This window comes from Periplaneta americana, chromosome 3 (assembly GCF_040183065.1).
Source record: "Periplaneta americana isolate PAMFEO1 chromosome 3, P.americana_PAMFEO1_priV1, whole genome shotgun sequence".
Taxonomy (NCBI): domain Eukaryota; kingdom Metazoa; phylum Arthropoda; class Insecta; order Blattodea; family Blattidae; genus Periplaneta; species Periplaneta americana.
In genome coordinates, this window is record NC_091119.1 from 31,120,244 (window position 1) to 31,408,601 (window position 288,358).

Consider the following 288,358-nt stretch of genomic DNA (forward strand, 5'->3'; position numbering starts at 1 on the left):
CTCTAAGAGATAGTCCTTTATTCTCGGGTGACTCTATGTCCACTAATTTGCTGTTTATGTTACACAATGTTCCATATCCGTTATTTTTACTTAAAATTGATTTCCACTTCTATTTTACACGTTCAGTAACCGGTGTACTTGATGTCTCATTAATTCTCTGCATCATTTTCTAAATTAATTTGAGGGCTTCCAGCATCTCTTGCTCTGACTTTTCTAACCGTGTAATAGTTTCAGACACAGTTTGTATGAAAACCAAATTATTCGTCAGAACCTTCAAATCCAGAGCGTTTTCCTTTGCGTATTTGTTGGTATTCATTCTACAGTACCCCCACCCAGTGTACGCTTTACCACTATACTCAGTACGCCGTTATGCGGATTTCCCACTGAACTGCTCTATTGGATCCGAAGTCTCAAAGCCTGGTGATTACAATATGATCATGTAATGCAGGATCAAACAAACTACAGTAAAACTTCGATATAATGCTCCTGCTTATAATGATTCACTGCTTTTAGCAGTCATTTTTTCCCGTCCCTTTACCCATCCCATAAGCGGTAATATTAACTCTTAGTGAGGCATCTAAATTTTGAGTCACCACTGTATACCAACTATGCTACTGAGGCCGACCCCTTATATGATACAATATAAAAAAAGTACACGTGACAATGAAATCAAAGCACTATTATGTGAAATTGTCAATACCGCTTTTAAACCTCATGCTCTATTTCGCCTCCTCTATTTCGCTCAGCATTGCCAAATGTACGAATGCTCCATCTTGTAACTGAAGGTGACTCTGCGTCTCGCAATTCTCAAAAATAAGACTGTATTAAGCCTTTTTCTTCATAAGGTGACTACCATCTAATAACCTTCCCTCCTAAGAGATTTTATCAAGTGGTGTTATGACGTTTCACAACTTGTACAACTTCACGTTTACATTTCGAATTTAACACAGGACCAGGGTAATTAAATTCGTTAAGTTGGAATTCACATATACTCAAGGTTGCCAGATGTCCCGAATTTCATATAAAAGTCCTGGGTCCCGCTTTGATTCAAGGCGGGAAGCAAAAGGTCCCTCCTTTAGAGAATTAACATCACTTGAATAATTTTATCGTTGAGTAGCAACTATTTTCTTCTAGGCCTAAATAATTACATTAAATTTCAGTTAATTTTCTTAACAATGTACGTTTGCACATTGGAAAGAAACGAATATTTTGGCGAGTGTAAGGTTTGTAGCAGCGAATTCAGTAGTGAATATATTTCTAAACATTTAAAAAGAGACGTTCATCAGAAATGCATGGCACACAGAATGGACAGAAGCTTGTTGAAAATGTTAAAGTTCAGTAATAAATATGTAAGAAGCTCTAAAAATGTATACTGAATGTTAAATGATGGATTTGGAGCAATAATATGCTAAGGCACAAACTAAATATGAATTTAGGTATAAATCAATTTTGCCATTGTTATCAATTAATAAACATTGAAATTTAAATATTTTATCACATGTGATGCCAGACAGAGCTATTACTAAGTAATTTAAGTTAATAATTTAGCATAACATATTATTGCCACAAGCCCTTCAGAAAGATGCCAGAGAAACGTGACATAACTTACAGCCAGATAAATATTGTTTGTACTTGGATAGCTGTATCTATAATATGTCTTTTATTCAATTGAAATTTTGAGATTCATGTTACTTCTTTAGCTGCGGGATAATTTATTTTTTTTATTTAGATTTTTATTTATTTATTTTGTATAGTCATGAAAATGTCAACTTTGCCCAAATTCATATCACTCTTTCTTTAAGACAAAATGTAAGTATTATATATGGTGCAAAAGGATGTCCCTCCTTGATAGATCTAAAATCTGGCAACCCTGCATATACTAAAACACCTTTATTTTGAACAATAATAAGGGAAACATTTGTTTGGATTAACTTTCTTAAAATATTCTAAATCCAACAGTTAATTACTGAATAGTTTACTCAGAGATCATAATTTGGTCTTTAGCTTTTAATGAATATGAAAAATCAGCTCTAATAATAAATCTACTGTAGTTACTTCTCTTACATTATGCATACGTATACTCACTAACCTTACATAATGATATAAACAACGAATGAATTTCCAGAAAACACATTACATATTTACACTGCAATCTTCCTGTCACAATTTTAATAAATATATTTTTATGAGAGGAAAACTGTAAATTAGTTTATCCATGACCACAATGAAAAACATGCCTTTACTAAATACTTTTGCGTTTGTAAAGTAGGCTTTTATTCAACATTACTTTATTTCACTAGTGAGATAAAGACTTTACCTCACAGTTTGAACTTTATCTCACAGTTCATTAGTATTTTCCTAGTACCCGGGCACAAACGTATATTTTTCCATTCAACTATTATTCACGAAGTTAATTTAGTTACTAGATGTCACTACCTCTACTTCTTTATTACCATTTCTTACTACTAAGATTTATTTCAAATCATCCGTCCTCAAGTGAGGTTGACCACTGGGATCCAGAATTAACAAACATAAAAGATAAAGGGAAATAAAACGAGCAAAATAATGATTCGATTTATACGTTAAAACAAAAATTTACGTGTTAACATATAGATGATAATGTAGAATTTGAAGAGAGGCCTTCAGAATTTCCATTACTATCTTCTGAACCTCATAAAAGGGAATTTGAAAGGATTTAAGGATATTACATGTAAATTTTGGTAAACAACCCCTTGTTCCAAATAGTAAACCTGTAACATCATACATACACTCAATCTCCTCCTCTTTTCTGTATCTACTATGTCGTAATTTGTGCTTTGCATCCATATCTAATATGTATTTTTTTTTTTTTTTAATTTCGTAATAATTTACCTTTTGGGATGCGAGGAGACTTGAACCTGCAAAGTTGGGTTTATAGGATTTTATAACAACACGCGTTAGTCAACTGAGCTAAACAGACACGATGATTAATTACGTTTTAATATTCCTCTTAAGTTTACAGAAGTAAAATGTGAAATTATTTTAATCACATTAGTCCCGTGAACACTTGTATTGTATTGATTAAGGCTGGTTGAGTGGAAGAGAAGGCCTTATGGCCTTAACTCTGCCAGCGAAAATAAAACATTATTATTATTATTATTATTATTATTATTAAATAATCCCTGAAAGTTCAAAAAGACGAAAATACACGTTTAAAATGATTTTTTAATTTTTTTAGTAGGCTATTTTACGACGCTGTATCAACATCTAGGTTATTTAGCGTCTGAATGATATGAAGGTGATAATGCCGGTGAAATGAGTCCGGGGGCCAGCACCGAAAGTTACCCAGCATTTGCTCGTATTGGGTTGAGGGAAAACCCCGGAAAAAACCTCAACCAGGTAACTCGCCCCGACCAGGAATCGAACCCGGGCCACCTGGTTTCACAGCCAGACGCACTGACCATTACTCCACAGGTGTGGACCATTTAAAATGAAAAAATATATTAAAATTATATAATTAATTATAATTTGTTTTTTATCCAACACCTTAGATACCATTCTTCACTAATCATGGCCTCCTACATCATAACCTACATAGTATACGTATCAATTCTAAAATCCATGCCATGATATATGATTATATGAAGACTTATTTTCAACATATTTTCTTTTATAAAACAGAATTTTTCGTTATGGTCATGGATAAACTTATGTATGGTACTTGTGAGCATGATCTTCATTGTGCTCATGTAATTTAAGCACTCGGCTGATGCCTCATGCTTAAATCTTTCCATTTGCGCAATAAAGATGCACTTACTTCACAAGTACCATAAATAACTATTAAAACAAATATGATGTAGTTTACATTACAAGCATAAAATTATGCAAGGCAAGAAAATAAATCTAACATGATTGCAACAGTGTAATATTATAATCTTTTCATGGGGAACGATAAATTAAATGTAATACATGTTTCAAGTTAACATATATAATATGAAATGTGTATATACAGGATAAATCATAAGTAATGTCAATAATTTCGGGGGATTATTCTTTGAGATAATTCAAAGAAAAAAGTGAAATACAATTTCGCTCGTTTTTCCTTCCTGTCCGAGATAAAAATTGTTTTATATGAAACATTTCAGAGCGTGGGTTGGGAAACCTGTTGATTTAATTCCCAATATACTCAGTCAGTTTAAGAGCGCAATGTATTATGATAATAAATGATTGAAAGAATTTTAGTTTTCTCCTTTAAATGTGCAGAAATTTAGTCTGAACAAATGTAACATTTTTTAAGGCTTTTGCAGAACGAAAAGTTACATTTGTTTGGATCAAATTTCTGCACATTTAAGGCTACACCAAGGTGAAAAATTTGTCATTTTTGGTAAAAAAAATCACATTTTTTGTTTTTAAGCATTAAAAAATTGTTTATAGTCTAAAGAAGCTCTGGACCAATTTTCATGGCGTCATGCCCCTCCTATTGCCTACGGTGGCCATTTTTAAAAGGCTACATGCTCTGAGTAGGTATTTAAAATTTAAAACTAATTTTTCTCGGTTTTTAATTATTGCACATTTTGCTTCACTAAAACGCTATTTCTCCTGTAAATTTTGTATTACATGCATGATTTTTTGTGAGAGTTTTTGAATATGTGTGTAACAAATTTTAATATCAGGATTTTCTTTAAGGGACACAGATTTTAAAATATTAATTTGCTTTTGCGACATTTGCTAATTTTTTTTACTGTTTTTAGGATTGAAAACACAAAATATTTTTTTATTATTTTTGGGTGAAGGTATCTCCATCACACGCCATGAAGGCACTTAGGGGGCATGGAGGTAGAGCCCCATGCTTTCCATGACCTCGGCACTAGAATGAGGTGGTTTGGTCGGCCCTGACCGCCTTTTACCCCCGGGAAAGACCAGGTACTCAATTTTATAGGAGGCCGTTCTGGAAGTTTGGCAACAAGAAAAATCCCGTCACCACTTGGGATCGAACCCCGGACCTTCCAGTCCATAGCACTAATGAAAAACCTAGATAGTAAGTTTTGTTTGGAAGGGTTTAAAAGTTACATAAATGGAATTTCAGGCAAAAAGTTAAAATTTGTAGGAGAAATAGAGATTTTTTGAAAAGTTATTTAATTTTACAAAATTGTTAATAACTCACATATTTTTAAACCAAATTTGATAAAATTTGGTTTGGTATACACACTCTCTATATACAGCATAATAACTGTGTAAAATTTGAGACTTCTAGTTTGATTAGTTTAGAAAAGGATAAAACCAAAATTCTTTCGATCATTTACTATCACAATACACGGTTCCCTTAAATTAACTGAGCATATTGGGAATTAAATCAATGGCTTTCCCAAAACACACTATGAAATGTTTCATATAAAACACACAGAATTAGTGTGCACTCAATGTTGGTTGCTTGACTGTTGTCAGTCCACTTTGAGGTCTGTGGATACAGAGGGAAAAATTGGATTGGTGTCTGGTAGAGTTCCTGGGTAGCTCAGTTGGTAGAGCGTTAGTACGTTAAACCAAAGGTCCCAGGTTCGATACCCGGCCCCGGAACAATTTTTCCTTCGAAATTATTCAAATCAACTTTACAGAGAGTTATACCTGAAAGCTTGATTTGCATAATACAAGTCACTCTTCGTTAACAGAAAACCACAATTTAAGTCACACAGAGTTAGTGTGCACTCAACGTTGGCTGCTTGACTGTTGTCAGTCCACTTTGAGGTCTGTGGATACAGAGGGAAAAATTGGATCGGTGTCTGGTAGAGTTCCTGGGTAGCTCAGTTGGTAGAGCATTAGTACGTTAAACCAAAGATCCCGGGTTCGATACCCGGCCCCGGAACAATTTTTCCTTCGAAATTATTCTAATCAACTTTACAGAGAGTTATACCTGAAAGCTTGATTTGCATAATACAAGTCACTCTTCGTTAACAGAAAACCACAATTTAAGTCACACAGAGTTAGTGTGCACTCAACGTTGGCTGCTTGACTGTTGTCAGTCCACTTTGAGGTCTGTGGATACAGAGGGAAAAATTGGATCGGTGTCTGGTAGAGTTTCTGAGTAGCTCAGTTGGTAGTGTTGGTCCGTTTTAACCAAAGGTCCCGGGTTCGATACCCGGAACAATTTTTCCTTCGAAATTATTCAATTTTTATCTCGAAAAGGAAGCAAAAACGAGCAAAATTTTATTAAACTTTCTTGTTTGAAATCTTTTAAGGAATTACCCCTTGAAATTAATGACATTACTTACGGTTATTTCTCTATGTGACAAACAAAAAAAAAATCTTATAGTTATTCCCCCCTCAACAAAATAGATAAGATGTCTCCATTTTTTTCGTATAATTTTAACATAAAATATATACAGATAAATGGTTTAAGAAAATCCCAATCTCATTATATGGTGTATATATGAGACTAAAACTGTGTTATATTACACAGATGCCTTAAAAAAAGATACCACTGCAGTGGGCTGCAATCAGATTCAAATACAGAGATCACAAATTTAACGTAAAAAGTTTGAAACTGTTTTGTCTAAATGAACATAAGTTATATTTAATTTGTATATAATTTACTCTATACCGGTATATATATCAACCTTACCTGAGCACCATTTTCACACTTGGAAGTTGGAGTTACATTAAACGGAAATGGATGTTCAGATTTGGCTTCTGTTTAGAATTTGTGTAATAAAAAATAATAAACTGAATCTCATCATGAGTTAAAATTATACAAATTAAGATCTGAAACTGGCCCTAACAGATGGAACCCAACACTTCCATAAACATCTGCGTCTTCCCAAGTTTCACGTAAGACAGCAAGAAATCACAAGCAACGTATACATGTAGTTGCCTATTTGCCCCAGCCTCATCATTTAATTCTTTGTCTTGCACCTCACACGTCATGATTAAGTAAAGGTTCATCCGAGTGTCGAGACACACCCACACAAGGAAGAAGCCATAATATCGGATGTCCACGACCGCACACCTCTGTGAGGAGTGCAAGTTTTGGTTTGTGCGGTCGAAATGGCCCTTGATTTTGCACTTGCTCAACAGCTGTTTCGTCACTGAAGATTGCCTGGAACTGATCCACAAGGATCGCCGAAACGAACATGCCAAATAGGGCACTCTCAAGCACCAGGATTACGCAATGCAGACTGTAAAAAATCATCGTAAAACATTCAGTCAGTAATGGTGTTCAATCTTCAGGACAACTTTCTGCAAACAGACCTTGAAAAGGCCTCATAATATTATTCCCTGAACAAGTTTTTCAATGAAGTCTGCAATGAAGAAGGGAAGGAAAAAATGTTATTTGAATGTACGGCAGCGATGTCATCCCAGTCTATTACATACTGTTCAATTGTTTCAGCAATAGTACATGTTCAAACCTTACCTCTCCTGCTACTTCATTCAATCTCATGCTAAAGATTACTTAAGTTGTCAGCAACCAGCTGGATACATAAGAAGATTAATTTAAGAATGCAGTTATATTGTCAGACTCCAAAGCAGATATTCTATCAATAGTCTCTAAACACACACTTTCATCTCAAACAGCAGAAATAACTAAAATGCTCTCTCAATTAATATCACTCAATAAAAGAATTGTATTCCAATGGATACCATCCCATTGTGGAATCCTGGGAAACGAGAATGCGGATGCTTTAGCAAAGAAGGGCAGCACTGCTACTTACAGACTTGTATTACTCTGTGAAAAGATTTATTAAACCTACATAAATAAATTTCTAAATTATAGACATCAGCTCAAAGAATTTTGAGTGACCACAAGGGTCCTGAATACAATAAACATGTATAATAATGTGATGTGATACATTAAAGAAAAAAGAAAGTTAATTGTTGAAGGCAAATATAAGTTGATTAATTGAAATAGAGATGATGATGTAATATTTGAAGAGAATCCTTGATAATATTTATAAGAATAGACATTACAGAATCAAAAGGAATCTGAAGTTCCTTAAGATAATTCCACGTGAATTTTGTGATTGAACCTTCAACAAACAAAATTTGATAACACAATCTCACGGGAAAAAATGGAACTCTCTGCATCATAATCCACAGTTAATTCCCGATTTACCACGAAAATCGTCTGTAGCTGCATTTAGTTTGGCAACAGGCCACATGACTGTTTGGCCAAACACCTGCATAGAATTGGAATATATCAGTCCCCTAACTGCCCATTGTGCAACTCAAACCAAGAAATGGATTCGGAACACCTCAAAATCTGTGCTTCAGTGGCTGACCATGATAATATCTTTGAAAAATATTGGAGTGCAAGAGGCCAAATGACTTTATTGCCAAATGCCTGGCATTAGAAAACAACAAACAACAACAACTACAACAACATTAAGAAGATTATTTTTATATATTATTTCTTTTTATTTTAATGTACCGAAGTACATATGATACTTCCATGCAGATATTCTACGTCATCGTACAATGAAAGAGTAGTGGAACGGAGAAAAATTCTCTCTGGCACTGGGATTTGAACCCGGGTTTTCAGCTCTACATCCTGATGCTTTATCCACTAAGCCACACTGAATTCCTATCCCGATGTCAGATCGAATCCTCTCAGTTTAAGTTCCAACTCTTGGGTTCCCTCTAGTGGCCTGCCCTCTGCACTACGCCATAGATGTCTATGAATGTAGGACAATGTCCACATATGTGCAGAGGTGCACTCCTGATTGGCCAGGATCCGACAGAATAAGTGCGGTCTTAAATCATTAGGTGATTTAAGCATATCATAGACTATATATTATTTTAATGTACCGAAGTACATATTATATTTCCATGCAGATATTCTACGTCATTGTACGATGAAATAGTAATGGAACGGAGAAAAATTCTCTCCGGCACCGGGATTTGAACCCGGGTTTTCAGCTCTACGTGCTGATGCTTTATCCACTAAGCCACACTGGATTCCTATCCCGATGTTGGATCGAACCCAAGAGGTGGAATTTAAACTGAGAGGATTCGATCCAACATCAGGATAGGAATCCAGTGTGGCTTAGTGGATAAAGCATCAGCACGTAGAGCTGAAAACCCGGGTTCAAATCCCGGTGCCAGAGAGAATTTTTCTCTGTTCCACTAATCTTTCATCGTATTAAGAAGAATGATTTGATGCTAAAGACTACAGAGCATTCAAGTCATCACAATTTCCTCAATTACCTCAATTTTTAATTTTTATTTTAAATAATAACATAAAAATTTATTTCAGAAATTATATCAATGTTCTGCAGTATGTACAGATGTAAACAGTTATTTCTTTCATGAAACTTAACAAATCTAGGCTAAGGAGTCGACTGACACACAATCATTTATGTTCAGTTTTAAGAATTGCAACTACAGTAGAATCCCTCTTATCTGGCACCAAAGAGACCTGGCTACTTCCAGATATGAGATTTTTCCGGATAATTGAATAAATACTGGTATATACAAAAAAATGTTCGTATTTCATCGTGCCAAATGTTGAAACTGCAGCCATGTGAAGCTTATTTCTCTATCACTTACTCATAACTGAATAAACATAAAAACTATGTGGATTTTCCTTATTAAAACACATCACACAACACAAATAATACACAAATTCCAGGTTCGAATATCCACTGAAAATTAAACTTTGTGCGATTTTCGTAATGTGGCAACACTGACGATCAGAACATAACTAAATAAAGTGTGTGGATTTTCTTTATTAAAACACATAACAAAACACAAATACAGTGAAACCTGTTCAAGACGGAAGTGTCATGGTCCTAATTTCTTTTCCGTTGTGGACAGGTTTCCGTATTATTCAGGTGTGACATTAAAATTGAATATTTTGTCATTCATATACATGAAAAACAAAATGGCATACCGCAAACTGCAAGAAGTACAAAATATTCCATTTAACACTAATCACATTAAATCAGCTTTCTGTCGCTTATTACGTTGGTGAATCATCTTGATTAAAATCTCATTTTCTGTATAGATATTATCGTAACTCACTCATTAGTCATTAAACATTACTAAAGTTTACTAATCTCATTCTATTTTATATCTAACACTATACTCTAATATTGTACTGTATATCACTGCACATTATTAATTAATTGGACTAGGAGTCATCTATTAGAAGCCTTGAATTCTGGTTTATTTAATTTCTTTCCCAGTTCAATAGCTTGCTTTGCAGGATAGATCCAGAAATTGGCTTGTTCTTTGAAAGGTTATAAAGAACCCACTCCCACAATAGTTAATTTATTTCCACATAAACAGTTGCTTTCTGGTTCCTTTTGTGTCACCAATATTGGCCACACGCCACTCACTCATTATTATCTTTACTTTTTAAAGTGTCATACCTGAGTTTTCCACAACTATACTTCAATATTATTTCACATAGACTTTGTTTCTAATTTTCCTTTATCTCGATAACTTTTACTTCATCACTTAATGTTAATGCCACATTTTATGCAACTTTTTTTTTTACCTGAAAATCACTACACTTGCACTCTGTTTAGCTACGACAGTATACGGGTGTGAAGCATTGAAAATCTTTGAAGGGACTCGTCTGCCTAGTCAACAGGGTAATAAAATTTATGACCGACAAGCCAACACACCCTCGTACCCTCTACAATTTTGCAAAGAAAACTTGTTTTTATCTTAGTGACCTACATATTTCGTATATTCCTTGAAATTACACGCTGTTTCAAAATATAGTTACAAAATATAATGTGTGTCCAAAATATTGTTTCCGTTTTGAACAGTAGCAGAGAGTTTCAGTTTCCGCGTTGGACAGTTTCCGTTTTATTCAGGAAAAATTACACATAATACATACAAATTTCGCCGGGACCAATAAATTGTTCCGAAATAGACAGGATTCCAGATTATTCAGGTTCCGATTTGAACAGGTTTCACTGTAATACACTAATTTTAGGTTAGAATATTCACGGAAAATTAAAGTTCGTGTGAACTTCCTAATATGGCAAAACTGACTGCCTGATCATAACTAAATAAACATAACAACTCTGTGGATTTTCTTTATTAAAACACACCACACAACACAAATAATACAATAATTTTAGGTTAGAATATTCACAGAAAATTAAAGTTCGTGTGAACTTCCTAATATGGCAAAACTGACTGCCTGATCATAACTAAATAAACATAACAACTCTGTGGATTTTCTTTATTACAACACATCACAAAACGCAAATAATACACTAATTTTAGGTTAGAAAATTCACTGAAAATTGAAGTTCGTGTGAACTTCCTGATATGGCAAAACTGACTGCCTGAACATAATTAAATAAACATAAAAACTCTGTGGATTTTCTTTATTAAAACACATCACACAACACAAATAATACACTAATTTTTGGTCAAAACCAAACTCTCAGGCTCATTACTGGTGGAATCAAAACAACTCCAGTAGATTCTATGAGATTCCTCACTAATATTAACAGCATCAAAATGACAATAGAAGAAAAAGCACTGATTCAATATGAAAAACTTATCAGATTACCAGGAAACAATTGGCATTCATACAGTCCTCTCTGTAGATTGAAAACTCAAAAAAGTTTCATTTCCATGGTTCAAGAATTAAAACAGCAAATCAACATCCCGAATTTAAAAGAAAACTTACAAATTAAACCAAACCCTTTAACTATATTAAGTATAGAGTATAATCTAAATACTGAAATCAGAAGTAAACACTGAAATAATAGAACAATTGTCTTTAGAGACAATTAATATTAGGTACCCTCCACAAAACCGGCTTCATTTATACACTGACGGATCCTTGATCTCCAGAGAACAAGGTGCCGGTGCAGGTGTTACGTGCTGTCTCTTCTTACTTTATAGATCTCTTGGATATGGAACAACAAGTTTTGATGGAGAAATCATTGCAATAAATGAAAGTCTCAGGAATCTTCTACGCCACATCAATAAATTAAAAAATGCAGTTATATTGTCAGATTCCAAAGCAGCTATTCTATCAATAGTCTCTAGACACACACCTTCATCTCAAACAGCAGAAATAACTAAAATGCTCTCTCTATTAATAACACTCAATAAAAGAATTGTATTCCAATGGATACCATCCCATTGGGGAATCCTGGGAAACGAGAATGTGGATGCTTTAGCAAAGAAGGGCAGCACTGCTACTTACAGACCAGTTACTAAATCTACGTATTACTCTGTGAAAAGTATATTAAATCTACATACTTAGACTTCAACAAACAAAATTTGATAGCACAATCTCAAGGGAAAAAATGGAACTCTCTGCTTTATAATCCAAAGTTAATTCCCGATTTACCACGCAAATCGTCTCTAGCTGCATTTAGATTGGCAACAGGCCATGACTGTTTGGCCAAGCACTTGCACAGAATTGGAATATATCTATCCCCTAACTGCGTATTATGCAATTCAAATCAAGAAATGAATTCGGAAAATCTCAAAATGTGTGCTTCAGTGGCTGACCATGACAATCTTTGAAAAATATTGGAGTGCAAGAAGTCAAATGACTTTATTGTCAAACGCCCAGGATTAGAAAACAACAACATATTTAATTAATGTGTAATTATGTATTTATTTATTTTGTGTTATTTTACGACGCTGTATCAACATCTCAGATTAGTTAGCATCTGAATGAAATGAAGGTGATAATGCCGGTAAAAAAACCTCAACCAGGTAACTTGTCCTGACCGGGATTCGAACCCGGGCCACCTGGTTTCACTCACGGCCAGACACGCTGACCGTTACTCCACAGGCGTGGACTTGTAATATGTATTTCTATATAAATATATAATTCACAAATGTCAAAACACAATTAGTGGTAATACTTACATGCGACTCTGTTTGACAGAAATCTCATTGCTGCATTCTGGACAATCCACGACCCATGAAACCACCACTAGGATAATGGCATACGCTGCCAAAGCACCAACATAAACAAGGAACTGGATGAAATACTTTTGGTTTTGTTCACCCACACAATTGTTGATCCTGAAGAAAAAGAAAAACATTTAAATATGAATTATGTACAAGAGAAGGAAATTGTAATCATTTCTTTACAATAACTTCTAATACTATTAATTAACACAGTAACAAATTAATATCTACTTTTAATGCAATGTTGGACATTCTTTTGGTGGGAATCACATATAATAATAATAATAATAATAATAATAATAATAATAATAATAATTAATCTATGGTGCGACAGCCCGTGAAGGGAGATGTGGACGATCATCCAACCAGAATGGAGGTATCGTGTGGTTAGTACAATGATCCTCCCCCACCCATCCACACCTGTGGAGTAACGGTCAGCGCGTCTGGCTGCGAAACCAGGTGGCCCGGGTTCGAATCCCAGTCAGGGCAAGTTACTTGGTTGAGGTTTTTTCCGGGGTTTTCCCTCAACCCACTACGAGCAAATGCTGGGTAACTTTCGGTGCTGGACCCCGGACTCATTTCACCGGCATTATCATCTTCATATCATTCAGACGCTAAATAACCTAGATGTTGATATAGCGTCGTAAAATAACCCAATAAAATAAAATAAATAAATGATCCTCCCAGCCATTATAACTGGCATTCGCAACCAGATTTCGCTACTTGTTGTAGCTCCCCAAGTGCATCACGATGCTGGGTAGGCACCGGTCCCATACACTGGCCGGAATTTAATGAGAAAATGTCTTTCCCCATGACGACTTCAACCAGCGCGTGTTCTGTAACGCGAGTCCTAGGCAGGATGCCTTAGACCACGACACCATAGCGCAGAACAGGAGGCACATATAGATTTCAAAAAATTAAAAGCCACTCCTTTCTCCCCTCATCAGTCAACCCATCTTTGCATCCTAAACAGAAATGTAATGATCAATTGAAATGGTCAGTTTGAAAATCTCGTACGTCCAATTGACTATTTTTTTTCAGGAGGCAAAAAAAATCGAATAACTCGCATAGAATTAGACAAAATGAAATTTTTTTTTACATGTTATCTTGCACAATGCACCTACTATCTGACACAAATCAGTTTCATCCTCTATATCACACTGAATTTTGTGTATTGAATTTCAAAATTTGTGGACATATGGTGTTTTCAAAATCAATTACTTTTTTAAACGACTGATTTTAATTTAGCTATTAGAAACTATGACTAATGTAACATATTTTCCGAATATGAATAACATAATAAAGTTACAAAACAATTTTTGACAAGTCCAACCACTTTTAATAAATTTAACTAGTTCCATCCGGGTTATAAGCATTTTATAAAAAATATGCCAAGATCTAGAGTAACTGCTGAGTGTTTCCGTCATAAATGTCACGTTCATTGGAGTTTACACGCCAAAGAAACAATCTTGATAATAAGGTTTAAGAACATCAGGTATATATTATTGCATGATCTTCCTTAGATCCTGAATTTTCTTTGGGTTAATTCTCAGCATGTCACCAAAAGGACATTCTTGTGGCAATATAGGGAACAGTGCTGGAATGACTTAGCCGGAAATTGAACATTGAGTCACCATCAATAATTTCCCTGGTTTTGACAACTCCAGGATACATTGATGTGTAGCAGAAGTAATAAAATCATAAACGATTCTCTCTTTGTTGTATTTTTTACCCACAAAACCGTCAGCCATTACATTCTTCATTGAGATATTTCTTATCTTTATTCCCATAGTGTACTTAGTTGGAAATGTTTCTATTCGAGTGACTAATCTTAAGGGGAGAGGATGGTATTTTTTAAAACTTTTTTCCTATTTGGTGTAAAATATTAATTTTGTGTATGTAGAGAGCTCATAGCTGTAGGAACTCAACCAAATATAAATATTTTGAAAAAAAATTATTTGGAGGCCCAAATTTGAAAAAAATATATACCCAATGCAGGATTGTACTAAAACCGATATATCTAAACCGTTTTTAAAGATAGATTCAAACTTTTTTTTGCAATGTATTTGCAAAAGCATGTTCTACAAACTGTCTGTAACAGAATTTGGTATTAGTCCCTACGTTTGTAAAATAAACAATTAAAATTTAATAACAATTTTCTGATTTCCTTTCTTGCAAACAAACGGACGTATTTTTAAAATGAAATCAATTAACAAAATTCTGTTACAGAGAAACGTTTCCTAATAGTCTAAAGAATGTGTGTTCTAAATTTCATGCATGTATCTTTTCTTTAATAGTTCAGAAATTATATCCATTTTTTTCTGGCAATGTAACAAAAAAATGAAATTACTGGAAACCGATAAAAGTGTGCGTGTGATTTAAAAATCCATAGTGCAGGAAGTTTAAAAATGGCGACTCAACATCCGACAAGGGCACAAATACCCATAAAAAGTTATACTATGCATTCCACACATATAACAGAGTATTTTAAAGACAATTTTTTTTTTTAATTTACTCATTTTTCACCAAAAAATACCATCCTCTCCCCTTAATGTGACTTTCATCAGGTAGGGATTGACAACTAGCAGCAGCATGTCACCTTCCATCTTTCGGGATTTTATTAGCCTTTTTGAGGATACAGAGACGACTAACCCTATCCACAGTCACCCCATGTAAACTGGTACCAGTAGTGATTATGTTTAAGTATGACTCAGCCTTTAAAAAAATGGTCTAATTTTGGTTAATTTTATGAAGAAACTGTTAATAAGCTCTTGTAGAAATCGAAACCCGCTCTCAAATTTTTTCAATCTGTTATTTAATGACACTCTATCAACTACACGATTATTTAGTGTCAGTAAAATGGTGTTCCAGCACCTTTTTGTTGTATCTTTCATTATAAAAGTGCAAAATGTGTTAATAATTTTTTTGAACTTAGTAAGTCTTAAATTTGGACGAAAAGGAGCTTAAAAACGACAAAATTCCCATGCACTGGACAGTAATCACTTCCCCATCCACTTTGGTAAAAGTAACCAAGTCCAAAATGCAAAATTGTTGGGAAAAGGCATTTTAAGGTTTAATGTCCATCCAAGGATAACTGTACATCTTTAGATGTTAGTCATAAGTCATTTTGAAGATAAGTGTGCTGTATTATTAGTTTTTAATATAAAATTATGTCTTAAATTATCATAATGCTTTGAAGCCTTGAAATGTGACTTGGTCACTTTTACCAAGAAACTGACGATATATTCTATACCATCTTTTTTTTTCAGAAGAAAAGCACTGCATATCAAGAAGTATAAGATTACATACGAGGAACATTTCATACGTCATCGCAACTATGTTATATCTTCCAAATAACCGAAAATGTGGTATGGGATGCCGCCACCAGATTCCATCTGTGTGCATCGGTGGCTAGTTGATAGCACATGCAAAAGTTAGTATGCTAGAGGCTGTGCTCCAAGATGGAAATGTTAAATGTTATGTTTTATTTAATGACGCTCGCAACTGCAGAGGTTATATCAGCGTCGCCGGATGTGCCGGAATTTTGTCCCGCAGGAGTTCTTTTACATGCCAGCAAATCTACTGACATGAGCCTGTCGCATTTAAGCACACTTAAATGCCACCAACCTGGCCCGGGATCGAACCCGCAACCTTGGGCATAGAAGGCCAGCTTTATACCAACTCGCCAACCAGGTCGACTCCAAGATGGATGTAAGTAAAGTTGAACAGTGGTCATACGTGAAAATTGCAGTTGTTCGTGGCACAAATGCTCGTCAGTGTTATTCATTCTGAGGTACGAGAAGCATTGGGTGACAGTGTGTTGGAACATCCTTCCTACTCGCCTGATCTCAGTACATGTGACTTTGATCTCATTCCGCAATTGAAGAAACCGCTGCATGGGAAGCACTTTGCAAACAGGGAGGACATCTTATCAGCGTTTCGACGAGAGAGGGATTATTTTGAAGGGTGTTAGCTGAGTAATGTACTTTGTTTTCTTTTGTGCATAATAAAACAATTATTTCTATTTACGCATCTTTCAATTTTCTTTACCCATTGCCTCCTGTATTCGGATCCAATTTGGTACTAGCATTGCAAAGCACATTCCAGTGACCTTCAATCACATATAGTGAATTTCTATTCCTGCAGCTTTATTGGCTGATATAACATAGTTTCCATGACTTATAAAATAACTCTCGTATCTTTTTTTTTAAATTTTATTGGGTTATTTTACGACGCTGTATCAACATCTATGTTATTTAGCATCTGAATGAAATGAAGGTGATAATGCCGGTGAAATGAGTCCGGGGTCCAGCACCGAAAGTTACCCAACATTTGCTCGTATTGGGTTGAGGGAAAACTCCGGAAAAAACCTCAACCAGGTAACTTGCCCCGACCGGGATTCGAACCTGGGCCACCTGGTTTCGCGGCCAACACGCTGACCGTTACTCCACAAGTGTGGACCCCTTGTATAAGTATCAGATAGTGCTATAGCAGTTAATGGAACTGGAAACAGACTTCTCCAGTATTGGCATTGATAAAATCGTGAATCAATAACATTAATAAATTTGGAGGTGAAGAAATACTTAATGTTCATTTACTTCTGGACATATTACTCATAATTTCAATTCCTGTTGTTAAACATAAATAAGTATTACCTTACTTCTATGGAAACCCTTGTAATTCTAATACAATAGGCTATGAGAATATATGTGATCAGCTCATGGATATGAACTCTAGAATCTTTTGTGCATATGATGCTGATGACAGAAAAAAATCCAAGATCAGTCACATATTCATTATTCCTCTTTTCAGCAATAAGTACAGATTTAAGAGATACTCACCAAGGACAATGGTGGTCCATTCTGCGGATGCAACGTTTGCAAATACGGCAATGATGTGCCCTTGGAGGTCGGTATGTTTCACATCGCGTACACACTGTCCAGTCCTCCTGCTGAAGAGAGCCAGGAGAGCCTGCAGGAGAAGCAAGCACAGTTAATAACCAAATAATGCAACTTCCCTACACACAACGTGAAAACTTAATACATTCATATCATAAATAGGAGCTACTTGGGACTTTCTGCATTGTAAGCTAATCAAATAAGCTTAGCATCCAAAATGCAAAAAGAAATTATAAACTTAATTCTAGTGCTTTCTTTAACATTTTTTGTTTAGGGCGCATCCTCAGGTTGCGGATAGAGGAGACTGCCTCCAGATATGGAGGGTAGCTGCGAATATATTGAATAAGCAGTCGTGGACAGCCGATAAGGGGTGGTCCTCCAGTTTGGGGGTTGGGCGAAGGGCTAACAACCCATCACCGTAAAAAAACAGCTTGTTACGAATCCCTACAATAAGCCTCGGAATAGGACTGATTCTCTGGCACGACCACAGCAAAGGAATAAGGTTTTGAGATTTGGCACTTGGAACGTAACTAGTCTTTATAGAACAGGAAGGGTAACATTAGTAGAAAAAGAAGAAAATGGGCAGGGCATGTAGCACGTATGGGCGAATCCAGAAATGCATATAGAGTGTTAGTTGGGAGACCGGAGGGAAAAAGACCTTTGGGGAGGCCGAGACGTAGATTGGAGGATAATATTAAAATGGATTTGAGGGAGGTGGGATATGATGATAGAGACTGGATTAATCTTGCACAGGATAGGGACCGATGGCGGGCTTATGTAAGGGCGGCAATGAACCTTCGGGTTCCTTAAAAGCCATTTGTAAGTAAATAAGTAAGTAAGTATATAGAAGCCATTAATCAATCTTCTTAATGTATCCAGCTGTTTGCTGACAACATAAAGTCCACGATAGTCTATTCAGTTGTTGTTTTTCACGAGAAATGAGGGGTATTTTGATCGGTGTTCATTATAAATGCATGTTGCTAGTAGCCAGAGTTGGGGTGTAGTCAATATATACTGCAGGGCTGTGTCTTCTGCAACTGGTACTGATGATTTTAATTTACTTCTTTTGTGGTTTATGGATGGACAGTATAGAAGAATGTGTTCCAGATCTTCATCATGATTATTACACCACAGACAAGTAGGATTATCAGAATGTGAAATCGGTGTAGGTACAATTGAGTGACAATGTGACCTGTTCTGGCTCTTGTTAAAAATGTTTGAACTTGTCTGGGCAAGTTTTTGTACATTTCCAGGTCATTTGGTTTCTTTTGTACGGACTGTAAAATTTTTCCTTTGTCAGAAGAGAGCCAATTGTTGATCCATAGGTTTGTAAAATGAGACTTTACTGAAGCAAAAGCATTGGATAGAAATATCACTTGAAGAGGTCTTGGTTGCAAATATGTTGCCTGTTTTGCAATATTATCGACTTTCTCATTTCCAGGTATATCACAATGACTAGGTTATTTCCTTTTGGAGTTCTTTTAGTTTACTTAGTTGTTTCTGAATTGGAATAATGCTATTGTGCATATAGGTTTGGGACATATTTAATTATATTAAATATAGCCCCCTTGGAGTCGGTAAGTATGCAAATAGATTTTTCAGAAATTTGAGTAACACACTGAAGAGCAGCATCAATAGGCAGCAATTCAGTGTCAAGACTGGAGGAGGATGAACATGGTATGAAATAACTTTCTTGATATTTTGGAATATAATACCCTGCTCCTGATGTCCCATTATTAGGATTTAGAGATCCATCTGTATAAATCTGAAGGTGATCCTTATATGTACTGCAGAGTAGTTCCATGGAATCTAACTTAAGAAACAGAAGCTATTAATAGATGAAATGATTATATGACAATAATCAGAGGATAAGAGAAGATCGAAATTCGAACTGGGACAAAATATTCGTGACAGGTGATGAACAGTCTATTCAATCAGCAGTCGTGGAAGAGGAAAAGGAATTGGTTGGGTCACTGACTGAAAAGAAACTGCGTACTGAAGGATGCACTGAAAGGGATGGTGAAAGGGAGAAGAATATATCAGATGATAGACGATATTAAGATATATGGGTCATATGAGGAAGGCAGAAAATAGGAAAGACTGGAGAAAGCTGGGTTTGCAGTGAAAGACCTGCCCTTGGGCAGAACACTGAATGAATGAATTAAATTGTATTATTTTTCATTAGCAAAAAATTCCAGAATATGTATGATAAGAACTTTCTTGTGTTAAATTTTAACGTACCTTGTTAACATGTTTCGACCTATTTTCGGTCATCTTCGGAACTGGTCGTTGTTGGTCTTGGCGCCTCTTGTTTCCTGTGTGAGTGACATTCGTAGTGTAGAGTCAAAGAGTGTATGTGTTTTGAAATTGAGTTGTGTGTTGAGAATATCGTTGGGGTGTGTTTTCGTGTGTATGTATATTTCATAATGTTCTAGTGTGTTGAGTTTCTGGCTTTTTGGTTGGATGTGCAGTATTTCCATGTCTGTGTTGATGTGGAGGTGTTTTGTAATTTTGTTATGGCTCCACATATGCAGAATACATCACAAATGCCAACCACATCTACAGAGACATCAACACAGACATGGAAATACTGCACATCCAACCAAAAAAGCCAGAAACTCAACACACAAGAACAATATGAAATATACAGACACAAGAAAACACACCCCAACGATATTCTCAACACACAACTCAATTTCAAAACACATACACTCTTTGACTCTACACTACGAACGCACCCACACAGGAAACAAGAGGCACCAAGACCAACAACGACCAGTTCTGAAGATGACCCAAAATAGGTCGAAACATGTTAACAAGTTACGTTAAAATTTAACACAAGAAAGTTCTTATCATACATATTCCGAAGTGATACAGTGTTAAAAGTTGTGTAATCAAGATGTATAAAAAATTCCACTTTTCATTTTCATAGTTTTCTGTCCAAGGGCAGATCTTTCACTACAAACTAAGAATTTTCCAATTTCCTATTTTTCGCCTTCCTCTTGGTCTCTGCACGCAATTCAAAAATCTATATTTTGTCCATCATCTGATACCTTCTTCTGTCCCGAACTTTTCTCCTGTTGACCATTCCTTTCAGTGCATCCTTAAATTTAAAAACTCACGATTAACTCGAAAACCTTAAGCAATGGAAATATTTTGAAAGCAAATTTGAGAATCCACAGTTTTAATAGACAAAAGTTTGTTCTCTCTCTTTATACAGAAGTCCGCCGGGCACTCCTTTGTTTAACTCCCCGAAACTCGAACACCAGTAAGAATTTTGAGTAGCAGCTACTTTTAAAAGTAATTTATATTCTTTCTAAACATTTCTCTCATAAAGGTCTTCGGTACAAATTACGCAAGTCCAGCGTTCCAGACTACCTATGCAACATAATGACTAGTTTCTTGTCAAATCGCACATTCTCAGTCAGAGTGGGTTGTACTCACTCCTCTGTTAGACCCTTTAGTGCTGGCGTTCCACAGGGCTCTATCTTAGGTCCGATATTATTCAATGTATATACTTCGGACATTCCTGCAAAACCAACTGCACAAATTGCTATGTATGCAGACGATACAGCTATTTATGCAACCCATCGCAACATTAACATAGCTTCAAATCACCTTCAGGAAGCCTTAGACATCCTAAGCCCTTGGCTTGAAAATTGGCGCATCACACTGAACTACAATAAATGCGAAGCAATGATATTTACTTTGTGTCGTCCTGCTAATCCTCCATGCATAAATCTTTCAACCAACGTGATACCGTGGAAACCAAAGGATGAAGCTGTAAAATATCTTGGAGTGCACGTAGATCGCCGTCTATCATGGAAACATCACATCAACAACAAACTTAAATTGGCCTACTCAAGACTCGCTAAATTATATCCGCTCCTCAACAAGAAATCATCTCTAAAGCTACAAAACTGCATGCTACTTTACACATCTCTATTACGATCTCTACTGCTTTATGCCTGTCCTGTCTGGGGAGGAGCTGCAATAAGTGACATTACACACATCCAGTCATTTCAAAATAAAGTCCTACGAATTTCACTCAATTCTCCTTGGTTTGTCTGTAACAGCCAACTACACAGAGAAACCGGTATTGACACAATCCAACAGTTTATTCATTCACAAGCTAAGAAGTTCTATAACAACCTAGAAAATGTTCCAGGCGCCATCCACTACTCTCTCAGAAGGAAGTCCACATTTCCCACCAGAATCAAGAGCCAACTTCCAATGGACCTCATATTATAATCAAAATTTATCATCACACCAACCTATGTAAATAATTATTTATCAACAATTATTCTTGTTCATTGAGGAGCCCAATCTAGGCTGTCCTCAATTCAGTGTCATGTATTGTATTTATATTTTTTAGAAATGATCTGTATAGCACTAAATGCGCTGATCGATCAATAAATTGTTAAAAAAAAAAATTTCTCTTGCTTTGACCCCCATCTAATGTGAAAATTAAAAAATTTGTCACTTATCAACTTTTGAGGATGTCAATGCTTATTTTGAACTGATCACTTCGAAGTTTTTTTCCATTTCCTAAAAAAATATTGATTTCGAATTTTTTTCTATGCTTTTCTATACATGAATCCTGAAAATTTTAGCGCGATTGATTGACTATCATAAGAGCTACGATGTGATAATGTTTAATGGGGTGAAGCTCGCTCTCTGCTTGCTCAAGTCTCTTGCCCTAGATAGAATAATGACGTTCCGTTACAACATCCAACCAATCAGAGCGCTAGTTTCAAGCAGCCGCATCCTGAAAATCAAAAGAGTTTGATTCCCACTGAATGGTGAGATGAATCATCATCTCAGCACTACAGCCACACATGGGCCTTGGCGTCCTCAACAATTCTTTTCCATGTTTGTCTTTCCTGTGCCTTCCTCCTCCAATTTCTCACTCCCAATGCCACCAAGTCATCTGTCACTCCATCAAACCATCTGAGCTTAGGTCTTCCCTTTTTCCTTATCCCTCCAGTTTCATTAAAAAGCAGCTTTTTGGCTATTTCGTCTTCGCTCATTCTCATGTGATGACCAAGCCATCTTATCCTTTCTGCTTTTATAATTGCCACTATAACCGGTTCCCCATATAAGACATAACTGATATAATTCCCGGTTAAACCTTCTTCTCCATATTCCTCCCTCTTTAATCGCTCCATATATTCTTCTTAAGATCTTTCTTTCGAAAGTTCCCAGAGAATTTTCCTCTCTTTTTGTCAGGGTCCAAGTCTCCGCTCCATAGATCAACACCGGTCTTATCATTGTTTTATAAATTTTAGTTTTAATTGTACAAGGAACATTCTTTGCTTTTAATATATTTGCTAATCCAAAATAGCTCTTATTCGCTGCTATTAATCTAGCTCCTATTTCACTATCCATGGTATTGTTTTCTGTTATTACTGATCCCAAATATTTAAAAGACTTGACCCTCTCAAACGTAAATTCCTTATCTTAAGCTCATTTGGTATTGATATTGTGACAGCTGCACCGGGGTTCGAACCCGTGTCCGACAGGGCGCGCGGCAGACGAAACGCTGGTACGGGGAGCATCTGCATGCTGAGAGGGCAGAGGGGGTGTATTACGGCAATGCGGCGAGGGGAGGTTGCGCGCGCATCTGCTACTACCGAGTGAGGAAGGAAGCAAACTGCTACGTGCGGAGTGAAGGGGGGGACGGACCCTCCCGAATCGTCCAGAAGTCCGTCGAAGTGGAGATATCCAGATAATTCGAGAGGACACCCGTAGAAATTTCTCGTAACTATGGTTTAGTTATAAAAGAAGAAACGCGAGTGAACTTGAGCAGTTTTGGACAGTAAGCCAGTTAGTCTTGTGTAGCAGTGAAGCCAGCTTCGAGACCAGAGCGCGACTTGAGTTGTGTCCGTAACTGTGGAGCCTGAAGCCCGGAGTTCGAGTGCAGTGGACCGCAGTTGGGGGACCTAAGTTCGAAGTGCAGCGGATCGTCTCTGAAGGTCTGGGGTTCGAGATTCTGTGAACGCGAGTGACTGAGCTAGAAGAACTAGCCAAGACAAACGAGCTGTGAACTGAGAACTGACAGTTCTGTGTTGTAAATAGTGCTTTGTGAATATTAGTTAAGATTAACAGTTCATTGTTGTTAACAGTCCAAGTAAATTGTCATTGTCGTTTGTGGAGTGCAATAACGAACGCTGTGTTGCTGTGCGGAGAGCAAATCCCATTATTGACGGGAGTGAAATTAAATTGTAGAGAGTGATAATTATTGTTGAGATAATAAAATTACATTGTTGAGTTGGAATAAATTTACAATATTCTAGAATACCCACCAAACATATATTTTGTTTTCTCTTGATTGATAGCTAATCCCATATGTCCAGCCTTTTCATTCATTACTCAGACTTTTGATGTTTCTACTAATGATAACTACGTCATCAGCAAATGCCAATAGTTGTTTGTACTCCAGCTGCCCTTATTACCTTCTCTAGGGAGACGTTAAACAACAGGCAAGCTAAGGCGAGATGAATGGCTTCAGCATACTTTTACCCATTATGTATTGTTGGTTTGTTTCCTAATCGTCACAGGGTGAGATGCATGGAGAGGTGAACTACTCCAGCACGTTTTTACGCTAAGAAATAATGTAGGTAGGTAGGTAGGTATCCAATGCTCCTGATTTAACAATCGAGTTATTTTCTCTCTTACTTTCCAATATTTAGGTGTAAGACTTTTATTTCGTTGAAGTGTTTCATAGTGTGTTAAATGATTCATATCCATTTCTTCTTCTGTAGAACACAATACACAATTTGGAATAGACAGGATGCCAATCCTATGTAAATACTTTCCCAGACAATCATGACCAGTAAGGAGTCTGAATATGGCTACAGCAGTAAGTTCATACCCATTAGCATTCATACTATTGAAGGAAAAGCAATTTCTCTTCATTTATTAGTGCATATTTATTTGCATATTTTCATAAAAATACTAAAACAATATATAAAAAACGGTTACAATTTGGAATGTTTTTGGATGGATACAGTTATTAAATGCATAATAGCAGATGGTCAGTATTACCTATACAATGAGTATATTGCTCCTACAGAACTTTTCAAATGAGCTTCAAATTATAGAAAGTTTAACTATACTAAAAGCCAGGTTATGAACCGACGAAACAGGAAGTAGTTGGATGGGCGAGAGGAAAGTGCGGGTTAGAGGGGTAGCCTGTGCAGTGATGACACGTTGAGTGTGGGGGATGGAGGGGAGAACGAGAACGGAGCTTTTCATTGGACCTCGCGTGAAAATGTCGTCTGCTAACGAAAATCTGGCAACGGAATCACGGAGACAGTGTAGCCAGTTCATTTGCAGTACCACGTGCATTACGAGTCGCATTTCGTACCAGCGTCATTAGCTCGTGCTTTCTTAAAAACAGTAATTTTAATTACTAATATTGTTGACAGTGTTATTGAGAACAATAGACAGTAGTTATTTTAAACATATCGGTGACAAACGCTGAACACGCTTTGAATATCGCGCCACTATGTGGCAACAGAGCTCAGAAAGAGACCAACAGAACGTTGCTTCCGGTTTAGTCGGTTCATAACCTGGCTTTTAGTATAGAAAGCAGTTGCAGTTTTGTGCAATGATCACCTTTATCATAGTATTTTAACTGAATCGATATTAAATTATTTCTCCAAATAATATTTCAATTACTTCTTTCTGAACAGCAATTTGTTTAATAGCATCATAAAATTGGTTTCTATTCAGTCCAGCCAGGTGTGACAATTACTGTGTCATCCACCTGATGGAGTAGCAAATTCACAGAGCTGTTAAGCTGTGTACTGTGAAAGTGGTGGCGAACGGCATGCGTACGAGCTGGCGAAAGAGACATTCTTTATCAAGGACATAAAAGACAAGATGCTACTGCCATCTACACCACAGGGAACGAAACACATCCGACAGAAGGAGGAGAAAAGAGCAGAGATATTCGAAGAATTTTACACATCAGACACCATGAGCGATAGAAGTTGGGAGGGACCTAACCAGGAGCTATGAAGCGCAATCACGCGCCTAGCTGTCCATGGTTTCCACCATAAGTTCTGCGAGAAAAGCTATTTCCATGAACCAAGTGAAAACTGCGAGTGTAATCTGTGTCATAAGAAATGTAAAAGATATCATTTTGATAAATGCAAAAATCGCACAAAATCATTGAGCGAATATAGTAAAGAGCCGTAGTGTACCCAACAAACTTATGCACTTTCGTGCGCGTTTCTACTTTATTATTATTTGCATATTTTGCACTTTTTAAGGGCATATTTTTTATGCATTTTTAGTAGTTTTTTGGGGCATGAATTTTTGAGCTCTAATCATGACGAAACAATAGCTAGAGTTTTTGAAGACTGATTTGAGACTCAATTGCAGCAAAATTTCTCTAGAGACAAAAAATGTATCATAGTGCTCAATAAAAATTAAAAATTACGGTTTATTTAACGATGCTCGGAAGTGCAGAGATTATATCAGCGTTGCCAGTGTGCTGGAATTTTGTCCCGCAGGAGTTCTTTTACATGCCAGTAAATCACCCGACATAAGCCTGTCACATTTAAGCACATTTAAATGCCATCGGCCTGGGCCGGGATCGAACTGCAACCTCGAGTACAGAAGGCCAGCGCTATACAGACTATGCTACCGAGGCCGACTAGTGCTCAATAATGTCAGTTACCACTTTACAGACGCAGTCAAATTTTCCAATATGAAGTTCAATAAACAAAAATTCATAGAGTTCATGGAATATCACAATATCTCTTTATCCTGTCCCATTCTTATCAAAGCATCCATATTTCAAAAAATGAAAAAGGTCAATTTAACCAAAACCTATGCAGTGGACAAATTAGCTGCCTTTTATGAACAACAAGTTCTTCATTTACCCCCTTATCACAGTGTCTTAATCTTATTGAACTAATCTGAGCTTCGGTTAAGGCATATGTTAGAAAGGACAACAAATCCCCAACACTCACGGTTAGTGCATGTGATCTGCTCAGAAAAGGAGTTCAGAACATCGAACCTGATCTTTGGTCATCATGTGTCGAAACCCAAAGAAATTCAAAAGACTGTACACCAGCCAGGATACTAGAAGAGATTCTGAGCATTTTATTGTGCGGTTGAGAGAAAGTAATGAATAAAAATGTGAAAAGGTTAACACTGTCAGTAATCAAGTCTTTCTATAAAAAGTTTATTTTTATTTGTAGCCTATGTTTATTTTTAATTAAAATTTATTTAAATATAGTAGTTATATTATTTATTTAAACATTAAGAAGCATTAATAGATTTGAGGGAGGTGGGATATGATGGTAGGGACTGGATTAATCTTATTCAGGATAGGGACCAATGGCAGGCTTATGTGTGGGTGGCAATGAACATCCGGGTTCTATAAAAGTCATTTGTAAGTAAGAAGCAATTTATTCATTTCAGTACCAATCTAACTATGAAAACATGGATGACAATGAAAATGTGACATCGCCTCCTACTGATATGTACAAGAAAAAACCTATCAAAACACAAAGGAAGCCATTTGTCTAATAAATTATTATAGTAGTTATTTTACTATGCTTTATCAACATCTTAGGTTATTTAGCATCTGAATGAGATTAAGGTGAAATGAGTCCGAGGTCCAGCACCGATAGTTACCTAGCATTTGCTCACATTGGGTTGAGGGAAAACTACGAAAAAAAAATCTCAACCAGGTAACTTGCCCCAACCGGAAATCGAACCCAGGCCACCTGGTTTTGCGGCCGGACACGCTAACCGTTACTCTACAGGCCTAATAAGTGAAAGCAGCGACTATACCAACATCACATGTGAGAGGTCCAGGACGAATTACTATGGAAATGATTTGTTTTCCTAGTACAGTAGAACCTCTATTATCCGTTATAATGAGAGGGGTGGACTGAACGGTTAATCGAAGAAATCAGATGATTTGCACCATAAAAGATGTTCATAAATTAGGTGCATAATATTTTGTCCTACAGCATAATATTTCGTCCTACAATTTCGTAATTTCCTCTGTGTCTTGTGTTTAACGTGTTATGTAGTGGTTCAGGAGTTCACTAAAAATTCGGTTGTCAGCTACGAGTTCTTAAGGGCCAAGGGTTGATGGTTGATTGTCTGCGGAAAGACAGGAATAGTAGAAGTCTCGTTGTAGATTTACATACTTTATGCACTTTATCCTTTTTTTTTTTTATTAAATCGCGTATAGTTGTAGCCTAACAACACGTTTTCTTTTTGCAACTGTGGAAGACATTTTGCTTAGAAGTTATACAAGATGGCCACACTAATAATAAGGTGACAGAATGGTACACGGGTTCGTGGAAGTTCTTGAGATAATTTCTTTAAAAGTAGGTACTGTAGTGACTATTTTATAAGTAGACCAATTATTTCTGTTACCAACAGCGAAGCATTCCTATTATATACTGTGTAAGGGTAAAGACTTGTAATAACCCTCTGTAGAAAACCTAAGTAGAAACATAACGTACAGTACTTCATAATAGAGTTGTTTTATAGGCTATTTACATCTCAATAATAATAATAATAATAATAATAATAATAATAATAATAATAATAATAATAATAATAATTTATTTATTTATTTAATCTGGCAGAGCTAAGACCAGTAGGCCTTCTCTTCCGCCCAGCCAGGCTCTAATTCTAATTGAATACAATTGCTTACATAATTATTACATTAATATTTAGACCATAAAACAACTTGAAAATAAATAATGAAAGTTGGACAGGCTTGTAAAGACTTGTAATAACCCTCTGTAGAAAACCTAAGTAGAAACATAACGTACAGCACTTCATAATAGAATTGTTTTATAGGCTATTTACATCTCAATAATAATAATAATAATAATAATAATAATAATAATAATAATAATAATAATAATAATAATAATAATAATAATAATAATAATTTATTTATTTATTTATTTATTTAATCTGGCAGAGCTAAGACCAGTAGGCCTTCTCTTCCGCCCAGCCAGGCTCTAATTCTAATTGAATACAATTGCTTACATAGTTATTACATTAATATTTAGACCATAAAACAACTTGAAAATAAATAATGAAAGTTGGACAGGCCTAAGTAATGTTAGTAAGACAATAACAAACATTGGTAAGAAATAATAATAATAATAATAATAATAATAATAATAATAATAATAATAATAATAATAATAATGAGATAATTTAGATATTTATCTGTGATATATATAACCATTAAACATTGAGAAACCTGAAACAGCTATTATTGTTAACAAGAATTGCTAGAAAAATATTTCGTTAGTCTATTCTTAAATTGGTTTGATGTCTGACAGTCCCTGACATTACTCGGTAGGGAATTCCAAAGCCGAGGAACAGCCACAGTGAAAGAAGATGAATATGAGGATGTTCGGTGGGAGGGAATGGATAAAATTGAGGAGTGTTGTGATCGTGTGTCTAGGTTATGATGGGTGGATAAATTTTGAAAACGAGACGCAAGATAGACAGGAGTGGAGAAATGCAATATGTGAAAGAGAAGGGAAAGACAGTGGATTTTCCTACGATCTTCTAGACGGAGCCAGGACAACATTTCGAGGGATGGTGTTACGTGATCAGCCCGGCGAATATTGCAGACAAAACGGACGCACATATTATGAACACGTTGTAGTCTCTGCGCCGAAGTAACGCTTAGATCAGTAAGCAGAATATCACAGTAATCGAAGCAGGGCATCACGAATGTTTGCACTAACATTTTTTTCATGGAAAAGGGTAGAAAATTCTTCAATCGCCTAAACGAGTGGATTAACGAGAATACTTTTTTGCAGGTTTCTGCAACTTGAATGTTCCAATTTAAACTTTTATCCATATAAATACCTAGATTCTTTACTGATTCACTGAACAGAATTTCGGTGCCGTGTATTTTAATCGGGGACAAATTTGGTATGGTAATAGTGCTTAGCAAACGTGAATGGCCCACATTGATTGACTGTGATTTTTCTGGATTTAGTTTAAGTCGGAATTTCCGTGTCCATGTCCAGATTGAGTCCAGATGATAATGATGATGTTGATGATGATGATAATAATAATGGTAATGATAATATGTTTTTAGATGGAAGTATTTTTGTCTTTTTTATTTTGGATATTGTTCACTGTTCAAATGAAAATATATAGAAAATATAAACTTTAACACTTTAACACTTCAAGCCCGGAGCCATTTAAATACCTCCGTTACCATGTGCTGGAGAGTTTTAAGGGTTCGAAAAAAAATAATAAAATACCCTATATAAAGAGTTAAAATTCATTTGTGTGAAACTGATCAATAACTTAAATCTAGACTAGACCAGGAACAACGGTAATTATGTAGTAAGCATCGACCAGGCAGCTCTTTTCCCACAATAAATGTCAAAAGTGTTACAAGTGTAGAAAGGCTGACAATATGTAAACTGTGATTATTATAGAATACCCACTAAGCATGTGGTTTTACTTTCTGGCATCCAATACTTTCCACGGAATAACCTAGTGTTGTACGTAATAATCAATGGACATATCGCCACCATAATGACAAGTGTTGTTGAGACATGTAATTTAAGTAGTTGAATTTGCTTGAGGTGTCCAGGTGCAAATTTCTGGGCAGTGGGTGTTTGGGGGCCTCGACCGCACAAGCAAGAAACCACTTTTACTGCCAGTGGAGATATAGATCTACTATTGCCGAATGAGGTCGTACTTCGACATAATAATAAAATTAACAATCGTGTTTTATATTTAAACGGTGATCCGTTCGCATGTGACATCTGATGTAGGTAATAGGGAGACAATACACCCATTCATTAGATCTATTACGTACAGCAGGTGAATAGTTTTAGTAAAACCATGTGCGTAATTATTGAAGAAAAATGGTACCTCCTTTGGTCTAGTTCTTCGTAGAATTAACAAAAATTTTAATAAAATATAGGCCCAAGTAATATTTGCTATTGTATGTGCCTTGGGAGATGGCTTGTCCAACGCTTAGTACATTATTATTGTAATGTACCGAAGTACATATGATATTTCCATGATATGTACATTACACAATTATTATAATATTAATAAACAACACTACCGGTATACAAGATACCTTGAATTTAAATTGTATAAAATGTCATTATTCATGAACAAGAGACTAATATAAGTTTGTTTTCAAATGTTGCTAAAATATAGGCCTACCAGCATACAAAGTTGTAGGTAGCCTAAGCTTACCTGAATGAATGTCAGAGAAGTCGACTCTGTTCTGGGGCAAAGGAACAACGCCTGGATCTGAGCATACTGCCTTCAAATGTGCCATGGCTAGAAGAAAGACTATAGTATTGAAGAGAACTACATGGAATGGTCCCCATAGACTGTAATAAAAGAAAACAAAAGACGTTTTTTAAATGCATTACTAAAATCACTAAACTTAAAGTTTTTCAGTTGAAATGTCAACATATGTTATAACAGCACTCTGTGAAATAATGAGACTTCTTACTTTTCGTTAAATATTGCGTAGTTTTGGAATACCTTATTTGCAAATACAGTGAACTTTAAGGTTAGATAGCTTTCCCTGCCTAACCCTAGTTATTTTCACCATGATGTATCAATGCTGCATTTACGGATATCCATTATATATATACATTGTAATATGTATTACATATTACTTTATAATGTATTGTATTTATATTGGCGAGAAGTGTAAAATTTTCTGACCACACGATCTTAAAATCAACTAAACTAACATAAGTTAATGTGACAACAAACTTTCCTGAGATTCATCAATTAAAGTAAAATTGAGACCTTAGTGAATATTACCTGTTTTGCATTGTTTGTAAAATAATCCATCTTATCACTACGTAATCGGCGTAAAGTACAGCCACATATGTCAACAAAATACAAACAATTCCACAAGGATCTCTCACAAACATTGGCATTGTCCTACTCCGGCACTGCTCCGATCCCTACTGTCACTCCACCAATCCGTGACAGTTGTTAGCGCAATTTCAATTGCACATTACTACCAACACAAATGGTAAAATAGGATATATCATGGACAGGCCAAAATAAATGTATGATGATTGATAGGTATTAGGTATATAAATAAAGCACGTTATATTTTGCTTAAATGTATTGAAATCAATGTCCTCAGAAGCTATCAGACTAATATTTAAATTTTCTGTAAATTATAATATTGGTATACCTGATGGTAATTTATATTTGCTATGGTAACCGAATATATATTTACAGCGCATTGCTAGCAGACGATTTTCCAATATTGTTAAGTGTTGAGAAATAAAATTCTGCATTATTAAAGTGAACTTAATTCACTTTATACGTAAATCGATAACTAATTCTAAGATATGATAATGAAAATACTACATATTTAAAATGTTTCAAGATACGGAATTTTATTTGGAAGACGTACTGTTAGACTTGACAAATACAGACAGGAGAAAAGATGCAGAGTATGACGATATTGTCGAGGAAATCGAGGAGGACGAAGAAGATATTCAAGAAGTATTTAATCCAGAAGATTTTATCTCCAAACCTTTCTTAAGTACAAAGTGTACTTTGCCCGAGGACATTCTAGTATTTCAGTATCCTTTATTACCGTAATAATATTTTATTAATAGTTTCTGGTGAGAGAGTAAGAGAGAGAGAGAATTGATGTGTGAAATCCCTTACATAATCAGGGGTGAAATACATACCGGTAGCATATAAATATAGGGTAATGTTTCGACTTGCACTATGGGATTGTATTGTAAGCTGATTGGAACTTCGATATTCTCTCACGCCACACACGGACTAGAATGTTTGATTTGCGCTGCGTTATTTCATGATCAAATGATAGTGAGAGATGGGGAAACTTTAAAAATACGCCGTGATTAAAAAAAGATGGTGCAAAACTGAAAAGCTGTTGCGAGAGTCGCAACAATGGGAAGCAACCAATAGTTGTCAATTATGAAAGGGACCCGTCTTAAGTTTGTGTATTTACTTTTGCTCGTTCATATGTCATTAATAAAGGCGTAGTGTATTGCTACATAAGATGGCAACAACAAAGGTAGAAAAAACTCATTGTGTGTTTGAATTCGCACGAACGGGAACCATTGTGACAGTTCAAACCACATTTTCACTTGGATGATCGACAGTACCTGGATGACATCCTACCACAATCTTGGATCGGGCGTGCAGCAAACAATGCACCAATGTTGGTCTGGCTCCCACGATCGCCGGACTTAACACCCTGCGATCTCTTTTTGTGGGGATATATTAAAGACTCCGTGTATGTTTCCCCCTTGCTAACTGACCTGAGACGAATCGAAGCAGCAGTGGAGTCAATAACCGAGGACATGCTTGCACTAGTCTGAGTCTGGACAGAACTAGAGTAGGCATAGACCCTATCTTCTCGACGTTTGTCGTGTCATGAACGGAGGTCACATTGAACACTTATAGTGTATGTAAAGAAAACTTGGACAGTTAATGTGTTGTTTCAAACCAATAAAGTTGTTTTTAGTTTGTTCACTTTAGAAATAAATCAATATCACTTTCGCACCATTCTTTTTTAATCACGGTGTTTACAAACGCGATACTTATTAAGTATTTATTATTCCGTAAAGTACCGGTACACTTTTTATTGGGTTTCATTAGTTTTTATTTACCGTCGCGAGGGGTGACTTTGTGCCATTCGCGAAAAACGTATGGAAGTATTCTTTAAGACCGTGACAATGTTTTAAAGTCTACTTCGTTACGTTTAGTAGTCTTTAAAACCTTGTGACGGTTTTAATGACTACTTCCCTAAGTTACGTTTTTTTATGAAATGCGCGAATGGCACAAAGCCACCCTCATGGCACAAAGTCACCCCGCTCGACGGTACGTAAATAATGATGCACAAATTATCTTACACCAAAAACGGATCCTCCCTGTACAAAATGACTGTACCTATTTTAATTATTTGAATACAGTAGCAATTAAGAAATATGTTAAAGGAATTATCCTCGCACAAAAATGTATGCTCCCTGGGCTAAAACAATCGTATTTGAATTACGTAAATGAACAATTGCAATTTATAATCACGCCAAACGAATTATCCTTACGCCAAAAACGGATGATTCCTGGACCAAATGATCGAATTCTAATTATTTAATTATTCCATAGTTTTATCTGGTATTTTATGATGCTGTTATGATTGAGATAGGGTACCGGTATAATTGTCTTTATCGGCCATGATTGACCGAATATATTATAATGACTCGCGCTCAGAAGGGTGGGAGTGGGGTTCGTGGCTTGAGATGGCCCACAAACCACAAGTCGTACTAAATATGTTTGTTTTGCTAATTATTCTGTATGGAGTGTTGAGTATATGTATAGACCTACTGTATGGAACTTTTAGCACAGTCTAATACTTACAGTCGCGCAACTTCAACACTTTTTTTGCCAACATTCGCGACACTAGCGCCCAAGCGGCAGGCAAGGCACTGGTAATAGTCTCGTTCAGCCAGCACGTGCTTTAAAGGGATGGGAGATGTTATAATAACGTTTTAATCATGCGTCGGAACAAAGGCAATGTGTGCAATGACGAAAATTGCAGTAACAAGTTTAAATCTCCGAATTTGTCGTTCTTCAGATTCCCTAAAGACCAAGAGAAAATCATAAATCAGTCATAACCAATAATCCACGTTGTAGGTAGCCTACGTATTGTGTTCTATAAAACATTTATTAGTTATCAGTTACCTATTTGTATGTCAAAGTAGATACCTGTTACAGTAAGTTATAGTATTTTTTGCAGAGATCATATGTGTAAATGTGTAACCATTCCGATTTTGGATAATGTCTCTAGAGTTTTTAATGCAAGTAATTCCATAATTTTTGTATTCGTGTTTATTTCTTTATATTTTTCAGAAGTTGAATGTTATATTGCATTCAAGTACGGATCATGGTGTTAATTTTTCAAGATTTCATGGAGTATTGTAATCCTTTTGCGAAATATTCACTTCTGGAATAAATCCGGACTGTGTCGATAACATTTCTGATGTGTTGGTGTAGATTCATGTGGCAGACGTATTAAGTTCTCAAGAAATAAAAGAGCCTTTTTAAATTTAATATAAAAAGCAATCTTTTCTGTAATAATTTGCATGACTGTTAACTGTTATTGGTGTTGATTTTACATTCCCAGTGATTATTTGAGCCGTTCAGAGCAGAAGTGGTGTAAGTCGAAATTAGGTAATGAGGGTTAAAGTAAAAATTCTGTAAAATACAGCGCAAAGTAGCAATTAATATATCCTTCGTGCTATTCACTGACTACTAATAGTTTAAATAAATTCAATATTAACTGCTACTTTGCGCTGTATTTTACAGAATGTTTACTTTAACCCTCATTACCCATTTTTGACTTACACCACTTCTGCTCTGAAAATAAAATTAGGCCTACATTTTCGGAGTTAATATCGAAGTTACAATTTTTTCAACAAAATTGTGTGTTCATTTATTTGTTCTCACCTACGTCATATTAACAGTAAGGGCATGTAAATTACGGGTAGGCTATTATATATGTAGGATAAGTTAAAATTAAGCTTATGTGTGAAAACTGGAAATGTAATGTAAAATGCGGTAAACTTGCCATAAAAATTTACACCATAATATCAGCATTATTTGTAACTCAAAATAATAAAGGAAATACCGGTTCTTAAGAAATGGAAAAATAATGAACTTCATAAATCAATGTCATATTAAGGTTTAAATCCTCCCCTTTTTTATTTTCAAGTTTACCTCAGCGGCCGAGTTTACCCCAATTTGTGGTATGGAAAAATAGTTAATTTCTCAGGAAATAGGGAGAGGAGTTCACCACGAGATGTACCCTACGAGATATGGCCTACAATTTTGAAGCTACTAATTTTGACTCTTCTCACAGTAAATATAGAGTTCCAGTGATTCATAAATATATTTATGAATGAATTGAATTAACCGTCCACGTACGAACAATTATATTATTCAAAGCATGATACGTGATCAGGGCCAAGATTCAGTTGTAAGGAGCAGAAAGAATTACGTTTATTCCCAGCTTCTGAAACTTGTAGATTAACTGCGTGTGAAATTCTTCTAGGATTCTAAAGTAAAATTAATAAGAACATATACACTTACTGTATAGCATAAAAATATAAAATAAATTACGCAAAACCCGTTTTCTGATGTGTTATCATATGTCGTGTGCACACTGTTAACTTGCCTGCCACTAGAGGGCTACTGTCGCGCCAGCTGTCAAATGTTGGCATATTTTATACGTATGAGTTGCGTGACTGTAAGTATTAGACTGTGCTTTTAGGTACCTATAACTTTCGCAGTGATCACGTCGTGTCTCTAAGAGCGGTGTATTATAATTTTGAAGTTATTTTCTATTATTTGCAATGTTGCAGTTGAAAAAAAAATATTGGAACTCTGCTTTTTCAGAAGCCCCTAAATTCTTTCATCAGTCGTTTCCTGTATTATTTATACTGGAACTGTGGAACCCTAAACTTCGCAGATAAGATAACAGTAACAGCCCCTGTTCCTCGTAAGTTGCAACTCGTAACTCTAGTCATGCACAATCCGTGATATACGAGGTACAGTCATTAAGTTCTGAGACTGGGCGCATATTGACGATGTGGTGCACTACAGCGGATAGGTGGCGCCGTGGTATGGTACCTTGTCAGTTAATCTCTCGTCCCAGCATACAGTGTAAGCAGAACTACGGTCTTTGTTGTGATGGTGATTTGAATGTGAGCATTGGAATTCGAATATGTAGCAGTTTGAGCAATGGCCAAATATCAAGTTCTGCCAGAAATTAGGCAAAACCGCTACCGAAACATTTAAAATGATGCAGGAAGTTTACGGTGACGATGCACTGAGTCGCAGTGCTGTGTTTAGGTGGCACCAACATTTTTCGCAAGGGAGAGACAGACAGGAGGTGCGTACTGGTCGGCCACAAACGATTCGAACTGAACGCAAAGTCGAAGAAGTTGCAATGTTGGTGCGTGCCACAGTCTAATATAGACAGTCACGAAGCTTGAGTTTATGAGGGTACTAGAAACAATAGACTGTGCAGGTACTATTTCGCATTGTCTATAATGAGGCGATAGCAGCGATCCTAGTGGTTAGCAACTATCTATGGATGCATATTTACTACGTATTGACCTTCGAGACTGTATATACTAGACTATGTGCGTGCCAACTGGTCCCAATTGGTAGATGATCTCGCAGCAGCAGTAGGGGTCAGCCATGGTACGTGCTACAAAATTCTGTCTGATGACCTGAACATGCCGCGTGTTACCCAGCACAGTGTGCCACGCATCCTGACGCAAGACCAATGTGATGATTGCATGATGATTTGTGGTGACCTGATCAGTAGTGCTGACGATGATCCGACGTTTCTCAACCGGATCATAACTGGAGACAAAATATGGTGCTTCCTTTACGATCCGCAACTGAAGCGACAATCTGCCACCTGGGAAACGCCATTATCGCCACGACAGAAAAAACCGCGACAAGACAGGTCAAAAGGCAAGGTGATGCTTGAACTGTTTTTTTTATTCAAATGGAATTGTTTATATGGAATTCATCCCACAAGATGCAACTCTGGCTACTACAACAGGCATCTATAATGAACACCGAACGAAATACTCCTCATTTCTCATGAAAAACAAGAACTGAAAAGACTACAGTGGACTTACGTTGTCAGCAAACAGATGGATGCATTAAGAATATTGATTTGATTTTATCCCGCAAGATGCAACTGTAAACAAGACCTGCTACAAGGAGATCCTTGGCCGTTTATGCGATTCAATTCGTCGTAAGCGTCCTGAGCTATGGTGTAGGAAGAATTGGCTGTTGTTACACAACAACGCCCCTGCACATCGCTCTGTCCTTGTCCAAGAGGAACTTGCAAGGCAACAGGTCGCCATTTTGCCACACCCTCCGTACTCACCTGATCTTGCACCATGCAATGAAAACAATCCTATGTGGGTGTAGATTCATTCGGCCGAAGAGATCATGACTGCCACAAGAGAAGCCGTATGGGACCTTCCTGCCAACATCTTTCAACAGTGCTTCCAGCAGCTATACCAACGTTGGCAGACGTGCATAGTGGCCAATGGCGACTATTTTGAGGGAGGATGTGGATCTGTTTAAGTGTACGCCGTGTTATGCGGCATCTTGTGAGACATCCAGTTTCTTGTGGGTGCCTACTCTCCAGGCATCAGTCTCAGAACTTAATGACTGTGCCACGTAAGTGTGCTGTTCCAAAATTTTTGCTTCATGCTACAAGAGAGCTATTACAGAAGAAAGCTCTTAGAATTATATGTAGAGCTCGCCATAAAGAACATTGTAAACCACTTTTTATGGAAACAGGTATTCTTACCTTGTCTTCTGTTTATGTTACATGATTCTAATTTTTTTACCCCACTCATTAGGCCTATTCTATTGCAGATGCTGAATTATCGCAAAATATTATCCCTTATTTTATGAGAGAATGAAAATATGAAAAATAGACACTCCTCACTCTTTGTAAACTTGTATTTAATTTTATTATTCTTATTGTAAAGATATGTTTGCTTGATTATTCTGATGCGCGAGCAGTAACATACTGCAAACGACTTATAATTTATGGAATGATTACTGGTATTGTATTTCATACAAGAGAAATTGGTTGTTGGTCACTCACTGTGGCATTTTGTATTCATAAATAAATTGTAATGAGTGAGAATTTACAAAGAATTATAGATTTAGATAATGCTGTTGTTTTCTAATGCCAGGCGTTTGACAATAAAGTCATTTGACCTCTTGCACTCAAGTATTTTTCAAAGATATTATCATGACCAGCCACTGAAGCACAGATTTTGAGGTGTTCCCAATTCATTTCTTGGTTTGAGTTGCACAACGGACAGTTAGGGGACTGATATATTCCAATTCTATGCAGGTGTTTGGCCAAACAATCATGGCCTGTTGCCAATCTAAATGCAGCTATAGACGATTTTCGTGGTAAATCGAGAATTAACTGTGGATTTTGATGCAGAGAGTTCCATTTTTTCCCTTGGGATTGAGTTATCAAATTTTGTTTGTTGAAGTTTAAGTATGTAGATTTAATAAATGTCTTCACAGATTTAGATAATGTTAAAACTTAGTTAATTGAAAATACATGAGGCAACAATGAAGTAACATTATATATGGATTTTTTACCTTAACATAAATTAAGTCATTCCTTTGGATATGACTGCAAGAAATATTACAACTTGGTATTGCTAGAGGAAAAAACAGTTGCATTTGTTTCTGGGAATCTGTTACATTTTTTTGATGCTGACACTAAAGAACTGTGGTTTAGAAGAAGTGCTGGTGGTGGAGGCATTGGACATATAACTGTAAGAATATAGATTGTTGATTTCAGTCTCATTAATATATAGACCTAGTCCCGTGCCGTGGCGTCGTGGTCTAAGGCGTCCTGCCTAGGACTCGCGTTATGGAATGCGCGCTGGTTCGAGTCCTCATGTGGGAAGAAATTTTCTCATGAAATTTCGGCCAGTGTATGGGACCGGTGCCCATCCAACATCGTGATGCACTTGGGGAGCTACGATAGGTAGAGTCCACACCTGTGGAGTAACGGTTAGCACGTCTGGCCGCGAAACCAGGTGGCCCGGGTTCGATTCCTGGTTGGGACAAGTTACCTGGTTGAGGTTTTTTCCGAGGTTTTCCCTCAACCCAATAAGAGCAAATGCTGGATAACTTTCGGTGCTGGACCCCAGACTCATTTCACCGGCATTATCACCTTCATCTCATTCAGACGCTAAATAACCTAAGCTGTTGATAAAGCGTCGTAAAATAACCTACTAAAATAAAAAAAAATAATAAAAAAAATAAAAAAATAAAATAAAAAATAAAAAATCTGGTTGCGAATGCCAGCTATAACGGCTGGGGGGATCATCGTGCTAACCACAAGATACCTCCATTCTGGTTGGATGATCGTTTACCTCTGCTTCGACATGTGGGCGTGAGGCCAGCAGCCGGCTGGTCGGTCTAGGCCCTTCACGGGCTGTAGTGCGACGGATTATTATTATATATAGACTTATGTTTAAGTCTGGAAAACGGTGGTATAGGGGTTATCATACCTGCATTATGGAGGTCCAGGTTAGATCCCAAGGGCTGATTATCGTAACAGGTTTTCGTGATTTCCCCAAGTCTCTCCAGGCAATTACTGCACCAGGATAGTACTTAATAGTACTTATCATGAAGGATTACGACCCATTTCCTTCCCAGTCCTTTGGGTAACCCTTTATAATCATATAATTTCACATATTTTCATCCACCTTTCTTCCATGTCACATTTGGCATCTGTTCAGGAAGAATTGCAACTGGAATTCAGGCATTTAGGGACCCATTTAACAAATAATTTCCTTAATAAATCATAATATATGGTGTGAATGACACGTTCATGGGAAATCTGCAAAGTCTCTGTATGATAAGGCCTATGTTTAGCCTAAGCCCAATTTGTCGATCCTCCAAAGTCATGTCATGCATGGCATCAATATTTTCTGGATTGTTCACCGAAATAGTTCTTTCAGCACGGTGCTCATCTTTGATTTCCATTCTTCCTCTCTGAAAATCCGCAATCCTATGTCTTATGATGAAATATAAAGGACGTTGATCCCTAAGTATAATCAACATATCCGCATGAATTTCTTTGCTGGATAACCCTTTAAAAATAGGTAGGCCTAATTTATCACCGACCCATACTCAATTTTATCAAAATTGAATTTTTATCTTATAATTTATTTAAAAATTCATAATATAGAATCGGCCATACTTCTTTTATCACCAAGTATGGAGTAACTATTTATGAAACTATTTTAGGCCTACTCTTTTCTATTGTAACTTCTTTTGTTTTTTGTTTATAAAAAGTCCAATGCTAACTATACATTTATTAGCATCCCTTAGTACATTTTTTTTTTTTCACTAATGGAGGGCATTTGACTGTTCCTCAGTCACACATATGAAGCTATTTGTATAGGCCAATTTACTGACAGAGTCATTGCCCAGGGTGCACCATAGAAGGCTGGTCTATGCTACACCCGCAATGAGATGAGATGATGGAGATTTATTGGTATGCCACAGGAGAACTGGAGCTCTGTGTTACCTGGACCACGGGTTTGCCCAACACAAGTTATAAATCAGGGGTACACTAGGGATCGAACCCTGGTGCACAAGATTATACAGTAGCGTGCAAATTAATCCGAACACGACATATTTTTTACATTTTCTGTCATTGTTGGCCTCACAGCTGCTCATACCACTTTAATTGACATCTGTAGTACCATACGTGTAATTCCATTGTTGAAGGTCTGTCATTATTTTTTTTTATAATATGTGACATTTTGCCTGTCGTTTTGTACTTATAAGCATTTCAGTTGTGTTGAAGACTTAATACTGCAATCCTGTGTACATTCTGTCGTCTTCACAAATGGATACAACTCCACGGTCTAAAATTATAACATTAGCAGAGCATTCTTCTATGACACAGAGGCAAATTGCTGCAGAATGTCACACCGCTTGGCTACTGTTAATTCGATCATAAAACGATACAGGGAGACTGGATCCATCACACCCCAGAAAAAAGGAAACTGTGGCCGGAAAAGGAAGACTTCATCTGCAGATGATCGTTTAATTGTCAGAAAAAGTAAATTAAATCCTAGACTAACTGCTGTTGACTTAACCCGCGAGTTAATGGCTACCACTGGGGCGAATATTCACGTCGCAACAGTGCAGCGTAGGCTTTTGGAAGCTGGACGAAGGGCTCGTAAGCCTATTAAGAAGCAACTGCTAACCCCTGTTATGTGCAAAAAACGCTTAATGTGGGCAAAATTACACCAACACTGGACAGTGAATGACTGGAAGAATGTACTTTTTTCCGATGAGTCTCATTTCGAGGTCCACGGCCACCGTGTTTCTTACGTACGGAAAGGATCCGAAAAAGTAACAGCAGCTCATCTCCAACAAGCACCCAAATACCCCACTAAAGTAATGTTTTGGTGTTGTTTTATACATGGAGGGCCTGGAGCATTAATATCTATCAAGGGAATGATGAATTCTGACAAATATATTCACTTATTGGAAACCAGAATCGTACCCCAGCTGCAAAAATCATTTCCGGATGGCAGAGGTGTGTTCCAACAAGACCTGGCACCATGCCATACGTCTCGAAAAACTACAGAATTCTTCAACAAGAAGAATATTCAGGTACTCCCCTGGCCAGGCAACTCACCCGACATCAACCCCATTGAGAACTTGTGGTCAATTTGCAAAAGAAGAATGCAAAAAATGGATTGTTCTACAAAGGAGAAGATGATTTCTGCCCTCATTGGTGTATGGTTTCGCGATGAAGAAATGAATATTTGTGGGAAATTAGTGGAATCCATGCCAAATCGTCTCAGAGCTGTTATTAGGAACAAGGGAGGCCACATAGGTTACTGAGGTATGTCTTAGATCCTTTTTTTTTATCCCGTTTGAGTGTTTTTGCATAAGTAATTACGTTGTTCGGATTAATTTGCATGCTACTGTAAGTCCAGCGCTCTAGTCACTAGACCATTGTGGGACATCTAGTAAATTTACTGTAAATATATATTTTATTGTTACCTGACTTTTTGTGTCATTGTTATCCTTTCCAAATCTAAACCAATATAAAATTTCATATTTTAAAATCGCCATTTATTTCTCCATTAGCAATTATATTTTCGCGAAGTGAAAATTATGTAAATCGACAATATTAACGTAAGAATAATTTTCACTACAATATCGTTGTGATATGCTTGGTTATTATTTCTTTCAGAAAAATCCCAATCCAGACTATGGACACCTTGCTGTTGCTGAGATGGGTGATAATCCATTCATAATTATTTACAAATGGCCATCTTTTGAAATAGTGTCCGTACTGAGAGAAGGTACTCAAAAACTATATTCACATATAGATTACAGGTAAGATAAAAATTATATTATAATAGTGAACTTCTAATTGTATTGTTTTCTATTTAAGAGAGAAAATAATATTTATGTAAAGTAGGTACTTTAAAATAAGGTTATTATTATTTCTGTTATGTTATTGGTGCGAATTTGAAATATTTAAGAGAGAAAATAATAATATTTATGCAAAGCATCATAATAACTTCGATTACATAGTACCTACTGCAAAATAAATAACAGAATAAATTAATAAGTTATGGTTCATACAGTACATTAGTATAATTACATTGATTCTAATTACATACTGGTATTCCAAGTGTATAATTTTGTAAATGCTTGTTAATATTTGCAAGTATATTTCACAATTTATTGCTGTTCACATATCTGACCTCTAGAAGTTACCTTCATTGTGTCTGAAATTAGATGATGAATTTGAATCAGAGTTCTAACTGAATACAGCACATAGTACATTTAAAATAATTACTGCAGGTTACATAACTCTTCTTAGTTAACAAGATGATCTTCGTAAGTTTCGTGCCCTTCAATAACATCTATATATTTGAAGTCTGATTCACATAACAGCAAGTACGAGGGTGCTTCAAGAAGAGAGGTAACAACTCATGGACAAACTTTATTTCACAGACAGATATACTGATACACAGTAGTAGGGCATTGGTATGCATTACTTTTCAACATAGCCACCAGGCTTGTCCAAACACTTGTTACAACGGCAGACCAAGGCATCGATGAAGGCATAGTTGAAATCTGCATCAAGTCCCTGAAGCCATACCATGAGGTCTTGCTGAATGGCTGTATTTGTGTTGAATCGCTTGGTCTGAAGAGATGAAAATCACTGGGTCCCAGGTCGGGGCTGTAGAGAAAGTGGTCCAGTACTTCCCACCAGAAGTGCCATTTTACACTGTACACCTCAACAAGTTGACAATGAATTTCTGCTGGTGAGGTGTCCTTCAGACGCAAAAACCGGATCATACTATACAATTCCATGTTTGACCATGTTTCCATGTATTCACCCATCTTACAAGTGATACTGCGAGAGTTTGACGTAACATATGCGCCATCTAATGGATACGCGATAAAACTGTGGTCCGCTGCTGCTGCTGCCCTGGTAATACCAGTATGAAGAGTAATGTGATAGGCCTGTTATCAACTGTGTCTTGAATTTACTGTCTCCGAAGTTGCAGGACTACTTACAGCGTCCATCATTAGAGTCGTTTTAAAGACCTGAAGGATCAGCTTCTCTGTTTGACTAGCCAAATACTAGGGTTGGATAAAAAGTAATGGCAACAGTTCGATATTTCTGACATGGCTTTATTCACAGGAGTACAACATTTACGTACCTTCTATATAGTCGCCCCCCTTATTTATTACCTTTTGCCAAATGTTTGGAAGACGTCATACACCATCAGCACGTCCAACTTTGTTGATGTTCTGTACTGACCGCCCTAAAGCACGGATAAGTTCATCTCTGGTATTGTACCGGGTCCCTTGCAGTGGTTCTTTCACTTTGGTGAAAAGATCGTAATCGCATGGATCATATTGGATGAGTACGGTGGATGTTCCAGTAGTCCGCATTTTCCGTCTGCCTTCGAGTTACAGCGTGGTGCAGTATTACCCCATCAATGTTATACGCCACAATGAACATCACCTTCACAGCACTTTGTGTAGGGTGCACTTTCTTTGGACGAGGAGAACTGGGATGCTTCCATTCATTTGATTGGCGTTTCAAGTTTGGTTCATACGAGTGAGTCCAGGTTTCGTCCATAGCGATGATTCGTCCAAGAAAGTCGTCACTTTCCCTTTGGTACCGGTGCAACAAGGCCTTCCTGGAATGCTTTAACCCATCGTGCAACTGTGTGATATGGCAACGCTGCATCACCACATGCTTCACGCAGTCCCTGAAAACATTCTTGTGCACTACGATCTCGTGTCACTTCAATTTCGATCCAGGAACGTTGCTCTAGTTTTGTAAACGTGGTCTTAGGGCGCTCGCACTATCCCTATGAATGTCAACGTTTTACACACTGCAGCAGATTGACAGAGTACTGTCGCCGCTGGCTGCACTAACTCATCTAACAGTCCTTGTTCATGTCCACACAGCTGGCAGCTCTCGAACGCACCATCATCACATGACAGCAGAGTTGCCATTACTTTTTATCCAACCTATGTAATAACAACTGCCAGGAATAACGGGTCCAACAGAGTAGGTGATTCTCTAGATCTCTATCAGTATGATCAGATGATGGAAAATGTAAATCTCAAGAAATGATTGACAATTTCAAATTATTCTTTATAGCTGAATCATAGTGAAAATTTAAATTCTCATAAATAGAGCACATTATAGCGTTAATTAATTTTATTGACATAGTAGAACAAAAATAAATGTTTCACACTCATATAATTGCGTATCTAATGTTCCACATATTTTTCTAGCCCAAATGGAGTAATGCTTTGTTCCCAAGGAGGGGAACCAGATTACCTATTAACTGTATGGAATTGGAAGAAGTCAAAGATAATATTACGATGTCAGTCATATGTGAATGATGTGTACAAAGCTAGTTTCTCCAGATTTATTCCTTTTCATATTACAACATCTGGTAAGAATAACTTATTCTTCAAATGTGGAAGAGTAAATTTGTTTTGCATATTTAGAAGCTTGCTTGTTTGTTGTATGGTGACGTAGGCCTACTTTCCAATTTATTGTTTCTTACTAATGACAAAAGTCAACTATGCTATCTTTATCCTCACCTATTGCCAAACAATCGAGGACAATGAACGAGAAGAAAATAATTACATGTTGCAAAAAGAAAAATATAAAACATTGGGTACAAGAAGAATTCTGTAGTAATGATTTTGTGATCGTTAACTTCGTTCATTTTAATAGAAGACCGAATTAATCAGAGGTTATTGCAATCTGCTTACAGGTGCAGGCCATATAAAGTCCTGGGAAATGGCAAGAACCTTCACAGGACTTAAACTTGTGGGATCACTTGGCAGATTTGGAAAAACGGAAATATGTGACATCATTGGTTTTCTATCGCTTGATGATGGAAAGGTATCTGTTTCACAGTGTCAAAAGAGAATTTGGTTAAACATATAAAATAAAATTGTTATCAGTATTCTATTCAGTACCGGTACTAACATTTTAACTTTTTATTCTACAGAGATAGATTACCAGACGTCGGTATTTGGCAGGACATGTCTTATTTTGAAAATCTGTTTTGCCATCCATATTTAGTCCTGAAAATTTGTTAGGTGTCCATATATTTATGAAAAAGTCCTAATCATCTGATTTTTAATATTTCAAAACTTAATTCTGAACTTCGAATAAAACGTTAGTTTTTCGTCCTACATTTTATTCAGAGACTGAGCTGGCTTCAATGATACTGGTACTTTTAAAGTTAACAATTTAGAAGTAATCCTTAACTGAATTTCTCGTGGTAAAACAACAGTGATTTTCAAACTGTAGGTTAGGCAATTTTGACCCCATGCCATTCAAGAACCCTTTTAATACCAGAAATCTGGAAATCAGCATAAGTGAAACTGTGAACGTACACAATTTATTCTTCAGAATGCATGAAGGTCTCAGAATTTTTTCAGCTATCTGTCAGCAGATATGGTAAATATATTAGTTTTTCTAATTACACATATAATTTGGTTGAAAAAAAAAGCTTGGAATTTTTCAGACATGTTTGTTGGCCTATGTACAGTGCTGATACTAGAAGAGCATGCAAAGAGCTTATTGGTCTTCCTCGTGACTGCCCTGACGGAATGCTCTACTCCCCTAAAAATATCGTGGTCTTTCGTTAATGAAAGCATCTTGGGAAGCTTGTGTACAACATATAAATACCTGTAATACCCTTCTTCGTGTTGATGACTGCCATCTCCACAATGTTAGGGACCTTGTAAGCGAAAAAGTTTCTGCTCTGTCAAAATTGAATATCACAACTCTTGATACTATCAACTGGTCAGGTCGTAAAATTCGTGAACACTTAAGAAATGACGCATTCCAAACCTGGACAAACCATACCTTGTGTGGTAAAGGGGTTATTGTTTATAGTGATCTCCCCAAGGCTAACTCATGGGTAAGCAATCGAAAGGGCCTATCTTCCTCAGAATGGACCAATGCTTTAAAAATGTCAAGCAATATTTCGGTGGTTTGCGCAATACCGGGTAGAACTCTAAGCACAACCCGCTGCCGTCATCCAGACTGTAGCGAGCTTGAAACACTTGGACACGTGCTTGGACAATGCCCTAAAGGCGAGCTGCTGATTAATGCTAGACATCATCATGTACAACATGCTTTGGCGACATCGTTAAAAACTTTAAATTGGGAGATTCATGAGGAAGTACATTGTGTATCATCAGATGGTTCTTTCAGACGGGCAGACATTATTGCTATTAACGGACGCTTAAAACGGGCTCTTGTTCTTGACCCTACTATCCGTTTCGAAAGAAACCTAAATCAGGCCACCGAAGTTGATATTGAGAAGAAGTCCATATATGAACCTTGTCTGCCGTATCTTTCTCAAAAGTACAACGTCCCTCTTAAACAATGGTCTGTCATTGGTTTGCTGTTTGGCAATAGAGGTTCAATCACAAAATTCACGTGGAATTATCTTAAGGAACTTCACATTCCTTTTGATTATGTAATGTCTATTCTTATAAATATTATCAAGGATTCTCTTCAAATATTACATCATCATCTCTATTTCAATTAATCCACTTATATTTGCCTTAAACAATTAACTATCTTTTTTCTTTAATGTACCACATCACATTATATTGTACATGTTTATTGTATTCAGGACCCTTGTGGTCACTCAGATTCTTTGAGCTGATGTCTACAATTAAGAATTTATATATGTAATTGTATTGATTTTTGTGTTAACTGTATTTTTAATAATTTGTTGTTGTTGTACAGATGATTATTTAGTTTAAGTTACATAAAATAACGAGTAATGCCAATTTTGTAGCTTAAAGTGACCGTTTTAATCCATAAAAATTGTAAGATATAGGATCTCTACAATTTTTTTATTTGTGTCCTGCTTTTGTCTAGCTTTTTGAACCAATTTACCTTGTTTTTCATTCATGAGTATCCAGTAAACTTATACAGAGGTACTGATACAAACTAAGAATGTGATTCTGGGGGAGGAGAGAAAGAGTTTTTCTTTTATAGATTTTAATGAAGAATTGCTTTTTTTTTTCTATTACAGAATAGGCCTAAGTTATTTTCGTCATGTTATCTGCCTGTATTTATACGTTTTAAAGAATAATATAAATAACAGGAAAAAGCATGATAAGATTATGAAACTTACGAACTTCACAGCGCAAATTAAATAAAAACGAGTGAAGGAGTATAATTTTGGTAGTAGACGCTATGAAAAAATTATATACAAATTATGTCTTTGGAGTGATTTAAGTCTACGGAGTATAATTATCTTCAATCGGCATTATGCAATAATTTAAAACATTTTCTAATCGTATTTATTTCCATTTATGTTACTGGCAGTGGTGAATTTCTAAACAGAAAAAGTGCCCTGGCACTGGGATTTCAGTAGTATCGATAGTAGTGTCTTCGTCGTCGTCGTTGTCTTCATCATCATCATCATCGTCACCATCACCATTTCCGCAGGAATGTCAGACAAAGTTAGATGGGTTCAACTAGATATAGAGGTTGCTAGTTCTTACTATCAATCTTCTTAATGTATCCAGCTGTTTGCTGACAACATAAAGTCCACTATAGTCCACTGTAGTCTATTCAGTTGTTTTTCACGAGAAATGAGGGGTATTTTGATTGCTGTTCATTATATATGCCTGTTGCTAGTAGCCAGAGATGGGATGTAGTCAATATATACTGCAGGGCTGTGTCTTCTGCAACTGGTGCTGATGATTTTAATTTACTTCTTTTGTGGTTTATGGATGGACAGTATAGAAGAATGTGTTCCAGATCTTCATCATGATTATTACACCACAGACAAGTAGGATTATCAGAAATGTGGAATCGGTGTAGGTACAAGCATTTCTATTACAGAACAAGTTATTTTCGTCATGTTATCTGGCTGTATTTATACGTTTTAAAGAATAATATAAATAATAGGAAAAAAACATGATAAGATTATGAAACTTACGAACTTCACAGCGTAAATTAAATAAAAACGAGTGAAGGAGTATAATTTTGGTAGTAGAAGCTATGAAAAAATTATATATAAATTATGTCTTTGGAGTGATTTAAGTCTACGGAGTATAAATTAACAAGGACAATATTATCTTCAATTGGCATTATGCAATAATTTAAAACATTTTCTAATCGTATTTATTTCCATTTATGTGCCCTGGCAGTGGGATTTCAGTAGTACCGATAGTAGTGTCTTCGTCGTCGTCGTCGTCGTCATCATCATCATCATCATCATCACCATCACCATCACCATCACCATCACCATCACCATCATCATCATCATCATCACATCACCATTTCCGCAGGAATGTCAGACAAAGATAGATGGGTTCGACTAGATATAGAAGTTGCTAGTTCTCACTATGAAATTGTTGAAATATAAATAAAATATGACTTTTTATAAATGCAAAATTTGATGATAATATGAAAATCATAAAAGTCCCCTGGAGCTGCCCGACCTCAAAAAATAGTATCTTGGTGCCACCAGGGCCCGCCAGGCCTGAAATACACCCCTGATTACAAATACTTCTCAGAAATAATATACGCATATAATATATGTTTATCAATAATAACTGTTCTCTGCTTTAGATATTATCTGGCTGTACCTGGGGGAACATGCTGTTGTGGGATGAGGGTCTCATTAGAGCAGAAATTAGAAGAAGAAAGAAGCAACTCTGTCATTCTGCTCCAATTGTTCAGTTCGAATTTGATCAGAGTGGTGACCTATATTCATTTGGTAATGGCGAAATGAATTTACTAGCAATCATTATAGAGTTTGCCAGCCAATACAAACTATCCAGGCATGAAACATATTTTAACATACCGTACTTAAACTATTATGACAACTTTAAGAATTTATAATTTTGTAATATCATTTGTTACTAATAATAAAGTCAGTACCGGTATATGATATACTGGTACACATTTATTGTAAACGTAAGCTACTGAATATAGGGTGAAATGGTGTCATGATGATACACTCCAGAACAATAATTCATTCAGTATGTTAAAGCTTGTTGACGATTACTTTATAACTTTATCCAAGAGGAACTTCGAAGAACAGAGATAAAACCAAAGTGCATAATTCTGAACCAATCTGTAAACATTTATCATACAATACTGTCTACCATATGAATGAATAGCCCGGTAATGTCCCGTGTAGGGCAAAGACCTCCTAAGAAAGGGGTGGCTTGATGTAACTTACTTGGTGAGCCATTTCAAGTAAGACTTGTGGCACTCTGATATATATCACTGACACTAACTTTCCTCTTACAAGCTAGTTACACTTTAGATTGTACAATGTTCACTTCACTTAAGTGTTACTCTAGTTCCTTCCACTTTTTCCTGTCTCTTGCTATTCTTGACCGGGCCTCGCTGCGAGCATGTCTGCCATCTGCGCCTTGGTCGTCCTTGTCTTCTCTGCCCCGTGTATGGGTCCCACATTGTAGCTGCGTACGCCCATCTTTCTGGATCTAGCCTTGCCACGTGTCCTCCCCACTTCCATTTTAGCTTTGTTGCCCTTTCCAAGACATCCGCGTCGCTGGAGAGGTTGCGTAGTTCTTCGTTTGAGATCCTGTCATGGAGTGAGATACCCAGTGTCTTTCTCTGCATTTTCCTTTGACATACTTGAATGGATTGTTTGAGCTTATCTACTAACGATCATGTCTGGCATCCGTATAAGAGTATTGGGAATATGCATGACTCAAGGACTTCGAATCTAAGTTTCCTGTTGATGGATTTTTCGAGTAATATGGACTTCAGGCTCCAGAATGCTTTCCAGGCTGCAGATGTTCTCCTGTTGATTTATTTATTTTTTGTTCTGTCGGAATGTGACTAATTGTCCCAGGTATACATATTCTGTTGTGTATTCTATTTCTATTGTGTCTACTCTAATGGGTATCTCCGGTGCGTTCGTCATCACTTTGGTTTTATCTTTATTCATCATGAGTCCTATTTCTTTGCTTTCGTCTACCATATAGTACCATAAAGTATACCTAAACTGACTGATCACTAAATTGGTTACTTATACGGGGTGGAAGTGAAATAGCCTTGCAGATTTTCAGAGCGAATAGCTCATGTTGTATGTAACAAAAAACTATATCATATTGGTGGAAAGGTCATACTTTTTTAAGAAAGATTTTTTTTTTCCCCCAAATGTTTAACAACTTCTTATTCGGTAACTATTGCGAGTAGGATCGTGATTTTTGTCCATATCGATAGAAAATCTAATAAAGAATAATTTATCCCTCTGGCGTACTTCAATAGTGTGGACGGTTTTCGTGTAAATTTAATTTTAAAAACCTCTAATTTCAAGCCACTGCATGATGCGAGCAAGTGGCAATGTCGAGGCAGAGAGCAGCTCATCTACCGAGACACACCGAGTTCATTGAACTCTTATATCTGCATGACGAGTAGAGTGTGTTGGCGATGATGTTGCCGGACTACTGAAACTTCAAACTTAATTTTCTAATTAACTGTGCATTTAATCACAAAACGTAATATAGGTTTTATGTTCATTTAAATGTACCCTACCGTCTCTTTCAACCTGCAAGGTTAATTCACTTCCACTCTGTATATATGTCACAGTTCACAATGATGTACAGTAGACCTGTCCTGTGACTTTATCATGTGCAGTGGCTATATCACCAATGGGTATGGAGGAGGAAGATAGGTTTTAGTCTGAGATGATCTTCCGTGTTGGTAGATTGGTATAATATTAACTATCATGAAGCAAACTCTCTTTCTAAAGGTGCATACACACTTAGCGAATGAACAACGAACGAACAAACGACAAATGATTGCATTTGCTGATTGAAATCGGTACATGTGTACATCGCAGCAAAGGGAAACCGATCGTTTGATTTGCCTTCGGAAGTGATCCGTCACTTGTCGGTACATCAAAGGAAGTTGGTATTCATTGTGGACGGGATTTGCCACTAGTTGGTAGTTCGTAACAGAACGCAGTGCTTAGTTCAATTTCACCAACAGGATGTCGAAACTGGAGTGGACTGAAGACGCTGTTATAACTCTTATTAATGCATATAGGGAGCAGGAAACTTTATGGAATCCCAAGCATCCTACTTACCACAATAAAGTAAGAAAACATGATGTTTGGGAAGTTATTGGAGAGATGTTCAGCTGCAAGTTAGGCGAGCCAAACACGTGCAAAATTTGAAAACTATTTTTGTTTATTTATTTTCAGTGAATATATGCTTGTTGTTTATTGTAGGGACCAGAAGCCAAAAAGAAAATTGAGTCCCTATTGACATCATTCCGGAGGGAAAGACAGAAGTCCACAAAAATATCTGGAATGGGGAGTGATGAAGTGTACGAGTCAACTTGGTTTGCGTATAAACATGTCGTTCCTTTTGGACAAATTCACGCCCAGAAAAAGAAAGTTCCAACCTTGTGGTCACGAAATAAATTATTGGCACTGAAAAGTGCCTTTTCGTAAGCATGATGCGCATTCGACACAGACAAATCTCTCTTTTTAGTATTTTAAGATAATTATTGTCAGTGAGGTATCCGTATACTGAAACTTTCCCCTGTCTTGCAGTCGTACCTTAATAAAATCTTCCAGTTCCCCAATTATAGCTGTACATACTTCTGGAACAATCCTGGTAATCAGCTGTTTCAACATTGAATAAATACATTAAACTTGTATACGAATTTCCTGTAGCGAGATATCGAAGTGTTAATGCTAGTCTTTCCTGAATAGGTATTGCTTCTTGCCAGCCTGTGTCTTTCTTGGAAATTTTTGGCCCTATTTTGCACAGTAATATTTCGAAGTCTATTTCTGAAATGCGACAGAAGTTGTGAAATTGTCCCGATTCCATTCGATGTAAATCATGAAGCAAGTCAGTGCCTCTATATTGATTGTGACTTTTGTAGAGTGGCGTCTGCCACCATCGCCTTTTGGTTTTTAACTTTCTTTTTGTTAAACTGCCTATAATAACAACGGTTGCACTTGCTATAATTATATTTCTGTCTGCCTTTATTGCGGATAATCAGCGAACGTGAATGTTTTCTGACAATTTGCTGATGATTTGAACGTTGCTCCAAACAGCGAACGAACAACGAAGTTTTGCTTCATCATTCGTTTGTTGTTCGTTTGCTAAGTGTGTACGCACCTTAATAGCTTATTCTTTCCCCTCTCGCAGAGCTGGCATGCCAGGTCTCGCCTCCTCATCTATACAATATTATTATGTTTATTTTTTTTTTTCTTCAATGAATGAACTTGTGGGTCAAGTCAAGATCCATGCAAAATATATAACAAATTTCTAATTCATTATGAATGTCTTTGCAAGTTATCTAAACTATTTTGGACTCTGACTTCGTTTCAGGTATGGATGGAACTGTTAGGAGGTGGAACTTCGATAAAATAGATAATGCAGATCCCCCAGACGATAACCGCTTTCTAGAATTAGAACCCAAATGGGAATTGCATATTGCAAATGCTAATAACAGGGCTGCCATTATGTGTGCAGTAAGGATATATGACAAGTTTAGTCCGTTTTGGTATGTTCAGGTAAAGTATCCAATTTAGGCTTACAATCCATCGAAGGAAATTACTTTTCTTGAAGTCTAAAAATATTTCTTCTTGCCTTCCTCTTCTCACCAAAAGAGAGAAAAAGCTGTACGGTTTAATTATGTTAATAAATTTATTACGGTACTGAGAATAATACAACTTAGCTGCTCTAGAATTTCATGCTACTTATCTGGGCCTTTTTGATGCTAAGCATATTTGTTATTAATAATTAGGATACTTCATAGCTTATTGAATTTTTATGTACAGTGCAAGCAAATTGAAAGTTTTTATTGCACCTAAATTTACTCACTATGTTTAAACAATATATTTATTTATTTATTAAATTAGTTTAATAGCAGACTGTTCTGTATCTGTGTTTTTATTTTTTCAGTTATCAGAGAACACATTCACGTTCCTTGAAATATAACACAAAAAGGAAATTGCGATTGCATCTAGTGCTAATTATTATGTTTAGACAATTAATTAATATTAAGTAATTTTGTCTCATCATCTGCTGCAGTAGAAACAACAAGAAGCTAATTTTACAAATACAAATAATTACTCTTGAACCTACAACATTTGACCCATAGTCTACATGGCAGTTGATGCTATATTTGTTTCATTTGTTCACTTTTCAAAGTGCACGTTCACTTTGCTTACAACAAAACGCTATCACTGCGAAATTATTCTAACTAGAAAATAAAGACTTTTCTATAGCTGGGACCATCCATGAACCCAAGTAATAAACATGAAAAAAAATAATATAAAATTACGAAATAATAATTTTAATTGTAAAGGAAACTAAAGTAACCAAGAAAGGATATCTAGTAGGCCACTGGAATATTTCGGAGTTTATAGATGTAGATATTAATAATACAAGATGGTGTGGTGTCAGAAAAGACCCCAGGTAAGTGTCGAGGGTTAAATTACATATGAGGGAGTCAGAAGCAAAGGGGTACAAGTGACATTTCTAATAACATGAGTTAAGTGCATCTAGTTAATTTGTGGTGAGTTTCTAATATGTTTCACGGAGTTATGAAAGACGGTGTAGTATAGTAATCTGGTACACAGACTTCATCCATGAAGATCGAAGTATTTTACAATGCAAGTAGCCTACTAATATATGCATAAAATGTAATTTTCTTACATACTGTATTTATACAGAATGATTCAAAAGATGATGATATTAGTCATTATAAGAAAAAAATTTTCTAATGGGTGCACTGTTCTCTCATTGATGATATCGTCAACAGCAGTCCACCTCTTATCAGTGATCAAACGAAAATCCATATGGCATAGAAGTTTCATCGAAAAAAAATCTCAAAATCTCAAAGTAATTTTCATATTTTAGGTATAAACTGCTACAGCAAAGTTAATTACTATCTTCTCTTTCCACAGCATTCAGCCTCCATCCTTTCATCTCAATTTGTTTGAAATTCACCTTTTACAGTGTGTTTTCTAACCACAATCTACGTGCTCTTGTAACATATTGTTTTCCTTCTTGTTTACTTTTAGTACACTATGCAACGAGCCTATAATGGTAGTAATTAAGACGCGAGTATGTTTGTTTATGAAACTCGCTTGCACTCGTTTCATAATTTTCATACGAGCGTCTTAATTACCATTATAGGCAAGTTTCATACGACTTTTTATGCTCGACCATATTTCTAACTTAAAATTATTCATAAGTATTCATGTTATGGTTATCTAAGTGAGGAGCGGAACTGACCTTCTAAATTGTGAGATGTGCGCAGACGCGAAAGTATTGATTTTTTCCGAGGAACGAATGTCATTGACCTTGATATAATCTAGAGAATAACATGAACATTAATCTTGATATAACCTGGAAATTGATTTAGAATTGAAAAACGAGATGACAAATTGAATTTATTTGAATATTATTTACAATTAACGCTAATTATTATAGTAACAGAACATAACCTTCTGCGACAGTATTGGATTTCCAGCCTCCGTGACGTTTTGCTAGTTGTCTTTCGATTGCATATCCGAGAATAATCGATACTTGCGCTTTTATAATGGTACAATGGTGATTTCTGATTGGCTGAACAACTGAACTATAAGAATAGGTGTACTTTAATGAGGTGCATTAAAGGGCTACTACCAGGTGTACAATTACTACATTTCGGCATGGTCAAGCATAAAAAATATTTTCTTCCCTAATTTTATTTTATCTATTATTACCACATGGCCCATCCATTCCACTCTTTTCCTTTTCATATCTGCCACTAAATCAGTTTGTTAGTGTATATTTTATTACATTTACTGGTAGGCAACATTAATTGTAATTATGCGTTTTGTTAAGCTTTTTTTGCATACGTATGTTACATTTATTAATTATATTGCAGGATGGTAACGGTGGTATATGGAGAATCGACCTTACTTACAAAAAAGAGGATCGACAACCACCTGTTCAGCTTTTTGTATGTCATGCAGGTCCAGTTATGGATATGGCAGCATCACCATTTGATGAACATATCGCAACACTTGGAAAAGATGGAAGAATCTTTTTCTACAATTATTTGGAAAAGAAGTTGCTCTTTACAAAGAAATTTTCAGCAGAAGGCTCCCGTCTTATATGGCTACCACTTCATGTGAGTTATAGTCCAGTCGCTCTTATTTCCGGCAGCCAATCACGTTGCAGCCACATCTTATTATCAAAGAACTCACTATAAATAATTATATTATAGTCCAGAAACTAGTCAAACCAATAAATTTTTAAGCAAATCTTGATTACACAATTTTTAACACTATATCACTTCGGAAAACATATTATATGTCTTTCTTGTGTTAAATTTTATATTACCTTGTTCTGATGATGGCCAATAGCAGGCTGAAACATGTTAACAAGGTAATGTAAAATTTAACACAAGAAAGACAAATAATACGTTTTCCGAAGTAAATAATTACTTGAATGGTGTAATATCATAGGCAATTATAAATTCCAGTGCTATTTACAAATACAAAGATAAAATATTAGGAGTAACATCGAAATAATACAACATAACACATATGAATGAAGACATTATTCTTTATTTATTCTAAGAGATATATAAATATCAACCGTTCAGAAATATAAATATATAAAAGATCGGAAATTTGAATATCCTTATTTATATAAACATTGTTGCAGACCATATTTTGACATAAATTAAACTCATATTGAGCATTTTAGTTTGGCTTGGTGTTCATACAGTGACTCTGGAGAATCCCTCGTGACAGTCAAGCACTAATCTTCTAAAATAGCAGGGCTCTATTTTTCCTGCATACCTCTTCTCCATGGTAGACATGTCCTGAGGGAATCAATCACCATGTTCATCATTTACTGCTCCAGAATCCTTGGGGGAAATGTCGAGATGAGAATGAAGTGAATAAATAACGACATACTGCAACGCAGTTTTTCATAGCATGGCAACAGTTCATGTACAGTCTCCTTGTAATTTTTGTTCCCCAAGAACTGTAAACAAACGTGCTTAAAACTTATACAAATTCCTGCTTGATAGGTGAACCATGCAAAAGTAGCAGTCATTCATTCATACTCTTGGTTGGTTTCTTCCAGATCATGTGTACTGGCGAAGGACGTTCTTTTTCATTAATTAAATTTGTTAGGTTGCCGGCATCAATGTTGTATAATACATGCGGAGTCCCAAGTTTTATTCTTGTCCCCAATTTTACAACCAAAATAACAGTGGTTATGCTTTTCTGATTAATGAAGGTTTTGTGAAGAAAATGTCACTTCTCGTCACAACTAGCAAAATGTGTCAGCACTGTTCACATAGATTCGTGGCATTATTGTTCAATTTAACAGAAATCACTCGTATATCAAGGCCTTACAAATTAATATATCAACTATCAAAAACGAACTCAAATAAGCATTAAAAAATACCGAAGTTGAGCAGGAGAGAGACAAAAAACCACTGAAAATTAGGAAGAAGAAATATTTACTACCAGAATAATGAAATATTATACAGTAAAGCCTGTCTGAAAGATCACCCCTATTGAGAGACCACTCCTCCTAAAGACCGATTTTTTAAAGAACCGAATTAAAAACCCATAAAACCAAAGTAAATCACACCCCTTTTAAGAGACCACCTCTCTCCCCGACCACCGACTAGTGGTTGCATAGCCATTTCCTTAATTTTACCTCTTTTAAAAGATCATACTATATTTAAAAAATGTACAATTTAGTATTTCATTACATTAGTGTAGCTTAAATAAATTCCAAGAAATTTGTACAGTACTAGAAGTTAAAATGATATTTGGCAACGTTGTTAAGTGATATTGTATTCACGTTGTATTCCCATCTCTGTCCTTAATCCCTTAAGGATTAAGGATTGGGGATTGCTACGAAAAAGGTACAGTGACCGCTTGCAAACGCCTCCGAGGTATGACAAAGGGCTATTTGCACCGCTATTGAACAGTTTCTTGAAAGGTAAGATTTCTCATGCGGTATGACGGTTTTACTTTTCGTTTTGTACATTAAAAATCAAATCATTACTTGTTAATTACAGTACAATTATTTATTTTTTCTTCTTCCTATCTATTAGAAAAATCCGGTGATCAACGATGACGAGGATGAAATCAAGATAGAATTTCAATCCGAAAAAATGTGACTAGAACAAGCCTTATGTAATATTGAGTTAATTCAACAATTGGCACCATTGAAAGACTGTATGAATCGATAACATATAAATGAACTTCTTAACATGTTAAAGAATAGTTTTGAAAATGAGATTGTAAAAAGGAAATGTAAAAAAGTTAAGCAGAGTTCAATTTATGATTTTGTGAAGAGGAATCAAAGGAAAAAATTGGAAATAACGTAAAATAAGAAATAAAGTTCTAATTTCAAACTTTTATTTTTAGCAATATTTTCCACGTTTTTATTTGATTAACATATAAACGTTTTAACCCATTAAATTGTGTAAAATAACTCCCCCTATTGAGAGACCACCCCTCTGAAAGACCAGCAGTGGTTGTTTAATACAGGTTTTACTGTGTGGAAGATAAACATTGTTTCTTATACCTCTCCCAAACTATTGTAATTTTTTTTAACTAGCTATAAAATCCCTATAAAATTATCCCACTATAACAAAGCAGTGTAAAATGAAAACTAGAGCTAATTTTTAATTTTTTTCTTTGATATTCATGATCAGCACATCAAAATTGATAAGAATTGGCTATTTTTATTCAATTTACATTTTCACTTTTGAACAGCGTTATTGATCCTATTCATATTTGATCTGTTACAGTTCTTTATTGTGTGGCCATGATTTGTTGAAAACTGCGGATAAAGCTAAGCAATAATATTTTTAATTTTTCAGGTAGATAAGACTGGCACAGTACTAATAGCTGGGTTTGCTGACGGTTTAGTGAGAGTACTTGTGGTATCTTTGGAAGAATTTAAGAAAAACCCCAATTCCAATTCGGAATTTGTAACCATAATTCAAGTCACAAAACCACATTCTAAACCTATTACTGCAATGACAATGAACGACAAAGGAAACTTGCTAGTGACTGGAAGTGAAGATTCTACAGTTTTTGCATATCGTATTGGTAAAGGTTTCAGTTACATAACACTGGAACCTATTGGTTTTGTAAATGTACCAAACAGTGTTACATTCCTCACCTGGAAGCCACACACGGTATGTCTCAATTCATTCTGTTCAGACAATTTGCACACATAAGTAGTTAATATTACATCAACTTATCACGATTTCTTATGAAACGAAGTATCAGAAGTTCAAATCTGACCGAAGATGAAAAGGTACAGTATCTGCATAATGTGTTGTAAATCTTTGATGAAGGATGGACAGGACAGAGAAAAATTCTCTTCGGCACCAGGACTCGAACCTGAGTTTTCAGCTCTACGTGCTGACACTTTATCCACTAAGCTACACTGGATTCCAGTCCCGATGCCAGATTGAATCCCCTCAGTTTAAGTTCTACCTCTCACTTTTCCCTTTGGTGATTGTCACGGTATGTTTGGATCTTTAATATTGTAATCTGACAGAATGAAAATTCGGCTATCTTTCCTTTATATGTATCGTTATGCTCGACCATGTCGAAATGTAGTAATTATACACCTGGTAGCAGCCCTTTAATGGACCTCATTAAAGTACACCTATTCATTAAAGTTTAGGTGTTCCACCAATCAGAAAACACCATTGTAGCAATATGAAAGTGGAAGTATAGATTATTCTCGGATGTGCAATCAAAAGACAACTAGCGAAACGTCACGGAGGCTGGAAATCCAATACTGTCGCAGAAGGTTATGTTCTGTTACTATAATAATTAGCGTTAATTGTAAATAATATTCAAATATATTCAATTTGTCATCTCGTTTTTCAATGTCTAAATCAATTTCAAGGTTATATCAAGATTAATGTTTATTTTACTCTCTAGATTATATCAAGGTCAATGACATTTGTTTCTCGAAAAAAATCAATACTTTCGCGTCTGCGCACATCTCACAATTTACGAGATATTGAACAAGGTCAGTTCCACTCCCCAGTCAGATAAGAATAACATGAATACTTATGAATAATTTCAAGTTAGAAATATGGTCGAGCATAAAAAGTCGTATGAAACTTGCCTATAATGGTAATTAAGACACTCGTATAAAAATTATGAAACTCGCTTGCGCTCGTTTCATAAATATGTTCGCGTCTTAATTACTACCATTATAGGCTCGTTGCATAATGTACTACTATAAAACGGTTTCCGGTGTATCAAACTTTAACTATTTCGGTGTGCATGCGTCGATCCACTTCCACCTCCTACTTGAATGCTCGAGGGGATGGTCGTGGAGATGACAGTTGGAACGCGATATCAGTTGGGACTTGGCCTGATACCGGGCATTAAGAAGGGAGAATCAACTCAGTTGGAGAGATCAACCAACCGAGACTTGACTTTTGCTATGTGATAAGTATACACCGGAAACTTGGAGATTGTGATTGTGAGATGGGTTATGTGTGGGTTAGCATATTTTAAAAATAAGAAGTAAGATCGCACAATGTGCATGATTCGATGCTCGGTTATTCCTCCGTGCAGAACTTTGTCAGAGAGTTGCCCCTCTTGTCACAGCTCAGGACATGGTATCTTTCACAAAACCTGCTACAGAGTTCACAAACACAGTCTGGGCCAGGGTTGTGGAAGGCCTTCGTCTTGCATAGTCTGTGATGGAAGCCATGCACTGCTAGTCGGGTCACCAGATGGCGCAGGTCGAAGTTAGCTTGTTTCCAATCATCCGAGGTCATGGCGTCCTTGTTGTAGAAGTCCATCCAGATTTCTGCTTTCTTCTGCTGTAGTTCACTCAGGACTTGGTCGTAGCTTGGGGAGGAAGGTAGAGACATTTGCAGGCGGAGTTCTTCAATAAGAAATGGTTCCCTGGCTAGCTCATATACCGTCCGTGATGGCGCGTATTTGGAAAGTCCTGCGGCTTTCTTGAGGTAGGTTGCTTTCACGTTTTCCAGCTTCCTCATGCTGCCAGTGTCTAAATGTTCCCATATAAGTTCCAGGCCGTACGTAGCTATGGGAAGGATTTTTATGTGAAAAAGTCTTACCGCTGCTGCCAGAGACATCTTACATATGTCTTTGATGTCATGTATCGCCTTGATGGCTATTGTGGTCCTGTGTATGATGTGCTGGCTGAAGGAATTACCCTTAATTTGTAGCGTGATACCCAGATATTGAAAGCTATTGACTTTGATCTGTGTTCTGTTCCTGTATACTATTCTGTCCTTCGCAGCTGGTTGTCCTCCCCTCCGGAAGGTCATGTGGACGGTTTTTTCCTCGTTCAACCTCAGGTCATTTCCATCCGCCCATGTAGTTAGCCTGTCGAAGTTGTCTTGCAGCGTTTAGCATGAGGTCGCAGTCAGAGCCATGTCGTCAGCATATATATATGAGCATATTTTAACAGATATGTAAAAGGTGCTGCCGCTGAAGGGAATATTCTTGTTATTAATTGTTTGAAAGTTTGCTGCTAATTCTATTTAAGAGATAATTATAATAAAGGGAGGTATTGTAAATTTTGGATTTTTCCTTTTTCTGAATTTATTTTTGGTTTTTAAAGTTTCCTTACTTAAACACTGGTGTAGTGAACCACCGATCCAAACATACCGTGACATGATCTACCCTCATGTACTGTGTCACAGAATATGTGACAGTGGTACAATGTCCAATGCACTATGTACAGAGGTGCACTCATTACGAGTGACTAAGTGGCCGGGATCCAACGGGATGAGTGCCGTCTTGAATCACTAACTTAAGAGATTACTTACAAATATATTATTATGATGTTCATTCATTCATTTTATTCCATAGATCTTACATAAGCAATGAAGCTTTAAGATGTGGTATAAGTAAAAATTTTACAATATTACAATTACAATTTTTACAAATTTTTATAGTTTTAAAATTTAGTAATCTTCTACAATTTTTACAATTTTGTGCAATTTTTTACAATATTGTGACGGCCACGTGATATTCGAACTCACGACCAGCAGAAGGAAGTCAGGACGGCCGGCGCAGAGGTTGCGCGCGCATCTGCTTCCTGTGGCATGTGCTGTGGTGGGGAGAAAGGGGAAAGAGCGACTGCGGCAGAGAGGAGAGATATCCAGATGATTCGAGAGTGGAATCTTTCGCGAACTCTCCAGAAACTATAGTCTAGTTATAAATACAACGCGCAAGTGAACGCGAGACAGTCAGTTTTAGTCAGTCAGTCAGTAAGGCAGTGTTGTTAAAGTCAGTGGAAAGCAAGCCAGACAGTCTTGTGTAGCAGTGAAGCCAGCTTCGAGACCAGAGCGTGACTTGAGTTGTGTCTGTAACTGTGGAGCCTGAAGCCCGGAGTTCGAGTGCAGTGGACCGCAGTTGGGGGACCTGAGTTCGAAGTTCAGCGGATCGTCTCTGAAGGTCTGGGGTTCGAGATTCTGTGAACGCGAGTGACTGAGCTAGAAGAACTAGCCAAGACAAACGAGCTGTGAACTGAGAACTGACAGTTCTGTGTTGTAAATAGTGCTTTGTGAATATTAGATAAGATTAACAGTTCATTGTTGTTCGTAATAGTCCAAGTAAATTGTCATTGTCGTCTGTGGAGTGCACTAACGAATACTGTGTTGCTGTGTGGAGAGCAAATCCCATTGTTGACGGGAGTGAAATTGAATTGTAGAAAGTGAAGAGTTATTGTTGAGATAATAAAATTACATTGTTGTTCAGTATAAAAATTTACAACATTTTGGAGAGATGTAGTGAGATGAGATGAGGTCCGAGGATTTGCCAAAATATTACCCGGCATTTGCCTTTTGGTTGGGGGAAACCTCGGAAAAACCCAACCAGGTAATCAAATGAAAGGGGGATAATCAAATCAAAGGGGTTGATGCCAAGGACTCGCCATAGACCATCCGGCTTCAGTCCCACAGCTATAAGTACCGAAGTACATATAATATTTCTGGCATCGGGACTGAAATCCAGTGTGGCTTATTGGATAAAGCATCAGCACGTAGAGCTGAAAATCCGGGTTGTAGTCCCGGTGCAAGAGAGAATTTTTCTCTGTTCTATCCATCCTTCATCATATGGTAACGCAGAATTCCTTCATGGAAATATCATATGTACTTCAGTACATCATAATAATTGTAAATCTTTGTTACAGACTTCGACTCTACTGGTATGCTGTCTTACTGGAGAGGTTGTGGAAGTAACCCTTCCAGAAGAACCTCAGTCGTACACCAAAGTGTCATTCAATCTTATACAATCGGAAATAAAGACCCTCACTTTTCATAGTTGTAAATCACAAATCAGAAGAGATATCTTGTTGGAAGAAATAGAACAACGGAAGATAAAGAAACTGGAGAAAAAGAGAGAAGAACTGGAAAAAATAAAAAAGGAGAACCCTGGAATTGATATCGATGAAGAGACGTTTTTAGGTAGGCCTAGCTCAATGATTAGCACTTCTGACAAGGGAACTTGTAATGAGCTCATGTCGATGTTTCCCCTCAAATGCATATATATCTCCAGAATGCCGTTCTGGTATTTTTTTCTACAACTTGAGAGAGCCCTGATTTTTTATTTTTACTTATTCAAATAATAATTGTCTTACTTGCTTCTTACTCAGTTTTGTATATATAATAGCACTGGCATTACTAATAAGTAGCAAGTAATATTAATATTAATAATAATAATAATAATAATAATAATAATAATATCCTATCAAAAATAAATCAACTTTCAAAGAGAGTAAAGAAAAGGATACCATATAATACCTAATACATACTATTGTATTATCATTTTTATTTCAATACAATCCGATAGGAGGTGCCAGGCAGTCTTGATGACGATATTGAACATAGGTTGGGCAGGGTCTTGAAAAATGAAGGAGGAATTTTAAAGCTAATTTAATAGAAATGTGCAAAAATTTGTATTTATTCAATTCTTTTGACATTCCGGGACAAATGTAACTCAATCCAGAACACACCATTAAAATTCAGAATCGTGGGAAATCCAGTACATCTGGCAACCCTGGTTGAGGGACCACAGTGAGGCCTATGCAGAAAGGTAAAGGGATTATATAAGCTGTAGGCGTACAATAACGAAAATTAATGAGGGTAAAACAAAAAGCAGTGCAGTGGCGTACTGTCTCATTCAGGGTGCGAATTAAGATTTCTGATGAGGGGATAGAATCCTAGATAGAGAATACCATGCATAAAAATTATTATTATTATTGCAGTTGTTGACATTACTGAAGTTATCCCTGAACAGGGATGTTAATATGGTTTTATGAGAGGGGAATAACTTTGCAACAAGGGAAAATCTCCCCCATCCTACCTGTTAATTCGCACCCTGGTCTCATTATTTGCTGGCAATTTTACAGATTCTGTAAGAGCTAAATTCTGAAAATATAGTTGATTAGTTCTTAATACCATAATACCATAATTGGGCTTCATTCAATCTCTAGTAAGGTTCGAAACTATCCCTTACTATTCCATAATCCTATTTCATTTTAATACCGGGTTATGAGATCAAATGTGAACATTAGAGATTGAAAACAACAAATCCATAAATTTTCTAGACATCACAATAACAAAAATAGACAACAAACACATTCAAAGTACACAGAAAACCCACAACAACAAAAACACACATACACAACACATCCAACCACCCCACACAACACAAACAAGCTGAATTCCGAATAATGGTACACAGACTACTCAACATACCAATGAACCAACAGGATTACAACGAAGAGTTAAACACAATCAAATACATAGCACAAGAAAACGGATACAACCCTAACATAATAGACAACATAATACGTAAGACAAAACAAAACCACAAAAAACAGAAGAATACAACACAAACACAAGAATACAAAAAATACATCACACTAACATACGAAAACAAAAACACATATAAAATTGCAACCTCATTCAAGAAATGAAACGACAACATCGCATACAGAACAAATAACACTCTACAAAAACGTCTCAACACACAAACAACACAAACGAACAAATACAACCACACAGGTGTATACAAACTCAAATGTAACACCTGCAAAAACTTCTACATAGGACAGACAGGCAGATCATTTCAAACACGTTACAAAGAACACATCACAGCCATATCAAAATTACAAAACACCTCCACATATGCAGAACACATCACAAATGCCAACCACAACCACAGAGACATCAACACAGACATGGAAATACTGCACATCCAACCAAAAAGCCAGAAACTCAACACACTACAACAATATGAAATATACAGACACACGAAAACACATCCCAACGATATTCTCAACACACAACTCAATTTCAAAACACATACTCTCTTTAACTCTACACTACGAACGCAACCATATAGGAAACAAGAGGCGCCAAGACCAACAACGACCAGTTCTGAAGATGACCGAAAATAGGTCGAAACATGTTAACAAGGTACGTTAATAATATTTAACACAAGAAAGTTCTTATCATACATATTCCGAAATGTAAACAAATTTAACAACTGATAACTCAGATATTTTTCGTCAGAGATCCTGGGTTCCCTATTTCAAATTGCTTGTTTACAGCCTCTCTATAATCAGATAAATATCTTCGATTGGATTCTGAAACACCCTGTATATGACAAACATTTTAATTTATGAGGAAGGAAATTAAATTCCAAGTACTTCAAATTGGAACCAACAATGTTTGTATAGGTGTAATGACTTAGGAAATACTTTGTTATCTTTCCAGCTGATTCTGACTCAGAAGAGGAGCTGGAACCACTATATTTTCCAGAGGTACCAAATCCCATCTTATTTGGCTTGTATACTCCAAAGGATACAATCTGGCTTTCATTGGCTGGCTATGATGCAGGTTACATGTACGAGTTTGAGATGGATAAAGAAGAACCCGTATGTTGTACAATGATAGCAGAAGCAGATGATGTAGAAATTTACTGTTATCTCTACAGGTAAGTTGTGACAAATGTTACATTTGTAATTAACCTTGGCTATTATTATTTAACTTGTACTGGTATTTAAATGAAAATAAATAACACTGGTCAAAAGCAGACTTTTGGGCATCCCACCATATCCTGGAAGTTAACATTTCCAATGTTCCGGAATTGCATCATGTATGTAGTTCCAAAACACTGGCAATGTTAAGTTCCAAGGACAGCAGAATACCTAGAAATCTAATACCGTAAAAGCCTAAAAATGAGTAAAAAGTAACACTGGTCTGACAAAAGACAATTTCAGTGATGAATTCATAATGTGATTAACCAGACTGTAATATATGAATGTCACGTAGATACCTATATAATATATAAATAGTACCATATCTACTAATTAAAAACTGAAACTTCTCTTACAGCCATAATAAGAAGTACTTAATTTTGGGCATGCAGAATGGACAAATAAGAGTAAATCGGGTTAATCCAGACAATCACACTGACTTGTCTGACTATTGGCAATATTCCATGCATAACAACATCAATGGCAGAATTCGTCGCATGTGTTTCAATTATGATCATCGTTTCATGTTCACTTGTGGAGATGATGGAAACATTTTCTCGTATTATGTGAACTTTGAAGATGAGGGAGATCACATCTTATCAAGGAAGAAACCCACTCCATCTTTCGGAATTGTAAGACCAGAAAAGTTGTTTCTATAACATTTAAATTAAAAGTATGTGTAATAACTGTAAAGTTAAATGCTTGTATGGTGTAACTTCGATTACAGTTACCCGAAAATCTTTCCTTGAAGAAGTTGGTTGCAGAATATTCTGATGACTTAAATGAAGACTGGGAGTCAGTCTATAGCTCCCCGAATTGTGTAAAAACTTAAAGATATATCGTAAGGGAATCGAGTACCTATTACACATGAAAATAAAGATTCGTTGTATTCTTATGAAATAAAAATAAGCAACAGACATGAACATCTGAAAAATGATATCAGACAGAGCTTCCATTATTGATAGGAGATATTCTAGTATACATCTTGATTACACAACTTTCAACATTATATCTCTCGGAATATAAAGCTTATATTGCTTTCACGTGTTAAATACTAGGTTATGGTACCATGTTGACTAGTTTCAGCCTGTAGGCTATCCTCAGAATTGGGTGGTCTTCACGCCTCTGACTGCATTTCCTTTGGGAGTGTGTTTGTGTAGTGTATTGTGGAGTCAAAAAGTGTGTGTGTTCTGAAATTGAGTTGTGTGTTGAAGATTTGGTGCGGGTGTGTTTTTATGTATCTGTATATTTCGTATTGTTCTAGTGTGTTTAGTTTCTCGTTTTTAGGTTGGAGATGTAGAATTTCTATGCCTGTGTTTATGTTGCTGTAGGTGTGTTTGGGATCTGTGATGTGCGTATGTGGAAGTATTTTGTGATTTGGTTATGCCTGTGATGTGTTCTTTGTAACGTGTTTCTATATAGGACAGACAGGCAGATCATTTCAAACACGTTACAAAGAATACATCACAGCCATAATCAAATCACAAAATACTTCCACATACGCAGAACACATCACAAATGCCACCTACAGAAACATAAACACAGACATGGAAATTGTACATCTGCAACCGAAAGACCAGAAACTAAACACACTAGAACAATACGAAATATACAGACACACAAAAAGACACCCATACCAAATTATCAACACACAACTCAATTTCAGAACACACACTTTTTGACTACACATTGCACTACACAAACACACCCCCACAGGAAACACAATCAGAAGGCGCGAAGATTACCCAGTTCTGAGGATAGCCCATAGGCTGAAACTAGTCAACAAGGTACCGTAACCTAATATTTAATACGTGAAAGCAATATAAACTTTAAATATCGAGAGATATTCTAGGGTGGTATAAGTACAGTACAGTATGTAAAACATGAAAGGCAACACTTAGGGTCTCCTTTAATACGACTAAGAATTTATTGTAATATTTTTAGCTAGTATGGTTGAGGTACCAATATTTCTGTTCCTAACTTCTCATCAATGTGTATATTCGCTACATATACTCTATCACTTACATAGTGAACCTATGCATAAGTGAATATTCTGAATTAATTTATTAATCCGTTATATAATACATTTGATGTCAATTTCAATGTCAGCTTCCTTTGTGTATTTCATTTATTAATTTCAGCCTACTAAAGAGAAAGTTGCTGATATTGAAGACCCAAAATACTTGAGCTTGGAAGAAACTAAAGCCAAAGCTGAGCGTGACCATAAGATGGCAATAGCAAATTCACGAAAAGAAAAGGTTCTCAAGAAATTGGAGGCGTTGAAAACTAAGTTTTCAGAATTAATTGTCAGGTAAATATGGCATACAGAGAATTAAATTAAACATCTGTACCTACAACATAATAAGAAGATGTTTGAAAGACTCTTACAATGGCACAGGTTATGTTTGCAGCAACTCTAGGTATTAAAACACTCGGTATCTTTCTTTCTTTATTTTTCTCTCTCTGTCTTTATATTTCTTTTCCATAATTTTAAATTTTGAATAGTCCTACATTCAACTTAAGTATTACAATATTATAAGCAAGGTCAGTAATTCTCTCTCCTGTAGAATGAGGTTTCATAGACTACAACATAAGTATCACCAATCAAAGTGAAAAGGTATCGTACAAATTAAGATAATGCAATTTAATACTACTCTTTATATATATATATATTATCAGCCAGTACATCTCACTTGACGATATGTATCAGAGAAGAACAATTTTGTATACACTTGAAGTCTGATTACAGGAATATGTAGCTAATTGGCGATGTATGTAATGGAGGGGAAAGGAACTGTCCACCCTACCCCATTACCTCCTGACCTAGTTGCCTCATAAGTGGTGCCATGTTGGTATCACTTGTGAGGTTCTGACCTGTTTTTGGACAGTTGACTAAACAATAAAAACTGTTTATATTGCCACGTAGTGGCCATACGTAAGTAGTCTGCAGACATTTTCACTGTGTACGACTATAGATTGAAGTCTTGCAAATCAGTATGCATTTTTATTTTTAGTGGAAGTGGGAACTAATCTGGAATTTTTCTTTGAGGAAAACAAAATCAGATTGAGTGACCCTAGGATTTGAAACCGAGTCCTGAATGTGAATCTAGTGTTTTTCTACTCAGCCACCTAGTTCAGTTACCGGGTACCTCTAGTTTATCTTTATATAAATTAAATACATAAACAGATACTAGTATTAAGAATTTTTGTTATTGTAAGTGGGTTAGTACGTGTACACACACACTTATTCAGTTTTGTTTAACATCATACGGTTTGCTTATTTATGATTGTTCACAGAAATGCAAGACTGCCATTATCACAACAAATGCTTAGAAATGAGCTCGAGATACATCCAGATATAACAAAGGACTTGGATGATAAACTTCAAGAGGACATTAATCTTGTTAAAAGAAAGTTGGCTTTTAATGTGGAGAAAAGCAGACTTGGGTTAAAGAAAGTCCAGGACTATTATTTAAATAATTTAGATTCCATTACATGCTTTGTTCTTGGAATAAGGTAAATATGATATTATTTTATTGAACTAAATTATGAATGTGGCACAAATGTTGTATCTTAATACAATAAAACTTCATTTGGTACGTTTTTATTGTGGTCTGAAAAAAAAAACCATAAGTGAGAAAAACGTATAACTGAAATGGCGCTTAGTAACATCTCAAATAGCATTAATTTAATAATATGTGATTACTTTACAAAAAAAAACTTGTTTTGTTTGCTCCTAAGAAATAAACCAAGGGAAGGATTAATTAACTGTTTTTATATTTATATAATTTACTTATGGGAAGCTGATCTATCCTTAATGATGACGTGAATATGTTAGGAGAAAATCCATAGACTATCATAAACCACAAAAGAAGTAAATTAAAATCATCAGTACCAGTTGCAGAAGACACAGTCCTGTAATATATATTGACTACACCCCAACTCTGGCTACTAGCAACAGGCATCTATAATGAACACCGATCAGACTTTATGTTGTCAGCAAACAGCTGGATACATTAAGAAGATTGATTGATCCACAGACAATTAGGGAAAACACGGGAATTTTACTTGAAGAAAATAAGGAGATATGTTTGGAAGTAAAATCCCGAAAAAACAAAGTACATGATTATGTCTCGTGACCAGAACATAATACAAAATGGAAATATAAAAATTGGAAATATTGTGAATTTTATTAGTAACAACAATGTAATTTATTCGTCACAACAATAATTCCTTTCTACAATTCACCTTAAACGCTCTCGTCAACAATTGGATCTTCACTCACACAGTATTCGTTATAGCACTCCACCGACGACAATGACAATTGACTTGGACTATTACGCACAACAATGAACTGTTAATCTTAACTAATATTTACAAAGCACTATTTACAACACAGTAATGTCAGTTCTCAGTTCACAGTTCTTCTATCTCAGTCACTCGAGTTCACGGTATCTCGAACCACAGACCTTCAGAGACAGTTCACTGTACTCGAACTCGGGTCCCTCCAACTGCGGTCCACTGCACTCGAACTCAGGTCCCTCCAACTGCGGTCCACTGCACTCGAACTCAGGCCTTCGGATGCTGACGCAGATGCGGACGCACACTCGAGTCGAACTCCGGCACACAAGTCTGGCTTGCTTGCTCTGGCTTACTCACTGACTTAATAACTGAAAACTCTGCTCTAGTTCGCTGGCGCCTGCTCTTTTATAGCAAAATCATAGTTGCGAGAACCTTCTACAGGTGTGTAGAGAATTATCTCAATATCTCTACATCGACAGACGTCTGGAATAGTCGAGAAGGTCGTTCCACATCCACTGCGTCAAGTAGCAGCTGCGCGCAGACTCGTTGCGTTGACGTAATACACCCTCTCTCTTCTCTCCACCGCGCGACGTCACTCAATGTTCCGTGGAGCCTGTGCGATCTGCTTTCTTGCGGGACGCTGGTCGTGAGTTCGATTCTCACGTCGCTGTCACAATATATACTTTGAAAAGGTGGAAAAATTCAAATATCTTGGAGCAACATCCAACAAATATAAATGATACTCAGGAGGAAATTAAACGCAGAATAAGTATGGAAAATGCCTGTTATTATTCGGTTGAGAAGCTTTTGTCATCCAGTCTGCTCTTAAAGCTGAAAGTCAGAATTTATAAAACAGTTATATTACCGGTTGTTCTGTATGGTTGTGAAACTTGGACTCTCACTTTCAGAGAGGAACAGAGGTTAAGGGTGTTTGAGAATAAGTTGCTTAGGAAAATATTTGGCGCTAAGAGGGATGAAGTTACAGGAGAATGGAGAAAGTTACACAACGTAGAACTGCACGCATTGTATTCTTCACCTGACATAATTAGGAACATTAAATCCAGACATTTGAGATGGGCAGGGATGTAGAATGTATGCACATAGAGTGTTAGTTGGGAGGCCAGAGGGAAAAAAGACCTTTGGGGAGGCCCAGACATAGATGAGAGCATAATATTAAAATGAATTTGAAGGAGGTGGGATATCATGCTAGGGACTGGATAATCTTGCTGAGGATAGGGACCAATAGTGGGCTTATTTGAGGATGGCAATAAAACTCTGGGTTCTCTAAAAACCATTTGTAAGTAAGTGAGCTGATTTGTCCTTGATAATTACGAGATTAAATTTATAAATAATTTCTATTTCAAGTGTTCCATCTAGCAACATTTAATATTCTACCAATAGCTGTTAATGAACAACCCTCAAATTATGATAACTTTTCCTTAATTTATTCAATTACAGGTACGGTATGTCAAAATATTTTCAGTTTGAAGGAGTGTTAGGATAGTTGTATTCAGTGCAATGATAACTTTGGTGTCGGGTGTTCATTGCTTTAAATGTTTCATTTCTTCCTTCTGCGTGACAAGTCATGAAGTGGAGTTTTCTCGCATATTCCTCTACCCTCTCTGAATGGAATCTCCCACTCGCACATAACCATTTTACTGAAACTATAACTATTTATATAACTATACAGTATGTGTCAGGACAAGCATGAGGAGCTTAACCCTAATATACCTCAGGGTGAAATAGGGTTTATTAAATTGGATAATAAAAAAAAAGCATGGAGAGCTTCGAATTTCCAAAAATTTCGAAGCAGACTGCATCATAACACTGAATACGTTTTATTGTATTTTCGCATTCTTACATTTTCACGTGACTAACCTAATTTCAAGGAACATTGATTTAGAACATATAAATGACACTTCGTATCTCTCGAGGTTTAAAATTCGATCATAAAAGTGTAAAAAAAAAAAAAAAAAAAACAATAAACGAAAACGTATATCTCAAATAAATTAATTTTAAATTCTGCAGATATACCTGACTCATAATAAAAAAGTGAGAGAAAATCACTGAAAAGATAAATGTTCGAAATTTATTCACTTTCTCCTAAGTTTAAAAAGCAGTTCGTTATTCGTGTTATGTAAATATTAAAACACACACAATTTTCCTCACGACTACAACCTCAATTTCCCACATTGAAGAGATCTGAATTCAAATGTCTCTTGTGTCCCAGTGAAATAGTACAATGAAAGAGTAATGGAACGGAGAAAAATTCTCTCCGGTGCCGGGATTTGAACCCAGGTTTTCAGCTCTACGTGCTGATGCTTTATCCACTAAGCCACACCGGATACCACCCCGGCATCATACAGAATCGTCTCAGATTAAGTTCCAACTCTTGGGTTCCCTCTAGTGGCCGCCCTCTGCACTACGTCATAGATGTCTATGAACGTAGGACTGAAGTCCACACATGTGCTGAGGTGCACTCGTTATGAGTGACTAGTTGGCCGGGATCCAACGGAATAAGCGCCGTCTTAAATCACGAAGTGATTTACGCATATCATATATATTATTTTAATGTACCGAAGTACATATGATATTTCCATGCAGATATTCTGCATCATCATACGATGAAAGAGTAATGGAACGGAGAAAAATTATCTCCGGCGCCGGGATTTGAACCCAGGTTTTCAGCTCTACGTGCTGATGCTTTATCCACTAAGCCACACCAATCCATTACTCTTTCATCGTATGATGACGCAGAATATCTGCATGGAAATATCATATGTACTTCGGTACATTAAAATAATATATAAAATAGTACAAGTTTTCTTGTGTTAATCCCGTTTTCTTTACCATCATTTGATAATTTTATGATGATATTTCATTGAAACAAATAAATATGGATGAACTGTCTTCATTATAGTTAATATTATAAGATTTTTTGGAAATAACTTCAAAATATCACATCACCAATAAACATTTATTTAAAACAGATTACACTTTTTAACAAATTATAACCACGTCTTTTTCAGAACAAATGTAAAAGTATGTACTTACAGACAAACAAAACTTACTCAGGACTTTGATGATGCAAGGGAAGCAGCAAATCGTAAGCTAGAAGAAGAAGAAAGGAAAGGCAGGTAACTTTTAATGACTAAGCATGCAGAGACTTATGTAGTGTGATAAGCTATTTAACTTTATGTAAGTTGATTATCATATTGTTGTTGTTGTTTTTTATGCCAGGCGTTTGACAATAAAGTCATTTGACCTCTTGCACTCCAATATTTTTCGAAGATATGATCATGGCCAGCCACTGAAGCACAGATTTTAAGGTGTTCCGAATCCATTTCTTGGTTTGAGTTGCACAATGGGCAGTTAGGGGACTGATATATTCCAATTCTATGCAGGTGTTTGGCCAAACAATCATGGCCTGTTGCCAATCTAAATGCAACTACAGACGATTTTCGTGGTAAATCGGGAATTAACTGTGGATTTTGATGCAGAGAGTTCCATTTTTTCCCTTGAGATTGTGTTATCAAATTTTGTTTGTTGAAGTCTAAGTATGTAGATTTAATAAATCTCTTCACAGAGTAATACGTAGACTTAGTAACAGGTCTGTAAGTAGCAGTGCTGCCCATCTTTGCTAAAGCATCCGCATTCTCGTTTCCCAGGATTCCACAATGGGATGGTATCCATTGGAATACAATTCTTTTATTGAGTGATATTAATTGAGAGAGCATTTTAGTTATTTTTGCTGTTTGAGATGAAGGTGTGTGTTTAGAGACTATTGATAGAATAGCTGCTTTGGAGTCTGACAATATAACTGCATTATATTATTTATTATATTAAGTTGATTATCATATGGCATACTGTACTTATTTATATAATTGGAACTTTTTTTTCGCATTCAGACAAACTGGAGGAAATGTTAAGGTAACGTGAATAGAAAAAATAAAAATACCTTATGTTTAAATATATGTTGCCGTATACTGGTACATATTTATGTGTAATATATATATTTTTTTTAATTTCTAAAGGGCTCATGAAATTCATGCAATACGAGAAGAAGTACTGAGAGAACCTGAGAGAAAAATTCCTTTATTTGAGTTGTTCCTCAAAGGATTACCAAGTACTTTTGAGTTTCAATCCAATAAGAAATTGCAACGTCTGATAGAGAGATATTTGCAACGAAAGCAGAAGCAGGAGAAAAGACAACGCCAGGTTCGTCAATTTTGGGAGTTCTTCTTCTTTTTTATTCTCATTTAGAGTGTTTTTCTTGTAAGGAACATATTTACTGTATAATATTATAACATTTATTTTTCATATCTACATACAGATACATACTTATCTACATACAGAGAAGTTTTATATGATATTCTTATTGAATTTGGTATTCCCAAGAAACTAGTTCGATTAATTAAAATGTGTCTCAATGAAACGTACAGCAGAATCCATATAGGCCAGCTTCTGTCAAATGTGTTTCCAATTCACTGCAGGCTAAAGCAAGGAGATGCACTATCACCTTTACTTTTTAACTTTGCTCTAGAATATGCCATTAGGAAAGTCCAGGATAACAGAGAGGGTTAGGAATTGAATGGGTTACATCAGCTGCTTGTCTACACGGATGATGTGAATATGTTAGGAGAAAATCCACAAACGATTAGGGAAAATACGGGAATTTTACTTGAAGCAAGTAAAGAGATATGTTTAGAAGTAAATCCCGAAAAGACAAAGTACCTACTGTATATGATTATGTCTCGTGACGAGAATATTGTACGAAATGGAAATTGTGAAACTTGGACTCTCACTTTGAGAGAGGAACATAGGTTAAGGGTGTTTGAGAATAAGGTGCTTAGGAAAATATTTGGGGCTAAGAGGGATGACGTTACAGGAGAATGGAGAAAGTTACACAACACAGAACTGCATGCATTGTATTCTTCACCTGACATAATTAGGAAGATTAAATCCAGACTTCTGAGATGGGCAGGGCATGTAGCACGTATGGGCGAATCCAGAAATGCATATAGAGTGTTAGTTGGGAGGTCGGAGGGAAAAAGACCTTTGGGAAGGCCGAGACGTAGATGGGAGGATAATATTAAAATGGATTTGAGGGAGGTGGGATATGATGATAGAGACTGGATTAATCTTGCTGAGAATAGGGACCGATGGCGGGCTTATGTGAGGGCGGCAATGAACCTCCGGGTTCCCTAAAAGCAGTAAGTAAGTAAGTACATACAGATATTGTAATACAGTACATACCATGAAAAACAATATTCTTACAAGATAATAACAAAATTGAAATTCATTTAAATAATTTTTTAATGCATTCTGATGTATATCTAAAATATGTTCATATATTTTTGCAGTGGGATTTGCTTCTCAAAAGAAAGCCGGACAAAATGAAGAATCATCCTGCTGATGTGGCAGCCATTGAAGCGGCAGAAGAATCTATAGGAGACTACAAGTTGAAATCAGCACTAGATTACAAAGTGCCCAAACATCTTCGCATGTCAAAAGTGAAAAAATATATCCAATTATTGGAAGGAAAGAAGAGGGTACGGTTTGTACTGGATATGAATGCAATACTGGATCCTAACAAATGCGTGTAGTGTTGCATTACTGCAATGAAGCATGCTATATATATATATATACTTGGTTATTTAATGACGCTGTATCAACTACGAGGTTATTTAAAGCCGATGAGATTGGTGATAGCAAGATGAGGCAGAGGATTCGCCATAGATTACCTGACATTTGCCTTATGGTTGGGGAAAACCTAGGAAAAAACCCAACCAGGTAATCAGCCCAAGCGAGGATCAAACCCGCGTCTGAGTGCAACTCCAGATCGACAGGCAAATGCCTTAGCCAACTGAGCTAAACCAGTGACTCTATATATATATATATATATATATATATATATATATATATATATATAGTCATCATCTGAAAGTTAGAATTTATAAAACAGTTATATTACCGGTTGTTCTGTATGGTTGTGAAACTTGGACTCTCACTTTGAGAGAGGAACAGAGATTAAGGGTGTTTGAGAATATGGTTCTTAGGAAAATATATGGGGCTAAAAGGGATGAAGTTACAGGAGAATGGAGAAAGTTACACAACGCAGAGCTGCACGCATTGTATACTTCACCTGACATAATTAGGAACATAAAATCCAGACGTTTGAGATGGGCAGGACATGTAGCACGTATGGGCGAATCCAGAAATGCATATAGAGTGTTAGTTGGGAGGCTAGAGGGAAAAAGACCTTTGGGGAGGCCGAGACGTAGATGGGAAGATAATATTAAAATGGATTTGAGGGAGGTAGGATATGATGGTAGAGACTGGATTAATCTTGCTCAGGATAGGGACCAATGGCGGGCTTATGTGAGGGCGGCAATGAATCTACGGGTTCCTTAAAAGCCAGTAAGTAAGTAAGTAAGTATAGTCATCATGGTCATCTTGACAATCGCCTAATATAAATACATGTTCAAAGTTCTAAAAAACAAAAGAATTGCTTTATTAAACTCATGTTAAACGTTGTTGTTGTTTTCTAATGCCAGGCATTTGACAATAAAGTCATTTGACCTCTTGCACTCCAATATTTTTCAAAGATATTATCATGGCCAGCCACTGAAGCACAGATTTTGAGGTGTTCCATTTCTTGGTTTGAGTTGCACAATGGGCAGTTAGGAGACTGATATATTCCAATTCTATGCAGGTGTTTGGCCAAACAATCATGGCCTGTTGCCAATCTAAATGCACCTACAGACGATTTTCGTGGTAAATCGGGAATTAACTGTGGATTATGATGCAGAGAGTTCCATTTTTTCCCTTGAGATTGTGTTATCAAATTTTGTTTGTTGAAGTCTAAGTATGTAGATTTAATAAATCTTTTCACAGAGTAATACGTAGATTTAGTAACAGGTCTGTAAGTAGCAGTGCTGCCCTTCTTTGCTAAAGCATTCGCATTCTCGTTTCCCAGGATTCCACAGTGGGATGGTATCCATTGGAATACAATTCTTTTATTGAGTGATATTAATTGAGAGAGCATTTTAGTTATTTCTGCTGTTTGAGATGAAGGTGTGTGTTTAGAGACTATTGATAGAATAGCTGCTTTGGAGTCTGACAATATAACTGCATTCTTAAATTTATTGATGTGGCATAGAAGATTCCTGAGACTTTCATGCCATAGCTTGTCTTTCTCATTAGCCACGCGGTACCATAAGCTCTAGCTAATAATTATCTGATGGGAATTTTAATTGCTGTTATATCAGAATAATGTCTTGGTCTGAAGACGACTAATACAATTAGTTGTTCCCAAATTGAAAAAAAAAAAAATGGATATACTGGTATCTGAAAGTAGGCCAAAGAAAATGCGGAAGGGAGAAAATTATCATCCCTGGCTGAGTTAAACAGTGTAGCAAAATGAATGGAAATGCTTGTGGCAGTGGATATTGAGAGAGAATTTCCTCTTTTTTTTATTTTAGTAGTTTATTTTACGACGCTTTATCAACATCTTAGGTTATTTAGCATCTGAATGAGATGAAGGTGATAATGCTGGTGAAATGAGTCCGGGGTCCAGCACCGAAAGTTACCCAGCATTAGCTCATATTGGGTTGAGGGAAAACCCCGGAAAAAACCTCAACCAGGTAACTTGCCCCGACCGGGAATCGAACCCGGGCCACCTGGTTTCGCGGCCAGACACGCTAACCATTACTCCATAGGTGTGGACAATTTCCTCTTACTTCTACAAACTGCTGCTGTAGGATGCCAAAATGTGCATGACGAGCAGCGCAGTGGGAGGTCAACCATCATCACAGACGACCTTGTGGAACAACGCACCATCTGCTTGCTCATGACCTTAGGCCCATGGACCTGGCACAGCTGACGACCAATTTCAATTGGTGCTATGCCCTGTGCATTCAAAAACTTTATCACTGACCGCACTTCACACTCGGCGGGAGCTGGAATAGGAATGTCCATCTTCAACCAATGCAACGAAGCTACTGAGAGCACTCGGGAAGTTCCGTTAGTGCATGCGCCATCCCAGGACATTACTCTGTCACGTACACGCAGTCGCTTCACGCAACATATGGTTTGCTAGCTGTGGGACGAGTGGGAAAGTTACTTTATGGACGCGCCCCTTATTTCCATGTACTTTTCACTGATTCAGTATGGGTTATCACTTCTGATACATCCTGTATTACGAAAACTATGCTTTCCTAATGTGTTACTCATCACTTCATCACTCTTAGAGTATGGATGGATGAGTCAAAATATTCTTCATACTTTCGTTTTGTATCACACAGTCCTGCAGTCCATCAGATTTGAAGGGTACACGGGAATAACGATCAAGGTCCATTTTAGAAAGTTTCGAGAAAAACGAATTTTAAAGTTTAAGCACTTAATACTTTGTTATGTGTGTATTTAATAGAAATTGACGTAGTGCAATGTCAAGAACGATGATTTCTTATTACTAGCTAGACCACATGATAGTACTTCCTTTCCACTATAAGATAGCATTATTAACTCAATTTCGATTTTTGATGGACCTCGATCGTTTTCCCGTGTACCTTCATTTATTTCCTGTGCACATGCATAAGTGTGCTCGTGTGTGGTATGTCAAACACAATATAATGCTGTTATATATTTCTTTACTCACTTATTTACTTTTTCTTACAGCTGTTCTTGATGAAAAAGGATTTCAATGACATGGTTGCAAATCTTCGAGCTGCAAAGGTTGCTCTTATTGAAAGACATACGTATTTTCAATCTGAAATGAAAATGATTCATAAAGAATTGACTGCTAAAGAAAGAAGTTACCTACCAGAAATCCCTGAAATTGACGAAAAGGTTGAATTTCCAGAAAAGGAAGACCAGGTAAAGCACTAAAGAAAGCAATCAATAGAGCCAACTTCAAAATTACGATTGAAATCCAGGGAATGGTTGTGATTTGTATTTTTCTTGTAATCACCTTTCTAAATTACAGACGCTATTCAGAAATAGTGAGGTTATAATATGGCTAAAATGGAGGAGCAGTGATGAAATAGAATTATCCTTCAGTCGCTATATCCATTAAAAATCTCACAGGATCTGCTGGTGTTGGACGTCTGATTCCTTTGGTGGGAAATGATCTGCTTACTGACTGAGCTATGGCTGGACTCGTGGTTTACCGTCACACATGTAATTTCGTTAATAGCAGACATCTTCTGTAAAGATAGAAGTTGCATTCCTGGGTTGATGTCCTCAATGTACCATTGGTTACCATGGCTGCCATTATATCTGAGATGTGTATGTTCGCACATGGCTAAGGGCAATGGATTTTTAAGCACACTAAAATTTCTTATCTTAGCCAGTAACTTCAAAACCTTATTCCTTTGCTGTGGTCGTGCCAGAGAATCAGTCCCATTCCGAGGCTTATTGTAGGGATTCGGAACAAGCTGTCTTTTTTATGGTGATGGGTTGTTAGCCCTTCGCCCAACCCCCAAGCTGGAGGACCACCCCTTATCGGCTGTCCACGACTGCTTATTCAATATATTCGCAGCTACCCTCCATATCTGGAGGCCGTCTCCTCTATCCGCAACCTGAGGACGCGCCATGCCGTGGTGATAGGGACCCACAATACATGGAAACTTGGACTCTCATTCTGAGAGAGGAACATAGGTTAAGGGTGTTTGAGAATAAGGTGCTTAGGAAAATATTTGGGGCTAAAAGGGATGAAGTTACAGGAGAATGGAGAAAGTTACACAACACAGAACTGCACGCATTGTATTCTTCACCTGACATAATTAGGAACATTAAATCCAGACATTTGAGATGGGCAGGGCATGTAGCACGTATGGGCGAATCCAGAAATGCATATAGAGTGTTAGTTGGGAGACCGGAGGGAAAAAGACCTTTGGGGATGCCGAGACATAGATGGGAGGATAATATTAAAGTGGATTTGAGGGAGGAGGGATATGATGATAGAAACTGGATTAATCTTGCTCAGGCTAGGGACCGATGGCGGGCTTATGTGAGGGCAGCAATGAACCTTCGGGTTCCTTAAAAGCCATTTGTAAGTAAGTAAGTAAGTAAGTAAGTAAGCCAGTAACTTCCTTTAGGAAGGAACTAAAATCAGGACTCATAAATCTGTGGACTTCTGGCACGTGAAAGAAGTCTATAGTCTTCTCGACTCCACCTGCACTGTGAAATGACAAAGTTTGTTTTAAAGTACAGACTTACACCAGTCACTTCTTCCTCGTCCTGTCCTATGATCATTCTGATCACATTTCCATCCCCTCGCGTATGTGGTATCTAAGAGGTTACGTCCATTTTCGGCTTTCCCCCTTCAAAATTTTCTAGAGCTCCTTCAGTGGAGCAGCATAACCCAAAGTGAGACAAGTGGCCAACAAGCTTGGAGCTCACATATTCAGTTTCTTTCAGCCCCGAATCCTTTGCAAGGACGCGTGATTTTAAGACAATGTTCAAGTTAGGTGTTAAAAATGATAATTTCATGCTTTTTACTTTCAATGTTTCCCATTTCCAGTCTTCAATTATTCTTCCTCTGACATATATCGTCAAGTGAGATGTACAGTTTGATAATATATGGACATATCAGGAAGAACCTCAAACAGAGATTAAAAAAAAGGCTACAAAATGAATTATTTGACAGTAACATTCTGCTATCAAATAATTTAAATTTAGTCAATGAAGCTCATCACTCATAAGAACTTCATTGTTAGGATCTGAACATGCACATCAAACCTCAACTGTCCATTATACTATAGCACAAATATTTTTCACAAGCCAAAACCGCTGTAGGTACTTCATCAAATTACATCATATTTAATTTTATGCTCGACCATGTCGAAATGTAGTAATTATACACCTGGTAGCAGCTCTTTAATGGACCTCATTAAAGTACACCTATTCATTAAAGTTCAGGTGTTCCACCAATCAGAAAATACCATTGTAGCAATATGAAAGCGCAAGTATCGATTATTTTCGGATATGCAATCGAAAGACAACTAGACATTTGTTTCTCGGAAAAAAATCAATACTTTTGCGTCTGTGCACATCTCACAATTTACGAGGTATTGCACAAGGTCAGTTCCGCTCCTCAGTCAGATAAGAATAACATGAATACTTATGAATAATTTCAAGTTAGAAATATGGTCGAGCATAAAAAGTCATATGAAACTTGACTATAATGGTAATTAAGACACTTGTATGAAAATTATGAAACTCGCGCTCCTTTCATAAACATACTCGCGTCTTAATTACTACCATTATAGGCTCATTGCATAATGTACGATTAAGATTCAGACAACGTTTTTTTAGGCACTAGCAATATGTTTATGGTGTTCTCTTAAATTTCTCATTCTACCAGCTCACTGAAGAGGATGTACAAAAATTAATTCTAAAGAGAGACATGATGTTTGAAGGACACAAAACACATTTCACTCTTTCCCCTGATGATGTAGAACCTGTTGATGAAGAATATGAGCCACTTCTGGGTTCATATTATCAGGAAAAAGAAGATGACGAATTACAGCAGATATTTGCTAATCCATTCTTCTCAGAAGGACAAAATGTTTCCAGAGAGCAACTAGAAGCATTGACAAATGCAGACAATTCAGATACTTCATGGGAAAGGGAAATGAAGAAACTCAGGATGAATAGGTAAGTTGTAAACATAAAAAAGGTCCATGTCTGGACTCAGATAATTTTTTAAACAGCGATGGATTTGAAATAGACAGGGCTTTCATTTCAATACTTCCCAGCCTAATTAAGATTTGAGACACATGCAGATCAACCGCATGAGGTGGACAGTGAAAAGAAACGGATCTATGAACCAACAATCCCGTTCTATAAAGATAAATATAGCCTGTCCCACATTGATGTAATAGGTCTGATGGTGGGGGCACGAGGTACCATATCCTCCTTTTTTGTCAACAAATGTAAAAACCTGGGGCTAACACACAGCATTGTGAAGGAAATAGCCATTAGTGCCCTCAAAGGATCGGTTCAGATATTGAGAAATCATTTGTATGGGAGTGATAATGGAAATTTCAAGTTATCTTAACCGATGGCTGTTGATTAGTTTAGATATCAATTCCAGTAAATCCATACTATTATTTTTCTCGCGGTATATGGCATTCAAATCATTCTAACCTATCTGATGATATTTTTTCCCCCTTTCTTAACTGTAAATGAGCACAAACGCTACTTAGGTGTAAATTTTTCTGACTTTTTTATATTTGATTCCCTAACCGTTTCAAATGTATATCATTTAACCTTTTAGGTTTGATTCCAAATTATATGTAATAGCTACGCTTTGTCAGGTCTGGCAACCTTTTCATAAGGGAAGCTAAATTTATTATCATTATATTTAAATTGAATTCAATTTAAACAAAATACATGTCAATTTAGATACTGAGGGGGAAGTCTGAAACCAGGCTTAATTACATTTCAGATTTCACCCCCCACCCCCAGCCACCCCTACTTTGAAATTTCAAATGACACCCCTATATTTGTATACTTAAACTAGCTGAAAGTACCCGGCATTGCCCGGATTTTCCTTTCTGCTTCTATTTTTAATTAAACTGGTTATTAAATTTTCGGAAATCTCAGAAACCTAACTATACACAACCAATACGAATTGTCTTTACTAAGCTTTCCTCGCCCATAAAGATGATTCTTTACTTAACGTCACTTACATGAATTAATGAACTCCTTAGCCAAATGCCTACCAGGGTTAACTCAATTTAAAACAGTTATAAATCAGGCACTGAAAAGAAAACATTTCATCATGTGCCCGACGTTAAACTGTTGTTTTAAATTTATTTATTTATTTATTTTATTTATTTATTCTGGTGTAGTTAAGGCCATTAGGCCTTCTCTTCCGCACCACCAGAAATACAAATAAAGTAATAGAAAAATCAAACTATAAACAAAGTAAAACCCAACGAAAATATAATTCCTTCTCTTTTTTCTGATCAATTTCAGCATTGAATCAATATATACATATATAATTTAATTTATATTGGAAGATTTTTTTACCCCTTGAACGCTGTACACCTACTTATATCATATCCAGTTTTTTTTTTAATATAACATGAAACTATATCTCATAAATTCAGAACATATTATATTAATTCTAATTTTACACACAGAATACAGATACAATATAAACTCGCAATAAGTCATTTTTAACATAAAGACTAATATTCTGGGAAATGTATAGGCCTACCGGTATTTTAGGAATTAAGAGATTTTTATTTGCACAATGCTTAACATACTAAATTTGCAACGTGAACAACAATATTTTGAGAATTAATACAATGTTATTTTCAGTAGGCTTATGTACATTCACATACCACATTAGCAACATGACAAAAGTATCATTGAATTGCTTATTGATATGTGTAAAGTATTTTTTTTTCACTTGTATAAAATATAGTTGAGGATGTGAAAAACACGCTGTTTTTAAGTTAATGTCTGCAACTTTGAGCAACTGTCCTTGAGCTTCATTTTAATATGGCCATTACAAAAGCTTGTGGCATTGCAATTGCAGTTGAATGAGTATCCTAGCAATACGTGGAATAAAAACATCTCCTTTTATTTTTGCAGTTAATATTGCCAATTCTATTACGTTTCTTATTCGTGCATAATTTTGGTGGGTCAATATTTCACAATAGTACTATTGGTTATTCAATATTAAGTAAATTATGTGGCAGCAATCCTTGTAGTTTCAAAGAATTCTAGAATTCAGTTGTATAAAACAGTTTGCTCGCTATCTATAAAACTGGACTGCGTAAAGATACTTATTGTATGAATTATCTAGTTTTAGCCTTCATGATCTGTAACAACAATGTAATTTAATTTCGTGTTAAAATTTCCATGGCCTCGTGAAAGTCGATGTTGAATATAACAGACAATAATAAAAAACAATTGACTGTAGAAGATTTTGCGTTTTAATATTATACATGAAGATTTGATCTATTTATTTTTATTTTTTATAATTTTAATGAATTTAACTTCCATTTGCACAATTTTAATGTAGCCTATGTTCTTCTCCTGGTTATGAAGATTAAATGTGCAAACTTTGGCACATATCAGTCAAAGCGTGTAGATTTGTATAGAGAAAAAACGCACGCACGCACACACACACACACAATTTTATATATTAAGATATGAAAGAGCATTCAATTATTTATGCACCTCATTCATTTGTTTTCGCATCTTTTGTTTTCTGTCGTCGCCTGGCAACCTGTATTTTTGTTATTATCAATACTGTACAATGTAAAATAATGTTCTATTAATTTACTATGGTAACTAGGCAAATTGATAACTTGTCTTTATTTTAGGAATTGTGCATCGATGTAACTCTCTTCCTTTGAAACACAAAAGGAAATAACTAATAAGTAGACAGTATTTACAATAGTAACTTGAGATTTTCTTTAATTGATTAACGTAATTTAGGCCTGATTCAAGTTACTAATTGCTCGTGTGTATGAGAACATGGTGAAAGATTCCATCACGTGAACAATTACACTAGTATGGTATTCCATTTTTCTCAAATTAAATCTACAACTCTATAGCTACAGTACATTGTTATGTTCGATGTCAGACTGCGTACTTGCCAGTCATTTTCTCACGACACAGAGCTTGCCTTCTTCCGAATGACAGCATCAGGGCTTCCAAACTACAAAACCACTACTACAGTCGCGACGCTGTTATTCCCGGTGTGACTCCTCCTCTTTGCTTACGTCTTAGGAAGTGAAAGCTCTATAAAGTCTAGGTAGGTAGTATCGTTCGCCATTTTTGTTCTTTCGTTGCCGAGCTACCAGACGAGGAATCTATTTGCCACGCCATTAAAAATTATCATATCGTAGCTCCTATGATAATAAATCAAACGCACTGTAATTGAGCGGCAAATAACGTCCTCGCGTGCTTTCTGCAAACGCCAATGGAAGAGCCAAAATGGCGGACGATTATATTAAGTATTTATCGAGCCTTAGAAAATGCATAACGTCTTCATCAGCGAATCACAAGACACACACATTTAAATGTAGCCGAACTGCAACGTGATTGGCTGACAGAAATTAGAGCGACAGGACTATAATATTCCAAATACTGTATAACTATCTTATAGGTCTATTTCGAAAAAAAAATTGTTCGTAGAAAATTTGTTATAAATGCGACCTTTCAATGTACAAAATTTGAAGGTCCTATCCAATCTTCCAGTGTTGAACGTTCTCTTGTGACTCACAAGTCAACAGTTCTAAATCTACTTAAAAAATATCTCATTGAAATGGCAGGCAGCCAAGGGATAAATAACAACATATATTTTTTTTATCTAAACTATAAGTCAGTTGTCAACTGATTCTTCTAAATACTGGTATCTCATGTTTTTATTCAATGGCAGGTACTTGAATTTGCGTCATTTACTCAAGCATCCTCATCTAGGAGTCACACATCAAATCTGTAATTCTTTTTGCTGCTGTAGGTATTGCTTTCGATGCACCCTGGGTGATAAACTACATAGCATCCCATGATGATTAATGAAACAATGGTAATATACTGGTAATGGAACCAGAAGTACTGGTATTCTGCAAAAACTTACCATTGATCACCATCTTTGTTCACCATAAATTCCACTTGGATTGCGGGTTACCAGCATAGAAAGTCAGTGCTCTAGCCATGGCTGATGGTGCACCCACCCACTTTAGAGTGTGGCAAGGGTGAATGACTCAAAGTCAAATATATGCCATTGGATAAAAACAATTTAAAATGAAATCATTTTTTAACTTGACATTACCAAATGTTTATTATTTGTAGTTAACTTGTATTATAAATTATTATGCTTTTACATTTTATTGATTCCATATGCTGTCACACCACAGTAAGGCAATAACATTAAAAAAAATGAATAGCAATTTATTTACTTGCTGTATGAAGTTTTAATTTTGTTCTTTGATTTGTTTCAGAAAAATGTATGAACAAGAGCAGATCATAAGAGAGATTCTGACAACTACTTCAGAATTCGACAAGGAAGTTAAAAAACTGTCGGATTTAAAAAATAAAATTAATGTAGATGCAAAATTTCTTGAGCTACATTTGCTCACCTTACACCAAGAAATGATCATTCTCGAAGCATTTGAAAATGTAGAAGAAGAGGTTTCGGACAAAGTACTTAATTCAATAAAAGAGAAACATGAAATGGAAGTTAAGGTGCGTATATCTAATTTCGTGCTATATAATAAATAAGAAAAGTGAAAACTGAAATATATGGAAAGATAATGAAACAGGTTCCTAACTTTACATACTCAGAGAGTCTAATGACAGAACACACAAATGACATTTGATTCTCGATTCTAGTTGATTCCCAATTTAACACGCAAATCGTCTGTAGCTGCATTTAGATTGGCAATTATTTGCATCTGCATAGAATTGGAATATATCAGTCTCCTAGCTGTCCATTGTGCAACTCAAACCAAGAAATGGATTCAGAACATCTCAAAATCTGTGCGTCAGTGGCTAACCATGACAATATCTTTGAAAAATATTGGCGTGCAAGAGGTCAAATGACTTTATTGTCAAATGCCTGGCATTAGAAAACAACAACAACAACAACAAATGACATCGATACCAAATTATAGAGGTACTTTAAAATGAATTAAATTACATAAAAAAAACTTTGACAAACAAATGGCTGTGAACTGATGCACTAGTAGTATTACATAAATAAAAAAAACTGAGTTATGGCATTGAAATTTGCATTTTAAAAAAGAAATATACAAAACGTTGGCAAGTGATTCATAGAATCTCTGTGATTACATGGAACGTTTAAGTGGTTGTGGGACGACCAGCAACAAGATGGCTCGACGATGTTGAAAAAGATTTGAAGTCAATTGGAGTAAGCCACTGGAAAAATGAAGCACGGGACAGAACCAGATGGAGGAGAATCATTGAGGCGGTCTTGGCCTAAGAAGGCTGTTGTACCATAGAAGAAGAAGAAGAAGAAGAAGAAGTTTAAGTAGTTAATGGTTGTCTAATTTCAAATAATCGTACATCAGTGCTTGATGAGAGTAATCTTACCATAATCATAAAACAAAGAAGATGAATTTTTAATAAATACCGCAACCAGTGCAAGAAAATAAATCCAGAGTTCTCTGCTCAAGTTATTAGTAATATCTTGAATGGAATATGTACATATACGATGATATTCAAATTTAATTTATTTTTCCAATGATGATATGATATGATATATTGTGGGTAGTAGATCGACTATTGATAAGATTTTTTGTATTCGACAGATATTGGAGAAAAAATGGGAGTGTAAGGGCACAGTACATTAGTTATTCATAGATTTAAAAAAGGCATATGACTCGGTTGAGAGAAGTTTTATATAATGTTCTTATTGAATTTGGTATTCCCAAGAAAGTAATTCGATTAATCAAAATGTGTCTCAGTGAAATGTACAGCAGAGTCCATATAGGCCAGTTTCTGTCTGATGCTTTCCCAATTCACTGCGGGCTAAAGCAAGGAGATGCACCATCGTGCATCAACTTTGTTAGAATATGCTATTAGGAAAGTTCAGAATAACAGAGAGGGTTCGAAATAGAACAGGTTACATCAGATGCTTGTTTATGCGGATGACGTGAATATGTTAGGACAAAATCCACAAACTATTAAGAAAAACACGGGAATTTTACTTGAAGCAAGTAAAGAGATAGATTTTAAAGTAAATCCCGAAAAGACAAAGTCTCGTGACCAGAACATAATACGAAATGGAAATATAAAAATTGGAAATTTATCCTTTGAAGAGGTGGAAAAATTCAAATCTCTTGGAGCAACACTTACAGATATAAATGACACTTGGGAGGAAATTAAACACAGAATAAATAACTGGGAAATGCCTACTATTATTCCATTGAGAAGATTTTGTCATCCAATGTGCTCTCAAAAATGCTGAAAGTTAGAATTTATAGAAGAGTTATATTACCAGTTGTTCTGAATGGTTGTAAAACTCGGACTCTCACTTTGAGAGAGGAACAGAAGCTAAGGTTGTTTGAGAATAAGGTGCTTAGGAAAATATTTGGGGCTAAGAGGGATGAAGCTACAGGAGAATGAAGAAAGTTGCACAATGCAGAACTGCACGCATTGCATTCTTCACCTAACATAATTAGGAACATTAAATCCATACATTTGAGATGGGCAGGGCATGTAGCATATATGAGCGAATTCAGAAATGCATGTAGAGTGTTAGTTGGGAGACCTGAGGGAAAAAGACCTTTGGGGAGATCAAGACGTAGATAGGCAGATAATATTAAAATGGATTTGAGGAGGTGGGATATGATGGTAGGGACTGGATTAATGTTGCTCAAGATAGGGACCGATGGTGGGCTTATGTGAGGGCGGCAATGAACCTCCGGGTTCTCTAAAAGCCGTAACTAAGTAAGTAAATAAGATGCCTAAACCTATATCATTCTATTTTCACAACTGATGTGTAGTAAGAAGTAATAAAGAAGAAATTATCCTCATTTTTGTATAGAAAATCTAATATATTTTCACTGATTTATTTCAGATAAATGAATGTAACAAGCAAATTGATTTGAAAAATCTAAGTATAAATGACTTGATGAACAAAATAAGGGACATACAAAACACGTTTCAAGCAACAATAACCGACAACAAGTTTGCTGACTTTCTGAAGAAGATTTTCAAGAAAAAGTATAAACCACCAAAAGTTAGAAGTTCTGATGGTAAGAAAAGCAATCGTATGAAACAATTCCATGATGCATCAAACCGCAGAAGGTTTTGACCTTGTTCACAATTTTCCTTCATTCCACAGAATTTAATATTTGGACATTGTAATTATTTTTAATAACTTGGTGGAGAATATTTATTTTGGTTTCTTAGAACTCCAGTATCTGTTATTTTGTGAATTTATCTTCTGTATACTATGCATCATCCTCTGCATCCTAGACTAGGATTTTGTGTTATGTTACCTGATTGACTAGTCTAGGATTCAGAGGATGATGCAAACAACATCGAAACTAGTCAAACATAACAGCAAAATTTATAATGTTAATACAGTGGAGTAGTTATTATTTATTCAAATACAGTAAAACCTCGATAAGACACGCCCACTTATTACGCTCTCCCGTGTAATACGCTTTTTTTGTTCGGTCCCTACACATTTCATATATAACGCCTTTATAAAATACCCCATTTGTTGCGCTCAAGTCCCGCATAATACGCTGTTTTTGTGGAATATTTTCGATGTAATTTTCAGCAATATACTGTAACAGCAATGAAGCATAGAACTCACTGATGCCATTAACCTGAAAAGTATTGGTATTCGACCCTTTACCTGCGCATTTAAACCTTCATACTTCATACCTTAGTATACCCCATCCTCTTGTTATGCTCTCTTATTCGACTCCTGATCTGCGTGGTTAAAGCCTACATACAGTTACAATACCTCACCCTCTTGCTAACCCTCTCTCTCAAACAACATTCCTCACTCGGCCGTAATAAAATTCTGGAAATTTTTGCTGGGCAGTTTGTTGTCCTTTTGTGTACTGAAGTGTCTGTGAATGTGATTACAATGAGTGTTAAACAAAAAGCGCTTTCTGTGTCGGAAAAATTGGAAATCATACGAAAGTACGATGAGAACAGTACTCTTACTCAGAAACAACTCTCTGATGCATTAGGAATCCCATCATCGACATTAAGAACGATAATAAAAAATCGCGACTCAATCACTACAGCTGCGACGTCGGGAGGATGTAATCGCAGGAAACTGAAGTGTGGTAAACATGAGGACTTGGAGAACACGCACACGACAAACAACTATAAATGGCTTCTTTTTTTTTCGAAAGAATTAAGTACAGTACATATTGTAAATGTCTTTGACTTAAAGTACAGTAATTACATAATGGAGTAATACTGTATTACCTTTCATGAATCATGTATTTCAATAAAGAAAAATGCTAATAGATACTGTATATAAGTCAAAATTAGGATACCCACCTAATACGTGGTCCCGGTTAATACGCATTTTACACCCGGTCCCTTGAAGAGCGTCTTATCGGGGTTTTACTGTAATTTAACAATTCATCAGTGATTATATAAGTGTTAAAAGAAATGTGTATTCAAGAATGAAGAATAATATGAGTTATTAGATAATCTTTGTAATGACTAGACTGGAGACATTTAGGCACTAAAAAATACGAAATAGGCAGCCTTAAAAGGCATTAAAAATAGGCACTACAAATTAAGTGCTAAATTTTTAATGAATATTACACAACACGAAAAATCGAGCAATTTATTTTCTGCAGCCACATTACAATGAATAACACTATATTTTTCTAACTTCTCTACTTCAAAATGATGTCTTCTGTCAGTCAGAATGTTTCTAAATTGAGAGAAGATTCTCTCAACCTCACATGAGGTGATGGGGTAGTACTGGTCACTGGTGCAACTCTGCCACAGAAGAGGATTCTAAAATTCCTGACAAGACTTTGGCAATCTTCATTTCACACCATCCAGGGTTCCTCTGTATTATCTTTGCGAACTCCGAAATGACTGTCTTACCCATATCACCCGGAATTTCATTAAGACCATTCTCTATGTCGCATAACATTCTCACAGCTTTCACAAGAGTAAGTTATCTTGATTCCAATAAAGGTACTGTCTTCCTCCAATGAGTTTAGCGCTGGGACCTGAGGTATTCTTGCCATCGTGTGGGGGGTTGCAGGTAGATTCTTTTGTTGCTACAGCCAAGCCGAGCCGAGCGGAGTGGGAAGTATTAATCGTCCAAAATATGCAGTCTTCAGTTTGTAGTAGTGTGTGAAAATTTCATATACATATTGTTTACCTAGGCCTATATGGTTTTGTTATTAATATATTAAATATATTGTTGCAATTTTTGCTCAAACATCTCCCGATGTTAGCTATGTTAATATTATATGAATTACTCATATTAAATATTTCACCGTTACAAGTCATTTTTAAGGAAATATGCTGTGGAAAAGTTTTTGGTTTTATTCTATTGGAATTTTAGAATATGTGTGATTGGCATCGTGAAAAACAGATTCCTATAATGTCATGCGAAAATCATTTGTTGATGATATCTTAAAATGCAAATCAAGTAGTTTTACTTCTCAAGTGAGTTCAGCAGTACAGTATATTTAAATTTATTACTTTACAAATTTAATTCAGTTCTACTAATCATTAAATTTTATAGTATGATTCTTCTTTTCATTTATATTATTGTAGTTGTATTATGATTTTTTTTATTTATTTTATTGTATTTGTATTTCTGGTGGTGTGATGGCCTTAACTTCACCAAAATAAATAAATAAATAAAATTTTCTACAATACTTTCCTTCTCTGAACACGTAAGTACGAATGGTTGTATCTCTATCTCGCCAAAAATACCTTAGAAAACTAATAGGCACACTGCTCTCGTAAATTGGGCGAATGTTTTCAGTATGATTGTACTTCCTTCCAGACTGCCGCTGTCACTGTTCCCTCCCACTCCAGTACCGCGCTAGACTAGTCGGAACCGCATTCCTCTCAGCACTAAACTCCTCAGAGGATGACAGTATAATAGTTGGAATTTTACCAAAATAGCTTCTAGTGAAAGAAAGTTCTGCATTAACGTCGGGGTGTGAAACTGTAGCTTTCGCTTCCCCAATGCAGATTGCTTCTTCGTCGTCTATACATTTAAGAATAAAGATTAACGATTAGGAAAAAATGAGACCAATATGTATGTATACCAAATATACTGAGAATATTCACCAAATGGATGTACTTTTGTATGCGCAATAGTGTGTACATAAGAATAAATTTTAAAGATTTACCTTCTTTATTGCTGAGATATTGTCCATATAGTGAAGTGCTGCATTTAGCCATGTGTCTCAATGTGTTAACCCAGGCTGTGGTGGCAGAGGAACCTGAGGCAGCATCTCTCTGAATAGGGCAATCCGGGATGATGCCTTCAAAAACACTTTCTTTATATTTCATTTCATATGAAGCACTACTGAGAAAAATGTTATTGTATGTACTACGTAACAATTAGGTTACATTACTTACTTTTTTGCTACATGCCTGGCAGAATATCACTTCATCATCCGTCGTAAAATTTGGATCCCCATTAATCCACTGCTTATATAATAATCGTTTAGAAGATTTTTGTTTAGGCATACTGTTATTAACATGATCCCAATGTTTCACGCACACATATCACGCCAGAAGTGAACACTGAAGCAGATTTCATGAAAGACCGATTCATAATACTTCATAGGTTTATCAGCAAAGTTTAAACCAAACTGTATCCACACACAAAGAAATAACTAGCAGTTAAAACAAATTTAAGCATTTTCTTTTGACCAAAAATATAAATAATAAAGGTCTTGATGCATTGCTTGGTAAAAAAAAAAAATCAATCAATCTTCTTAATGTATCCAGCTGTTTGCTGACAACATAAAGTCCACTATAGTCCACTGTAGTCTTTTCAGTTCTTGTTTTTCATGAGAAATGAGGGGTATTTTGATCGGTGTTTATTATAAATACTTGTTACTAGTAGCCATAGTTGGGATGCAGTCAATATATACTGCAGAACTGTGTCTTCTGCAAATGGTACTGATGAATTAAAAAAAATAATGAAATGTAAAAAAATTAAAACTTTTTCGCTTAACTCTATTGTAGGCATTGAAATAGGCAATATCAGCAATATTGGCACTAAAGGCTAAAATAGACACTTATAGACATTCTTAGTGCGGGCTTTCGGTAGATGATCAGCGAACTAATGTTTTTCGTATTCATAAACCAGTGTCAGCGATATGATATGATATGAATCCTGTTTAGCATGCTCGTAGCCCGGGATAGCGAAATGTCTATGAATAGCACCCATAGTGACTAATAAGTGCATTTTATATATCATATACGTCATATGTCCCATATATCATATATGTCATATATCTCATATGTGACCAGCCTCATGGTCTAGTGGTCAGAGCTTCTGGCTATAGTTCATGAGGTCCCGGGTTCGATTCCCGGTTAGAGCACAGGAATTTTTCCTTAAAGGGGATTATTCCTGTGTTCGTCCATGGTCTGGAATTTAGGTTAAGTTTAGATTTAAGACCTCTCCTGGCACCACATTATCATAATCATTCTATCACATCATCGGGGTAATGTAACTCCGCCTTCTAGGTGCCCCAACCTCAGAAGTGGGTTACAATTAAGCCACGGCCAGGAGAGAAGACCAGAAATGTCGAAAAGACAACCTGGTGGCATTGGATAAAAAAAAAATATATATTATACGTGTTTCAAACTATCATGTTACGTACATTATAACAAAACTAATATTACTACAATTCACTACAATAAAATTATACTTTCCAAAAGACTCAAAACAAGTGTAAAAAAGAGATTGTGGATAAAAACGATTTCAAGAAACTTGTGGTTTTTCCATAATCCGTATTTATAAAGATAATATTCAGCATTCATGTGTAAATTTTACAACTTAAACTGACCTATAATTCAATTTTATTTCTCAGAATCAGAGTCAAGCAGCTCTTCTTCATCTTCAAGTAGCACTGAGTCAGATGAAGATGAAGCCAGCATGTTATCAGAGGAGCTTGGAGTAGTGAAACTTGATGAAAACATCTGTCCTGAAGGCTGTGATCGAGAGCTTTATGATGGAACTTTCAGTCTGAGAGCAGAACGGTATACAAATACGAAAGTACTATAAAAGCATTAAAGGAGAAAAATTCGTTCTGGCACTGGGAATCGAACCTAGGACCCCTCGATTGGCGCCTGAGTACTCTTAACCAACTGAGTTATGCTGGGATCCAATCCACAGTGCTGGTCGAATTCTCCTCCTTTGTTTTCAGTAGGGAGCGGATTTTTATTTGCTAAAAAATTTAAATATATTTATTTTTTATGTGCTAAAAAGTACGAAAATATTTGCTAAAAATAAAAAGAATATTTTTTTTAAATATGACAAAAATACCTTACTTAGCTTGAAAAAAACCAATCGCACTTGAGTATCAGTTGCTAGTAGATGTCCGAGAACTGCAGTGAACAACAAAGGTCATTTCCAAATTCTCCATCACAAATGCATGCCGATTATCTCTGAACGACTTATACTGTGAAAACGATCTTTCCACATCACAGGACGTCAGACATGCATATTTAAAGAGAGGAATGTCACAAACACCTACACCATCAATTTCACCTACAGGCACACCCTGTAATACTTGAGCAACTTTACACATTTTTTTAATATCCACTGTTTTGCCGTGAATGCACACGTGAAGCAGCTGCAATGTGCTTGTTTCCAGACAAATGTTGGGTTACCACTTACTGATTTACCACATGGTTGGCAAAATAACACTTTTCCGTGGGTAGTAAAAATGTTTTTAAATACATCTACATATTGTGTAGACGCGATCTTAAACTCGATTTGATTTTAGGCATTTTAAGAGGCTAATATACACACGTCTTCACGTAAAAATATGTTTCTAGCTACTGACCGACAATGTTGGAGAAAAGCTTCCTATAGCGACACCACCACGTCTACACTACGCAGCTTATGCTTATGGTCCGATAACGGGGAATCACAACAAGATGTATTTCCTCACTTCATAGGCATGAGCGAGAGGCGAGAGATTTGTTTAAATTAAATGTTTATACCCGAGGTCTTATCTGTTGTGTTTCACAAACAAAGCGTGGAATGAAATCATCTTCAGCAACAATAAACATTCCTAATTATGTGTTGCAAGATCTCTCCTTCTTGTCTATGTTAATTTATTCTCATATAACAACACTGATATGCTACCTAGGAGTTCTCAGAACTTGAGGCGATACTATTACAAAAATGGGTCACGGATACACTTCACAGCCCATAGAAACACGAAGCAACCTAGAATTCTTAAAAAAGATAACGTATTTCTGAGTAATATAATTGATTTAGTTTTAAAATATTTAAAAGTTCTTGTAAAAAAATTATTTAAGTAAAAAAACTCCAAGATTTATGTGTTTATAATAGATTTCCTGAAAATATGTATTTACATCAATTTTTTGTGAAAATATGTGTTTTTATGTGGAATAAAATTCGGGTTTTAAACTTGAAACTTGACATTCGGAATTTTTAACTTTGTTAATTGTGTTTTATCACACGCAAGAAAAATATTTAATTACATAGGAATCCGCTCCTTAATTTTCAGTAAGTCGTGGAATACACAACATACAATAGAAGATGGCAAGGTCCTCAAATAAGAATATATACAAAAGCACTCTGTTTCAGAGCTGTGCTACCAATTAATATCAGGATTTTCAACTTATCAATGAGGAAACAAATATTTTAATAAACAAACTGCACGATACAGATAGTTAGGTATCGATAATCACAATAATGTGTATAAATGCAAGACATCATCTGAACATTAATTGTTGAATGTGTTTCAGGTATTGCTTTGAACAGGAACTTGTAGAAGAAAGGAAATATATTGAATCAGCAAAGAAAGAATTAGACATTAATTTAAAGAAATTGAAAGTAATAGACGCAACCCTCAAAGTTCATCAAGATGAACTGGAAGCTCTACAGGTTAATACAGTAACTAATATTATCCAAAATATTGCATAAGCAGTAAGACTTTCAGTGTAGTTGACTGATTATTGTAACGATTTATGAACTGAACTAAAGGGAGGGGCTACTCATCAATTAGCACTGGTCAGCTTGATGAGTTAATGACTGAATTTGGTATAATTTTCCTCTATTCAATACCTAATTCCCTCTTTACCCTTTCCTATCCAGTCCTCTGACTGAACTCTTACTTTCTTCGATCCCGACAGCATTAGAGCATTCGAGGCCTAGGGGTTCATTTCACTTTCCTTCCTCCTCTTTCTACTTTGCTGTTCCTAGTGCTGACCTTCTATGGCACTAAAATCGTCCTCCAGTGGCTTAAGGAGGGAAAGCTGGTGATCAACAAGATCTCCCAGCTAGGTCCAATGGACCCGTCGACCAACACCAGGTGTGGTCCTCCAGACATTCTGGGGGTTGTCTGTGAATGAAGTAGCCACCAAAACGTTAAAATATGGTATTCACTTAAATCGGCTACAACTTGCCATTTATTACCTGCATAGAATTGGAATGTATCAGTCCCCTAACTGCCCATTGTGCAACTGAAACCAAGAAATGGATTCGGAACACTTCAAAATCTGTGCTTCAGTGGCTGACCATGATAATATCTTTGAAAAATATTGGAGTGCAAGAGGTCAAATGACTTTATTGTCAAACGCCTGGCATTAGAAAACAACAACGATTTATTTCCCAGGATTATTACAGCATAGCATGACTGAAAGTTCTGGGTAATTTCTCACATCTTGATTTCATGATTTTCTTGATCTGTCCTTGTTACGCCTTTCTGTTCACATATAGTTAAAATTCTTCTGGGTGGGTTTCAATCTCGTGTTCATTTTTATTTGAACATCAGCCTTTATAACAAGTGAAAGACATCTGTGATCGTCATGAGTTTTTAATATTAATTTACAGTATGTTTCGACATAATGAAAATTTAGTTGTAATGAAATAAGTTACAGTTATTACTTATCAGTGGGTTTTAGAAAGTGTGGAGGACTACTAGAAGAGAGGGGGAAGAAAATTGATACATTTTTCTTGCGCATAAATGCCCCGAAACATCATTCTCCAGCTAACACATTAATAAGTTACACTAACCAAAAAACAAGTTTAAATTACCAGAAATCAAATTCTGATGTCAGTAGTATTGCCAGTTCAGTGCAATGTATTTTTCCCAATTTTTTTTATGCGTAAACAGAATGATGGAATGTACAGAAATAATGCACTGCACTTACAAAACACTGCGAGAATTTTATTTCAACTAATGTACAGCATTTGAAGGGTCCAGGTTTTAGTTTAGTCACATTTGGCAAATTTTTCAGGAGAGTGTTTACAGACTTGCAGAATGACAGTTTCTTTCCTTGTAAGCCTTTTCTTAATATGCTTATAATGTGGAAATATTTCCTGAAGGAATAGATAAAAGATCCTAGACTATGTTGTTGATGTAGGTCTTTAGAATTTTGTATTTCTGTAAAAGAATCATGTAGATATTTTAATTAATTGTAAATTTTATTATGTAAATGCTTTATGGTTGTAAAAAAAAACAATTGAGGACCGTTTTTGCAAAACTTGCTAACTGCAAAATTTGCAAAATTGAGATTTTGGTGGATTCATTAACATAAAACAGGCCTCTACACGATGTTAAAGTTATCTTAGTAAAATTGAATTATTTCTCTTCATTATAGTGTGTCAAAGTGTGATGGTTGCACCTATAACCTATTTGTCTTCATTCAGTTTTTTGTCTCTCCTGTAAAATTTAGTTTTTTCAGTTGCAAAAACGGTCCTCAATTATGCAAATTTGATTTTACTTTTACAGGTAATTATTAGCTATTTTAAAATTCTGAATAGTGTTTTATAAAGTGTAATGTATGTACGGTATATTAAGCATGAAAAGTTTTGTTCATTTAGCTTTCATAGCAGCTAAGATATAAGAAAAATGAATTTCACTGAATTTTTGCAGGCCAAATCATTCAATAATCCAGAAAAAGACAGTTGGAAGAAAGGATTACAACCAGACATTTAATTTTCAACATCAACTACCAATAAAGTGTGCATTTTTCTTGGAAACAGTGAAGCCATACCAAACCCTTTCTTCCAACTGGTTCAAAGAATAGAAATACCCCATAAAATTGTTGGTCGCGAACTTCCATCCTGCTCAACCGCCAGATGGAATTTGAACTCAAGGACTGTGCTCACTCTCTTATAGGCATCGGAGATTATTGCCTGTCTTTGGATACTAAAGTGATGTGTTCGTAGGTGCATTTCTACAACAGAAATTATATCAATGATCGTAATTTTGGCACCATACTTGTAAAGTATAGTAGTTATTAGGAATATATTATTTTGTGTTGTGTGTTTGAATGTGCACACTATTGAGAGAATTTAAAACCTCTCCCAGGTATATTTAGGAGTGTGCAATTATTATGGAGAATAACAGCTATTGAGGAGTTTCTTTGCTGTGAGAGAATGTGTAAATCTGCTACGGAAGTTCCACTGAATTAAGTTCAGCTTCTTTATATCTATCTGCTTTTAAGATCTCAGCCCTGAGTAGGATTCTACATAAACAGTGGCGGCTCGTGATAAAATATTGTGTGTGTTCACAATTTTGTGTTCCAAAATCGAAGAGAATTTGAAATCGTACGTTTTTAGCCTAATATGAAATGTCATGATTCCAATGTTTCACTGTTAATAATAATAATAATAATAATAATAATAATAATAATAATAATAATAATAATAATAATAATGATAATGAAACCTAGTCTTTTTATTTCCAATTTTTCCTGGAAAGCCAGTTTACCCAGTTCTTTACTCTTCAAAATTACTTGAACAGAGTTCATTGTTTATGTCTGTTAAAAATTAATACATAAAACAATTTACAAAAGCGTGTGTTCAGTAATATACAGTATTTTGATTCACAACACACTGATACATTATAGTCTATACCAGTACTGTAATCCCATTCGCATAGATTACTATAAATACAGCCAGTAAATATTATTCTTAAATAATATACACCACCATACAGATATTTAAATTCATACCACCATCACATTCAGCCAGCACGTCTTTGAAAGCCAAACTATGCTATATGCCGACACTGAAGTATAGTAATTCACAAACTAAACTCTCGTAGCAGCACTGTACACACATCCACATAAAGTAAACATTCTGACAGTGATATGCTGACACCTGCAGGCTAAAATACAGACTTATTAAATTTTCTCCTCGAGATATAGCACGTAAACAATAGGCATCGATGCACCTGACATCTGTAGGATAGATTCACTGTTCACTTAATGCTTTGTGCTCTTGAAGAGTCATAAGCGGCCAGCAAAAGACAATTTTCTCCCGCGCATGCGTGAAATTTCTGTAACCTTCTTGAAAAGAGCACGGCTTGTACGTGACCGGATGTTGCCAAGTTTACATAAGAAGTTTATGCAAGATGCGGAAGTTTAAAATACACGATCCTGATATTATACATCCCCACTACGCCAATATGGTATTAAATAATAAAACTAGTCGTGCATTAATGGAAACAAGGTGTTCACGTGCTCTTGTGCTCTTATTGACGCACCGCCACTGTACATAAACATTAACAAGTGAAAAATTTTACTGGAAAAAAAACGTGCACGCACACACACACACACACACACACACACACACACACACCAGGTGGAAAGCAATATATGAACATTAAGTTCTTATCTCCAAAGTTTTTAATTCATGGAAAGTGTCTGCTGTTGGGATGTTTCACTGTGAGAGACATTTCATAACATGTGATATGAATTATGAATTTACAGAGAGAGAAACAACAGAGAATGAATGAAGTTGAGTGTGTTGTGATTCTGAAAATAAGTCAAATGCAGCACTTTAAAGACGACTCAAATAAGTTGGAGAATTTTTCGAACACATTGGTGTTTTCAAAAGAAGCTTTGAAGAACCTATATGCACGTGCAGGGGAACTAGATAAGGAAACAGACCTTCAGAAGGAAAAGCATAGGTAAGTTCTAAATTTATATGAATCATCATTACACATTATGGATCAATGCAACTGCAAAAATGAATGAAAGCTGGTGTACTGTCATCCTCTGAGGAGTTTAGTGCAGAGAGGAATGCGGTTCCGACTAGTCTAGCGCGGTACTGGAGTGGGAGGGAACAGTGACAGCGGCAGTCTGGAAGGAAGTACAATCATACTGAAAACATTCGCCCAGTTTACGAGAGTAGTATGCCTATTAGTTTTCTAACGTATTTCTTGGCGAGATAGCGATACAACCATTCGTACTTACGTGTTCAGAGAAGGAAAGTATTGTAGAAAATTGTATTTATTTATTATTCATTTATTTATTTACTACTTAATTATTATTTATTTTGGTGAAGTTAAGGCCATCACACCACCAGAAATACAAATACAATAAGATAAATAAAAAGAAAAATCATAATACAACTACAATAATATAAATGAAAAGAAGAATCATACTATAAAATTTAGTGATTAGTAGAATTGAATTAAATTTGTAAAGTAATCAATTTAAATATACTGTACTGCTGAACTCACTTGAGAAGTATAACTACTTGATTTCATATTTTAAGATATCACCAACAAATTATTTTCACATGACATTATAGGAATCTGTTTTTCACGATACCAATCACATATATTCTAAAATTCCAATAGAATAAAACCAAAAATTTTCCACAGCATGTTTCCTTAAAAATGACTTGTAACGGTGAAATATTTAATGAGTAATTCATATTATATTAACATAGCTAACATCAGGGAGAAGACTGAAGACTGCATATTTTTGGACGATTAATACTTCCCACTCTGCTCGGCTCGGCTTGGCTGTAGCAACAAAAGAATCTATCTGCAACCCCACAGCACCGATGGCAAGAATACCTCAGGTCCCAGCACTAAACTCGTCGGAGGAAGACAGTAATATTAGTGTTTGCACCAAATGCAAGTTAATTGGTAAATTGTGTACCATTTTTCACTCACATCAAAATTCTGCTCACCATAAAATAATGGTAATGGAAACGAAATCAGAAATGAAATTCTGCACTGATTTACTACATGGGTAGTGGTAGATCAGTTGGTAGAGCAAATGGTATAGGACTGAAAGATTTCGGATGGTGGCAGGATTTTTCTCGTTGTTAAAATTTCCAGAATGGCCCCAGGGTACATACAGCCTCTTTAAAATTGAGTATCAGCCTTTTTCCCTGGGATAAATCATAGTCAGAGTACAGGGAATCATGTAGAACTATTTTAAAAAACTAATGCCCATGGCTTGTCAGTATATTTTTTTCATTAATAATCTTCTTCGTATGTAATCGTGAAAACTTTGTAACTAATTCAACAGTTCATAGTATAAATATGCGTCAAAAAATGACTTTCATATTCCATCGGTAAGTCTATTGTGCTATCAAGGAGTGCGTTATACAGGAGTAAAAATTTTTATTAGCCTCTCTATCGATATAAAAAATGAAACTCAAAACATATAACATTACTTAGGGCCAAATTAAAGAAGTACCTAATTTCTCACGCCTTCTATTCTGTGGGTGAATTCAAAACATTCAATAACGCTTCATGAAATTGATACTAAAACTTTGTGTTGTACTAGTAGACTATATTGTAAACCTCTTCTGTATATATTTCAACTAGACTGTGACTATAAATTAAGACTTTATAGTATTATTAAATTTTCTGACTTGTTCCATATTCTAGCTGTAAAGCAATGTACAAATACCATGGAATGTTAATAAATACAATAAAATACAATACAAACATAAGCAGTACCACTGAACTAGAGATAAGAACAGAGCGAAATATGATGTGGGAGTTTTAATTCCATTTTATCCAGGTGCAGATTTAAGGACATCTAATAGCATTCAGTATAGACTGAAGCATTTCACAATCAATTACTAATATTTGTAATTATTAGCACGTCGTTTTACATTCAGATAATGAACAGACAAAGGAGTGGGACAGAGACTAATGCACTGATAGTGCATAATGACGGTGAGGTGGAAGATTCTTAAGTTACAGAACGTGTATGTTCTGTATATTCATATTTCTGATGCCAAGTTTTGTAACAGCATTATTCATCTATCATATTAATTCTTTGATGGGCGATCATAAGAGTACAAGTCAAAAAATCTTATTTTACAGGAGAGCAAAAAAACTGTTTAACATCGTACATGATTTTGAAGGTACTGTTATGTGCATCAGAGAATGCGGCGCTCTACAGCAGGTTTTGACTTGTACTCTTTTTACCAGACGTAGATATCGAGCTGATGATGACAAAACTGTACATATCTCAATTTCGCCAAAAATTGACTTGTACTCTTATGATCGCCCATCAAAGAATTATTCTTGATTAACTTTTCGAATTTAGTAATAATGCAAGGAAAAAAAATGCAAAGTAACAAACACATAATGTTATGAATTTCCTTCAGTGCAGCTTACTATACTAGCAACATAAACTCTCCTTTCTATACCACACCTCGCCCCTCTTACTATAAACACACACTAGTGTCATGGTCCTCACATGTGATCCTGGCCTGTAGAGATATGCAAATATTACTTTCCACAGTTAATTCCCGATTTACCACGAAAATCGTCTGTAGCTGCATTTAGATTGGCAACAGGCCATGATTGTTTGGCCAGGCACCTGCATAGAATTGGAATATATCAGTCCCCTAACTGCCCATTGTGCAACTCAAACCAAGAAATGGATTCGGAACACCTCAAAATCTGTGCTTCAGTGGCTGGGCATGATAATATATTTGAAAAATATTGGAGTGCAAGACGTCAAATGACTTTATTGTCAAACGTCTGGCATTAGAAAACAACAACTTTTTAAATGTAATTTTCATTTTTCTTTCTTTTTTAATCCAACAGGCAGAACCAAAGACATCTGCACAGAATGAACGTGGATTTCCAATACATGAGAGAGATGATTCGAAGATTGAATGATGACATTACAGAATGCATGTATAGAAAATTTGGTGGAAGAATTGATTTAGAAGAATTAGAAGAATCGATCATCAAAAGACTAGTGGCAGAAATGAAAACATCATTGGCAAACATAAAGAAGGAATGTGAAAGGACTCTATTTCTAATGGAGGTAATATAAATTTAGCTTCCCTTATGAAAAGGTTGCCAGATTTGACAAAGAGTATTACATATAATTTGGAAACACACCTAAAAGGTAAAATGATATACATTTGAAACGGTTAGGGAATCGAATATGCAAAATATCAGAAAAATTTACACCTAAGTAGCGTTTGTGCTCATTTACAGTTAAGAAAGGGGGGAGGGGGAATACCATCAGATAGGTTAGAATGATTTGAATGCCATATACCGCGAGAAAAATAATAGTACGGATTGATTGGCATTGATATCTAAACCAATCAACAGCCATCGGTTAAGATAACTTGAAATTACCATTGTCACTCCCATACAAATGAGGTTAGCAGATGTCGACAGTAAGTGAGCAAATTGAATAGCGGAATCGGTACATTCTATGTGTATATGTAGGGCAGTGTCTAACCTCGTGCATTCGCTTGTCAGCAAAATCGTCGACGTAATCTCAATACATCTGTCAGCTTACTTGTTTAAACATATTATTTGTCAATCTCCATGTATTCTGGGTCCCTATCACCACGGCATGGCGTGTCCTCAGGTTGCGGATCGAGGAGACGGCCTCCAGATATGGAGGGTAGCTGCGAATATATTGAATAAGCAGTCGCGGACAGCCGATGAGGGGTGGTCCTCCAGCTTGGGGGTTGGGCGAAGGGCTAACAACCCATCACCGTAAAAAACAACTTGTTACGAATCCTTCAAATAAGCCTCGGAATGGAACTGATTCTCTGGCACGACCACAGCAAAGGAATAAGGTTTTGAGATTTGATACTTGGAATGTTACAAGTCTATATAGAACAGGAGGGGTAACATTAGTAGCAAAAGAACTAGCTAGATATAGAATAGACTTTGTGGGAGTACAGGAGGTTAGGTTAGATGGGAGTGGCATAACACAAATAGGAGATTATTTGTTGTATTATGGGAAAGGAAACGATAATCACCAATTAGGAACAGGATTCTTTATTCATAAAAGAATAAAATCAGCAGTAAAAAAGGTCGAATTTATCAGTGATAGGTTATCGTATTTAGTACTTAAGGGTAGATGGTGCGATATCGTAGTCATAAATGCTCATGCCCCTACAGATGAGAAAGATGACCATATAAAGGATAGTTTCTATGAGGAATTGGAACAGACTTTTGATCAGTTACCTATATATCACATGAAAATTTTATTGGGGGATTTCAATGCTAAAGTAGGACGGGAGGATATTTTTAAACCGACTATTGGAAAAGAGAGCCTACACATATCTAGTACTGACAATGGAGTTAGGTTAGTCAACTTTGCCACATCAAAAAATTTAATTGTTAAAAGTACAACATTCCCCCATAAGGATATACATAAATATACTTGGACTTCTCCAGATGGATTGACACATAACCAGATAGATCACATCTTGATAGATAAAAGAAGACACACTAACTATCTCCTTTACTTTTTAACTTTGCTCTAGAGTATGCCATTAGGAAAGTCCAAGATAACAGAGAGGGTTTGGAATTGAACAGGTTACATCAGCTTCTTGTCTATGCGGATGACGTGAATATGTTAGGAGAAAATCCACAAACAATTAGGGAAAACACGGAAATTTTACTTGAAGCAAGTAAAGTGATAGGTTTGGAAGTAAATCCCGAAAAGACAAAGTATATGATTATGTCTCGTGACGAGAATATTGTACGAAATGGAAATATAAAAATTGGAAATTTATCTTTTGAAGAAGTGGAGAAATTCAAATATCTGGGAGCAACAATAACAAATATAAATGTTACTCGGGAAGAAATTAAACACAGAATAAATATGGGAAATGCCTGTTATTATTCGGTTGAGAAATTTTTATCATCCAGTCTGCTGTCAAAAAATCTGAAAGTTAGAATTTATAAAACAGTTACTGTATATTACCGGTTGTTCTTTATGGTTGTGAAACTTGGATTCTCACTTTGAGAGAGGAACATAGGTTAAGAGTGTTGGAGAATAAGGTGCTTAGGAAAATATTTGGGGCTAAGAGGGATGAAGTTACAGGAGAATGGAGAAAGTTACACAACGCAGAACTGCACACTTTGTATTCTTCACCTGACATAATTAGGAACATTAAATCCAGACGTTTGAGATGGGCAGGGCATGTAGCACGTATGGGCGAATCCAGAAATGCATATAGAGTGTTAGTTGGGAGGCCGGAAGGAAAAAGACCTTTAGGGAGGCCGAGACGTAGATGGGAAGATAATATTAAAATGGATTTGAGGGAGGTGAGATATGATGATAGAGATTGGATTAATCTTGCTCAGGATAGGGACCGATGGCAGGCTTTTGTGAGGGCGGCAATGAACCTCCGAGTTCCTTAAAAGCCAGTAAGTAAGTAAGTATTTGTCAATCTAATTACATGATAACATCAATTCCACTTTAATCAATTTAATCGCATGCACTCATTTACATTCATTGCTATTATGTTTCTAATAAATTTATAACTTAGTACAATCCTGTCTAATTTAAAGTATAGTATTTACCAATTTATAACGTCTTAATCTTTTGATCATTTACTAATCAGTAAAGCTATTTGCAAAAAAAAAAAATATATATATATAATTACGCTGTTATTACTTAATAAATTCATAAATGTATTATTTTCAATTTTATTTATTAAAACTTCGACGCTAATAAATCTTATTTTTGAAATATGGCTACCATTCTTACTTAGTTAATTATTAATTTTTCTAATAGCAGGAAAGTTTATTCGTTGTTGCTGCCTGCCTCTTAGTGAGTAAATTCGTTCAGTAACTATATCCTTATTCGAATTAGATTGTTCATATCTATTTCTATTAAAGTTTCTATGTGTCGTTTTACCTCTAAGCAAATGTTCGTCACCTGCATCGATCTCATCGGTTGATCCAGCAACACTTCTCCTTACAGTAGACGTTTCACTTCCTCTCAAGCACCACGAACTTCCACCAGACTGTGTCACCAGATCTTCACTTGCGCTGACCTCATTAGTTGCTCCAAAACCGCTCCTTCTTGCTATACATCCACTCGAGCCCCTCAGACTACCCTCCCTGGTGATTCCCTCAGCCTGTAGTACAGCTCCCCTAACATCCTCTCTGGCTCCTGTAACTTCTTCCAAACTAGGTTTTCCTTCTCCACTCTTGTTTCTTCTATAGGGATTTCTGTTAACCTCGTTCTCAAAAAAAGAGGAGTTAAGCTCAGGTTCGAACCTGTGACCAGTGTTGCCACGACCTATTCACGAATCTCAGGAGAAAACCATCGAAAAAAAAAACAGGAGATTACAGTAGATTAATTAAACATTAATTAATTTTCTCTTCTTATAATATTAATTACAAAACAGTGCATACTGTAAGAATGATGATACTGTTTTATTACTATATAGCACATCCCTAACCAATGAAATGGAACAATTTTGCTAAATATTACTACTGTCATCTTTATTCAATATATGTAAGTAAGACATGCAATTTTGTTTTTACACAGTAATGTCTCGCTGACAATGTTTCCCATTAATAGTTATTTATGGTACTTGTGAGATAAGTGCATCTTTATTGCGCCTCGTGCTTAAATTACACGAGTGCAATAAAGATCACGCTCACAAGTACCATACATAATTTTATCCATGACCATAACGAAAAATTATGTTTTATAAAAGAAAATATGTTGAAAATAAGTCCTCATGTAATCACATACCATGGCATGGATTTTAGAATCAATACGTGTACTAGGTAGGTCATGATGTAGGAGGCCATGATTAGTAAAGAATGGTATCTAAGGCGTTGGATAAATAACAAATTATAATTAATTATATAATTTGAATATATATTTTTTCACTTTAAACGTGTATTTTCGTCTTTTTGAAGTTTCAGGGATTATTTAGAAGTGTTTACGGGACTAATGTGATTAAAATAATTTCACATTTTACTTCTGTAAACTTAAGAGGAATATTAAAACTTAATTAATCGTCGTGTCTGTTTAGCTCAGTTGGCTAACGCGTGTTGTTTTAAAATCCTATAAACCCAACTTAGCAGGTACAAGTCTCCTCACATCCCAAAAGGTAAATTATTACAAAATTTAAAAAAAATGCATATTAGATATGGATGTAATGTACAAATTACGACGTAGCAGATAAAGAAAAGAGAAGGAGATTGAGTGTATGTATATTTAAGAAATGGTAATAAAGAAGTAGAGGTAGTGACATCTAGTAACTAATATATTAACTTCTTGAGTAATAGTTGAATGGAAAAGTATACGTGTGAACCCCGGTACTACGAAAATACTGATGAACTGTGAGATAAAGTTCAAACTGTGAGGTAAAGTCTTTATCTCACTAGTGAAATAAAGTAATGTTGAATAAAAGCCTAGTTTACACACGCAAAAGTACTTAGTAAAGGCATGTTTTTCGTTATAGTCATGGATAAAACATATTAATCAGGAGTTTTTTTTTTTTTTTTTTTTTGTATATTAAACTATTTTCGATAGAACGAGATTTATTTTAAAGATGATATTAAAGACAGTACTGCATTAGCTGCGATTATAACAGGCGAAAAATGATTCCTTTTCCTGTTTTTGCATAATTACCCTGTAAACTACTCATAATTTTCCCACTCTGATTTATAATTCTGGGAAGGAGTATTTACTTTTTTCTTTCTTGCTGGGACATTTTCACTCATTTTAAAAGATCACTGTGCACGATATGTAACACAAAAATACCGTTACCTACACTTTACCCTCTCACTGTTTCACGTGTTCTTGCGTCTTTAAGCATCATTGTGGCAACGCGTTATGAGCAGGGAGACACAACGAGCTAGAAGAATATCCTTACTTCTAGCTCGCTGGGGGTCAAATGAAAACATCGTTTGACATAATATAATATGTAATAAATTGAAAATCCGAGCATAGAACTAAGTGACTGCAGCATGCCAAAATCGAAGGAGAAATTCGGACTTTTGACAAAGAATGAAGTAGAGCAGTAGATTCAATGGAAAAACAGGAAATCTCCTGCTTAATCAGTAGGTATGGCAACACTGCCTGTGACCCCTTACACTAAAATCACTCATCTCACCACAACGCTACAGAGAGCTACTAAACCTAAGTTATGGAAACGTATTATCTCTTTTTATATATTTAATACAGTAGAATTCCTCGTATCCGGCAACTGTGGGACAAAGCCAGTGCTGGATAACTAATTTTGCCGGATAATTGGAAAATCTTAATATATAAAATTGAATGTGGTATGTATGTTCTCTATACAAATCTACACGCTTTGACCGATATGTGCCAAAGTTTGCACATTTAACCTTCATAACCAGGAGAAGAACATAGGCTACATTAAAATTGTCCAAATGGAAATTAAATTAATTAAATATATAAGAAATAAAAATAAATAGATCAAATATTCATGTATTATATTAAAATGCAAAATCTTCTACAGTCAACTGTTTTTTATTATTGTCTGTTGTATTCAACATTGACTTTCATCACGAGGCCTTGGAAATTTTAACACGAAATTAAATTACATTGTTGTTACACATCATGAAGGCTAAAACTAGATAATTCATGCAATAAGTATCTTTACGCAGTCCAGGACCGTGTTATGAATTCCTCGATGCAGTTTTGTAGATAGTGAGCAGACTGTTTTATCCAATTGAATTCTAGAATTCTTTCAAACTACAAGGATTGCTACCACATAATTTACTTAATATTGAATAGCCATAGTAGACCTACTATTGCGAAATATTGACTCACCAAAATTATGCACTAACAAGAATTTGTGTCAAAAACTCATGCGAAAAGTAATATGAGTGGCAATATTAAATGGAAAAACGAAAGAAGATGATGTTTTTATCCCACGTATTACTATTATAGCCATTCGATTTTAAGCAATTATTATAAGTTATAATAATATGTGATAATATTATAATATTGCAATAATAATATAGAGCCTATTTTACTGTTACTGTTAACCCGTCTCTTATTAATAAGTTATGGTCACTAATGACTTGGCCGTTTATAGAAAAATATGATTTTCTGTTGTGGTAGTGTTCTACATTGCCTTCTCCAGGAGAGTGAATTCTGATGAGTATAGTCTCTGTTACTGCAAAAAACCCTGAAATCCATGTTTTTGATAGAATCCATCCATTACAGATTGTAGTTTTGCCTTGAAGGAAATTAAATATATTGTGGGCAGAAAGGCTTAATAATGCATAATGCCGTGGTACGATAAATATTATCATCAATCACAATGTTAAATATCTTAAATATCCCTATAGCATAAGGTCTTAATGTTGTTAAAACTCTATTCATAGGTGAGATGGAATTATTTCGATTAGTCAGTTTCTTTGGATATTAGTGGCACTTTCTTTAATATTCGTCACTAGGGAGGAGAAAACATAAGTAAATATGGTTCGTTTTGGTTTTATATAGTTCCCTTGCCGAGGTCTCCGATAAGTCTAACAAACAGTTTATTTAGAAATAGACCAAAATTTAAAACCCTGGCAACGCCGGGTAATTTAAGCTAGTATGTTTATATTTATTTTGATAGAAGGTTAAAATAAAATATGAAAATTTAGAATAAATAAAAATGATTTATGTAATACAGCTAAGCTTTTTTCCTCCAGGAGAAACTTCATGAAAAGCAAGAAATTCTTTGTACATATATTCGAGAGAACACTGAGAAGCTGCATTTGTTGACTGTCTTGGAAGAGGAAAAGCAAAGTTTGGAAAAACTACTACAAATTCAAGCTTTCAAATTGGTAAGTTTTCTTTTTTTTTTCTATTATATAATATAACAGCGTAATAAATGGTACTGTGATACTTCATGTCCAAATTATTGGGAAAACATGCATTTTCAGCATGACTATAGTATGCTGTCTGACCAAGAAATAATAATTTTATTAAATATTATTTTGTTTGCATTCAAAAGGTATTATTGCCGCGCTCTCATGGTTAACATTCGGCAGGTCTTTGAAATTTAATTACAATTTCAATTTCTTATGTCGCCGCTCCAATCACTCGCCTCAATTTCAATGTTGCAACCAATAAGCTGCTTCCATTATTAAATGACAACTACTTGTCTAATCCACGTGGACTAAAACCGAGGTTGCAATGTCTTGTGCTGAGGACGAACATTAAGGTATGTGATTAATAAAAATTATTATTAAGAGTTAAGAATGTCAACGTACTCATATATGAAATAATAATAATAGCCATTTAACAATATAACAAACTAGTGCTTATTCTTATCGGGGAAGTAGACGTGACAACGTGACGCTTAGAGTGAAACCTACAGAGCAACAATCGGTCGGCAAAATTATGTTTTAAAAGCTCACCGCACGTTATTGTATGATGTCGACATGTTAAGCATGAGAGTGCGGCGATAATACTTATTAAACTGTATTTTGTCTGTGTTGTGTAAGAAGCAATTGCATTAATTCAGTGAAAACTATTGACATGATTATATTTCCAGAACATAAATAGTATCTATAAAATAATATTAGCCATAATTGTTCGTGAAAACAAACTACAAATGGGAATGTCATTAGCAACGTGATAAGGAATGAACTGTTGTTGAACGCATTAAATGTACAACGAGAAAATATAATATTCCTTTTATTAATTATTTAGGTTTACAATGCCAATGGGCATTTTTCTGCACCCAAATTACGTTTTTATTGCTCTCCTTCAATCTTCTAAATTTTCGTAACCCTCTTTATTCCACTTCCTTCTCTGTATTATGTCTATTATTTCTTACATTCGAGAGATATGTCTTCACTTTTTTTTATCCTGCTGCAATCCATTTGTCCACCATAAATTCCCCTCCAACCTACATGGATTCGAACCTTGCTTACCAGCGTCCCAATTCCTGAATGTAACTGGAAGTAATACTCCTATTAATATGAACAATAACAACAATAATAATAGTAATAATAATAATAATAATAATAATAATAATAATAATGATAATAGTTTTATATGATATTCTTATTGAATTTGGTATTCCCAAGAAACTAGTTCGATTAATTAAAATGTGTCTGAGTGAAACGTACAGCAGAGTCCATATAGGTTAGTTTCTGTCAGATGCGTTTCCAATTCACTGCGGGCTAAAGCAAGGAGGTGCACTATCACCTTTACTTTTTAACTTTGCTCTAGAGCAGCGTTTCTCAAACTTTTCTATCCACGGAACTCTTTTAAACCCAAAATAAAACTCTGGAACCCAATGAACCCAGTGAATATTCGTGGAGAGGGCTTGTTTCCCCCTCCTCCCATTTCGCCTTCATCAGACTCACATTTAAGGATAGTTGAAGTTGTAGTGGCACACTTGGATGTTGATTGTTTTAATGATCCTGTTTTAAGCCATTGATTCATGATTCAGTGTCACTCTGTATTAAAAAAAAGTAGACTGAGGATCGGTATAACTCTGTATTAAAAATAGGATGACGTACTGTAGCTTGCAATGATTGGTCTCGCCCTCTATTTACACAATTTTGAAGAAGGGATGATAAAAATCACACAATTTTTCTTTAAAATATTTCAATTTTTTTCTGATATTATTAAATTAACTTTGAGACACAAAATTGACACATAATTCACATTAAACTTCAAAACAATGGTCTTTCCTCTCCAGAAGAAGTTTCCTGTGCTTTCTTGAAGGAACATCAAAACAACTCTGCGAAATATCCTTCACACAATTTTCAATTAATTCCATATACAATTTACACCTGTGCATTGTTGTTGGAAAATGTGTTAGCTGCGGACACTTAAGTTACTTCAAGCGCACCTATTATTATTTCAACAATGTGCTTTAGTGATCGGATTGCCGTAAACGGTATCCATTGTTGTCCTGAAAATTGCCAACAGAATAAACAATTATACTTCTGTTCCTATTATTTTATAACATTATATTTTAAAGATTATAAAGTAAATAATTTCACATCAGGAATTGGCGGAAACCCTAAGAGTTGCTTACGGAACTTCGGGGTTCCGGGGAACACACTTTGAGAAACGCTGCTCTAGAGCATGCCATTAGGAAAGTCCAGGATAACAGAGAGGGTTTGGAATTGAACGGGTTACATCAGCTGCTTGTTTATGCGGATGACGTGAATATGTTAGGAGAAAATCCACGAACTATTAGGGAAAACACGGGAATTTTACTGGAAGCAAGTAAAGAGATAGGTTTGGAAGTAAATCCTGAAAAGACAAAGTATATGATTATGTCTCATGACCAGAATATTGTACGAAATGGAAATATAAAAATTGGAAATTTATCTTTCGAAGAGGTGGAGAAGTTCAAATATCTTGGAGCAATATGATACTCGGGAGGAAATTAAACACAGAATAAATGTGGGAAATGCCTCTTATTATTCGGCTGAGAAGCTTTTATCATCCAGTCTGCTGTCAAAAAATCTGAAACTTAAAATTTATAAAACAGTTATATTACCGGTTGTTCTTTATGGTTGTGAAACTTGCACTCTCACTTTGAGAGGGGAACATAGGTTAAGAGTGTTGGAGAATAAAGTTCTTAGGAAAATATTTGGGGCTAAGAGAGATGAAGTTACAGGAGAATGGAGAAGGTTACACAACACAGAATTGCACACATTGTATTCTTCACATGACATAATTAGGAACATTAAATCCAGACGTCTGAGATGGGCAGGGCATGTAGCACATATGGGCGAATCCAGAAATGCCTATAGAGTGTTAGTTGGGAGGCCGGAGGGAAAAAGACCTCTAGGGAGGCCGAGACGTAGGTTGGAAGATAATATTAAAGTGGATTAGAGGGAGGTGGGATATGATGATGGAGAATGGATTAATCTTGCTCAGGATAGGGAGTGATGGTGGGCTTATATGAGGGCGGCAATAAACCTCCGGGTTCCTTAAAGCCAATAATAATAATAATAATAATAATAATAATAATAATAATAATAATACCTCAAGAACGTCTCGCAGTAAAGCCTCTCTTTACTGTATACTGTTTACATATAATTTATTTTACAGGAAGAAGCTGTGGATGAAGAGAGAGATCCATACAAGTCTGATAATGAGAAATTACTTAAAGCAAAGAAGCGCCAAGCTCTCCAGATTCAGTCCTTAAAGAATGAAATTAAAATCCTGAGCTTAAAAACCAAACCATTGCCACCCATCTCAGCTTCAACTACTCAGACAAAGCCCGATGAAATCCTTTCTGTACACAGTTCAGAAGCATCTATACCGCCAATGCCTGAAGAAGCATCTGTTGAAGAAGAGGAAGAAATAGATTGGGCAGATCCTACCGGTATAAGAGCAATTCTAATGGAATTAATTGAATCTATTCCCGAGAAGGCTGGCCAGATAACAGTGAAACATATTTTGGAACAAATTACTCAGAATTTAAGTACAAAAGAACCATCCACTGAAGATACTGCCCTTGTACAAGAGATGCTTACCAACATCAGAGAGCAGTCTGAGCCAAGAGGCTCTACGATAGATATTATCTCTACAGTGCGGGATTTTGTTCATGAAATTATTAGTCCAACCAGTGGAATAGCTGCTGGGGAATTTACTTATGTAGAAAATTTACTACATGATATTATTGATGCTGTGCAAAAAGATACAGGAATTGAAAGTACTTTTGAGTATGTCGTGAAGGAAATTATCGACAGGATCCAATCAAGAGAGCCAACAGAAGAAGACACTGCACATACTGAAGACATTCTTCGAGCTGTAATACAAGGACTGCAAACCAGTGAAGCCTTGCTTGATCCTGTGTCTGCTGTCCAACAAATCCTTCATGATGCCATCAACAATCTTCAAATTAAAGACTTACCTGTTTACGAAAGAGAAACTGAAGCTCAGGAAATATTAGATTCTATTATTGACAAATTAACATCTGAAGAGGCTTTTGAGGAACATTCAGAAAATGTTAAGAAGATTCTCAATGATATTATAATGTCTATTAGTTCTGAGGGACTATCTATAGAAGGAAGTGATGAATTAATGGAATTAATTGACAACACTGTAGCTGAAATAGAAAACCGAGAAGATAAAGATGATGTTGTGCAAGTAAAAGAAATTCTTGAACACGCTATAACTATTGCTATCCGTGAAACAAGCAAGGAGATTATTCCTGATCTAGAAGTTGCTGATACCGAAGAAACTGTACAAGAAGCAACAGATGATATATACAAGAGAGATTAAACAAAATCAAAGTCAAAAGTTTAAAATAGTTATTGAAATGTTAGATAATACTAAGTTAATGAAGTTGTTGCTACTGTAAAATAAAATTGTTGAAGAAACTGTTTCGGAAGGAAAGGAGGACAATGTTCTAGGAGTAAAAGAGAGATATTAAACAAAATCATAATCAAAGAACTCATAAAAGTTATTGATATTATAGATAATACTCCTGATCACATATAACAGATTGATCAGCCTAATACACTTTCAAGACAATTTTTATCAGTTTCACTATGCTGCCATCTAGCGGTCGTTGCCAAAAAATTAATTTTCGACAGTGGAGATCCTAGTGGCTGTTCTCTTTGATATGATGCCATTTCATAACATGGGAATGGCCAATCTGATATATATGTGATCAGGGATAATACAGAGCGTTCCAGCGATAAGTACTGATTTATTCTTCGGCCGCTGGGCGGCACGGTGCTTGAGTGACCACCAGTAACTAGGCCCTTAAACTCATAGTGCTTCATCAAATTAAAACTTACATGCATAGTTACTATCCTAATATGTTGTATTTAACATTAATTATTATGTTATATATACAGAATTTTGTACTCACCCTCATGACAGTAGCTGCTGGAAGTGTTGACCATTTTGCACTATACAGAGTTCACTTCACCTTAAAAAACTATCGTTCACATTCATAAGCTCCACTGCACTGATTTGTCTAATTGCGTCACGAATGTTATCTTTCAGTTGTTAAATTGTGCGAGGATTACTTGTTTTTTAGTGTTCCCCATAAATAAAAATCTAACAAGGTTAGATCTGGGGAACTATCTGTAATTAATATAACATATAATAATTAATGTTAAATACAACATATTACAGGGAGCCACCGGCGTAGCTCAGTCGGCTAAGGCGCTTGCCTGCCGATTCGAAGTTGCGTTCGGGCGCGGGTTCGATTCCTGCTTGGGCTGATTACCTGGTTGGGTTTTTTCCGAGGTTTTCCCTAAACATAAGACAAATGCCAGGTAATCTACGGCGAATCTTCGGCCTCATCTCGCCAAATATCATCTCACTATCACCAATTGCATCGACACTGAAGTCCACACCTGTGGAGTAATGGTCAGCGCGTCTGGCTGCGAAACCAGGTGGCCCGGGTTCAATTCCCGGTCGGGGTAAGTTACCTGGTTGAGGTTTTTTCTGGGGTTTTCCCTCAACCCCATACGAGCAAATGCTGGGTAACTTTCGGTGCTGGACCCCAGACTCATTTCACCGGCATTATCACCTTCATATCATTCAGACGCTAAATAACCTAGATGTTGATACAGCATCGTAAAATAACCCAATAAAATAAAAATAGACGCTGAATAACCCCGTAGTTGATACAGCGTCGTTAAATAATAACCAAAGTAAAAAAAAAGTATTACAGGGGCAGCCGGGTAGCTCAGTTGGTAGAGCAGCTGGCTACGGATTGGAAGGTCTGGGGTTCGATCCCAGGTGGTGACAGGCTTTTTCTCGTTGCCAAACTTTCAGAACGGCCCCGAGGTTCACTCAGCCTCCTATAAAATTGAGTACCGGGTCTTTCCCGGGGTAAAAGGCAGTCAGAGCGTGGTGCCGACCACACCACCTCATTCTAGTGCCGAGGTCATGGAAAGCATGGGGCTCTACCTCCTTGCCCCCCCAAGTGCCTTCATGGCATGTTACGGGAATACCTTTTACAACATATTACAGTTCGTAGGTATGCAGTTAAGTTTTGTTTGGTGAAGCGCTGTCAGTTTAAGACCAGATTTCCGACGGTCGCTGAAGCACCGTGCCGTATAGCAGCTGAAGAATAAAGCGGTACTTATCGCTGGAACACTCTGTACTAAATAATTGATGTTCATCCTGCTGTAGAAGAAGACGTAAAGAATGACTCTATCTTGAAAACAACACTAGATAAAAATTAGAGACTTTATTTACATTTCTGAAATAATAACTTTAATAATATCCATGAAATGTGCAATTCTACTTAATGTTAAAGAATACCAGTTTCATAAATATTAAATTACTCACTAATTTCCACTGAATAGAATAGATTTCAATATACAGTCAACTCTGGATATAGTGAACTCGGATACAGTGAACATTCGGCTATAGTGAACCTAAATCATTGGTCCCGACCCGCATACATTAAAAGTACATTAATATTTCCGTTTTAGTGAACCCTCACTTCGGTTATAGTGAACCTAAAACTACAACTTTCCCAAGAAAATGTAATTTTAAAATGACCAAAATGGTAATTTAGGATGAATTTAAATACTATTATAGTCACAATCATGCCATGGTATGATGGAAAAATTTCACAACCTCGAGCGGGATTCGAACCTGCGACTTCCTGTACTCTGGTCAGGCGCTCTACCACTGAGCTATCGAGTTCGTATCACGCCAAAGGCTTGGAATTATCCATCAGACGCTATGGACAGTACTCTATAACAGAGTCTCCAGTATGAAAGGATAATTCCAAGCCTTTGGCGTGATACGAACTCGATAGCTCAGTGGTAGAGCGCCTGACTGGAGTACAGGAAGTCGCAGGTTCGAATCCCGCTCGAGGTTGTGAAATTTTTCCATCATACCATGGCATGATTGTGACTATAATAGTATTTAAATTCATTAATATGTCACATCAACGGACGTATATACGTCATCCAACATTGTAAGGTAATTTACGAAACCTTTTTTCCTTTAAACTTCCAAGAATATGTTCAGGACAAAATCTCAAACCTTCTACTCCTTAAGTGCATTGAAAGACAAAGGATTTGTTCAGCTTCCTGGACAGCTTGAAACATGTTAAAGAGAATAGTGTACGCAGTGAGGGATAAAGGAAGGAATAGTTCTGACTCCTTTAAAAAAGGTTATTAGAAGAATAGGAAGAGAAAGTGCTTTCTTTTGTAAAAGGGAGTAGTGTGATAACCAAAGAGTAAATACAAGAAGGATTACAGTATAATGGTCCTCAACCCATCCTTCCGCATTCCAAGGCCGAGTACACAGTAGCATATCTCTAGTGGGAAGAGGTGCGAAATCGGTCAGTGCCTACTACCTACATGGCCAGTTTAGATTCAAGTTCTGAACTGTGAACATCAGGATGTCGAAGTGTAAAGTGTTGTTGTTGTTTTCTAATGCCAGGCGTTTGACAATAAAGTCATTTGACCTCTTGCACAGTTAGGGAACTGATATATTCCAATTCTATGCAGGTGTCATGGCCTGTTGCCAATCTAAATGCAGCTACAGACGATTTGCATGGTAAATCGGGAATTAACTGTGGATTATGATGCAGAGAGTGCCATTTTTTCCCTTGAGATTGTGTTAGCAAATTTTGTTTGTTGAAGTCTAAGTATGTAGATTAAATAAATCTTTTCACAGAGTAATATGTAGATTTAGTAACAGGTCTGTAAGTAGCAGTGCTGCCCTTCTTTGCTAAAGCATCCTCATTCTCGTTTCCCAGGATTCCACAATGGGATGGTGCCATTGGAATACAATTCTTTTATTGAGTGATATTAATTGAGAGAGCATTTACTGTTTGAGATGAAGGTGTGTGTTTAGAGACTATTGATAGAATAGCTGCTTTGGAGTCTGACAATATAACTGCATTCTTAAATTTATTGATGCGAAATAGAAGATTCCTGAGACTTTCACTTATTGCAACGATTTTTCCATCAAAACTTGTTGTTCCATATCCAAGAGATCTATAAAGTGAGAAGAGGCAGCACGTAACACCTGCACCGGCACCTTGTTCTCTGGAGATCAAGGATCCGTCAGTGTATAAATGAACCCAGTTTTGTGGAGGGTACCTAATATTAGTTGTCTCTAAAGACAAATGTTTCATTATTTCAGTGCTTACTTCTGATTTCAGTATTTCTTCTGTTAAATTTAGATTATATTCTATATTTAATAGAGTTAAAGGGTTTGGTTTAATTTGTAAGTTTTCTTTTAAATTCAGGATATTGATTTTCTTTTTAATTCTTGAACCATGAAACTTTTTTGAGTTTTCAATCTACAGAGAGGACTGTATAAATGCCAATTGTTTCCTGGTAATTTGATAAGTTTTTCATATTGAATCAGTTCTTTTTCTTCTATTGTCATTTTGATGCTGTTAATATTAGTGAGGAATCTCATAGAATCTATTAAAGTTGTTTTGATTCCACCAGTAATGAGCCTGAGAGCTTGGTTTTGAACATATTCTATTTCGTTTATGAAAGGTGAAGTAATTAAAATTTCTCCGCAGTATGTCAGCACTGGCTGTATAAACATTTTGTATGTAGTGTTCAAAGTATTCCTAGTGTTGGAAGTTGGAAGATACAGTGAACATTAGTACTGATATTGAACGTGGTCTGTCCCAAAAGGGCATTAATACTGTACGTCAGTAGTATAAAAACAGACACCTCAGTTTTAGTGAATGAAATATGCTGGTCTGCAGAGATTCACTATAACCAGAGTTGACTGTATTTAGCACTCACAATTTACTCACAGATCTTTATTTATTTGAAAAACTTGTATAGGCACTGGAATCACCATTGGCTGAAAAATTATTGCAAGTCGAATTTAAGTAAATGTACATTATCATAAGCACATTCTAAAACAGGCAGTTTCCTGAAAAGAAGGAACCTAGAAAAATTGAATGGAATATGTATTGTGTTAAGGGAGGAAAAAAGATCGATATTTATAAAGATGAAAGATACATCCATTTATGATAAAAAATTAAATTTCTTTTACAAAACAAAATCACCTTCACTTTACAATTATTTACATATTATAAATATAACAACTTATGAACTAAGTCTTTTATACCATTTGTGACCATTAGTCACATTCTAATCATACTTGTATTTAGAATTATTACGCTTCACTACTTATTAGCCAACTGCTTTCACAAGAAAGGTGGGAAATGTGTCATGGTCACATTGTCGAGTGCAAGGTTGGTGTGAGATACGGAAATATCACTGTGGTTTTTTATAAGATTATATTAAAAGAAAATGTAACTTCAAAGCCATCTTCTTATTCTGTCCAACCTACACAAAAACCTATTACACTTCCCATCCCATACATTTTTCTCTCCTTGTCTCTACTCCTACATTTGTGGTCGTGGTAATGATGGTGATTATAACAGAAGTAGCAGCAGTAACAATAATGACGATAATTGACTGAGTTTGTTTGAAAGGTAATTTGTACATTTACTTCTTGAGTGAGGGTATGTTTACACTACCAAATGCTTGTCGTCACTGTAAAATTTGAGAGTGTAAACACAGAATTCCGTCCAGTTCATGTAAGTTCGTAGTGTTGAGGCAGGGATCACAATATTTTATACTAATTGCCAACTTGCATAGAAATACATGCAGAATGAGGAAATAAGCAGGAGTATGTTTATAAAATAGTAGTGTCACTTCAAAAGAAACAAGTAAGATGACACCATTACCGCGTGGACAACCAAATACAGCATTTACTAGAGTATAACATATCTTTCAATTAAAAGACGGAAATGGAGGTGGATAGGACATACTCTGAGAAAACCTAATGAGGCTATAGAAAGACAAGCATTGGAATGGAATCCCCAAGGAGCTAGGAAGGTGGGGCGCCCAAGAGGGACATGGAGAAGAACGTTTAATGAAGAGGTGGGAAAGTGTGGGAAAGTCTGGAAAGAAGTGAAGGCTACGGCAGCAAATCGTGTCCGTTGGAAGGTTCTCATTGAGGCCCTATGCTCCAAATAAGGAGTGAAAGGATATACTACTATTACTATAACATATCTTTCATCAGACCTGTTGAAGAAGTGAGGAGGGACCTTTTCTTTGACTTGGTTTTTACCAGGACTGGGTCCGGAACAGATCCGTACACTTAAATATGGTTTGATCCATAGTATACCATTATATGTGATGATCAGGGTGCTGATTTTTTTTCTTTACATCCTTTGCAATGCTATATTGCACTATCTAGAGTGGCCATACATGCGGTGCGCGAGTTGAGACGAATTTTTTTTTTGTTTTTTTTTTTTTAATGCTGTTTTCTCGACTTTAAAATTTTAAGCAGTTTACTGAATGAAAAGCTCTTTGCACAACAGTTATTGTCATATTGGTCTGAAACTTCTCACAAAGATCTATTATGTTGATAAATAAAATTTAACTAGCATTTGTATGAATTATTAATATTAAGTTTCTTCGGGGAATATTAATATTGCACTTAGATTAAATATGCTGTAATGGTAAATTCATAAAGTTTAAAAATTTATTGTGTCTCTCTATTTAGACTGATCTCCAAAGCTAATTAATTTTTATTCCCATGACTATTTTCAAGGTTTTGAGCAAATATGAACTAAAAATTTCGAAAACTTTGACTCAAGGAGCCTTTTTAGTGATGTCAATATAAAATATATTTAAAAAATATAACTTCAAAACTATTAGGCTTAATGACACCAAATTGTGTACAGATTATATAGTATTGTAGATCTGTTTATATAGTTTAAATTTCACAAATTTTGGCCGAAAATTGTGGAAGTTTTAACCCTTTCTAACCCAAATTAAATTTACAAGCAATCCATGTTGAAACAAAACTATATTGATGAAAATGTATTGAAATAGAAGTTATCCAGCAAAATTTACCTTCATATGTAACACACAAGTATATAAATGCTATAAAGTTAATTATTGCCATATGGTATCTATAGGTAAGAAAGGGTTAAAAATCATACATATCCCCTTAAATGATTGACCCCAAAAATTACGATGGCTCTTCAATAGTATAATTTAATCAATTTGTTTTTTCGTGTTACGTGCATCTCACAAATTACTCTAAGAAAACTCATTACATAATCACGACTGGAGAGTAAGGACTACATTTTCACAATTACACAATCAATATACTCTATTTCAATCAATATTGTCATTATTATTTTTTCAACAAATACTCAAAAGTACTTAGAGATCACACACATCGAGCAGGTAGACCTTATTAATTTCTCCTAACCAATGAAGTGAAGTATTTACATAATAAATAATTGCTTTTAACAAGAAAATGGTTTACAAACAATTAACTTTTCCTATTTCTCTTTTCGTTCCTAAAAACCTTTCCCTTTGCGATTTGTTTATATATATATATACATGTATATTAAATAACTGAATAATTAGCCCTATTACATAGCCAGAAATTTAGTAACGCAAGTTATTGCAATAATTGCTGCCTTTATTCGCTGCATGTGCGTGTACATCCCTGATGTCTACATTACGACGCTATGTAGTGGATGTGCTATGCGCTCGTGATCAAGGTCGAGCTCTTCTACCGTGATTGGGAGCTAATATCGTCTCATCCCTGCAGTACATGATGACTAAGTGTGTATTAACTATTCTGAACACAAACTACCATGCCTGATACAAAATATGACAAGAAACAAGGGATCTGTGCATGCATCAAATACCAGAATATAAGCTGTAAATGATAGGAAATAAAAAAGAATCATCCACACGATAGAGGTACCATCACCTGTATTTCTTTTGAAACAACACCTGTGCCATGAAAGAATAGCATGGATAAAACATACAACTTTTAACAGTCACCAAGATGGTGTAATATAACAACTAGGGAGTGTGGGTTTTTGGTATTAATGATATAAGCGAAATGTGTTAAAAACTCAATTTTATGCGTGGAAAATGCAAATCCCTTAATAAAAGTCCAAAATTAAGTGAAATATACCCGCGAATTGTCACAAAATTGATAGAAATCCACAAAATTACTTTATAATCACGATAATTTTCAATAAAAATAAACATTTTATGGAGAATTTGCACGAAAAATGATTCTTTCAAATAAAACGTGAAAATTTTCTTCGTTATAAAATATACATGAACATTTCTACATATCTGATGTTCAGTATTACATGGGTGTGACATCTGGCAATGATGTACACATAGTTTCAGAGACTATTTCCAGGGAACAGTGCAAACAGACAACGGTCATTTATCTTTCCTGCAACAACTGCCTTTGTGAGATCAAGAAGGCAATGCTGTCACCCCCTCATGAAACTGAATTACGAATTTAATTAATGATGCAAACAATTTCCTGTTAGTTTCAAAGGAATTGTTTCAATAATAACCTTAAAAAAATGTTATTTTATTATTTTTTAAGTTTCTTTAGGGTGCGAAATATGCAAGACATTGCTTGGTTTTTTTACGAAATATTCATCGAAATTAAACCATTCTAATCATCGAAATCAGTGTAAAATAATCACCATGAAATCACACCCCTAATAATAACTCATTACCTGATTCAAAAAATCAAATTATTACCAACTGAACACATGAAATTCCTGAGGTATACCTGAAGTCACGAGTATATAAAAGTCATGACTACATGACCAAAGAAAGCAGCCCAGAGAAACGTACTTGTTATGGGGGGGGAATCTTAATTTTCTTCACTTCTTCACAAAATCGCTATCTTTAACAACACAATTTTTCCAGCTTTCTAGAACTTCGAAGATGCCCTTGGAGTGGAACTCTGTTCTGTATTAGTTTTCAGTCTTTCTGAGTTCCCACAGAAATATGGAAATTAATTTCCCTGACTTTCCTCGACTTTCAAAACTAATTTTCCAACATTTCCCTGACCACTGTACATACGCTTACATAAACTTTTTTTGTACTAAAAAAATTAAACAGCCTCCACATCCTCATACACCATTTGGAGTAGTTTTGACAGTTCCGATAATTAATTCGAGACTCTGATTTTCTAACTGTTTTATCTTTTTAAAGGCATAGTTCACAAATGCAGTCTTCTGCCGGCAGGTGTAAGGTCTTTGTCCTACATAGTTTGTGATGGAATCCATGGACCGCGAAGCGGGTCATCGTGTGTCTCAGTTCGTAGCCCGCGGCCATCCATTCTCTTGTAGTCATCGCGTCTGTGGTGTAGAAGTCGCTCCAGATTTGCAGTCGTTTTTCTTCTAATTCTCTCACTGTCTCTTTGTATGCCTGTGTGGATGGTAGCTGCAGCTGCAGTCGCAGTTCCTCTAAGTAGAATGGCTCCCTTGCCAGCTGATACGTAAGTCGCGACGGCGTGTATTTAGATATGCACAGGACTCTTTTGAGGTACTTTGCTTTTACTGCATCGATTGCATTGAGGTTGCTTCTATTCAGGTGTTCCCATATGAGTGTTAGGCCATTTGTAACTATTGGTGAGATTTTGGCGTGAAACAGCTTTAATGCTGATTGCACAGATATCTGTCCCAGATGACTGATGTCATTCGTGGCTCTAATCGCAGCAATTGTTTTGTCTTTTACATGTAGCGTGTCTGTGGTTCCTGTAGTCTGAAAAGTTATACCTAGATACTTAAAGTTATTCACTCGAAGTAGCGGTTCCCCTTCTAGATATAGAATGTCATCTGTTGCTGGCCTACCTCCTTTGCGGAAAGTCATTGTCACGGTCTTCTGCGGGTTCAGGTGCATCTCATTTGTGCGGGCCCAGAGCACTAGCTTGTTTAAAGTTTCCTGCAGTTCTATCTTGCACGTTGACGTGGCAACCATGTCGTCTGCATACACGTACGTGTTTACATTCTCCGCTGGTAGAGTTGAGACAATGTCAGCTGTCGCTATGTTAAATAAAAGCGGACTTAGGGGGTCGCCCTGGAGTACGCCATTTGTTTATTCGATTGGCTCTGATAACATTATACCATCATCGATTTCAATTTGATTGTTCTGTAATATATTCCTGCTGATGCGGGCGATGTAGTGTTCCCTTCCGATCATTGCGTCCATTTTTGACACTAGTGTTTGTCTGTTGATGAGGTCAAAGGCCTTGGTGTAGTCTATGAAAACACGAAGATCAGTCTCTCTGACACGATTTTGCAACGAGTGATTCTAGCTTCATGCATATTTTGCTTGATTCTCATTATTATTATTATTATCTTTTTAAAATTTGCCGTTATTAAAACTTCATCACAGTATGTAATTGGGCTACTGATTTATTTAGAAATTATAAGTAGCAGTAAGCGCGTCCTCAGGTTGCGGATAGAGGAGACGGCCTCCAGATATGGAGGGTAGCTGCGAATATATTGAATAAGCAGTCGTGGACAGCCGATAAGGGGTGGTCCTCCAGCTTGGGGGTTGGGCGAAGGGCTAACAACCCATCACCGTAAAAACCAGCTTGTTACGAATCCTTCAAATAAGCCTCGGATCGTACCTATTTTTAAGAAGGGGGACAAGACTAACTGTAGTAACTTTCGAGGAATATCACTTTTGTTGATGTCGTATAAAATTTGTCGAATATCCTTTTGAGAAGATTAACTTCATATGTGGATGAAATTATTGGGGATCATCAGTGTGGTTTTAGGAGTAATAGATCGACTATTGATCAGATTTTTTGTATTCGACAGATATTGGAGAAAAAATGGGAGTATAAGGGTACAGTACATCAGTTATTCATAGATTTCAAAAAGGCGTATGACTCAGTTAAGAGAGAAGTTTTATATGATATTCTTATTCAATTTGGTATTCCCAAGAAACTAATTCGATTAATTAAAATGTGTCTTACAGAAACTTACAGAAGAGTCCGTATAGGTCAGTTTCTATCTGATGCTTTTCCAATTCACTGCGGGCTAAAGCAGGGAGATGCATTCTCACCTTCACTTTTTAACATTGCTCTAGAATATGCCATTAGGAAAGTTGGGGATCAAGTCACAGTGGCATAACTGCTCAATCAAAAATGGAGGAATGCCATAATATAAAAATATGACAGATCATAAAAATGCATTGTTAAGAATGATAATTTCGTGAAGAAGTCAAGAAATTTAAGAAATAAGTTGTTCCTATCATAACAGGTATATTCCAATGGAACAATTAAATCGTAATATTCATAAAAATTAATTTTTTGTGATACAAACCTTATACAAGGGAACATTTTGTTTTTTCTTTAGATGATAAAAAGTATAACTTCACCTAAAAAGTGTATTATAATATTTAAAATGCAGGTTAACACTAAACCAAATTAAGCATCTAATATTGTCAGCCAGTATGTACATCATGTCTAAGGCTTTGTATTGAAGCCACAATTACAGGCTAGAATTCCACTCATGGCATGTACACCATGTCCCACTTAAGAGGGATCGAGAAATAAGTGTTAATTTAAAGTATAAATAATGGTTTTATAACATAACTTTTTGTACAACTTGATGTAGAAACTCTCCGAGTTTCGGAGAATGGTCAGTGCAACTCGATGTGTGTGCCTCGAGCTACCCTGAAGACATCTAAAAGGTACTCAACCTTCTGCCAAGTGTTCCATAACATTTGTGGAGTGATTAGCGCAGCTGCATTTATAATGCGTTGTATCAGTTTTTCTAAAGTGTCAACTGCACCACGTTGGTACACAACATTCGTCATAAAACCCTCGAAAGAGGTAAATGGGCGTCAAGTCCGGTGACCTAGATGGCCAGGCAAGGGTTCTCCTTATTGCTGAAAAACCAATCCTGGAGGAGTTGATCAACAAAAACAGTTCTGCACATGTCCAGATACACATTCCCTTTGATTATCGTCTCGATGAAGGAGATTAGTCCAATGATGGAATGTTCTACTGAATGGCGCCAGGCTTGTTTCCACGATGAATGTTAGTGCGCATGCGCATGAACATGCAACTGTTTTTAAATCACTGGTGCTTAAACTTGGACAGTTTCTGCAGCTTGTCAGATGTAAATCAAAACAATATCTTCATCTGATTTTAAACGGTGAGCATTTATTTCTCGATCCCTCTAAGCGGGACACGGTGTATTTTTGTCTGAGTCAATGTAATGTCTCGTATTGTCTTAGAGGCAGAATTGGCAACGTGCTGATCTTACATCATAAGACTCATTGTGTCCATTTATCATAGGTTGGAAAAAAAAGTGAAAAAAAAAAAAAAAATACGGGCTTCAGTTATAGATATGAGAATCCATCGAAAAATAACTGATATTAATAGAGATATGGGAAAAAAATAAACAAACACAAAGAAATAAATATAAACGTTATATTGTATATGACAAGATGTAAAAATACTGAAAACAAATATCGCTGTGATTCACAAACTATCACTCAATTGGCTTAGGCCCCGCTGCACTACAAATGGGCATCAGGCGAGAACAAAAATACATGTTAATTGGAAATTTATCAATAACAGGAACCCTTTAGCAGCTGTATTATTAACTGACGGATACATAAACTGAAAGAACAGTAGATAATAATTCTGGACCAAGTATAATAAATAAATTAAGTACTAATATAGAAAAGGATGCTATCTGGGAAGTCGTAAGAAGCTGCAATAAGTTCAAATTGCGTGATGAAAAGTATTATAGTATTAACAGGAATACAATTCCTTGTCCAACCCTGTCCACTATTTTACAAGGAATAGATGATAGTGTAAACACACCTTAACATTATTCTTCTCAAATGGTCCCACAATGTTGATCACACAAGCAAGCTTACTAATTGTACAACTCAAAATCAAATAACTGTCAAGACTTATTTTATGATCAACAACCATCAACATATGTTTGTGGTTTCAGCACAAACAATATCTTATATATACAATGTTTTATACCTGAAAGGAGACGCAACACAAACTTAACATCATTTTTCATTGCTTCTTGAAACTCTTCAAAATTGGATATATATTATCAAATGCTTCATATATTTCTTGCCTTACTTTCGCTCCTGAAAAGTATAACAGAATATGTACAAAACAGGATATTCAATTCCTTAGCTTTTATATATTTTTATACAATAAAAATTCAAACATACCTGTTAGTACAACTTTTCCTGATACGAAAATCAACAATACAATTCTTGGTTTAACCATCCGATATATTAAGCCAGGGAACAATTCTGGTTCGTAACTGAAACACAAAAAAGAAAAACTATGTTAGCAATAAATAATACGTGAATTACTTACTTAAAATACATAGCAGTTAAAATACAACATCATGTAGATAAAACATTAACCAATTTGTTAACTTTTAAGTAAATGTAAACATAATGTGCTTCCTATTAACCAATGATAGAGTATGATGAAAGAGTAATGGAACGGAGAAAATTCTCTCCGGCATGGGATTTGAACCCGGGTTTTCAGCTCTACGTGCTGATGCTTTATCCACTAAGCCACACCGGATACCCATGCCGGTGTCGGACAGAATCGTCTCAGTTTAAGTTCCAACTCTTGGGTTCCCTCTAATGGCCGCCCTCTGCATTACGTCATAGATGTCTATGAACATAGGACTGAAGTCCACACATGTGCTGAGGCGCACTCATTATAAGTGACTAGTTGGCTGGGATCCGACGGAATAATGAATGTTAATGTTATGTTTTATTTAACGACGCTCGCAACTGCAAAGGTTAGATCAGCGTCACCGGATGTGCCGGAATTTTGTCCCGCAAGAGTTCTTTTACATGCCAGTAGATCTATTGACATGAGCCTGTCGCATTTAAGCACACTTAAATGCCGTCGACCTGACCCGGGATCGAACCTGCAACCTTGGGGATAGAAGGCCAGCGCTATACCAACTTGCCAACCAGGTCGACCCGACGGAATAAGAATACAATGATAGAGTGTCAGTGCTCCAATATTACAGACTTGGGTTAGAATCTTTTAGAGCTGGAATGGAATTTTGTGTGAACAAACATGTTTTTAGTATCCAGTTTTCACTACAATAATTACACAGTATAATAACATATGAGGCTCATTTCATAAGTCATGGCAACTACATTACATCAGTCAATAAAGCTGCAAGAATAGAAATTCACTATATGCGATTAAAGGTCACAGGAATGTGCTTCACAATACTAGTACCAAATTGGGTCCGAGTACAGGAGGCAATGGGTAAGGGAAATTGAAAGATGCATAAATAGAAATCATTGTTTTATTATGCACAAAAGTAAGAGTACATTTCTCACAGCTAACACCCTTCAAAATAATCCCCCAAGATTTCCACACATCTTTTCCAATGATGATGCAAGCGTCGTATACAATCGGCTGTGTGCGATTCGTCTATGTGTACCACCTCTCGTCGAAATGCTGTTAAGATGTCCTCCCTGTTTGCAAACCACTTCCCATGCAGCGACTTCTTCAATTGCGAAATGAGATCAGGCGAGTATGGAGAATGTTCCAACACACTATCACTCAATGCTTCTCATAGCTCAGAATACACTGACGAGCATTTCTGCCACGAAATCTGCAATTTTCATGTATGACTGCTGTTCAACAGAGAGAGAGAGAGAGGGGGGAGGGAGAGATTGAGGGAGAGGGGGAAAGAGAGACAGGGAGAGAAAGAGGAAAGAGGGTGGGAGTGGGAGAGAAAGAGGGTGAGAAAGAGAGGGGAGAGCAGGAGAGGGGTGAGGGAGAGGGGGGAAAGAAAGAGGGAGAGGGGGAGAGAAAGAGCAGGAGAGTGGGGGGAGGTGTGTGTGCAATTCACGTTTCAATGGCAGACACTTCATCACATATTTTATAAAAATCCTTACCTGCTGAACTGTCCGTGTGTAAGAACAAGCCCTTCCAGTCTTATGGGAAATTTTACGTCACAACTTCCTACCATATTCTGAATCTTGAAGTCAAGGAATTTTGCCTGAAAAAAATAAATATACAGGTGATATTCACTTACGAGTCATACAAATAATTCGGTCTTGCAAGTCAGAACAATATTTTCTGGTGTACATTCTCTTACAAGCCTATTAATAATATCTGAACTGTGACTCAACACGAACTGCTCATTCGGTCCTCAAATTTTGTTAATATTATTGTATCTTCTTTTTATCATGATTGCATTATTTTATTTCTATTTCTATTGTTGTAATTATATTCTGTATTCTGTATTACTGACTTCAGTGAAATTTAGAAATAAATATAGTAAAAATATATATACCGGGTGTTCAGTTCAAAGTGTGTCATGGCTCGCTGTATGCCGTCATGTGGCTAGCCGATGAGCCTAGAGAATTCAATCTTCCTACACTTCCGCAGAGGTGTATAACCTATGAGGCAGAAAAGTTGCCTAGCAAGTACGGCATTCATTCTGAAGAGTACGTACCGATACGTACGGTAACGCTGGTAGTGGCAGGAATGTGAACTGTTTGGAAATACGTACTGTCGGGATATGGGGAGAGGGTTAAGACGATTACTTACGTATTTGTTGACATTAACTTCGACGGTCAACATGGACACGGAGCATTTGATTTGTGTTGTGGAATGTTACCATACGCAACCGATGATAACAAATACCCTGCGTACGACTTGCCGGCGCAAAACACAGTTCGAAAGAGGTTATGATAGCACACAGACCGTACAGACTGCCATCTGTTGCTACGACGTTCAAGTTATACCGTACACGTTCTCAAGTTCAGATTGAAGAACGCCTTAAATAATAGGCAACTTCTCTGACATATAAGCTGAAACTCGCTTCAAATCGGTGACCCAACAACAGTGACGTCATGACACACTTTGAAATGAACACCTCGCTGTTATTTATACTTGCTTTAACATCTTTGGTCATATCGTGAGTTAATCTTTTGGTTGAAATCCGAAGGCCTGTGTACTATTGTTGAGACTGGTTCTATTGTTGTGAACTAGATGGCGACTGTATTTATTACTGATTTGTTATGAATATGATTTCGGTGATGAATGAGGCTGGTGATTTTCAGGGATATTGTGGCCCGAATTTTCTGGCATTTGCCTTACAGTTGAGGAAAAACCCTGAAAAACCTTAACCAGGAAATTCAACCCGACCGGGAATCGAACCCGGGGCCTCTGCGTAAGAGACCAGCATGCTGACCCCTACACCACAGAGGTCGTCTGTAAAAATATTAAACTCAAACGACTGTCCAATTTGCAGGATTCGACTTAGGTAATCATAAATTACGAGATATGCTTGTATACACTATAAAGAAATACAAGTAATGTTAAAGTGCATACATAGGATTTTGAAAAATACTACAAGCAGTGGATCATACACTGGGACAAAGTGCATTAAGTCTCAAGAAGAGTATTTTGAACGAAACTAATATTGTAAGATAATGAATTATTTTAACTACATTCTATACACAATTCCAGAAATTTCGTTACACTTTGTAACTACTGATGAGAAAGACTATAAAATCTAAGATAATGTGCAAGAATAGAGATATTAGATGGTATGAATGCAAAATTATGTACCTATGAAGGATCTATTGACAACTACGACCCTAGTAATAAACATATTAACCAAGCAAGATGGTTCAGATGGCAACATTTGACTACGATCCTCCCCAACTGCTATGGAGTCTGCTGCCTATGGTAACAACACTGTATAAAGCTCCTTAGGATTAAAATATCAGGGTTCTTGGTAATTGAAATGCAACGTGTTGTCATTAAATACAAAAGGATTATTCATGAAATAATGCCTTATACAGTGAAACCTGTTCAAGACGGAAGTGACATGGTCCTAATTTTTTTTCCGTTGTGGACAGGTTTCCACATTATTCAGGTGTGAAGTTAAAATGGAATATTTTATCATTTGCATAAATGAAAAACAAAATGGCATGCCGCAAATTGCAGGAATTACAAAATATTCCGTTTAACACTACTGACATTAAATCACCTTCCTGTCACTTAGTTAATTGGTGAATGATCTTGATGAAAATCTCATTTCGTGTATAAATTGTATCGTAACTCACTCATTAAACACTGTAAAGTTTATTAATTACGCTAAAGTTAATATCTAACACTATAATATAATACTGTACTATATATTACACCACATTATTTAATTGGACTAGGAGCCTTGAATTCTGGATTATCTAATTTCTTTGCCAGTTCAAGGGTTTTCTTTGCAGAATAGGTCCAGAAATTTGCATGATCTAAGAAAGGGCAAGAACAATCCACTCCCACAACAGTTCATTTATTTCTATGTAACCAGTTGTTTTCTCTTTCTTTTTATGTCACCATTATTGGCCGCAAGCCACTCACTCATGATACGGCCTTTATTTTTGAAAGTGTTAAGTTACACCTGAGTTTTGCATTCATAAATATCAACACTATTTTCCATACTCTTCGTTTCTCATTTTCCTCGATAACTTTTACTTCATCAATTAATGATAGTGCAACATTTCTATGCAACTTTTTTTTTTTATCACGAAATCGCTAATACACTTGTGTTCTACCCAGCTACGACAGTATACAGGAGTGAAGCATTGAACATCTTTGAAGGGACTCGTCTGCCTAGTCAATAGGGTAATAAAATTTATGACCACCAGGCCAACACACCATCGCACCCTCAAAAATTTTACAAAGAAAACTTGTTTTTATTTTAGTGACCTACTAGCATTTTGTACATTCCTTGAAAGCACATACTGTTTCAAAATATAGTTTACATTAAAGTAGTGTGTCCAAAATATTATTTTCGTTTTGGACAGTAGCAGACAGTTTCCGTTTCCGCGTTGGACAGTTTCCGTTTTATTCAGAAAAAATTACACATAATACATATGAATTTCACCGGGACCTATAAATTGTTCCAAAATAGACAGGATTCCGGATTATTCAGGTTCTGATTTGAACAGGTTTCACTGTATTTGGTTTTTCTGAGCTGAAGAATAAAGACAAAATGTGCTATTTTATATCCTCTAAATATGAAGTTTCCACCTTTATGTACTCGATTTTCGTCGAAATTATACTAACCAGGTCATGTAACGTTCTGAACGACTAATACTTTCACAATTTCGAACATCTATCATTTAATAGGTCCACTGTCGACATAGACATCTAAGATAAAGTCAGCTGTTAATTTCAATGCCAAAATCAGTAAACAAATATGATGTCCCATCAAAACATGCGATTTGGTACAGTAAATGAGCTTCTTTGTTGATGTCCTATATGAAATGCAATGGATTTAATAATTTTTAAGTTAAATCAGTGACATTATAAAGGGTTGTTACTGATGTTTATACAGAATGTATCAAAAGTTCAGGTCAATTCTTAAGGAGATGATTCAGGACCTTATTTGCAACAAAAAATCCTAATACACTTTTTCAATATTCATCCCCGTTTCCGAGTTACACGAATATCATGAACCGTATCTATCTCCATTTGATTCCACACTTAATGGACCTGTCTGCTTGAGAGAAGGTATGCTAATTGTCAGTTGTCTAGAGCAGATGCTCAAAATGTCCCCATCTCACACTAACACATGCTGTCTGATCTCTCGGTGCACTTTATCCAATCCGTGCTGGTGTATCTCCATTGCAGCCATGTTAATCTTTGCAATGAGCTCTTCCCTGCTTGCTATCTCCGTTTGGTACACTTTCTCCTTCACGCAGCCCCAGACAAAGAAGTCCAATGGTGTTAGGTCTGGGGACCGGGCTGGCCAGGTAATGGGCTCACCCCTTCCAATTCATCTACCTGGAAAATGGTGATCTAGCCATTGGCATACTCGAAGTCTGAAATGTGCTGGAGTACCAACTATGCTGACGAGAACCCTCGTGTAACTCATTCCGCCTCATTCCAACATAGGTTCCGTGTAAATATTTGGGCAGGCATTCTGAGTGATACAGTGATTGACCCATTTATCATTGAGGACAGAATGAGAGGTGACGATTACCTGAATTTCGTAGAAGGTGTGGTTATGTCGATGTTGGATGATATGCCTTTACAGTCACGATGACGTCTACGGTATCAACTAGACAGTGCTTCTGCACATTTCAAACTTCCAGTACGCCAATGGTTAGATCACCATTTTCCAGGTAGATGGATTGGAAGGGGTGGTCCCTTGCCTGGGCAGCGCGGTCCCCAGACCTAACACCATTGGACTTCTCTCTCTGTGGCTGTATGAAGAAGAAAGTGTACCAAACGGAGATAGCAAGCAGGAAAGAGCTTGTTGCAAAGATTAACATGGCTCCAATGTAGATACACCAGCATAGATTGGATAATGTGCAGCGAGAGGTCAGACAGTGTACTGAAGCGTGTGTTCATGTTCGAGCATCTCTCTAGACAACTGATAATTAGCTTATCTTCTCTCAAGCAAACAGGTCCATTAGGTGTGGAATATTGAAAAAGTGTAGGGGAGATTCGGCTAATTCCGCAATATTAAGAAGTAAATCTATCATATTTTTATCAAAATGTTTATTGAAAAATATTATCAAGGTACGCAGATATAGACAAAACCTTTCATTACCAAATAAGATGTAACAGTGTGGATAAATCTGCAATAGGACTTGGTTAATTCCGCAGTCGTAAATAATTATGAAAGACATTATGAAAGTAACATAAAAGGAATAATTTATATGTAACAGTGCTCACTTTCTTCACAGCTGTGTAGCAAAACACGAAAAACTGCCAACTTTCGATGTTTCACTATATTGCCGACAGAAGTGTCGACCAATATCTTTGATTTTTTTCTATAACTTAGCTCTGCAGAGGACATGCCTCCTGTTGACAGTCTCTCAAAACTTACGTTCACGCTATTGTAATGCCGCAGTAAAATCATATATGCACTACTGCGGAATTAGCCGAGTTTCCACTAATACGATTTTTCGTTGCAAATAAGGTCCTGAATCACCTCCTTAAGGATTGACCTGACCTTTTGATACACTCTTGTATGTATCTCGGTTTCATTTTCAAAATGAACTGCCATCATGAATGGGTTTACATTAGTGGATTATTCTTGTTTCGATAACCACAACTTAAGCCCGGTTCAGACGGTGCGTGTTTCTGTGATGGATTCCAAGGTGGCTGCGCAGATGGGTAGCCTGCGTGCTCACTTGCCGGAAGTAATGCGCTCTGGTGGCTCTGTGGATGCTAGCTTGCTGGATTTCGAGGGTAGGTTCCTTGCTATTTTTCGTGATGGTTTGCAGGCTGTAACCAAAGATGATCATATATCACCACTGAAACCATGTCGCCATGTTCGTTGTTTTCCAACTAAACTTGTTTTTTTCTATATTCTTCAGTTTCTAAGAAACAACAATTAAATATCGGACTTTAGCTGTTGTGCACTTATGGCTTAATTATTACTTTATTACATTTACTACTGTTAATGTAGGACTTTAGTTGTTTTCCACTCACGGTTTAGTTTCTTTTTGACCATGAGTGTTGGCAACAGATGATTTTCCAATTTGAACTGTGAAAAGAGCCAGCTCCGTGTGAACAACTACCATCACCGTAGACAACACGGGAGCCAGCCAGTGAGCATGCAGACTACCCATCAGCGCAACCACCTTGGAATCCATCACAGAAACACGCACCGTCTGAACTGGGCTTTATTTATAGAATGAATTAACCAACGATAATTACTGAAGCTCCACCATATTAAATCTTCCACTATGGGCTACTACTATTATTCTACAGAAATACACATTTTTCAACTAACTGGAAATCCAAGCTTTTGAATAATTCGAGCATATTTCCTTGCAGCAAGACGCGAGTCTTCTTCACTTTTGGCTCCCGTGCACACCATTTTTCCTGAACTGAATATAAGTGCTGTCGTCCGAGGCTCACGTATCCTCATGATCACAGCAGCAAAGCGTTTGGGGTTGTACTCAGCATTACGAGCATGAAGAGCAATCTTCTTGAGATCTAATTTGCAGCCCAAGTTCACAGTTGAAACTATGTTTCTGAAAACGCAAAATACATTTTTGTTACAGAAAATGCAGCCAATTTGTAATATGACAATCACATCAAGGCCCGGTTTCTTCAACCTTTGTTAAATTATAACAGTGTGTTATTCCATTTTGGCCCAGTTTCTTCAACCTTTGTTAAAATGCACCTCCGAAGATGTTGATAAAGCGTCGTAAAATAACCTACTGAAAAAAAAAAATGCACCTAACATAGCATTAATTAACTGTAAGTTAAACGTATGAATTTCTGTTAAAAATATTGCGTTTCTTCAACTTTACATTTCACATTTTAACATTCTGTTTGTTAACTCTCTGTTAGGACCAGAGATTCTAGAGTTTAACCATAACCTATAACCATGTATAGGCTCACTTCTGTTTTCTGAACTCTGACAATTGCGATTCTCGCTTGTTTCCGTTGTTTGATTCAGAGCGGATAGAAATCTTTCTATTCTCTCAGGTTTGATTTCTGCTTCTTTCCTCGTCTATATCACAATAGTGTGGAGCGGCGTATTGGTATTGCTATTATGAAATGGAAAACACTGGAACAAAAAGAAATCGTGGGACTAATTTCTCTTCGTTCGAAAGAAACCTTCTGCTGGAAATTATTTCGCAGTATAAACCAATTAATGAGAATAAACAAACAAACGGATCTAAGTTGAAAGCGAAAAGTGAGGCTTGGCAGAAAATAGCCTATACCTTTGTATGAACTTCTGGTCTGTCAAATCAGTGAAATCATCCGCTGTGTTTATGTATTCATGGATATCATTTTCTAAATAATCCAGATATATAAGTTCAGCATCTAACGCACCAGCCACATTGGATACTTCTATGCTAACAGAGAGTTAAATGAAGCATTTCTTCAACTAATGTTAGTACTAACAGGCTGTTAAAACTTATGTTAATTTAACTGCTCAGTTTCATGCAGTTAAATCATTTAACTCTCTGTTAGCATAGAAGTATCCAATATGGCTGGTGCGTTAGATGCTGAACTTATATATCTGGATTATTTAGAAAATGATATCCATGAATACATAAACAGAGCGGATGATTTCACTCATTTGACAGACCAGAAGTTCATACAAAGGTATAGACTATTTTCTGCCAATCCTCACTTTTCGCTTTCAACTTAGATCTGTTTATTTGTTTATTCTCATTAATTGGTTTATACTGTGAAATAATTTCCAGCGGAAGGTTTCTTTCGAACGAAGAGAAATTAGTCCCACGATTTCTTTTTGTTCCAGTGTTTTCCATTTCATAACAGCAATACCAATACGCCGCTCCACACTATTGTGATATAGACGAGGAAAGCAGAAATCAAACCTGAGAGAATAGAAAGATTTCTATCCTCTCTGAATCAAACAACGGAAACAAGCGAGAATCGCAATTGTCAGAGTTCAGAAAACAGAAGTGAGCCTATACATGGTTATAGGTAATGGTTAAACTCTAGAATCTCTGGTCCTAACAGAGAGTTAACAAACAGAATGTTAAAATGTGAAATGTAAAGTTGAAGAAACGCACTATTTTTAACAGCAATTCATACTTTTAACTTACAGTTAATTAATGCTATATTAGGTGCAATTTAGCAAAGGTTGAAGAAACCGGGCCCAAAAGTTACAAGTGCATTAATATTACGATTAAAGAAAATGATCCACAGGAACACACAAAATATTCAATATTTATTTAATTCTTCACCTTCATTAACAAACTAGCAGTGTCCATTGATACATAATATGGCATTCACCATTAAAGCTATTTTATGAGATCAAAACATAAACCAATTTTCCTATTACAGCTCAAAAGGCCAATATAATTTCTTTTACAAATTGAGTTATATTATGTGTAGGTTTTCATATATTATGTATTGCACATGTGGACAGAAGAGACAAATCTTTTAATATACATCTTGATTACACAACTTTTAACACTGTATCACTTCGGAATATGTATGGTAAGAACTTTTTAATGTACCTTGCTAACATGTTTCGACCTATTTTCGGTCATCTTCGGAACTGGTCGTTGTTGGTCTTGGCGCCTCTTGTTTCCTGTGTGGGTGCGTTCATAGTGTAGAGTCAAAGAGTGTATGTGTTTTGAAATTGAGTTGTGTGTTGAGAATATCATTGGGGTGTGTTTTCGTGTGTCTGTATATTTCATAATGTTCTAATGTGTTGAGTTTCTGGCTTTTTGGTTGGATGTGCAGTATTTCCATGTCTGTGTTGATGTCTCTGTAGGTGTGGTTGGCATTTGTGATGTGTTCTGCATATGTGGAGGTGTTTTGTAATTTTGTTATGGCTGTGATGTGTACTTTGTAACGTGTTTGAAATGATCTGCCTGTCTGTCCTATGTAGAAGTTGTTGCAGGTGTTACATTTGAGTTTGTATACGCCTGTGTGGTTGTATTTGTTTGTTTGTGTTGTTTGTGTGTTGAGATGTTTTTGTAGAGTGTTATTTGTTCTGTATGCGATGTTGTAGTTTAATTTCTTGAATGAGGTTGCAATTTTATGTTTGTTTTTGTTTTCGTATGTTAGTGTGATGTATTTTTTGTGTTCTTGTGTTTGTGTTGTATTCTTCTGTTTTTTGTGGTTTTGTTTTGTCTTACGTATTATGTTGTCTATTATTAACAGCATCAAAATGACAATAGAAGAAAAAGCACTGATTCAATATGAAAAACTTATTAGATTACCAGGAAACAATTGGCATTCAAACAGTCCTCTCTGTAGATTGAAAACTCAAAAAAGTTTCATATCCATTGTTCAAGAATTAAAACAGAAAATCAATATCCCGAATTTAAAAGAAAACCTACAAATTAAACCTAACCCTTTAACTCTATTAAATATGGAATATAATCTAAATTTAACAGAAGAAATACTGAAATCAGAAGTAAACACTCAAATACTAAAACAATTGTCTTTAGAGACGATTAATATTAGATACCCTCCACAAAACTGGCTTCATTTATACACTGACGGATCCATGGTCTCCAGAGAACAAGGTGCTAGTGCAGGTGTTACGTGCTGTCTCTTCTCACTTTATAGATCTCTTGGATATGGAACAACAAGTTTTGATGGAGAAATCATTGCAATAAGTGAAAGTCTCAGGAATCTTCTATGCCACAACAGTAAATTTAAAAATGCAGTTATATTGTCAGATTCCAAAGCAGCTATTCTATCAATCGTCTCTAAACACACACCTTCCTCTCAAACAGCAGAAATAACTAAAATGCTCTCTCAATTAATATCACTCAATAAAAGAATTGTATTCCAATGGATACCATCCCATTGTGGAATCCTGGGAAACGAGAATGCGGATGCTTTAGCAAAGAAGGGCAGCACTGCTACTTACAGACCTGTTACTAAATCTGCGTATTACTCTGTGAAAAGATTTATTAAATCTACATACTTAGACTTCAACAAACAAAATTTGATAACACAATCCCAAGGGAAAAAATGGAACTCTCTGCATCAAAATCCACAGTTAATTCCCTATTTACCACGAAAATCGTCTGTAGCTGCATTTAGATTGGCAACAGGCCATGATTGTTTGGCCAAACACCTGCATAGAATTGGAATATATCAGTCCCCTAACTGCCCATTGTGCAACTCAAACCAAGAAATGGATTCGGAACACCTCAAAATCTGTGCTTCAGTGGCTGGTCATGATAATATCTTTGAAAAATATTGGAGTGCAAGAGGTCAAATGACTTTATTGTCAAACGCCTGGCATTAGAAAACAACAACAACAACATGTTAGGGTTGTATCCGTTTTCTTATGCTATGTATTTGATTGTGTTTAGTTCTTCGTTGTAATCCTGTTGGTTCATTGGTATGTTGAGTTGTCTGTGTACCATTGTTCGGAATGCAGCTTGTTTGTGTTGTGTGGGGTGGTTGGATGTGTTGTGTATGTGTTGTTGTTGTTGTGGGTTTTCTGTATACTTGAATGTGTTTGTTGTCTACTTTTGTTATTGTGATGTCTAGAAAATAGGTCGAAACATGTTAACAAGGTACGTTAAAATTTAACACAAGAAAGTTCTTATCATACATATTCCGAAATCTTTTAACCTGATACTGCGGCCATGTATTGTTCATGCATTGTCATTTACAACTTTCACCTTGAGATAACAATATAGGTAAGTACAGAGCATCTAGAGATATAGCTCGCGCAAGAAACGATTACCGAAAACCATTGGTGGCATTGCTGTCTGTTTTGACGTGTGTATGTAGGCACGCCGAGGGGGGAGAGGTACGAGCCGATGGAAGTACTGTTTCTTCCAAGAAGATGAACAAATGAGGACATCGCTGTGGAAATAAAGAACATAACAAGAGAAAAATTCGAAGCTAATTAAACGCGCAACATATGTTTATGAATGAAATAATAATACCGTGCGATATAAGACACGTATTCACATGCAATGGAACAAACTGAAGTCGTAATGTAACTATCATAACGCAAGACTGATTCTATCGATGTCATTTCTCTTCCGACTGTACTCTTGAATATCATTCAAGTTATCTCGTGACCTTTCCTCTCGCCCGCTCTTCCTTATCGCAGTGCTTGATTCGCATTCCTTCCATTGGTAATCCGTACTTGCGAGACCTATAGAGTGGACTTGCCGGCTGTTTACATGTAAATCTGGCAGTAGTTGCGGCAACTCTCGCCCAGTTCAAGGCCGCCACAGTCCACTCTATCTCTATACACACGCTAAAAACAATACCGCATCATTGCGAGAAATCAAGGTCAACTGTACAGAGAAGTTTGTAAAATAATCATTCCAGGGAAAATATTTCCCTTTCATTCGCTCATTTTCTTCTCTCTCTCTCTTCTTCTCAAGGGAAAGCACAATTTTTTGGTAGTGTAAGGAACCACCTTTAAGCCCGTGGTTCAGGTAATACAGGGGTGTCCACACCTGTGGAGTAACGGTCAGCGCATCTGGGCGCAAAACCAGGTGGCCCGGGTTCGAATCCTGGTCGGGGCAAGTTACCTGGTTGAGGTTTTTTCTGGGGTTTTCCCTCAACCCAATAGGAGCAAATGCTGGGTAACTTTCGGTGCTGGACCTCGGACTCATTTCACCGGCATTATCACCTTCATTTCATTCAGATGCTAAATAACCTAGATGTTGATAGTGTCATAAACTAACCCAATAAAATAAAATAAACGCAGGGGTTTCCTCCAGAAGTTCCAGTTTCCCTGCGACATCCCAACAAATCTCCATCACCATCTCATCTCATTGCAGGTGTAACGTAGACCAGCCTCCTATGGTGCACCCTGTCGGTAAATTGGCTACACAACTGGCTTCATATGGGTGAATGATGAAAAGTCAAGTACCCACCATTAGAAAAAAAAAACATAATTTTATATATACAGGATGATTCACGAGGAAAGGTCGAAAATTTAGATACGATATCTTAGGCCATTTTGAGTGAAAAGGTTAATATGAACATAGGTCCGTTTTTGAACAATGGCGGAGCTAGATGCATTTTTTTGGTAAAACATTTCGCCCCAATGTGAATCAGACGTTATCATATGCTGCTGATGTGAGACAGGTCAAGGTGAAGAGCGCAATGAATGACGTAACATTGGAATCTGCATTGTGAGCGATGTAGATAAGAGAAACAAACCGGGTGGGGGGCATTACAAATGTCCAATCGCCTGCCCTTGTCTGATGTAATGACACAGAACCCGCAGATAACACAAATTCACAGCAGTTCAGTCAGCTATCTACAGTACAGTAGTTATACAGGTACAGTTATCAGAAGTGTTAAGTTGTGTTTTTCAAGATGCCTTATAAATTTTTGACGAACGAATACGCTGATATTGTGTATGTTTATGGTTTGTGCGATGGAAATTCCTTGCATGCCATCGCTGAATATAAATGACGCTTTCTGAACAGAAGGGTACCATAACGAAGAGTACTTACTGTCTATGAGGTTGGATGAAATACTTGGTATAGCAAAGGAAGGTGAAAACGAGAGAGGCGCTAATCGACAGTATTTTGGATGCGGCATAAAAAACAGCTACATACGTGCAACTCTCCTGAGCGATGAGCGCGATTCATGCCCGAGCACAACAGTGCATTGAAGCAGAAGGAGGTACTTTTGAAAATGTGCGAAAACATCGACCCTGACGTCTAGAATATTAAGTATGTATGCATACATGAATATAAACTTTAAATTTGTCCGTTATCTGTCTCTAAATGCGAGTTAGTACAATGGAATCTCAGAAGTTTCTGTGACATCAAAGAGCCGTATCTCTGTAACCGTTCGAAAATGGACCTATATTCATGTGAACTTTTTGACTCAGAATGACTTCAGAATTCACATCCTAAATTTTTTACCTTTCCTCGTGAATCACCCTGTATTGTGGCTTTATACGGTAATGTACTCAATATGCTAGAGTGTTATTGTTCTGAAAACCATAGAACAAAGAATAAAATATTTACAGTTTCAGCACAGTCTAGTATATACAGTCGCGAAGCTCAATACGTAGTAAATATGTAAACATTAGGTAGTTGCTCACCACTAGGATCGCTAATATCGCCCCATTACAGGCAATGCAAAATAGTACCGTCACAGTCTATTGTTTCTAGCACCCTCAAAACTCAAGCTTCGTGACTGTATATAGTAGACTGTGGTTTCAGTGTGAAATGTATTTCTAAAATTAAATAGATTGAAACTGCTGATCAGAAGCATTTTACTCCTGTATTATGATAGACTAAAATGTTTGCTTATCATTAATTACAAATACCTCAAGCACCACTTACTGGAGTTGTGGCACAATTCCTGGATCAGCTGATGATGGTGTCATAGGAGTCATCGGACCAGGAGTTGAAGGACCCAAGCTGAGTGACTGTGCTATTTGACTAGACGCAGTTACCATTGGGGACATTAAGTTTTGCTAGAAATCATAATTAAAAAAGTAATCTTAAAAACAAGTCAAATGTTATCAATGGTACAAGTTTCGTTAATATACAAAGTCTCTTTTATGAAAAATATCTGTAGAAAATGACAATTTCCAGATGCAAGGCGGATGAAGTGGTTATGGGTAGAATTATTACGAAGGGCGCGCTTCCATACAGGGGCAGTGGCATTTCCTCTAAGGTTAGAGCCCAGTTTAGGTGTTGTGTATTAATCGAAAATTAGGAGCTAGAAAATATTGAGAATAGGACGCATGTTTATATGATTTTTTTTTCGATTAATACACACACCTAAACTGGGGTCTAACCTTAGAGGAAATGCCCCTGCCCCTGTACGGAAGCGAGCCCCTTAGAGAAATGCCACTGCCACTTATTGTTATAGGCCCTAAGGTTAGAGTGGGTTATGTTGGGCGATAGCTAAGTGAGTGGGTTGCATCTGGAACTCTATAAGTTCTCATATTTTAAACATCATGCTACTAAAATACCATGTCTTTGGCGAATTTCGATCACACAAAAATGCCATGTGCCTGCGTCATAAAGATTAATGAGAGCATAAATTAATAAATGTACTGGCAAAACTCACAGGTGTTTGGGGTTGCATCAAACTCTGTGGGGTGAATCCTGAAGGTGCATAGGTGTGCATTGTTTTCTGTGGCGTTGATAAAATGGGCATTTGCTGTAATGACGTCGACGGAGGTGGCTGCTGCTGTTGCTGTTGTTGCTGCTGAGCATGAGGAAGAATCTGTTGATCTTCTTCTGGTTGATGAAGAGGAGTCCCTATGCTGGGTATACTAAAACCCGGACTAGGAAGCATTTGATCCATTTTGGCCTGTTCTTAATGCTATTTATCACTGCTGAAAATAATCCTGTTCTATGTGGCAAACATTAATGCAAATACTTTAGTAATTCACACGACAGAATGTAAAATGTAACACTTATATTCAACTTATTCAACAAGACTGTAAACATCCAATCCTAATCACCACCTCCATTTACAGCCATATTTCAATTGACTGAAAGTGGCGCCATCACGGTTTGATATTTTGAAATGAAAACATACGACATAAGACATTCGCAACCTGCTGAGAATTAGCGGAAATTTCGAAAAACATAGAATTTGACAATAAGATTAAAAGAAGGGAGTTAACAAAAGTAAAGACACTATTGCATTTAAATAGTGTTTATTCATGTCAATTTATTTACGTCACTTGACATTACTTTGTACATATCATTTTGTCTAACAGTACACTTCTTACATAATATTTATTCATTGATGTTTGCTGATTTCAAAATCAAACTTTTCCAAACATTACAAAATAAAACAAAAATTTCGACACTAATGTATGAAGTAAATATCAGAGAAATTATTAACTTTCACACTATGATTAAAATAATGAGACTTTTGCGCGTCCCGGTAAAAATTACGGGGACGCCAAACACCTACGCCCAAAGAAAGAGAACTATCCCAATTTTTCTATGGGGCGTATGGTAAGATTGGTAAGCTTAACATAGTGTCCATAGTACTCACTAATGACGTTGTATCAACTACTGGATTATTTAGCGTTGATAAAATTTGTGATGGCGAGATGAGGCCGAGGATTCGTCATAGATTACCTGACATTCGTCTTATGGTTGGAGGAAACTTAGGAAAAATCCCAATCGCGTAATCAGTTCAAGCAGGAATAGAACCCACGCTCAAGAGCAACTCCGGAACAGCAGGCAATCTCGCTATCGCCTGAGCTACCCGGTGGCCAATATGCATTATGTTACAACAGGTATATCTGTAAAATGCTGCCTCTGAAATAGTTTATATTCATATGCCACAAAACAATCACATATCTCGCACTTGGCCTCACACTAAAACACGGACACTTTTGTTACACTTCATCAGAAAACTTAACGGTACACTTTTTTAGAATGTGACTGTCACCACTTAGTTTTAGAAAGAGTCATATTATTATGACAATAGCAGCTTTCCACTCAGCTGACTCACATCAGCGGGATTATGGGATTAATACAATAAAACTTCAATTATCCGAAAACCATATATCCGGATCGATTTTCAGGATATTTATAAATAATTTATTCAGTGACTGAAAATAGTTTTCTTTACTCCAAAAGACTCCAATATGTTGTAGAACGTACCTATATTGCCACAGTTACTTTTGATGTTTTATTGTATATACAATATTTAAAAAAATACTTTTCTGTGTTTAAATATTCGTAACTTTAGTTCTTTTAAAAATATTTTTGTGCTTAAATATGTCACTCTGTTCTTTTAATACCTGCAGTATTGCATTTCACAATAACATGTTGTTGAAGTGATTTCCATTTCTGTATACAGTATATCCAAGTCATGCTAATCCCCAATTAAGAGTTCAACTGCATTGTGAACCATGGCAAAAACTAGGGAAAGATGTGTAATCCAGAATTGAGCCATATAGGGCTACTCAATTACTGACGTGACACAATCTGTTTAAGAATTTCTATCATTTCTTGCTTGCAAAATGAACATAGGTATAATTAAATGCCAGACAATTAAAAAATAATTAAAATCCTGCTGGACACAGTGGAAAATCATATAAAGTAGAAATTGTCCGGCAAAAGCCAGACAGATGGTAACTACCAGTACCCTGAAGTCCGTGGAACTGAGAGCTGAAAAAACCTACACATATAAAAAATATATTCATGGTGGGACATGGGAGACTACCTGTTTTAAAAGTGAAATAATTTTCTTTAAAACAACAAAACATTTATTTATGCATATTACAAGATATATTGGAGAAAAAGTGGGAGTATAAGGGTACAGTACATTAGTTATTCATAGATTTCAAAAAGGCATATGACACGGTTAAGAGAGAAGTTTTATCAAACATTCTTATTGAATTTGGTATTCCCAAGAAACTAGTTCGATTAATTAAAATGTGTCTCCATGAAACTTACAGCAGAACCTGTATAGGCCAGCTTCTGTCTGATGCTTTTCCAATTCACTGTGGGCTAAAGCAAGAAGATGCACTATCACCTTTACTTTTTAACTTCACTCTAGAATATGCCATTAGGAAAGATATGGATAACAGAGAGGGTTTGGAATTGAATGGGTTACATCAGCTTCTTGTCTATGCGAATGACATGAATATGTTAGGAGACAATCCACAAATGATTAGAGAAAACACGGGAATTTTACTTGAAGCAAGTAAAGTGATAGGTTTGGAAGTAAACCCCGAAAAGACAAAGTATATTATTATGTCTCATGACCAGAATATTGTACGAAATGGAAATATAAAAATTGAAGATTTATCCTTCGAAGAGGTGGAAAAATTCAAATATCTTGGAGCAACAGTAACAAATATAAATGATACTTGAGAGGAAATTAAACGTGGAATAAATATGGAAAATGCCTGTTATTATTCAGTTGAGAAGCTTTTGTCATCCAGTCTGCTGTCAAAAAATCTGAAAGTTAGAATTTTTAAAACAGTTACATTACCAGTTGTTCTGTATAGTTGTGAAACTTGGACTCTCACTTTGAGAGAAGGACAGAGATTAAGGGTGTTTGAGAATAAGTTTCTTAGGAAAATATTTGGAGCTAAGCAGAATGAAGTTACAGGAGAATGGAGAAAGTTACACAACACAGAACTGCACGCATTGTATTCTTCACCTGCCATAATTAGGAACATTAAATCCAGACGTTTGAGATGGGCAGGGCATGTAGCACGTATGGGCGAATCCAGAAATGCATATAGAGTGTTAGTTGGGAAACTGGAGGGAAAAAGACCTTTAGGGAGGCCGAGACGTAGATGGGAGGATAATATTAAAATGGATTTGAGGGAGGTGGGATATAATGATAGAGACTGGATTAATCTTGCACAGGATAGAGACCGATGGCGGGCTTATGTGAGGGCGGCAATGAACCTTCGGGTTCCTTAAAAGCCATTTGTAAGTAAGTAAGTTAAGTGAGGTGGAAAATGAAAAATAATAAACATAATTAGGCTTATTTTAGAGTTATGCATTCACTTTTAAGCGTACCATGAACACAATAAAATACATGCACAATTATAAATACAGTATTCTGTATTAAAACAGTTTGTTCATTGCTCACCAAACTTATTTACTGAGGAGTGAAGTAATCAGTTATTTTTACTCTGTTGTCTCCTACTTGCCCAATATACACTTTCTAAATTAAATTCTATGTTCATTATTTCAGTTGCAATTTCACTGCTCCTTCTCCTAGCTTCATACTCCCCCCTCCTCTAGCTTCATAGAAATGTTCGCAATTCTAATGGCTTCTAAAGTGTCACTCACTTCTTTCAGTGGCCATACTGCGTTAAAATGCGTGCACTTAGTGAAAACTTCCTGTCGAAACTGACCGCATGCGGGTACCGTCAATACAGCATGAATTCGGGCAGGTTACAATGGGCTGGGGAATCTGCTTGCATTCCAGAGTTCTATGATAGAAGGGAACAGTAAAGGATTTACCAGATTTCAGCAAAATATTTCTTATAATACTTTGGTTCTTAGAAAATTGTATTCCAAACTGAGGTTGAAAATGACGTTATATGCGAGGTAGACACATATACGTTTGTCGTATTAAGCAAGTTAGAAAAGCATATGTCTTATGGAGAATTAGTTGGGACCACAAAATATTTGATGTTATAGGCGAGGTGTCGCACAAAACGAGGTCGCTATAACCAAATATATATATATTTTTTCACGACTAATGACCTGTGCCTCTGTCCGTGCTCAGGTCTATAGGCTATTTTGAGCATAAATGTCATATGAACATGGGTCTGATTAAAAGTTATTGTTTATGTCCACATTAATACTTGTTTAAAACTTAAAACTTTCTTTGTTAAAACATTAAAAGTGTTATGATTTTAAAGAGGTGATGTACCTTATGACAGATGGATCCTATTTCAACACTGGTGTGATGTCATCTTCAGTCTCTTTTGAAAGTAGTTCTAAAGACACTGAAGATGACACCACACTGGAGTTGAAACGGGTCCCAAAAGTAGTTCGAAAGACACTGAAGTTGACACCACACTGGTGTTGAAACGGGACTCATCTGTCCTGAGGTACATTAACTCTTTAAAATCATAACACTTAAGTTTTACATGAAAATTATTCGTAAAAATCCAAATTTCATACTGTGAACCAGGCTTTGGAATTGTTTGGATTATAATAAAAACAGTCAGCCTCGGTAGCGTAGTTGGTATAGCACTGGTCTTCTAGGCTCAAGGTTGCAGGTTCGATTGGGCCCAGGTCGATGGCATTTAAGTGTGTTTAAATGCGACAGGCTCATGTCAGTAGATTTACTGGCATGTGAAAGAACTCCTGTGGGACAAAATTCCGGTGCACTGGTGATGCTAATATAACCTCTGCAGCTGCGTCGTTAAATAAACCATAATCAAAAAAAAAAAAAATAACACAAACATTGGAATAGTTGGTATAGCACTGACCTTCTATGTTCAAGGTTACAGGTTCGATCCATCCCAGGTCGATGGCATTTAAGTTTGTTTAAATGCGACAGGCTCATGTCAGTAGATTTACTGGCATGTGAAAGAACTCCTGTGGGACAAAATTTCGGCGCACCGGCAACGCTAATATTACCTCTGCAGCTGCGTCGTTAAATAAACCATAATAAAAAAAAAAATAACACAAACATTGGAATAGTTGGTATAGCACTGGCCTTCTATGTTCAAGGTTACAGGTTCGATCTGTCCCAGGTCGATAGCATTTAAGTGTGTTTAAATGCGACAGGCTCATGTCAGTAGATTTACTGGCATGTGAAATAACTCCTGTGGGACAAAATTCCGGTGCACTGGTGACGCTAATATAACCTCTGCAGCTGCGTCGTCAAATAAACCATAATCAAAAAAAAAATAACACAAACATTGGAATAGTTGGTATAGCACTGGCCTTCTATGTTCAAGGTTGCAGGTTCGATCCGTCCCAGGTCGATGGCATTTAAGTTTGTTTAAATGCGACAGGCTCATGTCAGTAGATTTACTGGCATGTGAAAGAACTCCTGTGGGACAAAATTCCGGTGCACTGGTGACGCTAATATAACCTCTGCAGCTGCGTCGTTAAATAAACCATAATCAAAAAAAAAATAACACAAACATTGGAATAGTTGGTATAGCACTGGCCTTCTATGTTCAAGGTTACAGGTTCGATCTGTCCCAGGTCGATAGCATTTAAGTGTGTTTAAATGCGACAGGCTCATGTCAGTAGATTTACTGGCATGTGAAATAACTCCTGTGGGACAAAATTTCGGCGCACCGGCAACGCTAATATAACCTCTGCAGCTGTGTCATTAAATAAACTATAATAAAAAAAAATAACACAAACATTGGAATAGTTGGTATAGCACTGGCCTTCTATGTTCAAGGTTACAGGTTCGATCTGTCCCAGGTCGATAGCATTTAAGTGTGTTTAAATGCGACAGGCTCATGTCAGTAGATTTACTGGCATGTGAAAGAACTCCTGTGGGACAAAATTCCGGTGCACTGGTGACGCTAATATAACCTCTGCAGCTGCGTCGTTAAATAAACCATAATCAAAAAAAAAATAACACAAACATTGGAATAGTTGGTATAGCACTGGCCTTCTATGTTCAAGGTTACAGGTTCGATCTGTCCCAGGTCGATAGCATTTAAGTGTGTTTAAATGCGACAGGCTCATGTCAGTAGATTTACTGGCATGTGAAAGAACTCCTGTGGGACAAAATTTCGGCACACCAGCGACGCTAATATAACCTCTGCAGGTGCGTCATTAAATAAACCATAATAAAAAAAATTAATATAAACATTGGAATATAAACTAAATGGAGGGTTGCACTGTGACGTGAGGTATGGCAAAATAGGTTGCCCATATTGTGCATGCTGTTGCACTCATCAGGGACAATCTGTGCCGAAGTACGGGCATAACATTCACGTTAATACTACTAATTATATCTATGTCCTGTCCACCGAGTTAGCTCTGTGGTAATGTGTCTACCTTCAGACTAGCTAATCCAGATTTGATCTCCTGTGGGGTCAGAAATTTTCACACGTAAAATTTCTACCTCGGGACTGGGAGACATGGTAGTACACAATTTCTAATCACAAGATTGTGCACCAATATGTCTGGATTAAATCCCAAATCTCTCCACAATTAAGAGAAGGCATATATGTCACTGTTGACAGTGATTCATCCGTTGGATGGGGACGTTAAGCCTGGCGGCCCCCTTGGTGCTATTCAACAGAAGTACGCTACATGCTGGCACCGGGTTTCCCCTTCTCCCTTCACCTTCATCCTCACCCATTCCCTACACTACACTTATACATTCACCCTAGTACACGACATAACTCTCCACAAATACACATCACGCGTAGTGTGGGCCGCCGAAGTGGTGTGCAACTTGAAAATGGGTCACGGTCCTATCTGTCCACAATATGTGGAACCCAAATGATGCAAGTGAAGTGGGTAGGCATTAAATACATACATACATATCTATGTCCTTCTACTTCATTTCTCATTGGTACTTTCATAATTTTCTCGTAATTTTGTTAGCATACCAGAATGAATTTGTTCCGCACATTCGAATTTTTATTATAGTATCACTCATTTGTCTGTATTTCCAAACTGATCCAATAGTGTTGTTGTTAGTTACAGCTAGAGTGAGCACATTACTTCCCTGTAGTCATCTGGACTAAACCTGGAAATAAAGTGATAAGTAGCTACGAGAAAGGTGTATTTTTAGTTATGTTTTGAAAGAATAAAAAAACAAGCTTAGGGTCACCTATATCATTTATCCCTTCAATATTACCACAATTGGAGACCTTGTAATTGATACAATGCCATGAGTTTCTTTATTATGATCTTGGTCCATACGGAAATCCGTTTAGAATTCTACCGGTTAGTGAGCACCTACTTTAATAATACAAACGGTAACCACTCAAACATCAAGGACAATAAAATTACTTTCCAAGCAAGCTTATATGTCACAGGAAAGGCTTCTGCTGTGTTCAAGAACAGAAGTGGAATAGGATACATTAAACATAAATACAACAAAGCATTATAAAACAGTAAATTTTCTTGTTTATTTCTCACATTTAATACAAATGCAATACCAACTTGATGCTTATCATATCTGTATGATACAATAATTTATCTGGATGCTGCCATTATAGCAGCAGCACTTTCAAAATCAATTTTTTCTGTGATATTCTTCGTCTTAATATTCTCATCTTGATTAGCAATAAAAATCATATCATTTTCCTCTTCCCTCCAGCCGTATTTATTCACCCAATGTTTAAGTGTTTGATCTGTAAAAGAAAAGACTCTGTTAACATAATTTTTTAAAATATACAACTCTGATGAAATATTGACAAGTACGCTGGCAGTATCTATGTTGTCAGAAACCTTAACATGCAAAATAACTTATTATAAAGAATGGCATTACATACTGCAGATGAATGTCTTGCAGTAAAAAAGTGGCATCAATAATGTTTTACAGATTTGTTTATTCATTCATAAACATTAAAGACTTCATGGTGATAACTATAATTGTGGTAACATCATATTCAAAAACAGTGACTGTCAAAATTAAATTCATCTCGAGGTAAAGCTACTGCTACGTGCTCAACTTGGCCAGTGTCATTTTTCAGTGACCTGTGGGTTGAGGTGTGAGGGCAATGAGAAAAGATAACCTCTTCAGGAAGGCAATGATACTTCTACTTACTTACTTACTTACTTACAAATGGCTTTTAAGGAACCCGAAGGTTCATTGCCGCCCTCACATAAGCCCGCCAGTGGTTCCTATCCTGTGCAAGATTAATCCAGTCTCTATCATCATATCCCACCTCCCTCAAATCCATTTTAATATTACCCTCCCATCTACGTCTCGGCCTCCCTAAAGGTCTTTTTCCCTCCGGTCTCCCAACTAACACTCTATATGCATTTCTGGATTCGCCCATATGTGTTACATGCCCTGCCCATCTCAAACGTCTGGATTTAATGTTCCTAATTATGTCAGGTGAACAATACAATGCGTGCAGTTCTGTGTTGTGTAACTTTCTCCATTCTCCTGTAACTTCATCCCACTTAGCCCCAAATATTTTCCTAAGCACCTTATTCTCAAACACCCTTAACCTATGTTCCTCTCTCAGAGTGAGAGTCCAAGTTTCACAGCCATACAGAAGAACCGGTAATATAACTGTTTTATAAATTCTAACTTTCAGATTTTTGGACAGCAGACTGGATGATAAGAGCTTCTCAACCGAATAATAACACGCATTTCCATATTTATTCTGCGTTTAATTTCCTCCCGAGTGTCATTTATATTTGTTACTGTTGCTCCAAGATATTTGAATTTTTCCACCTCTTCAAAAGATAAATTTCCAATTTTTATATTTCCATTTTGTACAATATTCCCGTCACGAGACATAATCATATACTTTGTCTTTTCGGGATTCACTTCCAAACCTATCTCTTTACTTGCTTCAAGTAATATTCCCATGCTTTCCCTAATCGTTTGTAGATTTTCTCCTAACATATTCACGTCATCCGCATAGACAAGCCCTCAATTCCAAGCCCTCTCTGTTATCCTGGACTTTCCTAATGGCATACTCTAGAGCAAAGTTAAAAAGTAAAGGTGATAGTGCATCTCCTGCTTTAGCCCGCAGTGAATTGGAAAAGCATCAGATAGAAACTGACCTATACGGACTCTGCTGTATGTTTCACTGAGACACATTTTAATTAATCGAACTAGTTTCTTGGGAATACCAAATTCAATAAGAATATCATATAATACTTCCCTCTTAACCGAGTTATATGCCTTTTTGAAATCTATGAATAACTGATGCACTGTACCCTTATACTCCCATTTTTTCTCCATTACCTGTCGAATACAAAAAATCTGATCAATAGTCGATCTATTACGCTGAAAACCGCACTGATGATCCCCAATAATTTCATCTACGTATGGAGTTAATCTCTTCAAAAGAATATTGGACAAAATTTTGTACGACGTCAACAAAAGTGATATTCCTCGAAAGTTACCACACTTGGTTTTGTCCCCCTTTTTAAAAATAGGTACAATTATGGACTCCTTCCATTGTTCTGGTACAATTTCCTTTTCCCAAATAGCAAGCACAAGCTTATAAATTTCGCTATATAATGCATTTCCACCCTCTTGTATTAATTCTGCTGGAATTTGATCGATACCTGGAGACTTGTACTTTTTCAAATTTTCTATTGCAATTTCGACTTCTGAAAGTGTGGGTTCGGGTATAAATGGCTCAGCAGTTTGTATTTCAATTTCGTCCCGATCATTTCTATTTGGCCTATGTACATTTAATAGTTGCGCAAAATAGTTTTTCCATCTGTTTAGGATTGATGGAGAGTCTGCAAGCAAGTCACCATTCTCATCCTTGATCACGTTTACCCTTGGCTGATATCCGTTCTTAAATTCCTTTATACCCTTATATAAATCTCGAATGTTTTTATTCTTACTATTTGTTTCTACCTCATTCAGTTTTTCCTTCAAGTAACCTCTCTTTTTATTCCTAAGTGTACGGCTTGCTTCCCGTCTTTCATTGAAATAATTATCTCTCTTCTTCTCAACTGGATCCTGTAAGAATTTCAATTTTGCCTGTTTCCTTCTTTCTACTACGCATTAAAAAAATATAGCTTTAGCACTTATCACACTCACAATAGAAGCAGGTTACTGAATGAAAATGCATCATTGTATAGTCCAGGTCAGCTTACTTCATACCCTAAGGGTGAAACCTAACCATTTTTCCCCCATTACTACATATGCTAGTGGATTGTGGTGATTTTCTAGTTTGCAGGTTGAATTTTCTTTTGCCAACTTCGTTTCGAATTTCGATACTGACAAATACTACAAATGGTAGTGATTTTGTAACTGGTATGTTGGCAGCTGAGACAAATATCGACAATATTTGTCAGTACTGGAGTTCCATGAAATTAAAATTGTACTAGATTTCTGAGCCAGTTATTGGACACTAGAGAAATTTGAACATACTAATAATTAACTAATATCAGTATTAATATTAATACATAATACCTAGTTATTTTATGTGTTGCGCTGTGGTTATAATTCAAGACTATAGTCAGGTAAGTTTTCGGAGTTAGTACGATCAGCCAGTAGGCCTACATGTCACGGGACATCATGTGGCATAGCCAGCAGGTGGGCCTAGGCCCACCCAAAAAATAAGCGAATTTTTGCGTTTTTTATGGAAAACACTCAACATTAAAACTAAACCATGGATCCATAGCAATAGTTACAGTCGATAGCATTAAGAAGTAAAAAATGCGTTAATTTTTTCAAGAGCCAATTTAACTGTGTTGTTGTTGTTTTCTAATGCCAGGCATTTGTCAATAAAGTCATTTGACCTCTTGCACTCCAATATTCTTCAAAGATATTATCATGGCCAGCCATTGAAGCACAGATTTTTAGGGTGAAAATGGCAAGTTGTAGCTGATTTAAGTGAACACCATATTTTAACGTTTTGGTGGCTACTTCATTCACACACAACTCCCAGAATGTCTGGAGGACCACACCTGCTGTTGGTCGACGGGTCCACTGGACCTAGCTGGGAGGTCTTGTTGATCACCAGCTTTCCCTCCTTAAGCCACTGAAGGACGATTTTAGTGCCATAGCAGGTCAGCACTAGGAACAGAAAAGTAGAAAGAGGAGGAAGGAAAGGGAAATGAACCCCTAGGCTTCGAATGCTCTAATGCCGTCGGGGTCGAAGTAAGTAAGAGTTCAGTTAGAGGACTGGATAGGAAAGGGTAAAGAGAGAATTAGGTATTGAATAGAGGAAAATTATACCAAATACAGTCATTAACTCATCAAGCTGACCAGTGCTAATTGATGAGTAGCCTTACTTACTTACTTACTTACAAATGGCTTTTAAGGAACCCGAAGGTTCATTGCCGCCCTCACATAAGCCCGCCATCGGTCCCTATCCTGTGCAAGATTAAGCCAGTCTCTATCATCATACCCCACCTCCCTCAAATCCATTTTAATATTATCCTCCCATCTACGTCTCGGCCTTCCTAAAGGTCTTTTTCCCTCCGGTCTCCCAACTAACACTCTATATGCATTTCTGGATTCGCCCATACGTGCTACATGCCCTGCCCATCTCAAACGTCTGGATTTCAAGTTCCTAATTATGTCAGGTGAAGAATACAATGCGTGCAGTTCTGTGTTGTGTAACTTTCTCCATTCTCCTGTAACTTCATCCCGCTTAGCCCCAAATATTTTCCTAAGCACCTTATTCTCAAACACCCTTAACCTATGTTCCTCTCTCAGAGTGAGAGTCCAAGTTTCACAGCCATATAGAAGAACCGGTAATATAACTGTTTTATAAATTCTAACTTTCAGATTTTTGGACAGCAGACTGGATGACAAGAGCTTCTCAACCGAATAATAACACGCATTTCCCATATTTATTCTGCGTTTAATTTCCTCCCGATGAGTAGCCCCTCCCTTTAATTCAGCTTGTAAAATTATGCTTACTAACAGCTGCACCACGGGAAGGTAGGGATGGGACATTGGGTATTTGTCCAGGTTGGTTCCTTAAAGCCTTCAATGGGAAGAATTAATGGCTCTACCCCAGTGGCAGTGCGTCAATAAGAGCACAAGAGCACGTGAACACCTTGTTTCCATTAATGCACGACTAGTTTTATTATTTGATACTGTATTGACGTAGTGGGGATGTATAATATCAGAATCGAGTATTTTAAACTTCCCGCATCTTGTATAAACTTCTTATGTAAACTTGGCAACATCCATTCACGTACAAGCCGTGCTCTTTTTGAGATGGTTACAGGAATTTCACGCATGCGCGGGAGAAAATTGTCTTTAGCTGGCCGCTTATGACTCGTCAAGAGCACAAAGCGTTAAGTGAACATGATGAGTATCTATCCTACAGATGTCAGGTGTATCGACGCCTATTGTTCACGTGCTATATCTCGAGGAGGAAATTTAATAGCCTGTAGATGTCAGCATCTGACTGTAGGAACGTTTACTTTACGAGGATGTGTGTATAGTGCTGCTACGAGAGTGTAGTTTGTGAATTACTACAGTTCAGTGTCGGCATAATAGCATAGTTTGACTTTTAAACACGTGCTGGCTGAATGTGGTGGTGGTATGAATTTAAGTATCTGTATGGTGGTGTATAATATTTAAGAATAATATTTACTGGCTTGTATTTATAGTAATCAATCTATGCGAATAGGATTACAGAACTGGTATAGGCTATAGTGTATCAGTGTGTTGTGAATCAAAATATATAACTGAGCACATGCATTTGTAAATAACGGGACTGTGGTATGTATTCATTTTTAGCAAACGTAAACAATGAACTCTGTTCAAGCAATTTTGAACAGTAAAGAACTGGATAAACTGGCTTACCAGGAAAAATTGGAAATAAAAAGACTGGGTTTGATTATTATTATTATTATTATTATTATTATTATTATTATTATTATATGTTGTTTTGAATTTATATACGGTTTTTTTCGATAGTGGCACATTGGAATCATGACATTTCATATTAGACTAAACATACGATTTCAAATTCTCTTCGATTTTGGAACCACAAAATTGTGAACACACATAATATTTTATCACGAGCCGCCACTGCTCTACCCCCTGTATCCGACAGATACCCTTTTGCAGCCAAAAAAAACTGTGTTGGGTTGGGCCTAAAAAATTGTCTGGCAGTGATAAAAAGAAGGAAGCCATGGAGGCTACTGAATTGTTACATTAGCTAGAAAAATTTGACACCTTATTTTATTTCGTATGTTTAGACGATATTCTTGCTCTTGCAAATTCATTATTGGAAGCACTTCAGTCTCCAAAAATGGATATTAGTAAATGTTCGTCCTTCATTAAGGCAACGATATAAAACTTTTCAAAGCTGTGAAACGAAGAAAAATTCGACAATCATGTCAAGCACAAGACTTTGTAATCTAGCAATTCTATCCATTGAGAGAGAGAAAAGTTGGGATTTATCGAAGGACCCATCATCAGTGATCGACAGATTCTCTGCTAGGAAATCTCGACAGCTCCAGTTCACCTTATGAAGCGTTTGTATAGGTATGCCTTGCATGATAGTTTATCATAATTTTGCATGTTATTAAATAAGACTTCCTAGAATGAGTTTCAAGAGAGTTGACGGCAGCGGCATTGTCAGGAGATGGTCAGGTACTTTCTAAACCCTGCATATCTGGCCCACCCAAAATAATTACTCTGGCTACGTTATTGGACGATATGTGTCAGAGGAAGAACAATAAATTGTTTATATGCATCTGAAGTCTGATTAGTGTCATATGTAGCTAACCGGCGATGTATGCAATGGGGGGGGGGGGGAGACAGTGGCCACCCTACCCCATTATCTCTTGCTTGTGGTGCCTTATTGGTATCACTTGTGAGGTTCAGACCTGTCTTCGGATAGTTGAATAATAAAAAAAAAAGTGAGTAGAAATGAAAAAAGCTGAAGACAATGATAATCGACGATCCACTGCATCTTGAATAATTTGTAACTGATACTGGAACCTAATATGACAATTTGGCTCTATCACTTCAAATACAGATAAATAACCTATTTATATTACAGTACACAATATATGGAAAGCGTTACAAAATCTGAAACTTCCAAACCTGTACTAAAAGCGCTAGCATTAGAAGCTGTGAACAATAGATACCCACCAGAAGAATGGTTACATATCTACACAGATGGGTCTACTATCGATAACAACTCAGGATCAGGAATTACGTGTGAGTTATTCTCATTTTATCAACCAGCAGGACATCATACAACAAATTTTGATGCAGAAATAATGGCTATTCATATCTCACTCCAACACCTACTATACAGAATAGATAAATTTCAAAATGCTGTCATTCCCTCTGATTCTAAAGCAGCATTATATGCAATAAATTCATATAAAATGATGTCAATCCAAATTAAAGAATGTCACAAAATGATCCAACAACTTCAAAAACTACAGAAAAGAATTCAATTGCAATGGATACCTGCACATTGCGGAATTGCTGGAAATGAAACTGCTGACTTTCTTGCCAAAAAAGGATCCAATTTAATTCATAATACAAATACAAGCCTACCTTTTACATCCATCAAAAGACTAATTAAAAATAAATATAAAATCAAGCAAAACCAAGCACTATGTACCAAAGCCAAAGATAAAAAATGGAGCATTTTAATAATAAAAAAAAAAGAAATTATTCCAGAAATCCCACGTAAATCTGCAGTAGCAAAATTCAGACTGCTTACAGAACACGATTATTTGGCCAAACACTTGAATAAAATAGGAATTTACACAAATCCAAATTGCCCTCTATGCAACAAAGAAGAAGAAATGACTGAAGATCATCTACAAACCTGTGAAGTTCTACCTGATGAATCCACCACAGAGAAATATTGGAGAGCAAGAACACTAATGGCTTCGTTGCCAAAGCCCAGCATTAGATAACAACAACATATATGGAAAGCTTTTAATAATTTTATTTGCACTATATACACTACCAGTATCTTGAAAGTACACAACCAGAAAGGGAAGAATATCTTTTTCAAAAAGTGTAGTTCCTACAGCATACTGTATAATCAGCAAAACTGCATTCTAACTTACCATCCACACCTCCAAGCAATTGCGCTAGTACACTCCTATTAACAGTCTGGAATGTGATGCCTACAACGTGGCATACAAATTTGCGAATGGAGTCATGGAAACCAGTGATTTGAGAACACAAGTCAGGCACAGAATGCACTCGAGTCCAAAACTCCTGGAAGTCGCAGCTTTCTAGAATGTCTGCCAGGAACATTATATGAGCAATCTGGGGTTCTGCAAGCTATAAACAAATATAATACATTCAATGAGAACATGTAGACGTGAGAAAGTGGAAAAAAAACAACCCAAAATTTGACTAAGGAGGGTATCGTCACAGTCTACTATATACAGTCACGAAGCTTGAGTTTTGAGGGTGCTAGAAACAATAGACTGCAACGGTACTATTTTGCATTGCCTGTAATGAGGCAATATTAGCGATCCTAGTGGTGAGCAACTACCTAATGTTTGCATATTTACTACGTATTGAGCTTCGCGACTGTATATACTAGACTGTGGTATCGTGTCAGACTCATTCAGAAGTTTAAATTGCTTATTCAATCAACATCTTATAATGTAATAAATTCTTTATTAAATGTTATATTTTTAACTACCTGTAGTATTCTTCAATAGAAAGATTTTTTCATATACCGTATATCTGTGTCTAAACAAGGCTTATTTGCATGAGTGAGACAATAGTTACGCCTACATTTATAATGCTGCAATCAATTCACAATGGAACAAACAATGTAAAGTTCGCGATTTATTTTGATTGCGGTTTTGGGAAAATTTCAGTATATGGATACCTCAGTAACAATTATCTTAAAGTAAAAAAAGAGCAGATTTGTCTGCGTTTGTTGAATGCGCATCATCATGCATACGAAAAGTAAGTTTTCAGTGCCAGTAATTTATTTTGTGTGCACAAGGTTGGAATTTTGGAGTAAGAGGGAAAGGAAGGTATCCGTGTTCTGTCATTTTATCTTCAAATCTTTATCACTTTTAATTGGAAGTGGTAATTCGCAAGAGACCGCCAGTCTTTTACAGTACGTGACAAGGTTAGTGGGTTAATTGAGAATAACGTAAAGCTGAGGAATTAAGATCATTGAAATCTTTTCACATATTCCTCAGTATCACGTCACTTAGATATCCCCTCAAGTAACACACTAACCATGTCACATACCTCGTAAGACCGGCGGTCCCTTGCTATTACCTAGAAGTTTTGTAAGTTCATCTACCAAATCTTACTATTTACAATAGGCTGTACCAATATCCATTGCCAGTTCACTCAACATATTCATGTAACTAGTGTTCTTATACGGCATCGAATGTGTGTTTTTTTTTAAGTTGCCTTTATACAGTACGTATGTGTACGAATTGATTAAAATTAATTGTCTACCTACTGAATTTATTGTTAGAAAACAAATTTTAATAAAATACTTACATGTTTTTCATTCAACAGGCATTTACACAGAACAAAATCCGTGTGCGGAAAATTTGTAAGCGCTTTCAATAAAATCTGACATGTTATGTTGGTATTATACAGGTGAGGATTAAATTGGTAAAGCTTCAGAACTGCAAGGTTCGCTTCAAGATCATATGTATTTTCCCTGGATTGATAATCAACGTAACTTTCCAAAGTTGGTACATTTTCCGGATTATATCTGAAACAAATAATAAAATAGAAATTTGATATCACAGTGAAGTAAATCAGTAGTAGATAATGCCATACGGCAAAGTCGCGTTTTGTACCAAGTATTGGTAACCATGAATTATTCCTTCAGTTAATATCTGCGGTTTTATAAAGAAAGTTTTGATATCTTATTCTTATTCTTGTATTTAAAATTACCTTTCTATTCCTGTTAGCATTTGAGCTACAGCAGAACGCATGGCTTCCGCCATTTTGCTAGTAAAGAGTCTTTTGTTTATCTTCTACCTCATTTTACTTGTTGGCTCTGTACTCAGATGTCGCTAACATCGACATGTACTTGAAGGCCAGTATCGCCAATTTTACTATGTTGTTATCTTTTCTATTGCTTAAATAGGGATTTAGCGACTTTTTAAACACCCTCTAGCGACAAAAATAATACTTTATCCTAGATCAATAGTATGATCTAGGACTTTATCTATTGATAATATGAAATATAGCGATATTTCCACTGCTGTTTGGCGATTTTCCGGACCTTCATTTGGCAACACTGACATTAGAGGCTTCGATTGAATGCGCGGGAACCAACGATGGTCTGCTGTACTCCCTTCGTTCCAGCCAAGAGGGCAGTCCTCCTCTTGGTACCAGCCTAGATTACACAAGTAATTTTTGGGGTTCCAAGCACTATTGAAATCTGTCAGGTTGTTAAATGCAATTTGTAACTTATTTTAGAGATATTTACAGCTTTGTGGTGTCCATGGTAGCAATATTGAAGAGTTGTGGACTCAAAGTATCTCCCTGGAGGACTCTGTTTGAACTGTGGGGGCAGATCTGTCAAACGTTCGTGACGGTGATGGGTGTATTCTTCGTGTAGATTAGTGATTAACAGCGAACCAATATGACATTTGAACAGTATCATCTAGACTTTTTGAACTGGAGTAGGCAAAAGTGTGCTCAAAATTTCTTGATAAAAGGCGAAACCTTGGTGAATACAACGTGTTAAATATAATTTTATTACAGTGCCACAGAAAGAAATATAAGCAGAAATGTCGAAATCAAGTGTTCATAAACCATCTTTGGAAGACAACGAATATTACACTAAAGTGGATCAACAGCTTGAGAAATTAATTCCATCCAAGGAACTTCTTGCACATTATAAAGAAAAATATTTCCAATTGAACAATGATTATCAAGAATTAATAAAAGAGGTTGAAAAGTGTCAGGTTTTATGCGATTTAAGTTTTAAACTAGAGCAAGATTTGAAACGTCGTAATTCAGAAGTGTCAAAATTACAACAGACTGTAAGTGATCTTCAAATATTCATACAACAAGAACGTGAGCAAGTATTGCGTCTCTATACTGAAAATGACAAATTACAATTTCGTGCAGCAGAGGACCGTAAGAAAATTGAGTTTCTGTTGTCCCTGAACAATATGACTGAAAATGAAATAACATATATTTCAAAGCAAACTGTACCTCGACTACATAGTCCGCATTCACGTTCCAGTAGTAAAACTAAGGATGTTTCACCTCTGCATTGTAGGTCTAATACTTTTACAGAGCTTGCGGATGCTCATTCGAAGGCCCTGAATGCACAACTAGAAGAGCACAAGCAGCTTCATCAAGATCAAGTGCACTCTTTTCTAAGAGATAGAGAGATCAGCAGGAAAGAAAGGGCTTTAGTAGAAAAGAGACTTAAAGATCATGTAACAATTCTCTCTAACAGATTGAAAGAAACACAAGATCAGCTGTGTCATGTTACGAGAGAGCTGGTTAGTGTTAAGAAGGAAAGCTGCAACAAGGAAATAGAATGGAGTAAGGAGAAGAGCTTAATGTTACAGAATCTGGAATTGTGTCAGGAGAGACTGGGAGAGAGATATCCGTCTGTGTCAGGCTTTAGCGTGTCAGGAAGTGGAAGTAGTACCAAACTGAGGCATAGCCAACAACTCTGTGCGCAAGTGGATATTTTAAAGGACGAACTGAAGCAACGAGATAGCTTGGTTTCCATGTATCAGGAGCAGTGTGTACAATTAAATGAGGAGGCTATGAAGTACAAGGAAGAAATGCAAAACAGTAAGAAAGAATTTCGAGATCAAACACAGAAGTTGGCAGGTCAAGTGACATATTTGAAAAATAAATACAAGGATCTGGATCGTCGCAGGAAGCTGGAAGCAGAAGGATTCTGCAATGACATAAAGATTTTGAGAGATCGATTACGAAGTATAGAGAAGAAAGTTAAAAAATACTGCCTTAAGCAAGGGTCAAGTCACATAGTTCCTTCCACTGAAGATAACCTGCTGTCAACAGCCAAAAGAGAAATGTCTAAGTCTGAACAACTTGGGCGGGAGCTGAAGGATATTAAAAGAAAAGTTCAAGAAATTGAAAGTGGTATTAGTGATTGTGCCTTATAGACTAATAAGATACGTTAACTTCAAGTCTGCAGTTTGATTTTATAATGTCAGGCATGAAATAGCCGACATATTTTGTAAACGTGTAGTGTACAATTTCTGTAATTTTATGTACAGATTTCCATTGACTATATTTTTGTACGAAACTTTTAGTTGAAACTGACTTTTTCTTTCTCAGTTAATAAAAGAAAATGTATAAAAAATGTTGCTATTTTATTACTAGTTCTAGAATGTGTTTTGTGGTGGGTAAGCATGAATAGCAGTGATGAAAAAAGTATATATACTTTAAGTACGATAGTTAATGGATCATTCCATAGAAATATTAAGCAGAGGTTTAGACCTCATAGTCTCAGTTATTTATTATATATTACATGTGCCCGTGGAATAAACAAAAAATACAAAGTTTCGGAATTTCAGGACTCAAAGATTGTGTGTTTTTTTTTAATTCAAAATATGAAAAATTATTTTGTGCTTATTTTTGTGGAATGTAATGTTTGTAACTGCAAAATTATAGCTACAGAACTGATTATGGTGTCATTTAAAACTCGTATAGTAGATTTCCGTTTGATATGTAGCACAATTATGTTTTTAATAACTCAAAAACGCCCCTTTTTAATGGAAATACATTCCTTTGTATTCTATATTAGCACAAATTGATTTCGGTTATAACTGTACAATGCAGTTCTTCAGCCTATTTCTTTTAAATTGTTTATTTAGTGGTACTATATCAACTGCTAGATTATTTAGCATGTAGGTATATTTATTTAAATCCACCATCAACAGAAGCAGGCTTCCAATTACAGGTGGCTTACATAGATATATACACAAAATACATAATAAGAGGGGGGAAAAAAAAAAAACAAACGAATGAAAGAAGATACATAATGGTAATAGATGCTAGAATATATTACTGTTATATATAGTGCCAAATGTCAATATAATGATACAAAATTATTTAAAAACTAGAGTAAAAACATTATAATACACTTCTTCATAAGTTAAATATCTAAGGAAATACAATTCTTTTTAATATTGTATGAAATTTTTCAATTGTTAAACTGAAATCCAATTGAGAATCAGTTCAAAGACAGAGAGTTGTATTACACTTAACAAACAATGGAGAGTGCTTGAAGAAAACAGTTCTAGGAATGGGAATAATAAAAGGTTGCCTATGACGTAATTCTGTTCTTTTTACATTGAACTGAAGGAATTTAAGAAAATCACAGTTATTCAATATACCATTAACAGTCTTATAGAGTAAAATTTGGCTATTTATTAATCGTCGAGATTTTAAAGTTTTATAATTAAATTAAAAAAGCAACTGATTATATGAAATTTGCTTGTCATAAGACGACATGTGATGTTTTTTAAAATATAAATAACGTAAAAATCTTTTCTGTATCCTTTCTATTTGCATCTGATGGGACTGGAACTGAGGTGACCATATTACAGACGCATACTCTAGCTTACTTCTAACTAGAGTTTTATATAGGGTATCTATAGTATTTATATTTTTTAATTCTTTTATATAGAATTGGTAATAGTGAGATGGTACTTTATTTGGAAACAGCCACTATTACGGGTTGGCACAATATGAGAGCTGGTACGTGGTGATGTTTTGAATTCACAACTCGAGAAATTAGTCCGAGTGGAGTCACCACATATGTCTAACTATATTTTCCTTACAAAGAAGACCACTCCCTACTGCCTCCTTGAGAAATGCCTGATTGACAGCTCAAATCAAGGCATTATATCTGTAAAAATATACTACTAAAGAATCTCATAATGCCTGCATGCCTGGTAAAATGTGTTACTAGAGAATAGCTCATTTGTCGCCATTACTGCTTGAGAGTAGCACCACAGACTAGTACACGGTCACGAAACTCAATACGTAGGGAACATACATCCATAGATAGTTTGCTAACCACTAGGATCGCTACTATCGCTTCATTACAGACAATGTGAAATAGTACCGGCACAGTCTATTGTTCCTAATACCCTCAACAAGTCAAGCTTCATGACTGTATATACTAGACGGTGGTAGCACTTTGTGTGAGAAATTGGTTGAGAATAGCATAGGGGGTTATTCTTTAGATATTTTAAAAAAAAAGTTGAATACAGTTTTGCTTCATCATCATCATCATCCTTCACGAATTAGGCCTCTGTAGACCTGTTTCTGCCCCATCTAGCAGTCTTCTTAAAGGTCTTCCTGGTCGACGATGTCCTCTAGGTTTATACTGCATCATAATTTTTGGGATTCTTGAATTTTCCATTCTTCTTACATGATCTAGCCAATTGAATTTGTATCTGCTGATTTTTTCTTCTACTGACTCTACTTCTAATTGTTCTAAAATTTCTTCATTCCTTTTTCGGTCTAAAAGAGTATATCCTGCTGTCCTCCTCAAAAATTTCATTTCCGTTGCTTTGATTCTGTTCACGTCTTTTTTCTTTAATGACCAAATCTCGCTTCTGTATAAAAGGGTGGGTAATGCTAGTGTATTATATATTTTTATTCTTGTAGATTTTTGTACTAATTTAGCTTTTAATGCATTGTTTATTATTCCTAGAATTTGTGTAAATTTGGTAATTTTCTTGTTCACATCTTTTTCATTTTGATAAGATATTTCACAACCCAGATAATTGAAATTTTGCACTTGTTCGAGGCATTGGTTATTGTGTATTATCTTACTTCTGACTGGGTCTTGTCCTAAAAATGCCATTACTTTTGATTTTTGTGCTGAAATTTCCATCCCAAAATCTTTTAATATTTTATTTAATGTATACAATCCTCTTTGTAAATTATCCTCTGCTTCCTTCCTTTTTGCTTGCTTCCTTTTCGAGATAAAAATTGTTTTATATGAAACTTTTTCGTAACATGTTTTGGGAAAACCATTAATTCAATTCCCAATATGCTCAGTAAATTTCAGAGAGTAGTGTATTATGATAATAAATGATTGAAAAGATTTTAGTTTTGTCCTTTAAATATGCAGAAATTTGATCCGAACATATGTAACTTTTCGGTTGAGAAAAAATTGTAAAATGGTACATTTGTTTGGATCAAATTTTGCATGTTTAAAGGACAAAACTGAAACTATTTCAATCATTTTTTATCACAATAGGCTACCTACACTGTTTTCTTAAATTGACTGAGTACATTGGGAATTAAATCAATGGCTTTCCCGAATGAAATATTTCATATAAAATAATTTTTATCTCGAAAAGAAAGTAAAAACGAGCAAAATTGTATTAAGCTTTTTTGTTTTAAATATCTCAAAGAATAACCCCCTGAAATTAATGAAATTACTCTTGGTTCACTATGTATTTCCTTTCAAAAACAGAACAAAGTAGTGTTATTTTTAAGATTTTTTGCTGGGCTAGGACCTATTCATTACAATCGCCACTGTAATTACCTTAACTCAATATAGTTTCTAATTACTGCTTAATATGTAGGCTACAGTGAAAAAATAGGGCCTATGTATAATTTAACGATATTCATTTTTTCAATCCACTTAGGTACTGTACTTACATAAATTTTTAATATTGAAGTGTAACACTGAAAATAATGAATTCTTTAAAAGTGTATAGCAGTAACTAAGCTATGCTGACAGAATTTTTGTTACTGGTATTTCTTGCTTCTTATCATGATGGAGACAACGATTTACTTATATTAAAGGAGGCTGTGGAATTAATTGTGTAATGAACTAATCAGTAGTACTGTTGCCATAGGGACCAAGTGTTTGATAAAAAAGAAAGTACATAGACATAATGAATTCAAGGGCACCAAAATATGATACATCAGCTTCTTTTATTGCTGATCTTGGGATCTTCTAGTCCACTACAATGTGGTCATATCCATCGTGGTTCAGTCGCAGCTCTGAACACAAAGGAGAAAATGGTGAATGACGAATTATATAAAAGGTCGTCTAAAGTCGTACGATTTAACCAAGTAGGCCTACCTATGGCTGAGATTGATGGACCACCTGATTCGTCCAACAACACTGCAAATTACCATGGGCAGAAAGAACAGAGATCGAGACGTGAACCAAGTAAGCATATCACAAAAATTGCTTATTTGTTCCATAAATCAGAGATAGTAGAAGATGATACCGGTACTACTAATGTTAACAAGAATGATGACCTGACGTCGTCCACAACACCTAATAATTTAGTGATACATATGTTACAAATGGACACTTCTAACAAAACACATAAAACTACACAGAATTCACCTGCTACTACTACTGAAGAGACTGTATATATACCAGAAGAAAAGTTTGTACTTCCAACAGACCAATGTGGACAGAAAAAGAACAAGAGAGTGATACCAGTGAAAGCATCCGAATTAAATGGCGATGTTAAGGATTATGACGACGATGATTATAAAGATTATGAAAGTGATTTTGAAGAAAACAAGAGAAAATCGAGTAGATTCAGTCCAAAACAAATTACATATAAGAATCATGACGAAAAAATAAAGAAATTGCATGACAGAAATGTGTTTCCAACATCAATTGATACACTAGGAGAAGATACAGATTCCGATTTTAAAATTAAACCTGAAATTCATTCCGAAAGAATATTACCCGGAAAACATCATGTGTCAAGTGAATTAACTGGAACAGCAACTGCAGAACATGACAAAATAATGGGCAACATACAAAGAGGAGTATATAAAAATTATTTAACCGATAATGTTAACAGTCATAAGGAACAAAGAAGGCTAAACAAATATCTTTCCTTCACGAAAAATAAGTTACAGAAGACAAAAAATATGAAACCTTCAAAGTATGATCTCCAATCAATAGTACATATATCACCGAAGATTAGAGGGAAAAGTGATAGGTCAACAAAAGAACATGAACCACGAAAATATATTACTGCTTTGGGGGAACTGTATGGGAAAGGGACTGGAAGCAGATTTGCTAATTTAAAGGCAGCAAAATTCTCTAACCCTACACTAGAAGAGACAAGAGCCGAACAGAATTCTCAACGGGATCTTTTCGGAGAAAGGCAAACTACACAAACGAGAGAAACAGCCAGACCAAACAGCTACAAAGAAACTTCAAGAGCAGTAAGTGAATTTCCGAAGTTGTAACTCCAACACAGTATTGTAACATTAAATGAAAATCTTATAGCTACAAACGTGTAAAATTATGCAATCATCTGGTGCTGATTAATATTAATCCCTTTGCTAAATGTAATTTTGATTAAAATTATTTTGTTTTATCTAGCTTTTACTTTATAAATGTATCATTTTTAGCTAGAGAATAGATACAATAGTATATACCAGTACCAGTGCACCTAAATCTTTCTATTATTTACTGCTGAAATTAACTTCACGATCAATCTTATTGTGTATTGTCACTTAGAGTTCTGACAGGAGTTTAGTAAAATAAATTAGGTGACCATTCTTTAGTTTCTTATTTGGTTTGACCCAGTACTTTCTTGCAGTTGTATTTAGTGACTTGACGACTCTTCAACAAAATAATATTTCTGTACCATTTGTGGCAAAGCAATAGCGGGGTAGGTTTATTTACACCATTTTTTTTACATCACTTTTCATTGTTACCAATTTGTAATGTCTCTGGAAATATCATGAAATAAACAAGTAACTGATGTTCTGTTAATAATTATTGGCCACAAGCATCTAGTCAGCTTCTAGTAAGAAAATGAACCATCAAGTAATCCTGACCACCAATGAAATCTAATTTAATTTTTTAGTAGGTTATTTTACGATGCTTTATCAACATCTTAGGTTATTTAGCGTTTGAATGAGATGAAGGTGATAATGCTGGTGAAGTGAGTCCAGGATCCAGCACCGAAAGTTACCATATTGAAGTGGTCGTCAGACATAGACTGCAACACATACATACATACAGACAGATTTATTCATACATCATGCTTACTGGCTATGGTTCGCCATCAGTGACTGCAACATATATGAGCAGAAGTGTGTGAAACTGCAGTGTTCTATTGGAAATACTTATAGAACTGTTTTTCATCTGCTATTTAATTAAGGAATGTTCTAAGAATATATCAATATTTTATCCCTTTCCAGAGAACAAGGTGCTGGTGCAGGTGTTACGTGCTGTCTCTTCTCACTTTATAGATCTCTTGGATATGGAACAACAAGTTTTGATGGTGAAATCATTGCAATAAGTGAAAGTCTCAGGAATCTTCTATGCCACATCAATAAATTTAAGAATGCAGTTATATTGTCAGACTCCAAAGCAGCTATTCTGTCAATAGTCTCTAAACACACACCTTCATCTCAAACAGCAGAAATAACTCAAATGCTCTCTCAATTAATATCACTCAATAAAAGAATTGTATTCCAATGGATACCATCCCATTGTGGAATCCTGGGAAACAAGAATGCGGATGCTTTAGCAAAGAAGGGCAGCACTGCTACTTACAGACCTGTTACTAAATCTACGTATTACTCTGTGAAAAGATTTATTAAATCTACATAGCCTACTTAAACTCCAACAAACAAAATTTGATAACACAATCCCAAGGGAAAAAATGGAACTCTCTGCATCAAAATCCACAATTAATTCCCGATTTACCACGAAAATCGTCTGTAGCTGCATTTAGATTGGCGACAGGCCATGATTGTTTGGCCAAACACCTACATAGAATTGGAATATATCAGTCCCCTAACTGCCCATTGTGCAACTCAAACCAAGAAATGGATTCGGAACACCTCAAAATCTGTGCTTCAGTGGCTGGTCATGATAACATCTTTGAAAAATATTGGAGTGCAAGAGGTCAAATGACTTTATTGTCAAACGCCTGGCATTAGAAAACAACAACAACAACATATTTTATCCCTTTAAGTATGCTTTTATTTTACTACAGTAGATTGAAATGGTAACTAATTAAAGTAAGGTTACCAGATGTACCCGTTTTTTGGGGACAATCCCCAAATTTTGCTTTTTGTCCCCAAACAAAATTCGTCTCCGAATTTAATAATTTGTCCCCAGATATCCCCGGATTTTCAGTATTAATTATTACAATAATATGGCAATGCTGTTGAATATCGAAGTCCCTTTGGTATTCATTTACAAGATAAGATATCTGTGGAATGTATATTGCTGAGATGTCTTCCAAAAGAAAATTCTGAAGAGACATTCCATTACTTTTCTTCCAATGTAGATGGACTTGATCTGGATGAAATAATTTATTGTATGAAATTTCTTGCTGGAAGAAATATGATTTGAAAGATAATAGCGAAGTGGAATGAAGAAAATGCTAATTTTTGCTAAATATGGAGTGAATTTTTTTTTTAATTTTCTCCGAGGAAATGATTTTCTATATACGATTCCAAAAGTTGATCGAAATATTTTCGCATCTTCCTGAAAGTAACGTTCAGTGAAGAAAATTTTTTTCTTCTGTGAACATGATGTGGAGATCAAAAAAATCCAGAATGAGTTTAGGAACTGTTCGAGCCTTGCTTGCTATCTTAACCAATTTCAACATAACCTTTCAGGAATTTGGCACAAGATTGGGATTCAGAGAAGATCTGCTTAAAAAAATTCACTCTTCTGAAAATATCAGCAGTTTAAGTTGTAGTTAAATAGAATGAATATTTTTAATATGTAAACAGAGGAGTATTTTAATTCTTTAGGGTGTGTAAAACATACAAGTTAATGGCAAACTAAGAGAAATGTTAAAGGTAGTTTTTTTCATATATATCGATATCTGTCTCCGAAAATTGTGAAAAGAATCTGGTAACCTTAAAAATTAAAAACACTAAACTCCTGAGAAAAAAAAATTGGTGAGCATTGGCACTAAACATAGAAGCCTGGTAGGAACTTTAAAGAAGTGCTACGGCTCAAAATGGGCTATTGTGCCACTGATATAATGATGATGACGACAGCACTGATACCATAAAAAAACATTATTTGTCTACACATCCTGGAAAAATGCTGCAATTCGTCCACCAGTTCAATTGTCACGTAGTGGTGTGGCAAACTATTTTTTTTTTTTTTTTTTTCACATATCGTTTACGGCGTAAGACTGAAGTTGCACCCAGAAGGAAGCAGCTCTGAAACCGCTGAAGTCTGTTGCTACTGCCCTGCTGCGAAATTCTTGAATATGTATTACCTCATACTGGCAGTACAACTCAATACTGTGGACACATTAAGGATACCGTATTTTGAATACCTCACTGAACAACAAAGTTTTACTTTTGTCTTGCTCCGAAATAAAAATAGGTGAATATTACTAATATGTGTCCCCTAAATCTGAATTTAAAATCCAAATTGTCCCCTCACGTATCATTTTCCGGGAAAAGTGAATTGAATTTTTACGAAAAAAAAAAAAAAAACTTTTTTTTTTTTTTTTTTTTTTTTTTTTTTTTTTTTTTTTTTTTTTTTTTTACAGTGCTATTGATAAAATTACAACACACTAGGGATTCAAAATGCCTCATAATACTTGAAAAATGTGTACTTAATACAAAAATGATGTTACATAGTTTAAAACACAACAACAATAAAAATATTTCATGCGTATAATGAGAAAATTCTCGGAATTTGAACTTAGCACTTAAATGAATTTTCTGAATGACTTCTGTTTATAACTAGACTCGGGACTGCCTTTTACAAGGAACCAACAATAGTCTGCAAGCATGCTGGATAATAATCTTCCTTTATATCGCCTTCCCATTTCATATATTCCTTAATTAAATATTTTCCCATGCTCGTCGCTTACCATTCCAAGGTTAGGAGGAAAGAAATCCAAATGAGAAGGTAAAAGCGTATTGTTAGAGACATATTACACACCCCATTTTCTCATATGCACTTAACATGGTTTCCACAAGTTCGATGTAGTTGTCTGCCTTAGAATTTCCAAGGAAATTAGAGCAAACATCTTTGAAAGTAAGTCATGCCATTTTTCTGTATTGGAAAGTTTTTTCTTAAACAAAGAATTAGCCATAACTTTGTGAATTTGTGGACCGATGAAAATGCCCTCTTTTAATTTGCCTTCACTCAAACTGGTAAACATTTCTTTTAATACTGAAAACCACACCCTTGTTTGTTCATTGTGCAGACTTCACTTTGAACTGCTATGAAATTTACTGAAGTTACCAATATCTGTTTATTTATTAGAAATACAAAAGAACATGCCAACAACCATAAGAAATAGATCATGAACTCATAAAATGTATTAGCTTTTGTTTTGGTTTACAACCCCCAACCTGCACAAGATATTTCCTGGGGAGCGCTTATTGAAAAGTGAAATCATAGTACCGGTATATCTTAAAAAGGAATCTTACGTGATACGAAGAAAAGATATGCATTTTCGGATTCAGCGCACACCAAACCATAAGGGACACATTGTTTTATGTCGGAGCAAAATTCTTGTTGTTCAGATCCTTGTAATGATAAAAGACATAAACAACCTCACTAACAAACTTCTTCACCATGCAAGTTTCAAGATCAAAGCCTTTTATAATATTAATGGAGATTTTCAGTACAAGCATGTGACTATTTTTGTATTTAATCTTAATGTGAAATTATTGCTCGCTTGTTACAGTCCCAATCATTTAAAAAGAGGAAAATGCCGGCCAGTTCTCCATTAAGGATTCAACTATTACCACGCTCAATGTCACCAAATATTCCCATCGCCAGCAATGCAGAAGAGAATGCCATTATAAATCTGCACGAGGAAAACACCGCAGATTCCTCAATGAAGTCTTTGTATGATTTAAAAACTAGTAACAAAACTAGTTACTTAGAAAAATTCTTGTGGATGGTTGATGATAAGTGTTCTAAAGAATTCCATAGAGATGCCTTAATACAGTGGGATTTTGAGGTTAACATCACTGAAGAAACTAAAGCAAACGCGGTAATGAAATTTTATTTAAAGTTTGAATTTACTTCTATGGAAATTTATATTATTTACCAACTTTCGATATAAGTTGTTGTTATGATTAGAAAAAAAAAAACTATGTACTGGTATCTATCTGATGTAGTTGGGGAAAGATGCAGAATAAGCAGATGATATCGTGTCTATGTTTGTGTCTAGTGTGTCTGTATTGAGATTGCACAGCTTGGAGCAGCTGTGACAGTTCTCTGCAGTGTTGCTGGGTAAGTATAAGTTAACACTACATGCGAAGAACTGTATGTTTCTTGTAGAAATTAATCATCTGTAGGATTGAGAAACTCAACCTGGATAGGTTCATGGGATTGGACCAATGGCTAATAAAACCAGGAGCATTAAAGAGCTTATATCAGTGAGTGACTGCTGAATCATCACTAAGAGTTTCACTATATGCGTTTTTATCCATGGTGTGATATCCCATGGAGGGCCAAGGCTGATCAGTCAACACCTGGTCAGCACGATTATTCTCTCAGCTAGCCTACGAAACTGGATTGTGCTGCTCACTATAGTGTCCCAAATTCACTAAAATGCTGGGAAGGCACCGGTCCCATACATTGTCCGACATTTTTTCTCCCACGAGGATTCGAACAAAAAAACACACACACACAAACACAAAAAAACCACACACAAACACAAAACACACATACACACAACACCAAAAAACATACACAAACACAAAAAAACCACACACACACAAACACAACACCCAAAAAACACATACAAACACATATACACACAACACCAAAAAAACACACACAAACACAAAAACCACACACACACAAACACAAAAAAACCACACAAACACAAAACACCATAAAAACACACACAACACAAAAAACCACACACAAACACAAAACACACATACACATAACATCAAAAAACAAACACAAAAAAACCACTCACACAAACACAAAAAAACACATACACACAACACCAAAAAACACACACAAACACAAAAAATCACACACACACACAAAACACACATACACACAACACCAAAAAAACACACACAAAGACAAAAAATACACACACAAACACAAAACACATACACACAACACTAAAAAACACACACACAAACACAAAAAACCACACACACATAAACACAAAACACACAACACCAAAAAAACCACACACAACACAAAAAAAAACACACACAAATAAAATGTATATAGGCCTACAATTATGTGTCAGTATTCTGTTTCTGTCAAAAATTAATATTATGGATGACACAAAATTAATACTTTTGGCATGTTCTGAAGTAGTGATCCCTTATAGACATAATGCAGACAAATTGCATAAAATTCTATGACGTTCCATGATTTGTTTTAATGTTGTCATGTACAAAACTTCTATTATAATATGTAGCCTACTGACTGTTGGCACGGTGTTTTGTTTCTTAGCAGCTGGCCCTACTCATACATTAATCCCACGGAGTTTTGCTTCTGGGTGGCTGGGCATGTCGTACTGTAGAGAAGATGATGGAAATGTCATCCTCCCTCAGCTAAATAGGCATTGTATTGTTCTGATTGACATGATTAAGTTCGGCCACTGAAATGTTTCTGATTTCATTTGCTATACCGGCATATACGATATTTAACCTCACAATAATTAAAATGCTCAATTTAAGAACAATGAAAAGTAGACAAAGTGTGTGGTTTTTAATCAGTAGCTACGTGAAGGTTTAATCGACCAACAGCTTGTAATTTTTTCAGATGAGGCATGGTTCCACCTGACTAGTCGTGTAAACAATCAAAACACTTGCTATTGGTGTTCTGAAAATCCACATAGTGTACAAGAAATCCGTTTTGATGATAAGAAAGTTGGAGTTTGGTGTGGTTTTAGCACAAGATGAATAATTGGCCCGACTTTTTAGGAGCAGAACACACTTTGTCTATTCTTCATTGTTCTTAAATTGAGTATTTTAATTAATTATTGTGAGTTTAAATATTATATATACTAGTAGAACAAATGAAATCAGAAACATTACAGTGGTCGAACTTAATCATGTCAATCAGAATGTGTTTTCCCAATACAACGTCTGTTTAGCCGAGGGAGGTCGACATTTCCAGTTTTTCTGTAAGGTAAGATTTTATACACGTTTTAAGTGGCAGGGTTAACGTACAAATATGTCTGACTGTGACATTTTCAGCCGTCAAGAAGCAAAACACTGCACCAATGGTCAGTACCGGTACATATAAATGAAGTCTGTAGATATCAAGGTAAAGGAGAGGTATACCAGTATCTTAACTTTAAAACATCGGCAAATTATTCAAATCTTTTACCGGTAGGTTAAAGTTACATGAAAATATTTATATGACAGTTTAATTTTTTTATTTATAACCTACAAAATTAAATTTTATTTTACTCTAATTTTTTTAGACTGCGTCATCACTAAGATTGTATAAATTCAAGAAGACATTGTGGAACTCTCTCATGAAAGAATATCCTGAAGTTTTAAAAGATCGCGATATATTAAAACAATTAGAATTAATGGGTGTACGAGAAGAGAAGAGGATTCCAGAAGAAGAATTCAAGCAGGTAAAAATTACATTTTAAAACAGTGGTCATCAGCACTCGCTGAAATAGGTATCGGGTAAGGCGTATTCCTGAACATACATGATGGTGGAGAAGGAGAGGGAGAAAGCTGCCTTAGACGGTGCAGGCGATCAGTGAGATTTTGTTACTCTGAAGTGAAAAATTAGAGGATAAAAAAGATTATGGATAAAAAATATTCAAATCTCAATACGTAATTATTTTTAAAGTTCAAGGGGGGTTCAAACCCATTAACACCCCCTTACATACGCTCCTGCTCACCAGTCATATTTTGCAGTTCCTTCATTTGTTAACAACAAAGAGTGAGAAATTAAAAAAAAAAAAAAAAGATACAAATAATTTAATTAAGAAATGTTGGACATTTTTTACCCCTTTTTAAGTAGCACTGCAGAAACAAATGTGATGCCAATAGATGTAGATCAATGTAATACCAGTAAATACTCAGTACTTATAGCCCTGCTTTTATTACTGGTATTAATATTATGATGAAGTATATTTAGGAGAAATATATTTTGCAGCTATTTGTCTTTTTATTTTGCAGCTTGATGAGATACAGAAAGAAATGACGACAATATACAGCACTGCTGTTATTTGCGGTTATAAGAACCATTCTAAGTGTGATCTTGAATTAGATACAGGTGAGATGAAACTTTTTTTGTTTTCGTTTAGAGTAAGAATAAAAGTATTGAATGCTGTATTCTGTCAGAAGAAATAAGCATACTGTACAGTTAAATTAGGAAGGAAATCCTTTATTTAATGGGTTTCTTAATGTTAATCTGAGTCGTTAAAAAGACGCTGTGGCGATAACAAAGCAAAATGATGATAAATAGAAGTGACTTGTTTACAGAAATTCTGTTTTACAGCTACATTATACACCAAAGATTTTTGCAGAATCTTACGAATATCGAAAACAGATTCTTTTGTAATATGTAAATTGTCTGTAGTTAACATTGACATCACAAAGTATTAAGTACTGGTACCAGTAGTAATAGCAGACAAAGAGATTTGCAATATAATCATTAATAAATATCTTTCATCATCTTAATTTGTGGTACCAAACACGGTATCTTATTTTCTCAGTCTGTAATACCTGGCAAAGTGAATTTCATTATTGATACGTGTACATTTAAGGTAAAATTAATTACCTAGAATACCATACGACGTGAGGCAAAATAGATCAGTGATAAATAGCCTATTAATTTTTCTAGATATCCAGAGACTGGGTTCTTTAGCATGAGTTGAGAAGGGACAATGTGGGGAATTTCAATTTTATACAAAATAGTGATAATTGATTGAATGGCACACATTCTTATATACTGTCCGTCCATAAACCACAAAGAAGTAAATTAAAATCATCAATACCAGTTGCAGAAGACACAGCCCTGCAGTATATATTGACTACACCCCACCTCTGGCTACTAAAGCCGACCCAGATGGCTCAAGCGGTAGGGGCATGGCATGTCCCTATCGCTTGGTCCGAAGGGTTGTGGGTTCGAGTCCCACCACGGGCATGGGTGCTGTGTTTGTATTAGTATAAGTAAAACAAAGGAAAACAAATGAAAAACGAAAACAGAAAACAAGATAGATAACTTTGGTAAACGGCCTCTGGCCAGTCTAAATTAAAAAAAAAAAATGGCGATCTTACTCGTGTTAATTATGTAAGCTGTTTCAGTGTTACTTGATACCATCCTCAGAGCCTACTAGATCTCGGCGCTATCTCAACTTCGCTGCCTGTTGTGTGGGTGCGTTCGTGTGATGAAGAGTTGTGTCAAATAGTGTGTGTGTTCTGAAATTGATCTGTGTGTTGAGAATTTGATTAGGGTGTGTTTTAGTGTGTCTGTAGGCTATATTTCATATTGTTCTAGTGTGTTGAGTTTTTGGTTTGTATGTGTAGGATTTCCATGTCTGTATTTATTTATTGTATGTGTGATTAGCATTAGTTATGTGTTCGGCATATGTAGATGTATTTTGTCCACTGGTTATTGCTTTAATGGGTTCTTTGTATCGAGTTTGGAATGATCTGCCTGTCTGTCCAATGTAGAAACTGTCGCAACTATTGCATGTGAGTTTGTATACGCCTGTGTGGTTGTGTTTATTTGTTTGTGTGTTGAGATGTCTCTGTAGTGTGTTTTCTGTTCTGTATGCTATGTTGTATTTCTGTTTTCTGAATGAGGATGCGATCTTTTGTGTTCTTGTGTTTGTGTTGTGTTTTGTGTGTTTGTTGAGTTTTTGTTTTGCCTTCCTTATGATGTTGTCTAATATGTTTGGGTTGTAATCATTTTCTTGTGCTATGTATTTGATAGTGTTCACTTCTTCATTGTAGTGTTGTTGGCTCATGGGTATGTTGAGTAATCTGTGTACCATTGTCCTGAATGCAGCATGTTTGTGTTGTGTGGGGTGATTAGATGTGTTGTGTATGTGTGTGGTGGTGGTTGGTTTCTGTATATTTTGAAGGTGTGTTTGTTGTCAACTTTTGTTATGGTGATGTCTAGGAAATTTATGGAGTTATTGTTTTCAAGTTCCAATGTGTATTGGAGTTTTGGGTGTATTTTGTTTATGTATTGGTGTAGTTTGTGTATTTGTCGTTTGTTTCCTTTGTATAGTATGAGTATGTCGTCTACGTACCTGTGCCAGTATATTATGTTGTCTGCATATTTGTCGTGTTCATTGTTGAGTATGTATGTTTGTTCTATGTTGTGTAAAAATATCTCTGCTTGTAAACTAGATGTAGTGTAAGTTACGAAAGATTCAACATGGAAAAAATAGTGGTTTTAATTGTCAATTCATAGGTCTACATGTTTAATAAAAAATGTGTGCTGCTTAAAACGTCCTCCTTCATTTTACTGATAACTTCAAATCTCTTTTCTGATGTAGGTTAATGTGCTATTTGTTGTATTGCAGATATATCGCACATTATGGCTCACAGTCATGACACAGATGAGCTGAAATACGTGTGGGCGAGATGGCGAAATGTGACAGGACGTAGAATGAGAAGCTTGTACCCTCACTATGTCGATCTATTGAAAAATGTGTCCAGAATCAACAGTAAGAATTTTAATACTACTTCTAAACAAAATTCTCCAGAATTTAAAATAGCTACGTCCTTTCTTTATGATATAAAGAAATGCAACAATTACAATAATTGATACAAGTAATCAGTGAAATGGAAAGAAAATAATATTTGGTCCATTGCAATGCAAGAAACTTTCCAATCACAGTCGAAATTACTTTAAAGACAGTGCATGGAGGTAGGTTTTCGTGGGATAGTTCTCTTTTTCCCTACTGGCATTTCACCACTGCTCCATTATCATCACCATCATCATTATCATCATCATGTGGTGTTATGTGTGTTTGCTTCCTTGCTGGACTGAGGGCAATACTAAATTGGCGCATCACTCCTAGAAGAGGACGCAAAGGCAATGCTTGTGATAGGTTTTCGCGCGGTACTCCTGTTTCCCTTACCGGCATTCCACCATATCATTATTTATCATTACCATAGTGCTGCTATGTAGTTTGTCTCCCATGGTGCACCGAGGGCAATGCTAAACTAGCTGCAAAAAGAACTACAAATTCGGAATGTTACTCCTACATGGGATGGTTGGGTGAATGATGCAGAGTCAAGTACCATTCGTCATGTCACGTCACGTCGCAATCACAAACACCATCTCCTTTATCTCCTAGCAGGAGCACAGAGAGTCTCTATCATGTTCTTTTCTATGACAGTTTCTTCACCTCCTTCCGTGTTTTCCCTTCCTTCGTAATTTCTCAATAACTGTTCATCTGCATGTTTGTTTTGGCCTTCCTTTTTCTCTATTTGCTTGAGGATTCCAGTCTAAAGTCATTTTTCAATACTTTCATTGCCTTTCCTTAACATATCCTGTCCAATTCCATTTTAGTTTATTTATAATTTCATTTTATTTTATACATTTTTCCCCATAGATCTTTATTTGAGATTTTTTCTGCCCATCTAATTCTTAATATTCTTCATAAACAGAGTACCTGCAATTGGGGAAAAGAAGTTTCTCATACTTGATATTAGCATTGCTCGAACAGATATTGATTTAGTTGTAAATAACATTACTACAGTAGCGGCCGGTGATCAAAATCCTCGGTGAGGCCAGATGCAACTAGTTTAAGTGCCTCCAATAGGAAATGTTTGTTTATGATATTAATTATTATTGTTGTTATATTATTAATATCATTATTACTGTATTATTATTACTATTATTAGTCTATTCTTATTACTATCAATGAAAAATAATAATTTCACTCACCAAATAAGCTGTTATGCTCTGAGTTTCAGTGATTGTTTCAGTGTGATGAAGCATCCCATATTATGTGTTGAAATTCCCCTTTCTTTCTTTTCTTTTTACTTTTTTCCTTTGACAGCAACAAACAAGGCCAACAGAAGTTTATTTTGCACCACATTACCACATAACCATTTATGTTGTCCATACCAGGATGCAATAGAAACTCGCATTTTAAGATTATGTGTCAGAAAAATTATCAGCAATGCCGTAGGTATCTCGGTAGTCTCCCTCTTTATTTAAAACTTCCTTTCTTTTAGTATTATTTCTTCTCGAAAAAGGACACTCTAACAATGAATTAACTGCACCAGTATTATTTCTCTCATTTGTTTCTGTTTATATTTTCCCGAAATACATAACAACATTGGCCCAGATTCACTACTGTACTACGAAGTACAATAGTAGAACACCCTCGCTTAAGTCATAAACTGAGACATAAGGGGAGAGAATCTCGAGTGGGTTTCTGCCTGCCAAAGAGCTGGAATTTTGTTATTTATGGCCTAGTTAGGAAGACAAGTCACCACTGCTATTCCCACCCACTCTACCCTTGAGGCCGGCCCATGGATGGGACGAGTGAAACCTGACCAGGCCAGCCGAATTGTGCCTCAGCTACAACGTTTTAAGCGTAAACTCAAAGCCCGCGAAAGGACATGAAATGCATTAAGCCAAACCCGGCACGAACGATTCTGGCCTCAGGAACAAATTTTACTGCAAAACAGGTCTATATACATCAAAGTTTTCAAATGCTTCTACAGCAATATATGCTTCATTCAAATAACTAATACATTATATAAAAATACAAAATTTGATTTCAGTTAAGCCAAGTGACTGAGGCCCGGCCTCGCTTGCCTCAGTCAATCAGCCGCCACTGCATTACTATTGCATTTCTTTACATAGGTATTTTTACAAATGCTGTTTTTATAATATTGAAAAGAAATATATTATAATTTAATAACAGCAATAATGGATGCCGGATACTGGCACCTATGTTCAATCTCAAAACAGAAGTCAAGATACCAAGAAGTCTGTGCTAGAAAGAAGAAGAATGATGTGAAAACCAAGAACTTATCATTGAGAACTAAGTATGGTACACATTCGAATGCAGAATAAATGAGTCAAATCTTTATCTTCGGCATACATGTGCATTTCCTGCAAACTACGGAATAACTTCAGTAACTAGTTTTCTTACATAATAAAAAAGAGAGGTTATCTTCTCGTATAAGATGAGTTTCAGAGTAATGGTACATTCTTCTTCTTCCTCGGCTTTTACGGCATAGGCTAGTAACCTGTTCCAGCTTCATCAATCCAATGTTTTCTCAGTACTGGTATGGTACATTTAAATGAGGCATTCTAACTAAAATGATTCAAAACTCTCCTAGTGTTGAAAATAAAAATAATTGCTGTAATGATTCTGAAAATAGAACTCCCAAATCTTGTGCCATTTCAGGAAATCTTTATGCTAGCGAATTCTTATTATACCAACCTGAACACTGGTAACTATTTATGAATAAATTATTACTTACTTACTTACTTACTGGCTTTTAAGGAACCCGGAGGTTCATTGCCGCCCTCACATAAGCCCGCCACTGGTCCCTAACCTGAACAAGATTAATCCAGTCTCTATCATCATAACCCACTTCCCTCAAATTCATTTTAATATTATCTTCCCATCTACGTCTCGGCCTCCCTAAAGGTCTTTTTCCCTCCGGCCTTCCAACTAACACTATATATGCATTTCTGGATTCGCCCATACGTGCTACATGCCCTGCCCATCTCAAACGTCTGGATTTAATGTTCCTAATTATGTCAGGTGAAGGATACCGTACAATTGTGTAACTTTCTCCATTCTCCTGTAACTTCATCCCTCTTAGCCTCAAATATTTTCCTAAGAACCTTATTCTCAAAAACCCTCAATCTCTGTTCCTCTCTCAAAGTGAGAGTCCAAGTTTCACAACCATACAGAACAACCGGTAATATAATTGTTTTATAAATTCTAACTTTCAGATTTTTTGACAGCAGACTAGATGACAAAAGCTTCTCAACCGAGTAATAACAGGCATTTCCCATATTTATTCTGCGTTTAATTTCCTCCTGAGTGTCATTTATATTTGTTACTGTTGCTCCAAGACATTTGAATTTTTCTACCTCTTCGAAGGATAAATCTCCAACTTTTATAGTTCCATTTCGTACAAAATTCTGATCACGAGACATAATCATATACTTAGTCTTTTCGGGATTTACTTCCAAACCTATCTCTTTACTTGCTTCAAGTAAAATTCCAGTCTTTTCCCTAATCGTTGAATAAGTTATAATAAGTTTAAAAATTAAAATGATGTAAACTGTAATATTCGGATTTGAAATCAAGGAATGGTGAGTATTGGTAGATGTGGCCTTTAAGGAAATATATATTTTAATTAATCCTGTTATTGTTATATAAAAGGCAAAATGTGTCCCCTAAGGACGCCAAAGGATAAATTGAAGTAGAGGTTCATGCCAAATATAAATTTAATGATACATTTTAGAATCAGCGCTTGTAATATTCCAATTCAGATCGGACGTATAACTGAGCTAATTTTTCCACCAAATGAAAGAATAATTGGCATGAAATTAGAAAAAAACTTGTTGGAAGTTGGAACATACTAAACATACTACTGGTAATCATTTGTAGTATTGGTTATGGTTGATCAAGGAATTTGTTTAATTCATTTGTTGACAGATTTTACTGACATAGTGGAAGAATGGCTGATCCCATATAATGATCGTTACTTAAAAAAGAAGATATTGAGGCTGTGGCTTCAACTACGACCGCTGTATGTACAATTACATGCCTATGTGCGACGCAAATTACGAGAATATTACGGTGATGCGGTGGTGTCGAAAAAGGGATGCATACCAGCACATTTACTGGGTAAGCATGGTGGGGGCCTAATTACTTTATTTAAAATGAATGGACATGAATTTATTTTCAATAAAATTATATTATATTTTTATAACCTATAATAAACAAACTCTATCAGGCAGTACATCTCACTTGACGATATGTGTCAGAGGAAGAACAATTGTTTGTATACATCTGAAGTCTGATTAGCGAAATATGTCACTAATCAGTGATAGCGTCAGAGCTCAGTAGATTACAGAGCAACACCACTATTACACTCCACTATTGTACCAATAGCTCCTTTACTTTAAATAGCCTTCATAGTTTTAACGATTTTATAAATTACGAAATACCAGTACCCCAAGATGTACCGGTAATGTTAGTTTATTGTTATTTAGTCAACTGTCCGACATCACTCATGAAGCAACTATGCTATACTTGTATTTTTGAAAGATGGGACATGACAGGAGCGTTGTGATCGGAAAAACAACTAACTGTCACATAGCATGGTAGGCCTGTTGCTATGGTAACAACAGTTGAGTTGCCAAACTTACCATTGAATTGAGTTCCCACGTGGCAAGTGCTTAATAGCTCTCTTGGCGATATTAATTTATTGTGCACGCAATGTTAGCATTGGTACGTTTCATATTTGATTCTCTGTCGATTTATGTATTGTTTTGTTACCTTCGCGTCAACTGTCAATGAATGTTTTAACCTCAGCTATCTTAACAATTGCTAGCTTCCATCAGCTGGCAGCATGGTAGTCCATATTGGCAACATAGCACTGTAGTTCCAAGCTCGGCCGCTTAACTGTCATGTCCCATCTTTCAAAAAAACAAGTATAGAAGATAATGGAGTAGGGTGGCCAGTTCCTTTCCCCCCTCCATTGCATACGTCCTATCTTTCCAATATTACGCTAATCTTAAAATTGAATTTTAATGTTTTGCAGGAAATATATGGGGACATACTTGGGAGAATTTGTATAATATGACAATGCCTTTTCCAGAAGTAAAGCCTCCTGATATTACAACTCGAATGAAAGCAAAGGTGAGGATTATGTCACGGATTGTATTGTATTGTATTTATTAACATTCCATGGTATTCATACATGCTTACAGCTAGAATATGGAACAAGTAAAAAGCTTAATACTATTATAAAATCTTAATTTATAGTTACAGTCTAGATGAAATATATATAGACGAGATTTACAATATAGTCTACTAGTACAACACAAAGTTTTAGTATCAATTTCATGAAGTGTTGTTGGAATGTCATGAATTCACTTACTGAATAGAAGGCGTGAGAAATTAGGTACTTCTTTAATTTGGCCCTAAATAATTTTATGTTTTGAGTTTCATTTTTTATATCGATAGGGAGGCTATTAAAAATTTTTACCGCCATATAACGCACTCCTTTTTGATAGCACGATAGACTAGCCGATGGAGTATGAAAGTCATTTTTTTGACGTGTATTTATGCTATGAACTGTTGAATTAGTTACAAAGTTTTCACGATTACATACGAGGAAGATTATTGATGATATACTGACAAGCCATGGGCATTATTTGTAGTTTTTTAAAATAGCCCTACACGATTCCCTAGATTTGGCACCTACTATTATTCTAATTACTCTTTTTTGTAATAGAAATATACTGTTACTATCTGTGGAATTTCCCCAGAATATTATTCCAAAACTCATTACCGAGTGGAAGTATGCAAAGTATATTGTTTTTAAGGTATTGATATTTACTATCTTTTGCATAGATCTAATAGCAAAACAAGCTGAATTTAGTTTGGGGGTAATTTCTTTAATATGATTTTTCCAATTTAACACATTATCGATTTTTAAGCCAAGAAATTTGGTTGTTGTTGTTTCTAATAGGGATCTATTATTAATTATTGTGCTAGAAATTTGCGACGTTGAATTTGGACAGGATTTAAATTGAATTATGTTAGTTTTGTTACAATTTAATACTAATTTATTGACTGAGAACCAGTCACATATTTTGAAGAGAATTTCCTCTGTTGAGGATTGAAATGTGTTGGAGTTATTGGCTGTAATTACTATACTTGTCATCTGCAAATAATATGGGATGACCTACATCTTTTATTAGGGGGGCAAGATCATTTATAAACACTAGAAAAAGTAGGGGACCTAATATTGATCCTTGAGGAATAGGGCTATTGTTGTATGTATTTGCATATTTGCGTGCATGGGTGCAAGTGTGAGTTTTCCTATTTACAACAGCATGCCTTGGGACTGCCAGGTTCGTTCTTCAGAAGAATAGACAACTTCATATTAAACCCAGTCTAGACGCAACAGCTTACTTGACGTTTTACTTGCACATGCAAAAAGTTGCAAGTAAGAAGGACCATGTGGACAGTAAAACTGAACGAAAACTGAACACTGAGTTGGAGGCATGTGATTTTTGTGGTGGTGGTGGCAACGACAAGAACAACAACAACAACAACAAAAACAATAATAATAATAATAATAATAATAATAATAATAATAATAATAATAAATTATAAAATTCAACAAATCAATGGGCATCATTAATAGAGTTTTAAAACCTTAAAAAAATCAACTCGTACTCGTCTTTATCAAATAATAGCTCGACCAGTCTTATGTTATGGGAGTGAAGCGTGGACTTTAAGGACAAAAGATGAAATCATACTAACAGCTTGCGAGATGAGATTCATGCGCCGAACAGCTGGCTACACTAAATGGGATCGAAAGAAAAATGAAGATATCCTTCAAGAACTTAATGTGTCATCAATACTGGACTATATCTCCAGATATCAGTTAAACTGGAAGGAACACGTCTCAAGAATGGTTTCATCCAGGATCCCTAAGGCAATAATGAAATATCGTCCAAATGGGAAACAGTCACTTGGTTGACCTATGAAAAGATGGCAAGGAAATCGATTTTTCAGGGCATAACAGTTCTTTTGGGACTAGTACTTGACAGGATGATGATGATGATGATGATGATGATGATAATATTAATAATGAGATATATATGAGTTAGGAACAGAATTCGTTTCCACCTTAATGTGAAAATCCTTGTCAGAGATGGTAACTTTTCTCTCCTACAATATGCAACCGAATTATCTTAGAAATGATTAGCCTACGTACATTATTATTGTATCTTATATATATGTATGTATATTATTGTATGATTATTGTATCTTATTCAGTGGTTAATTTTTTGTAAATTTACAATTTTTCAGTCGTTATCCTTCAGCTAATCATTTAGAGGAGTGAGAATGAGACAGTCCAAAGCCACACTTTTAACAAAAATGATTTTTTTTGTGCGAGTTCATTTCTTACACATTTGAGGAACTTACTAGTAAAATAATATAAAAATAACTCAACATATGACATAAGTATGCGCCGAAGAAATTATGATACAGCACCTAATAGCATTGAATTCTAAACCTTTAATATTCTCTCGTGTAAAATTCTGTGTGGTGTAGGACTATATTATTCTCAACCCTTCATTCTCTTGTACTTCAATTCAATTCAATTCAATTCAATTTATTTTGCCATTAGACATACAGTTTTAGGCTTCGTCAGAATACATTGAAAAAACATATAAATACAATTAAAAAACACTAATAACAGAAACAGTAAAATTTAAGTAATACAATGAAAACATGAAATAATTTGAAACTTTTAAATTGAAGAAAAACTAACTAAATTGCAATTAAACTTATTTATTAAAATACAATTTCATACAATTTTTTTTTTAAAAGAAAAATTAAGTTTATTTAATAATTAATAATCAGTAACAGTATAAAGTAATTTAAATGTACAGGCTCGTAAAAATTTTAATTTCTATAACACTGAAACGGAAAGTCATGAAATTTCTAAAGAAACACGAATATTAGTGTAATACTCGTATTACAGAAGTTGTTTCTGCCGCTGTTATGACTCGTACACCCACAGAGTTGCTCAGGATAGTTTGACCTTGGCTGGGTCTGCCTTCTTCTTGGAGCTCTTCACTCTCGTCTTGAAGATCGCAAATTTGTGTTGAAAAACTCAGCAACAGAATAAAAAGGATTATTTAATAACCAATTATGAAATCTAGTTTTGAAGCTATTGATTGGTAATTTATAATATTGACTTGGGAGCTTATTATATAATTTCATCCCGATAATTAAAAAGTTTGTATTGCTCTTGTGTAGTCTACAATATGGAATATTAATTTGTTCACTGTTTCTAATTTCATGATCATGTATATTGGCCACTAATGGCCACTACGGTACATATTAAAAACAGGAGTTCTGAATTTTAATTAAAATTTGTATATGTGACACGTATTTTTTCTCCGCTACTTTGTTTCTTTTATTAGTCTTTTAAGAATTTAAAGTGCAACTTTTCGAGCTGGGTAAGAAAGAGAAAGAGTTTAAAAGGGCTGAGAGGGAGATTAGGAGGAGAAAGAGAGTGAAAATGACCAAGTTTCAACAACGCCTATTCACAAATGTTTCGAAGGTCTGCATAATGTTCTTACTCAGTGCCAGTGATTTAACATTATTTGTGAGGAGATCTAATCCAGTGGTCGTCAGCACTCGCTGAAATGTGTAAAGGGTAAGCGGAGCCGTCCCGTGTGCCCTGTCGTGCAGCAGGAACAGATAGAGAGAATACCTGCTAGCAGTTACGAGTGCACCATGGTGCACTGCATTTTCCGCGGGTAAGAGACACTAGCCCCAACGTATTCTGTGCTGACGACCCCTGATCTAATCTATGATTCTTCATTTTTGTAATATGTTTCTAATTATCTTTGTATTTAATAATACTGCTGATGCTAGCTATGATTTTTAGTTTCTATAAATACATATTTTCTTATCTAAATAATTAAATGTGCTTATAATTCTTGTGAGAAATCTCCTTTTCTGCTTGTTTAATCTTCATAAATCTTTGTTTTGAAAGGTCGAGATTTCGCTATCAAAGTGATGTGCACTTTATACCTGGTGTTGTATGTATTTTTTAACTTTGAGGAACTTGAAATTTTTATTTTATATTCGTAGTACTTGTTGAAAATTATGGTCTTGGTCTCATCTTCTTTTGTCACCTCTGTATGATAATTTGCATCTCATATAACTGAACATATGTACCGGTAATACTTATTTTAGTATTTTAATATTTTTAGCAAAATAGAAATGTTCTTGCTGGAAGTTATATATTGCCTTACATTTAGAGAAAGTGTATGCTATTAAAAAAGATGGTACTGGTAATACTGCGTGTTCAGTTCAAAGTGTGTCATGGGTCGCTATATGCCGTCATGTGACTAGTCATTGAGCCTAGAGAATTCAATCTTCCTACACTTCCATAGAGGCGTATTACCTATGTGCCAGAGAAGTTGCCTAGCAAGTACAGCGTTCATTCTGAAGAGTACTTACCAATATGTACTGTAATGCCGGTAGTGGCAGGAATGTGAACTATTTGGTAACACGCACTGAGGTGAGTTTTTTTCTTACTGTCGGGATATGTGGGAAGGTTAAGACAATTACTTACGTATTTGTTGACATTAACTTCGATGGTCAACATGGACACGGAGCATTTGATTTGTATTGTGGAATGTTGCCATACACAACCGATGATAACAAATACCCTGCGTACGACTTGCCCGCGCAAAACACAGTTCGAAAGAGGTTATGGCAGCACACAGACTTTACAGACCGCCATCTGTTGCTACGACATTCAAGTTACACTGTACACGTTCTCAAGTTCAGATTGAACGCCTTGATTAATAGGCAACTTCTCTGACATAAAAGCTGAAACTCGCTTCAAATCGCAGACTCACAACAGTGACGTCATGACACACTTTGAAATGAACACCCAGTATAATGGAATCTATAAATATTTCAGGGTTATACACCTCTCAAAATGTTCCAAGAAGTAGACACACTTTTCCAGTCTCTTGGTCTTATTCCTCTGCCAGCAGAATTTTGGAAAAATTCAATAATTGAGAAACCAGAAGATAACAGAAAAATGGTGTGTCATGCATCAGCTTGGGACATGTATGATCGCAAAGATTTCAGGTATTAACGATTTTCCTTTTACTTCTTAAAAAATAAACATACATAGCACACATAAATGGTTGCTGAATAGACCTTTCTATTCAGTGAATGAATTCATGGAGTGTGATGTAAATATTGTATTTTAGGAATGTACCGTAACCCTTTCTTTATATTTTAATTATTCATTTTGTCCTTATATAAATGTGTTAACCTACAGCATATTCTGTTTATCTCTCAGTGTTTGTTTTGTTTATTTCTCAGTGTTTGTTTGTTTTCCTATGTATGTTTATTTCTTATAATTATTTGTTTATTTGTCTATAATTATTTGTGCTAAGTTTATTTGTTTGTGCATGTGTGAGTGTATGTATGCATATGTATATTATCAAACATGATATCATATCCAGACCTTGTACACTGGTTTCTGACAAATAAATATTACTATTAACTACCGGTACAAGGTATCCAAGTCTTGGAATCCATTGGAAGTTTCTTATTTTATTTTCATTGTTTCATTTAAATTACATTTTTAATTTGAAGAATGTCGGTTTCAATAGCAATGTACTATACCGGTACTATGTTGTTGTTTTCTAATGCCAGGTGTTTGACAATAAAGCCATTTGACCTCTTGCACTCCAATATTTTTCAAATATATTATCATGGCCAGCCACTGAAGCACAGATTTTGAGGTGTTCCGAATCCATTTCTTGGTTTGAGTTGCACAATGGGCAGTTAGGAAACTGATATATTCCAAATTCTATGCACGTGTTTGGCCAAACAATCATGGCCTGTTGCCAATCTAAATGCAGCTACAGACGATTTTCGTGGTAAATCGGGAATTAACTGTGGATTATGATGCAGAGAGTTCCATTTTTTCCCTTGAGATTGTGTTATCAAATTTTGTTTGTTGAAGTCTAAGTATGTAGATTTAAAAAATCTTTTCACAGAGTAATACGTAGATTTAGTAACAGGTCTGTAAGTAGCAGTGCTGCCCTTCTTTACTAAAGCATACGCATTCTCGTTTCCCAGGATTCACAATGGGATGGTATCCATTGGAATACAATTCTTTTATTGAGTGATATTAATTGAGAGGGCATTTTAGTTATTTCTGCTGTTTGAGATGGTATTATTTGCTGATGTAAAAAGTATTTCCTTGTTACAGGATTAAAATGTGCACTAAAGTTACAAAAAAAGACTTCATCACTATTCATCATGAACTGGGTCATATCCAGTACTTCATGCAATACAGAAATTTACCACTAGTACAAAAAGAAGGGGCCAATCCAGGTATGAGACTTGCTTAATAAATACTTTGTATTTACTTATATGGAATAGTACTGTTACTTTTTAAGGGACCAATTTGTAATTATCTTATTAAGTTACTCATTGTGACTAATAGAATATACTTACTTACTGGCTTTTAAGGAACCCGGAGGTTCATTACCACCCTCACATAAGTCCATCATTGGTCCCTATCCTGAGCAAGACCAATACAGTCTCTATCATCTATTTTAATATTATCTTCCCATCTACGTCCTCCCCAAAGATCTTTTTCCCTCCGGCCTCCCAAATAACACTCTATATGCATTTCTGGATTCGCCCATACGTGCTACATGCCCTGTCCATCTCAAACGTCTGGATTTAATGTTCCTAATTATGTCAGGTGAAGAATACAATGCGTGCAATTCTGTGCTGTGTAACTTTCTCCATTCTCCTATAACTTCATCCCTCTTAGCCCCAAATACTTTCCTAAGCACCTTATTCTCAAACACCCTTAACCTATGTTCCTCTCTCAAAGTGAGGTGCAAGTTTCACAACCGTAAAGAACAACCAGTAATATAACTGTTTTATAAATTATAACTTTCACATTTTTTTGACAGCAGAATGGATGATAAAAGCTTCTCAACCGAATAATAACAGGCATTTCCCATATTTATTCTGTATTTAATTTCCTCCCGAGTATCATTTATATTTGTTACTGTTGCTCCCAGGTATTTGAATTTTTTCACCTCTTCAAAAGATAAATTTCCAATTTTTATATTTCCATTTCGTACGATATTCTCGTCACGAGACATAATCATATACTTTGTCTTAGATCGACTATTGATCAGATTTTTTGTATTCGACAGATATTGGAGAAAAAATGGGAGTGTAAGAGTACAGTACATCAGTTATTCATAGATTTCAAAAAGGCGTATGACTCGGTTAAGAGTGAAGTTTTATATGATATTCTTATTGAATTTGGTATTCCCAAGAAACTAGCTCGATTAATTAAAATGTGTCTTAGTGAAACTTACAGCAGAGTCTGCATAGGCCAGTTTCTATCTGATGCTTTTCCAATTCACTGCGGGCTAAAGCAGGGAGATGCATTGCCACATCTACTTTTTAACTTTGCTCTGGAATATGCCATTAGGAATGTTCAGGATAACACAGAGGGTTTGAAATTGAATGGTTACATCAGCTTCTTGTCTATGCGGATAACGTGAATATGTTAGGAGAAAATCCACAAACGATTAAGGAAAACGCGGAAATTCTACTTGAAGCAAGTAAAGCGATAGGGTTGGAAGTAAATTCCGAAAAGACTAAGTATATGATTATGACTCGTGACCAGAATATTGTACGAAATGGAAATATAAAAATTGGAGATTTATCCTTCGAAGAGGTGGAAAAATTCAAATATCTTGGAGCAAGAGTACCAAATATAAATGACACTCGGGAGGAAATTAAACGCAGAATAAATATGAGAAATGCCTCTTATTATTCGGTTGAGAAGCTTTTGTCATCTAGTCTTTTGTCAAAAAATCTGAAAGTTAGAATTTACAAAACAGTTACATTACTGGTTGTTCTATATGGTTGTGAAGCTTGGACTCTCACTTTGAGAGAGGAACAGAGATTGAGGGTTTTTGAGAATAAGGTTCTTAGGAAAATATTTGGGGCTAAGAGTAATGAAGTTACAGGAGAATGGAGAAAGTTACACAATGCAGAGCTGCACGCATTGTATCCTTCACCTGACATAAATAGGAACATTAAATCCAGACGTTTGAGATGGGCAGGGCATGTAGCACGTATGGGCGAATCCAGAAATGCATATAGAGTGTTAGTTGGGAGGCCAGAGGGGAAAAGACCTTTGGGAAGGCCGAGACGTAGATGGGAAGATAATATTAAAATAGATTTGAGGGAGGTGGGATATGATGGTAGGGATTGGATTAATCTTGCTCAGGATAGGTACCAATGGCGGGCTTCTGTGAGGGCGGCAATGAACGTCCGGGTTCCTTAAAAGCCAGTCAGTAAGTAATAATAATAATAATAATAAACAAGGAGTAATGTCAAGCCACGCCCTCTTTCTTAAGAGAAATTAAAGTAATTCCATAGTGCAAGCTTTTATCGCGATTTCACGCTTCGCCACACACACACACACACACGCGCACGCGCACGCACGCACGCACGCACGCACGCACGCACGCACGCACGCACGCACGCACGCACGCACGCACGCACGCACACACACACACACACAAAACATGTAATATTACAACCTATGTAATGGGGCATGTTGAAATATATACTGTAAAAAAAAACACACACTCACACGATGTTAATATGCACAGAGCATCAAATACTTAAACATAAAACTTCTCCCATGTACATCACATTTGTCTATTTATTATAATAATTTGCAGCATTCCACGAAGCTATTGGTGATCTAATGGCGTTGTCAGCACTCACTCCTTCACATATGCAGAAGATTGGAATATTTAATAACAGCACCGGTAACAAGACAATTAGCTATCATGAGGACATTAATTTTCTATTTCAAATTGCACTTGAGAAAATTGTATTTCTCCCATATGCTTTGCTGGTTGACAGTTGGAGATGGGATGTGTTCCAAGGCAAAGTCAAGCCAGACAGTTACAATCACCATTGGTGGAAACTCAGGTGGGAAAACATTTCATATCTGTACTCTAATTTGGGAACATTTATTTCGCATTGTAATATAGATTTTTCTATAGAAATGTCATTAATAATAATTTAAGCTTCCTCCTTTTCTATTTTTCTAAGAGGCACTAATTTTTATGCTCGACCATGCCGAAAAGTAGTAATTATACACTGGTAGCAGTCCTTTAATGCAGGTCATTAAAGTACACTTATTCATTAAAGTTCAGGTTTTCGATTATTCTCGGATATGCAATCGAAAGACGAGGGAAACGTCACGGAGGCTGGAAATCCAATACTGTCGCAGAAGGTTATGTTCTGTTACTATAATAATTAGCGTTAATTGTAAATAATATTCAAATGTAGAGGGAAAGAAGGAATATTTAATAAACGCAGAAATATAGGAAGTGTGGTGAACGAACATGAAAGACTTAGTGGGTGAACATTAAATGATGAAGAGATGTCGGTCATTAACATCGAGTATTGTACAAGTTGTAAATAGTATATGGAAGGGACTGCTGGCCTGAATACTATATAATGTGAAGGGCCAGCAGGACCAAAAGTTTGAGTGAGAATAAACCATACCATACCATAAATAATATTCAAATAAATTCAATTTGTCATCTCGTTTTTCAATTTTAAATCAATTTCCAGGTTGTATCAAAATTAGTTCATGTTACATTACGTCAGGATCAATGACATTATTGTTCCTCGGAAAAAATCAATACTTTCGCGTCTGCGCACATCTCACAATTTAAGAGGTATGAACAAGGTCACTTCCGATCTTCTGTCAGATACAAATAAAATGAATACCGGTACTTCTGAATAATTTCAAGTTAGAAATATGGTCGAGCATAAAAAGTCGTATGAAACTTGCCTATAATGGTAATTAAGACGCTCGTATGAAAATTATGAAACTCGCTTGCGCTCGTTTCATAAACAAACATACTTGCGTCTTAATTACTACCATTATAGGCTCGTTGCATAATGTACTATTATGACTTGTGCTAATGTAATGTAATGAAGCGTTTGAGTTAAATTGTTTGAGTGTCTGAATACATTGCGATTTCTTGTAGGAAAAAAATGGAAGGAATTTCTCCACCAGTTGAAAGAACCGAAGATGATTTTGACCCGGGATCAAAGTACCACATTGCTGCTGGAGTACCATATCTGAGGTAAAATATAAAATTTGTATTTCTCTTAATTTTTTTGTTAGTACAATAATTGTATCTGGGTACATGTTCTGTAATAGGCTGTAATGTTTGTTAAATACAAATTCTAAAATTGATAAAGTTATTGTTTTTTTTTTTAGTCATAAGACTAAAGACACACACATTAAGACTTAGACATGCCAGGTGGGAAATGAAGTAAACCACTTTCAATCTAAGTTACAGTATGCACTGATATTGTAACAAAACATTTTATAGTACGGTATGTTACAATTCAGTTAGCTGCCATGTGTTTGAAAACATGTTCGAATTTTGAAAAATATGAGAATGATCATAAAACAGTATTCAAGTGAAAGTAATTTGGCTCAAATGTAAAAAACTGTCAAATTCTATTCCAAAAGAATTTTGTCCTGTTTGATAATTTTTGTAATTTACAATAAAATTACAGACTTTCATTTATATAGAGTGCAATATTTCTGATAGCCACAAGCTAGATATAATTCATAACTTAAATTAATTCCAATGTCCGAATCAAACACTTAAACATTTAACCTCAAAAAAAAAGGCAGAAATGATATGTTGCAGAAAGTCGAGATTATTCATCTTGATTCAGTGGCGGCTCCTCGGGGGAGGGAAGGGAGGAACGTCCTCCTTACATTTTTCTTCTTTTGAAAGTAAATACCAAATAAAATATGTGCCTTGAAATTCGGGGAAGATTCGATAATTTTTAAGTTCACAGCTATAAGAACAACTCGGATGATCGAGTTTTAAACGACGCGCGCTCATGTGCTGTAGAAAACTGTGAGAAAGATGCGAGATTGTCTGTGTGAAGGAAAGGCACTCCATTCTTCCTCTACTGCAGTTAACACACATAGATAACAGCGCACTAGCGGCCAGAGAAAGAACCAGAGTTTTAAAGAGAGTACATGAACGGAGAAGGAGGAGATCCTCCTCTGAATCATCGCATGGGCGGGAAATAGAAACCGACTGGTCGTGCAGCAAGCTCGTTACTGCTGCCATCTAACGATCTTGCATTCAACCAGACTAGAACACATCTAGGAGGAGGCACAACAAAAACAGTTTTAACGCAACGCTTTGAAAGACACCATATAAACTTTTTTAAAATTATAAATCAAAAATATTATTCATTGCACTTTATATAGGCTGCTATTCATGGTTTGAAACTTTCGTGGATATTTGAAAGTTACGTAGTTGGCCCCTGAAATTCACTTCTATTCATTGTTTACTAGACAGGGCAACAGCCAAGTTGTCAGTTTTGTACAAATATATTTGAAACTGAAAGTAGGTACTCCAAACTACATCATTTTTAACATAAAAAATTAATCGGTCACCGGCAGCTTTGAACAATAATGATAGCATGACTTTACAAGAACTGACATTCTTCAAAAGCATGTGATACTGAACTTGTAAAATGTACATGTGGCAACAGGGACCACGTGGGTGGGTGCAGTGTTCTCGCTTTCCTCAGATTATTTCCCATTTCCATTTCCGTAAAACGGTTCCGGTTACAAGTTAGTAGCTAGTCTCTTCCAACACATGTGATGCTGTAGTGTGCTCGAAAAATGCTACGAGGTTGTGAACTTCCTTGTAATTGTTCATTTGCGCAATTAATCAACAATGAAAGGAAGTTTAACATAATATATTTTGGACAATTTAGGAAACTCAGTTTACAAATACAGATTATTGCTATAAAGAAGGGAAGGCCAACCCCAACACTACCTGGTCTTACAGGTATGCATGTAGGCTAATTTGTAGAATATTTCATTCAAGAAGTGTCATTTCATGCTGTTAACCTCTTTCCTCCTCTTAAGAAATATGCAGGAGCCGCCACTGTCTTGATTACACAACTTTTAACACTGTATCACGTCGGAATTTGTATGATAATAACTTTCTTGTGTTAAATATTATTAACGTACCTTGTTAACATGTTTCGACTTATTTTTCGGTCATCTTCGGAACTGGTCGTTGTTGGTCTTGGCGCCTCTTGTTTCCTGTGTGAGTGCGTTTTGTAGTGTAGAGTCAAAGAGTGTATGTGTTTTGAAATTGAGTTGTGTGTTGAGAATATCGTTGGGTTGTGTTTTCGTGTGTCTGTATATTTCGTATTGTTCTAGTGTGTTGAGTTTCTGGCTTATTGGTTGGATGTGCAGTATTTCCATGTCTGTGTTGATGTCTCTGTAGGTGTGGTTGGCATTTATGATGTGTTCTGCACATGTGGAGGTGTTTTGCAATTTTGTTATGGCTGTGATGTGTTCTTTGTAACGTGTTTGAAATGATCTGCCTGTCTGTCCTATGTAGAAGTTGTTGCATTTGAGTTTGTATACGCCTGTGTGGTTGTATTTGTTTGTTGGTGTTGTTTGTGTGTTGAGATGTTTTTGTAGAGTGTTATTTGTTCTGTATGCGATGTTGTAGTTCGAGATTATTGTTGATGTAAAAATGTGACGATTGAACTCAGCACCTCTATGACAGCAGCAAAGAGAAACCAGGAAAATGAAATTTACAATCAGTAGTTCGATACAGATAGATAGTAGCTCAGTTATTGATATTCAATTAAATACAGCAATGTGAACAAAAATTACAATGGAAACAAGATTGATTCCAACACATTCCAAGAATGAAACAAAAACTGCTACAAAAACAAATAGATATTAAATGTTGAGCAAACGAACAAAGAAAGGGACCTTCTCTACACTTGATGACATCATGGGGTTGATAATGAAGAATGAAAAATGAATGGAGGAATACTTAACGACACAAAATAAAATCCTATAAATGTAAGTATCGGTGACTGTAGTGGCCATGGTGGTGACAGTGGCAGCAGTGAGATGTTTAGGTTGGGGGTGGTGTGGTAATGATAATGGAGGCTAGCAGTAAAGATAGATGTTGACAGTGACTGGTAGTGGGGAACCAACATGTTGTTGTTGTTGCTGCTATCTAATGCCAAGCTTTGGCAACGAAGCCATTAGCATTCTTGCTCTCCAATATTTCTCTGTGGTGGATCCATCAGGTAGAACTTCACAGGTTTGTAGATGATCTTCAGTCATTTCTTCTTCTTTGTTGCATAGAGGGCAATTTGGATTTGTGTAAATTCCTATTTTATTCAAGTGTTTGGCCAAATAATCGTGTTCTGTAAGCAGTCTGAATTTTGCTATTGCAGATTTACGTGGGATTTCTGGAATAATTTCTGTTTTTTTTTTTTATTATTAAAATGCTCCATTTTTTATCTTTGACTTTGGTATATAGTGCTTGATTTTATATTTATTTTTAATTAGTCTTTTGATGGATGTTAAAGGGAGGCTTGTATTTGTATTCTGAATTAAATTGGATCCTTTTTTGGCAAGAACTCAGCAGTTTCATTTCCAGCAATTCCGCAATGTGCAGGTATCCATTGCAATTGAATTCTTTTCTGTAGTTTTTGAAGATGTTAGATCATTTTGCGACATTCTTTAATTTGGATTGACATCATTTTATATGAATATATTGCATATAATGCTGCTTTAGAATCAGAGGGGAACCAACATCATGGCCTGCTAATTCTTTTGACATCAATCAATTGGATTCTTACTTACGGGACAATTTAAAGACCATTGCATATTCAATATCAATTGACAGCATTGAAATTCTTCGCCAGCATGTTGAATAAAATGTCAGCAGATACAGCAGGCACCTGGAATATTTGATGAGACCAAACTTTGCCTTAACTTACAGTGGAATAAAACCTAACCAGGTAATCAGTCCAGACCAGATTCGAACCTACACCCGATCGCAGCCTCAGATAAAGAGACCAGCTCCAAAAATAATTCGAAAATTCCTCTGCTACTTATAAACCTCATCTATCATCAGGAGCAATGTACAGCATACCAATTAAAAGTCCCCCTTTTTCATCAGGAATAGCGAATTCTTCCTTGTATTTCAGATATGGTACACAACACTGTTAGGATAATGGAATTTCAGAAAGGTCTTAGTTGATTATATCTGAAGATACTGTGAAAAAATCAGCTAATCATGTGGGAATGGATACGAAGTTAAATATGGGTACACCATTATACACCACTATTGCGATATTCCAGTGTTTGTGACAAAGTTAGAGGGGGTTTGATGAGAGCTAAGTTAATTGAGAAGCCGAAGTTTATGTCAGATAACTCCGAAGTCTGTGTGAGAGATAGTCCCGAGGTCTGTGATAGATGGCGTTACTTTATTCAGTCAATACTATTTGAAGGGACTATAGTTTCACAATGTGCATAATAAGATGTGTCTTTCATTTTCTATTTCAATTTCAATGATTTCTTACCGACATGTACTACAAAATGGTGTAGCCATATTCAACCTTCAGTGAAATAGTGTACGATTATATGGTTAGATATGTGCGTGAATGTATATATGTTTAAATCTTTCTGATTTGCATACCGATATAAATTTTAAATAAATCCTGTCATTTCGTACTTTGTAATGTTTCAGGTATTTTATTAGTAGCATCATACAGTTCCAGTTCCATCGTGGACTTTGTATAGTTGCAGATCAATTCGATCCCCATGATCTGGACAAGCCTTTGCACCATTGCGATATTTATAACAACAAAGAAGCTGGAAATCTTCTAAAGTATGTAAGCATATTTTTAATTTCTAAAAACACTTAATTTTCTGCAAGCAATTACTATGATGTATTTTACTTAAAAACAGCCATTTCCCCTGAGTAAGGCCATGTCTTAAACCTCACTACCGGTATACACTAGAGTCGACGGCAATTCGGAAGGCGGTAGCCTGCTAGCGTTTGTGTCGAGAGAGACAGATAGAGAGAGCAAGGCAGCGTACAACATTGCCACATCGTACTTCACGCCCACGTGCAATACAAATAGCACAGGAAGAGAATTTAAATTACCAAAAGACAATAATGACCTTAGCCATTGACTACTGTAAGCATGACACCAAACAAACCCTCTCTCCTTCACTAACAATATTCTTTGCACGGTTCTCAATCCCACACCACATGCTTCTGCAGTCGTTTCTTGCACGTTGGCAACATTGTAGCCAGCATCAAGATGGCCGGCAGCATTCTGCTAGTCAACGTTTTTGAAATAATTATACACCTGAAACACTATCACCCACGCCTGCCTGTGCCATATTTGTCTTTTTATAGTTTCTTATTCCATTTATTTATCTTGCATACACACACAGTAAATGTTAGTTTTACTTATTCAATGTACTGAAACACTCACACGTGAACAAACGAACTCAGGAAGTACTTGTTATGGACTGATTGCGATTGGTTCTACTGTACAAGCTTGTGACGTCACATACCAGAAATGCTACGGCGCATATAGCAGCTGACTGCCTTCCGAAATGCCGTCTAGTCTAGTGACTAGCTGACTAATAAACTACACACTAGGATTATTATTATGATGTACTGAAGTACATATGATATTTCCGTGGAGGAATTCTACGTTATCATATGATGAAGGATGGATAGAACAGAGAAAAATTCTCTCCGGCATTGGGACTCGAACCCGGGTTTTCAGCTCTACGTGCTAACACTTTACCCATTAAGCCTCACCGGATTCCAGTTCCGATGCCAGATCGAATCCTCTCAGTTTAAGTTCTACCTCTCAGTTTTCCCTTTAGTGGCCTATTCTCATGTACTGTGTCACAGAATATGTGACAGTGGCACAATGTCCAATGCGCTATGTACAGAGGTGCACTAAATACGAGTGACTATGTGGCCGGGATCCGACGAAATTTTTCTCTGTTCTATCTATCCTTCATCATATGATAACTCAGAATTCCTGCACGGAAATATAATATCTTGTGGTTTCTGCAAACACCCTATAACTCCATTTTTCTAAGTTTTGAGAAAAACGGAGTTGAAGTTTTGGAATTGTAGTTCTTGACATAAGTTCAAAAGGACGCCGGGAATATACCTGAGGAAAACTATACCTCACAGGAATAAGTGGGTTTTCCCAGACGACGGAGCATAACATTTTACATATTCAGATAATAACTCCATTTTCAGCAAAACTGGAGTTACAGGGTTTTCGCAGAAACCCCACGATATGTACTTCAGTACAGCATAAGAATATGATATGCGTAAGTAATCATTTCAGTGGCGGCTCGTGGATGGGTGTTCACAAAAAAAAAATGAATAATGAACACATATTCTCGTATAGCTGAGTCACAGACGAGATAAACGAGTTCTAATATTCATGCACCAAATCTAAGCATATAAAACCAAAATTAAAACCATTAAACAACAGCAGAGTAAAATTAATTCATAGGACTCACCTTAACTGCTGTTGTAGATGGTGTTGAAGATCTGGATTTATTTGTAGAGAAACTCCATTCGCCTAGTTTTCAGTGATGCAAACTTATCAATACCTATTACTGAAATTTCTAATGTTCTTGACAAGTTTTTTTTTTCCTACTGCCAACATAGTCAATGTACTTTATCGGTTTTCTGTCATGGTGCTACGGAGGAATGTTTTAATTCTCTTTTCATTTAATACACTCACAATTTCACACACGTCCGTCTCCAAACTTCAAGTATTCCTGTTTCAACTTTCAATATGCACCAATGGAGCTTCTATTTTCCTTACTTTGCTGAACAAAAGACGACAGAATCAGCCCCATGCGTAACGGTATTTTGAAAAGAAAGAGTAAAGAGAGAAAACGAGGCAAGAGGGAGAAAGGAACAGGATGCCAGGCCCAAGGGAGATGGAGCATCTCTCTTTCTCTGTTACTAGCACGTTAAGACTTGTGCGAGCCAGAGCTATTGTAACCATTGTAACAAACCAGAAAATATTCTCGGCTCAGGCTATTTCACCCTGCTAGACAAAAATTATGCGAGCTGCTGTCAACGTGTCCAATGGAGATTTAAAGACACACGTCACACGAACGGGACATTCTCTCGAGACAAAAAAAAATGTAAGAACATCATTGCACATTGGAAAGTAATAGATGTACTGTAATAATATTAATACAGTAATATGTATGATTATTGTTGGTTTTCAAGCTGTTCACGTGCTCCTGTGCTCATATAGAGGAACTGCCGCTGAATCAGTGATTCAAAACAGCACCCATCCTGTCAGATCCCGGCCACGTAGTTACTCGTAATGAGTGCACCTCTGTAAATAGTCCGTTGGTCATTATGCCACTGTCACATATTCTGTGATACAGTATATGAGGATAGCCCACCAAAGCGAAAACTGAGAGGTGGAACTTACACTATTTTAAAACTTTAAACTTAGCAATATTATCACTATTGTTATTACATTAAATTTAAAGGCAAAACCTATCATTAATAATAATTAGAAAATAGTAAATTGTCTGTATTTTGTATAATTATAAACTTAATGAAATATTAGTTACATTGAAATTATGTTGAACCATGTCCCAATGTATGTCATGCTATGTCCCAAGGTACATCACCTTGTGTTCCAAGATACATCACTCTTACGTACCTAGGGGCAGTATGTAGGAAAATTAAAAAAATTTATACAAAAAATTGTTTAATTGATACCTTACACTTCGAAGACACGGTACTGTTGTTAATAATAAAAAGTTATAAAAGCTTATACAAAAATTAAAAGAATTTAAATTTAAAAAACTGTCCCTAGGTACAACATTGTTGAACAAAGTCAGACTGTTCAACTAATTGCATAAAGTGTTACAGAAGCGAACAAAATAGTACATTATGCAACGAGCCTATAATGGTAGTAATTAAAACGCGAGTATGTTTATGAAACGAGAACAAGCGAGTTTCATAATTTTCATACGAGCGTCTTAATTACCATTATAGGCAAGTTTCACGACTTTTTATGCTCGACCATATTTCTAACTTGAAATTATTCATAAGTATTCATGTTATTCTTATCTGACCGGGGAGCAGAACTGACCTTGTGCAATATCTCGTAAATTGTGAGATGTGCGCAGATGCGAAAGTATTGATTTTTTCCGAGGAACAAATGTCATTGACCTTGATATAATCTAGAGAGTAAAATGAACATTAATCTTGATATAACCCTGAAATTGATTTAGACATTGAAAAACGAGATGACAAATTGAATTTATTTGAATATTATTTACAATTAACGCTAATTATTATAGTAACAGAACCTAACCTTCTGCGACAGTATTGGATTTCCAGCCTCACTAGTTGTCTTTCGATTGCATATCTGAGAATAATCAATACTTGCGCTTTCATATTGCTACAATGGTGTTTTCTGATTGGTGGAACACCTGAACTTTAATGAATAGGTGTACTTTAATGAGGTCCATTAAAGGGCTGCTACCAGGTGTATAATTACTACATTTCGGCATGGTCGAGCATAAAAATTATATAAGCGTTTGCAACTGAAAACTTTAACCATTTGCAGCTTTTATGATCATTTTCGAACTCAGAAACCTCAAATTAGAAAGAGTTGGTGGTTCTTATCTCTGAAGGAAAATTACTGTTGGCCAATGTTATTAGTACCGGTATATTGGAAACATTTCAATAAAACATGCTATTGTTTCAGAGAAGTGATGCAAATGGGATCATCTAGACCTTGGCCTGATGCCATGCAGATATTAACCAAGCAGAGAAGAATGGATTCCAATGGAATACAAGAATATTTCAAACCACTGTTGACATGGCTGGAGGATAATAATGACGAGAATGGGGAGCATATTGGCTGGACTACTACTACTTCATAGATCAGTTTTTTTTTATGTATTTGTATTTTTGTTTTTTATTTCTAAATATAACCAATGATTTATTAAAAAAAAATGAACGTCATTTTCGTAAGGTACCGGTACTGATACTGTTTGAATCTCACAAGTGGCCTAACTATACATACAGCCACTAGATTTCAGGTCCAGTGGCCGCTCGTGATAAAATATTAAGTGTGTTCACAATTTTGTGTTCCAAAATCGAAGAGAATTTGAAATCGTACGTTTTTAGCCTAATATGAAATGTCATGATTCCAATGTTTCACTGTCGAAAAAACCGTATATAAATTCAAAACAACATATAATAATAATAATAATAATAATAATAATAATAATAATAATAATAATAATAATAATAATGATGAAACCTAGTCTTTTTATTTCCAATTTTTCCTGGAAAGCCAGTTTACCCAGTTCTTTACTCTTCAAAATTACTTGAACAGAGTTCATTGTTTACGTTTGTTAAAAATGAATACATAAAACAATTTACAAAAGCGTGTATTCAGTAATATACAGTATTTTGATTCACAACACACTGATACACTATAGCCTATACCACTACTGTAATCCCATTCGCATAGATTACTATAAATACATGCCAGTAAATATTATCCTTAAATAATATACACCACCATACAGATATTTAAATTCATACTACCATCGCATTCAGCCAGCACGTGTTTGAAAGCCAAACTATGCTCTATGCCGACACTGAAGTATAGTAATTCACAAACTACACTCTCGTAGCAGCACTGTACACACATCCACATAAAGTAAACGTTCCGACAGTGAGATGCTGACACCTGCAGGCTAAAATACAGACTTATTAAATTTTCTCCTCGGGATATAGCACGTAAATGATAGGCATCGATGCAAACAAGGTGTTCACGTGCTCTTGTGCTCTTATTGACGCACCGCCACTGTTCAGGTCACATTACATGACAGATAATGATGTTATTACTAAGAGAGCAAATTGTTACTAAAACTATCATCTTGACTCACAAATAGGTCAATATCTTTTTTCTATTATGGGCTATTAAACGACACAATATATTATCATCTATATTTTATATAAAGTAGTAAATTACAGGCTCACATTTTTAATGGTGCTTTTTTCTCATTTGTCTCTTTATCGGAGGTCTAATGTTACTGTGCTTGTCCTTGGAGTCAAGTATCAGTTTGAAATTTAGATAAGAGCAATGGATTTTTCTAGCACAAAAATCCGAAGTTAGGCTTCCTGTCTCAAAACATGATAAAAAGCGATTCTTTTAGTCCATGACCCTAAATGGGTTCCATATTTCACCGACGTACAGAATGTTCTGAAAAAAGTTTTAATATTTAGAGAGGAGGTAGTATGCATTGAAACAGGAAATAAAAGTCCTATAAACATAGTTCGTAAAATTAATATCTTCTGAGCAATGAGTAAATGTTTACCATCACTGTAAGAACAGCATATCTTCCACTGTGAGCTCTTTGGAAAGAAGCAAATGAGGAAACGGATTGCAGTGTTTGTCATTACGTGTTTCGATTCTTTCCCAAAACATGGTCCGATTCAATAGATACGAAACTAACTTACCCGACTCATATAGCAATAATTGCAGACTTGACATTCTAAATGTGCTAAGTGCCAATTTTTTAAACTTCATTTTACTTAATCTAAGGGACGAACATTCATATTAGAATATCATACTAAATTGTCTTTGTCGTAGCTCAACTGTACGTGAGTCATTCGTGCGCCAAAAGACTATATTGTAACGTTTCCTTTGCCTTGGAGGACGCAAAATTGGATTACTTGATCTCGTGTGAATTCGGCGGAAAAGCTAAGTCTTCCACTTAGGGAGGCTGAGATATGCAAGCCGACGTCAGATTTACTAAGTCCAATAAGAAAGACTTAGAAAGAAAAGAAGTTTATTGAAGAGAAGAAGATACAGTAACTACATGACACCGGTGAAGGCTCGACTACAAAAAACCTGACTTGACAGTCAACTCATGGACTTTTATAAGATTTCGATAGGGCGTTGGTCGCTCGAGGCGTCATCATGTGATGGATGACCTTTGGGGTCATCAGAAGAGCGTGGACACCAGAATTTGGAAATATCATTGTTTTCATCCCAAGATTGAGGGTCACGAGGAGGTTAACTCACAACAGTTATTCGAGTACCAGTACAATATCCACCTATTACTCAATTTAATATGAAAGTTACTACAACACTGCTCTTCTGATGCAACCCATAGTTCGAATTACCATATAGGCTTGTGTGCACTCACCAAGGAAGTCCTGGGCTCGTGTACATATTCACTACAATGTTGTAGGTATCCCAACCAACATGCATTGCGCACAGTGGCGGCTCGTGGGTATTGAATTAAGGGGGGCTGCATACAAAAATAAACAAAGCAACTTACTTCATTTAAAGATTAGTTCCTTGTAGGTTGCAAACTTTTGAATCACCATCTTATTAAAATCCGATATGTCGTTTAACATAATCTTTACAATGGAAAACATAGCTAATGAGGTCAGTCTCTCTTCTCTCATCGTATTTCTGAGATAGGATTTTACTCTCTTCAGACACGAAAAGCAACGTTCTGGTTCGGAAGTTGTCTTGGTATGGTGATAGCTATGCGTCTGAAAATGAGGCTGCAAGTTCTCAGATAGAAGAAATTGCAAGAGCTTCACTGCGTCACTGATATTTCTGAATTCTTGTCTCTGATACAACACAGCGAGTTCCGTTTTTAGTTTGTTTTTATCGAACATTGGAAAAAGCTTGACACATACATTTAGGTCATTTTCAGGAAATGAGATTTTGTAGCATTCAAATTTTTCTTGACACAGAAGAGAAGATAATATCAGATGATCTATGAACTGGAATCGGGTGTTAGCTTGTGTGATAATGAGGTCACACACTTCCTAGCTGCCGCAACCCTTGTCTGAATCCCTTCGAGCTTACGACGACGCTTTTTAAGGATTTCATTTTCACAGATCTCGCTGCTCAACTGTGCACTGTTCCATATTGTCTGTATGGCATTAACAAAGCTTGATATGCAGAGTCGACCTCGCTAGCATAGTCGGTTGCGGGTTCGATCCCGGCCCAGGTCGATGGCATTTAAGTGTGTTTAAATGAGACAGGCTCATGCTCATGTCAGTAGATTTACTGACATTTAAAAGAATCCTGCGGGACAAAATTCCGCCACACCGGCGACGCTGATATAACCTCTGCAGTTGCGAGTGTCGTTAAATAAACGATAATTTAATTTTTTATATGCAGATTTGAACCCTAGAAATATCTAACTGGCGATGTTGTAGTTGGTTGTATAATATATCTACATGATACATCAATAAATTAAAAAAAAAAAAAAAAAAAAAAAAAAACTGAGCCAGAAATTGAATTCAGGGTCTACAAGAGTACGCACCAGGGCGCTTGCCTCATTTATTGTGATGTTGTTAGATGTTTCAGATTCCATTATGGTTTGAAAACATTCTAGCAATGGCTCATTCTTCTCATGAACAACATTTACTGTTCTCATTTAAAACTCCGTCTTGTAGCCCCGGCTGATGGAATTGTCTTTCAAACACATTAATTTAATACAGACTGTGTGGAGATCGAGAGAAGAAAGCAGGGATACTGGATACATTAGCAACAAATATGCGAGCTTTGTGGACTACTTTGTTTAGCGGCTCTTTCCATTACGAGATTCAACTGATGGGCACTTAATTTCACATTTCTCCTGAATTGTTAAGGTACTGAACTAAATAGACTGTAAATATTGTACAGAATTAAACACTGTCGCACTTGTTATACTCACAACGTTAAAGAAAATGTATTTAAAACTGCGCGCTACTGACAAACTGCTGCAAATTTTGCAGCGCCTGGAAACTCTGGATTCATGGCAAGGGGCTAGCAGGGGGAGGGGTAAAACTAACGCGCAAAGCTTCCGAGACGAGACTGGCAGCTCCAGGGGAGGAAGTGGCTTCACCCTATAGTCCTTGTCTCTGGTTTCGCTCTGGCAGTACCAGGGGAGGAAGTGACTTCACTAATGATTGCGTGCATGTCAATAGGGATATCCTGAACTAGCACCAACAGATAGCGTACGTGTACTTTGAGGGATGCGCTTTGCGTGTGCATTTGTTTTTCGGTATATAAACACTGAAGATATACGTAGTGCATTAGTATATTAAATACTCTTAAAAACAACTAAAAATGGCAAATTTTGTTATGTCCCTATATGTAAAAACCAGGGAAAGCGTTTTGTCTTCAATCAGGTCCCGAAATATTCTGAATTTGTGCTTTAAACCTTAGAAAATATGACTAATAAAATTGGGCCTCGAAAGTGCTAGCTATTAAATAAAAGTAACTACTTCAAGTAAGGAATTGTTGACTATAGTTTCATTTTGGAAGAGGAAAAAGAAAAATTAATAAAAACATATGCAACCTCGACAGTGAGCTATGTTAGCTTAGATTATATGCAGTAGTTGTAGGAGTCTCAGAAGTTTACGCCTGCAGTAAACTCTCGATAAACTGGAATGTTTATTATCCAGGACGATCCGTAGTGAAATCCATTTCTTGAATAATGTTTTTAATATACTGTACCCTAATTAATAAACCATGTTTTAACTTCAAATTTTCAAAATCATCCCACACAGTATTCAAAACTGCATGTCCTTAACCTACAAAACACACTACTAATCGTAATACTATTGCGATCATATTATATCATCCTATTAAAAATTGCATTTGATCTTCCTGCAACTGCAGAAAAAATACAAGGAATTCAATCTCGATAGTCTCTTCCCTATAAAAAAACACATTGGTGGCTGCATATCCTGTTTTTAGCGTACGGTTCTTAAATACTAATTATTAAAGAGGGCACTATTCACTTTCGACATATTTCTTATATTTTTATTCGTGCATATTGTTCTCAAAGTTCTCGTTTAGGTTCATGGACATTCAATTTACTCGTATTTATATTCTGCATACTGCAAATTTCCCCACCCATCTCGGGGAATCGCTCAATATTATACAGGTTTACGTTATTATTTATTGTAAATTAAATTAAATTAAATTAAATTATGAGGTAAGAAAATACTGAATTATGTTAAATTTAACTAGGTTATACAAAATAATTATAAATATAATTTTGACACGCACAGAAAACGAAAAGCGGGAAAACGTAATCAACTGTAGCATATTATACAAATCTGGCTTTCAGGTAGTAGCTCCCTGTAAAGCAGGTTTGAATAATTTCAAGGAAAAATTGTAGCATATTACATAACATAGCCCTACAACATGTTGCACCGCATGGAACGCTTCTGCCATCTAGCGGTAAAACTTCGTATAAGATATCCCTATGAGAGCGAAATTTCTTTAAAAATTCGAGCCGCTAAATAGAGACTGTATAATAAATGTATTTCACAACATAAAACGAGACAAGAGCCACAAATGCCTGGGGGTGCTGCAGCTCCGCAGCCCCCCTTCGAAAGCCGCCCCTGATTGTGGAGTGTTTTTCATATATCTCAGAAAGTTGTTTTTGACACTTAGCACATTATAATGTTAGGTTCTTAATTAAGTGCAGTGTAGAATCAGTTTATGTTTATCTATGGTACTGTCGTCTCCTTAAGCGTCCTCTCGATACAAACCCAAACAAAGGTATGCTGTGTAATACAAGTGACAAACGACTGCATTCTATTTCCTCATTTGTTTCTTGCCCAAGACATGGATGAATTATGAAGAAATTATGTCTTCAATTACCATCAGTTGTCATCAACAAGATTTCTATTCCTTATACTTCTACTGTTAAAAATTTAGGTGTGTATTTTTACGAAAACTTAAGTTGAAAGAACCAGATTACAAGTATTACAAAAAAAAAAAAAAGTATTATCAGTTTTCCACTTCCTAACCCATATAAAACAACTCATCCCCTTTTCTCTGAAAAAAAAATCCTCGTCCAGTTTCTTATAATGCCGTTATTTGATTATTGCGATGTTCTATTAACTGATATTACTTCAAAATTAGCCATAAAGCGACAGCGTGTCCATAATATGTGCACAGTAATTGAAATGTACAGTTTGTTTTGTTAAAAGACGGTTATTAATTGTGGAACATAGAAACTTTGAACATTTATTTTGACAAGTAAAGGAGTATAATTTATTACACAACTTTTACCACTGTGTCACTTCGGATCCGAAGTAGAGGCCTGCTGTGTGACCTGTGAGTGATTCCTTCGCTCATCGAGATCAGTATTCGTGAATTACGACTTCGGCTACTCTCGGTTATAGTCGGTGGATTTGGGAATCTGGCCTTAGCAACGTTACATCGTAATAATCACATAAGTGAATCCTAGGTAACCACATTTGTTGACAATTTATATTAGAAAATCTGGAGTTGCTTCAGTTCTAATTCAGTCTAGAAATAAAGTTTTGAATGGAATCGATACGAATTTTTTTTAATTCATATAAAAATACACGTCAAGAGTTTGGAAAATTGGATTTTCTTTTACTGTGGGCAAGATCTGGGATCTGTACAAGAGAGAATCCCCACCCACAAGAGACGAAATTAGGAAAATGATACGTGAAAAATTCATTCTGTAAAGAAAAGAAAAACGACAAGCCTTGTATGAAAGACGAAGAAGGTAAGGTCACACTCGCTACGAGGTCACATAAAACATTATGCATGTTATTAATGTCGGCCTGTTATGTATAGTTCTTCGTAAATGTTTTGTTACGCGTCATGGGACAGATCTTTTTTATGTAGGCCTAATTATTTATTTATCTACCCTTGTGCCATCAATAAAAAACATGCGTTTTAATTATTGTTAATTTGCACAGTCTTTGCAATAAGTATTTACGCGGTATTTCGTTGCCTCAAAGTGATGGGTACTGGTAGAGATATTTGGGTGCAAAGTTCTCAGAGGATAAATCTGCTGCGTCATTGTTAGCTATGTTGTATTAGTTGTGGAACGAAATACTTTTGATTTGTATAGGCTAGCCTAGAGGATTTCGTTTATACGTTTTCATGGAGTATTCAGATCGAACCAGAGCAGTGTATATTGAAGAGTACCGTATTCTTTTGATCCGACAAATGCCGACCATAGACTTACTAAATAACCGCTAGACCGCTCACTGGCGCTAGTGTTATGCTCCCAAATTGAACAGCCGACGAGTGGCCATTTGTTTGGTAGAGCTGAATAAGTATGGTTCTTTCGTGTGCTGCTTTTAATTGCAGCAATGCACACGGATGGAAAGATTAAGAAGGAAGGAGTGTTATATTTTACTGGTTAGTTAATCCATAATTTCTACGACGAATTTTTCTCCATATTATATCCATACATTTTTCTGACAGAGGAAACCTGAAGCATGAAGAGTCGCATAGCAAGTATAATACAGAGTGATTTATATAGAACTGACACATTTCTTTCATTAATTGTTTCAAAACGAATTGTGCTAGCGACAACTTATTATACCTAAAATGTAGAGGAATTTTGGGAGATTATTTACCTCTATAGCAAATGTTGTCCGGCGTTGTCAAATCCGGAGATCTCGGTGGCCACAGGTTCCTGGAAATTATTCGGTCGTCACATAATCGGATAAATGGAACCATGCTTCATCTTTGAACCATGTGATGGACAATATGGCAGGATTTTGCATAATGAACGTCTTAAACCAACAGCAGAATGTTCTGGAGTTTCGATTCCTTGTCACTAGATGCTCAGATGTTTATGTTTTATTCCTATTGTTGGCAGCTGTTTTCGACATTTTGTGTCAACGTGAAAATGCAGTACACATTAAATCAACGACTCTTCCTTGTGAAGCAATACTGGATTACGAATTCAATTACAGCTACTCAAAGGGCATACCAGAGAGAATTTGGTGTTCGCAATCCTCCCAAAAGAAACACAATACTGGGACTGGTAAACAAATTGGAAACAACTGGATCTCTGGTGAGTGAAAAGGGCAAGCATCGTTCATCTAGGCTTCCCACGGTTGTTGTTGACGTAAGAGCACGACTGGAGCAGTCACCCAAAAAATCATTAAGACGTATGTCGCAGGAGACAGGGTACATCTACTCAATGTGTCAGAGAGCCTAAAGCCATATAGGGTTACGGTTGTTCATCAGCTACAGGAACCAGATAAGGATAAAGATTGAATTATTGTCGTTGGTTTCAGACGTTCATTGTGCAAAATCCTGCCATATTGTCCATCACATGGTTCACAGATGAAGCATGGTTCCATTTATCCGGTTATGTGACGACCGAATAATTTCCAGGAACCTGTGGCCACCGAGATCTCCGGATTTGACAACGCCGGACAACATTTGCTATAGAGGTAAATAATCTCCCAAAATTCCTCTACATTTTAGGTATAATAAGTTGTAGCTAGCACAATTCGTTTTGAAACAATTAATGAAAGAAATGTGTCAGTTCTATATAAATCACTCTGTAATTGTCTTCTGTAACATAATATGGAGAAAAATTCGTCGCGTCGTAGAAATTATGGATTAACTAACCAGTTAAATATAACAGTCCTTCCTTCTTTATCTTTACATCCGTGTGCATTGCTTATGAGTAAAGATTAACCGAAAGTGGACAGGTGCAAACCGCAGATAGAACTTCTACTCTACAATGAATCATTCAAAATAGTTGTTACCTTTCAAATTACGTTGTTACACATTATTATTATCCTTCATTCACTCCATATCATTCATTTTCTTCAAACAGCTCTTGTTTCAGTGCATACATGAACAATTATTCACCGAATTTAAAGATACCGAAACTGCATGAATTATAAAATGGTATTTTTTTTAAATATAATGGTTGAAAGTAATTCTTGTTAGTAGCTAATGGCTTAATGAAACGTTCTCTTTAACTGCTGCTGCTGTTGCTGCTACTACTACTACTACTACTACTACTACTACTACTACTACTACTACTACTACTACTACTACTACTACTACTACCAATAATAATAATAATAATAATAATAATAATAATAATAATAATAATAATAATAATAATAACAACAATAATAATAATACGTTTTTAACTTCATACAGCAGTTTAACCTACAGACTAAATTAAAAAGTTTACATAGTAATTCTTTTATTAACCGTGTTTATGAATGTGATAATAATAATAATAATAATAATAATAATAATAATAATAATAATAATAATAATAATAATAATAATAATGCTTTTTTAACTTCATACAGCAGTTTAACCTACAGACTGAATTGAAAAATTTACATGGTAATTCTTTTATTAACCGTGTTTATGAATGTGATAATGAGAATAATAACAACAATAATAATAATAATAATAATAATAATAATAATAATAATAATAATAATGCTTTTTAACTTCATACAGCAGTTTAAACTACAGACTGAATTGAAAAGTTTACATAGTAATTCTTTTATTAACCGTGTTTATGAATATTCACATTCAGAGTTCCTATGAAAATGATGCAAGTCTGACAGCCAGGATTGCCGGGTATCCCTATTTAGGCGGGATTCTCCCAATTTCCCTGTTGGATCCCGATTAAAGCGAGTTGGGATTGACAAAAATCCCGATTTTAAAAATATCAGTCTAGAACATATTTAAATTATTTCTATTTCCCATTAACCGATATTTTTATTTATATATTGACTCAGATGGTAACATTGTAAACATAGAGATAACCCGCGGATATTTAGTAAGTCTATGAGGTAGCCCAGCTAAGGCAACTAAACTCGCAAAATAATACTTCTCTTAGTTCTACCGCATTGTTTATTAATCCGTTTCGATCCCTAGTCACTGCTCTCGCAATTAATAAACATTGTGTCTTTTAAGTGTGTTGAGTGGCAAGAAAGACAACGTTCTGATATCATATTTTTCGCTAATACCAGACACATACAATTGCTACGTTTTATAGTCTAGTGATGTTTAAACATGGATTCGTCGTCAGAGAGGCTACTGAAACTGTTGAAGTACCGGTTCCGCAAAAGAAAAGTTGCAAAATTAATTTAGTAGAAAATGGTTAAAACATATTCGTGGTTAATAAAAGAAGTAAATTGTTATAGTGTTCACTGTACTGTGTGTCCTTCGTATTTGAGTGTTTCTCACGAAGGCGAATAGGCCTATTAGCCTACATTAAAAAGCACGCAAACACTGCTTTACAGAAAACTGTTATAAATCTTATAATAAAGTGTTGATAAGTCTACTGTCTTAAGTTAGCTTCTGATATCCTGATTTCCCTCGCAGAAAACCTAGCAACTCTGCTGACAGCAGAAACACGGTATTAAAGGTATCTCGCAGAGGAAGTATTGTTCCTTTAAACAGAAACATTTAGCTTTCGGATACGCAATACAGCACGTGTTCAAATAGCGGTTTCAAAATCCCGCGCGTTTTCGTCCAAACAAATGGCGGCTTTCCGCTGCTTCAATTTCAGCGTAATCCGAATCTCACCGGTCCGGTGGGATCAATGACGTCACGTTGCAACGAAAATAAGGAACAAAACTGCTGGAAGAATCGATGCTGTCATGGCGACCGTGTAAGTGGTTATCTGTGCTACGCTAGCAAAGTTTTGCGAAATTTTCGTACTGCCATCTCGTTCAAAGAAAAGAGATACAAACAACTTATTTCTTGAACCAGTAGTAATAACTGGTCCGTTGACATGTTCGCTCATAAGCCATTTACATATTGTTTTTACGTTGTGCTCATTACAAACAATGCAGCAGCACTAAAGCAGAACACACCGCCATGACACAACAGTGCACGATGTCATTCGTCTGCTAATTCCCGCCCTATACAAGAACCAATCAGATTCACTGATGGAGACTGCCACCACCTCTGCAAGTTGATGGCACCGGTGCGACACCGGCGGAGCATCAATGACGTCATCGGTGGAATTCGGAACACCGTGATGCCATCGGATTGCTCACCGGTGAGATTCGGAATACGCTCTTTGGGAACATATTCCTCGCTTCTCCGCTACGGCGTGGTAGGGGCTCGATGCCGACGCGGCAGCCATATTTACTCCTGCGGAGACTCTGTACCTTCTATTTATTTGTCTATGCTCTGTACAACGCAAGACTTGCGTAGGTAAACAGGCAGGGACGTCGCTAGGGGGGTGCGAAAGGGTGCGCAAGCACCCCATAAAAATCGGAGCACCCCTTTCCGCACCCCAAATGTTATTTAACCCAGATAAGACTAGCGACCTATATATAGGACACCGGACGTTTTATTTTTTTAACATTGTTGTGTAAGATTTTCATAGTCGGCAATCATGATACCATAATCCTTATGTGTTATAAATTGCCTCCAATTTTTTTTATTATGTTCAGTCTGTCATAGTCATTGTTGTTAACATATTTGTATGAGTCATGGCTGTGAAGCAGAACATGTTGTTCTCGAAGTCGGTATATATCACATGCTATAGATATAATGCTTTTGATATTGATAGGGCATACTCGTATGATGTACTTCGTATATAATAATTCATAATTAGATTCAATTTTTTATTTAGTGTTACGCCATATCATTGTAAAGTTAGGCGTTCTACATGTAGTACGTCAGTCAAAAAAGGGGACATTTCGTAAGACTGATGGTACTCACGTTATTATAGGGGGTTTTCACTAAATGAAGCCTTACAAATGATTCAGGACTACCAAGTTGCTATACCTAAGTGCAATAACATTTCCATCACCATTTTATCGCCAAAAATGCGTGTGGTAACGTAACTGATGAGGATTCTGGTAATGAAAATTACCCTACAATTGACAGTATGCCTGGTAGTCAGTCGCGAGCTGAGACGGAAGTAACCCTCAACATACAAGGAGAGGGAATGGATGATTATGATGACGAAAGCCATAATGGTGATGATGAACATAGTAAAGGCGATGGTGAGAATGGCAGTAGAAATACTAATGATTCAGCAACCGATATACAGATGAAGAGAAAGAATAATAAATTTCAATTGGGAAGAAGTTGACATACAGTAGGGAAATACTATATTTTTAAATTTCCGTGCACACAGTTTCAAGATACTCTAGAAATTTGAAGAAGAAAATATCAGTGAAATAGCCCAATATCATATATTAGTACAACAAAAGTATGGGTGGACCAAAACATCAATCTGTACAAAACATCTATTAGAAGCAAGAAATGGTACTTTAGTCTGCATTGACGTAGCAGAACAAAATGCATGGCAGCTATACAAGATCAACTCCAACGAAAAACTCGATCATCTTGCATTTCGCAAACGTCTTGTCTCATCTGTTCTCGAATCCACTGCTCGACATGTACCAAGAGTATTCTACTCCTCTTGATTTTGGTAGACTGCCTTTCTGCCACATCTGTTGCAGGACAACCAAACTAACAGGGCATTAGAGTGAAGGTTCAATCTTTATTACATCGCCACTAACATCCAGCTCAGACATTAGAGGTCAACACAAAAAATAGGAGACATTGCTTTCGGAACAACCCTCATATATTTAGACACAGCGATGAAATTCCGCCATTCTCTTTTGTGAATGGTGAATTATGAAACTCCACTTGGAATAATAATCTTAAGGATTGCAGTACTGTTATATATATATTTTTATTTATTTTATTTATTCATTCATTTGTTGTTGAACATAACAAGCAAAACCCAATTACAATGTTCACGACTAACAAATTAATTTATAAAACAAACAAGGAAAAGGAAACATACACTTATTAAAAACTGAAACAAAATAGAAATAAGAGAAATAAAAAAAGAGAAATTGAAATAAGATGTGAAAGTAGCTTCAAATTAACTAACAATATTCTGTAAAATATTATAACAAATAATTCTGTATCTAGAGAAATTCATATTGAAAATATCAACATTCGGATGAGGATGTAATTTATTCTATAACTGTAACATTTGGAAAACTGGGGAATTTTTGTGGGATTCAGTATTTGTCCTTGGTACCGGTATGTAAAATAAATTTCGAAATTTCGTTTAAGCTTAGGAGCATATAATGTTATATAATAACATAAACTAACACAGTCCAACTTATTGTTAATAATTTTATGAAGAAATTTAAAGATTGACAATTTCGTCTAATTTGCAAACTAGTAAAATGGAAATGTTGAAGCATTGTAGCATAACTCTCCTAGGTAGGATAATCATTATAAAGTCTGTAATAGGCCTATAACCATTTTAGAAATTTATTTTGAATTTTTTCTAGTAACAGAATATATTTGTTAGTAACTGGGTTCCAGATAACAGCAGCATACTCTAATTTAGATCGCACAATGGAATTATACAAAATTATTATAGTTTCGACATTAAATTTACAAGAATTTCTCATAACAAAACCTAAACTTTTATAGGACAAATTTATAATATTATTAATATGACTATGAAATGTAAAATTACTCCTAAATAATATACCTAAATCTTTATGTTCATTTTCTGCTGGTAAAAACGTTTGCCTCTACTTTATATGAAAATTTAGTTGTATTTTTCAATCTAGAAAAGGTCATATGTATACACTTATTAATATTAAATAACAATTTATTATTAACACTCCAAATATATAAGTTTGTAATATCTGTTAGAAGTAGCTTACAATCTGATATAGTTTTGATTTCTTTATACAATTTAATATCATCCGCAAGTAATAAAATTTTAGAATGTTGCACACAATTTACAATATCATTAACAAACAATAAAAACAATAATGGACCAAGATTGGAACCTTGAGGCACACCAGAATTTACTGTAAAAGGCTTAGAAGTATGTCCATGAAAGTTCACAACTTGTACTCTTCCTTTCAAGTAAGATATAATTAACGATAGCAATGAGAAAGAAAATCCAGATTGTTGCAATTTAAATAAAAGAATATCATGGTCAACCTTATCAAATGCTTTCTGAAAATCACTATAAATAACATCAACTTGTAATTTATTATCTAGTTGGGTTGAAACAAACTGAGTGAAATGTAGTAAATTTGTAACAGTTGATCTTACAATCATAAACCCATGTTGATTATGTGAAATTGATTTTGCTACGTAACTATAAATTTGTTTATATATTAATGATTCAAATATTTTAGCTGGTGTTGATAAAACTGCAATAGGTCTATAATTTTGAATTTCGTTAATTTTACCATACTTTAACATTGGAGTAATTTTTGTACATTTCCATTCTTTAGGGAAACAGCTGTGTTTTATAATGAGATTGAATATACTAGTAAGTGGTGATACTAAATTATCTGCACAAGCTTTAAATACATAAAGTGGTATACAGTCTGGTCCTGCAGATTTTTTGAGACGTAATTTTCTTACAGCACATTTTACATAGGTTGGATAAAAAGTAATGGCAACACTGCTGTCACGTGACGATGGTGCGTTCGAGAGTTGCCAGCTGTGTACACATGAACAAGAACTGTTAGATGAGTTAGTGCAGCCAGCGGCGACAGCTCTCTGTCAATCTACTGCAGGTGTAGAACGTTCACTTTCATAGGGATAGTGCGAGCGCCCTAAGACCATCCTTACAAAATTAGAGCAACGTTCCTGGATCAAAATTGAAATGACACGAGGTCATAGTGCACAAGAATGTTTTCAGGGACTGCGTGAAGCATGTGGCGATGCAGCGTTGCCATATCGCACAGTTGCACGGTGGGTTAAAGCGTTCCGGGAAGGCCTTGTTGCACCGGTACCAAAGGGAAGGTGACGACTTTTTTGGACGAATCGTCGCTATGGACGAAACCTGGACTCGCTCGTATGAACCAAACTTGAAACGCCAATCAAATGAATAAAAGCATCCCGGTTCTTTTCGTCCAAAGAAAGTGCGCCCTACACAAAGTGCTGTGAAGGAGATGTTCATTGTGGCGTATGACACTGATGGGGTAATACTGCACCACGCTGTACCTCCAAGGCAGACGGAAAACGCTGACTACTGGAACATCCACCGTACTCACCCGATATGATCCATGCGATTACGATCTTTTCACCAAAGTGAAAGAACCACTTCGAGGGACCCGGTACAATACCAGAGATGAACTTATCCGTGCTTTAGGGCGGTCAATACGGAACATCAACAAAGATGGACGCGCTGATGGTGTACGACGCCTTCCAAATATTTGGCAAAAGGTAATAAATAAGGGGGGGCGACTATATAGAAGGCACGTAAATGTTGTACCCCTGTGAATATAGCCATGTCAGAAATATCGAACTGTTGCCATTACTTTTTATCCAACCCTAGTACATCTTCATGTGTAAAATACATTATGTTTAAAAGATTACAATCATTGACTATATCAGTTGATACATCACACACAGAGTCCACATTATAAGTGGGTTCAGTTGAAGAATAAACAGATTGAAAATAGTTGACAAAACTTTCACATATTTCATTCAACAATGACAATTTTTTCCCATTATATTCCATGCAACGCAAGTAATTTGTGTTTTTTTTTCTTTAATTTGAACAAAATTCCAGAAACTATTAGAATCAAATAAAATGGTACTGTCTATTTTATTGACATATTGATCATAAGCTTTTTCATTTCATTTTTCGTGAGACTCCGATAAAATTGATACATCAGTAAATAACATTCTGAAATATGTTTTTTTTTCTTTCTAATCTTTTCTTTTAGTTTTAAGTTTTTTATAACATTATTATTAAACCATAAAGGATACTTATTTTTGTATGGTTTAGTTCTGGGAACACATTGATCTATAACAAAATGTATTTTAGTATAGAATATATGAACAGCAAGATCAACATCCTCACAAAGATAAATACTTGTCCAGTCACATTGTTGTATAAGTCGATATAATTTCTCAAATTCAGCTTTATGAAAATTACATTGTCCAGATTGACTGACTGACAGAGTTACTAATTTAACTAATTTAAATGATATAGACAATGCAGGATGGTTAATGTCTATCTGTACTAAAGACGGAATTTCTTCTTCAACCTCTCTAAATCTATATATATAATTTGAACTGGTAATGGAAATTACGGGAAAACGGCTGGACGGATTTTAATAAATGACCCCTCATTTTGAAGCTTGGAACTCAAAGTTTTTCGGAAAAATAGTAGTTTTCAGTGAAATGTCAATTTTTAAGCATACTGCAATTTTCCTATTTTCCAAAATCCATCTGTCGTCAGTTTTGAGAACTAGCTAATAGCATTCACGGCCGACTTGATATTCCCTTCGCTTTTTTGTAAAGGAGAAGCGAAGCGAGCATCAAGTCAGCCAGGTTGCATTTCAGAATAAAACAAAACACATACTACAGTAAACAATATTACACGAAGGCCATGATCTGCAAGAATGCTGACATATTTAGAGCTCAAATTAAATTGGTTATTAAAAACTTAACTTACTAAAAATAATTTACAGGTTCGATTCTGTGCTGTGTAATTTTCTGAGTACAGCTGTGTATTGGATATTAAAAACTACAAAACTTGAGGTGGTTTGATGACGTTATTACCATTAGAAATGAAATATTATTGTAGTTAATGCCATAATGTGACTATTTTTCATTTACATATTATTGCTATATTGATGATATGAAAGTGAAACGTTTTGGGGTTATATAAGTAGATGTAGAGAATAACTTAAATTAGATTTTGATTTCTATATTTTACTGAGTGGCGGCTATGTAGTAATTATATGTTACTGAAAGCTATAACTTACGTAAGATAATAATATTATTAAAAATGAAATATTTTTATAATTATTAACCAAGTGGGGTTGGGTCTTTTTAATATATTTAATGGCGGTGTGGTGTAGATATTTATATGCGTGGTTCTCTTCAGTATTGGCTCGAGGCAAAATATGTTTCATTATTATGGAAGCAAATAACTTAAACAATTTCTGGTATTCTTCATTGAAAATAAATCTGAAAAATGTTTATTTGAACGTCTAATGAACTTAGTTTGCAGCATTTGCTGCACAAGCCACTAGTATTCTATATTGCTTATTATGAGATCAAGAGTTCTATTGTTTATATTAGATATTTATTACGCGATTTTAAATTGAATAAATTCATAAATCTAATTAACTCTCTTGCTTTAAGCGATCCTCTCGACAGATCATACGTATTATTAATAATTTCAGGTATGTTAAAGCCTAGATCATATATGTAACAGATAACTCCTCGCCACGTTAAAATCGGCAGCACTTTGAAGATAACAACCGCCAGGATCGCCACCCGTCCGCCGTAAACGAACACGAGATGGCAGCGCAGTCGCTAATGCAATTCAAATGGGAATGATGACGTGACTCCTTATGTAACAACTAGATGGCAGCGTAGTAAACCTGACAAAAGTTGTTAACCTCAAAGCCTATAAGCCCGACATATCTGTTACATATATGATCTAGGGTTAAAGTCTCCCAAAATCAAAATTTTACTGTCAGAAAAATTTTATAATTTATATACATATATAGGAAGTGATATTATAAAATAGCCTATAAATAGATGCAATTTGCATTTATTCGTGTACTATAAACGTAGGCCTCTTTTTTATTTATAATTCCTTGAAATAAGTAGCTATGGAAATGAAAGAAATTAGAAGAGAGAGAGAACCAAATTTCAGCGCATACATAATTTCATTTTTACTCGATCTGATTGACAAATATTACAAAGTGTTAAGAGAAAATAAACAAACTAATGGTGTGACAAGGAAACAAAAAGAAGACTGCTGGAAGAAAACTTCAATTGAATTTTTTTGTGTGCGGGGTAAGTTATTGAATTGAATTGAATTTAACGGAGGGGAGCACTATTGCCCAGCACTGCGATCTGTTAAGATATATTGCGCTGACCCTAGGGTGACGTATTCCCAACCACACCAGCTGACCAGGCTAAGGTTCTCTGTGTACCCAGATTTCGAGTAGGCAACCCCACTCGTCCCTAAGCCAGCACCCTCCATGCGTCGCCAGCCGGCGTTAGGGGATTGCTACGGAATGATAACGAAATGAAGAAATGGTGACGGAATTATGTAAATGCCTAATTTGGGGAAAAAACGGGAGAACCCTGGGAAAAACCCCAACTGCGACCTTGTCCGCCACAAGTGTCAGTATGACCGGGAATCGAACCCGGGCCGCCTACGTGACAGTCTGAAGGTCTGACCATTCAGCCACCGCAGAGGCCGGGTAAGTTAAAATAATTAAAAATAAGTATTATTTTCTCTTATGCTCTATACGTGATGTGGCAACATTTTTTTATCCTATTATTCGTATCTGCTTATTTCTCAGGTGATCAGTAAAGAGAAAAACCTACAATCATTTGTAAACAGCTATTAATGTTTAAAGAGGAAATGTATGTAAAGTCGCAAAACCGTAGTTCAAAAGTCGTTAGGTTCCTTATTCTCAACATTAAAAGTTTTACTTTTGTCGTTGAAGGATCCTAAAAAGTAGCTAAATCCCTATTTAAGCAATAGAAAAGTTAAAAGAAATTGCCTCCGAAAAAACAATTAAAAATCGTGAAATTGGCAACGCTGACTATAATCATAGGCGTAAGTAAGAGTTCGTGTGAACCTAACCTCAAATACCATTTGTCCACATTCTTCATTACTTAATTGATTTAAATCAAATCTAGGCCTCGCCAAGCCACGTTCCTGAATGATAATTTTTCTGTCAACATTATTTAATTTCATATCCTGTAATAATATCACCTGTCATGCTTCCAAATGCTATGATCTGATGCAGTTATTAGGCTATTATTCTTTTGTCTTTACCATATCCAGTCACCCATACCGACTCGATAAAAACTCTCTCGTACTACATACAGTTATTTTAGTCACCGTATTCCAGCGAAAATGCGACTCACGAGCACATTGTGGCTCGCAGTGATACCTGTGCATTTCTACCTCCCACAACCCCCACCCTCTCACTTACTGGAGTCAAACTCCGTTCCATTTGTATTTGCCTCTGATCTGCGAGTGGCTATCGTCGCAATGTCTCTCTCCAGTACATGTACTGTACATCTACAAAAACGAAAGTTTCAAGTAGGATGGGAGGACGCATTTTTTTGCTGCCAATATGGTAAGAATATTAAAAGTATGATTTGTTCACAAGTATTACGAGGAAACGGTTGTATAACATAAAACGGCATTATACTACATGTCACCCACATTATGAAACATTGAAAGGTAATTATCATCATCATCATCATCATCATCATCATCATCTCTGTACGTCGACTCTTTTTCAGCAGATATACGAATGATGCGGTTAGATCTTCAATTTAAACTCATAGATTTACAATGTGATGTTGCAATGAAAGCTAGATGTAAGGACTTGACAGATGTTGAACTTTTCCAATCTTTGTCAAAAAATAAGCATCCGAAGCTTCGTTCTTTCGCTTGCTCTGTTGAAGCCATGTTCGCTACAACTTACGTTTGTGAAAAATTATTTTCAATAATGAAAATAGTAAAAACCAAATGTAGATCACGACTGACAGACAAACACCTTCGTGATCAACTACGTCTGGCAGTAAATGACATAATTCCTGATTTTGAAACTCTGTCGCAGAGACATTCTGAAGACAGTTAATTTCAGGTCGTGATAGGCTAAAGATACCATCAAAATCTTGTACATTTCTCTTTTAGTTGTACGTACGAAACATTAGTTTGTAGCCTTGTACTGTATAAAATTATACTTAAATCCTGGACGTAAGGAAAATGAAAATCCGTTACTGAGTCAGACAGTTGCTTCATTTCCCCTTCGGGTGTCCGCCTCCCTCCACAGGTGCTATGCACGTTGCAGGTTACACAGTGGCACGAACTATTCTTCGCCACGGCTGCCGTATTCTGTTACGTGGCATTAGAATATATTGTATCAAGAAACTAGTTATTGCAAAAACTCTGTATCACCATACTCCATGTGGATTCACTGTCACAGTTAGAATGAATGAATGAATGAATGAATGATGCATAATAAATTATACAAACTCATGTACACAAGATCCTTCGCACGAGCCTGTACGGCCATTCGTGCACAGCTAGAATCTTGAAAGAAATGAAATATGAAATTCCAATGGACTGTTTTGTATTTTCCACATTACAAAATGGTAGCATAGAATTGGCAAAACAAGGTCTTATATACTTATGTAAAATATTATTTGAAAGGTATTTTGAGACACGAGATATCGGTATTCAAGAGGAAATCCGAAACATCGTCAGGCACGAACTTTATTTACACCAAGAAAACTCTGACGGGAGATATTGAATCGCCATAGAAGGTATGGTCACACGTCATTACTAGGCCTAAGTTATATGACATTATCAAATTTCTGTGTCACAAAATATGATAACATTTTTTAAAGTTTCCTAGTACCCGGTATTAATTGAAATCACATAAAACATTATGCATGTTATTGATGTCGGGCTATTATGTACAGTTCTTCGTAAATGTTTTATTACGCGTCATGTACCATTGTCAGCCTAGCCTATACGTTGCTACTGCAGATATTCGCGAATGCTCAGGAGTAACATTCTGTGAGTTCCATAATTTTTACTATTTTTTTTACTAGAGGCTAATTCAACGTTTTCCTATAACAATCCAAATAAATTGCGGCAATGATTTCAGAATACCGCTTAAGTACATATGTCGTTATTGTTTTATTGAAATATTTATTTTTGGTCCAGTATGGGAGTGATTCTCCGGGACGACCACAGCAAAAGAATAAGGTTATGAGATTTGGAACTTGGAACGTAACTAATCTTTATAGAACAGGTGGGGTAACATTAGTAGCAAAAGAAATAGCTAGATATAGAATAGACTTCGTGGAAATACAAGAGGTTCGGTTAGATGGGAATTGGGAATGGCATATCACAAATAGGAGATTACTGTTGTATTATGGGGAAGGAAACAATAATCACCAATGATGAACAGGATTCTTTGTATAAAAGAATAAAATCAGCGATAAAGAAGGTCGAATTTATCAGTGACAGGTTATCGTATTTAGTACTTAAAGGTAGATGGTGCGATATCGTAGTTATAAATGCTCACGCCCCTAAAGAAGAGATAGACGACCATATAAAGGATAGCTTCTATGAGGAATTGGAACACACTTTTGATCAGTAATCTAGATATAACATGAAAATTTTACTGAGTGATTTCAATGGTAAAGTAGGACGGCAGTATATTTTTAAACCAACTATAGGAAAAGAGAGTCTACATGTAACTAGTAATGACAATGGAATTAGGTTAGTCAAATTTGCCACATCCAAAAATTTAATTGTGAAAAGTACAACATTCCCCCATAAGGATATACATAAATATACTTGGACTTCTCCAGATGGAATGAAACACAACCAAATCGATCACATCTTGATAGATAAACGAAGATATACTAGTATAGTAAACGTTGGAACTTTCAGGGGGACAGACTGTAATTCTGAGCATTATTTGGTAATTGGAGAATTAAGAGAAAGACTCTCAGTAGCCAAGCGAGTAGAGCAACAAGCTAATATTTGTAGATTCAATATTTTGAAATTAAAGGACGAGGAAACTAAGCAACGTTATCAGATCGAAATTTCAAATAGATTTGCTGCTTTAACAACTTCCGACGAAGTTGAGGAAGAGTTAGATGTTAATAGCATGTGGGAAAATATCCGATATAATATCAAAATTGCAGCTGAGCCGAGCATAGGTTATTATGAAACTAAGAAAAAGAAATCATGGTTTTATGAAGATAGTTCCATTGTAGTAGATAGAAGAAAACAGACAAAATTGAAATTCTTACAGGATCCAGTTGAAGAGAATAGAGATAATGATTTCACTGAAAGACGAGAAGCAAGTAGTACATTTAGGAATAAAAAGATAGATTATTTGAAGGAAAAACTGAAGGAGGTAGAAACAAATAGTAAGAAAAAAACATTCCACATTTATATAAGGGTATAAAGGAATTTAAGAACGGATATCACGCAATAGTAAACGTGAACAAGGATGAGAATGGTGACTTGCTTGCAAACTCTCATTCAATCCTGAACAGATGGAAAAACTATTTTGGACAACTACTAAATATACATAGGCCAAATAGAAATGGTCGAAACGAAATTGAAATACAACCTACTGAGCCATTTATACCCGAACCCACACTTTCTGAAGCCTAAATTGCGATAGAAAATCTGAAAAAGTACACGACTCCAAGTAGCCTATTGATCAAATTCCACCAGAATTAATACAAGAGGATGGAAGCGCACTATCTAGCGAAATTTAGAAACTTGTACTTGCTATGTGGGAAAAGGTAGATGTACCAGAACAATGGAAGGAGTCCATAATTGTACCTATTTTTAAGAAGGGGGACAAGACTAATTGTAGCAACTTTTGAGGAATATCACTTTTGTTGACGTCCTACAAAATTTTGTCGAATATTCTTTTGAGAACATTAACTCCATATGTAGATGAAATTATTGGGGATCATCAGTGTCGTATTAGACGTAATAGTTCGTCAGACATTTGTTTTTTTTTCTCGTTGGGAAAATTATGGGATTATTATTTTAAACGAGATGTACCAATAACACGCGATCAAATTCGTTGTATTGTAAGAGAAGAACTAATTCAGCAAATGAAAATAAAAAGACAAAAAATGTTTGAAAGACAAAGAAGGTAAGGTCACACTCGCTACTAGGTCACATAAAACAATATGCATGTTATTAGTGTCGGCCTGTTAAGTATAATTCTTCGTAAATTACAATCTTCTGAACCTCATAAAAGGGAATTTGACTTGTAACATTCCAAGTACCAAATCTCAAAACCTTATTCATTTCGTTAGAAACGTTACATCGTAATAATCACACCACTGTCTGCTGGATCGCATCTTATCCACAGGATGTGATCCAGCAGGCAGTGAATCACATACAAGTGTATCAACAAATTAGAAGTAAGATTATAGAGTAGCGTTCACGTCTGTATCAGCGCTCTTGGTGGTACTAGCTTGAACTACCGGCCGCCATGTTTTAACTGGTTAGCTCGCTTTAGCATAAGGAGACGTATAAGCACGTGGAGATTTTTAAATCCCGTAATTAAGATGCCTCTTGTGTACTCTGTTAATAACTGTAACAACCGAAGCAGCAAAACAAAGAATATGTCATTTTTCAAGTAAGTAGTCTGTCATAGTTTGGTATTACTATACATGTAATAACAGTTAGGCCTATTGATAGAAAGATTCTGTAACGTGTTCACAGCGAATAGGGATTATAAATAATGGACACTTCGCGTCGGTACCTTTGATGTAGCCGGACTGATTTCAATGACCTTCAAGCCAGCTAAAGCGTCAGATTCTGCTTTCTCCCTAGAGTTGGCGCTGACATCACACCAGCTAGCAGTCGACACAGCGGAAATATAACACATATAATTAATACATCTAGGTACATTATGTACTCAAATAAAATAAATTGGAGCCATAAAATAATAAATCCGTCATTAACTGTAATGTCTAGACTCTAGAGTTCCTTTATAATGAGAGTTGAGACGTTGACCCCAACAACAATTAAAATATGTAATGATTTGATAGCACTGAAAATGGAAAAACAAAACTCTTACGAGAAGTAAAACCATATACCTATATTAGATTATATACAAATATTAAACGAATTCGATACTTAATTTTATAATGTATTATATTATTTTATAATATAATTTATTATATCTGAAATATAAAATAATATTATTACAACTAGTTTGTCACTGAGAAATAAGGAAAAGCTGTTAACTTGAATTTATTTGAAGCAAAGCGTTACTGGATTATGCAATAAGGTAGGCGATATTTGAATCCTGTGTCTCAATTCTATTCTCAATTATTATCTTAGCGTATGCTCGATTACACTAACCTCTAGCGCTTGAAAGTGGAACTAAACGCTGCGCACAGAGAAACAAAACACAGGAAAATTAGCTCAGTGTCCATTCTTTATAATCCCTATTCGCTGGTGTTCATTCTTTTTACAGATTCCCACTGAAAAATAATTTGTTAACTAAGCAGTGGGCTTCACAAATGGAGAGAAGTGGTTTCCCACAATACATAGTGTTTTGTGTTCTCCACATTTCGGTACTACGAGTAAATACATGTATTTTATAAACGAGAGGGGAAGACGTTTGGTGCCTAATGCAAAACAAACCATATTCGATTTTCCATCTCATTTAAAAAGAAAATAAACTTCTAGGTCCCCACCGAAGAAGGGAAATTTCAAAGAAGCTTTCTCTTCTGTGGTAGAGGAAAATTCAGTAGAATATCACCAAAATTCAGGTCTGTATAACATACTGGCATAAATAAGACTTCAAGTAGCCTATGTGTGACCGACCATCGCCGTCTGCAGATTGCGACGGTCCGACAAAACTGAAGCTTACGTGTCTTCAACTGAAAGCGTGTTCGATCTCGCCTGCATTTTCATAATGCTGTTGTTGTTATCTGGTGCCTTGCATCTGGCAATGAAGCCATTAGCAGTCGTGCTTTCCAATACTTTTGAACTGTAGTTTCTTCTGATCTTAATGCTTCACAGTCTTCAAGTGATCTTCATTCATTTCTGCTGGATCGTTACACAGGACACATATTGGTGAAGCTGAGATACCTATTCTGTAGAGATGACTTGCTAGAAAGTCATGATGCATTTTCATAATGTCAAAATGACTAATTACAAAAAAAAGTGTATTTAGACATTTGAATATGCACATTTACGTGTCACTCTATCGGCGATTCATTGCACTCGAAAAAACGGAAACATATGAACTCCAGTTAGCTAAGGTGTATGGAATAAAATGTTGCTGCATACAGTAGGTAGGAACCACGCCAACTTCTGTACCTGTTCTACATCTTAAACCTTCAATGTCAATGTAAGTTGTATATAATAAAATGTTACTTGGGGTTCCTTCCCACTGCTAAAAATGGGATCTATGAGTTATTACAATATAAAATAAGATGCACAAGATGCAACAATCTAAACAGTTCTTTCAGTCTCATCCTATAGGAACCACGCCCACTTGTATCCGCATCTTTAAGCTTCGATGTTAACGTAAGATGTATGGAATAAACTGTTGCTGCATGGCTTTCCTGACCGCTGTTAAAGTAAAGAAATGTTAGTAAAATGGAATATATGGGTTATTGCAGTGGTCTCTGTGCAACGTGCAGTTCCTATTCCCCTACCTGGAGGGAGTGAATCGGCTTGGAGGGGAACGCGACAGGGCTGTACAGTACCTATAGTAGCAGATCAGCTTTGGTTTCAGTAACACAGATCAGTACGGGTGCTCATTGAGCTGTGATTGTGAATGCGTTATGGAAAATAAAGTGAGGAGTCCACAGATATAACGAAGAAGAGAAATCACGAATCATATAACATAACTGTTATGATGTTTTCCTCAGCCAATAGTAATTATTTTAAAATGAAAGGCTTTCATCATATCTTGTGGACCTAATAGTGATATGAGAATTTAAATCATATTAGTAAAGTTCTCAAAATATGATATTCGCCTGCTCTTATTTCTTAATTAGTACTCTCACGGCAAGACAAACATGAAAATGATGTTGTTTTGGAGTCTGTACTAACACAGCCATCAATGGTTAGACGACTTACAACTTTTATTTGATAAGCTGATAAGTGATGAGAATATACCACCTCACGTTTAGTATCTTAATATACTTAAGTTAATAAATCTTTAAACCTGACATAAAGAAAATGTCCTCGCTTCACAGCTTGTGAAGTACTCTTTTAACTCAATTCAGTAACGCTCCCAACTTGCTAATACTTGCTCTCAACGTTTTCCAAATAAACTATATATACATTTAAATTCAAGCTTAATTTATCCAATTTATTAATAATAATGTGAATTTATATTAATATATAGTAAGGAAATGATTCCAGTGTAAATGCCTCACAATGTTCTATGGCATGTAATTGGGAGTAAAATATTTTCTTTCTTAGCATTTGTGCACCAATGGTCCCAATAATGCTTGAGGAACAATGAAAGAGTATTACTTTGAAATAATCAGTACCTACTACGTAAAATGAAATATTGTGTTCGTTTTTTGTTGTTTCGAAATTACTGCAATATTTATATTTTCTTCAAATACTGTATACAAATCATGTAAATAAATGATTCTTTACAAACGACTGCATTGTGAATTGTAACTGAGTAAGTCTATTGCTTCTTGTGTTACAATTATTGTCAAATATAGACACTGACAATAATTGTGTTTTTTCCTTCTGCTAAATATGTTTGGCTATAATGTCCAAATGTCAATTTAATTGAACACTAGAAGCGCAGCATAGATTCTTGTACATCCCTCCCGCTAAGAACTGGTAAGAGCAACACGTGAATGACGCAATCTGCACAGACCGGCGTTCCGCGCACATACACTGCACTTTCAGTGTCTGATTTTTGACATGCCTGTTCTATACAGTCACTTTCCGTATTATCCTATAGGAACCACGCCCACTTGTTGACCAGTTAAAACATGGCGAACATAGGTTCAAAAGTTTCAAAGATGGCGGCACGATCTCCACTCTATATTCTTATTTCTAGCTCGTTGAAGTGTATCCAGTGGGGTCTCTTCCCGCATTACGCTCGCTTGCTTTTCTGTCCAGCTGATTGGTGCGTGACGTCATGTGGTATGAAGAGCAGCGCGGAATGAATTAGATAGCCTACCCTTGCTAGCCTAGCTTTCCTCTCTCTTCCGATGGCTGTTTTCTTATCTCCCATCTGTTGGCACATCTTTCTCCATTCCTTTAGAATATAAACAATGCACATCGGCATAAACATTATTATACAGCTTCAATTTTCTGTGCTTTTCTCAAATGTTAAGATGTCTTACTAGTTGAGAATGAGGCAAAAGCCGTATTTATTGTGCTGTAATTATGGGTTTAAAAGTGCCAATTTTTGTATCACAGGTTTCCAGAATGATTTCTCGTTATAAACGCACTGATAGGTTTAATCCAGATAATTCTCGCGTATATTCCGAGCATTTCATTTCTGGGGATTATGAGAGGGATTTGAAAAACGAACTTTTAGGTTTGCCTAGTAAGAAAACACTGCACCCAAATCCTGTGTCTTCGCAGGATATTAAGAACTGGCACGGATACGCGTTTACTGAGGATCCTAGTACAGGGACATCATTTTATTTTTACTAACATTTTTAATATTAACCTGGCTATACCTTTCTATTAACGACTGAAACAGGAAACACCGTTTGCTACCCTTTCCACGACGGAGTTCGATGATACTGGCGTAAAATACAAATCACTTTACTAGGTATAGGAGGGAAGAAAAGTAGTTCATCCATTTATGTAAAGTAGGAAATATCGCAATTTTGAGTTTGATAATTTTCATTAGGTTTTTGTTTAATCAAAATACAGTACTGTATTAACACTTATTGTTTTTACACACGAATTGAGCTATCCATTCGGACGTATTAATTATGCAGTGTATATTGTACTGTTACAGCACATTAGCGTACAATATAGAGAATGAAGTTAAATTGAAAAATAATCATAATCTGGATATTTAAACACATTTTAGAAAATGGTGGCCGTTCATTTCGATACAGGCTTCAGTTCTTTTGTGCATATTATCACACTATAGACTATTGTACCTAATTCCAATTACCAGTTTCGTCCTTCGTACGAGTAACTCATGTTGAAATAATTCTGTACCTACACTATAAAAGAGTACCTTACGTATTGTAAATTCAATCTTCACTTCTGCCCGATCCGAAAAGATAAAATCACTCAGAAATGATATCTACTGTCCGTTCAAGTGGTTTTGTCGCAGGGTTCTAGAAAGGGGGGGGGAATCACGTGACAGTTAATTACTTAAGGAGGCCCTTTTATTTAAGTTATTTTAAACACTTGTATAATATTACGTAGACGTCCAATTCCTATCAGAAATTAATGTTTTCAGAAAAGAGCTAAGATAGCCCAGCTACTAGACTTAACAGAGGGGCGAACAGAAGCAGGTGGGGGAAACCGGGATGCGACATAGGGAAACGGACGACAGTACCCGTACGAAAATATGATTCAATATTGAAAGCTCTTTCGTCACTGAAAAACGCGAACATATTTCTGAAACGTACTATACTCAGTAACTCAGTACTGCTTACGCGCCCTCGGCTCTGTGTCGTGAACGGTTGGAAGTTTACTAGTAGAAGGGGTGGGAGTGAAGTACATTCCAAAACTCAGGTACAATAAAAATTGAAGTAAAAATAAAATGATGTCCCTGTACAAGCATAAGTGAAACCACACTACAGGTAATCAGCCCTTACTTACATAGGCCTATCAGTTCTCCGATAAATTATAAATGACGCTTTAAGTACTTAATATTTTTTAGAGTTCAAGTAGGGCCTAAACGTATTTGAATATATTAGAAAACAACGTTCTGGCTCGTTCTACAGGTCTCTACTCAGTGGCGGTTCCTCGAGGGAGGGAAGGGAGAAACGTCCTTCTCACATTTTCTTCTTTTGAAAGTAAATACCAAATAAAGTATGTGCCTTGAAATTCGGGGAAGATTCGATAATTTTTAAGTTCACAGCTATAAGAAAAACTCGGTTGATCGAGTTTTAAACGACGCGTGCTCATGTGGGAAAGATGCGAGATTGCCTGTGTGGAGGAAAGGCACTCCATTCCTCCTCTACTGCAGTTAACACACATAGACAACAGCGCACTAGCGGCCAGAGAAAGAAGCAGAGTTTTAAAGCAAGTAAATAAACGGAGAGGGAGGAGATCCTCCTCTGAATCAGTCATGGGCGGGAAATAAAAACCGACTGGTCGTTCAGCAAGCTCGCTACCGCTGCCACCTAACGATGTTGCATTCAACCGGACTATAACACATCTAGGAGGAGACACAACAAAAACAGTTTTAACGCAACGCTATGAAAGACACCATATAAACTTTTTTCTAAATTATAAATCAAAAATATTATTCATTGCACTTTATATAGGCTACTATTCATGGTTTGAAACTTTCGTGGTTATTTGAAAGTTAAAAGTCGGGTTTATGTAAAACAAAGAGGAAGTAGTTTTACGTACTTGGTCCCTGAAATTCACTTCTATTCATTGTTTACTAGACTTAACTCATATAAAAATATTGCTCAAGAGTTTGGAAAGAATGTATTTTTTTTTTCACTGTGGGTAAGATCTGGGATCTGTATTACAAAAGACAATCCCCACCTACAAGAGAACAACTCAGGCAAATTATACGGGAAGAAATAAGACTTCACAGAAGAGAAAAACGGCAAGCTATGTTTGAAAGACGAAGAAGGTAAGGTCACACTCGCTATTAGGTCACATAAAACATTATGCATGTTATTAGTGAAACATCGTCAGGCACGAACTTTCTTTACACCGAAGAAAACTCCGACGGGAGATATTCAATCGCCATAGAAGGTATGGTCACACGTCGTTACTAGGCCTAAGTTATATGACACTATCAAATTTCTGTGTCACAAAATATGATGACATTTTTTTAAAGTTTCCAAGTACCCGGTAATAATTAAATCACAGATATGGTATTATTACTTTAGAAGACCGGCAATCACAATTGAAGAAATTAAAATTATTGTACGCAATGAACTGGAAGAACAGCGAGATTCTTACAAAAATAAACTCCAAAAGTAGTATATATTTATCATTAATAACGACAAGTACATGATTATTATTTGGGAAAGCAAATGTTACTACATCGTAATAATCACATAAGTGAATCCTAGGTAACAACATTTGTTGACTATTTATATGAGAAAATCTGGAGTTGCTTTAGTTAAAATTCTGTCTAGAATAAAAACTTTTGAATGGAATCGATACGAATTTTTTTAACTCGTATAAAAATATACTTCAAGAGTTTGGAAATAATGAATTTTCTTTTACTGTGGGTAAGATCTGGGATCTCTACAAAAGAGAATTCCCACCTACAAAGACCAAATTAGGCAAATGATACGTGAAGAATTAATACTTTACAGAAAAGAAAAACGGCTAGCCGTGTTTGAAAGAGTTACTAGGCCTAAGTTATATGACACTATCAAATTTCTCAATTTAACATCATTTCTTATATTTCCCTTAAAGCTAAAAATTAACAGTAATGGATAAAGTTGCCAATATTTTGTGGTGTGGAAAAAATGCTATTGTACATTTGGGAAGAGGAACTTCATGGACCAGTTTGCGAAAACCAATTTTTCTTTTTGCAGTTAACCAGATATGGGATTATTACTTTAGAAGACCGGCAATCACAATTGAAGAAATTAAAATTATTGTACGCAATGAACTGGAAGAACAGCGAAGGGCAAGAAGAAAGCAACTACTGGATAGGTTACGTGGGTACGTGCTACTCCTTTTTGGTAATAAATCTGCTGCGTCATTGTTAGCTATGTTGTATTCGTTGTGGAACGAAACATCGTCAGGCACGAACTTTCTTTACACCGAAGAAAACTCCGACGGGAGATATTCAATCGCCATAGAAGGTATGGTCACACGTCGTTACTAGGCCTAAGTTATATGACACTATCAAATCAAATGTCACAAAATATGATAACATTTTTTTAAAGTTTCCAAGTACCCGGTAATAATTAAATCACATAAAAAATTACGCATGTTATTGGTGTCGGCCTATTATGTACAGTTCTTCGTAAATGTTCTGTTACGCGTCATGTACCATTGTCAGCCTAGACTACACGTTGCTACTGCAGATATTCGCGAATACTCAGGAGTAACATTCTGTGAGTTGCATAATTTTTACTATTTCTTTTACGAGAGGCTAATTCAACGTTTTCCTATAACAATCCAAATAAATGGCAGTAATGATATCAGAATACTGCGTAAGTACATATGTCGTTATTGTTCTATTGAAATATTTATTTTTGGTCCAGTATGGGAGTGATCCTCCGGGACGACCACAGCAAAGGAATAAGGTTATGAGATTTGGAAATTGGAATGTAACTAGTCTTTATAGAACAGGTGGGGTAACATTAGTAGCAAAAGAACTAGCTAGATATAGAATAGACCTCGTGGGAAAACAAGAGGTTAGGTTAGATGGGAATGGCATGGGTAAAGGGAGATAAATCATAAAAATGAGTTCGGAGAGAAATGAAAATTAAACTTGGAACCCTTATTACAAATAATTTTCTACACAAAAGAAAAACACATCAACTGCTAGTATTCTTTGATTTTTGCACACCCACTTGTATAATTTAACTTGTGTGTTCATCTGGGGAACAAAATTCCACCTGGACAAAATTATTTCTCCAATCGAAGTCCTGTCAGAGAGTAGCATACGCAGAATAACCTATGCGAACCAGGGCAATGAGTTATTGTTTCTGTGCCATCTTCAAGCGTAATGACGAGACAGAACGTTATATTAACAGATAGCAGTATTGCTTGAAAGAGAGAGGGAGGTTTATTATTATTAGAGTTTGGGCATATTCTAAGATATATCGCCACATAATTATAGCTTTGCGAAACACATATGATGGCAAATTTGTAATAATAATAATAAAAAAAGGAAATTGGGGGAGATTCGAACCTAGAGCTGCTACAGTACTAACTTGTTCAATATACCAATGCCGTAACAACTTACGCTACTGCAACTGTTCATATCGGTTCGGCATGATGCATGGTTTTTCTGTTCATATTTGCTCCGGTCGATTTTGTATTTATCAATTTTATTACTATTTCATTCTTCAGGGCCCTGATGTATCTAGAAACAACCCGCCATTCGATTTCATTACAAATTTTAGCCTCTTAAACAAAATACAGCGAATTTAAATGGTTTAATTATGTGTTATCTAGTGAACTATAGCGTTGACGAGACGAGCATGTGCAATGTAAGTCACTGTAGTGTATCCTAGGTAACAACATTTGTCGATTAAATTTCATGTTAATATTGATTGTAAAATGGACAAATTTATTTCAGTCTGTAAACATGATATCAATAGGATTGCAAATGTATGGTCCTGGTCCAGCCTCGCGAAACCAATATTTTTGTTTGGATTGTCACAAATGTGGGATTTATATTTTAAAAAGCCAACTATTTCAATCGACGACATTAGGACAATCGTTCGACAAGAAATACAGCAGATTCGAAAGGAAATGCGCCAGCAACGTCTTGATACGCTCTGCGGGTAAGTTCAAATAAAACATTATCCTAGGTAACATTAAATTTCATGTCAAAAATTTATTGTGTCATGGACAAGTTTATTTCGTTCAGTAAAAATGCAATTAATCGGATTGCAAACGGATGTTCCTGGTCAAGCCTGGCGAAACCGATTTTTCTGTTTGGAGTATCACAAATGTGGGATTTATATTTTAAGAAACCAAACATTTCAATCGGGGACATTAGGACAATCGTTCGACAAGAAATTCAACAGATTCGAAAGGAAAAGCGCCAGCAACGTCTTGATGCGCTCCGCGGGTGAGATCAAATAAAACATTATGATGTTATTGGTGTCGGCCTATAATGTATAATTCTTCGTAAATGTTTTGTTACGCGTCATGGGACATATCTGTGGTGTTTGGGTAAAGGGAGATAAATCTTCAGGGCCCTGATGTATCTAGAATCAACCCGCCATTCGATTTTATTACAAATTTTAGCCTCTTAAACAAAATACAGCAAATTTAAACGGTTTAATTATGTGTTATCTAGTGAACTATAGCGTTGACGAGACGAGCATGCGCAATGTAAGTCACTGTAGTGTATCCTAGGTAACAACATTTGTTGATTAAATTCCATTTAAATATCTGTTATACTGTCATGGACAAATTGTTATCGGTCACCAAAAATGCAATTATCTGGTTTTCAAATTCCTGTTCGTCCATGGCTAAGCCAATTTTTCTATTTACGCTTTCAAAGATTTGGGACTCATATTTCGGAAAACGAAGTATTTCGATGGATGATACTAGAAAAGTCGTTAGACAAGAAATCCGACAAATTAGAAAAGAAAGGAGACTACGTCTTGTTAATGGCTCATATGCATAAAATGATAGTAAATACTATTACTACGAGTATCATAGGAAATACTAAGATTTCTATGCATAAAATCCTTAGGAAATTCTTTTGTTTGTAGCAAAACAACGATCTAGGAAGCCATGTTTAGAATTTACTTCGGACCTTAGTAGAAACTATGAAATTCATGCATAATACGTAGTTTAGTTTTCTGCTTCATAGTTTTTCCTAAGAAAAATCGTAGCATGCCTGTTTTGTGGCTTCGCTTGTTTAGTAAGTTGGCTAAGATAGGTTAGAATGGCTGCTTTTTTGCGAATTCGGGCTGCGAAAACATACAAAGAAAGAAGAACACCGGCAGGTATAGATTCGAGAAACAAAATGTGGACTGGTTAAGCAAGTATTTTATTGGAAACAACGAAGAACGATGTGGGGGAGCATTAACTTCCGAACAAAAAATGAGAATTTTCTTGCGTTATGTGGCAGACCCAGGTTTTCAGAATGGAATAGGAGAAGAAATAGGAGTTCATCAGAGTACAGTTTCAAGAACAATTGCTTTTGTGTCAGAAAAAATAACAGAAAAGTCTCATATCTGGATCACGTTTCCTTCCAACATTGAATATATGAGAATAGCTAAGGCTAGTTGGCAGCAGAAGTATAACTTTCCAACTGCAATAGGTGCACTCGACTGCACACATGTTACAATTCCCAAACCCAAGGTCAACGGAGATGAATATATCAATCGTAAAGGTTTTCCTTCAATCAACGTTCAGGCAACACGCGATTCCAAGTGTTGACGTCAGTTGGCCTGGTTCGGTGCACGACTCACGAATTAGGCGGAACAGTACTGCACAAGCTGTGATGCGCAGAACCAAAAATACGGTACTAATTGGAGATGAGGGCTATGGATGTGCACCCTGGCTCATGACACCCTACAGAAATCCTAACACACCCCAGCAACGGTCTTACAATCGTCTACTAGCCGCAGAAAGAGTTATTATTGAACGCTGTTTTGGCCGGCTAAAGAGGAGATTTCCAAGTCTTCACTATGGTGTGAGAGTTGATTTACATCGTGTACCATCATTTATACTGACCTGTTTCATTCATCATCATCATCATCTTCCTAACAAGTATTAGGCCAAGTGGCCTGTTACGGTCTCAAACTAGAATTTTCAGTCCATCTCTTCTTTGGACGGCCTAGAGATCTTTTGCCATGTGGATGGTAATGAAGCAGTGCTTTTGGAATTCTGCATCGATTCATTCGTTCGAGATGACCCTTCCACTGAAGTTGATATTTGCTGATGAACTGCATAATGGATTCTATTTGAAGTTCTTGCATTAGGTCCTCATTTTTTTATGATCCCAGCGAGTATATCCAGCTGTTGCTCTCATAAACCTCATCTCACTTGCTGTTATTCTACTGACATCTTTATTCTTCACAGTCCACGCTTCGCTACCATAGCTTAATACTGGCTGTACTAAGGTTTTATACAAGCCTATTCTTGTGTGTCTTTGTACTAGTGAGGGTTTCATGATTTTATTAATGATCCCCATTGTTTTATTATATTTACATATTTTTTCAGCAATATCTACTTCATCATAAGGTGATAGTGTATAGCCAAGGTAAGTGAAGGTATTTACTCTTTCTATTATTTTATTATTCAAACAGATTTTGCTTGGTACAGGGAATTTCCCACAAAATGACATGATTTTAGATTTTTCAATATTAATTTCCATGTTATATTTTTCACTGACCTTATTTAAATTGTGTACTGAATATTGTAAATCATCTTCAGTTGATGCCATGAGAACTAAATCATCAGCGAAAAGTAAAGCATCAAGCTGCAAATTTCGATTAATTGGAATAAATCCATGTCGTGTCTGTCGCCAATCTTGAATGATTCTATTTATATATATAATAAACAAAAGTGGTGAAAGGCCACAGCCTTGTCGTACTCCACTATAAATGGGTCGCAAAATATCTTGAAGACGATGATTTTAATGAATTTAGTGACAGTGGTGATTCAGAGAGTGATGATGATGATAATAGTGATGTTGATTATGTTAATGAAGGTGCAGTACGTGAGAGAGGTCAGTGCAAGAGGGGTGAAATTGCTGAAATTGTACATAACATGTAAATTATAATATTCAAGTGTTAGTCTACTTAATTTTGACAAAGTTTGAAATGTTTGTTTTTAAGTAATAAATTACAGTCAAAACTGCTTCTTAAGATTTATCCTGTCATAATTTTCATTAAATAATATGGTATGCAGAAATAATTGTCAAATAATAATAAAATGTTTATCCTTTATAGTGACAGTAATGAAATTTTCAGTACACGCTGCAATACAGTAAAAAATTTAAATTACGGTTTTGTTTAACGACGCTCGCAACTGCCGAGATTGTATCAGCGTCGCCGGTGTGTCGGAATTTTGTCCAACAGGAGTTCTTTTACATGTCAGTAAATCTACTGACATGAGCTTGTAGCATTTAAACACACTTAAATGCCATCGACTTGGACCGGGATCGAATCCGCAATCTCGAGCACAGAAGGCCTACGCTATACCGACTACGCTACCCAGGCCGACGTAATACAGTAAAATTCAAAAGTAAATGAAATGTTAAAATAAGCTGTGGAAAATATTAAAAAATAGAAGGGGATTTTGAGCAGAGTGAAGCGAAAAAGGGAGCGGGGAAGGTGCTAGAAAATTATCTCCATTTTCATTTGGAGGCTACATTTCACAAAATTGTTTCCTTCAAAGAGCTCAAATTTACTCTACATAAAAAAGATGAACACCTAAAAATTCTAACTCCGGTTATTACAATATGTATAATACGAATATTTTACTGAAAATGTTGAATAGCTATAATTTTTTCTATAGTCTCACGTTACTATTACTATTGATCATTAGGTAAAGAAATCAATTTAAGCCAAACATCACATCATCATTGTTATTTGAATGTTTATTTTTATTTATATCCATAAATGATAATTATGTGTATTGGCTTAAAACACAATGGAGAATACAGTGAGAGTTTTTACAATTTTTGTTAGTTATTAATATTTTACAACACTATTATGAGGTTAGCCTATAGCTCACTTCAGGTTTAGTAATACAGCAAGTACATATAGCTACATTCCTCAATGGTACAAATAACTTAGGCTACATGAAATGTTTGAGCAAATATAAAGTCGATGGTAACATTAATTGATTGCTGTTTCTAACCTTAATAACCTAAGCAGCAAACTAAAAATGCATCGTAATAATTCCATTTACATCCAGGAACACAACAATCATTTAGTTTTACCAGTCACTTTTAAAATGTAGGAAAATATACCGGTAATTAACAAAAACGCTATTATTGTAAGGATGTTGTTAGAAACTTCAATAGAAGAATTACTAATGCATAATAAAATGGATTTTTCACGTAAATATTACCACATGGAACAGGGATGGAATGAACACGACACACAACACAACACGATACGTAGTCTTTTTCTCTTCCTTAATTATTAATATTATTACCTCATACAAAATATGATAGGCCTAATTGCATTGTTTAAACAACTACGTACACAAGACCTATAAATGCACATAGGTCTAAATTTATACTAATACTAACATATAGCAAATATAAACTGCGCTTAGCTGCACTACCACATATGAACAGCTGTTCCGTAACTAATAATGAGGGTGTCCTGATTGTATCAAAGAACACCCAGCATTATTTATTAAACAACTCATGCTGCAAGAAGTGATAAAATCACACCATCCAGGTTATGAAATTTGAGGTCGAAGTTTACAGCGGGAAAAAAAATTGAGGGAGAAGCAAATTATTGTGCAGAAAATAAATACCGGTAACATGAAAAATAAAATAAAGCCAAAGTCAGACCTAAATCACACGAAACGACAAAGTTAGTAATTAAATTTACATGTAACCTAAAATATTGTAGACACACGGAGTTTTTTTTACGCAAATTAAATGTATTATAAATACATCATAGAATCATTTTCCTAAAAATATATTATTTCTTACTAACAACAAAAATTAACTAACTTTTCTAATCAAGAACTCAGTTTTTGTTAAGTTGTTTCTTGTAATATTCAGTCTGTAGGTCGACCAGCGTTAATTGCTTAATTATCAACCAATGCTGCAGGTCTCCTGTGCTTAGCTTCCTAGTTTCATCAGTTTCAAAGGAAGCAGAACGGGGGCACTTGGCCGGCCTTGGCCTTGGAGGGATGTTTTCGGTAAAATCTGGAGTCCAAGAATGTGAAAGTCCTGCCACTTCTGAAGAGGATATTCCTACATCTAGAGCACCTGAAAGAAATATCGTGACAACATGTAGCCTACAAGAACTGTTATAGGTCTGTTTGTACACTCACTATCAAAGTAATAATGATGACCATTATTCAAGCTGCAAACACAATTTGTTAATCTATTACACAACTAAAACGCTAAAATAATTAATTCTTACTTACCCGGTATTCTGTTCATAGTGGGATTTTCCTCGCGGGACAATAATTCTTTTTCCCAAGCCGGTAGCTTTATTTTTCGGTTTCCCGTCCGATTTAAGTCTGATTTTGATTTTACTTTACTTTTCATCTTATTTATTTTCTTCATAATTTGCTTTTCGTCAATTTTTTTACCACTGTGAACTTCTAGCTCAACTTTCATAGCCTGGATCGCTATTTCTTTATCACTTCTTTCGGCAGGAGTTTGCGACTTGTTTAATAATGCTGGGAATTCTTTTAATAGATTAATAAACAGCAATTGTTCTCCTTCTACCTCTTCTGCACTTCCCACTTCGCTGTAGTTGTCCATTTTTTTGGTTAAACTACACAATCTTGTTAAACTAAACTCAATTTTCCCACAAAGAAATTGACAACAATGCACGGAAGGCGAAAATTAACGAATGTTCACGGATAAATCCGAAGTACAGTCGATAATCGATATAATCGAATACACTTGATAGTTAATACTGCCTCTGAGTAGTACATACTGAATAGTAGTAGTATCAGGTTTATACATACAAAACAAAATATATACTTCTACTTCAAGTATCTTCTATGGTCAAAGCAAAAGGTAATACTACAACTTTATGCATCCTTCCCAATGCGCTCCGCGGGTAAGTTCAAATAAAACATTATGATGTTATTGGTGTCGGCCTATAATGTTATAATTCTTCGTAAATGTTTTGTTACGCGTCATGGGACATATCTGTGGTGTTTGGGTAAAGGGAGATAAATCTTCAGGGCCCTGATGTATCTAGAATCAACCCGCCATTCGATTTTATTACAAATTTTAGCCTCTTAAACAAAATACAGCAAATTTAAATGGTTTAATTATGTGTTATCTAGTGAACTATAGCGTTGACGAGACGAGCATGCGCAATGTAAGTCACTGTAGTGTATCCTAGGTAACAACATTTGTTGATTAAATTATATTTAAATTTATGTAATGCCGACATGGAAAGATTAATATCAATTACAAAAAATGCGCTTATATAGTTTTCGAATTCATACTCATCTTTGGCAAAACCAATTTTTTTATTTACAGTTTCCAAAATATGGGATTCGTATTTCGGGGAGAGAGGCGTATTTCAGTGGATGACATGATTAGGAAAATTGTTCGTCAAGAATTGCGAGAGATTAGGAAAGAAAGAAGATTACGACGTTTTAATGCTCTGCGAGGGTAAGTTCAAATAAAACATTATGATGTTATTCGTGTCGGCCTATAATGTATAATTCTTCGTAAATGTTTTGTTACGCGTCATGGGACATATCTGTGGTGTTTGGGTAAAGGGAGATAAATCATAAAAATGAGTTCGGAGAGAAATGAAAATTAAACTTGGAACCCTTATTACAAATAATTTTCTACGCAAATAAAACACATCAACTGCTAGTATTCTTTGATTTTTGCACACCCACTTGTATAATTTAACTTGTGTGTTCATCTGGGGAACAAAATTCCAAACCAGGACATTTATTACCAATAAGAAATCTGAGTGCAAGGAGTAAGCAGCAAATAATTAAACAATATACAGCTGAGAGAAGCAAGCTTTGGATTGCTTCATCTTCAATTTTTTTTTATTTAAGGGGATCTGGTACGCCCTATCTCGGCTATGTTAAAATCATTATTTTTCATGCAGCTTTTCTCAGAAACTGCTAGTAGTAGGCACTTGATTTTTTTACACGTATTGTTACATAAGAAATATATTTAACTCATATAAAAATATTTTGGATAGAATGTATTTTTTTTTTCACTGTGGGTAAGATCTGGGATCTGTATTACAAAAGACAATCCCCACCTACAAGAGAACAACTCAGGCAAATTATACGGGAAGAAATAATACTTCACAGAAGAGAAAAACGGCAAGCTATGTTTGAAAGACGAAGAAGGTAAGGTCACACTCGCTACTAGGTCACATAAAACATTATGCATATTATTAGTGATTGATTGATTTGATTTGATTTATTGATATAGTTCACAAGTACAAAACTTAATAATATAACAAAAGATCTATAAACAAATGTAGTTCTACATACTAAATATGCAATTTCCTAGACTCATTATTTTAACGCAAATCTCAATAATTTATTGGTTCAAACTTGCACTTACGTCTGGTTTTAGTGCATGTTTAAACCAATAATGATAACCATTAAGACATTAAATCTTATTTATCTGCTCCTTTTCACAATTTAATTGTAATTATTCAGGTCTTACATTACATAATAACTTATTATTCCAAAAAAATGTGATCAGATGTCGACATAATGTAAGTCATGAACCTGAATTAGCTGACTCGATACATTCTATATGTAGGTTAATCTTTATTTCTTACAATATTTCCTTGTCAGCAGAAACGTTTGCGTAACTTCAATGAAGACTATCACATACCAGCTTAAACACAAACTTGCCAAGTTGCTTACATAATCAACCTCAATTTAGTTTCATAATTGTGTCTCATGTACTCATTATCAATTCATTACTATTATAATGCCTACTAAATTTATTACATATTATTAGTGAAACGTCGTCAGGCACGAACTTTCTTTACACCAAAGAAAACTCCGACGGGAGATATTCAATCGCCATAGAAGGTATGGTCACACGTCGTTACTAGGCCTAAGTTATATGACACTATCAAATTCCTGTGCCACAAAATATGATAACATTTGTTTAAAGTTTCCAAGTATCCGGTAATAATTATATCACATAAAACATTATGCATGTTATTGATGTCGGCCTACTATGTACAGTTCTTCGTAAATGTTCTGTTACGCGTCATGTACCATTGTCAGCCTAGCCTACACGTTGCTACTGCAGATATTCGCGAATGCTCAGGAGTAACATTCTGTGAGTTGCATGATTTTTACTATTTTTTTTACGAGAGGCTAATTCAACGTTTTCCTATAACAATCCAAATAAATGGCAGTAATGATTTCAGAATACCGCGTAAGTACATATGACGTTATTGTTCTATAGAAATATTTGCCTCAAAGTGATGGGTACTGGTAGAGATATTTGGGTGCAAAGCTCTCAGAGGATAAATCTGCTGCGTCATTGTTAGCTATGTTGTATTCGTTGTGGAACGAAATACTTTTGATTTGTATAGGCTAGCCTAGAGGATTTCGTTTATACGTTTTCATGGAGTATCCAGATCGAACCAGAGCAGTGTATATTGAAGAGCACCGCATTCTTTTGATCCGACAAATGCCGACGCGGCAGCCATATTTACTCCTGCGGAGACTCCGTACCACAGTCTAATAGATACCATAGACAAATAAATAGATACCATAGACAAATAAATAGATACAGTCACGCAACTCATACGTATAAAATATGCCAACATTTGACAGCTGGCGCGACAGTAGCCCTCTAGCGGCAGGCAAGTTAAAAGTGTGCACACGACATACGATAACACGTCATTTTTATCATATATATATTGTATACTGTAATAGTTTCATATATTGAATATTGTAATAGAGAAAAAAATAAGTTGCAATTAGTCTAGCTTGGCAAAGCCAGTTTTCCTCTTTGGTGTTTCTCAATTTTGGGACTTTACTTTAAGAGACCAGCTCTTACAATTGAAGATATCAGAATCATTGTACGAAATGAAATGCAAGAAGTACGAAGGGCAAACCGCGAGCAACTGTTGTTTAGGATACGTGGGTAAGGTCACATGGCTATTGTTTCATTACAGTTCACTTGAGATCAAGTCAGTAATATTGGACTTTTATGAAGTTCAGTTAGCTATTTCTTAGAAATGCGTTGGCCTTTGGTTGTAAAGGTGGCGAGTGTATGACCTTGTTATATTCTGTATTATTTTCATGCATTTTAGTCCCATTTTAATTACTATGATGTACCTAATTACATATGATAATTCCATGCAGGAATTCTACATTACCATAAGGTGAAGAATGGGTAGAATGGAGAAAAATGTTTAAGTTGTATTAAATTCGCTGTACGTATTTGCTAATAGTTAAGCTAGAATAATTAATGACCTTCAGAAAAAGTATTTGATTTGTTGCAGAAAAATACTGTAGGCCTACTTACGGAGGAGGTCGTTACTGTGCGTATTAAAATTCTCTGACTCTGTTACAGAATCCACACGAACAATGATGACGAAAGTGACCAGTCATGTTCCAGACCGCAACCAAGGCTTCTAAACTCCTCACAGGTTGCATTATTATCGAGCTTGTAAGCGAGGGATTGACGGGGAAAGGATAGCGATTCTGACGTCACAAGATAGCTGAGCGCGCCAAAGCTAAAATGCTTCAAAGCAGTATCTCGTGTTTTTTCTTGTTTATGTTGTTTTGAATGCATTATGCCAGGTCAAAGGTGTGCTGTTGCGTTATGCAACAATTCTAACGATAGAAATAAAGAGTTGTCTCTCTTTACCATTCCTAAAGATTTAGAAATTAGAAAAAAAATGGGTAATTGCGTGCAAAAGACAGGATAAATTCAATCCTGATACAAGCAGATTATGCTCTGATCATTTGAAAGATGACGATTTTGTTCCTGATTTTCGAGCAGCTTTAATGAAAATAAAGCCGAAACGACCGACAATGTTAAAGCCTACAGGTAAGTTTGAATAAATCACGTAGATCTATATAAGGAGCCTATGTTAATACCAGCTTTATGTAAGTAGATTAGGTTCATCTATGTTAACCTACAAATTATTTTCTTTCTTTTGTAATCATGCTACTTATATAAAAAATACTAACTACTAATACTAACAGTTGCATACCAAAGGGGTGGAGGGTTAACGACTGATACCAGTGATGTTTTTCCACTATAATTCTCATTATATTGATTTTATGTTAACGATTTAGACATTTTGTCATTATGGCATAATCAGTGGGTTAATCATAATAGCCTCCAGTGACAATTCATTGTTAAGTTATAATGATTATTGTAAATGAACGTCTTGTTGACATTTCATTACCGGCCCTTTTTCCAAACTTTGGAATGAGATATTAAAATCAATCAATGTTAGATTTTTTATAAACATCCATTTAAAACAAACACACCACCATCTTGGCCCTCTTTAAATTTTAGTACATTATTCTATCTTTTGAAGGTTTAACCATGCCATCACCAGCATGACTAAGTACTTTCAATAATACTGAAAAATTCTACAATGAGTTTCATGGCAAGAACACGATTAAAAAGGGGCGGAATATTATTAAAAGAAGCAAAGAATATGTGGCAATGTTCGTACATAACATTCCACGTGAAATTTTATTGCTGATTGTACGGTCAAAACTAGGTTCTTTATACGACTCTAGTATGTGAACACAAGACTGGAAACTAGCAAGAAGAAAACGGACGTCAGACACTGAGAGCAGACGAATTGTTAAGAAATACAGAAAAATAATGCAGTGACAAGTACAGCTTTTATATACAAGGTATAAACATTTTCAACGTATTTATTTTGTTCCATGATACGTACACACTTGGTTTATATTCCTTGTGATGTTTTTAATTGAGGCGATTATTTTTGTAATGCACACTTATCATTGAAAATAAAGGACCAATCAGCATGGACTCTTCACCCGTCATCAGCCAACTAGCTATTTGATTGGCTACTGAAAAACGAGATAACCTATTGAAAGTATAGAAGCCTTGAGTGTACATTGCAAGTGTATCCTAGGTAACAACATTTGTTGATTAAATTTAATGGTAAAATTAACAGCAACTAATGGAAAAACCAAGCACTATATTTTCTCTTGGACAAAATGCCATTCTTCGTTTTTCAAAGGAAATTTCATGGTCTAGCTTGGCAAAGCCAATTTTCCTCTTTGGTGTATCTCAATTTTGGGACTTCTACTTTAAGAGACCAGCCCTTACGATTGAAGATATCAGAATCATTGTCCGAAATGAAATTCAAGAAGTGCCAGGGGGGTGCAGCTGATATAGGAGTACTTACAACTTGGAATGAGAGACATCTACCGAGGGGTGTAAGCAAAATTTCCTCGTTCCTTCAAATAACTACTCAATAGATGACAAACAAATCAACAAATCGATCTGTGTGATCTGTGAGTCGAATTCTGCGTTTATATGTTTTGCGTATGTGTTTTCATTCCTATTTCCACGTGGTTTGGTTAATATCACTCAGAAGTTTTGTGCTACATGCGTTTTCTTCTCTTGAGGTAAGATGATATTTATGTACTTATTTTGCAAATGGAAATGTATTATCTGAGATTATAAATGAAACAATGAGAATTATTGTGTTGCACAAAATCCCATTCTTCGTTTTTCAAAGGAAATTTCATGGTCTAGCTTGGCAAAGCCAGTTTTCCTCTTTGGTGTATCTCAAGTTTGGGACTTCTATTTTAAGAGACCAGCCCTTATGAGTCTGCTGTCAAAAAATCTGAAAGTTAGAATTTATAAAATAGTTATATTACCGGCTGTTCTTTATGGTTGTGAAACTTGGACTCTCACTTTGAGAGAGGAACATAGGTTAAGGGTGTTTGAGAATAAGGTGCTTAGGAAAATATTTGGGGCTAAGAGGGATGAAGTTACAGGAGAATGGAGAAAGTTACACAACACAGAACTGCACGTATTCTATTCTTCACCTGACATAATTAGGAACATTAAATCCAGACGTTTGAGATGGGGAGTGCATGTAGCACGTATGGGCGAATCCAGAAATGCATATAGAGTGTTAGTTGGGAGGCCGGAGGCAAAAAGACCTTTAGGGAGGCCGAGACGTAGATGGGAGGATAATATTAAAATGGATTTGAGGGAGGTGGGAAATGACGATAGAGAATGGATTAATCTTGCTCAGGATAGGGACCAATGGCGGGCTTATGTGAGGGTGGCAATGAACCTCCGGGTTCCTTAAAAGCCAGTAAGTAAGTACTGTCAGTCCGAGTGGTTATATCGCAGGGTCGTCGAAATGGGCTACAAAGGCTACAAAGGGGCCCGCAGAAACGGCTGGGGAACGACGATGGACATAACCACTCGGACGGACAGTAAGCGCAATTGATTTGAGCTCCGTATAAAGGGTAAATCATAAGTAATGTCATTGATTTTAGGGGGTTATTCTTGGAGATTTAAAACAACAAAGTTTAATCTAATTTTGCTTATTTTTGCTTCCTTTTCGAGAAAAGAATTTTTTTATATGAAACCAGTAGCGGTCTGTGGGTTTGAAATTTGGGGAGGCCAAGACGTGAATGATGAGAATATAAAAATATAAGGCCTGTGACGTACCTCATTACCAAGCGCAGAATTTATAGGTTTTAAGAAATTAAAATTAGGTTTTCCAATTTATGTTTTAGGATTTTAATTCTTATGTTTAGGAATTTATATAATTTTGCGGGAAAAAAGTAAAAATAAACAACATACTATTAATATATTACAACTTCTTGGTAAAGATTGTCTCTCTTTAGGACACTCCAGGTCCTAACCTACGAATTAGGTCTTTTTAGGTCATAGGGTAAACTAGGGTCTGTTGGACACTCTGTACTTTAACGTGTTACCTCGCCACTTGTGGGCACCGCATTCTGCTAGAAGTCAATGACGGAAGTAGCCACGAGTGGGGGTACTTCCGTCATTGACTTCTAGCAGAATGTGGTGCCCACAAGTGGCAAGGTAACACGTTAAAGTACAGAGTGTCCAACATGCCCGATTGTCCAACAGACTCTAGTTTACCCTACTGAATTTAAGAATGTTACGCTTTGCTACATAAAACGAATAAGAAAAGCAATATTTCGAGAGTAAGGCGATAGCAACAAAATTGATTCGAACCTAAGAATCCGGGGCTTGCTCATTACTATCACATAGTGTAATTTTACAGCAAATTAACTGGACGTTCTTCTTTCTTCGCAAACCGATCAAATAGGTCACAACATACTGAATAACTGCTACTAGAAGAAGCTAGAGTCAAATCTGCATTTGTTTCTACACTCTTGATATATTTAAAATACTGTATAAGTAAATACATCTCGTAACACAAAAGAATAAAATAACAAGAACACCCGCAAACAAGAGATAATCTAACAACATAAATGAAAACTTTTACGCAGGGAGAGAAAACTAACAACACATGACTCAATTTTCTGAAACCAAGAAGAGAGAAAGAGAGAGAGCTTCCCAATACAGCTGAAACCAGCAGTGACTATAAGCAGTATTTACAATTGTCAGCGGTGGGTAGGACGTCTCCAAATCGGCTCCCTTCGCGTGTTCTATCAAGTTTAAACACTCTTCTAACCAGCTATCTTATTGGTTGAACTGCTGTTGTCATGGTTACCGGGGAGTAGCGTCATGTAGCCGACTCCTCACTCCTGCTCTCGCATAGACACTGCAGGCTGCTAGATGTCGACAATACAGGTTACAGCGCTATCTGTTATTTCAGTACGAATTATTTGTACTATCTACAGTATAGCGAGCGGGCATCACTGGATGTGGTCGACTTTACGTAACTTACTGTACATCTGAATAGTAAAATTAATATAAAAGGAAAAATGTTCGTCATTTGCTGTAACTTGTCTATGATCTTAATTCAGCTGAAATGATTACTGCCATATTGTATTCTGGTAAAATATTAGGGGAGGCACGGCCTCCCTTGCCTCCGCTTAAAATCCGCCGCTGTATGAAACATTATTCTTAGCGTGTTTTGGGAAAACCGTTGTTTTAATTCCCAATATGCTCAGTCAATTTAAGAGAGCAGTGTATTATGATAATAAATTATTGAAATAATTTTAGGTTTGTACTGTTTAACAGTCTGCATGCTTTATTACTGTGGAGTAATTCTATTTGCATTGGTTTACCTTAAACTATGTTCATATAATTACTTTATATTGTTCTAAGAGTTACTTTATAGTCAATATAGATGGATGAATTCTGTACTTTTTTTCATTGTAATTTGTCAAATTACATATTTTTAGTAAATTTGATCAAGTTCTTATGGTATTTGTGCACTAGTTTGTCTTTATTCACTGGCCAGTTTTCAGTCTTTAGAACTACCGCTTTCAGAATGCCTCTTTCTCTCTCAAGTAATTTACAATTATATAACAATAATCTATCGTTTGTTCGTCATTGTTGCATGGACATAATGGGCTATATATAATTTTATATTTATGTAGATAAGATTTTGTATTTCCGTGTACGGTTATTATTGTTGTGAAGTTTTGGGTTATGTTAAGTTTCAGTTTTAACCGATCGTTTATATTTGAAGGGTACACGGGAATAATGATCAAGGTCCATTTTAGAAAGTTTCGAGAAAAACGAATTTTAAAGTTTAAGCATTTGATACTTTGTTATGGTAAAGGTAAAAGGTAAAGGTATCCCCGTAACATGCCATGAAGGCATTTGGGGGGCACGGAGGTAGAGACCACATGATAGTATTTCCTTTCCACTATATTACAGACGTGAGCATTTAAAGAGATGCGCCGTACTACTCTGATTGCTGCAACACGCATCACCTGTTAACGTAATACTCAGCGGTGGATCGCGTGAAGTATTCAAACACGGAACGTTAAGCAATTACGCAGGACAAAAAGACACACAGTTTCTACAAATGTTATTTTTATGAATAATGACAATGAAAGAAAACAAATTTTCCAAAACAAATACAAACTATTTTACAAAAATCTGAAACATAACTGTATTTCTAATTAAAAAAATTACTGTAAAATCCTTATAAAATGATATAAAACGTACAATTCCACAACAGTTAAAAAGTAATGCCATAATCTGAACCTATTTGTTTTGAAAGGGCATCAGTCACTAATTTGCATCCTTTGAAATTAAAATTAAGAAACTAAGAAAAAATAGATTCTTAACAAAATATCAAGCACATTACTAAGAAACAGAAAAACAACAATTCGCTAATTTTTTAAACTTCTTACTGTAGTTCTTTGTTGTTTTTTTGTCAATTTACGTCAATTGACTCATGCCCTTAAAAGAAAGGATTCGTTTATTCTTCTTCGTCACGTAAATCAGCAAGTGTTTCAAAATTTAGAGTTATGTCAGACATTGCAATTGTGAGCTGATGGAATAAATTTTCGTCTGAAATGCGTGATCTTGATTTGGATTTTACAATGGCCAACTGAGAAAAAAAGTGTTCACAAATAAAGGATGAGCCAAACATAGAAGCAATTTTCATAAAAAAAACTCCGAAGATGTGAATATTTTACTTTGCAAAGTTGTTTAAGCTTATATACATCTAAACCAGCCATATTTGTGCACTTGCACTTGGGGTTTCGCGGCCAGACGCGCTAACCGTTACTCCACAGGTGTAGACTACTATTATTATAAAAAATAAAATGAAAAAAAAATTGTTCCATTAAAACGAATCTTTTCATAATGTCACTCAACGTGCTAGTAAAATTTTGCAGCATAACAAGCACCTAACGCTTTCCCCTTCTTCGCAACAAAAGAATTCATTTTCCCATTCTTTGTGGAAATAATATTTTTCGACTTTTTTACTTCAGGAGCTTCCTTAGAGAGCGACATATTTTTTAGTGAAATCCACCGCTGTCCGCCAGTTCTTCAACCGGTCGGACAGGTACCCCAGCTAGGGGTGTGGAGGGAGGAAGATCACGTCCTTGCGTTCGACTCCGTTCGACATGTACTAGTGATGCCCACATCTGCACTATAAGATGGCAATATTAACTCAATTTCGATTTTTGATGGACCTTGATCGTTTTTCCCGTATACCCTTCATTTGGGAAGAAAGATTTTGTGATTTGTCCTTTTGCTGTGTTGTCCCATTCGTTTTGCCACTTCACTAAACTGAGATTGTGTATTTCACTTTTCACTGTACCTTTTGGTGTCTTGCTGTAGCTCTCTGGGATATCCTCGGAGCGTGCTGCCTCCTTCGCAAGTTGATCTGCTAATTCAGTCCCCTCGTGTCCAGCGTGGGTCTTAATCCAGTTGAATTCTATTTTCCAGCTCTTCCTCTCTGCTTCCTTTACTTCTCCTCTGATTTCTTCTATAAGATGCGTATGATTTGTTTGGTTTCTAAGGGAGTCTAATGTTATCTTGCCATCTGTAAATATTGAAATTGTTTGCTGTTGACTTTCCATAGTCTGTACATGTTGAATAGCTTCTAATATGGCTAGTTGTTCAGGCTGATTGTTTGAACATTTACCATTCAGCCTGTATTTTAGCGCTTCCTCCAGGTTGCCCTCTTTGAATATAGCTATTGTAGGCCTACGAACGGTCTATGTCAGTGTTCCGGAACCGGTGTGCCTTCACAAGGTGAAAGGTGCGACGCGAACTTTTACCTATCTATATATATAATTTGAACTGGTAATGGAAATTACGGGAAAACGACTGAACGGATTTTAATGAGTGACCCCTCATTTTCATGCCTGGCATCCAAAGTTTTTCGGAAAAGTAGTAGTTTTCAGTGAAATGTCAATTTTCCTACATAATTTTCCTATTTTCCAAAATCCATCTGTTGTCAGTTTTGAGAACTAATTTTACTGAATCACGGCCGACTGGATTGAATTTCAGAACAAAACACACACTACAATAAACAATAGGCTATTACACGAAGGCCATGACCTGCAGGATTGCCGACATATTTAGAGCTCAATTCAATTTGTTATTAAAAACTGATTCTGCAGTGTATAATTTTCTGAGTACAGCTGTGTATTGGATATTCAAATCTACGAAACTTGAGGTGGTTTGATGACATTATTACCATTAGAAATTAAATATTATTATAGTTAATATCATGATGCATCTATTCTTCATTAATTGTACATAATATTGATGCTATATTGATGACATGAAAGTGAAACGTTTTGAGGTTATGTAAGTAAATGTAGAGAATATCTTAATTTAGATCTTCATTTCTATAATTTACTGAGTGACTGCTATATATAACTACAAAACGTAAGTAAGATAATAATATTGTTATTAAAAATCAAATGTCATTGTCTTCAGTATTGGCTCGAGAGAGCGCAAAAATTACAGTTCCTAAGGAAAGATAATAAAAGTATTACTTACTGATAAAATAAGAGGCCTAGAAAATTTTGTAGTCTCCAGATTATTTCAGCAAGATCTCTTAGTAGGATAAAATGATTTTACGCTCTACATTTCAAGTTCTACATGCAGCAGCTATACAAAAATGCTATTGTTCGAAAGCTTAGCAAACCTGACATTTTTTTAACTTTTGCCTACAATCCACAATGACCTGAAATAGCTACTGCTATCGTCCTGACATTGATACTTGGGTTTTCGCGTTGAAACTCAAAACCTGAAATTGGATAGGTTCAATAAAAAGTATTTGGCCAAAAAAATCCATTCAGAGGGAGTATGTTTCATTATTATGGAAGCAAATAACTATCAAAAAGACAATTATTCTTCATTGAAAATAAATCTGAAAAATTTTTATTTGAACGTCTAACGAACTTAGTTTGCAGCAGCATTTGCTGCATAAGCCACTAGTCTATATATATAATTTGAACTGGTAATGGAAATTACGGGACAATGGCTGAACGGATTTTAATAAATGACCTCTCATTTTGAAGCTTATAACCCAAAGTTTTTTCGGAAAAATAGTACTTTTCAGTGAAATTTCAGTTTTCCTACATAATTTTCCTATTTTCCAAAATCCATCTTTCGTCAGTTTTGAAAACTAATTGCATTTAAAAATAAAACAAAACACACACTACAATAAACAATAGGCTATTACACGAAGGCCATGACCTGCAGGATTGCTGACATATTTAGAGTTCAAATTCAATTGGTTATTAAAAGCTTCAAGACTTACTAAAAATAATTTACAGGTCTGGTTCTGCGGTGTGTAATTTTCTGAGTACAGTTGTGTATTGGATATTAAAATCTACAAAATTTGAGGTGGTTTGATGACATTACTACCATTAGAAATTAATTATTATTATAATTAATGCCATGATGTTAATATATAAAGTACAAAACTTGCGTAAGATAATATCATTATTAAAAATCAAACATTTTATAGTTATTAATCAAGTGGGTTGGGTCTTTTTCATATATTTAATGGCGGTGTGATGTAGATTCAGTATTGGCTCTAGAGAGCGCAAAAATTACAGTTCCTAAGGAAAGACTGTATTACTGATAAAATAAGAGGCCTAGAAAATTTTGTAGTCTCCCGATCATTTCAGCAAGATCTCTTAGCAGGATAAAATGATTTTATCCTCTACATTTCAAGCTCTACATGCAGCAGCTATACCAAGATGGTATGTCTATTGTTCCAAAGCATAGCAAAACTGACTTTCTTTAACTTTCACCTACAATCCACAGTGACCTGAAATAGCTATTGCTTTACTCCCACATGAAAAACCCACTAATCGTCCTGACATTTTTATTTGCGTTTTCGCGTTGAAACTCAAAAACTGAAGGTGGATAGGCTTAAAAATAACATTCAGAGGTAGTATGTTTCATTATTATGGAAGCAAATAACTTTCAAAATGTTTGGTATTTTTCATTGAAAATAAATCTGAAAAATTTTTATTTGAACGTCTAACGAACTTAGTTTGCAGCGTTTGCTGCACAAGCCACTAGTTTTTGTAAGAAACTGATAACATTAAATTAAAATTAAATTGTTTTCGTAAATATGTTTTTGCATATAGACCAGGCATGTCAAAACCCTGCACATTGTGCACTGGTCTCTGTGCAACGTGCAGTTCCTATTCCCCTACCTGGAGGGAGCGAATCGGCTTGGAGGGGAACTCGACAGGGCTGTACAGTACCTATAGTAGCAGATCAGATTTTGTTTCAGTAACACAGATCAGTACGGGTGCTCATTGAGCTGTGATTGTGAATGCGTTATGGAAAATAAAATGAGGAGTCCACAGATATAACGAAGAAGAGAAATCACGAATCATATAACATAACTGTTATGATGTTTTCCTAAGCCAATAGTAATTATTTTAAAATGAAAGGCTTTCATCATATCATGTGGACCTAATAGTGATGTGAGAATTTAAATCATATTAGTAAAGTTCTCAAAATATGATATTCGCCTGCTCTTATTTCTTAATTAGTACTCTCACGGCAAGACAAACATGAAAATGATGTTTTGGAGTCTGTACTAACACAGCCATCAATGGTTAGACGACTTACAACTTTTATTTGATAAGCTGATAAGTGATGAGAATATAGTGAGTAATACATGTGAGGCTCTTGAGGTTGTAAGGGAAGGAAGAAAGGAACTATTTGTAAGGCGGAAAAATTTTCTGGAAAAATAATACATAATGGCGAATTTTCCATCTCACGTTACTATATTATCTTAATATACTTACGTTAATAAATCTTTAAACCTGACATAAAGAAAATGTCCTCGCTTCACAGCTTGTGAAGTACTCTTTTAACTCAATTCAGTAACGCTTCCAACTTGCTAATACTTGCTCTCAACGTTTTCCAAATAAACTATATATAAATTTAAATTCATGCTTAATTTATCCAATTTATTAATAATAATGTGAATTTATATTAATATACAGCAAGCAAATTATTCCAGTGTAAAAGCCTCACAATGTACTATTGCATGTAATTGGGAGTAAAATATGTTCTTTAACATTTGTGCACCAATGGTCCCAATAATGCTTGAGGAACAATGAAAGAGTATTACTTTGAAATAATCAGTACCTACTACGTAAAATGAAATATTGTGTTCATTTTTTGTTGTTTCGAAATTACTGCAATATTTATATTTTCTTCCAATACTGTATACAAATCATGTAAATAAATGATTCTTTACAAACGACTGCATTGTGAATTGTAACTGAAAAGTTTGAAATTTAGATAAGAGCAATGGATTTTTCAAGCACAAAAATCCAAAGTTAGCCTTCCTCTCTTAAAACATGATAAAAACGATCCTTCTAGTTCATTACCCTAAATGGGTTCCATGTATTTTACGGATATACAGAGTGTTCTGAAAAAAGATTACAATATTTAGGGAGGAGATATTATGCATTAAAACAAGAAATAAAAGTCCTATAAATATGGTTCCTGAAATTAATATCTTCTAAGTAATGAGCAACTCGTCGCTCGAATTCTTAATGGCTCTAAGTCCAATTAAAAAAAAAAGAGTTATTATATCCGTGCGAGACTTATGGATATAAAGGCTGCTATATGGCACAAAATATTATTTATATTTTCTATAAAGTAGTAAGTAAATTACAGAGTCACATTTTTAATGTTGCTGTGCTTGTTTTTGGAGTCAAGTATCAGTTTGAGATGTAGATAAGAGCAAAAGAGTCCTACAAACATGGGTCATAAAATTAATATCTTCTGAGTAATGAGCAAATCGTCGCTCGAGTTCTTAATGGTTTTAAGTCCAATTAAAAAAAAAAAATAAAAAAAAAAAGAGTTATTCTCTCCGTGCGAGACTTGTGGATATAAAGGCTGCTATATGGCACAATGTAGGCTATTACTTACATTTTCTATAAAGTAGTAAGTAAATTACAGACTCACATTTTCAATATCGCTGTGCTTGTCCTTGGAGTCAAGTATTAGTTTAAAATGTAGATAAGAGCAATGGATTTTTTAAGCACAAAAATCCAAAGTTAGGCTTCCTCTCTTAAAAGATGATAAAAAACGATCCTTCTAGTCCATGACCCTAAATAGGTTCCATATATTTTACGGATATACAGGATGATCTGAAAAAAAGATTCCAATATTTAAAGAGGAGATAGTATGCATTAAAACAAGAAATAAGAGTCCTATAAACATGGGTCCTAAGATTAATATCTTCTGAGTAATGAGCAAATCGTCGCTCGAATTCTTAATGGTTCTAAGTCCAATTAAAAAAAATGAGTTTTTGTATCCGTGCGAGACTTATAGATATAAAGGCTGCGAAATGGCACAATATATTATTTATATTTTCTATAAAGTAGTAAGTAAATTACAAACTCACATTTTTAATGTTGCTGTGCTTGTCCTTGGAGTCAAGTATCAGTTTGAAATGTAGATAAGAGCAATGGATTTTTCTAGCACAAAAATCCCAAGTAAGGCTTCCTATCTCAAAACATGATAAAAAGCGATTCTTCTAGTTCATGACTCTAAATGTGTTCCATATTTCACGGATGTAGAGAATGTTCTGAAAAGGTTTTAGTATTTAGAGAGGAGGTAGTATGCATTTAAACAAGAAATATAAGACCTATAAACATGGCTCCTAAAATTAATATCTTCTGAGTAATGAGCAAATCGTCGCTCAAGTTCTTAATGATTCTAAGTCCTATTTAAAAAAAAGTGTTATTGTATCCGTGCGAGACTTATGGATATAAAGGCGGCTATATGGCACGATATAGGCTATTATTTATATTTTCTATAAAGTAGTAAGTAAATTACAGACTCACATTTTTAATGTTGCTGTGCTTGTCCTTGGAATCAAATATCAGTTTGAAATGTAGATAATAGCAATGGATTTTCAAGCACAAAATTCCAAAGTTAGGCTTCCTCTCTTAAAACATGATAAAAAACGATTCTTCTAGTTCATGACCCTAAATAGGTTCCATGTATTTTACGGACATACAGAGTGTTCTGAAAAAAGGTTTTAATATTTAGAAAAGAGGTGTAAACATTAAAACAAGAAATATAAGTCCTATAAACATGGTTCCTAAAATTAATATCTTCTGAGTAATGAGCAAATCGTCGCTCGAGTTCTTAATGTTTCTAAGCCCAATTTAAAACAAATTGAGTTACTGTATCCATGCGACACATGGATATAAAGGCTGCTATATGGCACAATATATTATTTATATTTTCTATAAAGTAGTAAGTAAATTACAGACTCACATTTTTAATATTGCTGTGTTTGTTTTTGGAGTCAAGTATCAGTTTGAAATTCAGATAAGAGCAATGGATTTTTCAAGCACAAAAATCCAACGTTAGGCTTCGTCTCTTAAAACATGATAAAAAAACGATCCTTCTGGTCCATGACCCTAAATAGGTTCCATGTATTTTACGGACATACAGGGTGTTCTGAAAAAAGGTTTTAATATTTAGAGAGGAGATAGTATGCATTAAAACAAGAAATAAGACTCCTATGAATATGGTTGCTAAAATTAATATCTTCTGAGTAATGAGCAAATCGTCGCTCGAGATCTTAATGATTCTAAGTCCAATTTAAAAAAAATGAGTTATTGTATCCGTGCGAGACTTATGGATATAAAGGCTGCTAAATGGCACAATATATTATTTATGTTTTCCATAAAGCACTAAGTAAATTACAGACTCACATTTTTAATGTTGCTGTGCTTGTCCTTGGAGTCAAGTATCAGTTTGAAATGTAGATAAGAGCAATGGATTTTTCAAGCACAAAAATCCAAAGTTAGCCTTCCTCTCTTAAAACACGATAAAAAAACTATCCTTCTAGTTCATTACCCTAAATGGGTTCCATGTGTTTTACGGATATACAGGGTGTTCTGAAAAAAAGATTCCAATATTTAGGGAGGAGATATTATGCATTAAAACAAGAAATAAAAGTCCTATAAATATGGTTCCTGAAATTAATATCTTCTGAGTAATGAGCAAATCGTCGCTCGAATTCTTAATGGTTTTAAGTCCAATTAAAAAAAAAAAAGAGTTATATCCGTGCGAGACTTATAGATATAAAGGCTGCTATATGGCACAAAATATTATTTATATTTTCTATAAGGTAGTAAATAAATTACAGAGTCACATTTTTAATGTTGCTGTGCTTGTTTTTGGAGTCAAGTATCAGTTTGAAATGTAGATAAGAGCAATAGATTTTTCAAGCACAAAAATCCAAAGTTAGGCTTCCTCTCTTAAAACATGATAAAAAAACGATCCTTCTAGTTCATGATCCTAAATGGGTTCCATGTATTTTACGGACATACAGGGTGTTCTGAAAAAAGGTTTTAATATTTATAAAAGAGGTAGTAAACATTAAAACAAGAAATATAAGTCCTATAAACATGGTTCCTAAAATTAATATCTTCTGAGTAATGAGCAAATCGTCACTCTACTTCTTAACGGTTCTAAATCCAATTAAAAAAAATGAGTTATTGTAGTCTATCCGTGCGAGACATGGATATAAAGGCTGCTATTTGGCACAATATATTATTTATATTTTCTATAAAGTAGTAAGTAAATTACAGACTCACATTTTTAATGTTGCTGTGCTTGTCCTTGGAATCAAATATCAGTTTGAAATGTAGATAAGAGCAATGGATTTTTCAAGCACAAAAATCCAAAGTTAGGCTTCCTCTCTTAAAACATGATAAAAACTATCCTTCTAGTCTATGACCATAAATAGGTTCCATATATTTTATGGATATACAAGGTGTTCTGCAAAAAAGATTCCAATATTTAGAGAGGAGATAGTATGCATTGAAACAAGAAACAAGAGTCCCATAAACATGGGTCCTAAGATTAATATCTTCTGAGATATTAGTAAATGTTTACCGTCACTGTAAGAACAGCATATCTTCCACTGTGTGCTCTTGGGCAAGAAGCAAATGAGGAAACGGAATGCAGTGTTTGTCATTGCCTGTTTCGATTCTTTCCCAAGTGCTAACAATAAAAGATATGTTGTTCTCACAGTGGTGGTAAAAATTTTCCTTATTTCTCAGACGATATTAATTTTACAGTCGAGCCGTTCTTATTTCCGGCAGCAAATCACACGACAGCTTCTGGTCAGCTGACACGCTGCTTCACTGGCAGTGGTTGTCGTCAAGGTTATGCAAACGACATACCGCTTCCCGCTCACGGTGGATGTTACTGCGTTGTCAAGTCTACCCTTGTACTCTTAACGAAGTTTTAGCACATGTCTAGTCTTAAACATCGAACGAAAAATTATTTCCTACGATAAATAATTAGTAATATATGAATACATAATATATATTATTGTTATTGTTGATCCTAGCATTCCAGGACACAGAAGACTTTTTACCATGTTGTGCTATAATTGGTTTTTCCGACCATTTGAAGTAACGCTTTTCGTAAATACAGGAACAATATTAGAAATTACTAAAATGGGAGAAAGCTGTAAAATATAATAAATAAACATTTTTTTATGTGAATGAATAACTAAAACCACACAATCTGTAAATTAAGTAAAATATGTTAGTATTAAAAATTTTGTCATGATAAGTCATTGCTGCATAAAAAAAAATTACACGAAGAACCTTGCCTAACGGTATTGTTCAATTTAGAGGTGCTACGCCTAGATTGCTACAATCATTGTTAGTACCTGCCGCCTCAGTTTATTTTCTTCTTTGCCGGATTGTCCGTACTTCTCTGTCGTTATTTGAGAAACCGTGAACTTGTTTACATCACACGCATCAGCTGTTCATTGCACCACTTGCATTAAAGGCAATAAACTACTCTTATTTTACGTTCATTTTCGAAATAATCTCTAACGCTAATAATCATTTCTCTGCTTTGCGAATTGATGGTCTTCCGACTCCTCCGCGGCATTGTGATGCTGAAAACTCAGCGATAACACAGCACTAACAACAATACCGACTGATTGCTCGACAACCAGCTATTAGAACTGCGTCCGTTCACTATTGGCTTGACAGAGATTTAGCAACACCGCTATTGCCTACCTTCTTCGCGCCAAAAGTCGAGAAGGCGTGACCACGCCGGAAATAAGAACGGCTCGACTGTAGGTTCCATATTACTGTCACAACAAAACATGGACGGAATAAACAGATACGAAACTAACTTACCCGACTCGTACAGCAATAATTGAAGACCTAACACTCTAAATGTGCTAAGTACCAATTTTTCAAATTTCATTTTATTCAATCTAAGGGAGAAACATTCATATGAAAATATGATACTAAATTGCCTTGTCGTAGATCAACTGTAAGCGACTCATTCGTGTTTCAAAAGACGGTGTTGTAGGTATCTCAACATGCATTTCGATGTATGCTTTTCATCAATATAAAAACAAATTTAATTTCTAAACTCCTAATATTCTGTTTCACATTAAATTTTGAAATCAATTCGTTAACTTAGTATCATATCTACTTCGATAGTTTCCTTTCACTCAATATTTTAAAGGTGCAACACCATAATTTCAATTACATTTTGGCAATTACATAATTTGAATTCAAACAAACTTTAGTAAATATTTATATTTCAACTTGGAATTTTCTAACCTCATAATTCCATTAATATTCTTCATAGATTGAAGACCGAGGTCAACTACATATGTAACGTTCAATTCCAATTCATGAATTAATATGAAAAGATCACGTTTTATAACAAGGAATATTTTGTTCGATGTGACTCCGTCACTATCAATATTAATGGCTTAACAAAAGCTTCAACGTTTGAACAATTCAACACTTGTATTTTTAGTATAGATACATCAATATTATACGGATGCTTAGCAAAGAAGGGCAGCACTGCTACTTACAGACCTGTTGCTAAATCTACGTATTACTCTGTGAAAAGATTTATTAAATCTACATACTTAGACTTCAACAAACAAAATTTGATAACACAATCTCAAGAGAAAAAATGAAACTCTCTGCATCATAATCCACAGTTAATTTCCGATTTACCAAGAAAATCGTCTGTAGCTGCATTTAGATTGGCAACAGGGCCATGATTGTTTGGCTAAACACCTGAATAGAATTGGAATAGGCTATATCAGTCTCCTAACTCCCCATTGTGCAACTCAAACCAAGAAATGGATTCGGAACATCTCAAAATCTGTGCTTCAGTGGCTGACCATGATAATATCTTTGAAAAATATTGGAGTGCAAGAGGTCAAATGACTTTATTGTCAAACGCCTGGCATTAGAAAACAACAGCAACTACAACATATTATCAGCTTAAATGATATTATATTATATCCACAATAAAAAGTGTATGATAAGACAGCCAAATTTGGGTGTAAGCAAGTTGTATGAACAAACAGTTAAAATTGTAAGCACGTCTTCATACACAACATTTTATATGATATTTCCCAAATTTTAAAATTCTTATGTTTTTTATTTAACGACGCTCGCAACTGCAGAGGTTATATCAGCGTCGCCGGAAGTGCCGGGATTTTGTCCTGCAGGAGTTCTTTTACATGCCAGTAAATCTACTGACATGAGCCTGTCGCATTTAAGCACACTTAAATGTCATCGACCTGGCCCGCGATCGAACCCGCAACCTTGGGCATAGAAGGCCGGAGCTATACCAACTCGCCAACCAGGTCGACTTTTAAAATTCTTAAACTATGAAGACTTGCACTTTTATGTTTATTTATACACATGAGATAAAGGTTTTAATTGTTGACAATAAGGACATATGTATATAAAATAAGAAATTATTATTGTCTGTTGGTCAGCATGCTGGCTTCCAGATCAGGAGGTCCCGGTTCGATTCCCGGGCTCGGCGCTCGGTGAATTTTTCTTGAAGAAGAAGAATTCCCTGGGTGTCTAGAGTCCGGAAATTTGTATGAATGTGAGTGTGATTGTGAGTGTGCCGGGTTAATATTAATTAACCAATCATCACAAATATAAAAATACATCAGGACTGTCGCTGGGCAGTAACACACGGTTCAGCGTCACATTGTTGACAAGTAATTCCATCTGTTAGCACAACCATAAAGCATCTAGTAGATGCTATAGAGTTACCAACAACGAATATATATATATAAAATTTTATGAGTAAAAACAATTACCAATAGAACAATTACCAATAGGTATCTCAGTCATACAATACCAGATGGAACTATGAGGTACTAATTATATATTAAAATACCACTGTTTGGTCCAGGGAGCATAGCTTACGTTTTTTGATGCAAGAATAATTCTTTTAACATGTTTCTAAATTAGTCTTGAATACATTCCTTAACAAACCATTCCAAACCAATATGAATATAGCGTGGATTGTGTACGAAGGTAAGTTTTTGTTGGCCTCATTGCGCATATTTGTTTACGTAGGCAAAATAAAAACACGTCAAAGTTAACATGGTACAAAATATTATTTTAAGAACCATAGGAAACAAAAATGTGCGTCATAATGAGCAAAAGAACTCCATTTCATGGCAGTTTGTAAAATGACTCGGATAATCTGAAAATTAACAGCTCCAGTGAGCTCTAAGGTAAAAATACTAATGTTTACTCAATTTATTTTTACTTTTCGTCCAGGTGAAATACGCCTACATGCCTTTTACGACAACATTCGTAAAAATACGATTATATTCCATGGGCAAAAAATCTAGTAAAACGTAATATTTTATGTGGGCCAAATAAAGTTTAAATATACATTAACGTTGTCCGACCAAATATGTAATTAAGCAATAAAGATATGTGCCGTTATCTTACTGAATAATCTATACTAATAATAAATCTGTAGCCGAAATTTTTCTGGTAATTTTCGATTTTCCAAAAATAATTGGTCCTGACATATATAATTAACCACCCTGAAACCGAAAATCGTTTTTTTTTTTTTAATTTTGTTTGTATGTCTGTCTGCCTGTCTGTCTGTATGTTTGTTACCTTTTCACGCGATAATGGATGAACGGATTTCGATGAAAATTGGAATATAAATTATGTTCGTTGTAACTTATATTTTAGGCTATATGGCATTCAAAATACATTATTTAAAAGGGGGGTTATAAGGGGGCCTGAATTAAATAAATCGAAATATCTCGCTTATTCTTAATTTTTGTGAAAATGTTACATAACAAAAGTCTCTTTAAAAATAATTTGCGATAAGTTTTATTCCATGGAAAATTTTGATAAGACTGATATTTAATGAGATAAATGAGTTTTAAAATTAAAATAACTGCCATCTAAGGCCGTATAATGAAATAAAAAACAAATGACTTCGTCTATATGGGGCCTTGGACAGCAACAATCGAAAGCTATGAAAGATAGCCTACAGAGAATTTTCTGTGTTTGTATGCAGTAATATCGGAAGCTAAATTAACCGATTTGTATAATTAATTATTATTTCACCATTGGAAAGTGTAGTTTCTCTAGATGGACATAATGCTATAATGTTATTACAGTAACTTATGATATAATATAATGTGATGTAATATAATATAATATGATATGGTATGATATGATATTATATGATATAATATAATATAATATAATATAATATAATATAATATAATATAATATATGTAATGTAATATTATATAATATAAATTAAGTTATTTGAAGGGTTCAGAACCATAGTGGGCCAAGCGCCACTTACTGAATACGTAGAAAACAAGGGTTAAAATTAAGTTATTACCATAATTCAATGGAAACCTATAACAAGTAAAATAAAGTATACACATTAAATCTAAATGATGTGAATGTTCATTAAACTATAGTTGCATGTAATAAAAATTAGAAACATGTTAAAGGAATTGTCATTGCACCAATGAGTGTCTCTGGACCAAAATGATCGCATTTTAATTATTTGGATGCAATTTAAATTAAGTAACATATTAAACGATTTATCCTTCTATCAAACACGAATGTTCCCTGGATCAGACGTTCTATTTTAATTATGTAATTACTTTATATTTATTTCTAACGGGTGCAGCGGAGCGCACGGTTACGGCTAGTAATATAATATGTATGTGTCGCGTGTAGAATATATATTTGTTAAATTATTCCATCTCTGATTATCATTGGTTCATAAATAAACGCAACGCAAAGCAGACATAAAATTTTATTACCTTCTAATAGCATTAAATTTAACTACACATCGCTTATTCATAGTTAGTTTCGACAGTATATCAAGTTTTCTATGCGTAAGAGTCTGTTTTTATCATACCTTATCATGCATTTGTGCCCAGTCCTCGATTTACTCTGGAGCTTCTGTAGTGACATAAAGTCTATGTCCATCTGAAGGAACTACACTTCCCAATGATGAAAGAATTATCCAAATCAATTAATAGTTTCCTAAAATTGCCTCATACAAACAAACACTCTCTATTTATAATAAGTTAACATTTAGTATATTATAAACACATATGAATGTCATCCGTATAAATGGGTTATGAATATTAATTCGATTGTTGTCCAAGACCGCTTTAAATAAATGCAGTCATTTGTTTTATCTTCATTACTCGTATAATCTGAGATGGTCATGACCAGGGAACGGATTTATATGGACTAAAAATATATGAAATATGTAAATATATATGTAGTTATTTTTACCAAAATATGGAATTAAATATGGATTTTTACCAAAATATGGAATTAAATATGGACTTAAAATTATAAAAAAATGACTATGTACGTTAAATATTGGTACATTTTAATCAAACTAAACAAAAAATATAATGGACGTACCTTATCTTCCAATGTAGTTTCAACAAAACACAATTTTTATTGTCTGTTACCATAACAATAGGTTACAAACATTTCTTTCAAGTGCTGAAAAGTGAATCTTCTTCTATTGTCTCTGAGGATAGATTTATACTGACTAAAAGAGCGTTCGACGTCACAAGAAGTAACTGGTACATAATTCAATTTCACAATGTCTGCTGGGGATAAGTCCAAGTTAATCTTCACTGTTGATTCACCACTCATCACAGCAACAACCTTTTGTAGTTCTTCATATCCAGGGTTTTTTGAAAGTACAGTGTCCACCTTAGCTCTTACTGCATCTGCAACTTTACCTCTACCACGATTCAGTTGTTCCACAGTACTATTTATAATTTCAAAACTTTCAGATAGTGAAAGGTGCCTATTTTGGAGACTTTTGAGCGTTTTTATGATGCATGAAAATGTATGCTGAATGTGAGCTAAGTCATTCTTCACACTTATGTCACAGGTAACTGTTTTCGCAGTATCAATTGAGACTGCATCTTCAGAGTCCAATGCAAGGAGAACATTGTTAATAGAGTCTATATGTTCGGCATAATATTCAACTGCTTCTAGCCATGTACCCCATCTAGTTAAAATTGGCTTTGGTGGCAATGGAATTTCAGGGTACATTTCTTTCAACACGTTAACTCTACTGGGAGCTTTGAGAAATACTTTTTTCACTGATGAAATCAACAAATCTACTTTAGGGAAATTGTCTCTGACCACTTCTGCCACACGATGAAATGCATGCGCCACACAAGTAAAATGAGTCAATTTAGGATATACAACAGATAATGCTTGTCCAGCTTTGACCATATAAGGGGCAGCATCGCTAATAAAGAATAACACATTATCGTACATAATACCCTTTGGCCACAGGATACCCATAGCTTCGTTGAACAGTTTAACTATAGTTTTGTTATTGCACTTTTCTAGAACATCACAATGTAAAAGAATTCGTTCAGAATATTGTTCACTTAACAAACCGATAACTACATTACCAACAAGTCTACCTTCTTTGTCGGGAGTCTCATCAATGGAAACCCAAATTGAACTATCTTTAATTTCATCTCTTATCTTCTGTATTGTCTCATCGTAGATGGATGGAGCATACGTCTTCCTAAGTGTTGACTCATCCGGGATTGTATGTTGAGTATATTTTTCAAGGAATTCCCTGAAGACCTTATTCTTTAGTTTGTAGAGAGGAATATCAGCAGAGATGAGAGAACGGCACAGGTCGATGTTAAACTCAGATCTTACATTCGATGTTGTTGGTTGTGTTAAAAACAATTGTCTCTGCTTGGAATTTAGTTGTTTGTTGGCCTGATGTTTACTAGTTGTAATGTGTTGTTGCACCAGGAACTTTTGTGTAGATGATACTGCACACTGACACAAATTACAAAATAATATTTTATTGTCAGTTGATAAACCATCTCCTTTAAATTCTGAAATGTAACTTGTTAGTTTTGATTTTAAATTGACTGAATGACGTACTTTTGGCATATTTACCGTCTTTATAGTATGATTTACAAAACTGAACCTATGTGTACTCTGACTGGCATTTAACTGTTGAGCTGCACAACTGAAGTCTGTTAAAAATTTTAAATTAAATTAATACAGTTTTGTAACTTACTTTCCCATTGTTGATAGGACTGCTAATTTTCAAATAACTCTGATGTTAAAGGGATTACTGAACATGTGTTTAAATCTCTATTGTTGAAATGTATTTTTAAAAGTTAATGGAATTTTGTTTTGTTTTATTGTTAAACCTAATATAATATGGACTGTTTTATATGAAATATGGAAAATATATGGAAATTAACGAAAATATGTACTAAACTCTAAAATATGGAAAAATATGGAAAATAAAAGTAGGATTTTTCAACCCTACACATTGTGAAACATAAAGATAATGCACAATATAAATTATATTAGCTTTATAAGTAAATATGTATTTACATATAAATCCTTTCCCTGGTCATGACATAAAAAGCATTGTTATTTTAAAACTAATGACGTATGTCCTTAAATATCAGTCCTATCAAAATTTTGCATAGAATAAAACTTATCGGAAATCATTTTTAAAGAAACTTTTGTTATGTAACATTTTTCATGAAAATCAATAATAAGGGAAATATGTCGATATATTTAATTCAGGCCCCCTTATAACCCACCTTTTAAATAAAGTATTTTGAATGTCATACAGCCTAAAGGCTAAGTTACAACAAACTTAATTTATATTTCAACTTTGATATAAATCGGTTCAGCCATTATCGCGTGAAAAGGTAACAAACATACATACAGACAGACAGACAGACAGAAATAAAAAAAGCGATTTTCGGTTTCAGGCTGGTTAATTATATATGTTAACACCAATTATTTTTGGAAAAGCGAAAATTACCAGGAAAATTTCGGTTACAGATTTATTATTAGTATAGATTCGGATGAGGTTTTGTTTTTTTGTTGGCGCTTTTAAAATAGTAACCATCATGTTCGGTAACGGAATGGGTCCTGCCAGAGCATTCTTTAGTTACAAGCCGGATCACGGGTAGGTTTGGCAACGCAGAGTGGAGGCGGGAGATTTTAAAGTGATGTTTGCTCATTGCTTTCGTTATACGTAACACGTATTTATTCAATATTACTTCATGCACAAAGGTAAGATCAAGATTCAGAGTAGTGATGTAAATTATTACGGATTCGAAAATAGTGTTTTATTGCAATCAATTAGCTACACTTCAGAATACGGCGTAAGTAGACTACTTACATACAAAAGCTGCCACTTAAAATAATTACAAAAAAAAACATGTTTTTATTGATAGTAAGAAGGTAAATAAATAAATAAAAAAGATATTCCTTGCACCGAAAATAATAAAACCAATAATGCAATGAAGACGTAAGTTCGTACGCAGTATTCTTAAGCTCCATTCAGTTAACAAATTTGTGGCTAGTAAATTGACAATGTTTTGCCGCTTAATGTTGTTTCACCTCTGACGTGAAAGGTGTAGGATATCATATGCATTTTAATTTCATGTGATTATGTCGTGTTTTTCTATAAATATTTCAGATGCCCAGGAAGCCAGTTTCAGTTTGAACCTAGCCAGTCACCATAACAATATTGTTATCCTAAATTATTTGTTATAAACTTTTTAAAATATAATTTTAAATAACAAGCTAAGAATGTAAATTATGCAAATAGGCCTAAAATAAAATGTAAACAGAAGAAACTATTGACATACCTATTATAATAAAAGTATGAGGATGTAAATACAGTTAAGCCAAGTAAAAAAATCTATGAAAAAATGGAAAAAAACATACCGTCAACATAATACGTAACAAAACGCAACATTATCTATTAAGTACATGTATGTGTCAATTAGCGTAAACTCAATGAACTTTAAATCCTCTAAAAATACTAAGTGAAACGAAACATGTTTATACCTAATTTATTACAAAATAAATAATATTAATAAACAAACCTTGAAAACCAACAAAGTTATTATATGCATCTACAAATTATAGGTAGTTCTGACGTATAGCAGGCATTCCGAATCTTCAACAAAACTGCAACATTTATGGGATCACAAAACGGGCTGGTTACAATGAATTTGAAAATCAACGGCGTAACTTTATTGATATAGCAGGCGAGGCCCAACAATTTGACTAGAATTCTGATACACACAAACCACAAATAAGACTATAAAAATGTAGTTATACAATATTTAATATTTAGTAGAATAGTCAATTACTTTGTCATCAATAACCGTAAAAATTCCCATGACTGCAACCATTTTATTTTCATTTATTGTCTTGTTTTTTTACCACCAATGCGCATTTAGTTTATAATACATCAACAATTAACGTTTGGTACGACAGCGAACATAATTCCATCGACACACACTTATATTGTAACATTAACTTACATTGAAAATCGGCATTAGCACAAACACGTGTCCTGTATGGTCGGCCTCCGGGTGACAGTTAATTACAGTGTTGCCGACGTATGGCTCCGGCTTGTAACTAAAGAAGGGTCTAGTCCTGCCAGAGCATTCTTTAGTTATAAGCCGGAGCATGGGTAGGTTTGGCAACGCAGAGTGGAGGCGGGAGATTTTAAAGTGATCTGGCTGGTCCTGCAAGACTGTCAGATCCATCGAGGCCTCAACGCAGTTGATTATAATTTTATCTTATTTGACTGTAGAGTGCATAGGTTGGAGCTTATTTCAATCACGGTTATTTACTAAGTCTATGATTTCGATGCGAAATATATTGGTTTAAAATAGTGTAGCTGATGTAGGCAAGGAGGAGATAAGGAGAAAACCCCAAAAGTGTACATATATATATACAAACACATGAAAGATGAGTTACTTAAAATACGAGTAGTAGACATGTAATATCAAATATGAATCTCTCATACGTTTTCACAATTATTATTGTTGCGGAGTCCACAGTATTTCAGAATTTAAAAACTGATATTAATTATTCCAATATACTAATTTCAAATTTGTAACTAACAATAAAGGCGTAAGCCAGGGATGTGGATATATTTAATATATGCAATATTATATAATAATTTATTTATTTATTTATTTAACCTGGTAGAGATAAGGCCATCAGGCCTTCTCTTCCCCTCTACCAGGGGATTACAACTACAATATAAAGAATACAATTACAATTATAATTACAACTAATATTGAATTTACAAATACAATAAAAATCAAAGTACTAAAAGAATTAACAGACTAATAAAAGCTAGACAGTTCATTGTAAAAATTAAGAAGAGAGAAAAAAAACATTTTAACTAAGTAAAAATTAAACCTCCTCTACGCAGCACGAAAATGCTTAATAAGTTTGCTTTTGAACGCTACTACCGACAGTCTCTGATGTCACTGGGTAGGGTATTCCACAAGCGCGAAAGCGAGATTGTGTATGATATATCTGTATATAGAGTAATATTCCGACCAAGTTGAGGAAGACTTAGATGTTAATAGCGTGTGGGAAAATATCCGAGATAATATCAAAAATTGCAGCTGAACAGAGCATAGGTTGTTATGAAACTAAGAAAAAGAAACTGTGATTTGATGAGGATTGTTGCATGATAGTATAAAGAAGGAAACAGGTAAAATTGAAATTCTTATAGGATCCAGTTGAGGCGAATAGAGATAATTATTTCAATAAAAGACGGGAAGCAAATCGTACACTTAGGAATAAAAAGAGAGATTATTTGATGGAAAAACTGAATGAGGTAGAAACAAATAGTAAAAATAAAAACATAAGAGATTTATATAAGAGCATAAAGGAATTCAAAAATTGATATCAGGCAAGGGTAAACGTGATCAAGGATGAGAATGGTGACATGCTTGCAGAATCCCATTACAATCCTGAACAGATGGAAAAACTATTTTGGACAACTACTAAATATACATAGGCCAAATAGAAATGATCGGGACGAAATTGCGATAGAAAACCTGAAAAATTATAAGTCTCCAGGTATCGATCAAATTCCAGCATAATAAATACAAGAGGGTGGAAGCGCATTATCTGACGAAATTTATAAGCTTGTACTTGCTATTTGGGAAAAGGAAATTGTACTAGAACAATGGAAGGAGTCCATAATCGTACCTATATTTAAGAAGGGGGACAAGACTAACTGTAGTAACTTTCGAGGAATATCACATTTGTTGACGTCGTACAAAATGTTGTCCAATATTCTATTGAGAAGATTAACTCCATATGTAGATGAAATTATTGGGGATCATCAGTGTGGTTTTAGGCGTAATAGATCTCACTATTGATCAGATATTTTGTATTGGACAGATAATGGAGAAAAAATGGGAGTATAAGGGTACAGTGCATCAGTTATTCATAGATTTCAAAAAGGCATATGACTCGGTTAAGAGAGAAGTTTTATATAACATTCTTATTGAATTTGGTATTCCCAAGAAACTAGTTCGATTAATTAAAATGTGTTTCAATGAAACTTACAGCAGAGTCCGTATAGGCCAGCTTCTGTCTGATGCTTTTCCAATTCACTGCAGACTAAAGCAAGGAGATGCACTAACACCTTTACTTTTTAACTTCGCTCTAGAATATGCCATTAGGAAAGTTCAGGATAATACAGAGGGTTTAGAATTGAACGGGTTACATGAGCTTCTTGTCTATGCGGACGACGTGAATACGTCAGGAGAAAATCCACAACCGATTATGAAAAACAAGGAAATTTTACTTGAAGCAAGCAAAGTGATAGATTTGGAAATAAATCCCGAAAAGATGAAGTATATGATTATGTCTCGTAACCAGAATATTCTACGAAATGGAAGTATAACAATTGGAGATTTATTTTTCGAAGAAGTGGAAAAATTCAAATACCTTGGGGCAACAATAAAAAATATAAATGACACTCGGGAGGAAACTAAATGCAGAATAAATATTGGAAATGCCTTTTATTATTCGATTGAGAAGCTTTTATCATCTAGTCTTCTGTCAAAAAATCTGAAAGTTAGAATTTATAAAAACTGTTATATTACCGGTTGTTCTGTATGGTTGTGAAACTTGGACTCTCACTTTGAGAGAGGAACAGAGATTAAGGGTGTTGAGAATAAGGTTCTTAGGAGAATATTTGGGCTAAAGGGATAAAGTTACAGGAGAGTGGAGAAAGTTACACAACGCAGAACTGCACGCATTATATTCTTCACCTGACATAATTAGGAACATAAAATCCAGACGTTTGAGATGGGCAGGGAATGTAGCACGTATGGGTGAATCTAGAAATGCATAGGGGAGAGTCGGGTAGTATCGGACAGTGCGTTTCTTTCATCTATCACCATATGGTAGTACCTGAATGACATGGTTACGTTTCTCTATGCGACATCACAGAAACGTAACCATGTCAATTAGGTACTATCATCATGTGGTAGATGAAAGAAACTCACTGTCCGATATTACCCGATGTCCGATACTAGCCGACTCTCCCCTATATAGTGTTAGTTGGGAGGCCGGAGGGAAAAAGACCTTTGGGGAGGCCGAGACGTAGATGGGAGGATAATATTTAAATGGATTTGAAGGAGGTGGGATATGATGATAGAGACTGGATTAATCTTGCACAGGATAGGGACCGATGGCGGACTTATGTGAGGGCGGCAATGAACCTCCGGGTTCCTTAAAAGCCATTTGTAAGTAAGTAAGCGGGTTAGATGGTGTGGATGAGGAGGTAGACCAAGAACAGAAGAAGAAAAAGAATAAGAAGATTGAAATGCAGAAAGAGTGGGAAAAAGAGCAGAATGTGGTGCAGAAAAGGAGTAAAGGAGGAGGAGAAAGTTGGTGTTGAAGATATGAAGTGTTAGAAGAAGATGAAGGTGAAAAAATTAAAGCACAGCAAGAAGAAAGGAGTAGAGGAGGACAAGAAAGCGTAAAACAAAGTAAAGGTGGAAGAGGAGAAAGGATAAAATAAGAGAAACATAACAAAATGCGGAGACAATAGTACTGAACTTCAATTAATCAAATGCACTTCAAAGAGATTGTATTTTTTCTACGTCGTGTTGAAATATTTCTCTGGCAAGTCTGTTGATTTAATAATTTACGTCCATCTGCCTCGCACTCCCTTAACAAAACACTAGAGGTTTCTTTTGAGCTAGAAGCAGACTGCCAAAGCAAAAGCAAGTTAATCCTAATCCCCTGAAGGGCACAAGTCCTGAATCTAGCCTAATCCATGATACCACTCGGCTCTTCCCGGTGTTTGGTTAGGGGATTGCCGGCACAAAGTGGCGCCAAGTCCTAGATGACATTTCCATGTCACGAGTAAAGACGCGACGATTAGTGCGATATTCTTCCCACATAAACATCAAGAGCCGCCTGCGTGGATCTCCTTTCTCTCTCCGTGAGCAGGGAAGTTCAGGCTCGTTGAGCTAAACAAAAGAGTCCCTTCAACGTCATTGACAGATAAAGCTTGCATGTCATTTCCTATCGCTTGTCTAAAATGTTTACAAGAAAAAATCGTCAAGACGTCCCATCTCTGTACAAATCCAACGTCTACTCAAAAGTGCATGACAATCGAACATGGCAAAGGGTAAGGGAGAAACGTACACACATGTACATCTCGCGTTTATTTTTGACAGTGGGTTTGTAGGCGTCACGTCATATATATCTAAAATTTCATAAATATTATATTACTTACTTACTGGCTTTTAAGGAACCCGGAGGTTCATTGCCGCCCTCACATAAGCCCGCCATTGGTCCCTATCCTGAGCAAGATTAATCCAGTCTCTACCATCATATCCCACCTCCCTCAAATCCATTTTAATATTATCCTCCCATCTACGTCTCGGCATCCCCAAAGGTCTTTTTCTCTCAAGTTTCCAAATTAACTCTTTATATTCATTTCTCAATTCGCCCATACGTGCTACATGCCCTGCCCATCTCAAACGTCTGGATTTAATGTTCCTAATTGTGTCGGGTGAAGAATACAATGCGTGCAGTTCTGCGTTGTGTAACTTTCTCTATTCTCCTGTAACTTCATCCCTCTTAGGCCCAAACATTTTCCTATGAAACTTATTCTCAAATATTCTTAATCTCTGTTCCTCCCTCAAAGTGAGAGTCCAAGTCTCACAACCACACAGAACAAGCGGTAATATAACTGTTTTATAAATTTTAACATTCAGATTTTTTGACAGCAAACTAGATGACAAAATCTTCTCAACCGAATAATAACACGCATTTCTCATATTTATTCTGCATTTAATTTCCTCCAGAGTGTCATTTATAATAATAATGATAATAATAATAATATTAATAATAATAATGATAATGCCATGAAGGCACTTGGGGGGCATGGAGGTAGAACCCCAAGCTTTCCATGACCTCGGCACTAGAATGAGGTGGTGTGGTCGGCACCACGCTCCGACCGCCTTTCACCCCCCGGGAAAGACCCGGTACTCAATTTTATAGGAGTCTGAGTGAACCTCGGGGCTGTTCTGAAAGTTTGACAACGAGAAAAATCCTTTCACCGCCCGGGATCGAACCCCGGACCTTCCAGTCCGTAGCCAGCTGCTCTACCAACTGAGCTACCCGGCCGCCAATAATAATAATAATAATAATAATAATAATAATAATAATAATAATAATAATAATAATAATAATAACAATAATAATAATAATAATAATAAAAATAAATGTTACCTATGGTATTCTCTGTCTAGAATTCTATCCCCCCCTCTTTAGAAATCTTAATTCGCACCCTGGCAATATTAATTCAACTGCTGGTCTATTATTGAAAATCGGTTAGTCTTTTTTCTATCATTATTTGTGCTATTTTTTATAATAGCATGAATGTGACAATACTTCTAGCATAAAGTATTTAATAAATAACCAAATTTACTTAAATGGTAAATATCTAAAACACATGATTTTGTCGGATGGTCTCTTATAGCGTAACTCCTAATGACATCGCAATATCTCATTCATTAGTAAAAGATATGTTCATGACTGATTACCTTTATCCATTAATATAAATCTCACAACTTGGTTTTGTCCACCACAAATACAGATTCATCATCGCCGACATCTGAACTCGGGTCCCCAGTCTTAATCCAGTGCTCTGCCAACTGAACTACCAAGATGGTTTCATAAGTATAGGCTATAACTTTGTATGCCTATAGTAATGGCAAAAAAAAAAAAACCGTACCGATGCTTGTAGCTGATTTCAGAGTCACATATTCAAATTTTTCTAGTCACAAAACACATCCATCTTGTATAATTAATTGTAACAATGAAATTTATTGCATTTGTTCGATTCTTACCGTCTTTTGTTTCCTTCAGTGCCTCAAACTTACAGACGAAAAAACTTTGAGAGTTTTATTTTCATCTGGCATCAATATTACCAGCGCTTTTTTTTTCAGCCGGAACGGCCCGGAACACGTTCCGGTAAACTTTTAGCCATTACAAATTCCAACGAGATATATTTTATAAGCGAAATTGAAAACTAAAATTGCCGCCACTGCCGAGTCTAAGAGTTTACATTTTCTCATTATTATCGTTGGCACAAAAGTAACTCATGCAATATAGTGCTGCCATCTTCCGTTATTGATCCGTTTCAGCTCGAAATCGCAAAATTTCCGTTATGCTTAAAATCGATGAGCTCCGTTTGGAACATATTGTAATACAAGGTATGTAGGCCTAATATTTTTAAACCTACGTTTTTGTTGTATAATGTGATCGAGTGATAGAGTTCCGGTAAACTTTTTTCCAGAAAAAAAGCACTGAATATTACATTTCTATCTCTATTCGGCAAAGATAACTGTGTATTTTCACATTAAATTTACAATTTTGGAAAGAGTTAATGAGTTTAATTATTTCGAATATAAACTTTCTTTTGTTGAAAATTTGGATTTATCAGAGAAAATTATAAAATTCAACAAATCAATGGGCATCATTAATAGAGTTTTAAGACCTTCATTAGTACAAAAATCAAATCGTACTCGTCTTTATCAAATAATAGCTCGACCATTCTTATGTTATGGGAGTGAAGCGTGGACTATAAGGACAAAAGATGAAAGCAGACTAACAGCTTGCGAGATGAGATTCATGCACCGAACAGCTGGCTACACTAAATGGGATCGAAAGGAAAATGAAGACATCCTTCAAGAACTTAATGTATCATCCATCAATACTGGACTATATCTCCAGATATCAGTTAAGCTGGGAGGAACACGTCTCAAGAATGGTTTCATCCAGGATCCCTAAGGCAATAATGAAGTATCGTCCAAATGGGAAACGGTCACTTGGTCGACCTGTGAAAAGATGGCAAGAAAATCGATTTTTCAGGCCGTAATAGTTCTTTTTTTTATTGGGTTATTTTACGACGCTGTATCAACATCTAGGTTATTTAGCGTCTGAACGAAATGAAGGTGATAATGCCGGTGAAATGAGTCCGGGGTCCAGCACCGAAAGTTACCCAGCATTTGCTCGAATTGGGTTGAGGGAAACCCCCGGAAAAAACCTCAACCAGGTAACTTGCCCCGACCGGGATTCGAACCCGGGCCACCTGATTTCACAGCCAGACGCGCTGACCGTTACTCCACAGGTGTGGACTAATAGTTCTTTTGGGACTAGTACTTGATAGGATGATGATGATGATGATGATAGCAGTACACACCTCTGGATTCATTATCTATATTGAAATTACCATAGTTTGACACAATATACAGCACAGGATTCTTTTGTATCAGCTACAAGGGTCGGTCCGGTTTTTTTGCCACTACTGTACATTCTAGATATTATTTAAATCCGGTTATTTTTCTTACAAGGATGGCTATTTTTGGGATTGTTTCGTAGGAAACGTGACTGTATACTCAGCCAAGAAAATGAATTGCGTTGTTCTTCGGGGCCACTAGACTAGACGGCATTTCGGATGGCGGTTAGCTTCTATATGCGCCGTAGCATTTCTGGTATGTGACGTCACAAGCTTGTACAGTAGAACCAATCGGGATCGGTCTATAACAATCACTTCCCGTGTTCGTTTATTCACGTGCGAGTGTTTCAATACATTGAATAAGTAAAACTAACATTTACTGTGTGTGTGTAAGGTAAATAAGTGGAAGAAGAGATGTAAAAAGACAAGTATTACACAGGCAGGTGCGGAAAATAGTGTTTAAGGTGTATAATTATTTTAAAAATGTTAACGAGCAGAACGCTGCCGGCCATCTTTATGCTGGCTCCAACGTTACTAAAGCGCAAGAAACGACTGCAGAAGCATGTGGTGTGGGATTGAGAACCGTGCAAAGAATATTGTTAGTGAAGGAAAGAGGGTTTGTTTGGTGTCATGCTTACATTAATCAATAGCTAAGGTCATTATTGCCTTTTGATAATTTAAATTCTCTCCTGCGCTATTTGTATTGTACGTGTGAGTGAAGTACGATGTTACAATGTTGTACGCTGCCTTGCTCTCTCTATCTGTCTCTCTCGACGCAAACGCTAGCAGACTACCGCCTCCCGAATTGCCGTCGACTCTAGTGTGCATTGCAGTATTGTTATTCCTGCTTAATGTTACTCTCGAGGGCACTCCTCTTTCAACTGGGGAAAAAACAAAAACAAACTCATTTCTAAAGCAAGTGATCATCTCTTCATCGATTGAAAGTTTTTAACACTCGAGTCAGGAAGTGCTACGGATTTACGTAACTGCATTGTAAATCATATCTTCGACGCGCCTTTTAACTGCCGAAATGAAGCTGCACACAAACACAATGCAAACTTAATATAGGCTAATGACTCAAGCAAAAACATAAGAAAAGGAACGAGAAATGTATACGTAAGAAGTAACCGATTTTGTTAGTAATAGATTGATATTGTCGGTTGGTAGAATACACTTTGAGCAAGAGTCGATTGCGTGTAGTTGCCGAGGAATTACCTGACATTCACATTATAGTTGGGGAAAACCCCGGAAAAAAGTCAACCAGGTAGTCAACACAAGTGAGGATCGAACCCATGCCTGAGAGCAGCGTCGGATTAGTAGTCAAACGCGCTACATCCCAAGTTATGTATGTATGTATGTATGTATGTATTTATTTACACTGCAAGTGGGCAAGCACCCGGTGGCAGTGGTATATACAATATTAACAATACACAATAAAATGATAACCAATACACAATAAAATTTACAATACACAATACAATTTTACAACACATATACAATTTTACACACAATACAATAATAATACACAATACAATTTAACACAATAATAATAAAACATAAAATAAAATACCTAATTTTACAATACAACCTACATAATTATCTATAGGTCCTACATAAGTTTCAATAGTCTTTCACTTTACTCTCATCTCATTCCCTGTAGTGGCACTATGACGCATTTCACTGACACTCTGTAACACATTTCACTGACACTATAGAACACATTTCATTGACGCTATAAATTATCACTGATCGGAACTGTTCACTGCACTGTAAAACCATAACTTCACTGACTCACCTCGCTTCACTGATACAACAGTTCAAATAAGTCAAATAATTACATCCTTATGCATACTTATAAACAGAACTACATTTAAACTAAACATTTCTAGTCTAAGGCCCTCTTACACGCTATTTTTAAATAATTTACAATTCAAACCAAGGAAGTAAACTCGTCAGCCTAGATAAATACATGTCACCTTAAAAAATTAAATGTTGAATGTCACCTTAATTTTAATTTTCACTTTATATACAACTTTTTAAATTATTCTTGAATCTCCTTAAGGAAGGACAGCCCTCAAAGACCGCTGCAGGTAGGTCATGCCAATCATTTATAGTTCTATTTAAAAATGAGAATTTACCTACATCCGTTTTCTGTTTCCTACATTTGATTTTAAAATCATGATCGTTCCTACCATAGTACGTTGGCTTTTCTAACCGAGCCGTTATGTCTACCCATTCTTTCTGACCTAGATGTGCTCTATACAATGATGTTATTCTAGTTTTCCTACGTCTGTTTTCCAAAGTTTCCCATTTAAGTTCTTTTATCGTATCGTTTCCATCTTCTCTTTTACCTTTAACAAATTTCGCTGCCCTATACTGGATTCTTTCTAAGGAATTTATACGGTATATTCTATAGGGATCCCAACACGTAGTTCCGTATTCCATTAACGGTCGCACTAACGTTAGATATGCTATTTCCCTCGATTTGGGGCTAGCCTTTCTCAAGATTCTCATAATAAAGTATAATAAAGTAAAATTATGCCTTTGGCTATTCAATGTGTCTCAGGAGGAATGTAAAATACTTCAGGATAATGTAGTTTTGGGTTAATCTACATCGATTTAACCTAATATACTACCTATGTTCGAAATGTAACGGTTGGGAAGTTATTAATGCGCGAACTTTTAAATGACGAGAGGCATTATACACGTATTTCTAAGTTTTAGAACATTGTGATATGATATATTATAGAAAATGCTGGACCTTATGTTGTTCCAATAAGTTTCTTTCATAATTAGTACGAACTCAGTAAGAAAATAAAATAATTACACAAGATAAATTGCTAAGGCTGTCCTTATGGATTCTATGAATTTTAAATTCATATTAGGTGGCTTATTGCTACTGGTTCTCTTTCAAACCTCAATGTAACATTTGGTAGCTTGCCAGTTTCACATAACATCCGATAAACAGGGACACTTCGAAGTGTTTGCACTGTAAACATGAAGAAAATCCCTTTGCCATTCTAAATTTATAATAGTTCAACTTTTGCTATGAATGTAACTTAAGCATTTTTCCGTTTAAAACATAGGCCTAAAATTGTATGATGAAAACACAATTTACATATGGAAAATGCATGTTATTATTCGATTGAGAAGCTTTTATCATCCAGTCTGCTGTCAAAAAATCTGAATTTATAAAACAGTTATATTACCGGTTGTTCTTTATGGTTGTGAAACTCAGACTCTCACTTCGAGAGAGGAACAGATATTAAGTGTGTTTGAGAATAGGGCGCTTAGGAAAATATTTGAGGCTAAGAGGGATGAAGTTAAAGGAGAATGGAGAAAGTTACACAACACAGAACTGCACGCACTGTATTCTTCACGTGACATCATTAAGAACATTAAATCCAGACGTTTGAGATGGGCAGGGCATGTATGGGCGAATCCAGAAATGCATATAGAGTGTTAGTTGGGAGGCCGGAGGAAAAAGACCTTTGGGGAGGCCGAGACGTAGATGGGAAGATAATATTAAAATGGATTTGAGGAAGGTGGGATATGATGATAGAGACCGGATTAATCTTGCTCAGGATAGGGACCAATAAAATTCTATAAGCCCAACTTCGTAGGTTCAAGTCGCCTCCCAAAAGCTAAATTATTACAAATTAAAAAAAAAAAGTTCATATTAGATATAAATGCAATGCACAAATTACGACGTAGTAATGACGTAGTAGATAGAGAAAAGAGAAGGAGATTGAGTGTAAATATATTTAAGAAATTGTAATAAAGAAGTAGAGGTAGTGACATCTAGTAACTAATATATTAACTTCTTGAGTAATAGTTGAAGGGAAAAGTATACGTGCGTGCCCGGGTACTAGGAAAATACTAATGAACTGTGAGATAAAGTTCAAACTGTGAGGTAAAGTCTTTATCTCACTAGTGGAATAAAGTAATGTTGAATAAAAGCCTACTTTACAAACGCAAAGTATTTAGTAAAGGCATGTTTTTCGTTATGGTCATGGATATAAATACAAATAGAGAATGAACTGTTCAGAAGTGCCATTTATTTAATTGGCTAGTGTTCTGAGCTAAACAGACACGATGATTAATTACGTTTTAATATTCCTCTTAAGTTTATAGGAGTAAAATGTGAAATTATTTTAATCACATTAGTCCCGTGAACACTTCTAAATAATCCCTGAAACTTAAAAAAGACGGAAATACACGTTTAAAATGAAAAAAAAAATAAGATATTAAAATTATATAATTAATTATAATTTGTTATTTATCCAACGCCGTCCACACCTGTGGAGTAACAGTCAGCGCGTCTGGCCGTGAAACCAGGTGGCCCGGGTTCGATTCCTGGCCGGGGCAAGTTACCTGGTTGAGGTTTTTTCCGGGGTTTTTCCTAAACCCAATATGAGCAAATGCTGGGTAACTTTCGGTGCTGGACCCCGGACTCATTTCACCGGCATTATCACCTTCATCTCAATCAGACGCTAAATAACCTAAGATGTTGATAAAGCGTCGTAAAATAACCTACTAAAAAAATCCAACGCCTTAGATACCATTCTTCACTAATAATGGCCTCCTACATCATAACCTATCTAGTACACGTATCGATTCTAAAATCCATGCCATGATATGTGATTATATGAGGACTTATTTTCAACATATTTTCTTTTATAAAACATAATTTTTCGTTATGGTCATGGATAAAATTACGTATGGTACTTGTGAGCGTGATCTTTATTGCGCTCGTGTAATTTAAGCACTCGGCTGACGCCTCGTGCTTAAATCTTTCCTGTCGCGCAATAAAGATGCACTTACTTCACAAGTACCGTCAACACGGGCTACTTGGACCCTTAAGGTGTTACTTGAACCGAGAAGAAAAACATGTTTTCGTCGATGTAAAATAACAGTTTGGTGTCGAAAGTTGTGGTTTTTTTCTCTGCAAACTTTCATCTGTACAAATATTTTCACCTAAGTTACTCCAGTGGTAAGTAAGCATTTTTTTTTCTTCTGGGTTCAAGTAACACCTTAAGGGTCCAAGTAGCCCGCGTTGACGGTACCATAAATAACTATTTTTTTACCCTTAAAACTAAAGAAAAAAGTATTTTACTAACAACTTCAAATTAATGTAACATTGAAAATATTGAGATTAGGACAAAAGTTTATATGACTTTTTTGCTCAGAATGTCTTCGGAAATAAGCTTCGTAAGTGACGCAAATCCTCGTGAATCACTCTGCCCATAATTTAAATAAATCTCACTGCTTTATAAACATCAAGAATGTATGATTTCCCAATCGGTTGGCATGTAGGCAAGATTCTTCTACAATACGCTATCAAAAAGATATTAATGAAGAGTTTCCGTAATTTGAAATTCGTAATTTGGAACCGCTGTCGTTCTGACGCTGATTGATACGAGTCCCACGACATGTGTAGCAGCGACATAGAGGACAGGAGAACTGAAGTAGGGCAGACTGTATCGCACTGCTACGGCCTCGCAACACACCTGTTCAAACTCGGATATTTACATGAGATGCCGGTTAATTAATCGAGTGCTGGCTGCATGCTCTAAGAAGATTAACAACTGCCAACTGCCGTCTGCGGTGCTTCCCAGCGGGATCTGTAACGGGCGCGATGCTTGGTATACGATTCCAGCCAATTCAAATTACTGAGTCTGCGTTGCAACTGAGATTTACATGTAATAGTCATTTGTTACATTATGGCAGTGTTACATCATCTTCCGTCGTCCTCTTTTCTACCCGAATATGAACTTGTTTTCAACACAATGGGTCGATTTCTAAAACACGGACGAAATCGTGGTTCCAAACCTCGGCTTTTAAATCGCGATCGAGGCCTGAATCCTTATATGATTTCTAAAACGAAGTCGAGACGCGGCTTGAGAAGAAGTCGAGGTTCGTGCGTTTTATAAAGAGTGCGTCAGAAAGAACGGATGGATTTCAAACTATCGATACGCAGCGAGGGGAGGGATATAGTGAGGGGGACCACGACTGTTGGGTCAGCCAGAGAATGCAGTTTCAGTTGAGAACATGGTGTTGGTCTGACGTACAACGTGCTTTCATCGTAGAGATATTTTTGAAAAATGAAGAGTCTGTGATCGCCACTCAGGACTCATTTCGACATCGGACGTCACGCTAGGATTCCAACTCGGAATACGATTTTGCGGTGGGTGGCTTCATTTCGTATTACAGGTTCAACATTAAAGAAAAAAATCACCTGAATGAACACGGAGCGCGTGTACACCTGCAAATGTGGACACAGACACTAGGTTTTCCAGCCACCTCAAAGATCAGCCCGCAAACATGCTATTGCACTGAGATTGTCCGAGGCTACGGTAAGATCTCGCGCCCTGCGACTTCTTTCTTTGGGACCATTTGAAGCCGTAAGTTTGTAAACATCGATCACATACACTGGATGAACTGAAGACGGCGATTCGTGAAGAAATCGTGGAAATCCCACCAGCTATGACTGTGAAAGTGATGGCGAACTTCAGAAAAAGCCTCGATGCCTGTATTGAAAGCCAAGGACATCATATGGATTATGTTGTTTTCCATAAATAAACTGCATGTATTGGTGAATATGTTGATAACAATAAAATTTTGATTTGACGAATCCTTACAATTTTCTTGCCATGTGAAATCCATCCGTTCTTTCTGACGCACCCTGTATATGGCAACGCAGCTAAGAATCGACTTTTATTCCTGTAAACAGTCGATATTAGAAATAAATGAACATCGGGATTAATATTTTTATTGAATTGCAGTAAGTCACGTTCTTTTGTTCTAAGTTAAGGTATTGTTATATTTAGGGAATACACGTGCGTTTAAAATACTAGCATTAGTTAGTATTTAATAGGGAACGGATTTTTAGGTACCAGAATGATATTACCCAAATAATAAGCACAGGTCGAGCATTTATGTTGTAGTTTATCGTTTGTTCATAACTACTACCAGCGTTAACAACCTGAAAACCCGGTTCAAAGGAATTAATAACCTAAATATTAACTGGATTAAAATTTCAATTTAAACTAAAATGTAGTATGGTTCTGTTTTCACATGTATAGGTTAGTACTACGTGGAAAGCCCCAGTAGCATAAAACTTAAAATAAGACAAAAACACGTTAGCTTCATATTCTTATAGGCCCACAACATTTTCGCGTATTAAATGAAATGTCCAAAACTACTGTATGGAATAAGAATTAAAATATATCGTCCTATAGGCATAAAGGTATAATTAATATAAAATATTATATCTTACTTCCCTCAAAGCAACAAGAAGGTGTAAAAAATTGTCAACCCGTCGCCTCTTGCATTTCGTTGCAGATTGTTATTGAGCACTCTTGCTAAATTTTGCGTTGATTTCTTCGAAAATAGAAATATTTGCCTGAAATTATCGTCGTTACATAGTTATAAAGGATTATTCCGGAGATTTAATACTCGTAGACACAAATTTTCCTTTGATAATAATCATCCAGTTGATCTACTACCTCAATATTGTATACATGAAGCCGCAGTTTTAAACCTGCCCCAGGCGTGGCCTCTGCTTCAGACCCATGGTTTCGAGCCGTGGCTCAGAAAAATGAAAAAGACCTCGTTTTATAAATCCAAATGCGGTTTAAAACCAAGGTCGTGGTCTAGATCTCGTTTTAGAAATCGACCCAATAGGTCTATAGTGATAAATGAGGGACGGATTTCTATGACATATCATATTTCTTCCCATGGCATTGTTTCGGTTTTCAGACTGATTTAAACTTGATTCCAAGCATTCTGAAGAAAATGGAAGGGTTTTTATTGTGCATATAAATGCATATTTGGAACGTTTTAAATTTTGTAGCATATTTAGTACGAAACTACATATTAACATAATATTTTGGGAATAACTGTATGCATATTTAGGCATTTTTGAAGTTTTATAGCACATTTAGTAAAAATTCGCGTCATAATGTTACATTTTGCGCATTTTTTCATATTTAATGTATTCATTCAAACCATAACGAGCCGTGGTATACTATGAAAGTTTTCGGGATAGCAGGAGAAGATATCAGATGACAGACAACATTAAGATATATGAATCATATGCGGAGACTAGGAGAAAGACAGGAAGTAGGAAAAATTGGAGAATGCTGGGTTTGCAGTGAAAGACCTGCCATTGGGCAGATAACTATGAGTGAATGAAATGAAAGAATAATGTTCATATAGTACCTACATACATACGTACGTACATACATACATACATACATAGGCCTACATACATACATACATACGAAAACACGTACCTAAATACGTAGGCTATACACATACGTACGTACGTACGTACATACATATCCCTACATACGTAGCCTACCTACGTACGTACTTGTAGGCCTACATACTTACGTACCTACATACAAACACACGTACACACTTACCTAAAAAAGTACACACGTGCATAATACATATATACATACATACATAGCCTACATACATACATATATAGCCTACATACATACATACACACATACTGAAAGCTCTTGAGGAACTTCGATCCATCACCGACTTGCCAAAGGAAGGAAAGACTGCAGCCATATATTCAGATAGTAAAGTAGGCCTAACCCTAGTCATATTGAAAAAAAAAAACAACAAACACAACTCAATAGTAGAGGACATCTTGACAACAATTAGATCTTTGGAAGAAAATCAATTTGAAATTCACTTCAGATGGGTGAAAGCCCATGTAGGCATTATGGGCAACGAGTTGGCGGACAAATTGGCAAAAGCAGCTGCGGAAGATGAAAATCTACAGAGCATTTATAATAAAATCCCAAAATCAACTATTAAAACTGAGATACAAGAAACAGGATATCACCAATGGCAGAACAGATGGAACAGTACGAAGGGGCTCTTTCGAAAATCTTCTTCCCTTCCATCAAAGAAAGACTCAAGATAAAACTACCCCTCACACCGGACCTCACAGCAATCATCTCGGGCCATGGAAAAACGAAAGAATATCTACATAGGTTTCACATCATAGAGGATCCAAGATGTACATGTAACAACATCCGGCAAACTGTAAATCATCTAATATATGAATGCCCAGACACACGACAGCAGAGATCAATTTTAATATCAGAGATACAAAAAATGGAGGAACTTGGCCAGTTACCAACCGACAGGTCATAGCATTTCATTTGAGATCATTTTGTAAATATATATACTCAATTAACTTGTAGATACACAATAATGGAATCAATTATAAAATAACAATAAGATAAAGAAACTGTAAATATAGAATATAGGAAAACAGATGGTTAAGCAGATATAAAATTCAGGTAGTCGGTTTTACAAACAAATATAATCTCTAAGGGTAAAATAATAATAAATTGTACACATGGCTCACTTTAGGTATAATGTAGATATTTCAAGTTTTTTTAAGTAGGCTATATGATAAAAATTGGCAAAGATAAGATGTACTCATTTTTATATTGTGGAAACATGTAAGATAATTATCAGGAATAGTTATTATAAGCAAATTATGACACAATATTGTAATTTTAAATTAAATTGCCCAAGGCATATGGAAATTGTAGCATAATATTGTAATACCACGTGTAAATTGTTCAGTATAATGCATGTAATATTACTATGTAATGGGGCATGCAGTTGATGTTCTCAATAAAAAAATACATATACACATACATACACAGGCTACGTACACACATACATACATACATACATACATACATACATACATACATACATACATACATACATACATACATACATACATACATACATACATACATACATACATACATACATACTCTTTCTGCACTACAACAGAGAAACTGGACAATCCATTTTGGCTGGGTTAAGGCCCATGCTGGCTTGTATGGAAACGAACTCGCTGACAGACTGGCAAAAGCAGCATCCACGGGAGGTGAAGTAATATACAAGAAAATCCCAAAATCGACAATCAAATCAGAAATATCACGATTAGGACTTCAGAAATGGTAAGAATGTTGGAATAATACCACAAAAGAGGGCTGAGCAAAGCATTTTTCCCTTCCGTCATGGACAGATTAAAAACAAAACTCCCGGTAACGCCGGAATTCACAGCCATTGTGACAGGTCACGGGAAAGCCAATTCATATTGACACCGCTTCCATCTCAAAGATGATCCAGCCTGCACATGCCACAGACGGTGAACCACCTAATCTACGAATGTCCCAATATGAAAAATCAAAGAACCATCCTCATAAAAGAGATATCACAAAATGGAGGAACCTGGCCAGTCACTAATCAGCAATTAACATCCAGGCACCTACGAGCATTTCGGAAATATATTCAATCCATGAACATCTAGAACAAACCATCACACCATCACTAAATAACTCTCCAAAAAAAAACAGAACAATAAAATAATAAGTATTCCAAAAACAATTGTATTCTATAAATAGCGTCACAAACGTATGTATTTATTATATGATCCCAATTGAGGGGCGTTTTCACAAAACTCGTTATCTACATTTTTTTTCGATTTTGAGGTTTTAACGTACCGTATCCTTATGTTTTTGGGTCAGGAGAATCCAATGGTGCTATCAGAATTAAGCTAAAGTTGGTAAATATATCAGTAAATTGTTGTTGAAATAAAAGATATTTTTCAAAACTCGGTATCTACATTTGGCGAATTTTTACAAAACTTGTTATCTACAAGAGTTGGCATTAAATAAATGTTATATTACTTATTTTTCACTTGGTGGCCACGCTGGCTAAATAATACTTTGTATACCTCTTTCTTTCAATGTTAAACCAGTTTGTACTGTTTCAGGATGCATTTACGAGGGGGATCCAGGAAATAACGACCGTTCGCGCATAACCGCCGCGCAGCTGACTCCCCTTCCTTGTTTGAAGGTCAACTGGCTTCCTTAACATGTGTTCTCATAATGTTGTGAGTACTGGTTGCAACAAGTCGCCATTGTGCATTTTGTGTTACTTCAAAATGAACGACGTGATTGATAATCCCGCCGACTGTGAGGTGAGAAGTGTGATTCGATTTTTGAATGCCCGACATTTGAAACCTGCAGAAATTTACCGGCAATTGAAAGAAGTGTATGGTGATACTGTAATGAATGAAAGAAATGTGAGAAAATGGTGCGAAATGTTCAACAATGGGCGAACAAATGTCCACGATGAAACTCGACCCGGACGCCCATCACTCATCACAGAAGACCTGAAGACTAAAGTGAACGACAGAATCTTGCAAGACAGGCGCACATCACTCGACGAATTGCATGTTGCCTTTCCTGACATTTCTCGTTCTTTGCTTGGTGAAATTGTGTCGCAACATCTTGGCTACCACAAAATCTGTACACGATGGGTTCCACGGCAACTGAGTGACCAACACAAAACTCAGAGAATGGCCTCAGGATTGACATTCTTGATGCGATATCACACAGATGGAGACGCCTTTCTTCATCAAATTGTGACTGGTGATGAGACCTGGGTGTCTCACAACACCCCAGAGACCAAGCGCCAATCACGTCAGTGGCATCATCCCTCATCACCCAAGAAACCGAGAAAATTCAAACAGACTCTCTCAACACAAAAAGTCATGGCTACTGTTTTTTGGGATCGCAAAGGTGTTCTTTTGCTGGATTTCATGCCAAAAGGCACTACGATCAATGCAAATCGTTATTGTGAGACTTTACTAAAACTACGGCGAGCCATCCAAAACAAGAGGAGAGGAATGCTTTCGAGAGGAGTTGTGCTTCTTCACGACAACGCCCGCCCGCACACTGCTGCTTCAACTCGAGAATTGCTGGATCAATTCGGTTGGAAAATCTTTGATCATCCGCCCTATAGTCCAGACCTTGCTCCTAGCGATTTTCACCTTTTCACTAAGCTGAAAGACTTTCTGGGTGGTACGCGTTTTGAAAGTGATGAAGAGTTGAAGAAGACAGTGAACACCTGGCTTAATGAACTGGCGGCAGGGGAGTATAACACGAGAATTCTAAAGCTAGTGAACAGATACGACAAATGTTTAAATGTAGGTGGTGATTATGTAGAGAAGTAAAGGAAGCTTCAGTTATGTAACAGACTTTGTTTTTTTTTAATAAATATATATTTTTTTAATTATTACAACAAAACGGTCGTTATTTCCTGGATCCCCCTCGTAAATCTCAACATTCTGTAGACTGTTGCTCAGCAGAACAAGGTTAAATAATATTAAGAAAAATGTGTGAATGTGTGTCACCCAGTGCAACAGATTCCAAAAACCCGCAAGAGGCGTTGAAGTGAACAAGAAATTCTACCTAAATATTAAAGGAATGTTGATTCTGGTAATTTACCAAATATCACTTGTCTTCACGATCTTGACATCGAGAGCAAAAAGGTAAATAAGCATTGCCCTGAGTGTGATTTATGTTAAAATGACTTGATATGCTTCAGACAAAATTTTTATAACAATGATACAAAGTTGAAGCAGGATATGTTTCTAATCAAGTACACGACAGTTGCAAACCCTGCAAGGCGAGGAGAGGAGAAGAAGAGAAACAGATCTGTGACGATTTGCTACCATGTAACAGATGAAGATGTATCATGAGTGTTTCAAAGGACAGATTACAACGTCTGGCTAGAAAATATGTAATCACAGGACAAATTCCAAAAGAAAATTGTGGTGGTCGGCGAACGAATGAAAGGGTTGAAGAGCAGACAGATCAGATTAAAAGAAACATTTTGAAATACAAATGTAGCGAGGCACACTATTCCCGACGAGATACCTGCTGTTCTTTTTTTTTGTCACCTGAACTGAACTTGATTACGTGAAAACGATACAAGTGCATTCGGTTTGGTGGTTTGAGATGTTCTTTGTCTAAATACAAGTATTTCAATCTAGGATTTGGTTATCTTGGGAGGTCACAGACATCTGTTCTACATGTGCACAGTTCTTACTGAAAATTAAAGCTTCCTCTGTTGGATTAAAAAAAATGGGAACAGTATTATAGGCTTCACAAAATGAATGCCAAAAATGTTTTTAAAATATTAAAATCGACTATCTGTTTTGACTGCCAGCAAAACCAGACACTTCCCAAAAGTCCTGATATACAGGGTGTTTCATAATTCCTATTACAAACTTCTAGGGGTTGTAGAGGGGACTAAGTAGATAAAGTTTTGATTAGGAACCCATGTCCGGAAATGTATCGTTTCGATGAAAAATAAGTTTGAAGATCGAATCGAATTCTCATCGCCTACTTCACTAGAAACAATGAAGATTTTCCTCCGACTCTACAGGTGTCTCATAAACAAGGTTCTTCATGTGGTCCCAAAGGAAAAAGTCGAGAGGAGTTAAATCCGACGACCGTGATGGCTAAGGAATTGGATCACCTCGAGCTATCTACCTTTCCCCGAATGTTTAGTGGAGACGTTCGCTGACTGCAAGAGAAAAGTATGCAGGTGCGCCATCATGTTGGAACCATATTTGCAGACTTAGTGGCAGTGGCAAATCTTCACATAACTCTACCAGTACCTCTTGCAGGAAGATCAAGTACCTGAAACCCGTTAGGCGGTGCTTGGAACTACTCTTGTAGTGCACACTGGCAAGAGCTCATTGTCTCTAGTGAAGAGGGAGATGTGAAATCGATTCGATCTTCAAACTTATTTTGCATCGAAACGATACATTTCCGGACATGGGTTAATAATAAAAATTTTATCTACTTAGTCCCCTCTACAACCCGTAGATGTATGTAATATGAATTATGAAACACCCTGTATAAAGAAGCTAATGAAACATTTTGACATAAATTGATAAAAGTAAAGTGTTATACCAGGATGTGTTGAAATGGTGCACACAGAATGACAATGACAACATCGATGCAGAATATCAGGAAGGAGCTCCATACTAGCTATATATTTCATACGTCAGTATTTGTGTTATCCTGTGAAAATAGGAATTTTTTTGTGATTGTTTCACCAAAAATTTGGACATCATTATCTAACAATAAAATGTATGTATACTGTAAATAATATAATATTATTGAGAAACACTGGTGCAGAGAACTGTAGAAAAACATTTATGCTTATTCATGGCTAAAGTGCAAATATTAATATGAAATGTAACATTTTCTAAAAATTTTCAGCTTCATTGTGTAATGACAAAGCGTTTGTGTTACAATAATATCAGTATGACACATAATAGAACAAACATTTTGGATAAATTGATATAAACCTCATATTAAGGGAAGCAGATAACGAGTTTTGTAAAAATTCAATAAATTTATTAATATATTCTAGGAAAACACAAATTCACAATTTTGTTTGAAATATGTTTACCAATTCCATTCTAAGATTGCAATATATTATATTTTTTACGCATTAAATTTTCATCACGATATAGGTGTATTTTAAAAAAACAGCTCTCCTGAAAAAACAGGTTTTTGTAGATAACGAGTTTTGTGAAAACGCTGCTCAATTGTAAATATCAAATTGTACATTTTGTAATGGTTGCATGTAATGAATGGTACTACTGTAACGGGGCATGCAGATGTATTCTCAATAAAATAAAAAAAATACATACATACATACATACATACATACATACATACATACATACATACATACATACATACATACATACATACATACATACATACATGTAAGTAAGTTTAACGTGCATAGACCTACTTGA

The 288,358-nt window shown here is 35.8% G+C and overlaps 5 protein-coding genes across 6 annotated transcripts; 2 read left to right on the forward strand and 3 right to left on the reverse strand.

Moving 5' to 3' along the window:
- Window positions 1–722: 722 nt before the first annotated feature.
- Dnz1 (DNZDHHC/NEW1 zinc finger protein 11) lies at window positions 723–31,733 on the reverse strand. Its single transcript, XM_069820231.1, has 5 exons — window positions 31,593–31,733; window positions 31,008–31,147; window positions 17,712–17,841; window positions 12,826–12,984; window positions 723–7,148 (listed from the first exon to the last, which is right to left on the reverse strand). Exons 1-5 carry the CDS (start codon window positions 31,709–31,711, stop codon window positions 6,887–6,889), a joined length of 810 nt encoding a protein of 269 aa, XP_069676332.1. The 5' UTR covers window positions 31,712–31,733; the 3' UTR covers window positions 723–6,886.
- A 291-nt stretch (window positions 31,734–32,024) lies between these two features.
- Window positions 32,025–114,242, forward strand: LOC138697010 (cilia- and flagella-associated protein 44). The gene is made up of 27 exons (XM_069822601.1): window positions 32,025–32,374; window positions 39,001–39,163; window positions 42,622–42,767; window positions 45,204–45,367; window positions 45,695–45,825; window positions 49,537–49,684; window positions 53,292–53,476; window positions 55,843–56,088; window positions 58,816–59,136; window positions 63,141–63,414; window positions 65,731–65,950; window positions 66,352–66,625; window positions 68,135–68,304; window positions 69,291–69,509; window positions 73,325–73,432; window positions 74,330–74,513; window positions 75,659–75,847; window positions 78,975–79,172; window positions 81,664–81,956; window positions 86,267–86,510; window positions 88,867–89,044; window positions 93,851–94,019; window positions 95,763–95,901; window positions 99,738–99,937; window positions 102,836–103,061; window positions 109,688–109,822; window positions 113,064–114,242. The coding sequence occupies exons 1-27, from the start codon at window positions 32,166–32,168 to the stop codon at window positions 114,240–114,242; spliced, it is 6,312 nt and encodes a 2,103-aa protein (XP_069678702.1). The 5' UTR covers window positions 32,025–32,165.
- Window positions 114,243–126,210: 11,968 nt separating this feature from the next.
- On the reverse strand, window positions 126,211–142,746 carry Tbp (TATA binding protein). Its single transcript, XM_069820232.1, has 6 exons — window positions 142,311–142,746; window positions 141,575–141,708; window positions 134,575–134,818; window positions 128,708–128,811; window positions 126,995–127,089; window positions 126,211–126,907 (listed from the first exon to the last, which is right to left on the reverse strand). Exons 1-6 carry the CDS (start codon window positions 142,548–142,550, stop codon window positions 126,831–126,833), a joined length of 894 nt encoding a protein of 297 aa, XP_069676333.1. The 5' UTR covers window positions 142,551–142,746; the 3' UTR covers window positions 126,211–126,830.
- A 7,034-nt stretch (window positions 142,747–149,780) lies between these two features.
- eIF3k (eukaryotic translation initiation factor 3 subunit k) lies at window positions 149,781–159,367 on the reverse strand. The gene is made up of 4 exons (XM_069820233.1): window positions 159,210–159,367; window positions 158,805–159,024; window positions 157,388–157,607; window positions 149,781–150,030 (listed from the first exon to the last, which is right to left on the reverse strand). Exons 1-4 carry the CDS (start codon window positions 159,260–159,262, stop codon window positions 149,873–149,875), a joined length of 651 nt encoding a protein of 216 aa, XP_069676334.1. The 5' UTR covers window positions 159,263–159,367; the 3' UTR covers window positions 149,781–149,872.
- Window positions 159,368–165,186: 5,819 nt separating this feature from the next.
- LOC138695892 (angiotensin-converting enzyme-like) lies at window positions 165,187–200,986 on the forward strand. Of its 2 annotated transcripts, none has more exons than XM_069820234.1 (13): window positions 165,187–166,487; window positions 170,957–171,268; window positions 173,684–173,842; window positions 174,399–174,495; window positions 176,759–176,902; window positions 180,881–181,072; window positions 181,992–182,089; window positions 186,918–187,090; window positions 188,229–188,353; window positions 190,747–191,002; window positions 192,076–192,174; window positions 196,645–196,785; window positions 200,693–200,986. In XM_069820234.1, the coding sequence occupies exons 1-13, from the start codon at window positions 165,204–165,206 to the stop codon at window positions 200,868–200,870; spliced, it is 3,258 nt and encodes a 1,085-aa protein (XP_069676335.1). In that variant the 5' UTR covers window positions 165,187–165,203; the 3' UTR covers window positions 200,871–200,986. The 2 variants fall into 2 exon arrangements, with proteins under 2 accessions (XP_069676335.1, XP_069676336.1); XM_069820235.1 differs by having other exon boundaries at window positions 196,645–196,789; window positions 200,693–200,848.
- Window positions 200,987–288,358: the final 87,372 nt, after the last annotated feature.

Coding starts and splice junctions, on each gene's coding strand:
- Dnz1 (XM_069820231.1), bottom strand. CDS start 31,711: ATGCCAATGTTTGTGAGAGATCCTTGTGGAATTGTTTGTATTTTGTTG. Junction 17,842..31,007: donor CTTCTCTGACATTCATTCAG/GTAAGCTTAGGC, acceptor CTTCTCCTGCAG/GCTCTCCTGGCTCTCTTCAG. Junction 12,985..17,711: donor ATGGACCACCATTGTCCTTG/GTGAGTATCTCT, acceptor CTTTTTCTTCAG/GATCAACAATTGTGTGGGTG.
- LOC138697010 (XM_069822601.1), top strand. CDS start 32,166: ATGTTTCAAGATACGGAATTTTATTTGGAAGACGTACTGTTAGACTTG. Junction 32,375..39,000: donor GAGGACATTCTAGTATTTCA/GTATCCTTTATT, acceptor ACATAAATTAAG/TCATTCCTTTGGATATGACT. Junction 42,768..45,203: donor TATTCACATATAGATTACAG/GTAAGATAAAAA, acceptor ATATTTTTCTAG/CCCAAATGGAGTAATGCTTT.
- Tbp (XM_069820232.1), bottom strand. CDS start 142,550: ATGGATCAAATGCTTCCTAGTCCGGGTTTTAGTATACCCAGCATAGGG. Junction 141,709..142,310: donor TGATGCAACCCCAAACACCT/GTGAGTTTTGCC, acceptor TATGATTTCTAG/CAAAACTTAATGTCCCCAAT. Junction 127,090..128,707: donor ACACACGGACAGTTCAGCAG/GTAAGGATTTTT, acceptor TTTGTGTTTCAG/TTACGAACCAGAATTGTTCC.
- eIF3k (XM_069820233.1), bottom strand. CDS start 159,262: ATGGCGGAAGCCATGCGTTCTGCTGTAGCTCAAATGCTAACAGGAATA. Junction 159,025..159,209: donor ATGCTAACAGGAATAGAAAG/GTAATTTTAAAT, acceptor TATTTGTTTCAG/ATATAATCCGGAAAATGTAC. Junction 150,031..157,387: donor ATTGCTTGGAGGTGTGGATG/GTAAGTTAGAAT, acceptor TTTCTTTTACAG/ATCAAACACTTAAACATTGG.
- LOC138695892 (XM_069820234.1), top strand. CDS start 165,204: ATGATACATCAGCTTCTTTTATTGCTGATCTTGGGATCTTCTAGTCCA. Junction 181,073..181,991: donor CATACCAGCACATTTACTGG/GTAAGCATGGTG, acceptor AATGTTTTGCAG/GAAATATATGGGGACATACT. Junction 188,354..190,746: donor AAAAGAAGGGGCCAATCCAG/GTATGAGACTTG, acceptor AATAATTTGCAG/CATTCCACGAAGCTATTGGT.